This window comes from Gigantopelta aegis, chromosome 6 (assembly GCF_016097555.1).
Source record: "Gigantopelta aegis isolate Gae_Host chromosome 6, Gae_host_genome, whole genome shotgun sequence".
NCBI lineage: Eukaryota > Metazoa > Mollusca > Gastropoda > Neomphalida > Peltospiridae > Gigantopelta > Gigantopelta aegis.
Genome location: NC_054704.1, coordinates 12,179,326 through 12,399,204, shown reverse-complemented (window position 1 = coordinate 12,399,204; position 219,879 = coordinate 12,179,326). Strand labels below are relative to the sequence as shown.

Here is a 219,879-nt window from a genome sequence, read left to right as displayed (position 1 = left end):
CAAATAGAGGACTGACATTCCCAGACCAGGTAGAGGACTGACATTCCCAGACCAGATAGAGGACAGCCATTCCCAGACCAGCTAGAGGACTGTCATTCCCAGACCAGATAGACGACAGCCATTCCCAGACCAGATAGAGGACTGTCATTCCCAGACCAGATAGAGGACTGTCATTCCCAGACCAGTTTACTAAATTAAAACTAGCACCAGACAGGTCTCGGTAGAATAAATACAGCTGTGATGGCATGCACTCGTGAATCATAGTGAAAACAGTGATGATATCAGGTGTTCGCAAAAGATGAGTATACCCTGCCCCACCACAGCTGTCAAGTCCGTCACTTCATCTAAAACGATGTAAACATAAATGTGCAAGAGTTTCATCAAATAGATGAAAAGCTTTGCACAAGTTCAAAATATGGAATAGCATCGACCATAATTTTGGTAAGTGATACATCAAATTTAGTAGATATAGCCTCCAAATGTCAACCATAAAACCGTTTGAATGCCCTCGACATCATAACCCTGATGGAACAACTTCTGCCAGAATGATATGGCTTTGTGTGAAATATGCATACAATGAGCATGCGCTGAGGTATCTTAGAAGTTGTGATATGTAGACACCAAAAGCTGGAGCAGAAGGTATATATATTGTTTGACGTAAAGGAAAAAAATGACTATTGGAAAGTTGAAGTAATCACACTTATGTTGGGAGGGACCCACTATTGGGGGATCCGCACTATGTATGTATGTATATATGTATGTATGTATGTATGTATGTATGTATGTATGTATGTATGTATGTATGCATGTATGTATGATTTTATATTAGAAAAATAATACAGTAAAAAAATAAATAAAAAAGGTTTGATTGGGGAGGGGGGCACTGCCCCGTCACCACCTCATCCCACCATCGCTTCGTCACTGATTTTTCATACAGCTTGGTAAGTAATATGTAATCCTGCTATTATTGAATGATATAAGATCATCGATATAGCGGGAAGGAAAGTAAAAAGTTTTAGCCAAATTCCTTTGTTTTGATTTAAACAGATAATGAGATTAGTAAGAAATTCTGATTCCTATGTACAAAGAAACAAGTCGGCGAACAGTTGCGCAAGAGTAATATGTTTCTATAGAGTGATCTCCCTTGATAACCAACCGATAAATATATTTTAGCTTTGTTCGCTAGATGTACATTAGTGTTATCCCGCAGCTACATAGGACATATTTCCGGTTTACCATATAAATATTGTAGACCATACTTTTATAAACGTGGGTCATTGCTAATTTTGGTGTTGACAACAGCAGTAAATCTGACATATTATTTCTTTGGTATTATTTACAATCAGTTAAAAGTAGCATCTGATCAGACATTTTCTTTCTTTTTAGAATAAAGAACGTAATTAAGTTTCTAAAGCGCGTTTTATAAAATTTACCGTCGACGTCCCAAACTTGAAACTGCGTTCACCTAACCACAGGTATCCCCAAACAATTTTACAAACACCCATTGCTAACACTTGATGTCAATACTGATAGGCATTATGTTCATACTAGTGAATAGTTTGTAAAATATAAATGTTTTAATGAATTGATTCTTAATTAACACAATTTATACACTCAAAATTATTTACAACTGTTATAGAAAGGATTATGAATACTATTCACTATAGTAGAGACACAAAAATGTAACAACAGGAGTATTAAAAATCATAAAAATTTAATGATTTTTGCCTTGTTGATCTGGCACGTGTGAGGTCATATGACATGCACCGAATGTTAATAAATCTTCTTCCATTTTAAAGTCAGTTTCTATGAGTCACGTGGACCCGATATCAGTAATTTTAAGGCATATACAATAACAGCTTAGTAAAATTAATGGTATTAAGGGATTGTAAAGTTTTGTATTTAGATACTTACTTGTCTGAACTTTATTGTCACTGAAAATGTTCTAGAATGGTGAAGAAAAACCAAACAAATAAATGACAAGCAGACAACATCAAATTGGATGTTGTTTGAGCAAACCGTGCACAAGAAAACAAATTGAACGGAGTTTGAGGCATAACGCAATTAGGGACGTTGACAATACTTTTCTGTTGTTTGCAGAGTGCAGTAATTTAAGTTTGTTTTGTTTAACGACACTATTAGAGCACATTATTTATTAATCATCGACTACTGGATGTCTAACATAATTTGGTAATTTTCCATTAGTAGCAAGGGATCTTGGAAATAGTGTGACCCATACTCCTCTATATCAAAGGCTCTAAAGACTAACCCTATCCCTAAAACTAACCCTAACCATTGAAAGGGGTTATGGGTCGAACTTGTGCTGGGATCTTTTATATGCATCATCCCACAGACAGAATAGCACATACCATGTCCTTTGAGCTGGTTAGAACGAGAAATAGCCCAATAGGCCCACCAATGGAGATCGATCCTAGACCGACCCATAGAGTGCAGTGACGGCAGCTACTTTATTGTATTTTATCATTCAAATGGTTCAACATAACTGAGTTGATAAAAACCATAAGAGCACACATGTAACAACAACATGCCACGCCTTCACAGAACCTATGGCAATTAAAAATTACATGGAGATTTCCAAGTGACTACAAACTCTTACATGTTTCTTTATTTTCAAAACATAGATGGGCATTTAAGGCTGATCCTTCCTACTAATGTAAAAATGTAGCGAGTTTCCTCTCAAAGACTAGATGTTGGAATTACATCCAATAGCCGATAGTGGTGTCGTTAAACAAAACAAACTCTTTTTTTTTTATGACTGATATCCATAAATCTCAGTTGAAGTTTCACAAATAACTAGTGTTGTACCTAAATATTGAGTTATGCAGATGCAGAGAGCTTACCAAAATGACATCATTTCATCTTCTCCTTTTAGTTACGTTTGAAACTTGTTAACACATTATTCATTAAAACAAATAATAATATGGATAATAATTTTTTTATTGCACTTGCATGTGTCGTACTGATTTTACAAATGTCAGGAATCATGTATTACTATCGCTCTTGCTCTTGCAATACAAGAATCCTGATACCCAATTCATAAAATCAGTACGATTGTATAAAAATCTCTACTTAAATAACCAGTGTAATATTTTTCAATAATTGCACTGTGCGAAATGCTTCTGTTAAGCCATTAATTGGTTTGCATAAAAACAAAGATGTTTGATTGGTTACTCACTATGGCCAGAACTTAACTTTCATTGATTTAATGTTTTCATTCAAGAGTCAGATTACACAAGGAGTTACAGGACAATTTTGACTTATTTGTTTGTGAACATAAAATGGTATATCTTTAAAGCAGTGGCTTTTAACAGCATAAAAAAATAATTGTTTTCAAATTCAAATGTTATTTAGTATTGTAAACATTTGGCTAAAAATAGAATGCTGTTAGACCATGATGTCACTTTCATTAAGTCATGTGACATGATGGCTGATGGATTTGCTGTAGGCAAAGATTTTAATTTAAAAACTAGTTAAAAATTACAAATTATCTGTCCCTAGTGAACAAATAATGTAAAACCTTAGCCAAAAATATTCATTCCCTCGGGACAGATAATCCATAATTCCTCATAGCTTGTTATTTATTCTTTAAACATCAATTGTTTTGGGCAACAATTTTATACATGCTTTTTCATATGCATTAACAAGAGATGATTTTCAATATATTTCACAATTTGAAATCAAGAAGTTTTATTTTACACTATGGTGCTTTTGTTGTCTAGCTTGTTTTTAGCATTTCTGTGTGAATATAATTGATACCAGAATTTAAAAAAACTATTCCATTTCAGATGAGTCAAAATAAACAGATGTGCTGAAGCAACCTACCTTATTCCTTGAGTATTATATATGGAAGATAAAGAATTTAGACTTTGCCTTTTGAAATCAGCAGTTGAATATTTGGATTCCAGTGGAAATATACCACATGTCAAAGTACTTTGTAGACAATATAAACAGATTCAGGTACCTTTAAAACCTACCTAAGATACGTTACATGTTTTAGGGTCTAATATATAACACTTCATGGTCACAATAAGATATACAGTGAAACTTCTCAAAATCAGATGCTCTGTAAACTGGAATTCCCTCAAAAACTGACATTTTTCAGGGTCCTTTATTAAAAATCAGAAAGAACTTAACCTCTCTTAACCGGATACCTCTTTAACAAGACATTTTACTTGGTCGTGAGGGTGTCCAGTTTATAAGGGTTTCACTGTAGTATACTATTCAAAGTTTGCTAAGGATCACATATATTTTTGTTCATGGAAGAAATTCTATCTTACCCGGTAATCCATGTTTTGCGACATTACTGATCATTGTATCAGAAAGTGCAGAAGAGTTGGTGTACCATACAACGATGTCTATGTTGATCACTATGACTGCTATGGTTGTGAGTGGGTAAGGATCAGCTAGTTTGGGAAAACCAGTCTCCATGTCACTCTCAGAATTTTCGTTACAGGGATGACATATTGGATCCCTATGTTCCGCCATAAGCAGGTTCATCCTCATGGACGTCAGTGCATGTCCATACCATCGTCAACCATACCTACCTATATACAGGGTTCATACTCAGTTTGGAAATACTTGAACAGTATGGGATTTTCACTTTTCAGGTCTTGAAAAAGTATGAAAAACAAGCAAATTTCTGTAAGTTGCATGATGTCACCCTAATGCGATCTTTCAAACACAATCGTTAACATTTGGAAGCTAATCGCGAGTTTATGATTTTATATACTTGCTGTAAGTAAGTCTGGAAAATGGTTTACTGTGTTTTGGAAAAGGTATGGGAAAAGTGTGGAAATTAGTTTTGAAAAAGGTGTATGAACCCTGTATATAGTGATATTCCAATGTTCGACTAAAATAAATAAAAATTGATTGGTTTGTCTCTACTGATATAATGGTTGATTATAATACTCCATAATCCAGTCATGTGGGGAAATGTTAACTGTGATTTTTTCTCCAGTTAAGATGATGGAATTGATGTAAATATATTGGGGTGGAGGTTTGTATCACGTTTACATAAAAATAAATTTAAAATAATTATTAAAGGTAAAATTAACCATTTGTAAGTTGTAGATTCCAGTGAACCCAAGAGATGTATGAGCCTTACAATTCAAATCATTCTTAAGTTCATATAATGGTATCCGATTGCCTAATCAAAAGTTGATCAGTTGGTACAAAACAATTATAACCGATGATCTTTCCTTCATTATTCATATAAAATATATTAGATTAAGTATTTATTATTATTATTTTTATTATTATTATTATTTATTATTATTATTATTAGGCAAAATAAAAAATATGTGTGGGTGTGGTTACATGTGAAAACAAATTAGGGTAGGTAGGTAGGATATAACTTTTTTTTAAATTTAGGGTCTCCGAAAAAGGTGAAACTGGAACCACACATATTTTTGTATATGGCATTTATTAGTCCCCTACCAGTCCAACCAGAGGGGACTATAGATTTCATCTCTGTCCGTCCATCTGTCTGTCCATCTGTCCCACATGTTTTCCGGATGATTTTTGCAGAAGGCTTTGAGATATTGAGCTGAAATTTTGTGTATAGTTTCATCATGTACTGTTACAGATCAAGTTTGACTTTCAAGGCGATTTACCCATTTTGTGATGCAGTTATGGCCCTTGAACTTAGGAGATGTAAACATTTGTTTTCTTGATTTTTGCAATGCCTGGAGATATCAGATGAAATTTTGTATATAGCTTTATCATTTGTATATAGCTTTACAGATCAAGTTTTACCCACTTTTCAGAGTTATGGCCCTTGAATTTAGGAGATACGAAAAATTGTCGGGCCCGGTAAAGGACATGTATTGCTTTAGCAGTACTCGCAAGATGCTTGTAATTATTGTTAAATAATTATTATTACTTCAATCTACCTGCATTCAGTAATAAATTTCATTTATGTTTGCATTTTAATTAATATTTGTTTTAATAGATAAGATATATTATAATTATTACTATGAAATAAAATGTAATTACTAAAAGAATTTCTCTTCCACCAGATACAAATGTAGTATGTTTGTGTTTTGTTCCTGCAGGGTATTCTTGTGTACACGTTCAAGATCCACCTTGACCCCACTGTTGTCACTGAACAAAGCAGTACGTGCTCTTTTATTCCAAATTAATTCGGGACGGTATATACGTGTCATTTGTTGTTGTCTGGATTGATCCTATATAGTGGATTCGATGTGTGAGAGGGGGGGGGGGGGGGGGGGGGGGGGGGGGGGGGGGTCATCCCAACCAGTGCACCATCAAAGGCTGTGGTATGTACTATATATGACTATTTCTATAATTTCAGGCTCATTTTGGATATTTTGTATTTATTTAATAAATTGTTTTGAATTCTTGTGTATAGTATTTATTCAAGAAAATGATATATGGGCATAATGCAAATATATCCAGCAGACCTAAATTTGCATTAATTACCTTGATTAAGCAATGTTAATTAATGACCCCGTCATGTAGGTGACACAGTATCATGTAGTTGACAAATTACACATCATGTAGGTGATATCATGTCATGGAGTTTAAATGTATAAATGTGATGCAAGACTGGAACACATTTTGATGATGCCCAATAATTAAGTTTCCTATTATGTGTTATCACTGTGCATTCTCATTTTAAGTGATCTGATGAGCTAAAGATAACATTGTAGGTGTCGACACCATGGTTGAGCAGTACCAAGTTTTCATTTTAGAAGTATTGTGCAGTGTTCTTCGCCTCATCCTTAAATAAAGTATCACCTTTATGGTAGTTGTGTTAGTTATATAGATGTAAACTATTAAAATATATCAACACAATAAAAGATTGAAGTAGTATATTAACTAACTAAATACAATCACAGATGTCACGTCATGTTAGGCAAACAGATGGCCACACAACTGAGGTAAATGAAATGCATAAAACATTTAACTAAATGGCACATTGGCACAACTTTTTGACGCATACAATAATATAAATATAATTAACAAAGTTGCATCACTTATATTTATATATATGAAAGTCACACTGACAGGAATTATTGCACTACGACTTGTAGTGGATGCTACATTTTAAAATGTATTTAACAATTAATATACCGGGATACTACCCCAGTTACCTATAGAAAACGAAAAACATCTACTATGCAATGTAATAAATTTTTTTTTAAACTTACAAGAATCAGTCAACCACTGACATATTAACTATAACATAATAGCACCTGATGAATAGTACCATGCTGGCTACTTAGCACCATTTTAATACCTGGTTGGCAACATAATAGTGTCAAACACTGACATATTAATCTAACAAAAAATAACACCATGTCAACCTCGGGCGAGTGCTCAACCGACTGAGCTAGATCCCGCCCTTCTATATTCTATAGGTCTTCTATATTAGGCCAGCAGTAGTACGGTGCGCTCCCCTTTGTGGTCATGAAGCTAATGGAAATTTCATTGGAGAGATCATCTGCAATTTCTTTAATCTGAAACACACACACACATATTATATATGCTAACTGTTACTACAATTAGTATTCTTGGCAGTAAGTATATGATGTAGTTATGTATATATGAGATGCCAACTACATATTATAGTACCGTAATGTGACTTGTAGCCCTAGTCCTTTTACCTTGCAGTAGGTTCTTTGTTCCGGATATAAAATATGTAGAAGATACAGTGGGTGTGTTAATTATGAACAGCAGTATATTTGCTTTAATGGTGTCATAGACTTTATAGTTATCTGGGTGTCATTAACACAGTTTTGTACTCGGTTGCTTTTACCTGTTCGATGTAGTGTTTTCCTGCTGATCCCAGATTGACGACCACATAATCCCCAACATCTACTTTGGTACTGGGAGATGCTTCACCATTAACTGACTCTACACTGGGAGGTGGGTTAGGAGCTGCTTCATGCTGAAGTACTGTGCTTTCATCAGGACCACTTGTCTCTGTGATGGGAGGTGGATTAGGTGCTGTGGCTTCACTACCTGACTCATCACGGTTACGTGCCAATACTTCTGGCTGGACATCAGCTTGCATCAAAACGTCTGCCTCAGGGATGGGATGCATTGGTGAAGCTTGCTGAGCAGGAGGAGCTCTTAGCGATGGCATCTTCACACTGTGAGCACCTAAACAGTTACAGTGTACTGGTGTAGAGCAGAAGCAGGATAAGTCACGCAGAGATTATTCCTGGTTCGACTGTTTGGACTTGGTGTAGCTTCATGGTTCTAGCTATTGGTTTGATATCATGATACTGTTTTATATAGGCATCATTTGCATCTATGTCCTCCTCTTTGATGAGGAAGAGTTGGACTTTTGTTCGGCTGGCAATAACGTCATGAAATGACTCCGCGTCCTTGACAATAGTCGTGGTGCACTGGTTGGAACGGAAAAAAGCCCAATCAGAGAATTGGTTCCCCCGAGGCGATTCGATCCTTCGTCGACCAAAGGACCTCGAGCGAGCGCTCTACCGACTGAGCTAGATCCCGCCCCACTGAATGTTAGCGAGTGATTATAATCTATTTTATAGTAATGTTTAAATAACACCAAGAGTTGCGTGCACGTTATTATTTTATCTATAGACACCATAAACAAACTGATATAGATCTAATATATATAGTTAATAGCGGTTATTGGTTGTATCAATTTATTTTCTAGCAAGCACCAGATTTTGTCATTAACGTGATATTCAGTGACCTACGTGACAGCTGAATGTCAGGTAGTTGACCGTCATGTAGTTGACAAATTGTATTTACCACAGCTGTACTGGTGTGGTAAAGCAGGTACTGTCGCTCATTATATGGCGAAGTAAACCTTACATTATCACGCATCTATCGATGTATTAGCTTCACTTCAGTCACCCAAACTTTCTGAGTAATAGCTGTCACGTAGATGACAATTAATTAAAACACGTATTGAAATCTATATGGTTATTAATGATCTCTAGATTACCTTTATAATGGGCAGACTTCAAAAACCATCCATGCTGTAGTACACTCAAATGGCAAAAAACGCATGCGCCTGCAACTGAATATTGCATCTTGTTACGCTTTATATTGGGTACAATTCACTGTTTGTCATGTAGGTGACAAACCCTTAGGGACACACTACGTGACGTCATTATATGTGCTTTTACAATAAAATATTTAAACATTTATATTTTAAGTAATAATACTACTTAAATGTGTGCTAATTAATATAAAAGCAAGTACAGATTTGCTGGATTGGCGCAATTTATTTTACTTAGAAGTGCGTCATCCCAGTGTTGGGACATTGAAATCTGCGAAACACTACATCATATTCAGTACCGATGTGCATTAAATTTTCATAGTTATTATATATATTGGATATACATCGAAAGTAGAGATGGTACAATTGCACAAATTATAAAAACTGATTAAATTTAACCACGTAGTATACCAAAATAAAGACACTTTATCCTGGGACAGGATTTAGCCTAAAATTATGGAAATACTCGTATCCTGTCTGGAAAAATGCTTATAAAAGATATATTTTTGCTTTATTATGATGTATATTAAAGGCTGTGGTATGTACTGTGCTGTCTATGAGGATCAGTACAATTTAAGTGAAGCAACAATTTTCTTTTCTCACTATCAATACCAAATGACACAGAAACCACATGTTAGATTCCAAATACTATTTGAAATTTTTTAAATGTGCTGAGGTTTGTTTAAACAAGTATTACCTTCCTTTCAAACTTCATAAGCAAGTGATAGGGTAAATTTGAATCTTTTTTGTTGCTATTTAATTCTGGTTGTCAGGGGTGTATTCAGGGAAGTTTAGAGGTGAATGTGGAACTAATATGTGATGCAGTTGAGAGGCCAATGCCACAAATGTAAACATAGAACTCACAGATATTCACATATTCTTAATGGCTAAGCCACTAGTAATGTTAAAAATGTTTAATTAGGTTGTATGATATATTGTATGATTTACTTATGCATATTGTTCTGCTTTTACTTTCAGGTGCACTTGGAAATTTAGTGTTGGGCTTTCCAATAAAAGCAGCTGACATATTCCAGGAGGTTAGAATAGATTTTTAAAGTAAAAATCGTTATACTTAATATACTTCATTGGTCTTGGCCTAAGCATTATAATGTTTGCCAATTTTAAAAAAAGAAGACATTTGATGATAGGAGATTTTATTATATACCATAAATACATACACAGTCATTACATGTTAATTGGAAGTATATTCATAAATATAAATTGAATGTGTTAACAGTATATAATTATTCATATTTTAGTACTGTCATTTGGATTTTTTTTTTACATGTACCTGCCTGTAGTTTGGATCAATCCATATGATACACAAAGTGCTCAAAGTTACAGTAATTGCATTTAAAACTGATAAGAAAATATAGTGAGTTTATAGGCATATTAAATGTTTAGTAGTTATCTGAGGAAGTTAAAAATTGATGCTGCTCAATACTAATGGACTCCATCATATGTGGTCATTTGGATAGAAAAAGTACACCCAAGGTGGTGAAAATTTCAAACCAGGATGAGGCTTGCTGAGTCCCAGGGTTGAAATTTCCAACACTGAGGGTGTACTTTTTCCATTCCACATGACCGCATTTGATGGAGTCTTTTTCTCCCATCCATTCGATAAATAAACTATTATTTTACATGAACAAACAAAGATGGCTGAAAAAATAACTTCTTTATGTGATCATTTTATCATAAATAAACTACTCTATCATATTTGCCACGTCTGTTTCATGTTCACTACAAATCAACAAGATAGCTTTTATAATAAATGTTTTAATAACAAAATATCGATCTAAAACTATCCCATGAAAGAAAGCCATGTAAGAAATGTCTATCTTACATGGGATCTCACACACTTGCGTTTAACATGATATCGTTGGTAATATATGACGTCATATTAATCTGAGGTCATTAGACACAGTTTTAAATTAATATTTTGTTATTAAAACCTTCATTTTAAAAGCTATCTTGTTAATTTGTAGTGTTAAATTTTATTTAACACATGAAACAAACACAGGAAATAAGATAGTGTAGTTTATTTATAACAAAATGGTCAAATAAAAAAGTTACTTGTTCATCCATCTTTGTCTGTTTGTGTAAAATAATGGTTTATTTACCAAATGAATGAGAGAAAAAGACTCCATCATATGCGGTCATGTGAGATAGAAAAAGTACACCTTCGATAGTGAAAATTTCGACCATGGGACTCGGCAAACCTCGTCCCAGATTGAAATTTGCACCACCTTCTTATAGTCTTGCATAGCTAGGGATGTTAGAAAATTAGGTGAATACTGAGATGCTGTCTAATGATGGGTAACTGCTCATAATGAGCACATTTTTACAGATGCTTTTCGAGAATAGTATGATGATATCTTAAGACAGATGGATACACGTTACTGTAGTATGTAATAGCTGTCGCTGCTTGCTTGAGCAGCTTTGACAACATATAAATACATGTAATTCTTGTTTTCCTTTCAGGTTATTTTTCAGCTCATTCAGCAGTTCAGTTTGCTTCCTGTAGATACAACAGAGTCTCAGATTTCAGTTGTACTTCGACTTACCTGTTTGCCGGCACCACTGCAGGTGTCAGTATATTAGCATGGTTCTAATAACTTAAAAATCTAATGAATGTTCAATTATTTCTTTAATGCAATGGCTTTGAAATTATATTGTTTGTTCACAGCATGTGGAGCGTGAAAAGTGCAATAAAATGTTCCTGTCCAATATTTCATTTTCATTATTACCGGTACTTTATTTTTTACTTACTAGATATATTCCATTAAGTTTCAAGCATGGTGTCCTTTGCACACACCTCAGTCTGTCCAGGTCATGAGGTTTAATGGTTTGTGGTTAGTGACAGACTAGGTAGTGTAGTGACTTTACATCATTCTGCTGAACTCTTGAAACTCGTTTTAGATAGTGGCCAGTACTGGGATGTGAACCCAGTACCTACCAGCTTTCATAACCAATGGCTTAATTTATAGTCTGCATGATGGTGACACAATTGAGTATGTGAAATTATTACCTATTTTCAGTTGTGGCTGGAGTTGGAGGTGTTAAATATTGTTTTGAATTAATTATAATATTTCTTGTTTTAAATTCATGTCGGGGTTTCTTCTTTTCTTTGACCAGCTTACAGGTTTCAAAAGCCACAGATCTTTCTAGGAACACTGGACATGCAGGATTTATAAAGTTAACTGGAGTGGTCACGGGCTTCACTGGAATATCTAAATACACGTATGTATTTTTTTTAAGTATAGTAATACAGGATAACCTGTCAGCCTCTGTCTCAGTCTCGTAGTTGCTCACTTAGAATTCATCTCAGAGTCAAATGAGAGTGGTTATTTAGAACTATATGCAAGACAATGACAACAGTGTATAACTTAGATCACCTACATTCACTTTATAAAAAACCCAGATCATTCACGAAGTATAACACAAACATCTTAGGCAAAATTTACAAAGCCTGTTTTTGTCTTGCATGCATATTTTGACATACAGTTATAGTGCTTAAACATGTGCATATTTTGACATACAGTTATAGTGCTTAAACATGTGCATATTTTGACATACAGTTATAGTGCTTAACCATGTGCATATTTTGACATACAGTTATAGTGCTAAAACATGTGCATATTTTGACATACAGTTATAGTGCTTAAACATGTGCATATTTTGACATACAGTTATAGTGATTAAACATGTGCATATAAGAAAAAACAGGCTTTGTAAATTAAGCCCCTTTTTAAAATTTTCATCTCAAACCAGTGTTACAAAATGAGATTTACTTCAAAATTGTCAAACTGTCCATTTTATTTATTATTTATTCAGGCAAAGCACGAAGTATCTCTGTCCGTATGAAGACTGCGAGGGCCATTCAGGAAACCAGTACATCAGAATACACATCCCAGGGGCATCGGAAACGCAGACGATTAGGTAAATAAATATTAGTTTTTTATGGTGGGGTTAAGGCCGGGAATAGCACTTGTAGTTAAAGCAAGAATAAATACTTAAAATAGTAACTGTATCACTTTTTACAGAAAAAATATTAATCCAACAATGACTAACTGCTAATTAAAACTTTATTATGATACAATATTATCATATTAATTTGTCAAAAATAGAATTGAATTTGAGCTTTTATTATTATTTATTTTTATTAATGTTATTTTTTCAGAAATGACTTTAAATGCAGGTTTTGTGGTTTAACTCTTGTTGAAGTAAAGTCGGCACGCACTATATCAGGTGATTATTACATACTGTTACAAAGAAATTGATCAGTATTTGTTTTTCATTTATCAAAATTTTGATGTCAGTGGCACTACAACAAAAGTTACTGAAGTTGTGTTTGAAATGGTATAAATGTAACCATTATATTTAGTTACCAAAATTAATTTAATTTACATGTTCCAAAAAAATATTTCCATTACTAAAGGCACTGAGCTAGTGTTAGATATGTTTGGCTGTCATAGCTTATGACTGTTATATCATGTCATATTACCAATTCTTACTTAAATTATAATTTTTAGCAAATCCAATGTTTTTGGCCATCCTGATGTTTGTTAAGTTCAAAATGCATTTTTGTGCTAAACAGAAAAGGTACCTTAGAAATTACCACCGGTGACTTTAAGTTGATAGGTACCTTGCTATGTATCATCTCATACTGTACCTTGCTATGTGTCATCTCATACTGTACCTTGCTATGTGTCATCTCATACTGTACCTTGCTATGTGTCATCTCATACTGTACCTTGCTATGCGTCATGTCATACTGTACCTTGCTATGTGTCATCTCATACTGTACCTTACTATGTGTCATCTCATACTGTACCTTGCTATGTGTCATCTCATACTGTACCTTACTATGTGTCATCTCATACTGTACCTTGCTATGTGTCATCTCATACTGTACCTTGCTATGTGTCATCTCATACTGTACCTTGCTATGTGTCATCTCATACTGTACCTTGCTATGTATCATCTCATACTGTACCTTGCTATGTGTTATCTTACACTGACTTGTGTTTTCAGATTGTCTACTGGCAGAAATCATACCCGATCACTTGTTCACTGGATTTGGTAACGCTGAGAAAAGCTTTAGAGGACAGTCTGTTCTAGTTTACCTCAGAGGTGATCCCTTACCCAGTCATTTCATTCCAACTTGGTTTTTGTGCTTATATCCATTTAGGGTTGAAGCATGCTGTCCTGGGTACACACTTCAATTGTCTATCCAGGCCAGGAGGTAATGGATGGTAAGCTGTTATTTGTTAGTGGGAGAGAAGTTGGTGTAGAGGCCCTACTAAAACTCTGTATGGGTGCCAGTTCCATGATAAAAATGGTTCCCAATACATACCAGCTATTAGTCAGAGCAAGACAAATTCCAGTAGTAAGGAACTCGCCTGATGTGCAATGGATTTAGGATTGATGCCTGTTGGTGTGCCCATTGTGCTATTTCTCGTTCCAGCAAATGCTCAACAACTGATGTAACAAAGGCAATGATATGTACTATCCTGTCTTTGGGGGGTGCATGTAAAATATTCCATGCTGCTAATCCAAAAGAGTCACCCATGTCGGAAGCAGATTTTCTCTCTAATTATCTGTGTGGACCTTTACCATTTGTCTGGTGCCATAAATAAAAATCTACTGAGACTGTCGTTAAATAAATCAAATGAAGTCATTTATTTATATATGATCATATAAAAATGGCATGGTATACATTGGACAACATAATAAGAATATAAAATGGTTAAATCAGATACATGGTAATAGTAATGATGACCATGATTATATACATGTAATAGTTATACGATATGTATATGTGTTAATTCAAGTTGGTGTTGTAGTAGAGGGTCTGTTAAGTTCATTTTGCCTATGGTTGAACATTTCATAACAAAATTGACCAACAGTTGGAGTTGCTTGTTCTGGGCTGTCAGGAAGGAAAACACATTCTTCCAATAAAGCATTTTTCCATCCAGCCATAAGCTTGATGACTTGACCACTAAACCACCAAGGCTGGTTAATACATGTACCTAATTAGTAGTAATCAAGTGTTGTGCATTTCATCAACCCAAGGATGTATTCTTTAAATGTTTTTGTTTAAAGTTTTAACTTTTATAATTCATGACAACAGAGAGATGATTAACAGGTAAACAAATTGTGAGAAAAATTAGCTTCATTGTAGATGAATGGCTAGTCAGCTGATGTCAAAGTAATTAAATATTTGTATATATTTACTGGGAGTAATTAACTTGCAGGTAAATAAATAATTATAAAATATGTAAATAAGATTTAAAATGATGGTAAGTATGTTAAAATTGTTATATGTTTGTGCATATTTTCATGCATGTTATTGTTTGGATGATATTCTTCTCTCAGTTTTAATTTTTTTTTTAGCCATATTATATATTTGATTACTTAAACGGTTAATTGTTACTTTATTCAGATGATTTGTGTCTCAAAGTTCAACCAGGCCTCAAATATGAAGTCATTGGATTGGTGAGAAAGGATTTAATTGGAGAACAAGTGACTCTGGCAATTGAGGTACATGAAACTATTTTTATTTTCATATTAGAGAAGGAAACAAAAATAGGTTCCTGTTGGAATGTACATTGTATCTTATATGCTTTTAAACATGCATATTGTTCTAACTATATTAAGCGGGGTAAAAACTATTAAAAAAAAGTTACCAAAATGCATAATATATGCTTGAAAGGATTTTTGGATTTGATGATATTTGACACGCATTCTAATGGGAAATACTTTTTTAGGTCCAAATTTTTTATTTCAAAGATTAAATTAAAAAAACATGTAATGTTTTAGTGCATCCAACTTTTGGGGTATATATAGAATACTATACAAGTTTTCATTTCTGACCGAATGAAAGGGAGGTCAAATACCATGGCAAGTTCACAAGTTTTGTAAAATAGCAAAAACAAGTGGTATTTTATTTATCGCCCACCATCAAATGATGTAAAATCTGACAGTTACTTCCAACATTACTCACACAGCTAATTCAGGGAAGATGATGTTGGTTACTGAACTAACATCATTTAGCTACACCGGCCTCAGTGGCATCATTATTAAGCCATCGGAAATAAGGCTGATAGGTACTGGGTTCACAGCCAGGTACCGGCTCCCACTCAGAGCGAGTTTTAATGACGCAGTGGGTAGGTGTAAGACCAATACACCCTCTTCTCTCTCACTAACAACTAACCCACTGTCCTGGATAGACAGCACAGATAGATGAGGTATGTGCCCAGGACAGTGTGCTTGAACCTTAATTGGATATAAGCATGGAAATAAGTGAAATGAATTTAGCAACTAATATGCACCTGGTGATGCATACAGAATTTGTACGATGCACCCAGACATTCACCAGGTGGGTAATAATTAAATGCATGTATTTCATATATAGTATTAGATATTGTTCCTGATAATATTAATAATCTTTTTTTTTCCTATTTCAGGCTAATAACATCATAGAGGTAATTATTTCATATTTATTTGATTAACTTTTATAATTGTATTTGATTATTAACCAATGATTGGTTTAGTTGGAATGTTATAAAATTAAGCTTGTTCATTCCTTCCATACATGTACCTCCTCAATTTGATCATAATAATGGGGAAATCTACTGATTTGTTCCCCATAAAAAAAATTGTACCGTAAAATTATGAATATTATAAGCTGTGTAAGAATGACTAGGCATGCTTTGTCAATTTAAAAAATTTACTGATTTATTCCCAACATTTCTTTTCTTTTTCTTTTTTTTTAATTATGGAAATTATAAGCCGTTGTATGAACAACTAAGAGCTTTTTCTCTTCTTTTTTTTTCAGCTGAGTCGTGTTGCATTACCAAGTGTGATAGTGTCCACATTACCTAAAAGTATTACTAATCTGCTTGCAGACAGACAGAGTTCAGCCTGGAGCTTTTCACTCAGTCTCGCATACATGTTTGCAGGTAATTAGTACAACACATCAATCAGAGATATTTTGAGGTAAATTATAATGCTTGGAGCTCTTTATAACAAATACCCATCATTAATTTGGTGTTATTACAGGGGTAGAAAGCAAAAATTGGCCACAAAAGTGCACCCAGGACATATTTTAGGTAGGGTAAAAGGGCACATGGTCCAACTCCTAAAATGGGAACCAAAATAAAATTTGGCATTCATGAAATGAAAATTATAAACACTTTGGGCACTAGAAATGTTTTTATTTTACTAAATATCTTTAATATGTAAGTTTAGTCATTAAAAAGTATCTGTTTGTGATAAACATGTTACAATGGCAAATCTTCAGGACAGTCCTTTTAAAAGTACAGTGTGTATTTCAGAGGTGGGGAAAAGCCCTTTTTTCCCGGTCTGGGACCGATTCTTGATCTCTGAGAAAGATTTTTTTTTTTTTAAATGTGCATCTGCCGGTCCCACTTTTGTCATTCTTGTCGGTCCGAAGCACCTGTCCATTTCTATTATTGGAACAAATTCCTATCCGTCAAGTGGACCGGCCTGCCAGACATCGGTATCTCGTGCAAGATTTAAAATAATAAATAAATAGTGGTCAATATGGCTGATGTTTCAGACGTTTGTGATTTTAAAGTCTGCCTAAGTATATCACCAGTCACTGAAGTCGGACCTACAAGGCTAGACATTTGTCAAAGTCGCTGAGCCGGTCAAGAGATTAAACAGACGTTAACGATAGCACCAGTCTTAGTTTAGAGAGCCATCAGGGTATTACACTCCAATTAAAACAAAGGACCAAGAATTTGCAACTGGTTACAATCGACACCTGTCAACACCTGTATGTGTACGGAGCTCTGTCGGGTCGAGTGTCCTAGTCCAAAGCAAGAGGCTTTTGTACAATACAAACGGCTTGAAATAGCATAAAATATACTGAAATAATCGATAAATGTATTTATTGTTGACTGTTCAATGTAGTGTATCCAATAATTATAAAGGATTTTAAAATTAACAAAAGTTTTTCACCTTTTTTGTTAACAAGTGGGAGTAAACAGAACAGCTACATGTATTGTTATCTCTAGAGCCAGCAGAGGTCAAATTTCATCCAATCAGTGATGATGTTATTACTCTCTTTGTCTAAACATGTGCTAGCTCAGGCTGACAAAAGCTTCAACGGTACCATCTTTTATTAATTTTCAGGACCAGTACTGAATACTCATACTTTTTATACATATATGGGAATTAAAATTCATAACTGTTATTCATTTTTTATATTATTTATTCCATTATGTAAAATATATACAATTTGTGGGGGGTTTTCACTGATGTGATAAAAAAAAAAAAGTTTCATGTTTTCATGTTTATCGTTTTGCGTTCATGATTCAAGATAAAACTATACAAATGTCACTATGATTTTTAAAAAAAACTATTTTGCAAATTTCGTCTTTTAAATGTTCTTCTTTTTATTCCTTACTTTTTTCCTTCCGGTAGTGACAACATCAAGTGGGACCGATTGACAATTTTATTTTTCCCCACCTCTGGTATATTTATATGTTTTCTGCTACTGTAGTTTTTTTTACCATTAAATAACACCTTACAACTTCATGATTAAATTTTCAGTTTTGGCAAGTTAATTCTTTTTTCTGGTCAACCAGGTGTTTGTTGTAACTTTAAATACATTGCATTCGAAACCAAAAAGGTATGCTCTTTGGAAATAAGTCAGTGACTTTAAATAGCTTCTCTTGTTTCAACCATTGCATCACAACTGGTCAAAGTTCGTGGTATGTGCCTTCCTGTCTGTGGGAAAGTGCATATAAAAGATCCCTTTCTGCATTAGGAAAAATGTAGCATGTTTCCTCTGATGACTACATGTCAGAATTACCAAATGTTTGACATCCAATAGCCAATGATTAATTAATCAATGTGCTCTAGTGGTGTCATTAAACAAAACAAACAAACAAACAAACTTTAAATAGCTTCCTTCTGTTTTTTCTAATATAGGTGATATTGTACCTCCAGGATCATTTCTGAAATTGAAATTAAGTCTGTTGCTGAGTTTGGCTGTAGCAGCAAATGTAAGCTTTTTTGATATGTTCTTTACAAATTATTCTAGAATACTAGAATAATGCAATACAAGGAGCATTTTCGGAGATCTCTAGAATTATAGTAGTTTTAACTTTGAATATAGTGTAGTATGAGTATTGTGAAATTTAAATTAATTCTATTGCTGATTTTGGCTGTAGCAGCAAATGTTTGCTTTATTTACAATAGAGTTGATATATTCTTTACAAATTATTCTAGAATATCAAATTGTTTTAGTTCTGAATTCAAATTATTTATTATTATGATCAAGGCGCATTTTCTAAGCTATCTCGAATAGCATCTTCAACTTTGGACATAGCATGGTATTGAGTATTGTAGTTCAGAGCTTATTCGCTTGATTATTTCTAATGCTCTTCTTTTTAAGAATGATAAACAGCTGCATGTTCTTGCTATGGGGAAGGAGACTCAGTATCTACACCGACTGATGGAATATGGCAAGACGTTTTCTAACCAGCCTGTTACATACACAGCCGGGAACTATCTCACTGCTAATGTGACCAGTGACAGACATGGCATGGCTCAATACTTCATTGAAGGTTAGGTAGATTTTTAAAAATTTAAACAGTATTTATTCAATGAATGAAATGGATTGGCAAACAGGTGGGAGGCCTATAGAGATTTGTATTGCTTGGAGACCTAATAATTCCTAGATTTCTTTAAGTCTTAGGTTTTAATTATCATTTAAATCTATAGACATTCCCACAGGGATCACCTTTTTTCATACTGTAGAATTTACTACAAACCAATTGTTTTATAAATTGCACACAAAAATAGTATTTTTTTGTTATTTCAAAAACACTTTTACTTTTTTCTTACGTCAAACCAAACTGAAATTATTTACAAATTGTTTTTTGTAGGAGTATGGGACAGGATAGATAATTTAACTGTTAAAACTGACTGGTGGGGGTGGGGGGGGGGCAGATCTAGGTCACCTGAGGTGCTTGGGTCATAGGATTGAACCCTCTGATCAGGGTTTTTTCCATCCCAACCACTGCAAACTTAAACTTTCCTTCTGATGGGAGCCAGTTCTTGGATGTGAAGCCAGTACCTACCAGCCTTATGGCTGATGGCTTAACCAGTATGCAGCTGAGGCCGGTATCATATGGTGTATATCTTTGTGAAAAATGTAGTGTCATTGGTCATTTATTTCTGAGATTGTTCTCAGTGACATTGTACTATAAATAGTCGTTTGGTTTTTAGAAAAGTAGTCTTGTGCTGAGAGTTGGGGTTTTTTATTTTTGTATACAGGATTGTGTTTTACTTAATTGATTTAATGGGTATGTAATGGACTAGGATTGCAACTGTGACAAGGGGCGAGACGTAGCTCTGTAGTTAAGTGCTCGCTTGATGCACGGTCTGTCTAGGATTGATCCCTATGGTTGGGCTTATTGGACTATTTCTCATTCCAGCCAGTGCACCATGATTGGTATATCAAAGGGCGTGGTATGTGCCATTCTGTCTGTAGGATGGTGCATATAAAAAATCCCTTGCTACTGCTAGAAAAATGCAGCGGAGTTAATCTCTAAGACTATATGTCTGAATTATTAAATGTTTGACATCTAATAGCTAATGATTAATAAATCAATGTGCTCTAGTGGTGTTGTTAAACAAAACAAACTGACTTTAGCAACTGATATTAATAATAATTTTATAATAACAGGTTCTGTTTGGAGAAGCAAAACTCTATACGGCATGAGTTGTCAGAATGTGTTTTGGGTGGGTTTTTTGCTTAACATTGGGAAACTGAAGAATAAATAAATTAGGTAACATATGATGAATCTTTTGAGACATTTAAAAAGTTTGGGGTGTGTTGGGGGGGGGGGGGGGGGGGGGGGGATAAAATTCAAAAAAAAATTATATCCAGAATACCTAGCCTAATTTTAAAGTAGGTGTTTGTTTTTAGTTGGGGTTTTTTACTTTATTTATATCAGTGAATTCTCCTCGGATCCGCAGTTTTTCTCTCATGGAACATTGCGTTTCCTCACATTTTAATCATCCTTGCCCCAGGACCCCTCTAGATTTCCTCTTTCTTACAGTTCACCAATTCCCACCCATGTTATCTACATCCTTGTATACTTTTGGTAATAGGGAAATACTCCCTTGCTGCTGCCAGTAGAATGACTTTGTTCCAACACTACTACATGAAACATAATAGGCCAAATTTATAGTCTATTTTTGTCTTAAACATTTGTAACTGAATATATTTACAATACTTGAACACCCGAGAGTAAGAAAAACAGGCTTTATAATTTCGGCCCATATAAATTTGATGAATTTCGTTTCTTTCCAGTTGGGTGTTTGCTGCTGGCGGCTGGTGGTGTGTGTTGCATCAATGATTTGTCTCGGCTGAAGAAATCTGCACGAGAGCAGTTGCAGTCAGGTTCTTCACATTATTAGTTTTCCCTTATAATTTTCTGTTCATTTTTTGTTCTTGTTAAATAGATATTTTACACTTGATATATCATGCGGTCTTTTTGCATGCATGGTATTGATTAATGACACACTGATGTCTCACCTCCCCTTTCTGTGGGTGCAGTGGATTTTTCTTTTTCTAGCCAGGGTTGGTATCGCAAAGGTTTGGTATGTGCTATCCTGTGCTAATTGAAGAAAGCCTATTTAGCTAGCAGCAGTTAGCTTGTCCTTAGACCAAATATTGCACATATCATATGTCAGACACCTAAATAGGGTTGTTTGTTCTTCTTCAGTAAAACAGTGACCTGAAGTTGCAGTCCTTGTAATTTGCAATGGCAAATGGCAGAGCCGCCACAAAAATCTGTTCGAAATTGATCTGCAATTGAATTTTTATCATTATGGGGTATTTACTTTGTTAATATTGGTATTAAATTGCCCTCACAAGATGATTAGAATATTTAGGGCTGTTGTTGATTCACATGTTAGCTTGGTAAATAAATGTTGAAGCATCATAAACATTCAACCAAATTTAATTCTTTCTCCAGTATTAAAATACAATTTCTTTGCAAAGTTATGAAATATGAAATTGATGTTTAGTTCTTGCCAATAATAAAATCAGCTTGGAACTGGGATCAAAGCACACAGGAGGTCTTCCACAATATTTGACTTACCCGCTGCAGTGTCAAGTGTGGGCGTTTGCCGATTCTACCACCCACAGAAAGCCTCAAAACCAGTCAGAGGTTTTCATCCATGGAGAAACAGGAAACATCTCAAAACTCATGCTTGAGTAAGTGTAAAACATGTTTGTATGTATAACATTTATAAATTAACCTATTTTTATTAATTAGTATTCACATCTGAAATGTTTACCATTTACAAACAACATAAACTCATCAACCTTTGCCTTAACACAACAGGAGGACCTGGTTTTCTTTTAAGTTTATTCAACCATGGCAAATTTAGACGTCATAAAAGATATTTGCTAAACTTTCGTTGTGGAGTATATATATTTTTTTTGTTAAACAACAGTGGTTCATAATTATAATGTTATCTTGTTGATTTGATAAAATTGCATCCCTCCATTTTAGCAAGGAATACTGTGATAATTTACATCAGGTTACAACAAACATTAAGCTTGGCATAAGGGGAAAAAAAGTAAAATTTGTTTTATTTAACATTGATTTTTATCTTATCATCGGCTATTGGACATCAAACATCTGGTCATTCTGAAATATTTCTTTAGAGGAAACCCGCTGCCATCACATAGGCTACTCTTTCCGATAAGCAGCAAGGGGTCTTTTATATGCACTTCCCACAGACAGAACAGCACATACCACAGCCTTTGATGAACCAGTTGTGGACCACTGGTTGGAATGGAGCCTTGTTATTTAATCTGCCTGCAATGAACCTATGTATCAATTACTGTTTCTTTAATTACTAGTTACAGTATTTGAGTAATGTTTTAAATTAATATACTAATTAAGAATTTCCCAATGTCTATTACTTGAATTATTAATAAGAACTTGATATCTTATTTTCAGTGCATTTGGATTGGTTCTCTTCACAGATGCAACAGACAGTTCTTCCATCGATGATATTGATAACCAAATGACTTGTTTTACAATTTATTCTGCCATGAATCCCGGAGAAATAAAAAATCTGATACCTATCACAAGAGAAGATTTTTTGGAGGTGACTTTTCTCATATCAAATGTATTCTTTATGAACAGTAATTTATTTTTGTATTTGTTGGTTCATTTTTAATAAAATATTTACATCTGTTACAAATTAAATTTTGGACTAGCAGTAATATTTACAAGATATATGTACAACAGAAATCACGTCTTAATTCTAGGCATTAAATTGTATGCATTTTATATAACATCATTCTAATCTTAAAACATGAACCCAAAGCCAGATTCTTTATGGTGTTAAAGCATGGGACGTTTTTATTTAATTTGAAGTTTATTAAATTGTTTAACAGTACATTTTATATAATTGAAGTTTAGTCTCAAAGTATGAACCCAAGACTACACTCTAAATGGTTTTAAACATGGAACTTTGTTTTCCTCTTTGGGTAATTTGAAATGGTCTCTGTTGACACAAAGCCAATTAGTTTTTCAGATACATCCAACAAATCAGAACGAAGATGACATCTAGTGCTGAGAAACTGCTTCAGAATTATTACCTCACCAGCAGGAGAAACAGAAGTTCTAGAGCTGACAGTACTGAGGTTCCGGTGACAGCTCTTCAAACACTGTGAGTGGGGGTTTTAATTTATTATTCACAGCTGGAACATTACCATGCATTTCTTCAATGAATTCTGTTCATTATGTGCTAATTATTAATTTATCTTTGTTTAAAAAAAAAAATGTAGGTGTTTGTGAGCAGGCACAAAAATGTTAATATAGTTGTACAAATGAAGCATAATTTTTTTTAAAGAATCCTATGATTAAAATAATTATATCAAAAGGAGTGCTTGATTGGGCAGTCAGAATTCAGTGAAAACTATTCTTAAAATTTTCATAATAGAAACAAATTGGAATAAAAGCCCCATGGTGGTTGGTAAAAATATCTCCACCAGTTTTTAGAAAACTTCATAAACTGCATATAGAAGTGCATATGCAAATTTCTGCAACCATTGATTGATTCTGTTTGCACCACCTCTAGGTCAGGAATTGTTGGAATCCAGTTAGAATGAATTCTACATCACTCATTTGGGATTCTGATTTTAGAATTGCCATACAAGCATGCTCATAGCTATTATTATATAATATTTCTCCTTTAATACAGGTGTTTGTTAACACTGCATGTATGTTCTCAACTATGCAAGAATTGTGTGGGTCTTTACTATACTTCAATGTCAAAAGAAAATGGTGTCTTTCAGAATCTCTCTGTCCCATGGACATGCAAAGCTCAGTTTGAGGAGGACAGTGCTAGAAGAGGATGCGGTTATAGCCATTAGACTTTATGAGGAAACACTAACTGCAAGATTAGGTACGTCGAGATACTTACACAAGTAGCTTCTATATTTTATAACCGTGAAAATTTGTTTCAGCCAAAAAACACTTGTTTTCTGTTAGAACAAGAAGTTTAATATGGTTATTAAAAAAACTTCTTAAATTTAATTAATGTTCTTATTATTATGATTCGAGTTCAGAGATTTAATTATACTATTATCCATAATGGTTAAAATAATATGCATACTATGTTTTTTAATAATGGCAGTGTGCAGATTTCTCCCACAGCCATTGATTGGCTGGGTTATAAATGATGATCTTTGATTGGTTGTTTACTACGGCCAGAGCTTAGCTTTTATTTATTTAGTGTTTCGATTCCCGAGTCTGATTAATTAAACATACATTTCACAATAATACAAAGATATACAGGAAAAGGTTGATCAATTTGTTTTATATACATGAAATGTCATATATTCATAAGCAATGGCTATTGCAGAAGAGAAAATATGGGCCGAATTTACAGTCTGTGTCTTACAAGAGTGTATCTACATGCATTTACAATGCTTAAACACGTGTGTCTGTGTCTTACAGGCGTGTATCTACATGCATTTACAATGCTTAAACACGTGTGTCTGTGTCTTACAGGCGTGTATCTACATGCATTTACAATGCTTAAACACGTGTGTCTGTGTCTTACAAGTCAGCAGTTGTCTCAGAGTTAAAAGTGACAATGGAAGACATTATTAATTATTTGTGCCATATAAATTAAAGTTCTAAACTCTTGCCAAGGGTTCAGGTCAGCATCATTAATTCCAAGTCTCTGAAGAGGTCAGTTATGTATGCATTCTTCTGTTGCAGGATTTTCTGTTTTGAGTGTCCAGCCATGTCCACATGTTCCCAGTAACAATATTGGTGGTCACTTAGGACATCAGGTATGATATATAATTAAAACACTGAACAACGAAAGAAATGCAAATATTAATTTAGTTTTCTTTAATTTATTTAAAATCATTCAGATTGAATCCAAATTGTTTTTGTGTCCGTTAAAATTACCAGTCTTGTGGATATTTTAAGCCATTTTCGATAGTATTTACTGAATTAATTGTATCATATTAAAAAAAAGATTGATACTAATATATTTCTTTTGTTGTTAGTATACAGCGCCCTCAATAGTTTAAGAAGTAGCAGGCTACAACAGTGATGATAGCAGGGGGCAAAGCAGGGGGTCTGGGGGCCCTCCCCAAGAAACATTTGAAAAATCAAATTTCGATGTGAACTAATCGCGTTTCAAGACAAATAAACAACTATTTTGGCACCTTGTTTGGATCCCTTTTGTAAGAGACTTTATTAAAGAAGAGAAAGCACTTTTTTTTTACCATCAACGAAAAGTAGGCGGCGGCAAAAGCCGTTTCAGGCGGCGATTTGCCGCCGGAGACCGGGTACTTTTGAGGGCTCCGAGTATACAAATACCAAAACCAAAAGAGGGTCCTTTATTGTCTTAAATTCCTTCGATTTCACTTCTCTTCCCAGGGTATACAGCTGTTTAGTAGCAGTTTATTTTATATTCTATCACAAAGGTTTATCCAGAAATAATTTAGTATGTGCAATTATTTCAGAAATCAATACTTAATAGAATTACATGCAAGTTCTTTGAACATGCAGAGAAATTGGAGTTAATACTTAATGTACTTTTTTCAGAACGATGTCATGATGAAAGAGTTCCACGTACATCTGCTGAAATTGTGTGCCAGTGCATTCAGCCCATCTGGAGGGCCAGAGGAATAAATATCAGTATTTGTGCACAATAAACACTTCAAAGTATTGAAAATGATTTGTTCCCTCACAGTAGTGAATATATAATACAATTACCAGTAACCACTTGTTACTTGTGGACAAATTATCATAAATAAAGTGATTACATTATTATTTATGGATCGGATATTTAAAAAAAAATTAAGAGGTTTAATCTGTGATATTAAACATTTGTTAAGAGGTTTAATGTGATAAACATTTGTGTTAAGAGACGAGGTTTCAAAAGAATACATTGCTACTCAAGGTATAGGACCTGTGGTAATTAATCTATGCATGTTTTTCATGGGTAATTAATAAGAAAGTATTTCTCATTTTAAGGATGTTTCTTGTCTTAATGTTCAAAGTTTGTTAATAGTATGAAAAACAGTTACCGTAATCTGTAGAATAAAAGATGTTTAGTTTTCCATTGTGTTTTGTTCATTGTTCTCTCTTTTGCTTGTATTTTGTGTAGGATCTTTATCAGTTCTATAGTAGATTGTCTTGTCTAAAAATCTTCTTCTCTGGGGTGTGTGTTTTTTTAGGGGAGAGGAGGGGTGTTTTGTTTAGTTTTAGGACTGAATAAAAACAGTAACACACAGAAAAGAAATATAATTTTATTTCTGAAATTTTGTTTCTTGAATATATAGGTCTATAAAAATGTATAGCATACAGAAGTATAAACAAGACAGGGAACATTTTGTTGTGTAACACATTGTGATTCACTATGCAATGTTCAAAAATAGCTACACAATTCTAAAACTTTAAAAAGTAGTGGCTACTCAATTTTCAATTAAGCACCAACCTTTGCTAAATTTTAAAACAAAATGTTCCATGTAACATATAACACAGAAAGACATAATACAATATTTTAATGTACTTCTGAATTTCTAATACATGATTCTTATGATTCGATTACAAATGAGCACAATCAATTAGAAAAAAATTAATGATTAGGTCAGAGATTTTATTTTGATTATATTGAAAACATATTTTATTTGTTAGTTATTAAAAATTCATATTTTCAGGTAAAAAGACAAGCAAGGCCTTAATATGTTAGAGAAAATATACTATCAAAATGATCAGAGAAATGTTCACATATATCTATGTAAATTTGATTGCCTTTTTAGTCGAAACTAAAATACCAACCAAAACAAGTCTGTTTTATTTAACGACACTACTAGAGCACAATGATTTATTAATCATCGGCTATTGGATGTCAAACATTTGGTTTAAAAAAACCTTTAAAAAACCACAAATACATATACATGGAAATTTTAATACTCATTTCAGTCGATGAAAAAATAAATAACATTCATAAATTTGAATAATTATTTCATGGAATATCAAATGCCCACTCTAGCTATACACACAGTATTTGCACAGAAACCGGTACAAGAAGCAGGCGAACATTTTATATTGAAAAAATCAATACTAAACAAAGCAACAACAAACTACCGGTATTCAATTATGTTATCCAGTTAAACATTTATTACCATAGCAATAAAAAGTCCAATTCAATAAACTCATTACTGCTACATGTTTGACAGTATTGCATATTGGGTGACTTTTTAAGATCTGTGTTCTATGCATTTTAAAATGACTAAGAAACAAACATACATGCATAATCATTTGCATACAACAGATTTAACAAATCAAAATAAATGTTAACCAAAAATACCATAAATATCACAAAATAATTTAAATGCATTAATTGTGTCCTCCTAAGAGTGCATTCTAATTTATTAATATTATGCAAATAATTGTGATTCTAAAAGTAATGTATAAACAAAGTAACAATTATTACAACATTCAGCTAGAAAGGTCAATTGCAGGTAGGTTTAGTGCCACCAACAGGTAGTAAAAAGTACAATAATCATTTATATAATTTACCCATACTAAGTGAAACAGATTTACAAAAACTAAATGCTCAAAATGTTTTTCTGAAGTTTAGCATTTGTAAATTCAAAGGTAGTTTTTACTTTGCCTTCATTTTAGTGCGCTTTTAAAAAGTAACAAGCACCTGAGTTTCAATAAAAGAGATACACTTTGGTTAGCTTTATTGACTATACCCTGTATACATTGGTTAAACCAAAGGTTGACATGCATTTAATGACTAGCAGTTTTATCTTTCGAAACCAGTACGATCATTTTCATACACAAATGGAGTAGTATGTACGAGCGTATATTATATTGGTGAAGTAATAAAATCAAATAAACCTCTACCATAAGATGAAGAGGGATGGTTTACAAAGTTCCAGTAACAGAAGTAGCTCTGGTGAGCAAACCATTCATCAAACTGTCTATTAAAGGCATACTGTCACAGATTTAAGGACCTTATTGCTCTAAAAATGGATAATAAATAAAAATTATTAATTGTTGGAAACTAAATCTAGCTATCGCATCACCTTAACTGAACCATGATGGAGTGAAATCCATGTCATCCCTCTCGGCAATTTTAGTTTTTGAATTATGGACCATTGCCATAATTCAATTATTTTTACAAAATGTCATTAATAAATGGAGTATGGTGGTTATGAAGAGGGTTGAATAAAGTACATTTAGGGACAAATCGAATTATTTTTGTTCAGGTAATACTTTGTTAGACCATTAAATAGGTCAGTGATCTGTGACAATATGCCTTTAAACTTCAAACACTGCAGAAACCCAGTGTTATTCTCAACACAATATTAATCATTTCACAAAATTATTTTTCCAGATGAAAATAACATTTACCAATTGTTCAGTGGCAGAGACACCCCTGCAGTAAGTATTGACTTTGCAATAATGTTTACCTCCTGAGGAAACAGCAAACTGATTGCAGTACATCTACCAATGTGTAATTGGCAAACTCTCAATTCCAGAAATTATTAATAGAACATTATTTCCAATATATATAACAATTTGCGTCGTGTAAAGATGGCAGAAGATAGCAGAAGATGGCAATATACTTGGCAATATAACTGACAGGACCAAGAAAGGTAATACTTCTATTTTTCTGGTGGATCCTCCACCAGTTTGTTGTGCACATGCATCAGGCCATTGAAATATTTGACTGTTTTCACCCGGAGCTCCAGCGTTGCGTCTTCGTCACATATGAAGATAGTCTTCGGGTGTTGCTGGAAAGCCGACACGGTCCACATGTGGTTGATGCCTTCTTCTATAGCCTTGTGTAGCGCAAACGACTTGTGGGCACCAGTTATCAAAATCATAACCTAAAACATAAACCGTGTTTTAATAATGGTAGATAGAAATATGCTGGGGAAGCTGTTTCCATTGCACCACACAGCATTATCATTATATACCTATACCTTTTTAGTCGTTTTCAAATAATTTATTCCATACAAACATATGGATAAAATTATAAATTTAACAACACTGAACAGTGATAGCTAAAGGCATTTCATATATGCATATCCATATATTTACAATTATGAATAAAATTATCAGTATTATTACAAATATTAGTCATGTAGTAAACTATTTACAGGTACCATACTTTAAACATTTATCCTAACATTATTACTATCTGATCTCATGATACCATTATTATAGTGATTAAAATTTAAACAAATTAAAAAGTAACATTTTATGTTATTACATTTTTATAAAGTCCATATATCTCATGTGAAAATTAACAATAAACCTTGTGTAATCAAGATACAAGGAGAAATTATTGTGATCAAGTTAGTAATAAACACAAACCTCGCGTGCATCCATGACAGTTCCAACACCGACTGTAAGAGCCTCGGTCGGCACCTTGGAGATTTCTCCATCGAAGAACCTGGCGTTGGCTTGAATCGTGTCTTGATTTAAGGTCTTCACTCGGGTCCGCGAGACTAGACTTGATCCAGGCTCATTGAAAGCTATGTGGCCATCTGGACCAATGCCTAAAATTAAACAGTAACAAATACATAAAATTTTATTATTACAAGTTAATAAAAAAAATTCTGAACATTGATAAATTTCAATTAAAACATTTGTTTTATTAATATTGAACTCAAATCAATATTACATATAGTTATCTTTATGTAAAATGAACTTTAAAAAAAAGACAAAAACTGAATATGTGCTGAAGTGAATGACTTTCTCACTTTGCTGCGTTAGCGTAACTATGTATTTATTAATTATAAAGAACAGGCAAAATTAAATAGAATTTTATTAATTTAGTTTGCATGTACCTAATTTATTGAATAAATTTATCTGGAATCAGATTTTCTACCTGAGGCCAAGTCTTTTAATGTTTTAAAAATATATATATATAAATTGTGGGTTTAAATTACATTCTGTACATTACTGAATTTGAAATTTTTAAATCAATTTTGTGTAAAGTTGAAATTTAAAACCTCGCTGTATAATAATAATTTTCTTTGCAAAGAATTACTTTAAAAAAATATTTTCATGTAAAAAAACAGAAGCTGTAACAGAAATCTTTTTGTTTATATCTTCCTCTAGTTCTAATTCACTAAACTCTGGCAAATTTTTGATATCGGAGTGCAGTGCAAAAAGACTTGCAAAGAGGATGCTTTGTTGTGTAGCAGAGCCTAAGAGACCTTTGTGAATTAAGCTCCAGTCTTATAACATGTCTATACCTCCAATAAAAAGCTCGATTCCACCAGATTCTTTAATTTTGTTCTCAAACTCATCACATTCCTTTACAGTGTCAGGGGCATTTCCATCCAAGATGTGAGCGTTTTCAGGCTGGATGTCTATGTGTTTGAAGAAATTCTGCCACATGAATGTATGATAGCTTTCAGGGTGGTTCCTCTGTAAACCTGTAAAATAACAAGAGATTTACAGTCTCAGTGTTTTCTTCCATACTAGATCTAGCTCTGGCACTCACCAAAAATTTGCCAATTGTGAATTTCAAAAACAATTGGCATATTTTATTTTAATTTACCCTAAAAAATAATTTCATGAAATAATTGATATTTTGTTTTTGCCGTTTTCGAATTTTGATGGATAATTTTGGCAAAATGAATTGTTATTCTTTAAAAATAAAGGAATCAAGACTTATATAATATATATACTGTATATAATATTGTTTTAATTTTAGTACACTGAATTTTATCATTCTTACTTCTGCATGAAAAGACATGACAATTTATTTTCACTTACCAACATATTCATCCATATTAAATGTCTTCACATATTTGAAACAAAGTTTTCCAGCATTGTGAAATTCTATGAGCTTCTTGTACATCCCAAGTGGAGTGCTTCCTGTAACAAGATACATACTAATCATATATATATTGTCAAACACAACAATCACTGTGTAATAGGTCTAGGGCGAAATAAATACAAGGATATTAGTTCTAACATTTAATTCAACATCAATGGCAGTAATTTTAAAAAGTTTGGCAACACTGCACATAATATACTGAATAGCATTGAAAACGCACCACCAGTTGATGATAACAAATATGAATGGGGCCGATATCAGCATTAAAAATGTCAGTGAATAAGTACCATACTACATGTACCTTATAGACCATGCATGATGACAAATAACTTTAAAAAAACAATTGCTTGAACACAACACCAAAACACAACTTATTGCATGCATAGCATTTCTGGGTGATGCGCTTTCAATGATGTTTAGTATATTAGGAACCTTCATTTAAAATTAAAAGTGTAAAAATAAAACGAAAATAGAAAGCTTTAGAATTTTCTTCTAACTTCAAAATTGGGATAAAACTTTGTTACACTTAAATATGTTATCCTATTAGAGATGTTCTCAGTAACAGGATCAACTTTCACCCCATCACCATGGGTGTCACGGACCACTTGATTGACTCCAATCAGACAGGCAACAAAACCTAAATAACCTGTTGGTAATCCCAAGGTAAAATATCTGTCTGGTCCTGGATTAAAATCAAGGATTCTGCGACGGACATATTTGGCAGCCCATAGCGAAACGTCATCATAACTATCCAAAATCACCAGACGCATCTGCAAAATAAAACATGGAAGTAAATAAAATTGTATTTATAAACTAATAATTAAGAAAACTATTTTTCCAGATAAAAATGTAACATTCAATAAACCTCTAGTCATTAATGATAACATCTTTGTAATCAAAATTAACAAAAGTATTCTGGGTAATATGAATAATCAAAAGCTTGTGCAGCAATTTTTTCAATGGGGTAAAGGTAGATTGTGACTGGGATCAGTAATGTATATATCAAAACATGTCATTCTAGCAGCTTAAAATTGTCCAGTTTACATACATGTAGGTCTTCATTCAAATATTTATATAAAATATAGACTGATATGCCCTCAAATATTATCTTTAATGATTACAATTAGGTTAACCCATGAACTTCTGAGAATTAAAAATTTGTGTTACACAATATAATTTTTGAGTAAACTCTGTTCTTCACGTTAACAATATACGGTGAGTGATAAATGACTATCCTCATAAGATCTAGACAAGAGATTTGAATTCCATAGGAAAGATATTGAGTAAAGCTTACACATATTGACAAAAAGAAGTTCTGAATAGCACACACTGAATGATCACTGAATCAATATCATATTAGTTAAAGTTTGTTTTGTTTAACAACACCACTGGAGCACTTGGATTTATTAATCATCAGCTATTGGATGTCAAACATTTGGTAATTGTGACATATATTATTAGAGAGGAAACCCGCTACATTTTTCCAATAGTAACAAGGGATCTTTTTATATATACCATCAGACAGGCAGGATAGCACATATCACAGCCTTTGTTATACCAGTGGCTGGAATGAGAAAAAGCCCAATGGGCCCATCGACAGGGATCAATCCTAGACCAACCGCGCATGAAGTGAGTGCTTTACCACTGGTAGTGTTCAAACACTGTGGTCGGCCAGGGTTAAAGTAGCTTCATTTCAAACAACCAGTTTGTCAGCGAACAATAAAAAATGCTTCTCAGATAAAATTACGGTGCACTTTAGTATGCTAGTGTGATCACACACTTCAAATATGAAGGACTTTGATTTTGTGTAACCCGTTATGACCATGTAAATTACGATATGTCCTAAATTTAATGTATGAACAAAAAGGTTATGCTAAAACATTTGCATGACCGACACATGAACGAAACAATCATTTACATAATTTTTAAAGGCCTGTAGTGTGGTAGTAATTCTGTTATTCAGATTTTTAAATGTTCCTCATTATTTTCATTAGAAAATAATAACAATTGTCCATGTAGTATGTGGACATTTGCAAATGGATGCACAATGTCAGCAAAATAAACCTACACTTGAGAGTCCAGCTTTGACAGTTTACAAAATAATGTTATTAGTCCCCCACCAGTCTAACAGGAGGGAACTTAAGTTTCGTCTCAGTCCTTCTGTCGGTCGGTCTGTCCCACATAGTTTTAGTTCTGTTTTTTTCAATACTTCCAGATATTAAAATTTTGTGTATAACTTTATCATGCATTGTTACAGATCAAGTTCAACTTTATGGCAATTTACATATTTATGACATAGTTAAACTTAGGAAATATGATATATATATATATATATATATATATATATATATATATATATATATATGTTTATCACATAATATCTTACATTTTCAGTACAATCAAAGTATGTGATGTTTTTCAGATCACATACTTTAAGAATTTGATAACTTTGCAAATTACATGAGGTATCGGCACTAGGTTTATTGACATTTAAGCAAACGTACTTGTCTGACACTCCATGATTGACGTATGCATTCATAGTCATCAAATAAAAACATTTAAATGGCAATTTGACATTGAAAGCAGTCCAGCGTTCAGAAAACAAAAAACATTAGGCATAAATTTATTTTGATGTAACGACATCCAAAATGACGTCATTCGAGTTTGACGTCATTTCCATTCAAAAATACACCGCGCCACATATTCTTACGTCATTTGAATACCTAGTAATGGCGGACTGGAATTAAAGTTGCGTGTACAGTTTACAAAAACACGTTGTATTAAGCTTGAGCTTACACATGTATATGATAAAGAGATTATTACCCTCGTGTTTTTCGGTATCGTCAATATCATATATACTGAACAAAAAAAGAAACTTCCGATTTGTACAGTATTTGTTGTGTTAAAGAATTCATTGTGTAATAAAATTATATAGGTAGTATTAGTCTTGAGCTGTATTATCAGGATTCATGAATTTTATCGATTATTATTGCACTGTTAATCGTCGACAACGTGAAATTCAATTTGCACGTGCATGCATGGTTCGACATGTCCCGTGTAGTATTTGGTCAATTTGTTTTACTTGTCTTACTGACACTGTTGTCAAGTGAACGAAAACGCTTCAAAATTTGTAAAAAAATATTACGTTTTTTACATTGTAGCATTTTTAGCATGCCAAAAATACCCAATAATTTATGCGAACGGGCGATTGGCATGCTTGATGCTGGCATGTCGACAGAAGACGTTGCAAGGCATGTTGGGAGTTCTAGTCGAGCGATACGAAATCTTTGCGTAAGATTTCGAATGACAGGAAGCACCAACGACTTGCCACGTCGTGGAATTCCGCGTGTTACAACGCGTGGTCAAGACCGCTATATCATGAACACGCATTTGCGCAATCGATTCCAAACTGCCACTGCTGCTAATAACCGAATCAGTGGGCAAACTGTTCGTAATCGTCTGCGGGAGAACGGTTTACATGCACGACGTCCTTACGTCGGATGCGTTTTAACGCAACGTCATCGTCTAAATCGTCTTAATTGGGCAGGTGTACACACTCGTTGGATACGGCGACGCTGGAATACCGTTCTTTTTTCGGATGAATCCAGATTTTCTTTACAACGTGGTGATGGCAGGGTGCGTGTCTACTGTAGGAGAAATGAACGCTATGCTGACTGTTGTGTTCTTGAACGAGATCGTTTCGGGGGTGGGGTTTGTGTCATTGCCCATGGTTATCGGTCACCACTAGTCGTCATTGATGGCAATTTAAATGCTCAACGTTACCGCGATGACATTCTCGCTCATCACGTCATTCCTCTGTTCCATAACAACGTCAACATCTCGATTTTTCAGCATGATAATGCTACCTCTCATACAGCTAGAGACAGTGTAAATTTTCTTAGGACAAATAACATTGATTTCATTGATGACTGGCCCGCTAAAAGTCCTGATCTCAACCCCATCGAGCATGTCTGGGATAGTCAGGACAGACGATTGAGGCGTCGTCCCAACCCACCCGCTAACGTCAACGAACTTCGTCAAGCGCTCATTCAGGAATGGAACAATATTCCACAGGCAGAAATCAACACTTTAGTCAATTCTATGCGCCTGCGATGCACTGCAGTGGTCAATTCAAGGGGTGGTCATACCCGTTATTAAGTGGGTGGGGGTTTTTTTTTTAACTCCTACCACACTTGGTTAAAATTTCTCCCAGTTTCTGTTAACCTATGGCCATGATTTTTGCAACAAACGATGCATCATGGAACACTCTTTAAACGCATATATAAATTATTCCCCCGGTTTGTTTTCATCAAGTTATGTTCAAGCAAAGTTAGCGGAAGTTTCTTATTTTGTTCTGTATATTAGGAATAAAAATTGTATTATGCGAGCCTCTGGCGAGCATAATACATTATTTTTATTCCTAATATATGATATTGACGATACCGAAATACACGAGGGTAATAATCTCTTTATCATATAAGCTCAAGCTTAATACATGTTTTTGTAAACTGCAACTTTAATTCCAGTCCACCATTACTATATATTCAAATGACGTAAGAATATGTGGAGCGGTGTATTTTTGAATGGAAATGGATGTCGAACTCGAATGACGTCATTTTTGATGTCCTTACATCAAAATAAAGTTATGCCTAACGTTTTTTGTTTTCTGAACGCTGGACAGCTTTCAGTGTCAAACTGCCATTGAAATGTTTTTATTTGATGACTATGAATCCATACGTCAATCATGGAGTGTCACCCAAGTAACATAAATGTCAATAAACCTAGTGCCGAGACCTTGACTAATTTACATGTAATTTGCAGTTATCAAATTCTTAAAGAATGTGATATGAAACATATCACATACTTTGATTGCACTGAAAATGTAAGATATTATACAAATCTATATATATATATATATCATGCACTGTTACAGATCAAGTTGGACTTTTATGGCAATTTAACCATTTTCACTGAATTATGGCCCTTGAACTTAGGAGATACAAAAATTTGTTTTCCAAACTTTTATATCACAATGTCTCAAGATACTGAACTGAAGTTTTGTGTATAACTTTATCATGCATTGCTACAGATAAGTCTGACTTTTCATATCGATTTACCCTTTTGTCCTTGAACTTAAGAGATACAAAAAAAATGTGAGCCCGGTAGCAGACATGTATTCATAATTAACAGTACTCTCACAATGCTTGTTAATGTCAAGATACTGCATGCCTGCAAAACATTTCAACCAGCACTCCAAGCAAATGGGAAATGTTCAAAGAAAAGAAAAAAAGATATCTTTTATTTAACAACGCACTCAACACATTTTATTTACGGTTATATGGCATCAAACATATGGTTAAGGACCACACAAATATTGAGAGGAAACCTGCTGTCGCCACTTCATGGGCTACTCTTTTCGATTAGCAGCAAGGGATCTTTTATATGCACCATCCCAGACAGGGTAGTACATACCACAGCCTTTGATATACCAATCGTGGTGCACTGGCTGGAAAGAGAAATAGCCCAATGGGCCCACCGACAGGGATCGATCCCAGACTGACCACGCATCGAGCAAGCACTTTACCACTGGGCTACGTCCCGCTCAAAAACTTCCAAACACACACTGATAACCTAGTATTGTGCAGAGGCAAACAGTATGTTACAGGAAGGTAAAATAATATTTATAACATTAGGTAACCACTGTGGTGTACTAGTATGTAAATAAAGATAAGACACCTGCAGCAGATCACCGAAGGACAGAAACAATTTGCAAGATAACATGTACAGTGCAAACAGTTCATATATATACACAACGAAATAATTTCATGGACATATTGTTTAGTGTTTATTTCATAAGAAAAGCATGATAGATAATGCTTAATGGTTCAGAAAGTGGGGCTGGATGTGTTGCAGAGCACAGTGATAATTCTAGAGGGGGTAGTTGTCTAAGGGTCACAAATGTTACATGGATGTGTGTGTGTGTGTGTGTGTGTGTCTATAAAGTTAAAGTTTGTTTTGTTTAACGACACCACTAGAGCACACTCATTGGTTATTGGATGTGAAACATTTGGTAATTTTGACCTATAGATATTCTTAAGAGAGGAAACCTGCAATACATTTTTCAATCAGTAACAAGGAATCTGTTATATGCACCATCCTACAGATATACCAGTCTTTGAGAAATAGCCCAATGGGCCCACCAATGGGGATCTATCCATGACTGATCACAAACGCTTTACCACCAGATTGCATTCCGCCACCCAGGGGTGTATATAAATGCCAGATTTTGCTTTAAGTACTTGTTGACCAGCAGTTGGGTGGGATGGAATAAAAAAAATTAAAAAAAATGTTTTATTTAACGATGCACTCAACACATTTTATTTACTGTTATATGGCGTCAGACATATGGTTACGGACCACACAGATTTTGAGAGGAAACCCGCTGTCGCCACTACATGGGCTACTCTTTCCGATTAGCAGCAAGGGATCTTTTATTTGTGCTTCCCACAGGCAGGATAGCACAAACCATGGCCTTTGTTGAACCAGTTATGGATCACTGGTCGGTGCAAGTGGTTTACACCCACCCATTGAGCCAGTACCTACCAGCCTGTAGACCGATGGCCTAACCACGATGCCACCAAGGCCGGTAGGATGGAATGAAGACAAAATTAGTAATGCAGCCAGAACAGGAATGGTCAAACCATCTCCAGTAACACTGAATATGAGGATGGAAAGAAATATGTTTAAATAAATCACATCCCACCATATTTAGAAATACAGCTATGTGGTGAAATAATTGAGACACTTTGTCTACTTAACTAATCAGAAAAAAATAACGAGTACCAGTGAGGTACATGATACGCCCATCAAAAGTAGGTTGTGGTGACCCGATTATAGCTGTTCTTGCATGCAAGGTTTGATGATCATATTAACTGATATGACACAGACATGGCTTTCCTTTAAAGTTAAAGGTTGTTTTGTTTAACAAAACACCACCACTAGTGCACATTGATTTATTAATCATCATCTACTGGATGTCAACCATTTGGTAATTTTGCATATAGTTTTATAGAGGAAATCTGCTATATTTCTGTTATATGCACCATCCCACAGACAGAATAGCACATACCATGGCCTTTGATATACATGTACCAGTTGTGATGCACTGGATAAAACGAGAAATAGTCCAATAGGCCCACTAATGGGGATCGATCCTAGACCGACCATGCATCAAGCGAGCGCTTTACCACCGAGTTGTGTCCCATCCAGGTTTTTCTTTAATGAGCAGTAATAGGCCTATGCAAAAAGTAGATCATGGTGACCTAGTTATGGTACGTAATACATCACCATCCCAAGATGTATTTGTATGCAAGGTTTGATGATTCAATATTAATTCATAAGAATAATATGCTTTGGAAACAAAATGTTTATGGACGGATGGATATATGATGTACTGGCAACGCCATACACACTAGAGTACATTGATTTGTTAATTTTTAATGCTTAATAGACCGTAGGCCACAAGGGAGATTAGTGCACTAGTCACTATTTGTGTAACCTTCTTTAAATAAAGATTATTATTATTATTATTATTATTATGGTCTGGAAGTGCTCACTAACAGTGACAGAAGATATCATTCAAGTTCAACATACAGGCCTCTGAGAATTGAAAATGGAAACTATTTACTTGTTTACATGTATGGGTTAGGACTCATGTATAACAAATTCAGGTAACCCATTTTATTTTTTATAATGACCATTTAAATGGTGACACCACCCTAATCCACCAACCCCCCCCCCCCCCCCCCCCCAATCACATTGACGTTGCGGGGTGGGGGACATGCCACAAACGCCCAATCACATTAAATTTTTTCAACCACCTTTTATATTTCCATGTCGTCCCATAGGACAATTCATAGACAGTGTGGTCCCCCCCCCAACAACCCCCCAAACACCCCCCCCCCCCTTCCCATATAAAATTCTCTCAGAATCTCACCGAACTTCTTTTTATGAGTATCATTTAATGTGTCAGAACTTCTGACAGAAGCCTATCTACACACCAACCCCACCTCACCCACTTTTTAATACTTGTTTTATGCGGTTTATACCCTCTTTTCATTTCTTTCTTTCTTTACCTTTATAAATATAGTACGTTTCCACGAGACAGGTTCTACATGCACCTCAACAAAGCTCAAGTCAACACACTACTACCGAACTAATGTTAGAAGGCAAAGAGGTAATTTAGACAATCAATATTCCGTTAACATTGGTAATGCTAAGTTTTCAAGCATCGTTTCAGTGAAGTAAAATTGTCTGTCATTCATTAAATATGTAAAGAAATTATGAAAAGCGTTACCGAATATTTCTTGAATCAAGTTATTTCAATATAAGAATATACAGCTAAAGTATATAGTTTGGTCTGTCAAAAAATATATTATACTTCACTGCCCCCTTCTAAAGGACATTCGATATAACGACATAATAACATTTAAGTGTATTAGTATCCAAAATAGACAGTTTGAAGAGTTATAAATTCTCAATAATACGGGCTCTCGTTTATATATAAATGTTTATTAATAAATAAATATAAATTAGCTTACGACTATCTGAAAGAGACAAAATGGCCTCTGGTAGCAGACAGCTTGCCATTGTTTGTCGCAAATTATTAACAATTTCCAGCAATATTAAGCCTAATCAGCTCAGTCTTCACATTTTGAGGAAACACGATGCGCTAATACCAAGAACTTTACAGTTTTCAACATTTAGACCTGAAGGACTAAAGCTATTTAGCCAATTTGTTTTAAAAAACCGTTGGACATTAGTCAAATCCGGTTTTACTTTCTATGCAACTTGCGTCGTCTGCTGTGGTAGTGTTGCATTTTGCTTTGCTGGCAGTAATAACCGTATGTATTCAAAACACTATTTACCTTTAGATTGTTTTAGTATTAGGACTCACATAAGTAGTATATATGAACAACGTTTTGAAAATTAGGCTACAGATTCTGATGCAATCTATCTTGAAATACCATGATTCCATGCGGTATCCCCAAAACATGTTTGTTTACATATGACTTGTTTGTAAGGAATCTGCAAATGCTTCCCAAATGCAAACTGTACCAAAGAGGAAAAGACAAGTAGACATAAAAAATAATTTTAATACAGAGTGAAATGTAGACACAGTGGCCATTTTTTTTTACTGTTCTACTTTATTAAATGATGTTTAATGTTAAACAAACCAAACTAAGCAAAAGTTTTATAATGATGTCATTATTAAAGTCTTGTATGCTTCACAACTTCATTATATAATAGTTTTGGTGAAGTCATGTGACACATGAAAAACAATAGCCAGGTTTACAGGAGGATCTCAGGAATGCCCACATCAGACAGCAACAATAGAAACTGACAACATTGTAAATATTTGTTGGTTGATTTCGATAATAAATTGAATAATGCACATGCACAGAAACCATTTCCCATTACACAAGGATATAGGCTGGGCACATTGTTAATTTATCAGGTTATGTTAAAAGAAAAGTGTTTTATAAAATAAAAATACATACACCGGGGTTATATATATATTATATATATATAATTAATATTTGTAAAATTTATAAAACGTAACTCAATCAGTTTCCATGTTACAAGCCAAAGATTTAGTTTTAGGTCTAAGTGGTGGTTTACAGGGTGATTTAAAAAAAGAATTCCAGTTTGGTTTGAAGTGTTTTTACAGATGGCACATACATTTTTATTTTTTCAATAGAATATTTTGGGTAATTCCAAAACTGTTTCCTTTCTTTTTTGTCAAGCTAAATTCAAATTATTGACAAAAAATATTTAAAATATTGCCTGGTATATGGTGTAGGCACTTTATACGCTTTTTAGACTTTGGTAATCTGCACAGGACCTTGTACAAAATTTTCTATGGAACTTTAACAAGTTATCTATATGAATAGAAAAAGGGTCAATCAAAATCACTGTCACTATCATTTCTATCACATAATCCCATTACATTGCACTGAAAGCAGTGAACTACATTGGTTTCAGTTTAAAATAATTAATAACATGCTTCCTGTTAATATATATCTATACATAAAATTGGCTATGTTTTTGTAATTTAGAGCTAGATACAATTATCCATTTATTTTAGGAATGCATATTAGTCAACTATTTTGACCGATATTCAAAACCAGATTCACATAAAAACTGGCAGTTAAATGTTATTTTTGGTTTTAAAACAAGAAATAATTATCTGTTTAATATAATTATGCTAGTTACAAAACATTTATTGGAAATGCATATTGGATTGGATCTAAAAAGTATTGACTGACTACTTAACATTATTACAAAGACGGCAGATTTTTCTCTTTGTAATTTTGATAGATTTACAAAATTTTGGTCAGTCTGTCACAATTTATCATAACTGGGGGAGTTAAATTTATTGTATACATGTGTGCCTGAATATTGATTACAAATAATTGACCTCAGACTTTTGTTTTTGAAAAACCCAGGAGTGCTAAAAATCGCACTCCTCAAACTGCTTACAATGGGGGTGGAAATCACACTCCTTAAAATGCAGAGGGAAAAATCGCACTCCTCAAAATAATCAGAATTAGAAGCAAGAGACTGAGAGAAATTGCACCCATGAACATGATTAAGTTTGAGGAGTAATAGTTTCTAAATTAAATATCTTATGGGTTAATGTTTTGTGGTTTCAAAATAAATATCCTGATTTAAGTAATATGATGGTTGTTCTCAAAGATGGAAGGAATGGGTCATTGCAGTCTTACACAATAAAAAGAAACACAATGAACACAACATTTGTCGATTTCTTATGTATTATATGCATATCATGTTGCATTAAAATTCTGAATCATGATCATCTGTTGACTATTTATGATTAAGGAATTGAAACTGATTTGTTTGTGCTTATTCTGTTTTATTTAAACAAGTACAATAATTTTAGTTTTCATCGCAGAATGATATGATTTCTCCATGGACACAAACCTGTGAACTGAATGTAAAAGTGTAACAACCACATGGCACAGGGTTATCACATTTATCATGATATCATGATATACATGTTATGTACCTGCAAATTCTCTATTTAAAAAAAAAATAATAATGTCATAACAGAAAATGTCAACATCTATTGTTTTTTACTCAAATATATCTTACTACAATTTTTATAAATATATATTTTTACAAACAGGATTAACTTTGATTATTGGTGTACTGTAGTTAACACGTCATTTATTATACTACTAACTCAAATCATAGTAACCCATACATTTTTTTTTTTTTTAAAAACCCAACAAAACCAACCTAATGTAAATTTAATTTTAAAATATACATGCTTTACACTTGGTAAATTCAAATTACTGATTTGAAATTAAATCGGTGTAGGTTTGTTTCAGGTGCCCATCAACCGATTACATGTACTAGAAATCTGACTCTACCAAGGTCAATGTCCTTGGCTTTTAATCACGTGGCAGTATCGTGAAACAAAGTAGAAATATCTGGAGTACGTCGCTATGCTATTAACGAAAACAAAACCTGCTTTACTAAATTTGTTTTTATTGGTATACGCATTTAATGTGATATCAACATGTATAAACATTATACACATCATAGAATTATTGGACAACGCACCTACCGTATTATGTTTTCTGTACGTGATCAAAACGACAACAGTGTAAAACATATTTTGCGATGTTACCTGCATTGTATGAAATTAAACACAACAAAACCGACGAGATCTCAATAATAAGTGAACTCCTAGCTGATTGGCTCAGTGTAAAGATAACCAACCATTCGTGTTTCAATTTATAAAAAAGTATTCTAGGAAGTTAATTGTGAACAGAAAGGTTTGTGCCATTGTGGATTGGATTCAATAAACAATTAAAATGGCAGAGTTCCAAAAAAACAAATACAAGTGTGATTTGTTCAATTTAGGGGCACGTTATTTCGCATCCGTCAGATTGAGTTGACAGGGTTTCATGGGCATGATAGCACTCGCGCCCGTCAAAAACGAACGTCTGTGACCTCCATTAAAATACTTTTTTAATTTCTATCAATTAGGGTGAAAAATGGTTGTAAAGGACCATGTAAATTATAATAAATTATGTAAAGTTTTAATTTTTCTTTCAGCTGTATACATGTTCAGGTCATAGGCCTAGAGTTTGCTATTAATGAATTGTGATACATATAAAACATTTCTTTATTGTTCAGCTTTTTGGCAAATTAGATTTCAATGAGATTAATAATAAATAATAATAATACATGTTTATATGTTATTCATAAATGGTGAAATTTTGAATATTTAACCTTCAAAGAAAATTAAATATTTACCCTGGTTGTTGCTGAATGTTTGAATTTCTCATAAAGAAATTTCATTAGTACCCTTCATAAATCACAAATGATATCTTTAAAAATTATTTACAAAACTATCATACTTGCATAAATTTGTACATTTACATTTTAAATCTTTTTTTTAAGCACATGTCATACTTAAACATTTTCTCCTTTCAGATGAGCAGTTTCTTTCTGCAGTTCGATTAGGTAATTCCATGGAAGTTGAAAGGTAATATATATATATATATATATATATATGTACAAGCAAAGAAATGTAATTAAGTACATGTACAGTATTCATTTTGCTGTGTGAATATGTTTATAAAATATGGCGTGTGCGTTGATTTTGACCCTCGCACATCAACATTTAAAAAAATTATTTCCTGCGATATGACGTCAATTTTTGCCGGGCTTTTCTTGCTATGACATAAAACTGCATTTGGGGCCAAAATGCCATCGCGCATGCACTAGGACATGCATTCTGATATCAGTTTAAATATACCCCTTATTTCGGTATCAAATATACCCAGCGCATCAATTCTGGAACTTTGGTCTGACCAGAGACAGATTTAAAAAAAAAGTTTTTTTGCCGTATGCTAATTCAACACAGAAAAAAGTAACTTATGTTGTAACCTGGACTTTTGGCACAGTGAAATTAAAAGCAACAGTAATTAAGTTCCATAGATGTGGAGTACTGGTAGGTTTACATAATAGTTTTGTAGATAGTTTTAATATTGTGAAAATCACAAAACTTACATTTCTGTTTTGTATATTGTGTTATAATTGACTTTATTCCAATTATCAGGCTCATCAAGTTGGGTGTGGATGTCAACAAAAAACACGAACTGGGCTGGACAGCTTTGCATGTAGCAGTCATGAACCGGAATGCTGAGTATGTATAAACATATTCAGTCAAATATAAATTGTAATAATATAATGTACATGTGTAAAATGCTCCTAAAATCACAACATGGGCAACATAATAAATCTGTGATGATAATATATTTTGCAGTCTTTGCTAAACATAAGCAAGCTTATTACAAGCTCTCTTTACAACATCCTAAATTTGGTAGATGATGTTAAACATTTCCTTTGTTAAGCGCTAAGCTCTAGATCACCTTAATTCCTTAATGTAGTTATGCACATGGTAATCTTAGCACTAACATTGCTTTGTAAAATGGGGCCCAATTGAAAGATGTGTTCCTTCATTCCGTTACTGCATATTACTTCTTTAATTTTTAATTATTTTCTTGAAATGACTGTAGGATTAGTGTATGGTGAGGGGAAGGCTAGGATATTTCTGATGTCAATCAATTTTACATTAATGTTTTGTTTGGTTTTTTATAGTTTTTTTTAGCTGAGTGGTGTAACTGGTTCCAAACCGTATCAATATGTTTAACGTAACTTAAGTGTAAAAACCAGCATGGCTGATATAGCGTGCCAGTCCCTGTGTCTAAATTTAGATCATTGCGACAACGTTGAATGCGCAGTCTCTTTACGGATATCAGTAATAGTTAACCAGCCACAAGTTTTTAGTTCTGTCTATATATCTAGTTTTTTATTTAGTTTTTATTATGGTTCTTTATGGTCTCGTAATTTAGGAGTTGGTCATAATTATTGTGCAGATGAAGATATATTACAAAGTAGGTTAGCATGCAGCATTGGGTGATTAAAAGTCAAACGGTGCATAAAAAGAGAGAGAGAAAAGTAGTAAATTATTTATAAGAAGAAAAACAGTGTATATACATGTATGTGAATTATACAGATAGAATAGTGGATATAATATATGCAAGTAAAATAAACAAGACAGTTATTCAGTTAATTATGTGATTTAAGAAATATATCATAGATGACTCATTTTTTAATTCATGACTCCCAAAATAAACTCCCATTTTCCAGATGCTAGGTGGAACCCTGAATTGCATGTATGTTGGGTGTCACAGAATTACCCAGCTTGATAACAGAAGTTAATAACTTGAATATGTGATTTTGTACCTTCCTGCTTGCCTTGCGTAATGGTTTGATATTTGAGTTTTCTACTTTTTGTCCCTGTATGAAGTTCATTCAATAATTAAAACTAATTTAACATTTATGTTCCCAGAATTGTGAAAATCTTACTGAATGCTGGTGCTGACCCAAACGTTGGGGATGAATTCACTAATGTGAGCCAAACTGCCCGGGAAAAGCAGCTCAATTCACTACAAGGTTGGTACTGAAACATCTCTACACAGCATGTTGCTTGATGAAATGTTTTAGTTTACTATAAAACAAATACTGAAATACCTTGCTGCATAGTAGATGCTGAACCTTTCAAATCATCAATTTTCAATACTAGTGTAGCGTTCCTGGTTTTCTGTCGATCTATCATTTCATATTTCTTTGGTTATTATTTTTATTTGGTTCTTCTTATTATTATTCTTCTTATTAATTATATTAATCTCTAATATTAACCTTACTAATAAGGGAATGTCAGGAACGTTACGTTGTGCATGTTATAAAGTATGGTATGAGACCAGTCTAATTTATATTGAGGTGGAAAATTACTCGGGGGGTTCTCGGTAGGTTACGGGCTTCGTTATTATCTGACCAATCGGGTTTAAGGGTTATGAAAGTCCGTGCAGATCGGGCCGAGGCATTATCCTTTACTTGGTTTTTGGGTTTCAAACAAGTAAGTCGTGTTTTGTTTTGTAGGATAGTTTTTTTTATTGAATTTGTGCTTGCTTCCAAATCATTAGAACGTATTTAAATATTATTATGGGTGGGGAAGAGATTAATTAATTAAATGGTTGTATTTGGCTAAAGGAAATTCCTTTCCCAACGATGACGTTAGCACATTTTGAGTGGGTTGGGAGTTTATCCGTCTAGGGCAGCGTGTCAAGGAATCTGCTTTCCAAATTAGCAAAACGGAGCTGACGAAAAGGGCGCCGTTAGACTATAATAGGAAGTAGGATTCGGGATTTGACTTGTTGAAGAAACGCTTTCCGAATTAGCAAAACGGAGCTAACGAAAAGGGTGCCGTTAGACTATAATAGGGAGTTGTTTTTCCGTGTTTTGAGAAGAGCTAGCGGATATCTCAATCTCATTTAGTATTGGTGATGGGGAGGTGTTAATTAAAAGGGAACTTAGATTTATTTGTAAATAACTGTTAAAATTTAAATGTCAACTGTCTTTGTATTGCGAAATGTTGAGAACTGTTTTCTGTGTTGACCCCCCTGAATAAATATATAATCTGTTCTATTGTTATGTAGTCTGTCTGATAGTAGTATTTAGACGTGGTATGTCAAGGCCGCCTATTTAGTGTTTATTACATTGAAGTCTACAACTGAAAGGGGTAGCTGGACCCGGTAAAATTTCAAGTGGCATGATTTCGTTTCCTACTTGAGTGCGAAATTCATTACACTAGTTCAAATAATACTTCAAATCTAATATTTATACAGAATGGTCTTACCATGTATTAGAGTATGTACACTTCTCAGTTGATTACAAATTTGGTACTGAATTCTTTCCATGTCCAATAAAATTCTTTAAAAGAAGTAATGAAATAAATTGCTAATTGGTATGTTCTGAAATATAGTAATTCCCCTCAAAGTAAATGCTTGAATATATCTTCCTGCAACAGTTTGCAGCTGTAAATAATGATATATTTATTTTTGTGTTTCATGCATGTTGTCTGTTTTACAAATTTGGTGTCATGTTTTCTAGTAATGATTGTGCGAGAAGATGAGTTTTCTGACCGTCTCAATACCCGAGCCACATTCAAGGACTGTACAGCTCTCCACTATGCTGTGTTATCAGACAACCTACAGATTGTTACAATATTACTGCAAGCAGGTAGGCAGACCCTACTTAAACTATCTCACACTGATCTGTGTATAAATGTTTCAAGGTGATATTTTTCATACCTGTTTTATTTCACCTTTTTTCTTCTTTTTTTCTCTTTTTTTTTTTTGCTTTTTTATAGAATATTTTTATCGTTTCTGTGATTACATCTGTTCAGTTGATGAATATTCATTATCATTATACTTAGCCATAATGAAGCTGTTTTTATTTAACTTTCTTGTTTGTCTAGGTACTGATCCAACATAATGAAGCTTTTTTTATTTAACTTTTTCGTTTGTCCAGGTGCTGATCCAACATAATGAAGCTGTTTTTATTTAACTCTCATTTGTCCAGGTGCTGATCCAATATAATGAAGCTGTTTTTTTATTTAACTCTCTCGTTTGTCCAGGTGCTGATCCAACGTAACGAAGCTGTTTTTATTTAACTCTCTCGTTTGTCCAGTTGCTGATCCAACATAATGAAGCTGTTTCAGGCCTCCCAGACCTCCTATATTTCCTATATTTTTTATAGGATCCTATAAAACTCCTATATTGAGATTCATTTCCTATATTTCCTATATTTGACACAGTTGCTTTGCCAAAATGCTGATGAATAAAATATGTTACTGAGTTATATTAGCAGTGAAAGGTAGCCAGCCTGTGAGAAATTCAGAAGATGCTTTGAATGTGGGAGATCTGTGTCAAGTGCCAATCAAGATCCTGCTCATCTGATGAGGTGAGGAGGACGTATTACTGATACAAGATGCACCAACTTTCAAAGTATCCTGGGTATCAGCATGGATTGCTGGCAAGCCTTGGTATATATTTGTTGAGGTAGTAGATGGTATCTTATGTACATATACAAGGTAAGAACATACCATTAGCAGGGTTGGCCAAAAGTACTCGCCCCAGATGAGTCAAAAGTTGCTCAGACAAGCAAAATTTACAATTCAGTCGTCTGCTGGGCAACCAAAATTTCCAAACACAAAGTGCTTGTTTATCCCTTTTGTACACTTGCAATTTTTGTAATTCCGTAGTCTGCAGCAAGCGTGTATGTGTGTGTGAGGCCCCTGATTATTATATTGAGTACTGTATTTGACCGGAAGTAGGCCCACCTCTTTGAATAAGCGCCCCTCCATTTTGAAGGCATTTAAAAAAATTGGCATTTATTCGTAAATCGTGGTATTTTATGTCTGTGTCCGTGAAGTAAATTGCTGAAAATGTTGAAGAATCGAGAAAAAAGCTGTTTAGAACATTACAATCCAGCACGTTACTAAAGTGGATAAGTAGACTCTTTGTAAAGTTATTTTTCGCTTTATCTATATGAGCTCGTGCAACACATGTGTGACGTAAAACGAAGTCAGTGAATTCCCACCGCACGGTCGGTTTTTCACTAATGTAGTAGTATTTCGTATTAAAAAATTAGGTTGTCCATCTACAAGTTTTCGCATTTTTTTCCCAATTAAATTGATGTATTAAATATACATACAATTAACATTTAATTGACTCAATGTTAAAGAACAGTGAGTAGGTACGTGCATGTGCAGGAAAATTTGTAACGGGATTTAAGCAGTCTCCGATTGAGTCTGTGTGTCAGACTCGCTTCGAGAGCGCCAAACACCGGAATTTCTAAGGAAAACTGAGGGTACACTCCCCCTGAAAATTGTGAAAATTAAATGTCCAGAAATGCAATGTCTTGCATCTTCAAGTAAAATTCATCCTGAAAAATAGAGGGGTGTAATTTTTTAATATTTAAACTCATCCGTCATGAACCCTCCCCTCTAAAAAAAACCCCACAACAAAACAACCCAGAAACCCCCCCCCCCATACAAAAAAAAAAATAATAATAATAATAAATAAATAATTTAATAAAAATAAAATCATAATAATGTTATTCACTGTGAAATCATTAACCCAAATTAGCATATTTTCGATGATCATTCTAAAGTAAAGTGTTAAAGTTTTTAAAAAATCATAAACTCATTTCCAATTTTGCTTCATGCCGATAGCAATTTAAAAAAAAAAAGTTTACATTCACAAATTAAACGAAATAAACATATTTAGTAATACAGGGCTTACAAGTGCTTTGTATGATGTGAAATGGTTTGAAACATACAGTTTAATTTTGATTTAAACTGCTTATGTTTTGGGACGAGTTAATTTGTTTGTGGGCAAGTTGAGAGTTACTTGCCCAGCGGGCAGCTGAAAATTTTAGGATACGACCAGCCCTGATTAGTAATGTAAATGTCTTTAGAAATCTGTGTAAAATGCCTATAATCATGATAATTGGTCAAAATTTTCCTATAAAAAACTTCTATATTTGACCTCAAAATTCCTATAAAACTCCTATATTTTGGTATGCAAATTCCTATATTTCCTATATTTTAATATGTACAAGTGGTTGGGAGGCCTACGTTTTTTTTATTTAACTCTCTTGTTTGTCCAGATGCTAATCCAACATAATGAAGCTGTTTTTATTTAACTCTCTTCTTTGTCCAGGTGCTTATCCAACATAATGAAGCTGTTTTTATTTAACTCTTGTTTGTCCAGGTGCTGATCCAACTCTGGAGAACGCTCTTGGACACAAGCCTATAGATTATGTTCGAGATTCTCAAATAAAAGATGTGTTGGTTGAATATGAAAAAAAGGTAAATAATACAAATTGATGTCCTCTGAAGTAGTTATAGGGAGGCACCATGTCATATTAACTCCAAACAAAAAGTAAAAATATATTACTTGAAGATTTTTTTAAATATAAAACATTTGATGTATATCTCAATGATCTAATAATCTGAAGCCCCATTTGCAACTCAAGGTCAAGTCCAAATGTTTCTTATGGCCTACCCCCACCTCTCTCTGTGAATGGACCAGATTGTGGGTGGATCAAACTAATTGCCTTGTTGTTCAGATGAACAGTAATTAATGTTTATTTCTTTTCTGAATGTAGTGGGGGGGGGATGAGGGAAGTTGGGGTTTGGGTTTTTTTTTTAACCAAGTCTGACAAAGATATTAACTAAATAAATGAAACCAACTTTATTGTTCAAGTCTGTCATCATATTTTCCCTGTGATTTAATTTCAGTTTAAGAAAATCAAATCACAAAAAGAAGCAGAAGAGAGACGAAAGTTTCCGCTGGAGCTTCGACTGAAGGAACGCATCATAGGCCAGGAATCTGCCATCAACACCGTGGCTGCTGGTACTGTATAGTCACAGCTGGATTAGATTCCGGTGTAATTATAGTTCAACTACAGAATGAATGTAATTTAACACTCACCTTGCATGATTGGTTGTAATGGTCACATTGTCTGTAGTGTAATAAAAGATAGTTTTAAAAACAAATGTGTTGAATGCATGTTTGAAGCATTAGTGAACAGTGGCATGCAAATAAGAGTATAAATAAGTAATGTATACTCTACTGAATACTTTTCATAACTTAGCTAATTGCTGAGGAATTATGTGTCTCAAAACATGCCTTTAAAAACCCCACTAAGATTTATAAAACTTTTATTTCAGCCATTAGAAGAAAGGAGAATGGCTGGTATGATGAAGACCATCCCCTAGTGTTTCTCTTTCTTGGCTCATCTGGCATAGGTAAGACTTGTCTCACTGAAAACAGCAGTTATGGCATCAGATTGTTAATGAAATCATTTAATATAGTGTAAGTTGGTCTGAATTAATTACACAGCTATCTGTTACATAAAAATACTGTTTTGGCTCACTTATGTAGTTTATTGCATTTCCTTTTGACTATTTTGTGAGCTAGTTATGTTATGTCAAATGAAGTCTCTAGCTGTTATACAATTGTATATTATAAGGTAACTTTAAATGAAAGGAATGTTTGTTTGACAGCACCTCAGCACATTTTTTTTAAATGTCCATTTAGTGTAATACAGTCGGACCTCGTTACAACGACCACATTCGTCACTGGGTCACTTGAGCTGTTTTCGGTTTCCGTAATGTCAACCCGATCGCTTTGGACGTTTTCTTCCCCCCACTGATCCCCTTTAGGGACCCATCCCAGGGTATAATCTACCATACATTTTGGGGCCTAACGTAAATTCCCAATCCAATATCATAATGATTTGCGGTATATCAAACTTTTCCCCAATTAGACCCTTCGACCCAACAGTTTCCCAATCAAGATTTCCAAAGTTGCTCTTATCGTGGACACTTGAACTCATAAAAATGTTTACAAATTTAGCTAATTGTATATTTTAAAAAAACCTGACATCAAAATAGTTTCGTTTTGGTTTTCCGATCGATTACGAACACGTGACAAACAACTCTGACCTGGATATGCAAATTACCGTATTTTCCGGCCTATTATATGCACTGGTGTATAAACCGCACACCTTGTTTTTAGACAAAGTTCCGACCTTCATCCGTACATAAACCGCACCTTTAAATAAACAGCGGTTGAAATAAAGCCATAAACTTAATTACAGTTATTTATTGTTTGTATTTAATAATAATAAAGAGATCCATTCTCCCTTAAATTTAAACAATGTGTAAACAAAACACACTGTTGACAAACCCTGCTATTTTTATGAAAATATTAACAAGAACTTGGTAATGCATTGTTCGTAATCTTGCATTAGTTGGAAAGAAAAAAAAATACTTGATAACATTTTATTTGTTCCCGTATGATTACAAAGCGTGAACCCCAAAAAGTTCACAAGTAAAAATTACACGTTTCTCTGTAACCTAATTAGCATGCCATGTGCAAAAATTACATATTGAAATGAGGTCGGGTCAAGCTGGATATATAGACCATTGGCAGTGAACCGAAGCTAAGCACGATCCTGTCGATCGTTTACAGCTTCAACATTGTTTTATAACTTTTAAACGATGGCCTTTTTAAAATAATATTTGCCCAGAATTGTATATTTATAATATATATATATAATTACATGTAATATAATGAAATACAAAAAAGTTATGCTCTGTATAAATTAGCAGGCTAATTAGATTGGGAATGTCGACATGTAATACAAACATCTGATTATGTGATTTTAATTCACAAGCTTTGTACTGGACTTAAATATATTAATATATTAATTAAAAATTACAAACAGGTAACAAACAGAGGCATTAAAGATATCAAGATACTGTTTTGATGTCATTGTTAAGGTCCGGCTTTTGCATTTGGCCGTAAATGGCCATGACATTGTAATTGTGTCACGTGACATTGTTTAGGCTGCCAGTACTGGCTTTTTATCTGGAGTACTGAATATACAAGTTGGGTGTGTTTGCTACAAACTATAACAACATTACTATGAGGCGAGTGACTTCATTTTAAAACACCAGACACACACATCTGATGCACTACTAACAATAAATGTTACAGAAAACAAACTAAGAAACTTCGCGATCGAGTCTATTTTTGACACCGTAAGTATAACAATACACACGTGTTGTATTGTTTCTAGCCTGACTAGACTATTAATAAAGAGCCATTCGATCGTAATACTTAAGTCCCAGTCATTTGGTATGCTATATTATTATTATGAGAATGAAAAAAAAAAAGAGTCCTGTTTATACGCACGGGGGTTACCGTAAAATTTATAAATAAACCGCACCGTTTTATAAACCGCACCTTGCAATTCACAGTAAAAAAGTAGCGGCTTATATGCCGGAAAATACGGTAGGTGTATCCTGTTTTGATACAGTCTGTTGTATCGTAGTTTTTAGTAATAATGCCTACATTGTCTGATATAATAAATTTTTGGTAGAAGAATACAACTTTTTGTTTTAATCCATCCATTTGCATTAACACATATTTGGGATCTATCGCAACACGTCCAATCCGCTATTTACTTAGTCCGAACGGACGTAGAAAGTAAAAGTATTGATTTAATGTGCATCCTGCACTACCATTTGCTGTGCTATTTTAAGCAGACGATCTTATTTTGTAAAAAGGTGTGTACATATGTTTCGTACCTTTTTTTCAGATATTTTATTTACATGTATTATAATTTTTTTTAATGATGTTTGGTATGGTTTTTATAATTAAAAAAACCCCCAAAAAACCATTACTACAGTAGTTGTAAATTAAGTGAGAAAAAAACCTACTTTAAATGTGCTACTCACTCCCTTTGAAGTAATGGCTGTACCCGATGTCACACCATGTGACGAACAGCATGTGCGAGTTTGAACACGATTACAATGTAATAGTTCTGCTGGGAGATTATTAGATTGCGTATTATAGATATTGAAACTTAATAAAATTGATCCGGTGAAAAATTAACATTTACCGACCAGTGGTATGTTACTTCTTTATTATTTACGATTGAATAATGGGGTCATTCGAGAACTACGCAACGTGCACTAAGGAGAGTGGGAATTATGGGATGTGTGACAAAACGTAATTTGGGGTGGGGGGGGGGGGTTATTGTGCAACGTAATGTTAATTAATAAAGTAAAATGCAACCAGTCATTGCCGTTTTATTTTAACATATATGTATTACTAAAGACCCCAAAGTAAAATATGACACGGTTACAAAACGTTACACGAGCGAGAGGGATATTAAAACTGCAAGATTTTGCGTTACGTATTGTTAAATGGACACAAAGATCAACAGAGGACTATTCAACGTTTAGCCTAGACCACAGAAACAATAGAGTAAAAGTAAAAGGTACACAAACATATTTGTATGGATATGATAAAGTGACCATTGGTTAGTGCGTATCCAGATTTAGAATTATCACAGCCTCTGCATAATCATACAATTTTGATTTAAAAACACTGAATTTTGCAATTTTGCACTTCATTAAAAAATTTATATTTTACAAACTATCAACTAGTATATACGCATTGCCTGTCTGTATTGACATCAAGTGCTGTCAGCGATCATGGGGGAAAAAGGTAAACTGACTACTCTTGAGAAATTTAAATTTTCCTTATAAAAATATTAATCAAAATGTTCGTTCGCTGTGCATAGTTGAAAAAACTTATTTTATCATGTAGTATCATGTAGTGGCTTAAACAAATTTGAAAATAACGAACCGTGCAGGCATGACAAAGTTATTTTTCCAAACACACGTGCTAGAACAGTTAGAAACAAAAACGCTTTCCTATTTACTGGATGGTGTTATACTCATGTTTACTAGAATGAATTCGTTTTACATCCATGTTGATTTATTTTTTCTTTAACTGATTGGAATATGTTTTATTTCATGTACCCAATTGAAAAAAATATAATATTTGTTCTGCATGTATCGTATTAATGTTTTTGTCGTTGGCCGAATGCAGTTTGGGACGTCGATGGTAGTTGTTTACATAATGACGTCATCAAATCAATATTAAACAATTATGCAGAGCCACACACATTTCTAACTTTTGCAATATGTAGAGATGGTCTTTGTGATAGTGCTACAGCAAAAAAACCTTGTGTACCCATTTGTTTTAGGTCATAGTCAATTTTGCCACAGGGCTAGCCTACCACACTAGTTATCATAATGCAGTATCAGACATTGGCTTTTACCCCAATTTTTAACGACCATAATGAATTTGCAATAAGACTAGGGCGACCCGATGTAAATGTATTTGAATATTTGATTTGCTGTCCATTAGCTGGCGGTCATGCCTAAATAAATAATATCAAGTAATAATGCAAACTTTTAAAAAATGCCCATATAGCTTATGAAAGAACACCCCAGCAAATGTCAGCCTAATAGGACTATTTTTATTAATATAGGTTTAAATTAATCTTTTTGTCCAATAAAAAATAAATAATAACAACAGGGTTTGGGTTGGGAGAAATACATGTTTAAAGTGGACTACAATTGTCATATAAAACACTACCATTTTGAATGGTGATATAATCATGGCACTGACATCTGCCATCTAAACCCCCAACCAGGGCAATGCCCTGTACCTTGAAATTTCAGTCACAACATTTTACTTTTGTTAACAGCCATGTAAGTATATTATTATTAATCAAAGCGCAGTCGCCGTCAGTCTTATCAATTATTTTCAAAAGCAATACACGTCTACAGATAGTACATGTACAGTTTGCCAACATCGTTCACTCAGTCATCATGTGACACTATCGGCTTGCGACGAGATCAAGGGTGCCAAATGGCTGTGTATTGCCAGTGTGCTACGGCATCTATGATTATGTAATGTCATTGTAAAGAGGTATTTTTAGACGTTGGGTGCACGTTTGTTCCTAATTTGCTCTGTCGATGTCGGAAGGTGTGAATTCCGGTGTAATGAACACAATAACTTCGGTGTACTTTCGTTCCCGACAAACGAGGTCTGACTGTATATAATTATTGGAATACTTGGTCTAAAGAGTGAGAGAAGAAACATGCTGCGGTAGGCTACTTCCAACTGATAGCAGCAAGGGATCTTTTACAGGCTGAGAATTTAGCATGCTTCCACAAATCCAAAATTTTGGGTCAGAAGCAGAAGATTATAAGATGGAATCCCAAAATATATATATTAAATCAGGTTTATGATTCTGGCAGAATCCTAAAAAGAATTCCAAAATTCAATGCCTGTTTTATATGCACTTTTTCACAGACAAGATAGCACATACCATGGCACTGGTTGGGACAGGAAGACCCCTGATGGGTCCACCAATAGGGATCAATTCTATGACCTATTGCACCTCAGATGAATGTTGTATCACTGGGAAATCTGTAAGTCTTTTAAATTCAGTATGTTTACTGTTTGGATTTTATTATTTCATTTTTTATTTTCTCATAGTTGTTAGGTATAGAAGCTATTATTTTATTTTGTTTTTAATTTCAGGGAAAACAGAGCTAGCCAAACAGGTTGCAAATTATTTGCATAAAGATGTGAAGAAGGTAATCCAGCTTACTTTGCTACTGCTAAAGATCAATGCATTCTCCTTTACTACAGCAATATTCCACACTAAATAATCACAATGCTTTTGTCATAAATGTTCAGGCAGATATAACAGAGATAATGTGAATTTAGATATATACTAAAAGGCAAAAGTTATTGTGACACAAAAGACAAAGATAATTGATGATAAGTTTTTACAGCCGTGTATGAAACGTTATAAAATGAGCAATAGTCCATAAAAAGGGTGCACCTGCCATATGCAAATGAGCCACATCATTGGAGGGAGGGGAGGGGGGGTTCAGAGCGAAGTTCACACAGTCAGTAGCAAGTCTGTCCATAAATGTCGTCGGACTGTCCTTGCTGATGCACCTCTGTTGCCAGGGATGGTACGGGCTGTGAGGGTTGCTGTCTGAAACCTGTTTCGCAGATGTGTGGTTCGGATCCATGTGTCTTGGCGAGGGGTTGTCATGGGTGGTCGACCACTATGGGGACGGTCCTTGACCTGGTTGTTTTGTTGATATCTTTGCCATAAGTGCTATATGGTGTTTCTGTGGACGTTGAATTGACGTGCGACATCACTCTGTGAGGTCCCAGATTCAAGCATCCCTATGACTCTCTATCTGTCTTTTTTACTCAGGGGTGGCATGATAAAATTGCATCAAACAGTTCACTAATGGTGTTTTTCTGACTTCTGGATTTCTGAAGGTTGCACAGAGTGGCAATGATTTGCAACTGAATGTCTGACCTTTTATGGTGAACACTGGATAGGATTTCTCCTGAATATTCCGTGTTTCTTGTACAAAGCATGCAATTGTTTGGTTGCATTTCTTCAAGCTGTTTCATGCACATTTTCTCTGGTTTACATCCATAAATTCATTCATAAATTTATTACTCCAAACAATCCATGTCACAATAACTTTTGCCGTTTAGTATATTTCCTTGACAATATGTTTATGTTTATCTTCTTATAATCGTGCCATTGGTAAACCTATTTTAATAGCAAACAAAACAAAACTCACAAAACACCATTTTATTGATGTTTGAGATGTTGCATGTGTATTTAATTTTTGTTTTTCCTTTTGTTTTAGGGATTTGTAAGAATAGACATGTCAGAATACCAAGAAAAACATGAGGTATGTTTGTCAGTATCTCACAGACATTTTACCTTTAAAAAAACACCAAAAAAACACACCCTTCAGGGTCTTATGTTATCTTCTGTCCAGAATAAATGTTACTGCTATAAATATATGTGCCATTTGTTGTGAAATACAGTAATTAGTTGCAGTAAATAACTGGTTTGTATAAAAGTAAGCGTACCTGTTGATGAAAATTATGCATTTGTTAAAGTCTTTCGTGTACGGTAAATTTTAAATAAAATATAAATCACACTTTACTTTATTATTTACTAATTATTTTTTCCAAAGATAAATAAAAACAGAAAGGCTGTACATTAAATATTGTAGGTGTGTGGATTCATGTCTGCTCTGTAAAGGTGTTTTAGACTAGCTAGTTATTTTCAGGTTGCCAAGTTCATTGGATCTCCACCTGGCTATATCGGTCATGAAGAAGGCGGACAGCTGACCAAGAAGCTAACGGAGTGTCCACATGCTGTTGTCCTGTTCGACGAAGTAGACAAAGCACACACCGATGTTCTGACGATCATGCTGCAGTTGTTTGATGAGGTAGAGTGAAGCTGTTGTATTTTATCTCTTAGTGACAGGCACTTGACAGTTCATAGTTCCATACTTTATAACAGTTATTGTACTAGACCTATTATAGTCCCATAGAGTCAAGTTGGGTAAGTTAGTAGGGTAAGCCAACTCTGTACACTCAAAATAAAAATATTGTATACCCAGAATGCAATGTTATAGTAATAAATTAATTCCCTGTGACTTTCATACTCTTTTTATCTGCATTTATCATTAGTTATAAGCGCTGCACAGAGATTAGTTCATAGTTCTTCATATAACAATCTTGAACACTGTTTAAGTACACTGTGTCCAAGCCAGAGGTGTATATAATTACCTAAATTGACTCCACTATATACTGATGGCTGTTCTAGTCTAATGAATTACTAAGGAAAGTTATAATTAATGGCTCTCTTTGATAATCAAACGCACCAGGCTACAGATGTTTGAATTGCTATAATATCGTAAAATCATCATAGGCAATGACATCACTGCGACACACGCCTTAGCCTACGATGGTTTTACGATATTGTAGTGCTAAGAAAGTTTAGAAAATGTGGGCCCTGGTTATTGCTATTTAACTCGATATTAATTTGCTGTTGAATACTAGTGATACTGTAATAAATGTTTTATGGCTTTATTTCCCATTTGTTTTTTGAAACCTGGTTACATTAGTAGGTAAATTGGCTTAGGGTAATGAAAGTGGATTTTCAAGGTCCTATACTTAGTGAATGGTAATGTCGTAATTATCTTTTATTGTAGGGTCGGCTGACAGATGGGAAAGGAAAAACAATTGACTGCAAAGATGCCATTTTTATTATGACTTCAAATCTTGCTAGTGAAGAAATTGCCCAGCATGCACTTCAGCTGAGAGAGGAAGCAGAAGATATAGACAAACAGAGGCAGTCTGGGGAAATGGGTATTGATATCTTGTTAAATATGGACCCCATTTATATATCCAGTTATGAATATAACATTTGTTTTAGTTGGCAAAAAGGGAATTCTATGTGGTAATGTATAAAAACATACTTTAATTATTGTGATTGTGATCATTTTAAAAAGTTGGTTCCAGATGTTTATTGAACTTAGTGTACTAAGGAATGAGTTTTAATGAATATTTATAATGACTCCTGACCAATAAATAAGTTATGTTCAACTAGTTAGAAACAACTTAAATTTCAAAGGGCAATAACTCTTTAGAATAGTAAGAATTTACTGACATGAAATTTGGTATGGGTGTCCAGACTTTCCCCATAATTAACTTTTTTTCTTTTTTTTATTATTGTTGTAGATCTGGAATCATCAGAGAAAATTACAATTTCCAAGACATTTAAGGATAAAGTGGTCCGGCCAATCCTGAAGAGACATTTCCGACGAGATGAGTTTCTCGGCAGAATTAACGAGATTGTTTACTTCTTACCATTTTCACGCTCAGAAATGAGTAAACTCGTCACAAAGGAACTTGATTTCTGGGCTCAAAGGGTGAGTACATTTTAACATTAAGACATTTTCAAGTTAGTTTTACATTGCTTGATAAAGGGGTAATAGTTGCACTTCTCTGAAACTATTTCAAGGAAAATAATTTTTAGCTCCCCTTAGCATATCTGTATGGTAATATTTTAAATGGCTCCCCTCAGTTATTTTCACCATGAGGTCTGCAACAGAATTAAATAAATAATATAGTACATACTATATAGTAAATATTATTCATATTCCTTCAGAGAAAATGAGCTTGATAAATGTTACTTTTAATTTGTGAATCATGTTTTTAACCTGTCTACAATTTGTGTTACAGGCAAAGAAGAAGCACAACATTCAGTTGCGTTGGGACCACCATGTAGTTGATGTTTTGGCCGATGGCTACGATGTACACTACGGTGCCAGATCTATTAAACATGAGGCAAGTATATAGCTCAACTTGTACATAAATGTGATAACCGGGTTATCAATTTTATGAATGTGTTAGTGTGAGGTATTTACCGTAGAAACTAGGGTTATGGATTTAAACAACAACTTTGTATTATTCTTTATATTTTTCTGTAATAAATTTAATATAAATTGAATTTTCATCCAGTATATTATATTTATATTAGTATCACTCATTCGTTTCATTTTATTGTTGGAATGTATGACAGTGATACTGTTATAAATCAAACTTAAGAACAAGACTCAATAGTCGGCCAATATTTAGCCAGTGTCTTGTATCATTTGGTCTTCTTTTTTTCTAGAACATGTATTTGTTGTTATTTTGTTTTATCTTTGTTGTTATTTTTTTTTTTTTAATGTTTGTTGTTGTGGGTTTTTTTTTTTCGTCTGAACAACAAACTGACTATATCTCATAAATAATAAGGCATAAAAGTGATTTCTCCTACTGACAGGTTGAAAGGCGAGTCATCAGCCAGCTAGCGATGGCCCACGAGCGACAGCTGATTGACGAGGGGTCAGTGATCAAACTGACTGTGCCAAACAGCAAGGACGTGCTGCTGAAGTCTCAGGACGCCAACAGGTCGGTGATGGAAGGAACGTGCGGAAATATTATACGACTTCAGATACTCAAGCAGGGAACTAAAGATAAATACATCGATGTTGACTGGGACAAGCTGGATAATCCATTCGCAGCTGGTTTCAAGTGATTTCTGGACATCATTGTATTTGGAATTTAAAAAACAGGAATATTTCAGACCAAGAATAATTTATTTTGACCTTTAACTATTGTTGAAGCTTTCAGTCAATTTGTTAACCATTTCATGGCAGAATGGTTTAGGAAACTCTTAACTAGCCAAGTTTATATTGTTGGTTTATAATTATCCAGTGCATATTTGTTACTTTTATAAATTTACAAAGTTAGTTTGATAAAGTCTATGTTGATGAAGGTTGTGTTAGACTAAAGCAATTAACATTGCCAATAAATTTAACATTTTCTAATAAATGTAATATAATTAGTATATCAACACACCGAGGCAGTACCTGTATAAAAACAGGGATGCAGAAATAGAAAATATTTATTTAAACCGCTGGACCAGAATTAACTAAAATATACTAGTCCACCAGAATTTCTACTATTCTTCCAGCATATAGAACAATATTACTGTTCAACAATATTATAATATACACGGTCTCTACTTCAAATGATATATTATTAAGGACCCTTGGTAAGTGATTAATATCACATGGCAAATGAAATCAAGTCCCACACCTTAATTGACAATCAATAAATTTTGGACTATTCTGATATACATTTTTTCACATTTCTTTTTATAAAGATGTACCAAATTCAAGTGAAATCCCACAAGTATCTTAACAGAACAATCTATTCAGAATACACTGGCAACATACTGCCAACGTAAACAAACCGTTTCTAGGAAGTACTGACCTTTGACCGGCTCTGTTTTTGTCTTCTATTGTGTATTTTATCATCATTCTGAACCGTTTGTTTGAATGGTTTGGAATTTTGCCATAGCTGATGCGGTGTCGCAGATTTGATGGGAAAAAAAAGAATTAAAAAAGAGATCGCATGTCAGAAGAGTAGTTGCATTTTTTAACTCTTTCGTCAGAATTTTTACTTGCTTTTGGCGAGCAGGCGAATACGTTCTGCAATTCTGATAAAAAGTGTGATAAATTGTATTTATTCTACCTGCAACAAAATGGATGGGGTGGGTGGGGGGGGGGGGGGGGGGGGAGGTAGCTATGTACAGTTCTGCCAGTCAGAGCTGCAGCTTATGTTACCTTGAACTTTGATGCAAAAATCTGAATTGGTACAATGCTACACAAAAATATGCATGAATTTTACAAACATGTTGATCTTTCAGTGGCATTTTTGTAATCATGTATGGCACCATCGTCTTTCAAAATAAATATATGTACATACAAATTTGTTGGTCTTTATTTCAAAATATACTGACAGAAGAAACAAACACAAGTTCAGTTTTGGTAATATAACTTTTTTCATCCGTATACCAAATGTAGTAACATTTGACACATAGCTACCTCATTGTACTGTCTAAAGAATCTTTGGTTAAAATTGGATCAACTGTGAACATGTGCGAAGCTGCATGCTTTTTATCAATTTGCAAGAAATTGTACATCCGGGCCACTGCCAAGTGCTATGGACTTGAACACCATACCAAATCGAAGTTTTGAACAGTACACATCGAGTGCACATTTCATTTCAACACCATTTAAAAGTAAAATGTCATGAATATTACAAGTTGATAGGGGTAGGGCTATTGCTCTAATTATGCAGGGGCAATCGCAATGTCGCATCACCCAGTAATATGGGGTACATGAGTCAACGATAGCTTGTTTAGTTGGACGTCTCGGAGCCACAGGAAGATTAGCTGTCTCCCAGGAGCGGATGTCCACTCATTACATTACCACTTCAAGATGGAGACATACATCTCGCACATCTCCCTAACCAACTTTAGACGGCTATGAAGACACTGAGTCAGGTTGTAGGCACTCATGGTCGTCAAGTGTGTCCACGAACGGTTAGGAATCGGTTGCTGGAATTCAATGTAAGGCCACGACATCCCTATGTTGGTCAGCAACTTGCACCCAGGCGATGTCATAGTTGATTGTAAATGGCTGCAAATGCACCAAATCGGTTTCACTTGGCCCACTGGAGATATGTGTTATTCACCAACTAGTTTCAGTTTTCACTTTACAAGTCAGATGGACAACAACATGTCTATCGACGTTGATGTGAATGATATTCAGACGCCTGCATTAAGAAAAACAACAGATTTGGGGGAGGGCCTGTTATCATTTGGGGGGGAATTTCTCATGGCGTGAAAACACCTCATGGTCATCCAGGGCAATCTTACAGCCATAAGATATCAGGATCAGGTCATCGGGCCTCACGTCCTTCCACTGATCTAAACAATGTCCCAGTGCTTGATTGGCCACCCTACAGTCCAGACTGAACCCAATTGAGCATTTGTGGGACAAGCTGGACGGGGGGTCAGGAAGCGTGTCGACGTCCTAAATAACGTTGCTCAGCTCACACAGGCCCTTCTTCATCGGTGGAATAACATCCCACAAAGGACCATGAACAACTTGATTGGGTCAGTGGTAAGGACAGTTAAACTCATGGGGCGGGATTTAGCTGTTGGTTGAGTGCTCGCTCGAGGTGCTTGTGTCACAGGATCAAACCGCCTTGGATCCATTCAGCTGATTGGGTTTTTTCTCGTTCCAACCAGTGCACCACAACTGGACAAAGGCCGTGGTATGTATTTTCCTGTCTGTGGGAAAGTGCATATAAAAGGTCCCTTGCTGCATTAGAAAAAACGTATCGTAGGAGTCAGAATTACCAAATGTTTGACATCCAATAGCCGATGATTAATTAATCGATGTGCTCTAGTGGTGTTGTTAAGCAAAACAAACTTTAACTTCATTTTTTTTTGTTCTCGGGTAATGAGGTTTCCTTAATGGTTAGAAATCTACATGTCATATTATTTCTGTGCTGGTTTTAGGGAGTGCAAGGCAAAGATTGTGTCACAGAAAAATATTGCCCGTAAAATCACTACAAAAAATAGACCATTGGCATCTATGCTTATTTTCCTTTTTTAAAGATGTATTTATATAAACTATACTGACAGGGAAAAAACAAATGTACGGGTTTTTCGGTGGTAAATATTTCAAATGTTTTATTAATGATTATTTCATTGTTTGGATTTTTAGGTTATGTGTTCATTACTGAACTATTAAATTTTGACAAATTTTGTTATGTTATCAGACTGCATTTGCCTAGATAATGTTGACATGTGAGTACCCTATGCCATTTCCTGATCAATGGTGTGTGTGCCTAGCCCGGGCTGCAGTCGCTGCTCTAAGTTGCATTACCTGAGAACAAGTAGTCTTATGAATATGTGGAACCACCAAATAATTTTTAAAATGGCTGGCACCATTAGACCCCTCCCTGCGGTCACTTCATTTTATCTGGTCTGCTTTGTGTCACCGGTTAAACCTGATTTGCAATATTAAAATCAGCATAATGTCAGCAAATGGTCAAATACAACATAATTATCCCCAAATTGGACCAAAACAAAAAATCCCCAAAACTTTGCGGGGAAAACATAAGACATTAATATGAGATTTTATAAAACAAGGACAATAATGGTTTCCTCAACATCTGCTTATAAGACTTTAGTCTAGACTCAAATTTCTGACATCACATTTGTGAAATTTGTATGGTGTTGGGAAAATGTGGATGATTTTTCTCTCTAAAATGCTGTGCTGTGGTTTTATTGCACATTCCTTTCCTTTCCATCTAAAGAACAATACTACTGTAAACATGTATTAAAATTTAGGATTTTTTAATAGGCCATAACATTAAAATTCTGTTTGCATTGATCAACAAAGACTCCTTAGCTTGTACAAAACGAAATTAATTATTTTACCAAAAATGAAGTTTGGAGAGCAGACCCATTTTTTTTTAGAATTGTTAATGTTCATTTTTGGTTGATGCCATGTGGCTGTCGACTGTTGGTTTGAACTGTTTTGGTTAAAATGACAGACCCTAGTTTTAAAACACTACAGCATATTTTCCATTATTATAGCCGTTTTTTATAAATAAAATCATGCATTATTTAAATTTTATTGTTTAGAATATCCATTTCCATACATTCGAAATGATTCTGGTCATCCTGGTGTTTGTAATAACACAAAATGCATTTTTCATATTTTAAAAAGCATGTACCTCTGAGAAGTAACAGTTATGGAGATGAGCTCTAGTCTTGCTTCTCCTGTTTGTAACTTTATCCCAATGTATTACAGGTCTGTATATTTAACTAAACTTAGTCTCCATTTTCACCAGTTGTAACTAGGGGCTGCAACTTTTAACCACAAGGAACGTCACATTCAGAAATGCTAGATTCCAGTATATTGTTTCTGTGGTTTTTCATTCACATTTCAATTTATAAACCACCATTGACTCCCTCAAATATACACTGGATAAGAACCAGATACATAATTCTCTGAATACTAATAACACAGTTTGATATTGGACAAATGACTAATGGTAAATCGTAACAATCATTTTATTATCTGATTAACATACATCTTCAAATATACATTTGGATATATTTTTGTATGTATGGGCACAAATTGAACATAGATTTTGTATATATATATGGACAGAAATAACAAATTCTGCATATTCGTACAGAAATAGATTAATTTATAATTTATGTACACAAATAGAACATGGATTTTCAAGGGTGATACGCTGTAATATTATGCCACATAAATATTTGAAATAATATCTGTTTATTAACACCATTGGATTTAATTATAAATCACAATAAATGTACAAGAAATTTATATAATAAAGACCAAAGTCCAAATTAGCTACAAGTTTCAGTAACTGAAATATGAAAACTAAATTAAATGTTTTCCAAACATGTACATGCATATTTACATGCAAACTGAGTATGTATTGATTCTGACACTGAAGGAGTAATACAAGCAAGGCTATTTATTCACTACAAACTTCCTATTACTTTTAACTTTACCAATTCTTGTATTTCAGTGTGCAATTTTGAGGAGAGTCCGGGAGCCCAAAGCTCGCAAAAAGTTAGCATATGAGCCAGCATGGCTTGTAAAAAAATATTTGTACAAATTACACGGATTCTTCGAAATGACACAGTGAACATATATCTCAAAATCCTGGGAAACTATAGTCTTGAACAGCGATCTTTTCCATGGTTTCATACACAATATTTAGCGTATCTTCTGTTCTACTGGAGACGCATAGCAAGGTTCGCTGTGTTGGTGGCGGTCTCTAAAGATTTGCAAACAGGGAGTCCTTATGACACTTAAATATTTTAAACCAAAATCGCACACTGAAATAACCTGTTGAATATTCTCAATAAAAAAGAAATATTAGTTCTCACAGATCTTGAAGAAGACTTCTCGATTTGAATTCTAGGGCGGTGCTTGGAAATTTTGTAAATATATTATCAAACACTGTCTCCAGTTTTCAATGTACAACGCTTTTTTCAGCTCAATCTCATTGTTGCCATTTTGTAATGTCCCAGTTTAAGCGGTCACTTAGAGTATAATAGTTTGAGATGAGCGTAAACGATTTTTATCCCATATCAACCAGTGCACAATGACTGGTATATCAAAGCTGTTTACATATTTTCCTTTAAACTGGAAAAGTACATAATATAAAAGATTTCCTGCTGGAGTAGCAGCACACAAGTGTTGAAATAACTATATAATTATGACGACATGCTAAAATGAACAAATATTCCTTCCCTCTGTCCCAGTTTTATCACACCCATTGTCAACAATTATATTAACTTACTTAAACTGATTACTAACTACTGTTTAACAATAACATGTTAGAATTCTCTAGCGATTTCTGAAACTTGCATAGCAAATCGCAACACAATCCTGAACAAAATGTTCCAAGTCTTAAAGTTAGGTGTACGTGTACTCTTTTACTTAATGTATTTTATATTACAGATGTATCTGCCATTAGATTAATCAAGGTAATAAATCCTTAAAACTAGTTTGACTACCAATAAATAACATTATTCATCCGCACCAAGCCTGATAATAATGTTTAAGAGTTTTGAAAACAACCCCAATAAATACATGTAAAAAAAGAGAGCCTGATAATCATATTGAAACGGGTTTGTAACACTAGGAAAGCAAATAAAACAAACAATATCAAATTTACATAGACATCACAAGCTGCCACAAAATGAGACAATCTTGTTTTTAGATACAATATGTACACAATTTACCCCTGAATTTAACATTTATTTAAGTTAAAACTTCCAGTGTTCAATCACATTAGTTCATGCACGGCTATCTTCCTTCAGTAAATTATTACTGACCTTTTATTGAGACAATCCAATATTTTATATACCGTATGTATACACAAAAACATTTACTCATAGGATCCTAGTTTTAAAAGTATCGGACTTGATACAGGACTCTGTACGTATATCTAAAAAACATGTTCTGGAACGATCCAAATTTAATACATGTATACAAGAAATTCGCACCAAGAAGATTCAAGACTTTTTACAAGTATACAAAAAAAGCTTGCACTGAGTGGATCCATGACTTGTACATGTATATAAAATAGGATTGTCAGGATTCAAGAATTAATTCATGTATATATATATATATATCTAAAAAAAAAAAAACATGAATGTTGTACTCTGTACTCTGTACTCTGAAACCACTCTGAAATCTCTTAACCGTCTTGACCTCAAGTGGAAAGTATGTCAAATATGTTCAAACAGCAGACAGTCCCAACTTTTCAACCATGCACAAAAAGCATTGTTTTTCACTTCACTACAAGGTGAAGGGACTATAAAGCCTACGAACATTACTGAAAGTGTAACAGTGAGAATTCACACTAGAAAATGTTTCCATCCAATGTTAAAACACGAATCTCGACCCTGACGTATCCAGGTTGCTGAGACCACCTCCCCCACCACAACTCCCTCCCATGGGCCCTTGGTGATCGTCGTCGTCGTCGTCACCGTGCCAGTTACTCGTGTACTGCGATATCGTCGAGCTGATGGAACTCGTCCGTTTGCGTCTTTCAGCTTTTGCCTTCGCAGCCTGCTCTTCTTCCTGCAATAAACAAGCTTCATTTTTAAAAGCTTTGTTAGGCATCTCTCCCCAACTTAAAACACAGCACTATAAATTTAAATAGCTACAGAATCATTGTACCAAGTTTTAGAACTATCTGATCAAACCTCTAGGAGCAGATAGACCTTTAAATTGTCACGGTTAAATTTCTATTTAAAACTTTTAAATTTAATAAAAAATCAAAATATCTCTCTATTAGTTTGTGAAGACTGCCCCAGAGAAGCATTAGAGCTGGGCGTTATACCATATATACCGTTCGGTATCGGTATCATATCAATACCGTACCAAGCAAATCTCAAAATACAGAAATTTCGGTATTGAAAAATGTTTCCCACCATTTAGTAAAGCACCAACAATATATCTGATCAAGGCAAAATGGCTGAAAAGAGGAGAGATTTGAGGGCCTTGAGTATGGAATTTTATTTTATTTTAGATGAAATTAGCAGGTGAGTCTTAACTCGAGCATGCATTTAAAGCTGAGTATACTGAAAATACCGCTTGATATTTGTATCGGTATCAGTATCATGGACTTAAGACTGGTAGGTACTGTGTTCACATTCCAGTACCCGCAGTCACCTAGACCGGGATGAACAACCCAATGAGTAGGTAGGTGTAAGTTCACTACACCGACGTCTCTCTCATTAACCACTAATCTTATGTCCTGCAAGGACAGCATAACTAACTGAGGTGTGTGCCCAGGACGGCATGTGTGAACCTTAATTTTGATATAAGCATGGAAATGAGTAGATTACCGGGTAAGAGTATTAAGAATAGTTCTCACTGAATTCTGACCACCCAATTTAGCACTCCTAATGAGTCTTTATTTGTAGGATTTTGATATGAAATAAATAACATCAAAAAGCATTGTTTTATAATCATGCTTGCTTCTATACACAATCGTTATATTTTGATTTATGGTACTCCCAAACAAAGAAATATCTGTTTGCTAGTTTCCATGAGTTATCTCCCTTTTTGCAATCAGTGTATTAGAAATATTATATTCACTTTGTTACAAGATATGCTGCGTGTATGGAGCTGTATTTATACCACAAATTCTATCTCTGGTGGAAGATGAATATGTTTATTACAGGGTTCGAACTTAACAACAGCAATTGCAATAATGTAGTTGCAATAAGAATTGCTATAGGCTGGGCTTTACCATAGGTAATTTTTTCTATGGTAAAAACATTTCAAAATCGATGTTGGTTACAAATTCTTATGTTCAAGCCCTGTTATTATTATTAAGGTGATTAATTTTAGCAAATTTCAAAATGATCGTTTTCCAAAAGTTAAAAAAGTATAAGTTTATGAAGCCAAAACAATGGAACTGCCATGCAGGCCGTTCATCAAATCACCAAACATAAATTAATGATTAATTTAGTGAATATATTTCATTATAAATTTGCCAAAAAGTTTATTAAAAAACTGCATGCTGTTTGTAGATTTACTGACATTTTGTAATGAACAAGCAAACAGTAAGCAATACCTGCAAATACAGAGCATTATCCTTGGAAATGGCTACTCGGAGTTCGTGCCTGATGGGGTGGTCGACCGACGTACTGCTGACGCACTGACTGAAGGCGATGCCCGCCACCTGCGTGGAATCGAGGTCGATCTTGTGGTAGATGAGCACATAGGGTGTGTCCTTGCGGAAACGCTTGGTGACAGTGCTGAACGAGGTGTAGTCGGCGAAGGACACACGGCTGTCATTGAACAGATACCACCGGTCCTTCAGGAAGTCCACCTCCTGGGACTCGCTACGGTCCACCTCCTCACACACCGTCTGGATCGACTTGAGCAGCGTGTGGCGGGCGTAGCAGTAGTAGTGGCCACACTCCGACGACGTGCCCGAGTGCACGACCACGGCACACAGGCTGTAGATGTCCTTGTCGCCCGAACTGTTCTCCTCCGAGATGTACAGCTTCTGCAGGAGTTTCGGCGGCAGAATCCTCTGCTTCTTGCTCTGCGGTAGTTTTGGATCGGCATTCGTCGAATTCTCGGAAGGTAGAATTAAAGTCTTGGGATATTTCACCTCCCGGAATATTTTCGATCTCGTCTGTGACTTTGTGTCAAACGAGAAGCGCAGGAGCGTCAGTATGAGATACTCGGGAGACCGCGTGATTTTCATCATCCTCTCCCCCTCCTGCAGACCCCTGCACTTATCACAGTGGTATTTATTATCATCCGTTAGTTTCTCCGGCTGCAGGAAGTGCGAAATCAAAGAATCCAGTCGTAAACTTGTTTCAGGAATTGCTGAGACAGACACTTCGTCATCCACGCTGCTCTCCTGGATTGTAACGTTTCTTTCAAAATGGTGGTCTTTTGCATTACCTCCTGCAAGAGACTTGTGAGACGTCTGCTCGTACTCGGGGAAAGCCAACGGAATATCATAGAAGCATTCAGTGCGGGACGACTCCGTCTTACAGTTCAGGCACTTCAGAGTGGAGCAGATTTGCCCTCCATACGTTTTCTGGACAAGAGTCGAGGACTCGTCTGACTGATCTTTCAAGCCTTTCTCATCTTTGGATTTTTTACCAAGTTTTGTTTTTGACGAGGACTTCAGCGCCTTCTTCCGCGACTGTTTCTCTTGTTCGTGGAGCTGGTCGAGGAGGTACTTGAGGAACTCGGAGCAGTCCTGCTGAAAGCCCGCCGTGAACCAAGGAGGCCTCGACGCTTGCAGAAAGCTGACGGCAGAAAACGATGGCCTCTGGAAAACAAAACGCAACATTAGTCTAAATACCACTGGTGTTGTTAACTCTTATCCATCCAGCTTTACAACCAGAAAACGTCATCACTGACCCAAGTGTCCAACGTGAAACATGTAAACCTCAAAATGTAAGAAAACAACTAATGTAACACTCACTTGATGTGTGTAATATTTTAGAGGACATCTTAGTGAGTCTAAGTATCCAAATAAAATTTACAGAAGAACTTAAGTAATATTTTTAAAATAATTTTTAAAAACCCTACGATTGTGATTGTTGACGTTGTTTATGATGCTTTCACAAAGTTTATTTTCTCTTTCAATCACAGTGAATAATCCCATCCTTTACATACTTCAGTCTGTATCATCAGTTATTTTTGGCGAATATATCTTTTACTACAAATGTTCAACTTTCATTAAATAATAATGTCCAACATGTTTTAAAAGAAATATTTAACAAATAGCAAGACATCGAACCAGTGTGCATGTTATTTCATCAGTAATATTTACACAAATTTAGACAGTTTTTTTTTTTCTTTTCAATATTGTGATAACTTAAATATGAATACCAGTCAACAAAATATACTTGGTGTGTTCTGGTATGTTCTGTGTTCTAGCACAGAATCAAGATAGACAACTCCTGTGAATGTTGACAGCTGTGTTTGTGAAGACCAGTCACATGTCAGCTGCAGTTGAAAATGGGTATTTACATCAGTTTTGCACGTCTCGAGAATGGGAAGGAAAGAGTTAAAGAAAACAAAACACTTTAAATAGCCAGGAAATAGGCCAATAGGTTCTCCAAGATGAATTGAGGCTATAACCCATCTAACTTCTAACCTGATCAGGGTTAACGGGAGAAAACAACTGGTAGTATACCATCACAACCAAACTAATATAGGTCAGCAATTGTAAGTAAAGATTTTCAAGAACCTACTTGTGAGAGTTTGAGAAACGCGAAGGTTTCCTGCAGACGGTTCATCAGTTCCTGGTTCAGTAGTGAAGTCTGTGTGAGAACTCTTTCTTGAAATCTATCAAAGACAAACACAATCATAAGCATGTGTCCAGTCTTCAGTATCATCTACATTAACATATTAACACTAATTGTTATTGTCCACACTAATAAATATAACACAACCACAATTACTTTATCGTCATTAACCCCAACATTTCTCATCTTTGGATTTTTTACCAAGTTTTGTTTTTGATGAGGACTTCAGCGTCTTCTTCTGCGACTGTTTCTCTTGTTTGTGGACAGATGAACAAATATTGCTTATGAGGAAGCTTGTTTTGAGAACAGATGAAAATTTGTGATTGATAACAAGTTTTCACAATCCAGGCAGTGATGGATTAATAACTGCTTAAAATGTGCATTGTTATGGAGAACTTAAAAGTTGTTTGTAACTTTTGCTAAATATGCTGAAGGTGTAATTTTGTTTTCTTATATTCAAATAATAAAGATAAGAGAGATTTTTAAAATTCTAACTTTTGTTAGATAAAATACTTTAAATGATTTTTTAAAATGTTTTAATAGTGTTAAATTTCCTATGTAAATATTAATGAAGTACCATGGGTCATTTCTGTATTGAATAAATATATCGTTGCCAGGTTTTAAATAAAGAGTAATTTGAATGCAACAGTACCAAGGTTCATGCACAATTTGGAAAGCAATATTTATGTACATTTCAATTTTCAAACACTTTTCACAGTAAAATAAAAAATTTCGAAGGCTTTTACAGATTCTAATTTGTAACACTTTGTTTCATATTCATAACAGCATATCGAACAATTTTCGACATTTGTGAAAATATGACACTGACTAGAAAGAACTGTTAATAATACCAGCTGAAAAACTTTAGAATTATAGTAAAATAAACTTGAGGGAGGTCAATTTTAATATTTATCAAACACTTTTCAAGATGATTTTCACAAATTCAAGCACTTTTCATGTGTTTTGACAAATTCTGGGGCTTTTCATTAGGACACTCTAATTCAAGCACTTTTTAAATCTGTATGGAACTTTTCAAATCTGTATAAACCGTTAGTAGAATAGTAGTGTTCTAGTTCAATAAACTGGTAGAAAGGTGCCAGAAAGCCATGCTAAAAAAAAAAATCTAGCATACTTTCCTAGACTGTAATGTGCCCTTTTCTAATTAGCTTCTTCGCTTAGGAGGTAGATAATAATTACATTAAAAGATAAGACTGAATGAAACAGAAAATATTTCTGGCACTCGTCCTTTTGCAGATGGTTTTTCTGACATTCGTCTTAAGCAAATCAATCCTTCAAGCTTGCTTCAAGGATTGATTTTTTTAAAACTTGTGTCACAAAACCATCTACAAAAGGACTTGTGCCAGAAACTATCAGAAAAACCATCTACAAAAGGACTTGTGTTAGAAACTATTAATCTGATGATGATGAGATGATGACGACGATGATGATGTCGTGACCAACAATGACTGAACCACTTGCCTGTTGCACATGAAGAGAGCCTGCAGGACGCTGTTCATGTAGCACGTGTTGCCGAGGTTGAACAGCCCCGTCTTGCCCGTCTCCGACTTCTCCGACACGCTGATGTGAGACGAGAAATCTCGGCTGCTGTTTGTGTGCCAGCTCGACTCCGCCAATTTCTCTTTTATTGTGCTTCCAGAGGGAACAGGAAACTCCTGAAGGAAAAACATTAAATACCAAATTACTAACACAAACAAATTAGCATTTTATATATGTATCATACTGCAGGTAAAATATCCAATTACATGTATGTGGATATCAATTCGTTTTATAAACTTTTACAGAAAGTAAAAAATAAAATATGTGTATGCTATTTGAACCTTATAGTTTTTTTAGAAATGATAGGAAGGATCTTTGACTAACCCATGTTATGCATAAAGATTGTCATGCTAAGTTTCAGGGCACTCGGCACATGTTTCAAGTACAATAATACCTGGTATACACCGATACTAAATTAAATCACAATGTATCAATTTAATGTTCAGTATCTTTTGACAAGAAGTCCTGTCACATCTTACTCAGGCATGCCAGTATTAAAGTTTCGGCACTTCATGTTTTGATGCTATTTGCAATAATACAGTACTACTATAAATCTTAACAACAAGACCATGAGCATAATCAAATTTGTATCTTTGTGCAAGGCAGAGTCCAAAGGAAGATTTGAAAAGGTGATGACCACTCCCAGGAATCACTGTTAGGGGCTTTATCCCACAGGGCTGCCAGTCGACAATATAACATCCCCAGTCCTACTCAGACTATTTACTCACCTTTATAGCTTCAAACACTGGATCATACAGGTCAGGAAACCCTGTGTGAAGCTGCATCAAGCAGTGAAGGAGTTCGACAAACTTCTCCAGGTGATGTTTGCTATCCTCAGTGTCCTCTTTAAGCAGTTTAATGAGATCTGGAACATCTCGTAAAATCTTAAAAAAAGAGAGCAAGAAAGATGGCTGAAAAAGTAACTTCTTTAGTTGACCGTTTTATCATAAATAAACTACACTATTATATTTGCTGCGTCTGTTTCATGTGTTAAATTAAATTTAACACTACAAATTAACAAGATATAATGAAAGTTTTAATAACAAAATATTGATTTAAAACTAACCAACTCGCATTGATATGACATCATATATTACCAACAACTCCGTAATACTCCCCATATTAAATTCAATGACATCATAGCCTATGCAAAACAGATTTATTGCGCATGGGCTGACATCATGGAATGGGTCTGTCTTGCATGGCTAGGGATGGGAGAAATATGTTTATTATTTCAGGACCACAGATAATTTGACAGAAAATCTGCTGCTGCCACTCGATGGGCTACTTTTTTCAATTAGCAGCAAGGGGTCATTTCTATGCATCATCCCACAGACATATTAATAGTACATACCACAGCCTTTGTTACATCAGTTGTGGAGCACTGGCTGAATGTTAAATGGCCTAATGTACCCACCAACTTTACCACCGAGCTACATTCTTACCCATAATCTGAAATGAGTACAGTCACTCAGAATTTCAGCCTGATGTAAGTGCCAGCTTTTCTTATTATGCATAAATGCAATATTAATAAAAGCAATTTAAAGATTATTTGCAAATACAGTTAGATCTGTGTTAACTTACAGTTAATTATTAAAAGAAATACAGGCCATTTTTAGTCTATTAGGTTATTTGGAAGAATACTAAAACATTGTAATACACATTCTTAAAGATAGAAAGGAGTTGCTGATTACACAGCCGGCTGCTTTAACAAGTTTTACTATATAAGTATCTGCAGAAACTGTAATCAACAGGTATTTTGGGTATGGCTCTATGAAATTGAATGCAACCACAGCCAACAGGGGATATGGGGGGGGGGGGGGGGCCTCCCCCAAAAATAAAATGGGTTATGTTTAGCGTTAGGGTTAAGAAAATCATACAGTAATGATAAAGAGTCATTAATTTTGTCAAAAGGTTAACTTTAAACAATAAAATCTGCAAAATGTTTGGGTATGGCACCATACCCGTTTTACCCTGGGGCAGAAAGCCTGCCCATACAGGACAGCACCTATAATGTTTGATGCAGCAGCCATGGGCCACTGGATGGGAGAAGAAATGGGTGAAAGTGGCAGTGGGTAATAGGAGAATAACCAACTCACTACAATGAATTCATAACTATTTGTCCTTGGTATACTAGGCTGTAAACCCGAGCCTTTCGTGAGGAGTTACAACATTAATTCATGAAGGACAAATAGTTCATAATTCAATGTTGCAATTCACTTAGGACAGATAATCTATAATTTCTTGTAGCTCATGGTTATTATCCAAGTATTTCAAATACATTCAGTCTTTGTACAAACTGAAAACTACATTAATTAGTATCTTTTTCAGTGCAAGCCTCAATGACTCTATACTCAATGACTGCCACCAGGGTGCAATAGACTACAAGTAATTGCTAGATGCATGGAGACAATATGGAGATTTGCCAGTCGAACCAATTACATGCTTCACAACTTTTCTATCAAGTGTTATATTTCACGTACTCTGGGCTATCAGTGTTGGTTATGTCCACATGTGTAATTGGATAACATGCAGATGGTAGTTTACTGTCACAAATACTGTTTTTACTATCACTGCTAGTAGTACATATGTACCACTGTATTTGAGAAATACTGTTTTTACTATCACTGCTAGTAGTACATATGTACCACTGTATTTGAGAAATACTGTTTTTACTATCACTGCTAGTAGTACATATGTACCACTGTATTTGAGAAATACTGTTTTTACTATCACTGCTAGTAGTACATATGTACCACTGTATTTGAGAAATACTGTTTTTACTATCACTGCTAGTAGTACATATGTACCACTGTATTTGAGAAATACATGTACACCTACATTTTGTGATAATGACTTTGCAAACCATAGTAATTATATATTTTATAACCAATGATCATTGCAAATTAATATATTTTTAGAATTATTTTACTTAAGGGTATTTTTTGTGGTTGAGTTTTCGTGTTGGTTTATTTTATTTTATTTTATTTTTTTAATTTAATTTATTTTATTTTTATTTTAAAACCTTTTTGTGTACTGGTAATGATGTGGTTCTGTTGTGTGGTTTTTTTATCTTTGTTTTTCATAATTTTTTGGCACCCAGAATGACCTCAATGGTTTCAAACATTCACACTCAAACAAAAAATGTCTGTGGTCAGCGAATTCTTCATCCTTTGGCAAATGTTGGCCCACATTAAATTATCACCCCATTCAAGCGAGGCGCAAATGAGTTCAAGTGTGGATTAGACGCATAAATGAAGGGCACCGCACACAGATATACACTCAGATCTACCGTATCAACATTGCACAATGTCTGTGTCTAAGCAAACAGGCTGCGGACCGATCAAACAGACCTTGTTCTTTGCAGGTGAGGCCATTCTTTAGAAATTCACCTGAGGCCAAATATTGATGGAAGACACTGTATTTGGTGGCAGCTCATCAAGTAACCCGAGTGCTCAGATATATATTACATACAGGTGACATTTCAGCCAATGTGTTACTACTGAGTACTGACACAGTGTGTCAGTAGTAACACACATTCCAGTACAGGTGTAGGTTTTTAGCTTTATGTGGGTATGTGGCACATGCTTTGAAACAATGTATTCTAAAATTCACGTACCTGTATAATGGTACGTATACATGTATATTAAAGTCACTAACCCTAGGAGCCAGGGACAGAAACTAATATTTACACCACTCGTCCCTCATGAGTAGAACGTGTTGGGGAGGAATACAGGTTAAATGACACTATAGTTCCCAAGGCCAGTTAGACAGGGGTCGAAATTGGCCGACATTTCAAACAGATATTCTGTCCAGTAAGCTACAAATTCTGTTGGCCCAAATCAAAACCTGCCGTGACGACAGGTAAAACAATCTCCCGGCCCGTGGTGATGTTGACTGGCAATCAGTACTGCAGTATTTCTACCCCTGTTAGACACATGTATGTTCATTGTTATTATTTACCAGTTATACCAAGGTTTTTGGGGGTTCAGAATAGATTACATATGCTGCAGATATGCCAATCACCTGGATACACCCAATAATTGGGGGGAATAGTGAACCTTTCTATGCTACTAGTCATGCTGGCCAAAGTAAATTTTCTTAACTTCTTGTATAAAATACATTTCTAGCAAGCACAAACAAAAGATGACCAGAAAAGTTTGTAAAATTTGCCAAATATAAGCAGATCTCGCCATGACAAATATTTAAGGGAGTGAGCAATTGCTCCTCTAACTTAGATTATTGGTTATGATTATCAATTGCAGAAAGTAAGAATTCTTTAATATTTATAGGCCATTTTTTATGGGGTTGAAATTAGGAAATCGACTTACAGGCAGGGTCAACTTATAACTGATATATACAGTGTATGGTAGCCATTTAAGATATTACCATATTGAGCATTGATATTTAATCTGTTTGTAGTACTTTTTGTTTCAATTCACATGCTAAGTGGAGCTTAAAATTAGGCTCCTTGAAGTTTCTCTTGAAGAATATTTCATTAAAAAAAGCAAAATGGCAGGCAGCAAAAGTTTTGCATGTTTTTTGTCTTAGGAAATCTCAGCGAAGTCAATATAGGTGACATGATTACATTCTAGTGTGTGGAATCTGTGTACTCATAATGATAAAAACTTGTCAAAATGTGCAGAAAATCTAATTACATGGTAATTAAAAGAAAGAGAGTGATTTTTATTGGTGGTTAGCTCCAGGGTTCAGACTTTAGTCTCAGAGGAATGAGGAGGAGTTAGAGTAACACACATGCACGCAAGCCAGCACGCACACACACCACACACATGCACACAAGCCAGCACGCACACACACCACACACACCACACACATGCCAGCACGCACACACACCACACACATGCACACAAGCCAGCACGCACACACACACACCACACACATGCACGCAAGCCAGCACGCACACACACCACACACAAGCCAGCACGCACACCACACATGCACGCAAGCCAGCACGCACACACACACACCACACAGATGCACGCAAGCTTGCACGCACACACACCACACACATGCACACAAGCCGGCACGCACGCACACACACCACACACATGCACGCAAGCCAGCATGCACACACCACGCACACACCAAACACATGCACGCAAGCCAGCACGCATACCACACACATGCCAGCACACACACACCACACACATGCACACAAGTCAGCACGCACACACACCACACATGCCAGCACACACACACACCACACACATGTCAGCACGCACACACACCACACACATGCACGCAAGCCAGCACGCACACACCACACACATGCACGCAAGCCAGCACGCACACACACCACACACAAGCCAGCACGCATACCACACACATGCACGCAAGCCAGCACGCACACACACACATGCACGCAAGCTTGCACGCACACACACCACACACAAGCCGGCACGCACGCACACACACCACACACATGCACGCAAGCCAGCACGCACACACCACGCACACACCAAACACATGCACGCAAGCCAGCACGCATACCACACACATGCCAGCACACACACACCACACACATGCACACAAGTCAGCACGCACACACACCACACATGCCAGCACGCACACACACCACACACATGCCAGCACGCACACACACCACACACATGCACGCAAGCCAGCACGCACACACACCACACACATGCACGCAAGCCAGCACGCACACACACCACACACAAGCCAGCACGCATACCACACACATGCACGCAAGCCAGCACGCACACACACACCACACACATGCACGCAAGCCGGCACGCACGCACACACACCACACACATGCACGCAAGCCAGCACGCACACACCACGCACACACCAAACACATGCACACAAGCCAGCACGCACACCACACACATGCCAGCACACACACACCACACACATGCACACAAGCCAGCACGCACACACACCACACATGCCAGCACGCACACACACCACACATATGCCAGCACACACACACACATGCACACAAGCCAGCATGCACACACACCACACACATGCACGCAAGCCGGCACACACACACACATGCACGCAAGCCGGCACGCACACACCACACACACACACCAAACACATGCACACAAGCCAGCACGCACACACCACACACACACCAAACACATGCACACAAGCCAGCACGCGCACACACCACACACATGCCAGCACACACACACACCACACACATGCCAACACGCACACACACCACACACATGCCAGCACACACACACCACACACATGCCAGCACGCACACACACCAAACACATGCACGTAAGCCGGCACGCACACACCACACACATGCACACAAGCCGGCACGTACACACCACACACATGCATGCAAGCCAGCACACACACACACCACACACATGCACGCAAGCCAGCACGCACACCACACACACACCAAACACATGCACACAAGCCAGCACGCACCACACAAGCCAGCACGCACACACACCACACACATGCCAGCACACACACACCACACACATGCACGCACACACACCACACACATGCACGTAAGCCGGCACGCACACACACCACACACATGCACACAAGCAAGCACGCACACACACCATACACATGCACACAAGCCGGCACGCACACACGAGCCGGCATGCACACACACCATGCACATGCACGAAGCTGACACGCACACACACCACACACATGCACGCAAACCGGCACGCACACACATGCACGCGCACACACACCACACACATGCACGCAAGCCAGCACGTACACACCACACACATGCACGCAAGCCGACACACACACACACCACACACATGCATGCAAGCCAGCACGTACACACACCACACACATGCTCGCAAGCCGGCCGCACGCACGCATTCACACAAAAGGTGGTTACCACCAATCGTCTCAAACTCAAACAGGAGAATTCAATATGTTGAATGTCATACATTTGCAAGCTGGCTAATCCTGGACCTGCCAGTGGCCCGTCTAGTGAGCCTTTACGCTTTACTGTGTTGTATTGTGTTTGGATTAGGGAATGAAAAGTATACGAAGATGAGCTGAACTTCTATCTGTTAATCTGAACTTTGAAGATGCTGATAAAATCACATTTCTCCAAATATATTTATAATGAATGGTGAACTTCAGTTGACACCAATAGGGAAGCCATTACAAGGTCTATCAGTCATCTCTTTACTACATGTATGAGTACCATATCTTATTAAACTTTTATCCAAAAAGTACTGTAATCACAGTATATGTGTGCTTGTACAAAGATATCTGTGTGTGTGTGTGTATACACACACAAATACATACATGTACATACAGACCTGTGTGTGTGTGTGTCTATGTATGTGAAAAGTGTGTGCATGTGATTTTTAATGCTGATATGAAGGTGTAAAATGTTCTCTTCCAAAATTGATCGTAAGAGAGAGGTAGGAGGCATGATGAACATCCATAGGTGCAACTATAAACCAAGTTTCACTGACCTAGGACTTGTAGTTTGTGTGAAACTGATTTTAAATACAGAATTTGCCTACTAACCTTTGCAGGATAAAAGCGGTATCTTAAGACAGTAACTAGTTATTTTATTTATCCTGTAACATAGTACTTAACCAGTTGTTTTAAGAACTCTATCTGTGGCTAGTTATTTTATTTATCCTGTAACATAGTACTTAACCAGTTGTTTTAAGAACTCTATCTGTGGCTAGTTATTTTATTTATCCTGTAACATAGTACTTAACCAGTTGTTTTAAGAACTCTATCTGTGGCTAGCATGTCTCTCATAACCTTGCTTTTCTCATTTTTAATTGTGGAAATCAGAGGCTGTGAAATTACCTTTAGTCTTTTTGAGGTTGTGAAATGACCTTTAGTCAATTGGAGGCTATGAAACATTGGTTTCTATTTAACTCATATATCTATATCTATATCTAGATCTAGATCTACATCTAGATATAGTATCTATATCTATATATATTTATTACCCCAGCAGGCACTCATAACGGGGAAAATAAAAATACTAATTTCTCACTGAGAAATTATCATGCATTGGTTTAACATATTGGGACGATTTGACACCAACAAACCAATCACCTTGTCGGTACTAAATATGACGCCATCACGATTTGGCAAAGCACATACAATGACATCACGTAGTTTAATGCAATTTATTATAGTTTTTTTTTTTTTTTTACAGAATATATAGAACTTTGGGTTTTGAAAATTATCTGTGAACTGTGAATAAAATACAAAGTTAAAGCAATACCCAGAACTATATATCGTTTCTATATACATGGACGTGTAGCCGATGTAGGCTGTATCGAAAAAAAAGGCTTTAAAAAAACAAACATATATAGCTGGGGTAATAAATAGAATAACAAACTCGGTACCAGTTATTATCAAATTTATGTCCCTCGTCAAATAATTTTCACTTGTCACTCACTAAAGCTCGTGACAAGTGAAAATTATTTCACTCGGGACATAAATTTGATAATAACTGATAACTCGTTTATTATCCTCTATATATACTATGTTGACTATGACAAACTAAAAGCACAGCGAGAAAGTGACCAGGATGGAAAGCTAACCTTGTGGAAAGGGTCTGGAGAATGCTGGAAGCTGAGCAGCATGTAGGACATGATGTTGAAACTCGCCTCTCGAGCCACGGGGTAGCGGAACTTCTCTACAACCTGGCAACACAACGGGAAAACACCAATACAATGTGCTCTACAAACATAAACATCACTTATTCAGACATGTCTTTGTAGGCCAAAATTACTACAATTTGTTTTCACCAATCATATTACCCATTACTGCCATAATTATCAAAATCACAGACTGAACCCGTTCTATATAGAGATTATTAAACAAGCTTGTGTGTGGTACTGATTTTATGAAACGAGTGTCAGGATTTTTGTATTGTCCCAGCGAGAGTCAGGGTAATACATTAATCCTGACACGAGTTTCTTTATTATCCATATTATTATTGCTGTTTTCTTTATGAATAACAAGACCCAACTCAAAATGTTTCAGCCACAAATAGAAGAAAACGATGAAATGACATCATATTTTAAATTGCATACTGAGCTAGACCTGGAGAAGGAACATCATGTTATGTCGCTTCCCAACATTACATCATCACCCTTATTATTACAGATGTGCTTCATATGATTATTATTAACTCGGTTATGTTGAATCGTGTAGATAATAAAAACATAAACATCATTTATACAGAAATGTTTTTGTACATAAAAATTACTACAATTTGTTTTCACCGATCATATTACCCATTGCTGCCATAATTATCAAAATCACAGACTGAACATTTTTAATATTGCTTTTTAACATCAATGTTTAAGTTACATACCAAGTCAATTTTCTCCTCAGTAACAGTGGTCAACACTGAGTACTTCTTAGCAAGTGCCAATTCCTTGAGAAAGGCGATCACCCATTTGTCGATATTTTTCACGGTTGGCCAGGCCAGCCAATCGATCATCTTCTGAAGTGCCAAGGTGATGCTGGTGTCCTCCACCACGGGGTCTGTGACGGCGTTCTCCACCACCTCGTTGGCAATCTCCATCGGGATGTAGCGCACGAGGACGCCCAGACAGAACGACGACTCCACTTCATCCTCCAAGGAAATCAGAGTGAAAATAGCACGGAGAGAGTCTAGAATTACGGAGCGGTCCATGTTGCTCCAGATCTTGTGGAGAAATTCCGCCACCGCGTTGGCGTCCTGCACAAACTGGAGAATACAGTTCTCATCCTCTGGCACGGAACAGTGAGCAAGAGCATTGATGATGGCAATGCAGAAGCGCGAGGTGAAGTCTCCACTGGGGATGCAGTCCCTGAACTCTTCGAGGAACATGGTGAAGTTGCGGAGACACTTCATCTCGACGTGGTCCTCCATGTACTTGATGGCCTTCGCTTGGATCACCTGCACGTGGCTCTGGAACGTCGCCGTCTTCTGCAGCAGACGCAGAGACTCCTGTAACAAGATTGGCACGTTAGCCATGTTCCGGTACTTTTTCTCGAGCAGGTTCAACAGGAATTCCCGGTCGAAAAACGTCTCCAGCGTGGAGACATCATGTTGGGACCACTGTAGGTAGACCTGCAGGCCCGAGGCAACGGTCAGTTCGCAGGTTCCGTCAAGAAACCAATCGGCACAGATTTCAAGAACAGAGCGCACCACATTAGGAGGATGCTTTTCCTGGCCTTTCTGGGCAATCTTTTCAATGAGCTGCCTCTTCATGGGGTCAGGGTGATTGGAGATGATGATCCCCTGCAGTATGCGATCCATGTTGTCAATGTCGTGCTGTAAGAAGAAATAAAAAAAAAAAAAAAAAATGTACAAGAAACTATTTTCTTTATGACACCTCAGCACATTTTAAACAACTCTTTGGTGTCTAACAAATGCTTATTTCCACATTTGATTGACAGAGAGAAAGAGAGAAAACCCGATGATACCATATCTGCAATTCTTACTGATAAAAGTGGCAAGTGATTTTTATATGCACTTTCCCATAGAGAGGACAGAACATAGTACAGTCTTTGATGTACTAATCATGGGACACTGGCTGGGATGGAAAAAAAACTCTAATTCAATAAGGGTGATCAATCCTGCAACAGGAAACATTTTGTTAAGTGTGAGAGATCACTACACAATTTTAAAACATTAAACAGTATTTGCTAGTAAATTTTCAGTTGACTAGAAATACCATAATCAAAATTTTGAAAGCAAAATGTTTCCTAGAGTGCAACTCATCACATTTCTGGCAAGCTGTCCCACTGAGCTACATCCTGCCCCAAAATATTCACAATCATGGAGCATGATAACTGATATACGTGTACAATCATGGAGCACGATAACTGATATACGTGTACAATCATGGAGCACGATAACTGATATACGTGTACAATCATGGAGCACGATAACTGATATACGTGTACAATCATGGAGCACGATAACTGATATACGTGTACAATCATGGAGCACGATAACTGATATACCTGTACAATCATGGAGCACGATAACTGATATACCTGTACAATCATGGAGCACGATAACTGATATACGTGTACAATCATGGAGCACGATAACTGATGTACCTGTACAATCATGGAACACGATAACTGATGTACCTGTACAATCATGGAGCACGATAACTGATGTACGTGTACAATCATGGAGCACGATAACTGATGTACGTGTACAATCATGGAGCACGATAACTGATGTACGTGTACAATCATGGAGCACGATAACTGATATACCTGTACAATCATGGAGCACGATAACTGATATACGTGTACAATCATGGAGCACGATAACTGATATACGTGTACAATCATGGAGCACGATAACTGATATACGTGTACAATCATGGAGCACTATAACTGATATACGTGTACAATCATGGAGCACGATAACTGATATATGTGTACAATCATGGAGCACGATAACTGATATACGTGTACAATCATGGAGCACGATTACTGATATACGTGTACAATCATGGAGCACGATAACTGATATACGTGTACAATCATGGAGCACGATAACTGATGTACCTGTACAATCATGGAACACGATAACTGATGTACCTGTACAATCATGGAGCACGATAACTGATGTACGTGTACAATCATGGAGCACGATAACTGATGTACGTGTACAATCATGGAGCACGATAACTGATGTACGTGTACAATCATGGAGCATGATAACTGATATACCTGTACAATCATGGAGCACGATAACTGATAGACGTGCACAATCATGGAGGACGATAACTGATAGACGTGCACAATCATGGAGCACGATAACTGATATACGTGCACAATCATGGAGCACGATAACTGATATACCTGTACAATCATGGAGCACGATAACTGATATACCTGTACAATCATGGAGCACGATAACTGATATACCTGTAAAATCATGGAGCACGATAACTGATAGACGTGTACAATCATGGAGCACGATAACTGATAGACGTGTACAATCATGGAGCACGATAACTGATAGACGTGTACAATCATGGAGCACGATAACTGATATACGTGTACAATCATGGAGCACGATAATTGATATACGTGTACAATCATGGAGCACGATAACTGATATATGTGTACAATCATGGAGCATGATAACAGACCTTTGTTTTTGAAAAAGACAGGAGTGCTAAAAATCGCACTCCTCAAAATGCTTACGGGGTGGGGTGGGGGGGGGGGGGGGGTTGTGTGTGTGTGTGTGTGTGGAAATAACACTCCTCAAAATGCAGAGGAGGGGGAAAAAATCGCACCCCTCAAAACAGTCACAATTAGAGGCAAGAGACCGAGAGGAATTGCAACTATGAACATGATTTTAAATGTCTAATAAAACTCTCACAAAAATAATGCCAGTAGGCCTATTTGTGAATATTTTAAACTAAAAAGAAATTAACAGTGTAACAACCACATGGCACAGGGTTACCGTTATCACATTTATCATATCATAATATACATGTTATGTACCTGCAAATTCTCTGTTTAAAAAAAATAATAATGTCATAACAGAGAAAATTTAAACATCTATTGTTTTCTACGCAAATATATCTTCTACAATTTTTATAAATATATATTTTTTGCAAACAGGGTTAACTTTCATTATCGGTGTACTGTAGTTAACACGTCATTTATTATACTACAAACTCGAATCATAGCAACCCAGAAAAAAAGAACAAAACAAAACAAAACAAAAACTAACAAACAAAAACAAAAACAAAAACAAAAAACAAACAACCAACAAAACCACCCTAATGTAAAATTAATTTAAAAATATAAAATTCGAATTACCGAGTTGAAATTAAATCGGTGTATGTTTGTTTCAGGTGCCCGTCAAGCGATCACATATAGGCCTACTAGAAATCTGACTCTACTAAGGTCAATGACTTTGGCTTTAAATCACGTGTCAGTATCGTGAAACAGAAAGTAGAAATGTCTGTGAGTACGGCACTATTAAACGAAATCAAAACCTGCTTTACTAACTTAGTGTTTTTGTTGGTGTACGCGTTTACTGTGATACATGTATCAACATGTATAAACATTATACACATAGAATTATTGGAACATGATCTACAACAGACAATATCTACTAAATACAAACTTACAAAGTATATTTTTATAGGTTTTAAAAAGGAATGTTATTTGATTGTTTTAATATCTGTCATTGTCCTCAATATATCCTGAATTCCAACCATTTTAGTCAGGAACTTTTGGCTCTGAATGGAATAGTATTAATACTATTATATCACAGCATCAAAAGAACATTTACTATTGGACTATCACAAATGTTAATACCATGGTGTAGGAATTACATTGTGTGTATGTCAACACATGATAAGAAATTCTACTGGTTAGTGACTTGAGTGTATACATGTTTCTGTACAATAAAATAAAAAAAATTAGTTTACGTAAGCTCACATTTCTTCTTCATTTACATATAATTCAGATTCTATATTTTATTTTTTAACCAATGTGTTATTTCATGTTTCCACAATGTATGCAATGACATGTATTAGCACACACAGCCTACAGTACCAGTCATAAGCAATCACTGTATTAATTCACTGAACAATATGGGGGAAGACTTGGTAGACAGATGTAGCAAACTGGGAAATCTGAATGACAATTAGCATTTTCAAAATCATATCTCTGCACAAGATAGAGTAATAACAAGTGTTCCTCTGAGTCACTGTCAGGTGTTTCATCATTAGGATGGCTACTACTTTCCAAGATGATACATGCTTCCTATTTCTGGAAAACAGACACAAAAGAATACACGGAGCACATATATACATTGCTATTGGGAAATGATGAATGTGGCATGAAATCTGAATGACATACACACAGACTGACAGACTACTACATGCCAGGATGACACATGCTTCCTATTTATGGATAACAGACAAGAAAAGATACATGTACATGCAGCACATATATACATTGACTCACAATGTATTGGGAAATTATGAATGTGGCAGGGAATATAGATAAGAAACGCTCCTCTTGGGAATGAAGCAACGTGGACTTTGATATGGATTTGGATGGTGTGATATTGACCCCCCAAAAAGCTGCTAATAGAATAAAAACATAACTAAATAAAGGTAAATAACAATAAAAAATATATATACAGCAGAGGGAAAAAGAGATGGAAAGATGTATGAATGCAAATTTATGTGAAGATTAAGAGTCATGCTATGTGTAAATCTGCCCGATTCTATGTATATGTATAAGATATGTTACGACCTCGTATCAAATGACACATCTTACATGTGGCATAACTGTATATCCAGGGCATACAATTTGAGTAGACTTGGCACTCAACCAACCACATGCAGAACAATGAGTAAGAGACTTAATCCCACATTGATAATGACCTTCTCACAAACTGTCATTCAATATTTTACCTTTAAAGTTAATTACATTTAAAATATTTGGTATCACAGATAAGAATGTTATTACAGTGACGAGGCTCATGGAAGTATATAAAAGATTGGTCCAACCATGTGCAGATCACATGCGAGATCAGACATGGTGAAACAATCTCCGTAAATAAGAAACAGAATAGATTTAATCATCCAAAAGATATACCGATGTCCTTAAGTTTGGACACTATTTCAACATGTTCCTCCATATTTAGGTCACGGATTTATCCAGGATTTTTTGCTAGGGTCTCATGTCTGATGGGATTGGGAAAATGAGCACAAGTAAATCATACTTGGAATATTTATTCAGGCCAATGAATGATGCAGTTATATTAATTATTAATTTCTTAGAACAGACATAATTAAATATATATAATTCTACTGGGAATTTTTAACATAAAAATTGGGAACTTTCAGTGCCACTCTCTTTTAGGAAGGGGCCTATGTTAGGACCCACAGAACACCTGGATAAATCACTGTAGGTACAGACCAGGCAGCCCACAACATGCTTCCAATGATTTCAAATCTGTGTAAAAACCATTTATGGGTAAGCAAAAAGAAACTCAGGTAATCCATCTCTTTTTTTTTCCAAACCTGTCATGACAGGGTTGAAATATTTTTACATTTTGGGCTACCAGGTACCTAAAATGTGGTAGCCCAGTCGTGATGACCATGTAAATGATGTCCCAAATTTAAATGCACAAACAAAAATTGAATTACACAAAGTTTGCCCTGCGCAAGCAACGTGCGTGCGAATGAAATGATCGTTCTCGTAATTTTCAGAAGCCTGCACCAGGTTATACAAATAACATGTAAAATATTATAAAACACATGTCTCTTATTAACATCTAACCATTTACCTCTGTCCTAGACTGACAGCACAGACAGCTGAGCTATGTGCCCAGGGCAGCTGACATATTATTATGTACCCAGGACAGCATGCTTGGACACATACCCGCAAGCACAATAAACAAATTAAAATGCAGGCAAGTAAGTTCAGTCCTTTAAAAGAATATTTTATGAGGATAACCCAAATAAGCAGTGTATGTTAGATATACTAGATGTTACACAAGTATATGATTACGTTCTTACACCAGCATTTACATACATGTGTACATGAATGTTTACAGAGGGTTAAAACCTTCAAAGAAAACGGTGGAATTCAAATGATAGGAATATACATTAACGTGGCACAACACCAGCGAGCGGTCAGCCCGAGGCAAGGATTCGTCTATACTCCGCTGCCTGCCGTCTGTCACATTACCGTACAGTACAGTACACGTACAAGAAGTGAAAAAAAACCTAAACTGTGTTTGTGAACCAGGCTAAGGGTTCAGTGACATTCCAACAACGTTTGATTACGTACACATACATATGTATGTACTGTAAGCTTGTAAACATAGTTTAACATAAGAGCTACATGAATATTTATATACATGAACATGCCACTTGCAGATGATGATAATGTTTCCTGTAGATTTGGAGATTTTAAAGAATAGAATTTAAAATATGACGCTATAGTGTATAGAATCCATTCAGCAAATATAAAACCATGATCAAACATATCCAATCATGGGGTATGGAATTCTTGGTTCACACAGTGGCCCCTTTTGATATTTACTTACTGCCCCGACCTACCCCCCATCTCCACTAATCTTTACCACTATACCTTCACTAGTTTCTTTCATTACCCACTCTTGGTCACTTGTTTGAATGCAGGACAGAACCTTGGCCCACAAGAAGTGTGTTTGAAAAAAGCTTTCTCACTCTCACCAATATTCTCTGTCCTAACTGAAATACTTCGCAACTCAAACTGACACCCAGTACATGTAATTATAAGCATGTTTGTCATATTGGTGAGTGAGTTTATTGTTGTAAAATACATACATGTACCAACACATTAACCCTGAACTATTGTGGCAGGCAGTTGTGTTCTACCATTGACAAGCCAAACAGGCACAACACTTAGATGTGAATTGATGCACATCCAATACAGTTATTTTCAGTTCTGGTTCACAAATTACTGCTACAAAGTAACTGAATTTATTTGGAATTCAGTCCACATACATATGTGAAAGTTGGAATTCACTTCCATGTCTGTTCAGTTGAATTTTTAGTATTTTTAATAAGTCACATGATGTCATATGAAAAATATCGGACAACCCCAGTTGCAGATGCTGAAAGCACTTTTTGTGGAGTCTATCAATGGTCACCTCATGGAATCCACTTCTGGTTCAAAGAGCATCAATGTGTATTGGGGAACCAAACTGGATGTGTTAAGATCATGTACTATAGGGTGTATACTACCAAATCAAATCCCATAGACAACAACAGTAACATATGTGGCTAAAACTCCTACCTGCAGGATACAATCGACATAAACACCACAGATATAAATACTACCGCCCCTCACCCTTAAAGTGAATCAGAAAAAAATGGGGGTCAAGCTGCTCATTTCTGAGATAACAGGTAGCGTCTATGACTACCCTAGTTCCGCACAAAATTCGAGTACTTTTTTTTACAGGTACCCCATACATGTTTCAAGCACAATGTTACTTGACTCAGTGGTACTAGATGAAATAAAATTGCATATTTTTTTACCCAGATGAAACTCTTCTCTTTTTTTTACAACCAACACACTCACATTTATCACCAATCACAGGACTTGTGGCGTTCACTTCTCTATCAAAAGTTGGGTGTAACTCGAACTTTGACCCAGCCAGAAGTTATTTGGTTTAGAACTACCTATAACTGTAAGTTATAAAATGTTTAATTATACATGACTTTGGTTTTATTTTTGTTTGGGTTTTTTTAAAGCATTAGGAAAATTAGGAAATCTTGTATGATTATGGCAACTACTAAAATTAACAAACTCACACGTAACAAGACATCTTGTTCGCTTATTCAAATAGCTGCAAACAAATGTTGTTTTAGTAAAACAGAAACAACAATGGAAAATGAATGTACAATTCCCATGAAAAAGATGATCTGCATACATACGCATGTATGTACCATGCACAGAAGGTTTATAATAAAGTTCTAAAGTTGCCTTTTTGCAAGTTCTTCTTTTTATTACCTGTGTTTACAAAACTTTTAGAGTCTAAGACTCAAGTCTCTAACAAGATCTTGTGACTTTAAAATCATGTCAGCACATATAAATTGCATGTATGTGTTGTCAGTAATGATTTCAATATAGACTCCAGAAGTTTTAGAAGCATAGGCCCATATCTACTCTAGAAAATAAATCCTAAATCCAATAACTCCAAATGTTGATGTCTACATCCCATACAATTTCCTTTTGTGTGTTTGTGTTTGTGTGGTGCGTGTCGGCGGGGAGGAGGGCAATACAATACTGTGGTCATTAAGAATAAATATTTTGAATTTAGTTTTACCCTCACACTCACTGACAGCATCCTCACACTCACTGACAGCATTGTACAGAGTTGTAAATCATGAACATAAAAAGACTGATGTTCTTGAGAGAGCTATTCAGTGTATTAAATGTTTGAATATGACTTAGATATGTCATGATAAAGATGTCCCCACAAGAACGTGTACTGATAAGGTCACTAGCTGCACAGGCATGCATGTATTAACTGAGAAACTTACGGAGTACATGTAGGTAGGTGTGTTATGAAGTTATCAGAGCAGTTAGATAACTCTGTATCACATTGTAATTATAAACCATTACTCAGACTGCATTGAAACTGCTGATGTCCTATTAAAATTCCGAAATAGATATTGTTGCAACTTCCAGTTCATGGATGGGAAAGAATTATTATCTTTTTAAAGTGACACCTAGCTGCATAACATATAGTTAATATGACACTTTAAAATATGAAAACTGATGCCATCACATAAGCTAGGTCTTTTGAATAGCAGCAAAGAATGTTTTTGTTCAGGGTTTTTTTTACTTCCCAAACAGGACAGCACATATGACAGCCTTTGATATCAGATGTGAGGCACCGATTGGGATGCATAAGAAACAACTGTTGGGTCCAACAAAGGGGTTAGATCCTACAAGCTATCATATCTCAGGAAAGTGTTCTAACACTGATGGACACCCTGCCTTTCCAGTGCTTGGATACATGTATTAAATCCTATCCTACATTTTCAGTATCATGCGATTGTGACATAATTAGCACCACTTAAATGAACTAAAAACAAAAATTAAATTAAGTCCAGTTTTAATTCAAGACACAGAGGCAAATCTGCAACACAGCTTAAAGTTGGGGAAGGAGGTTATTGCCCTGGGACTTCCATCAAATCTGTGAAACCAACTCTGATTTACAACCACTGCATGAAGCCCAATGTTGTACATGGACAATATGTGATGACACAAGCTATTTGATGATTTTGCATGTTCGCTGCTGCATTTAAGCGGGGCGGCCCGCCCAGCTATTGTATTTTGTCACCGTTCTTTCACGTTTGGCTGCCCTCCTTTATTTTTCTGCACCCCTCTTTATTTTCCAGCACCCTACTATATTTTATAGCACCCATCTCCTTTATTTCCAAATGCACACTTTTTTCCACAACAAACAAAATTTGATCAGTCTGTACACTGGACATCAAAGGAAACAAGCCGATGTGTATGGAAAAGCAGCCGACGAAAAACTTCAGTAGCTTACGACAGTTATTGTAACATAATTTAACTATTTTTTAACAGCCTCTATTTTGTCCCATACCTGTATCCATTTGTATGTTTGACATACACACAATAAAAGTTCTAGTTTATTTGAGCAATGAAAACATTTAATTTTTTATCAATTCAGCAATCTCCAACTGAAAACACTTCTTTGGCGCCAAATTTATCACATGATTAGAACGGTCATTCTGTCTTTTATGTTCGCTAACTATCATCTAATATTGTGTCCTCAATTACAAATTTAATTGGTTGTAACTGATGATTTTTTTGGATTTTGTTTTCATTTGTTTATGTAGCAATTCTTTATAAAATATAAGAAACTTTTCATTTTAGGGGGAATATCACCACTTATAAAAACCAACAGAAGTGGTAGTGTTCATCATTAAAATCATTTATCTTGGGTGCCAAATAATATATACATCGCCTTTACAAAAACAAAACTGGCAATATCAAAGCAATCGATTCATTCGATGAACAGAATATTTTTAATCCCACCTTAGGGGATCACTTTACAAAAATCTTTATTGTTTTTCATATATCTTGAAATATTTATCAAAATAATATTAAAACTTTGATCGCTTCAGCAAAACGAATGCCCGTGAATGTCAGACTGACAACATCTCCGGTTCAACTAATGGTACATAAAAGATGAGTCAGCTTGTATTCCATACCAACTTTTTTGTACTAAATACTGACAGGCAAAATAAGGAGTATGTCTTTCCACAAAGTCGACCAACATACAATGATATATAGTAACCAAGGTTAACTTTGGGGGATGGGGGTCATTTTTGGGGGGGTTGAAGGATGGGGTGTCGAGTGGCTGCCCTCCTTTAATTTTCACCAGCTAGGGTTTGGTTATGGTTCATCGCTTACACATTGTGTTTCTTACATTTAATTTATTCAACCAAATTTCAATATCCTCGCTGCTCATGTACTGAAACAGAGTTCTATATACGTACATGTAAGTATAACAGTACAAAGTATACACTACACGGCACATGTATTTGTCCTGTTAAACCCACTACATGTATGTCAAACAGAAATACGTAAATCATTAATCATAACATTGGTGCAGCAAGGTCCTGCTATCTTACTAATGCTTGATGGAAAAGTTGCTGGAGTGTGTGGGCGTGGGTGGGAAATATTTTGGGTGTGTGTAAGTGTGGGTGGGCCCAAGTCTAAGTGTGTATGACACCCTGTATGAAACATACAGGGTGTTTTTATATTGCTTCTGTACCCACCACTTAAAGATCAGGATATATAGCTTTCACAGAATAATGCCTATCTCATGAGAGATGGGTCATATAATAAGGTCCCTCAGTGAACCAACCCACTATTTTAATTGGATTTTCACCCTATATCCAATTACGGTTGAAACATGCTGTCCTGGACACACAATCCAGCTATCTGGGCTGTCTGTCCAGGACAGTAGTTAGAGGTTAGTTGTTAGTGGTTAGTGACAGAGAATTCAGTGTAGGACCCAGTACCCACAAGCCTTAAGTCTGACAGCCTAAATATTATAACACCAAACCTGATTAGCACATTAAATAATTTTTCCATACTATCATGGGGATTATCATGTAAAATATTCTTGACCCACTAGTACAACAGTGGGACACAAAAATCAACATGTATTAGGATCGCCTAACACAGAACAGCATGTGAGAGTTGAATCAACATGGGAGTTAACCAGCATGGACATGACAAGAACCACTTGAACATCACAAGTATACAGAGTGACATATAAACCACTGTTCACGGTTCTAATTCACAAAATACCATTTCAATTCAGGGATGCATACCTGAAAAATTATATTGTTTTACTGCCATGCATCTACAATTTTAGTTGTGGATTGGATCAGTAAAGATTTTGCTTGACTCTTCTTTTTTTTCTGTCTTTTTCTTTTAATTAAACATATGGATGAACAAATATGGGTGTTGGTTAGGTTAGGGACTTTTTCCATCGTAAAATCAACATTTTAGATGCATAAACTGTTAGGAGATGGATATGGGTATCAAAGAGAGAGAAAGAAAAAAGTGTACTCTTTGGTTGTAAAAATATAAACAGTCCCTAAGTTGACCAACTTGAAAACAGCTGTTTGACGTAATTTTCCAGTAAACAAACTATGAATATGTAAATCAATTGAGTACAACACCTTTTCAAAGTCAGTTTAGACCTAGCAATTAAAAACATATTGTGATTGTGGAGAATATGCATATAAAAATCCCCATGCTGCTAACCTATGTATAGTGCACAACACATATCTTGTTAATCTCTAGACCAAGTATCGTGATTTCTGTATGTCAGACACCTGATAATACGTAAGTGAAACCCACTACATTTTTTCATTGGCAGCAAACAATCTTTTATAAGCAATTTCCCATAGGCAGAACAGCACATACCACAATATCTGATACAGTCATGGGGCACTGGTTGGGATGGGGGAAATTTTTTATCACAGAATGGATCCACCAAGGCAATTCGCAGGATTGATCTCTACTGGTAGATTCATTATGTTCACAATCAAATCAATCTTTCATCACTGGTATATTCAGGCCTCAATTTGGCAAATAAGAGGGCAAGACCATTTGGCAAATAAGAGGGCAACACCATTTGGCAAATAAGACGGCAAGACCATTTGGCGGCCCTAGACTGATGGAGATTTATGGGGATCATTACGGTCAAAAGGTAGGGCAACAAGGCAAACTTCAATCTTCAACAAGTGTTTCAATATAACACGACAGCACCCATTCAAAATAAAGAAGTGTGAAAAATGTCATATTTTTGTAATAAAAGAACTTTCAGGAATCTCGTTCGAGTATGATGACCAATTACTAACAGTTATATGCAAATTAAGGCATGGCCAGTTTGGCCATGAGACTTTGTTTAATTTCCAAGACATGGGAGTAAATGACTAGGGCATTACATCAATTTGCAACATGACCACCATTAAATTCGAGCCCTGTATATTAAAGGTTGAGGTATGTGCTGATCTGCTACCATTTAAAAGTCACCTATATTTCATCAGCAGATAGGGGTTTTTAACGCATAATACCAATTTTTCAAATGTAGTTGTTAATGACACACACACTGAGACGTCACTCTCTACACATGTCACTCTGTGCTATTAAACATGTCACAGACGTCACACAATCTGATTCATGATATGTCTTGCCACTCCAGTGTCAGCCGTGAGAAATAGAGTGTCACCGGCGAAATTCTGTTAACGTCATGTGTCACAGTCCTGCTTAACCGGCTCCACGTGTTTCAGGAGCAACCTGCCTAATGAGGCCACTTTGCACTACTCCTATAGGTGACTAACCATCCACAGTAACATAACACTGACATGCGGTGAGAAGCTGTCTGTCTTACAGAAGTCATGTTATATAGTAATTTGGTTGATCACGTTTAATACTGGTATACAATATAACATGGCTGTCAACATGAAAACAGTTTATGTTTGTTTTCTTTAACCAAATTAACGACACCACTAGAGCACATTGATTAATTATTGGCTACCTTTGCTATTTTTTACAAGCAGTCTTATAGAAAGCTTAACACAATGCTTAATTATTGGCTACCTTTGCTAATTTTTGACAAGCAGTCTTACAGAGAGCTCACTAAATGTTTTCATTAGCAGCAAGGGATCTCGTTTTAAGTTTGACATGCACTTTCCCACAGACAGGAAAGCCTTTGATACACCGATTGTGGGACACTGGTTGGGATGGCAAAAAAAAAACAATCAAAGAATGGGTCCACCAGGGTCATTCGATCCTTCGACCTACACACTACTACGAGCATGTTTCAATACAAGTACATGTATGTGTATTACTGAGAAAATACATTTACAAAATATAGAACATATATCACAGGTACCCCCAAACAGAAACCCCTAATACAAATACTATAGTTATATATATATTATACAACGTTACTATAACATATGATGTTATTGTTTGGGGATACCTGTGCCAAATATGTATATATTTTAAAATATTTAAACATTTAAAATCTTAAATTTTTCTCTCCAATGCTTCACTATTCTAATTCTAATTCTATGCACTGTTGTGATTACATTAAAACAGGTGTTTTCCATGTTGGCTTGTTAACACTGAATAGTGTGACCTATGTTATTAGCTGCACTTTGTATTGAGAAAAAATTCATGTAAGATAAGGTCTACTGATACCATAATGTGATAGCACACAAGTTTGTTAAAGCTGTAGCAGTGACTAGCTGTGCATGTCAACATCAACATTTAAGAATTTCAATGAAGGAAGGAAATGTTTTATGTAAAGACGCACTGAACACATTTTATTTATGGTTATATGGCATCAGACATATGGCTACGGACAACACAGATATTGAGAGAGGAAACCTGCTGTTGCCACTTCATGGGCTACTCTTTTCAATTAGCAGCAAGGGATCTTTTATATGCACTATCCCACAGACAGGATAGTACATACCACAGCCTTTGTTACACCAGTTGTGGAGCATTGACTGGAACGAGAAATAGCCCAACGGGAATCAATCCTAGAAATTTCAATGATGGGCAGGTGGGAAAAGGAGTTTAATTTGCTCTTGCATGAAAAGTAAAAAGGTTTATCTTTCCATATATTTGAACTGAAACACATTAAAGTGATCCAGTGTGTTGCTGAGTGCACAACTGAATAATAATAAGGGGCTATTTCTCGCTCCAACCCGTGCACGATGACTGGTATATCAAAGACTGTGGTATGTGCTATCCCATCTGTGGGGTGGTGCATATAAAAGGTCCCTTGCTACTAATGGAAAAATGTAGCAGGTGTCCTCTCTAAGACTATATGTCAAAATTACCAAATGTCTGACATCCAATAGCTGATGATTAATAAATCAATGTGCTCTAGTGGTATTGTTAAATAAAACAAACTTTAACTTTCTCCTTAATAATACAGAAAACAAGACCAGGGCCCTGATATGCTAAACTGTTGCAACTTTGCAATCTCGCAGTGCATTTGCAATGCAAAGAAAAGCCAGGATGATGCTTAAGGGAGCTTAAGAGTGCTTTGTAAATTGGGCCTCAGAATTCTTGCACCAACATATAACCTGTACACCGTATCGGTACCAGCACAGGGATCTAATTCACTGAACTCTAGCAACTTTGTCATATTGAAGTGCAATGCAAAAAGACTTGCAAAAAGGATGCTTTGTTGTCTAGCACAGCCTAAGAGAACTTTGTGAATTAGGCCCCAGACTTACATACATCTCGCTCTGTGTATCTACATCTCTACCTATCAACCCAGACAATCGTCACATTTTACCCCGACTTTGCTGAGCGAGTCTGACATTTTATTAGTCCAACTGGATGGGACCAACTGTCCGTCTGTCCTCACATATAGTTTTTTCACAATGCGATAATGTTCTGTTAAAGATCAAGTTTGACTTTCATGGTGAATTACCCATTTTCTACAGAGTTATTGCTTTTGAACTAAGAAGATATTAAAATTTGTTTTCCCTGACATTTTTTGCAGTGCCTTAAGATATTGAGATGACATTTTTTGTACATAGTTTTATTATGTACTATTACAGATCAAGTTAGGTAGGGAACATGTATTGCTTTAGCAGTACTCTCAGAATGCTTGTTTTATTTACTTCCATTAATTATGTAGTACTGTAGGTATGAATAGCTAACTGGCCACTGGTCATAAATATCAATTCTGTGGCTACCTAGACGTAGGATATAATGGGAAAACATAAAAAGTCATATCTACATATAAATAAGCACATGCATGTGCATACAGTATACTTTTAACATCTCCACACACCACTTCTTCCAAGTTTACTTTACTTGTGGGAAAATACATGTACATGTTTATGTATAATTTAAACACTGTTTACAACACCTGAAGGTTGTATCAAGTAAACACATTTTTGTATAAATCTGAATAAAGCAATTTTCCTGTACACCAATCCTATATATTATGTTATATATTGTATCCCAAAGGCTCGAGGAAAAGAGTAATTTTAAAGGAACATATTTTGAACGAATTCACCCACCCGCGACCACTACAGTTCAGCGATCAGCCTACTTGTTGTGTTGGCGAATGCCGGCACTTGCTGCATTGCTGTGTGTATGTGTAGTGATGTGTAAATGGCTAAGACGCTCATCAAATAGATATGAAGGTTTTTAAACGTGGAATGTCGGTGGGTGTTTTGGCAATTCATTCACACACATAAACGCAGTGCCAGGTAAACAGGTAGAATGCGTCCAGCCCACAACACAATAACCGCTATCACCTCAATTCTCCACCAACAAACCCCGCAGTGAATCAGATGTTACTCACACACCATACTACACTACACTGACTGAAACAGAACAGCTCAACGAATGTGGGTGGGCACACTTATTTTTTTAACTGACTGTATTAATGTTTCATTAGAAGTGCATTTTCTGAGAAAACATGGCCAACAAATGGCCATAAAAAAGTCAATAATTATTATTAATAATTAAAAATTGAAATTATAAATTAAGCATTACACTTTGGCATCATCAGGCTGCTAATTTGGTTGGATTCCGTGCTCCCTTGCACAAATCACAGATCACAGATGTTGGGGTTATGAGATGGAATTACAAAATTCCAGCAGAATCCTAAAACAAAATCCTGAAGTTAATGCCCAATAGTGGGTGATACCATGCCATGCACAAAACATGTAATTGTAGGAAAGGAATATTTAATTAACAGCTCCTTAACACATTTTAAACCTTGTCTATGTTGTATTTAACATAAGGTTTTCTCCACACATGGTCTAGATAATGAAACATTCTGCTGCCAGTGATGTAGGCTACCACTACTAAATACCAGCCTGAGGTGGACAGCGACAGAAGTTGAAAAACAGGAGGAGCTGCCAGGTCAGGAAGAAATGAGATGGAAGTCAAAGAAGAAAAAGGAAAGAGGGCAGTGGAATAAAAAAAATATATACATTTGTTGTGAAAATGTAAAAGAAGCCATGGGTAGTGGAATACAAAAAAATAAAATAAAAAAATTTAAGAGCAGCCAAGGATATTATTATATATATACTAGTACACTGTATGTACATTCTCATAGAGACGGCAACATATACTACTGCCTTTGACGTACGTAACACGACACCATGGCTGGTCGATCCTGCGGCCCATCACACCTCAGGTGAGCACTCTACCACCGAGCTACATCCCCCTCTTATAACTGTACCAACGATACAACTTTCTTTTGTTTAATGACACAACTGGAACCTCTGCCCGACACCCAATAGCCGATATGTTTTTTTTGTACTGGGGTATCATTAAACATCCATTCATTCATTCCACTGGAGCACATTGTTAAAGTTAAAGTTTGTTTTGTTTAATGAGACAACTAGAACTCATTGATTTATCAAACATTTGATATATAGTCTTAGACAGGACTTCTAGATTATGGTAGCCCCACTCCCATGGCTAGTGATATTCAATGTTGGGCTAGTAAATAACTATTATCACTATGCCCAACGGCTAGTGAAAAGCTAAAAAGTTGTCAAATGCTGCATTTAAGTCTATTTTGTAAATATGACTCTCCTACCCCCTCCACCCAAATCTAAGGGTGTTTAAGCTCTATCTCCTTCTTTAGATGACATATCTGATTATTCTTATTAGTAGAATTGTATTTACTTAAAGTAGGGCAAGTTAATTTTTAATTGTGGCTAGTACATTTTTTATATCACTGATACTATGGCTAGTGGATTTTTTTTTAATTCTAGAAGTCCTGCTTAGAGGAAACCCGCTACAGTTTTTCATTAGCAAAGGATCTTTTTAATATGCACTTTCCCACTGTTATGATAGCTTTTGATATACCAGTCATGAAGACTGGTTGGGGAAAACCCAATTAAAGAATAGGTCCACTGAGGGAGTTTGATCCTCTGACCACACCACCTCAGGTGAGCACTCTACTGACTGAGCTAGATGTCACAACCCCTGGAGAAAGAAACCACACAGATTATACTCTTCAATTGGTATGCAGACATACACCATAGTCTTCATCAGTAAAATTTGGTGATCATTTGCGCTTCCCTCCATACAGTACTCGCCTGGAATGTTTTACAGAGCTGCAAACTAATCGCCTTGCAATAAAATATTTAATAATTTTTAATAGAAATTTCATGTGATTGCTCGCCTAGCACCATTTTTGGATAGTGATCATCAGCTTGCCCTGATTTTGCTCATGACAAAGACTACCACTGAACAGGGAGCAACTGATGGAACAAAAAAACCCACACACATTAAACTGTGTGTGAATATTGCACTAAAATCAACATTCACATAAATAGTAATATATTCAAGCATTGTGTAACCTACCTATGGTTCTTTACACAGAGAACACATTTCTTCATACTATGGAATTTACTACAAGTTATTTATCTCTCAGCCGATTATTTTCTAAATTGCACACAAAAATAGGGTGGGGTTTTTGGTTATTTTCAAAAAACATTATTACTTTTCTTCCGACGTCAAACCAAACTAAAATTATTTACAAAAAAACATTTTTGTAGGATGGGATGGACTATAGCAATCTAATTAAAATTAGCTCCACTATTACAAGTGGATCTAACAGCAGCCTGCTGGAGCTCATGTCCAGTTGATCGTTCATTCGACCAATCAAAACCTTACTTGCAAAATCATGCCAGTGATTTGAAAGAATTTGAAAACATTCGGGATTATGCCGAAGGTATACAAAATGATTCGGGTGAATTACGAAGTATGCCGGAAACTTATTGTAATATAAAATTTTACATAAAATTCATTTCAAGACGGAAAAATCCCATGATGGTATAGCGATAAAATCTGTTTATACTAGTATACAATCCAGAGTTTATTACTGCACTTTTCCCCGTGTTTTTCAATGTTAAAATAGACTAACAATTTCGCCTATTGCATAAATAGTCTCGTCCGATATTTTTAGAATTTGTATGCTCCCGAATAACGCTATATAAAAGGCTAAGTGTAATTGGTCAATATTTAAATTGTTATTTATAGATGAAATGTCACCTGGACATGGGAGTACACGCAATGCTGTTAGATCTACTGGTAGACCCAGTAGAGCTAATTTTAATCAAATTGGGACTATAGAGATGTGAGTGTTAAGGCCAAGAGAAATAAAAGAAAACTGAATTGAAAATAAGAATAATTTACGCATGTTGGATTCAATTGTGTTGTTTCCATGATGACAGCTCACTGATTTAAGTCTAATTATAGAAAATAATTCTACATCAGTGATGTAATTATCTCAAGTAGATAATTATGACAGTATATGCAGGATGTCCTGAGAAGGTCAGCTGTTGGTGTGACTGTTGCATTCAACGAACTGGAATTTACATGTTGACACTGGGAGCATGTATGGATGTTAATGTTTATAAATGTAGTTAATCTGCAATTAATTGGATAAATGTGGCTGTGTGATTACTTCAGTTTGACACAAAAAACACTTTGTAAATTAACTAGATAAATGTGGTCAAGTTTCTCACAAAAACATACTGGGTATGTAGTGTGCAGGGTAACAGGTTAAAAAAAAAAAAAAAAAAAAAAAAAACTATGTCTTAAGAGACATACTAATATATGTCACATTCCGCAAAATATACATTTTATATAAATAATATATATATTTTTTAATAAAATGGTTGTGATTTTTTCAAGCATAAAAAAAAATATATAATAAGGAAGAAATATGTGTACATGGTTTAACCTAGCAATAGTTGAAAACAAATGTGTATACACGGTAAATAACACGCTCATTTGTTTAGTCTACGTTACGACAGCTGCCATCTTTCACTGCCTGTGATTGTGGCAAACCATGACAAACCACACAATTACCCAGATCAAACACCAAGACAATAAATCACAATACAGTTCTTCTTTTCCCCCCATGTCTCATTTGTGAATATATAATAGGCTATTGATAAATCAGTGTTAAATACAAAAGTCTCACATAAGTTGTAAGGTGTGCTAGGTTTGCCGATTGCACAAGATTATGCAGATAGGCTAAAACTTAAGGAAGGTAAATGAAAGGGTTGAACTGTATTCTGCACCCAGATTCAGGCAATTGCACAAGTCATTTAACAAGTGGGTTTGACCACATTCCCCGTCAACTCTTATCCAGCTGATCCATAATTGATTGCCAACTGAAATATCCTACAAAAGACTTTGATACATAAACCAGTCCGATGAATTACTCAATCGAACCAAAATGAAAGTACCTTTAATTACACAAACAAAACACAAATGAAAGTTTTATTACCTAAATGTAACGAAAATGAAAGTTAAAAATAAAAAAATATTTTATGATACTCAAGTAAAGAGAAAAGATATTGTCCTAACTTTACCAAGTTATTAACCATGTTTTGTCCATGCATTATACTTATTATTCCATATAATAATAATAAAAGATAAAAATATAATTTGATTTAATTTAATTTTGGGTATAATAATTTCCTATTTAATATAATACATGTTTAATTAACTTTCATTTGGGTTTAAGAACGAAAAAGGAATATTAAATAATACATGTATTTAAAAAAACACAAAAAAAACCCAACCAATTGTCAAAATTACACAGGTGTGGTACATATTATGTCACCATTTTGAGCAGTTTAAGACAGTCCAAAATTATAAGTTGGAGTTAATAGGTTAGAAAAAGACACTTCCTTATAGGACAGTTGGGTTATATTTTTTAATTCATTCATCAGAATATTTCACTCACACTTGACAAGGCAACTATAGTACTTTTTACACCCCTGTACCATTTAGGGATGTTAATGCTCATTTTACAATTATCTGTCTGGCTGTCTCTACTTGACCTGGATAGTAAAACAAGAATTAATTAATATAGCAAATGGTTAAACCCTAATTGCAATAAAGACACCTCCACCTAACTGCAATAAAACTACTGCTCTGCAACAGACCATGAGTGTTAGTGTGAGTAGTCTCATAAATAGTACTGTAACATTGGATTCACAAATAACTACACATATATACTCCACATCTTCCAAGTAATTGATCCATTAAGCTTCCTCATATAATTATGTACATGTATATAGACATTATAATTATAATAAGTTATATAAAACAAAATAGACACATATATAACTACTTGTACCTAATAATATACTAGACACAAATATGTACTTACATTGAGAATATATGACTTGCTTTTGCGGCCAAGACTTCGGTACCAACTCCCCATGGTTGATTTTAGTAACGTACAACTTGACACACTAGGCAAAACGCTGGTCCACAAAGATTAACGGAACATATCCAATAATAAGAGATCACAATATTCAATGTATGCTACTTTGAATGGAGTTTGAGCTATCTATTCATAGTCAACACAAGGACGTATTGCAGAAAGATAAAAAAGTGAAAGGTGCGACATATGCAACTATTTCCCAACACAACGTGACTTTCAGTGTCAAGCATTTAGGAAAGAATGTGATAATTGCTTGTCGGTGGAACAAATATAAATTCCTTGTTATATGTTAAATGTCATTCAGTCACTTACATGACATTAAAATATTTGTTACAATGGAATGAAGCTCTTTTTTCCCCTTCACTGTAACAGTCACTTCTGTTATTGCCTTTTAATTCAGAAAATACAAAATATTAGATATAACATTGAATATGAAAAAAAGGTGTATTTAAAAACAAATGACTTTGTATTTTGTTCTCAAGAATTTGTAACCAGCAGCATGTACTTGCGATGAGTGTCTAGAATAACATCGACGTAAGGACGTTCCACCTACAGCAGCACAGTGGTGCAAAGATCAAACACAACCATCCATTATCGGTGATGGCGACAATTTCTTTATCAACACGAAATTAAGAAAGTGTGTTTTCTGAGTATTTGTTGTTGGTTGGGTCTAATGCAGTCTAATGTAAATCTGAGCCAAAGACAAACTTCTCTGTGTGTACAGAGCTCGGGATAAATCGTCCGTTGTCTGATCCGGCCCAGTGTGAAACACTCCCACCATTCAGTGGCTATCAAGAGTTAGTCCACACACTCGGACAAATGAACACAAACAGACACACACACGTAAGCGCAATTACAGCACAAATTAAACAAGACACTGTCACAGAATCGGAAGAACAAAACGCAACTTTTCGGTATCCACAGTAATTCTCCCAGGCCACTGTTAAGCCGATTTCTACAACCTGTCAGTTCCTCAGTGTATAAGCATGGGCTGCACTCTGTCCTTACGTTACAGCAATTGTCAATTACAGGTATGTGACCATAAATTTTCCACAGCCTTCACTTGTAAAACACAGGAGATGTCATATGATGTATCTCTAGTTCAGGAAAGTCATTTGTATTCAGATCTTATGGAAGATATATATATATATATATATTATAATAAACAGTTTAAAGAATATTGCACACACATACAAGTTAGCACACCTGTAATTATATCAGAATAGATTTTTTTCTGTTCTGAAAAGACACATGACTTGTATTACAAGTTGTAACTGTACTCCTCTGCAATACTTAACTCAGTAACACCTTGGTATCAACTGTCAAATATTTATCAGAATTCATCCCACAGCGAACACTGATACTGCAGAAAATATCTGACAGAAATACACAACACCCTGTCACAAATATTATACACACATCCAGTTTTAAACAGGTGAAATGTTAATTACGAGCAGATTATGACATTAACGACGTCCTACAGGTGAATTGTTGGTTACGGCATAGCATGACATCGAACGTCCTATTTTTATGCAGGTCATGACACAGCACTGATAAAAGCAAAATATCCTTGATATCTGGAGAGCTGAGATATGCCTTGACCAACCCAACGACAGAAGACTGGTAAAGAAGTCCACTGATATACACATATATACACACACGAAATAACAGCTACCGGTGCAGCACCCTGGCTCAGACAGAGTTACCACTATACAGCGGACCAGCTATGCAAGAGGTATTCAACAGGTAGTCCTATCTTGCCGTCGTACACCAATCAGAGAAGATGGACAGAGGTAAGGAAACTGAGTGTGACAAAGAGGTGCGGAAACACATACATCCACGATCGCTCACCCATGTCACACAAGCCAGCATTTCAACTGGAGACAGTAGGAAAAGTCGCAGAGGCAGTCATGCGAAGTGTGATTAGGAACGGGAGATTAGCCGACATTGGGTGTTGCTGACTTATAAATACCAGAAAGACTTGCTCACTTATTAACACACATATATGCATGTACTCGTGATTAAAAACAATGAATATAACCAGTGTTGTCTGACACAACAATTATCTGATTTATTGCAGCTTTGTCTTTTGTAATAACCTTGCAAAAGTTACACTTCTTTAAACCCAAGTAAACAATACTTAACCCATGTGACATATATGTTACATAATTTATTGTAGGTCTATGGCATGTACATGTGTAAGCTCTGCTTGAGCAATGCATGCCTCTGTCCATATAAGAACTAGCTATGTTATTATTAGAATTTAGTTTCTAATTACATGCCTGAATCTCAATTGGATATAGGCATGTTAATATGGTATCCCAAATTTGACTATTCAAAGCCATACCTAGCTGGAAGAAGGGAAAAGAGGGGCAGGAAGGGGAAGAGGGGCAGGAAGGGGAAGAGGGGCAGGAAGGGGAAGAGGGGCAGGAGGTGGACAAAACAAAACATATTTTTTTAGAAGTCACTTTTTAATTCACAAGTGCCATTTCTGTCTCTGCGGTGAAGACTCCGATTGTTTCTGTTATGACAGTTGTTAAGCAGGGCTGCAGAAAGTACTCGACCTGTCGCCAAATGAAAGTAAACATTCTAACAGACGAGTTAAAAAATGCAACTACTAGTCCGACGGGCGATCTGTCTTTTTCTGACTGACTAATTTAATTTGTTCTATACATATTTAGTTTTAGCATTGTGTTCTGAATAGATTGTTCCGTTAAACACTTTCGGTGCCTGTCACTTGAATTTTGTAAATCTGTATAAAAGAAATGTGAAAAAGTTGGTATTTACCAGAATATTAAAAAAGTTATTGATTTGTCAGTCAAGGTTTGGGTCTTGTTTTCGTTTGCTACATGATGTTGATCATTTACCAAGTGTCCTTAATTGTTTGGTCATTAAAAAAAAAAAAATTAAAAAAAAAAAATATATATATGATCATTTGAAGTGAAGACAGAGTATATTATAATACTGTTAAACAATAATATATTCTATAGGCCGACGGACTAGTAGAAAGTCAGGCGGGCCAGTAAATTTTAGTTGGTTCTAGTCCGACAGGCTAGTGACATATTTTCCATTTCTGCACCCCTCCCCATCCCCACGTTCCAAGCCTCAGCAAATAAGCTAGTGAGGTCACAGCATATGATCTCATTAACACATTAGGGGCCAGCTTTACAAAGCCTCTTTTTCTTAAACACACATGTTTAACTAATGTAAATGCATGTGCTTAAACATGCATGTAAAGTTTGTTTTGTTTAATGACACCACTAGAGCACATTGATTAATTAATCATCGGCTAGTGGATGTCAAACATTTGGTAATTATGACTCATAGTCATCAGAGGAAACCCGCTACATCTAAATGCAGCAAGGAATCTTTTTATATGCACTTTCCCAGACAGGAGAGCATATATACCACGGCCTTTGTCCAGTTGTGGTGCACAGGTTGCATATAAGACAAAAATAGGCTTTGTGAAGTGGCTCCTGTATGTCAATCCTACCCGTACTAGAATGAAGTAATACTCATGCACAGCACTAATACATGTAAGAGGTTAAAACTAAACTTCTGTTTACTGTACAGTTTATTTTTCAGTCAACAATGCCCGACTCTTGTTTAATGTTAGCACAGAATGTCACAAGAGAATCAGTGAATTGGGCTTAAGTCAATGTTTTTATTTGAATTTTAGCATTATTCATGCCAGTTCATGACATCAGTTCCCTTTGACCCAAATGGATTATACAATATGAACGAGAAATGTGCAAATATAAAAATAGTCAAATGATGCAACTAGTAAACAACAAGACTTTAATGCATGGCACAAATATGTTGTTCTGTTTGTGTTATCACGTGAACTGCCAATAGGCTTTACAAACATTGTTTTATATATCTTGACTGATTTTGGATACTTGAAAAATACCATACATCATTTGCAAATCAGTATGGTTTAAATATATTTGGAATATCAACTTATTACACATACTTTATGATTAGGTAACTCATCTGTTACACAAACTAATATAATTTAGATACACTAAGTTACTGATTAAGACTTAAAAATATTGTTGCCTGCAACGTATACCGTATCATACTTCACAGTAGTTTGAAGTATTAGTCATTACAACTTGTAAAACAAAACTGACTGGGAACTGTGTCTACTTTGGTAAACACCGGCCTAATTCACTCAACTCTCTCCACTTTACGATCTCGCAGTGCAGTGCAAAACGACTTGCAAAGACAATGTGATGTTGTTTGAGAGAACTGGGTCCCTGATATGCATGGCACAGTTGAGGCAATAAAAGGGTGTGCCCAAAGTAAGTATGCCCAAAATAAGCTAGCCCAATTTAAGTACATTCTAACTCAAATGTATTTCTGAATATGTACAACTCTTTACCAGCTTTTAATAACATTATTGTTGTAAAAGGACCTTGTTGTGCTTTAGCCTTAGAACAGACAAAAAACCCAGCATGCCCAAATTAGTGAAATCAAAAAGCCCTGCCATATGACAGTACATTTTCCATAAGCAGGGTTTTAAGCTGCCGTGCTTCAAGCTGTTATAGACAAATTCACCAACATATATTTGCCAATTTAAACTTTAAAATTAAGTTGGTGAATTAAGTACTGAAAGGAAACCACTGGTATTTGCCAAAGACATAGCTCAACAATTAAGATTATTATTAACTTTTTTAACAAGTTGCTAGTTTGTTGTAATGTCTCGCTAACAAAATTCAAATCCAGCCACTCATTTAAAACAAGGTTTTTCAAAGTACAAAATGTACCAACAATCTTCTCTTGCTTGCAATATAATCACTGAACATCAGTATGTTATGGGTCGATGCTTTCACATCGTGGAAGTTAGTAAGAAAAATCATCGAAGCATATCTAGTGAACACTAAAATATGGTATACATGACACACAGCATTCCACAACAGATTTTTTTTCAATGTCGGTTCATAAAAAATACTGATGTGGCTATTAGGTTTACAAAATGTGCAGCAAAGTTGAATTAGAATGTGTCATACATCAGTGACGGTAAATAGCCGCCCATGCCTAAACAAAGTTTACCGGGCACAACTGATTTATCATTTGTGTAGAATATACTGTATGATCATTCCCAGCAATGCATCTTTTATTCTGGTTTTACAATTTTATAAAACTGGTTATGCAAATCAAACTCAGTAAATTTTAAAAGGCAAGCTGACCAAACACTGTAGCTTTTTTTGATTAGCCAATTTGGCTAAAAGTTCAATTTTGTTTTAGCCAAATTTGAAATGTTTTAGCCAGAATGATCACAACAATTACTGAATACTATTATTTAAAGTGGATTTATAAAATGTAATGAAAGTTACAAATGTCTTTTTCCAGGCTTGAAAAAACAAGGAATTATTTTGGGGTATCACAGAAAGTCAGTGCAAAGAAAATTGGTTGTACATTGTTTTTGGCCCTCCTGTTTTTCCCCACAACACTTTTTTGTTTGTTTAATTAGCAGCTTACCATTTAATAACACTTAGACTGTTACATAAGACTAATATCACGATTCTCTGTAAGATGCTTATCTAATGTACTTAACAACTCAATTACTCAAGACAATTAATAACTAAAGGCTGTATACTGTATCATGCAATGCATTCACTATTGTATTTATCCTGTTGTAAATCAACTTGTCCTATATTTACTTTATTATACATTGTATATGTTCCTGTATGCTGTTGTAGAATGGTCTGAGTGTAAAGAAAGTTATGTTCTGTGAAGTCAACACTAAACCAATTTCGCATATGTCTGTATTTGGTTATGTTCAATTTGGTTTTCAAGACCTAGAAATAATTGTTGGTGGTGCCTGTCAAATGATCAACAGCTTATATCTATTAATTTGTTTGTGTTCTTTTTTATTAATCATGTACGATGACATATACATGTAGTTACACATGCATACAGTGAAGCCCACCTATTCATGGGCCATTGAGTCCAAAGTCAAAACCTAAATGTGGTTTCCATGGGTATTCAGTTTACAAGGCTGTGGATTGAGCTAAGAGCATTTGTTGTATGCAGCTGTTCTATATTAAATAAAAAATTAATTCGTATTGGACCAGACGCTATTTACAGGTGTTTGCAGAGCTATGAATATAGGCCATACGAGAGGGTCATCTGTACACACCTAGTCATTCAGTTCAAATCTTTTGTTATACATACAATGCAATGAAACACTGGTCATCATGTTAGTGAAAACATGATTATAATTGGTTGCATCCATTTTATTTCATGACAACGTAGACCTAACATATTATCGGTATGTATTTTGATGGATATTGTTAACAACCTATAGTCCTTCCCAGCCTCCATGAACATTGTTTTTTGTAAATAGTTTCAGTTTGATTTGACATTAGTAAAATAAAATAAAAGTGTTTTGGAAATAAATAAAAAAAATTAAAAGAAGAAAGAAAGAAAAAATGTGGATGCAATTTTGAAAACAATCGGCTTAGAAATGAATAACATGTAGTAAATACAATAGTAAGAAAACAACATTCCCTGATGGAAAGGACTATAGATCAACATACTGATACCATATCAGTGTAATATATAGCTGCTCTGCATCCATAAACAATCAAATTCAATTTTAATTTGTTCAACAAAAACATACCCTTTTATCGTATTTGCAATCTTTGACTACAGCCATTCCAAAATTGAGTAACCTGAAGATCAAAAACGGTGTTTACTATTTTTGTGACCACTATCTTTTGTTGTTTATGTTGCTTTCAGTCGCACTTACCTAGCCATTAGTTGTGATCTTTTATTAATATTACTTCTTCAATAATTTTTTCATAAGAAACAAATAAAAATAAATAATTTTGTTTGGGATTTGACCGATTATATAAAAGGTGTAAGTGGTCAGGTCCTTCATAACGATTACATCTTGGGTGATTAATTAAATGTACATCGACTTTATGAAAATGAAACTTGATTATCATGACACACATGTTCTCGAGAAAATGTTTCTGACAATTGTGTAAAAGCCCTGTTACTGGTACAAATTTGGAACTTTTAAGGGTGAGTTGACCAAATCCAGGACTTCAGACATCTCTAATTTGAGGAAAACAAGATTTTTGTCTGTTCTAAGCAACGCAAGGCTTTTACAGAGCAATAATGGCATTAAAAGCTGTAGAAGGGTTGTAAATATTCAGAAATGCACTTCAGGTTATTTTAATCTAATTAAAGCTCAACATTTCACTGGTTTTGAGGTGAAACCTTCTGAGGTCAGCATGTTTGTACTTAATCTGTGCATGGTTATTTGGAGCTTTTGTATTTTGGACACAGCGTTTATCGTCTTAAATTTTATACAATCTAACGCCCTGAAATACTGGGGCAAGTTGGTAACTTTTAACATGTAAGCTGACAATACACTGGGACAAGTTGGTAACTTTTAAGGGGCGAGTTGACCAAATACTGGGGCAAGTTGGTAACTTTTAAGGGGCGAGTTGACTAAATACTAGGGCAAGTTGGTAACTAGTTCTGCAAACCAATACCAACGTCATTACACCATATGAAGATCAAAACGATGGAAATGCAATTAGATTAAACCTTAGATTAATAAGGTAATAATATCAAACAAATCTTTTAATGAAAACAAAAATAAAGTTTAATTAGCTGTTCTATCAAACAGTTTTATTTTGCATTTTTTAAATAAAAAGCCACAAAAAAGGTAATTACAGCTTTTAAAATTTTGCTTTTACTTATTTATGTATTACAACCACTAGTTTTGTGAAACACAGGACCAGAAGGACCAGAAAATCATCAGTCTTTGAGGTAAAATGCAAATGTCAAAAAAGTTCAATGATAACCACTTACCAATAACAAACACTTTTAGACAAAAATTTCTTTTCTTAAAGAGACTCAGGCTTTGTAGATTTTTGGACATGGAACTGCAAATAATAAAAAAATACATACATACATTATGATTTATGCAATTTGCCGAGTTCTTACTGACAATTACAACCAGGTGTCAGTTAGGCCTTATTAGCCCGATTTCTAAAACAAGACTACTTGTTTTCTGTGTATTTGATAATCTCTTTTACCCATCCAGCCCGTGCAACACTACTGGTTTATCAACTTGCACTATCCTGTCTGTGGGACAGTACACAATATAAAAGATCCCTTGCAATTAATGGAAAAATATAGTGGCTTTCTCCTGTAAAACTATATGTCAAAATTACCAAATGTTTGACATCCAATAGCTGATGATTAATAAATTAATGTGCTCTAGTGGTGTCATTAAAACAAAATAAAAAATCTTCTTTTTTCACTTTTACCCACTGTATGATTCTGGTTCAATATCCAGTCATCACCATGAGCCATATCTATAGTCTGTCCCACAGGAAACGCCTTTTTTATGCTATGGAATTTACTACAAGTTTAAAATAAAATATATACTCTGTCAAAAAAGAAACGCATAGGTGATAGGGAAAGAAAAAAAGTGTTTGATTTTACAAAATATAGTTTTTTTAGTACAATGTTGCTGAATGACCATGTTTGTTAATGTTCCTGGAATGGGACAGCATGCCCAAATGCACCCTAAAACAAATTTAATGCACGTTGTGCGACAATTGCAGGAAATCGTTAGATTTTGGCGAATGCACATGAAACTCGCGGAAAAGATTGGGGTAGTGATGGGTATTTAAAACTGCAATGCTCGCAACGATTTCGACGTAGATGAGTTACAAGATGCCAAGACTAAGCCTGCCGAATCGAAACATTGCAATAGGCCGCCTCCAGTTAGGTGAATTGCAGTCAGCAGTCGCATGCCACATGAATGTCTATCAGAGCACCATTTCATGTCTCTTGGACAGGTACCAGCAGTTTCAATCAGCTAGAGACCAGCCCAGAAGTGGAAGACCTCGCATAACAACTGCAGCACAAGATCGCTACATCCGGGTTCTGCATTTGCATCACCGAACTGCCACAGCAATGAACACTGCTGGATGCATACCTGGTTTGAGAAGGGTGTCTGCACAAACCATTCGGAACCGACTTCGAGAAGCTGGTTTACGGGCTAGGAGACGAGTCACGTTTCCTTCTACAGCGACATGATGGACGACAATGTGTTTACAGACGCCACAATGAACATTTTGCCAACAACTGCATCGCCCAAGTTTACAGATTCGGTGGAGGGAATGTCATGATGTGGGGAGCCATCTCATACACCAGCAGAAGTGAACTTGTATTCGTACAAGGCAACCTGATAGCTGTACGCTACTGGGATGAAATTCTTCGCCATCACATGCTTCCCATTTTGGATCGACAGAGAGAACTCTTTCAGCAGACAATACCAGGCTGCATACGGCACGTGTAACAATGGATTTCCTACAGAATGAGAACATTAATGTGCTGCAATGGCCATCAAGATCGCCTGATCTCAACCCCATTGAACATCTATGGTACGAACTGGACAGACATGTACGCTAGCGTGACCCGGAGCCTCAGCACTTCCGCAACTGTCACATGCACTGCAGGAAGAATGGGCTAGGATTCCACGCGCCTGGATTCATATACTCATTCAGTCTATGCAAAGGAGATGTCGCGCAGTGATTGCTGCTGCTGGTGGCCACACAAGGTACTGATTTCAGCGCCCTCGTGCGACGCGTTTGGTTACGAAAACAACTCCACTGCCGTCATTCCATAGCAAGAACATTGTCACAGACTCATGTCAAATTTGACTGTGATACAATCCCGATAAATAACGAATTATGTCACTTTGTATTAAAGAGATAATTCCATGAATATTTCGCCTATGCGTTTCTTTTATGACAAAGTATATTAAATGTTTTTATTGCAAGGCAATCAAGTTATCACTAAACTTTCCAGGCGAGTGTGGAGGGGAGCGCGAGTGATCACTCCCCTTTCTTGGTCAAGACTTTTATCTGTAATTCACAGCAGATCTGATAACCAACTTTTATTACATAAAACAGGATAAACAGTGATACAAACACAAAAGATGGTGTATTTTTGATATATCAAATTTAAGCATAGGATTATTTATAAAAAGATAACTATTTGTAGGCAGTCTTTTGCTTCCAGAAGAAATGGATGGAAGGAAGAAATGTTTTACATAATGATGCACTCCATAAACAGGGGACATTTCGAAATCTGAGGTAACCGGAAGTCGGTTCACATGTTTCTTACCTAGGTAACCAATTGTTTGGTTACGTAAATTATATTTGCATAACCTTTGAGTTACTTGATCAGTTACCTCAAAGTTACATTGAAATTATATTTGGAATACATAATTTTTAGCTCAAACACAGAGTTAAACCAAAATACAAAAGAAAACATTTTAACAGTTTCTTTAATGCTTACAAATCGAAAGACGTGACTTGTAGATTTTATTTTGTTTTCATACAATCGTAGCGTTATAGATTTATTATTATTATTATTATTATTCACCACTTGCCATCGGGATCGCAAAAAGTTATTTTTAGTTGCCCGAATCTAAAAACCACTGTCCTCCGACAGCATCATATTCTAGAACCTCTTTCAGCTTGCTAAAGTTAACACTACTGTAAAGGACTAAATGTCAGACCCGGTACTGAAACAAAATATATTTGGAGAGAAAATACTCATTCTCTGGTTCCTCTGAAGAATAGCATACAACACTCACTAGTGCATGATTAGACCAATAAAAAAAAATATATATATATATATTAATAACACCACATATAAAAAGGCCTGCAGATGGATGAAATTGATATTTATAAAAATAATAAACATATTTATCGGTTAATCGGGTTGTGGTCTTTACGAAACTAGTTGAACACCCCCATCTTAACGTAGTACAGATTGATTTTAAAGTCACACTTCAGATGTTAAAAAAGTGCTTAATAAAACGGTTATGTTGTATAAATTATACTGATATTAGTAACAATATAAGACTATGAAAATGAGTCATGGTTGGTTTGGGTTTTTTGTATTTTTTTATATATGAAGATACTCACTCTGAAATTATTAAGTTATAGTGAATATTAATAATTAGCATAACAGTGTGTTTAAAAGTGTGGGAAATACAGATAACAACCGAAAGGCGTATGAGTCCGGTGTTTAGAACGTCGCTATGCGTGTCTGCTGAAATTGCTTGCCAGCGTAATTAGCTGCTAGAAATTGGCTGCTACAATCCACTCGGTCAGAAAAAAAAAACCACAGTTGGACTTTTTTCCTTTAATTCGTGATAGTATCATCAACGTCCTAACTGCGGTATGCTTCAAATTCCATTCACTTTGTTTTCTCGTGCACGGTTCGCGCTATCAACATCCGATTTGTTGTCATCGGCATGTCGTTCATTTATGAGGTTTTTCTTCACAGTTCAGGAACATTTTTATAAACAATAAAGTTGAGAAAAGTAAGTATCTAAATACAAAACTTTACAAACCCCTAAAACTATTCATTTTACTAAGTTGTTTTTGTTTATTCCTTAAAATTACCGATATCGGGTCCACATGACTCGTAGAAATTGACTTTAAAATGGAGAAAGACGAATTAACATTCGGTGCGTGTCACATGACCTCACACGTGCCAGATCAACAAGGCCAAAGAATTTAATTTTTACGATTTTTAAGACTCCTGTTGTTAGAATTTGTTTTCAATTATTATATTCGATCTGCAAAAGGTATGCTACATTTTTGTGCCTCTGTTGTAGTGAATAGTATTCATAATCCATTCATAACAGTTGTAAATAATTTTGAGTATATAAATTGTGTTAATTTAGAATCAATTCATTAAAAAAATTATATTTTACAAACTATTCACAGGTATGAACATAATGCCTATCAGTAATGGCATCAAGTGTGAGCGATGTGTGTTGATAAAATGCGGACCGGACCAGAACTCTTGATAAATTGAATTTTTCCTTAAATTTTGGAAAAACGATTGACGTGTGACCTCACATTTTTACTGACGTCACTCACTAATGCGTAAAAATAAACATGCACATGCAGACGACACTTCCAATATATATTTTGGGCATGATCACCATAAATTATGAAAATGACAAATGTTATAAATGTCATACAGGTTATGTGTTTTTGACCGAATGCCAGACAACTCGGCCCACGTCGAGACAGCTCGGCCCAGAGTTCTGAGACAACCCGGCCCACCGCGAGGCAACTCGGCCCGGAGTCCAGAGACAACTCGGCACATGGACAATCTTGTCTATTGTTGAACAATATTGTTGAACAAGTGTTGTTTTTTAAATTAAAGTATTCTCACAGAAATAAAAGAATTAGTTTTTTGTTAAATTGATAAATTGCTGATCCAATTATCTTTGAAGATAGTTTCCGCTGTTCGAATAATTTGTTTTTGTTCTACAGTCGGTGACCTAAACATTGGAGATGATCCCATAAAAAACATGCAAAAGTTATTTATCGTTGTAACAACACTGACTTTTATCTTTTGTTGGACGTTTTATTTCTATGTTCTTTTGGTGATTGGTGTTTTATTTCTTTATTATAACTATTTATGTATATGTGTTCTGTTGGGGTTTTTTGCGTACATATGTGTGTATGTATTTAATGTAATAAATGTGGAAATTTGGCAAATGCTGTCTTTTGCGTTATTTCTATAGTACAATACTTCTAGAAACCCATCCGACACTACAATATGCACCTACGACATACACAATTGTCATTCTTAATGGTGACCATATAGTTAGCGGTATCTATCAGTATAATGCATTATTATTACTATAGTACAATACTTCGACACTACGACATGGCCAACTATCATACTTAACACGTTGTCCCCCGGTCCGAGTTGTCTGGTCCCCTTTTTGACCTATTTTGGTTCCTGTGTAGAATTTTTTTTTTTTTAAGGTAAAAAGTAACAAATAATTGGATAGGCCTATACTTAAAATTTCTTAGCTATTTGACTGTCTACAAATCTTACTGTGAGACTTGGAACGTAAACAAATGGTAGGTGGTGTATTACTTTAAAAAGGGTTAAAATTCCAAGGGCCAGGCAAATGCGTTGAAATGGCACGACTTAATACACTAAACTAATAATATTAATAGAGACACTCAACAGGGTCACAGGCTGAGGGTGAGAGTGTACATGTATTAGCATACATGCTGGAATATTCGGAAGTCTTTCCAATACATGATAATTGATACCTATTTAAAAAATGTAACTTCATTTTTTTTCCCCCTCAAAAATGGTTTCTCATTTTCAAGTGAAGGTTGCCACTTTCAACTCTCGATAAACGACATGACTTGCACAAATTATCGATATTACATTAAAATCATATTCAACACAAACGATCTGTATATATAAGATTAAAAGGTAAGGACAATATTTATCGAAGTGTTTATTATTAAAACTCACCAGTTATTACGAGCCTGTACACATCGTTAATAAAAACCACTTGTTAAACGGTTGAATAAAATACAAGTCAGTTGTTGAAAATATTTTTTTACAACAGAGTGACTTCCCTTGCATTTTTTTTTTTTTATCTGAACAAATTAAACAGTATAATGATAAGTAGTCTAAATTTTAATAATAAATAACAGTTACCAAATATTAGAAAATATGAGACAGATCTAGTAAAAAATATTAATTAAACAAGCCGTACCAATGTTTGTGATAAGATTGTATTTGTATGCTATATTTTCAGCTTTTATTTCATGAGCAGAGTGGCGCAGTGGAAGCGTGCTGGGCCCATAACCCAGAGGTCCGTGGATCGAAACCACGCTCTGCTAATATTTTTTTTCTGTTTTCTTTTTTAATATATAACATTATTCTGTTTATATACTTAGTTAACTTTTAATTAAACCTTTCATTTGCTAATACTTTTTTTCTTCTTCATCTTTTTTTTAAATATATAAGATTATTTCTGTCATTATTATTATTATTATTATATATATATATATATATATATATATATATATATATATATATATATATATATATATATATATATATATATATATAAAGTTAACTTTTAATTAAACCTTCCATTTTTTAAAATATGTTTATTATTTTATTTTTATTATAATTATTTCTTCTTCTTGTTTTTGTAAATTTAATTTAAAAAAAATTTCCTTTGCTTTTTAGTTACTTTTTCCTTTTCATTCTTCTCTTACTTTTCCTTTTCATTCTTCTCTTGTCTTTTTCTCTACTCCCCCCCCCTCCCCCCTCCCCCCTCCCCCCCTCCCCCCCCCCCCATCACACCATTTTTGTTAAATTATTTTATTTTCTTTACTTTTTTGTTATTGTCATTTTTGTGCAAACATTTTTGTGCAAACATTTTAAATATTTAAACAGACCAAACTGTGGCACAATTGGTCGAAGGTGAAAATTACAACCATAGTCACATACTGGTACAGAAACCTGGTTCTGATTCAGTCACATGATCCAAGGGCCCAAGCTTATAAAACGTTTAGAGTCCAGACTCAATCTCAAATGATGTCACATGCATACAATTTGTATGACGTTGGCATGACATTAGTGCCTCAGACTCCATTAAAGTCTTGAGTCTAGACTCTAGAAGTTTTATAAGCACCAGGCCAGGAGTCCCTACATCAGATCCCTATATAACTGATAAATCAACCTCCACTGTGGGGATTCGAACCCCAGACCCTTAGTGTGAGAGTCCAGCACTTTGCCAAATGAGATAAGGAAATTTCCAGCAGCTACTGGCAGTAGGAGTACTTCACCCCAACAGTGCTAAAATAAATAGTTAAACCTGTTTTCAGCTAGCATACTTTCATCCTTCTTTACTTAATTTAATTTATCCTACTTTGTTTTGTGAATTTCCATCACCAGTGTTATCTGTTCATATGTCTGTCTATCTCACATATAGTTTTCCGGATTCCCCCTCCCCCCTTATTTTTGGAGTGCAAATGTTCCCTCCCCCTCACCACCATCACCAGGTTAGATTGATTCAGAATCTACCATACTATCCACGTTGCCTTGGCAGGCTTCATAAGTTTGAACAATGCCAGTGTTACACAGGCCCATAGGAATGTTATCTGAAATGAAGGGGTAAGCCAGAATTTTATCTCTATTGAGTAAGAAAAAACCCATAGATTTTTGTCAAGTGGGTGAGAACCTGACCCAGTTATCGAGTGTCCTGATAACCATTCCCAAAACCATTAAAAAGAAAACTTTAAAAAATCTTAAAGGGACATTCCTGAGTTTGCAGCAATTTTTAAGATGTTATCAACTAACAAAGACTTTTTAATGTTTGTAATTACATATCAAATATATTTTTCTGCATAAAATATTAGTGGCTGTATATTGAACGTGTTTCTGATCATTCTAATATTTGTATTAGGTTAAATTTTATTTTATTTTCTAAAATATAATTTTTCGTACGTACGAAATTATTTAAGACAAAATCCAGTGTGAGCTTTTTACAAATATTAAGATGACCAGAAACACATTGAATATACAGACACTGATATTATAAACAAGAAAATATATTTAATATGTAAGTTTAATCGTAGAAATATTTTATTAGTCGGAAATATCTTACAATGCAGCAAACTCAGGAATGTCCCTTTTAAAGGTCCATTACCTTAGTCACTTGTCTTATTTTCCTATTTTATTTTTATATTCATTTGTGATAAATACAATAACTGGAAATTAATTGATTCCACACATACTTTTTGCATATTAAAATTGTAATGTGTTGCAATGTGCAGTCATGGGTGGAAACAGCTATCTTCCCAAAACTTCTTCCAAGGCTGAGAGAGAAAGTTCACAGAAAAATCTACATCTCAATTTGTGACTGAATCTATGGTGATTTTTAGTCTCTGTCTCCTAGGTATTTTAGCCTCCAGCTTTTTCTTTTCTAACTTATTAAAAGGAATTATAGTTAGACATTGTGGGGAAAACAAAGTACATTGATACCCCTCTAAACTGGACACATACAGGTACAAGTAAAAAGTCCAGTTTAGAGAGGTTATTTTCTGTACTGATATTTAAAAAAGGACTGTAGAAAAACATTCAGTTTTGAGGGAATTCTGCTTTACAGAGAGTTCGGTTTAGAAGAATTTCACTGTACATAGAAAACTGTGAATCACGTGGCATGTTTACCCTGTCAGTCATGTTCAATACATTTTACAATAATTATTTTCTAGTAAATGAAATCATCTGGTATTAATTTTGTATGGGTGTTTAAAACAAGAATTAATAAATATTTTTGCCAGGAAATCACCAGTATGAAATTTTGATAGACAAAGAAGGAAAATGTGTTTAATGACACCATAGCACATTTAAACTAAGGCTATTATGTGTTTAAAATATGTGTTTTAAAAATACTTGATTAAAAAAGAAAGAAAGGAAACATATTGCCATCATATGATATAGGCTACTCCTAAAAAACACACAAAAAACAATTACATATTTTTAATATACACTTTCACAAAGGCAGGACAGTACATACCACAGCCTTTGATAAACAAGTTATGGGTTACTATAGTTGGAATCCAACAAGGATAGTCAACCCTGAAACCTGTCGCACCTCAGATGAGCACTCTAGAACTGAACTACATCCCATCCTTATTATTTTGATAATGTCCCTTTAAGTGTCAACATATAAAATAATATAAAAATAAGACTCTTACTATTGCAAACAACAACAAACAACAAACAAATAGTTAAATATAATGAACCAAAACATAGATCTTGACAATATATTTTGTTGATAGGCCAGTGGTTTAACAACTCTGCCACTGATGCTGGTCCTCTGTGAAAGGTACCGTACATTTTGTTTTGTAGGACATGTTTCATAAACACTTAATCCTAAATAACTCATCCTGACCTACATATTTGTAATTCATTTGTCCAGTCACTGACCAACATTTGAATCTGATAAAATACATGTTCACTTCATTTACCAAACAGTTGATAAATTTGGCAAGAATATTTCTTAAAATAAAATATAAACTGATTAAAGTATGAATATATACATGTATAAGATAGTTTCATAAGAGTTCATTTGCTGTAATACTAGTACAAACAAATAAATGTCGAAACATGGATTAAAGTTTTATCTTACACACTCATTGGTGAAAAAAATTGTTTGTTATTTTTGAAAACACACACAATGAGCACACATGTGTGATATTGATTTAAAGATTGTTCATTGGCTGGTCCTAGGTGATGACCGGGTTTCCACATCCATACCATTCAATGAAAATAAAACATTATCAAAAACTGACTCATCTGTGATACATATGCAAACTGCAAGCTAATAGGTTTTAAAATACTTTTAATTTTATTTTAAAACTTGTTTTTGAAGTATTACACCATTTAACTGTAGATTTGTTTGTTTTTTTCATTATTTATAGATGAGTGTCTGCCAGGTTTTTTATGTTTTGTCCTGACTCCAAAGCTGGAAAATTGCTTTCATCTTCAATTTCTTTCATATTCATGGCAGGATTGTCCACCCCCTCCTTTTCCAAACTGTGTTGGTTTCCTATCAGAAAAACAGCATCATATGCCTTTTCTCCTTTAGCTTGGTTCTTGTCGTACATTAGAAGAAGACAGCACAGAATGACGAAGGCAATGCCTGCAGCAACAGCTCCCATTTTCGCTTTCGGAGTGTACTTGGCCACCAAATCCCCAAAATAAGGTCCCATAATGTTTATTCCTTTTTTCACTACCCAGTCTTCTCCATTTAGCTTAGCAATGCAGTAGTAAACCCCAAAGTCAGCATCATCAACATCACTGATTTCTAACTGTGTTCCATTTCCCAGAAGTTTTACATTTTCACGGCCTGTTGTCAGGGAGTTACCTCGGACTAGTTGTCCAGATGGTAGTATCCAGGTGATGTCCTCCAACTGGTCCGATTCCTTGACGACCTTATCTTCACTGCTGCAGTTGAAGGTTATTGAAGAGTGGTATTCCACTAGGGAAGACCACTGCTTTGATGCTTGAATGGTGCAAATTGGCAGTAGGACCAGAAGAATAGTTCTACCATTCATCATTATTGCTTGTGTTTCTTGAACTACAAATATAAAAATTGCATACGTTTTATTATATGTTGAATGAGTATGAAAAATAGTAATTATCCATCATTTTGACAAAAATATGTTTGATATTTTGTTCTAAAAATGATCATGAGTGAGGGGCGGGATGTAGCCCAGTGGTAAAGCATTCACTTGATGCGTGGTTAGTCTGGTATTGATCCCTATCGGTGGACTCTTTGGGCTATTTCTTGTTCCAGCCAGTGCTCCACAACTGGTATAGCAAAGGCTGTGGTATGTACTATCCTGTCTGTGGGATGGTGCATATAAAAGATCCCTTGCTGCTAATCAAAAAGAGTAGCCCATGAAGTGGCGACAGCAGGTTTCCTCTCTATATATCTGTGTGGTCCTTAACCATATGTCTGATGCCACATAACCGTAAATAAAATGTGTTGAGTGTGCGTCATTAAATAAAATATTTCCTTCTTCTTATAAGTGAGACATGAAGAGAGGCTAACACTCACAGAATAAATAAAATTTAGTCATTTGTAATCATGTGAAAAATATACATAATTGTAAAATATATCCTTGCAGGCATGTATGCACATACACACATATACACATTCACAGTTCACATACATTATGGTCATATTTGATTTAAAATTTTGTATATGCACTCACTTTGAATAAAATGAAAATATTACTTCTTGGATATCTTTAGGATTTTTATGTTCAGTGAATACAAAGTGAAAAAGAGACATTTAAAGTCACAGACCCTAGTTTTAAGCCTTGAAAATGGACACTACATTTGGTTAATCTACAAACCTGTAACAAGTCCGGATAAAGCAACAATAGAGTGAAATAAGAGTCTATGACGTTGAAATGTGGAAACGTAGACTAGAGCTCGTCTCCATAACCGTTAGGTCGGTTTAGGATCGATCTTCATCGATGGCCTCACTGGGCTATTTCTCGTTCCAGCCAATGCTCCACAGCTGGTGTAACAAAAGCCGTGGTATGTACTATCCTGTATGTGGGATGGTGCATATAAAAGATCCCTTGCTCCTAATCGAAAAGAGTAGCCCATGAAGTGGTCACACCAGGTTTCCTCTCTATATATCTGTGTGGTTCTTAACAATATGTCTGACGCCATATAACCATAAATAAAATATGTTGAGTGCATTGTTAAATAAAATATTTCCTTCCATAACCGTTACCTCTCAGTAGTATGTGTCTTTTTTAAATTTGAAAATGCAATTCATGGAATTAGAAACACTAGAATGATCAGATACATTTCAGATGTACAAAAATGAAAAATCTAAACAATAAAATTTAAGTAATTTTTTATTTTAAATATCAAATAGTGAAAAATATGTCATAGTGTTTAAAAATTAGTGTCTGCCACTTTAGCAATAATAATTTTAATGTGTGATATATGGTACAGATAAACGTAGAAGGCCTATTAAATTTTATTAATTCTGTTAATATTAAAAATATTGCCATTAAGATACATGGTCACCTCTCCTTTTTGTTTTAGAAAAAAAAAATCAACTTACCGATCCTTATGCAATTGGTGAGTACTGAGAAGTGTCTGTTTCAAAGGCTTATAATCATCTGGATTGTTTTATGTTCCTAGACTTTCTTCGTTTCTGTATGTCCATAACAAAGATATTTGAATTGGGGGCAAGGACCTAATTTGTAAAAAGAACAAGAACATGGCTTGCAGAAATGCTTGCCAAATTTCTACTTTGTATGGGCCAGTGGTAAAGCACTCACTTGATGTGCGGTCAGTCTGGGATCGATCCCCCTCGTTTGGCCCATTGGGCTATTTCTCATTCTAGCCGGTGCACCCTTCCTGCTAATCAGAAAGAGTAGCCCATTGAGTGGCAGCAGCAGGTTCCTCTCTCAATATCTGTGCGGTCCGTCTGACGCCATATAACCGTAAATAAAATGTGTTGAGTGGGTCGTTAAATAAAACATTTCCTTCCTTCTACTTTGTATAGTGTGCAGCATTATTTTATTGCATCTAGAATACAACATTAGCTGTTTTAATTGCATAATAAGGTATGAGATATTTGTTGACATATGTTAATGACATGGGATTTATAACACAGTGCTGAAGTTGTAAATGGTAACTAATATTAATGTCACTTATTTCATGGCAATGGTGATGGTGATGGTGATGGTGATGGTGATAGTGATAGTGATGATGGTTGTGGTGGTGATGATGATGATGGTGTAGTGGTGATGATGATGATGATAATAATGGTGATGATGATGATAGTGATGGTTATGATGGTGGTGGAAGTGGTGCTGGTGATGATGATTATGATGATGATGGTGGTGGTGGTGATGATGATGATGATGGTGGTGGTGATGATGATGATTGTGGTGATGATGATGGTCAAGGTGGTGATGATAATGATGATGATTGCGGTGGGGTGATGATGATTGTTGTGATGATGATGATGATGGTGATGATGATGATGGTGATGATGATGAAGGTGGTGATGATGATGATGATTATGGTGGGGTGATGATGATGATGATGGTGATGATGGTGGTGATGATGATTGTGATGATGACACTGACAGTATAACTTGTCTTCATATATGAAGCCTATGCTCAGGGCTTTAATAAATTCTTTTCCATACAAATAGCTTGGCAATTCTTTAATTGTAAAAGTATGGACCCTGTTTCCTTACCCCAAATTTTGGGGCAGGATCTAGCTCAGTTGGTAGAGTACTTGATTGAGATGTTTTGGTCATTGTGGTATGTGCTGTCTTGTCTGTGAGAAAGTGTATATAATTGATCCCTTGCTGCTAATGCAAATGTGTAGCAGTTTCCTCTGAAGACTACGCATCATGAGTAAACATTTGTTCGACATCCAGTATCCATGTGCTCATATGGAACAAAACAAAAGAAAATTTAACTTTTCCTCATATTTCAAATCATATTGTTATGCAGTTATAATGTTTAATGGCCTACAGCTGTGGTTGTATGCCATTAAAAAAAGCCCAACAAAAGCCCACAAAACCCCCAGAAAAAAACAATAAACAAAAACCAAAAACAAAATAAATTTCAACCTTTTGATGAAAATTGTTACTGTAGCACAGCTTTATTTATTGAACAAGCTCCCTTATGAAATATCTCCTCTCTGTGTATGGAATAATTAGTTTATTTAATATTCAAATAATTAGTTTATTTAATATTCAAATAATTAGTTTATTTAATATTCAAATAATTAGTTTATTTAATATTCAAAGTATTCAGATTCATATTAAACAATGTGCAGCATTAGTTCACACATTTGTTTTGTTTTGTTGAACATTTGAATTTTTTTGTTCTACTTATTGGTTGTCACATATCCGATCCTTTTAACCAGGTCAGAGGTTGGCTTGAACCAATTATCATTGTGCTTACATTGTCATGCTCGCTATTGTGCATGGTACATTAATATGCTAATTTCACAAACTGAAACATAAAAATGAAAGGTAGACTTTCTCTAATCTTTTTAAAAGAGCACAATATCTTTTTTATAGATATTAATTACTTTCAGCTGTAAATTATTACAGTACTTGCATGGGGGACCATGATGGAACACCATGAAACCCCTAAACACTGAACCCTGTGTAAATCAACATTCCTTCAAAACTGAACATTTTTTATTGTCCCTTTTTAACACAGACATAACATAACTTCTCTAAACCAGATATCCCTTAAATCATACTATTTACTTGGTCCTGTGGGTGTCTGGTTTACAGGGGTTTTACTCAACAATGCATACATTACCAGGACTACACAGCTGGTATATCAAAGGCCATTGTATGTGCATATAACAGACACATTGCTGCTATTTGTTAACAAGAGCAGACTCTAGAGGTTGCAGGTTTCTTCTTTTAGGGTGTAGCTCAGTGGTAGAGTACATACATCAGATGAGAGGGGTATAGGATAAACTGCTAACAGTGGGCCTGTACAATTAGTATTCCACAATTGTTATATCAAAAACTGTGGTATGAGATGTCCTGTCTATGGGAAAATCATATAATTTATAAATGATCCCTTGTTACTATTTGGTATAACTGATGTGGTGGCACTGAGTTTTGTGTCAACCTAGATGAAGTGTAAACATAACTGTATTAGACTCCAAATAGCTATAATGTGCTGAGATTTGGTATACAAATATTCCTTTCCTTTCTTTTTATAAATTAACATTAAAAATTTCCATCTTCAACAATAGGCAAAGTAATATAAGCTTTGTTGTTACAATGATGCTACGTCTCACCCCAAATCAAAATGTTTATAAAGACTGAGTCTATAAAAAAAAACCCCAAAATATGAAAACATTTCCATTTTATTTTCTCAAACTGGTTTACAACATTATAAAACAATTTAGCAATTTGTCTGAACCATTACTTTAAAGTTATTTTTATTCCAGTCTTTCCTTAGACTGAGTACACTACCGGTATATGTTATGATTTGTTCTGTTTAATCATGTGGTTTCCAGTGACAGATGCAGAATTGTCAGACAAATAGGGAATGTGGAAAGGTGCGGGGGTCTGACTCAAATGATGAACCTGCAATAGTATTATGTTTATGCTATGTACTGTTTCAATTTCTGTCATATTAGGGGAGTGATATTATGCATTTTTGGAACATCTTTAGTGAACATGGTATCAAATATTACAAAAAACAACAACAAAAATCACCAATAAATTACAGACTAAAACTTTCAAATTGGGTTTGGGTTCCATGAATATCCAACCTGCATCTGTCACTGAGTTTTTAACAATATAATGATTAAATAGATATGATATTTAGGATTAGGTGTCTTGAAAGTAGTATTTTTGAAATTTAAAGTTTGGTATCAATTGCATGTTGTATTTCAACTTTGACCTCCTGCACTTCCAAAGCAGGACTGGAATCAGGCAATGTATTTTTGACCTGACAGTCAACATCATATGTGACATTATCGTGGCCGCAATGAGCTGTTGGACTGAATGTGGAGAGGACACAATCCCTGTTGTCACTGTCATAAGAGTTGCGGTGGTAGCACCAGCAGAATGCCAGCATAAACAACAACACCACAGATGCTGCAACGCTGCCAATTATCAAATTAACCCGATACTTTTCTGTGAGATCGCCCCAGTATGGTCCATTAATGTTGACTGTTTTCTGGATTATAGTATACTGCTTGGTCATTGGAGTGTAGATCAGGCAGGTGTATGTTCCAAAATCTTCGTCGTTGAGTTTGCGAATCTTCAGTTGTCTCCCTTGGTGAAAGACATGCACTCGTTTATGGTGTTGAGTTGACTGGCCATGCTTGATAAAATCTCCGTTAGGAAGAATCCACATCATGTGGCGGGTGTTTGAAAGAAGGGAACCGTCAAATTTATTTACATAGTTCTGGCAGGACAAATTGAATGGCACATCATATGGAACAATGAAGTTGGTTTCCATGGACATTTCTTCATCTTTTGTTTTACTGTAACAACCCACTGGAACTAATATGACAGCCAGTATGATTGTTAACAGATGGAAAAGCATCTTTATTTCATTCCTGAAAAACAAAATGAAGTAGATAGTGTTTTACTTGGTTGGGATAGTGATGACAGTATTAAATACATTGGAAGTGGAGGACAGCCTGCATCCCTCTGCCCACCAACTCTGAAGCTGATATTGCAAGAATATGTGTCACCCCCTCACTCACACCCACCACCACCCCTCAGTTGAAATGTAAATAAACAAGCATTATGAGAGTACTGCTAAAGCAATACATGTCCCCTATCGAACTCAAATGTTTTTCGTATCTCCTAAATTCAAGTGCAATACTTCTGTGAAAAGTGGGAAATCACCATAAAAGTTAAACTTGATCAGTAACAGTACATGATAAAGGTATGTAAAAAATTTCATATCAATATCTTCAGGCATGGCAAAACAAAAGTCTGGAATTTGTTTTTATATCTCCTACGTTCAAGGGCCATAAAATGGGTAAATGGCCATGAAAGTCAAACTTGATCTGTAACAGTACATGATAAAGCTATACACAACATTTCAGTTCAGTATGTCAAGGCCTTCTGAAAAAAATGTCCAGAAAGCAAATTTTTACATCTCCTAAGTTCAAGGGCCATAACTTCATCAAAAATGGGTAAATGGCCATGAAAGTCAAACTTGATCTGTAACAGTACATGATAAAGCTACACACAAAAGTTTATCTCAAGGCTTTCTTAAAAAAGAACATCCGGTAAACTATATGTGGGACAGACAGACGGACGGATGGACAGACAGACAGATGGACGGAGATGAAACCTATAGTCCCGTCCGGTTGGACTGGAAGGGGACTAATAACTGCCTCCCTAACTCTGAATCTTGTGGTTAGGATATTAGTTGCCCCACCACCACACAACACTGAAAGGTGAATTAATAACAACATCCCCACACCCAGTTTCTGGCAACATCTCATGCCTGTGAGTATTTATTGCAGGGTAACCTGTCTTAAAGGATACTTTGTAAAACAACCACTGTCTGTAAATGAAATTTCAAAATTTCCCCTATTATATACAAAATACATATAATCAATAAAACTACATTGTGATTATATAATATAAATAATATGCCCATCTGCTTGTAAGTTATGCATACACTCAAGTTACAAATGATTGACCGTAACCAAAAAACTTTACAGAAATTTAACTTGTTGATGTTAAAGTCCAAAATCAAAATAGTGATCACAGTATAGATCTTCAAAATTGATCCATTGTATGTTTGGGAAATGCCTTATCAGTCTAGTCTGTAGAGTAGGTAGAGTCGTGTAGTTTAATTTTATTATGAAATAGATGGGTAAATCTAATACTTGTGTAGAAGTGGTTTCATGAAGTGTTACACTACAGACACTACCATGGGATATTAAGCTCAGGAAGGGATGATCGGAGCTCTGCACAAGAACATTAACCTGTTGACCTTTATTTGGCTGTGACAGTAGTAAAGTGAGCATTTGGCTTAAAGGGACATACCCTAGTTTTTAAACACTAAGGCATATTTTGTTTTACTATTAAAGCTGTTTTTGTTAACTGAAATCATACTTTACTTAGATTTTATTGTTTAGATTATTCATTTCTGTACATTCAAAGTGTTTTTGGCCATCCTGGTGTTTTTAATATCACAAAATGCATTTCTCATATTTTTAAATTTGTGTTACAGGTTTGTCGACTAACTAAACATAGTGTTAATTTTCACAGGCTAAAACTAGAGTATGTCCCTTTAAAGGTAGGGTCAACTCCAACAAGAGATTTATGTGTTGGAAAGATGCATACCCGGACCACCAACACATACTGACACTTTAAAGGTAGGGTCAACTCCAACAAGAGATTTATGTGTTGGAAAGATGCATACCCAGACCACCAACACATACTGACACTTTAAAGGTAGGGTCAACTCCAACAAGAGATTTATGTGTTGGAAAGATGCATACCCGGACCACCAACACATACTGACACTTTAAAGGTAGGGTCAACTCAAACAAGAGATTTATGTGTTGGAAAGATGCATACCCAGACCACCAACACATACTGACACTTTAAAGGTAGGGTCAACTCAAACAAGAGATTTATGTGTTGGAAAGATGCATACCCGGACCACCAACACATACTGACACTTTAAAGGTAGGGTCAACTCAAACAAGAGATTTATGTGTTGGAAAGATGCATACCCGGACCACCAACACATACTGACACTTTAAAGGTAGGGTCATCTCAAACAAGAGATTTATGTGTTGCAAAGATGCATACCCGGACCACCAACACATACTGACACTTTAAAGGTAGGGTCAACTCCAACAAGAGATTTATGTGTTGGAAAGATGCATACCCGGACCACCAACACATACTGACACTTTAAAGGTAGGGTCAACTCAAACAAGAGATTTATGTGTTGGAAAGATGCATACCCAGACCACCAACACATACTGACACTTTAAAGGTAGGGTCAACTCAAACGAGATTTATGTGTTGGAAAGATGCATACCCAGACCACCAACACATACTGACACTTTAAAGGTAGGGTCAACTCCAACAAGAGATTTATGTGTTGGAAAGATGCATACCCAGACCACCAACACATACTGACACTTTAAAGGTAGGGTCAACTCAAACAAGAGATTTATGTGTTGGAAAGATGCATACCCGGACCACCAACACATACTGACACTTTAAAGGTAGGGTCAACTCAAACAAGAGATTTATGTGTTGGAAAGATGCATACCCGGACCACCAACACATACTGACACTTTAAAGGTAGGGTCAACTCAAACAAGAGATTTATGTGTTGGAAAGATGCATACCCGGACCACCAACACATACTGACACTTTAAAGGTAGGGTCAACTCAAACAAGAGATTTATGTGTTGGAAAGATGCATACCCGGACCACCAACACATACTGACACTTTAAAGGTAGGGTCAACTCAAACAAGAGATTTATGTGTTGGAAAGATGCATACCCGGACCACCAACACATACTGACACTTTAAAGGTAGGGTCAACTCAAACAAGAGATTTATGTGTTGGAAAGATGCATACCCGGACCACCAACACATACTGACACTTTAAAGGTAGGGTCAACTCAAACAAGAGATTTATGTGTTGGAAAGATGCATACCCGGACCACCAACACATACTGACACTTTAACAAATGAAAAACACGTAATTTTAGAGTTAATAAAAAAAATGATTATTCCTGCTAACTGGGAGCAGCCATTTTGTTTCGTTTTTGTGACGTCCGGTGGTATAGCTTGGGGCGAAGTGATGTCAGCTCTGTCCATCTCCTCTATGTATAGTGTAAACAAATGCTCTAATTTACGACAAGGTGCTTCGCTTTCATCAACCTGACTTGTAAAACAACATAAATGACTTGATAGTATAATAAACTATTTAACTAAATATATTTGCATCAGTAGAATGAAATGGAGCTTTAGTATTTTTCTATTAAAAAAAAATACAAAGAAAAAATGCATATTATTAGGCCTATTGGTAGGGTACATTCGAGCAAAAACGACCACTCACGATACCCAAGTGATACTTTTCTTTTCTTTGGGACGATGTAATTGGTCAGTTTTGTGATTTTAGATGGGAAAGTCTACTTAATCAAGGGTTTTACAGAATTACTTACAGTAATAAAGTGATAATGACCATTCCGATTTGAGGGGTGTCCGCGCGGCTATCAGACAATACCTTGTGATCTTAATAAAAGAGGCACGTCTTTTTAGTGTGTCTAGACACAGTGTCTGGGCGACCGTCTAAATATACACCTGCCAATCAGGAACCACAGGTACAGGCCATGGAAAGAAAAAGAAAGAAAGAAGTGTTTTATTTAACGACGCACTCAACACATTTTATTTACGGTTATATGGCGTCAGACATATGGTTAAGGACCACACAGATTTTGAGAGGAAACCTGCTGTCGCCACTACATGGGCTACTCTTCCGATTGGCAGCAAGGGATCTTTTATTTGCGCTTCCCACAGGCAGGATAGCACAAACCATGGCCTTTGTTGAACCAGTTATGGATCACTGGTCGGTGCAAGTGGTTTACACCTACCCATTGAGCCTTGCGGAGCACTCACTCAGGGTTTGGAGTCGGTATCTGGATTAAAAATCCCATGCCTCGACTAGGATCCGAACCCAGTACCTACCAGCCTGTAAACCGATGGCCTGCCACGACGCCACCGAGGCCGGTATGGAAAGAAAAGACCAATTAACCAAGAAAACACTCCAATTATTATTTCAGTACATGGGTTAATTTATGTACAAGACATAATACAGTTATATCAACACTGACAATGGTGGTTTATTTTGTATTGAAAAATAATGTATAATTGTTGTTGGATTACTGGGATGACTATTATTACAGAACATTGCGATGCATCTGCAAAAATCAGGTATGTTTTGTTTCTTCAGTTCGAAGACTAATTCCTGACGTGACACATTAGGTATTACGTAACCACCAGCTCACCAGAGGGCGTATTCACTGGGATGGTACAAAATGGCTGCACCCGTTATATATAATAGCCGTCACATTTAACCGTTTTATTAATTAACTATACGATTATACTTGTTGATATTAAGCAATAATGTGCATTATATATCGTTGAATATGTATACCAGGCCAAATGCCTTAATTGTCCACTCCTTTAAGTAGGTTTAGAGGACCATTACAGAATTACATGTACTTGCCACTCAGAGCAGTTGAAAAATATTTAAAAGTGTCTTTTTTATGTATGTCTAGCTGGAGAAAATATTATTATATAAGAATAGTTTGTCTTTTTTTGTGAATCTATTGATGTATAATTCACAAAATAATAAATGTGTGACTGTTATGCATCGATACATTCACAAAAAATGGCAAACAATTCTTATAATTACAAACGTCACAACTTAGTTTGTTAAAAATACACAAAAACAAGTTTCTAAAGTCCTTTCCAGGATCAGTTTTATGTAGTAACATCACATATGAACTAATGATGTCATTTTCTGAGGTTTATCGTCCAATCAGAACAGTCAGTGGTATAACGGCAGGAAGTTTATAATTATAATGATATATGATGATTACATTACTGTTACCTGATTCTGTTTTCTTTCTCTTTAAACTTTCTTTTACTGCACCCTGAGTTATTTTCAGCTAAGAATGGCCCTGCCACTGACAAAATACAAATTGATTGAGGAAAAGATCAATGAATTATAAAATTATAATGATCTGAGTTGTGCATCAAAACCAAAGCAATTAACAACATAATATTCTTTATAACTCTTGAAACAACTGTTCTTATTTTATTTTTTATTAAACCTACATTGAAGGGGAATAACAAACAATAAATTCAATAAATGAGATTAAATGTATTGAACATTATGCCCTATGTTCTATACTTTAACTACACACTGCAAACATAATAAAGTATTATATAATATACATATTTAGTATGGACTAACGCAAAGTAAAGAACTGACGGTGGTGTTGTACAATGCCACCTACCTTAGTGTTAAGTTATTCGCCTTGACTACACTTAAATTAAACTTTTTTAAAGAAATAAAAATATTACCACTAAATACTTACCTGGTACTACAGAAAGTGATGAACAATATTAAAATCTGTGAATGAAGAACATTGATGTATACCATGTATGATCACTTGCAATATTTACCTCAGCACTATATCATAAAAACCCCAAAACGTGTTGGAATCTTGCCGAAATGTAGGACACAAGTTGAAATGTCTGTTTACACGTGCATACACACAAATTTAGTTTTTAAAAGGGACAGCTCAGTTTAGGCTTTCAGACTTTGTGTGTTTTCCCAAAATTATTGGCCGATCTATCTAGGTCACATTTAAAATAGCATGGTCATATATATTGCTTAAAGTATAGTACGAGTTGGCACGACTGTTTACTCAGTGTGTGGTGGTAGGGAATAAGGATTATAGTGTTTTATTTGTTCTGGATAAAACATATTTACATATACAAATGTATCAGGTTAATGTAAACTATCTCCTTTATACTAGGTCCTTGTGTAACTGGGTATATATAGTCTGTCAGTTTGCTCTGAGAGTAAATAATGGTGAAATTCACAAGTCTTTGTTCAAGGTCATGCTACAGTTAGCTTGCAGGGCTTAAACAAGGTCATATCTCGTGGGGTGGGAGGTAGAACATATGAATAAGTCCCATTTAAGTTTTGAAGTATCCGTAACAGCAGAACAAAAAAAGAAAGAAATGTTTTATTTAACGACACATTTTAAATTATTTTTATATAATAGGGGTGGGGGAAATCCTTTTTTAACCAGTATGGGACTGATTCTCGATCTCTGAGACCAATTTTGTTTTTAAATGTGTGTTTGCCTGTCCCACTTTTGTCATTCTTGTCGGTCAAAAGCACCTGTCACTTTCTATTATTGTAACAAATTCCTATCTGTTTATTGGTCCTGTTTGTGCACAAGTAACAGAAAGGTTAGTACATACCAAGATCTTTTTTACATCAGTTGTGGAGCACTGGCTGGAATGAGAAAAGGCCCAATGGGCACATCAAAAGGATTGATTCTAGACCGAGCACTTTACCACTGGGCTAAATCCAGCCTCTGTAACTGGAGAAGATCCTCTATTAATATTACAAAGCCCAAATTCTTTGTTTACTGGCCTCTTCTTACTTATTTTAGATTAGGTGTGACCCTGTTAAACTGTGATTGACCCCAAAACTGACAACACCATTTGTTTTTGGGTAGGTGTAATACCACTACACTGACTTCTCTGTCACTAACCACTAACCATATGAATGAATGAATGAATGAATGAATGAATGACAGAATGAAAGAAAGAATGAATGAATAAACAGACAGTGCAAGTTCCATATACCTTGGGCTCGAGTGATACCAAGACAGCTAAACTGACAGCAAGTGTGGAGCACAACCCTATCAAGTTAAAGTTAAAGTCTGTTTCATTTTAACCACACCACTTGAGCACATTGATTTATAAATCATCGGCTATTGGATGTAAAACATTTGGTAATTCTGACACAGTCTTAGACAGGAAAACTGCAACATTTTTCATTTGTAGCAAGATATCTTTTATATGCACCATCCCACAGACAGACTAGCACATACCATGACCTTTGATATACCAGTCGTGGTGAACTGGCTGGAATGAGAAATAGCCCAATGGACTTGAATGGAGCCACCGACAAGGATCAATCCTAGACTAACCGTGCATCAGGCAAGAGCTTTACCGCTCAGCTATGTCCCTCTCTCTATCCTATCAAGTAGTCCTTCCATACCAAAAAGATAAAAACTGTGGCTTTATCATTCATATCATCATCATCATCATCATAATCTACATGTATATATATGTCTTTGTTTTTTATCTTATGTTTCAATTTTTTAAAAAGAAAGACAAAGAAACAATTAACTTTAGCTGAATTTAGTTAATACATTTTGTAAGGAATGTTTCAATGAGTTATAAATCAACAAATTATTGGCTAACAGTACCAAAGGCTTTGTGAGTTTCACACTTTTACAATTATGTAGTCCTGAGTGAATTACCATAATGAGTGCATGTCTGTGTTTAAGTACATCATGATAATCAGTAACCCGGGGCTGATGTTGTCATGAATCAACATGCACCAGAACACCAGTGATTACCGATAACCCAACTAGGAAATGTCACATTCATCACATACAACTGGCTGTTTCTTCATAACAACAGTGGACAAAACTGAAACAAAGGCAGTAAATTTGTCCTATATTTAAAGATGTAGTTTATATTAAGTGATTCGTGGATAGCTCACATATTTGTAATATACTGCTTAAAATAAGGGATATCTGAATTAAAATATGAATACCATATGCAGAAGCAAAACATGAAGACAAAATTAAACATGGTCAGCCCTGAGCTCAAACCTCCTGCCCCAACCTCCCCCAATTAGTAACGTGTCAGACATCATCATATGATGTCTCCATCATCAATGATATCCCAGACATTTGGCAGGAGGAATGGGATAGGATACTCAAAAATGTTGTTGGACACATAATCTAGAACATGCCATGACAAATATATTAATTTTTTTGAAAACTGGTTGTTTTGTTTTCATATTTTAATGCATTCATTTGATTTTCACAAGTTTTACTTCGTGGCCCATCTGTGTCTGGTTTATGCATACTTCTGTATCTACTATTACTTTAAATAATACACTGTTTTACTGTGCTACATTTGAATATCCCCTACTTATTTTGAACAGCATACTATACAAACTGACACATAGTATCAGAAACATGGCATAAATCAGCATATGTTGTCATGGGCATGTTATGATTATTTCATGAGTTATTCTCCTTTTATTATATAACATTTATTTCACTCTTAAATGTGTTATCGTCACTGTAGAGAGTGTTATCTTCACTGTAAGAAAGCCAGAACTATTTTGCTCCTGGCATTTTAAAAATAAAGGTAAATTGCTAAAAATTATATAATAAATAGAAATTTTTATGTTTTTTGTCAAATATGATTTATATCTCATCTCGTGAAGTTTGCAATCATATCATACTTGTCGCACAAGCACAACTCATGATATATGATTGCAAACTTCACACGATGAGATATAAATCATATTTGACAAAAAACATGAAATATCCTCTACATCTTACATTATGTTAATGACATGCAACACATACTATAACAATACCATATCCAGAACAGGCGAATCATTCTGAAAAAAAAAAAAAGATACACCCTCTGCCACCCCAATCAAATAACAATTAATTTGGATGAATTAATACTTCAATTACATGAGATTAATACTTTGATTGTATGATATTAATTCTTAAAATGAAAAATTCATGAATACTAGTTTTATGGTTGGTTAGATTTAGTTTTCAAGCTCTTGTGATACTAGATGACTCTACATGATAAATCTGATTCAAATAGATTTCTAGACTCAAACAAATTTAGAAGAATAGAATATTTTATCTTTTATAATTTAAATAAATATTTCATGTTTTATATCACAACTTGACCAAGGCATTGACACTTGCTTGATTAGACCCATGTAGCCTAAACATCCTTCTTCAATTCCAAACATCTCAAGGATGCGGAGCAGTCTTGAATGGCATGTTCATTGGTTCGTGATCATACATCTGGTTTATCAAAGACTATGGCATGTACTGTCCTGTCTGTTGGACTTCCCACTGGTAATATTGACAGTGGCTGATATCTACATGCATACGGTAGTAGTCTTTATTTTCCACCTGACAACAGGACATAGCTTTGTATACAATTGTAGTAAGTGTATTGTTTAACTGGCCTTGTGCTTTAGTGGTTGTGCCACTAAATCTTTAAGGCTGATTGGTACTGGGTTCATATCCCTGTATCAGCTCCCAATCAGATTGAGTTTAATGGCTCAGTGGTAAGGCCACTACAACAACAACTCCTCTTCTCTCACCCAAACCACTAGCAGGGGACCGGGCCCCCCTAAATTTGGCAACAGTTATAATTTTATTATATATTAATTTTCATTTTTTCAAACCTCCCCAAAGTTCCATTGGCATTCTGCCTCATGTCATTGGGGCACAGACAGCCCAGATAGCTGATGTGTGTTTGGCCAGCATGCTTGAACCTGAATTATATACAAACATGGAAATAAATTGAAATAAACAAGTTTCTTTTCTCACACTCTTGTTAATAAGAATATCTTATACCACTTATTCCAACATATATGTGATGGTAATATATGGTGGTTTGAATTGTGATTTTCTTGGAAAAAGTCAGGTTCAACCAAATACCATGATTCTAGGAGGATTTTTAGACCTGGGCATCTTTTCTCATAGACTTGTATTGCTATTAGCAAGTTCCAGGATTTATGCCTTACATTCTCTGATTAAACAAAATGCTTATGTGTCCCTTAACAAATATTTCTCTCTGTTTTTGTGTATGTCATGAATATGTATATTTAATTTTAATGAATTGTATTAATACATGTGATGCCAGATGTATATGCACTAGGCTTTCTTGAATATCCACACATTAACTAGAACTAAAGTGTCACACACATAAGTATTTATCATTACACTAGCAGAGTTATAGTTTCTCAGTGTGAATGTTTACTGACTCCACCACCACTGGTTCCCTATTTGGAGTCTCATCATTTTGGTTTCCTTTCTCATCATTGGCCACTTCTTTGTCATCAACAGCCACCTCATAAACTGCATTTTCATATACCTGTATGTGTGATTTGTGCTTCTTTTCTATTGAGCTGTTCCGATCGTCACGCTTTGACGCATACTTGTAGTGCCAGACAAGACACCCTACTCCAAATACTGCCGCCATCACTGCTGCTGCAATGCCACCAATAATTGCACTCTTACGATATCGTTCATGCAAGTCAGAAAAATCTGCTCCATCTATGTTCAGTCCAAACTGAATTGATTTGATTTCTGATGGTTTGCCATTCACTGGTTTCATCAGAACAATGCAGTAGTAGTAGCCGAAAATATCATCGTTGATGTCAGAGACCGTGAGGTTGTATCCATCACTAGACACTGTGACCTTCTTCCGCATCTGACCTTGTTTCAGGATGGTGTTGTCAGGCAGAAGCCATGAGACATAGCTAATCTGACTCGTAATATTTGATGTCTTCACAGCTTGGCTTTCACAGTAGAAAAATGTTGATGTGAAGTACGGAACTTTCTTGTTCAAATTGGTGCTTTCTTGAGTAGTTAGTGAAACGAGACTTGCCAAAGCTGTGAAACACATGTAAAGAAAGAACCTCATGGTTGACATCTGTGCTGATTCACGGTGGAGGTTAGATCTCTAAATAAAAAGGAGGAAATTACAACTCATAAGATACATGTACTATACACATAAAAAATTCCCAATCTGGGATAAGTTAAACATGCTTAATATTTCCATGACAATTAAAACATTGGACATTAATTATATCAGAAATATTGAACATGTTATAATATACTGAAGTTTAAAAATCAAACATTTTCATTGACTGCACATTTCTCAAATCAGTCTCAGTGTAAGCCAGGATTTACCACTTAAAATATTATAGTGCAGCACACACTTTAAAAGAAACATTTATCTAATATTTTACAATGGCTGCCACAAATGTATGTATACTTTTAACATGGGTGAAAGTTAATCAGTGTTACAGGATGACGGTGTGAGATTGTAGCTCTTGTCAGTCAACTGTTGTCACAGATTTGCCTGATGTGAATGTATGCTGTTCAAATTATATGACCATTAAGAAGAATAAGGATTTTTCTTTTGTCCCACCCTCACCACCACCCCACCTCATACATTATTCTAAGTAAGATATAAAGAATAAGTAAAGTTTGTTTTGTTTAACAACACCACTTGAGCTAAAAAAATTATTGGATGTCAAACATTTGGTAATTTTCAAAAGGAATCCTTATTCATACTTTAAAGCTAGTGACCCATTGCACACAACACATACACTTTAAATATGCTTTTTAAAAAATAAAATAAAATAAACAATCATATATTTTACTGCACTTTGAAATATATGATACAGATATTTGGAAAACTGAAACCTATCTTGATCTGTAGTAGGCCTTAAACAAGAGATATGTAATACTCTAGTGCTGACCTCCTGCTTTTCCATCAGCAGCAATGGATTTTCCCCATAGACAGGACAGCACATATAGACCTTTGACAGACCAACCATGGGGCGAGACACTGACTGGGATGTGGGTAAGACACCGACTGGGATGTGGGTGAGACACCGACAGGGATGTGGGTCAGACACCGACAGGGATGTGTGTGAGACACCGACTGGGATGTGGGTAACACACCGACAGGGATGTGGGTGAGACACTGACAGGGATGTGGGTGAGACACTGACAGGGATGTGGGTGAGACACTGACTGGGATGTGGGTCAGACACTGACTGGGATGTGGGTCAGACACTGACATGGATGTGGATGAGACACTGACTGGGATGTGGGTGAGACACTGACTGGGATGTGGGTGAGACATTGACTGGGATGTGGGTAAGACACTGACAGGGATGTGGGTGAGACACTGACAGGGATGTGGGTGAGACACTGACTGGGATGTGGGTGAGACACTGACTGGGATGTGGGTCAGACACTGACTGGGATGTGGGTGAGACACTGACTGGGATGTGGGTCAGACACTGACATGGATGTGGATGAGACACTGACTGGGATGTGGGTGAGACACTGACTGGGATGTGGGTGAGACATTGACTGGGATGTGGGTAAGACACTGACAGGGATGTGGGTAAGACACTGACAGGGATGTGGGTGAGACACTGACTGGGATGTGGGTAAGCCCAACTGGTCCACCTAGTGGCATTCAGTCCGAAGACCCAAGCTTTACAGGCGAGCTAAATCCCGTCTCAGGTCCAGAATAAGTGTTGAGTCCTGCATGACACACTTCTACATGACGTGTGTTAAGCAAACACATCACTACAATATTTTAGATAATGAGTAAAGCACACCACTGTCAAACTGTCTTTCTCTTGGTGTGCAGATAGGGGACGTTCCTTGGACTCCTGACAACTCAGCTATGGGCTTTTGTCCACTGTTAATTACTCTGTAACACCAGAGAGTGGACACCTCAGCTCATGTTACAACTTCACTGTCAAATACCGGTCAGCAGTCTTATTCAGCGGCCTCAGTGGTGTCGTGGTTAAGCCATTTGACATAAGGCTGGTAGGTACTGGGTTCGCAGCCCGGTACTGGGTCCCGACTCCCTATCAGAGTGAGTTTTAACAACTCCAATAGGTAGATGTAAGACCAATACACCTTCTTTTCTCTCACTAACCACTAACAACTATAACAACTAACCCACTGTCCTGGACAGACAGTTAAGGTGTATGCCCGGGACAGCGATCTTGAACCTAAATTGGATAAAAGCACAAAAATAAGTTGAAATAAAATTATCCTGGCATTGTTCTCTTGTCTATATAATTATATATTTATTTGTTATATGTATACAATCCTCTAATGCTACCATTTGGTGGCCTTGAGCGAAATAAAGATCTGTTCTGTTCTATTCTGTTGTGTTGTGTTGTGTTCTGTTCTGTTGTATTCTGTTGGGTGGAATCTAGATCAGTTGGTAGATCACTCACCTAGAGGTGTTTTGATCATAATAAGTGGACCCATTCTCTGATGTTTTTAACCCCATCCTTATCAGTGTCACATGACTGCTATATCAAAGGCAATGGTATGTGATGTCCTGTCTGTGAGAAAGTACATATAAAAGATCCCTTGCTGCTAATGGAGGAAAAATGTAGGTTTCGTCTATAAGACTTAAAATGACCATATATTGACATCCATCAGCCAATTATTAATAAATCAAGGTGCTCTAGTGGTGTCAAACAAAACAAACGTTTGTACTGTGTATGTAATTTGATGCTCATGTTTTAACATATTGTGACATGTTATGTTCAATGTTCATCTTATATAACTTTTTGTTGTTGTTAATACTACCATCATCTACCTGATGACCGTGTGTGAATTTGTTTCTGTAGTGGGTTGTAGTATTGTGCAATAACAGAATATTGAAACATATAATTAAAGAGTACTCTGGTAGAGTGTGGTGTGGTGTGGTGTGGTGTGGTGTGGTGTGGTGTGTCTGTTTGTGGGGTGGAGTGTAGTGACACTTACTGAAACAAGCAATATTTCAAACTTCACAGATTTGACATACGTGTGTTTCCGTGGGTTTTTTTTAAAATTATACATTATTATTTTGAAGTATCACATACTTTAAATCTTGCAAAAGAACAACTTAAAAAATATACAGATATCAAGAAAAGATGAAAAACAACAGAAACCTAAAGACAATGACAAGTATTTTAACGAGAAAATAACATTTCACTCACCTGTGTTCCTGACTGTCGACCACCAGGTAGAAACAACAATGTTCTCTTGAAGTATGACCTGTCTGCCAAGTAGGCTATCTCCCTCACAACTAATGTAGATCAGTCCATTGACTTAAACGGGGGAGTTTTTCTATTATACTTCTTCTATTTCTAAATTAATGACATATATAACATGTATAACATACAGAAAAATATATTTCACATTTAATAGTATGTATGACATTGAAGGAAGGTTTTCAAGTTTTGTATGACATTCATTGTTCCTGTTTGATATCTAAACCTCCCCTCTGTAATACCTAATATTTTTGTTTAAACAAATGTACATCTTATCAGGTGTAAAAACATTTTTTATCTTAAGGCCTAAATGTCACATATTTTGTCAATATATGGAAGCAATGAAATGTTTTATTTAACAACACACTCAACACATTTTATTTATGGTTATATGGTGTCGGACATATGGTTAAGGACCACACAGATATTGAGAGGAAACCCGCTGTTGCCACTTCATGGGCTACTCTTTTCGATTAGCAGCAAAGGATCTTTTATTTGCACCCCTACCACAGACAAGATAGCACATACCATGGCCTTTGATATACCAGTCGTGGTACACTGGCTGGAATGAGAAACAACCCAATGGGCCGACCGATGGGGATCGATCCCAGACGAACCACGCAGCAAGAGTATTGTACAACTGAGCTATGTCCTGCCCACCCACCAGTATATGGGACAATAATTGACTCACTGGCAGGAAAGGAAAGAACATTTGTTTAACAACACCACATCACATTTTAAACTACAGCTATTTTGAAACAATAAAAGAATTTTTTTATTTAATGATGTACTCAACAATAATGAGCATAATGATTCTTCTCCTGTCCCAACTCAAGTAGGTATAGGCTACTGTTTTTAAACACTTTGGTGTGTGCTGTCCTGTTTGTAAGAAAGTGCATATAAAAGAAACTTTGCTACTTTTCCCCTATCTCACTCTAAAATAAGTTTCAAAATAATCATATGCAGAGTGTAAAAATAAACCCCCATTCTCTTCACTATGATGGGGCAGGATTTAGCTCAGTCAGTCGAGTGCTCGCTTGAGGTGCTTGTGTTGCAAGATCGAACCATTCAACTGTGTGTGTGTGTGTGTGCTTAGTAGACAGAGCGTCTCAGTTCACTTTGGGGTCTAGCTTAGTAGGCAGAGCGTCTCGGTTCACTTTGGGGGTCTAGCATAGTAGGCAGAGCGTCTCGGTTCACTTTGGGGGTCTAGCTTAGTAGGCAGAGCATCTTGGTTCACTTTGGGGGTCCAACATAGTAGGCAGAGTATCTCGGTTCACTTTGGGGGTCTAGCTTAGTAGGCAGAGAGTCTCGGTTCACGTTGGGGTCTAGCTTAGTAGGCAGAGAGTCTCAGTTCACTTTGGGGGTCTAGCTTAGTAGGCAGAGCATCTTGGTTCACTTTGGGGGTCTAACATAGTAGGCAGAGTATCTCGGTTCACTTTGGGGGTCTAGCTTAGTAGGCAGAGAGTCTCGGTTCACGTTGGGGTCTAGCTTAGTAGGCAGAGAGTCTCAGTTCACTTTGGGGGTCTAGCTTAGTAGGCAGAGTGTCTCGGTTCACTTTGGGGGTCTAGCTTAGTAGGCAGAGAGTCTCGGTTCACTTTGGAGGGTCTAGCTTAGTAGGCAGAGTGTCTCAGTTGACTTTGGGGGGTCTAGCTTAGTAGGCAGAGCATCTCGGTTCACTTTGGGGGGTCTAGCATAGTAGGCAGAGTGTCTCGGTTCACTTTGGGTGTCTAGCTTAGTAGGCAGAGTGTCTCGGTTCACTTTGGGGGTCTAGCTTAGTAGGCAGAGTGTCTCGGTTCACTTTGGGGTCTAGCTTAGTAGGCAGAGTGTCTCGGTTCACTTTGGGGGGTCTAGCTTAGTAGGCAGAACATCTCGGTTCACTTTGGGATCTAGCTTAGTAGGCAGAGTGTCTCGGTTCACTTTGGGGGGTCTAGCTTAGTAGGCAGAGCATCTCGGTTCACTTTTGGGGGTCTAGCTTAGTAGGCAGAGTGTTTCGGTTCACTTTGGGGGGGGTCTAGCTTAGTAGGCAGAGCGTCTCGGTTCACTTTTGGGGTCTAGCTTAGTAGGCAGAGTGTCTCGGTTCATTTTGGGGTCTAGCTTAGTAGGCAGAGTGTCTCAGTTCACTTTGGGGTCTAGCTTAGTAGGCAGAGTGTCTCGGTTCACTTTGTGGGGTCCAGCTTAGTAGGCAGAGCATCTCGGTTCACTTTTGGGGTCTAGCTTAGTAGGTAGAGAGTCTCGGTTCACTTTGGGGTCTAGCTTAGTAGGCAGAGCATCTCGGTTCACTTTGGGGGTCTAGCTTAGTAGGTAGAGAGTCTCGGTTCACTTTGGGGTCTAGCTTAGTAGGCAGAGAGTCTCGGTTCACTTTGGAGGGTCTAGCTTAGTAGGCAGAGAGTCTCGGTTCACTTTGGGGGTCTAGCTTAGTAGGCAGAGTGTCTCGGTTCACTTTGGGGGTCTAGCTTAGTAGGCAGAGAGTCTCGGTTCACTTTGGAGGGTCTAGCTTAGTAGGCAGAGAGTCTCGGTTCACTTTGGGGGTCTAGCTTAGTAGGCAGAGAGTCTCGGTTCACTTTGGTGGTCTAGCTTAGTAGGCAGAGAGTCTCGGTTCACTTTGGGGGTCTAGCTTAGTAGGCAGAGAGTCTCGGTTCACTTTGGGGGTCTAGCTTAGTAGGCAGAGTGTCTCGGTTCACTTTGGGGGTCTAGCTTAGTAGGCAGAGTGTCTCGGTTCACTTTGGGGGTCTAGCTTAGTAGGCAGAGTGTCTCGGTTCACTTTGGGGTCTAGCTTAGTAGGCAGAGTGTCTCGGTTCACTTTGGGAGTCTAGCTTAGTAGGCAGAGAGTCTCGGTTCACTTTGAGGGTCTAGCTTAGTAGGCAGAGAGTCTCGGTTCACTTTGGGGGTCTAGCTTAGTAGGCAGAGTGTCTCGGTTCACTTTGGGTCTAGCTTAGTAGGCAGAGTGTCTCGGTTCACTTTGGGAGTCTAGCTTAGTAGGCAGAGTGTCTCGGTTCACTTTGGGAGTCTAGCTTAGTAGGCAGAGAGTCTTGGTTCACTTTGGGGGTCTAGCTTAGTAGGCAGAGAGTCTCGGTTCACTTTGGGGGTCTAGCTTAGTAGGCAGAGTGTCTCGGTTCACTTTGGGGTCTAGCTTAGTAGGCAGAGTGTCTCGGTTCACTTTGGGAGTCTAGCTTAGTAGGCAGAGTGTCTCGGTTCACTTTGGGAGTCTAGCTTAGTAGGCAGAGAGTCTCGGTTCACTTTGGGGGTCTAGCTTAGTAGGCAGAGAGTCTCGGTTCACTTTGGGGGTCTAGCTTAGTAGGCAGAGTGTCTCGGTTCACTTTGGGGGTCTAGCTTAGTAGGCAGAGAGTCTCGGTTCACTTTGGGTGCTTTGGTTGTAGGATCTTACCTCAAACCAACCACTACCCTGTGACTGGCATATCAATGGTCGTGGTGTGTGCTGTCCTGTCTGTGGGAAAGTGCATATAAAAGATTTCTTTCTGCATTAGGAAAAATGTAACGGGTTTTCTCTGATGACTACAAGTCAAAATTACCAAATGTTTGACATCCAACAGCCGAGGATTAATTACTCAATGTGCTCTCGTGGTATCATTAAACAAAAAAACTACTTTTCCACTATGATATACCAGTACAAAATACAAACTCAACTACAATCAAATGGAAATATGCAGAAACACTGTACATGCACACTAATAAGACATTGTTTATGTCAGCTTTAGAAAACAAATCTGGGATTGTTTCAGATAGGGGAAAGAAAGAAAGAAATGTATTATTTAACAATGCAATCAACTTATTATAATTAAGCTTTTAAAGTATCAGACATATTGTTAAGAACCACACAGATAATAATAAGAAACCCAGTACTGACATGCCATGAGCTGACCAAATGGGGGATTGTGGTATGTGCAAACTCTAGTACTAATAATAAGTCTTTGAAATCATATTTCCTGTATTGCTATTACTGGTATTTTATATATATTTTTTGTAAAATTTAGGCATTTTACAGAAATAAAACGTATATGCTAGCATATCATTGTTGTTTCAGTTGGGTAAAATTGGTAGGTCGTATAGACCCCCTCTGATTTCATAAATGTGTTACTTGTCTATTAAAACCAAATTTACAGTTGTCAGTACTTTTGAGGATCATTATGTACAAATGGTCTTTATAATGGTTGTTATAGAGGGTTTGTAGATGGTAGATTAAACTACACATTTTCTTGGTTTTCCATTGGTCTCAAGTGGTATCTGTGGTATGTGTGTTTTTACCTCAACACTTGAAGGTGATAACCATAAATGATGTATGCAAAGTCATTCTGGAAGAAGATCGTATGTCACGGCGTAACAGGCCTGGCTGTGGACAAGCGTCTAGTGTAAATTTACATTTCTGCTGATGAGGGGTAGAATATCAGTAAACTGTGCAAGAGGAGATTCCTGCTTTGATTCTGTGTTTACTTCATGTTTTCATGTATTCGGGCTTTACAAACACAGAACGTGTCGAGGACACCATGACTTCATCTACTTTAACCTACATAAGATGAACAAATATTACTGCACACACAAGAAGATTTGTATGTGCAGTACCGTAAGTTATTCATCTCCTGTACCCGAAAACAAAGTTTGTTTTGTTTAATAACACCATTAGTGCACATTGATTTATTTATCATCGGCTATTGGATATCATACAATTGGAATTTTTACATAAAGTCTTAAGAGAGGAAACCTGCTATATTTTTTCATTATTTGCATTGGATCTTTCATATGCACCATCCCACAGCCATTGATATACCAGTTGTGGTGCACAGGCTAGAACAAGAAATATCCCAATTGGCCCACCGACAGGGATTGATCCAATTGGCCCACCGACAGGGATTGATCCAATTGGCCCACCGACAGGGATTGATCCAATTGGCCCACCGACAGGGATTGATCCAATTGGCCCACCGACAGGGATTGATCCTAAAACGACTGCACATCAAGCAAGCACTTTACCACAAGGCTGTGTTTCCCCCACCCCTTGCTTAATTAACCACCAATTACTGGAGAGGAAAGGAATATCTGTGTTTCCCCCACCCCTTGCTTAATTAACCACCAATTACTGGAGAGGAAAGGAATATCTGTGTTTCCCCCACCCCTTGCTTAATTAACCACCAATTACTGGAGAGGAAAGGAATATCTGTGTTTCCCCCACCCCTTGCTTAATTAACCACCAATTACTGGAGAGGAAAGGAATATCTATGTTTCCCCCACCCCTTGCTTAATTAACCACCAATTACTGGAGAGGAAAGGAATATCTATGTTTCCCCCACCCCTTGCTTAATTAACCACCAATTACTGGAAAGGAAAGGAATATCTATGTTTCCCCCATCCCTTGCTTAATTAACCACCAATTACTGGAGAGGAAAGGAATATCTATGTTTCCCCCATCCCTTGCTTAATTAACCACCAATTACTGGAGAGGAAAGGAATATCTATGTTTCCCCCACCCCTTGCTTAATTAACCACCAATTACTGGAGAGGAAAGGAATATCTATGTTTCCCCCACCCCTTGCTTAATTAACCACCAATTACTGGAGAGGAAAGGAATATCTATGTTTTATTTCATTTCAACTTATTTTCATGCTTATATCCAATTACGGTTCAAGCACGCTTTCCTGGGCACACACCTCAGCTATCTGGGCTGTCTGTCCAGGACAGTGGGTTAGTTGTTAATTGTTAGTAAGAGAGAAAAGGGTGTAGTGGCCTTATACCTACCCATTGAGTTGTTAAAACTCGTTCTGGGTGGGAGCTGGTACCGTGCTATGAACCCTGTACCTACCAGCCTTATGTCTGATGGCTTAACCACAACACCACCAAGGCCGGTATCTATTAAACAATTCCTCAGCACATTTTAAACTATTGCTATTTGGTTACTTTGACACTTGGTTGAGAGAGAACAAGACAGATAGCAAACTTGCTGCTGCCACTCAGGCTACTCTTGAAAAGCTTATGAATTTACTTCCTATTCCAAATAAAAAAAAAAAAAAAATGTTTTGGGGTTGGGTTTTTTGCATTTTTTGTTTTGTTGTTATTTGGGTTTTTTAATTGAATTTATTAACCCTAAAACAAATGGTAGTGTCAGTTTTGAGGTCAATCACAGTTTAACAGGAAGGAAGGAAATGTTTTATTTAATGACGCACTCAACACATTTTATTTATGGTGTCAGACATATGGTTAAGGATCACACAGATATTGAAAGAGGAAACCTGCTGTCGCCACTTCATGGGCTACTCTTTTCGATTAGCAGCAAGGAATATTTTATATGCAACATCCCACAGACATGGTAGTACATACCACAGCCTTTGATGTACCAGTCGTGGTGCACTGGCTGGAATGAGAAATAGCCCAAAGGGCCCACCGACGGGGATCGATCCCACACCGACTGGGCTACATCCCGCCCCTATTCCAATAATTAGCCTTCAAACATGGATCTGTGCAAAACCAAAAAGCAAATTCTTTTTGTGTCTGGGTCTACAAGGGAGCTAACTGTATACTGCTACCTTAAGGTTGCCATGGTAATCCCCATGTTTTCTGAAGTGCTGTTTTTAATAAACTTTATTTCTCTAGGAATAAAACGGTACCAATCATTTCCCCATGAAATAATAATTGTCCAGTGGATTCAGCAAATGACACCAGTGAAGCTAAAAATAGCAAGTGATACTGTACCTTTAAGATGTTCCTTCCATTAACCATATACATGGGAAGTAGTACACTGTGTCCTGTTTTATTGTTAACAGTAGGTGTTATTGGATCCTTTAGTTGCATATAGATGTATCAGTCATAGGGCACTAGATGGAACAGAAAACACCCAAAGTCCATTTAGGGCAGTTGAGCTTGCAACCCATCACACCTTATGTGAGCACTCTACCACTAATCTACACCCCCCCATTGACATACAAATGGCTGAAGACATGGGTTACAAGTTAAAGCTGCTTGATGTGTGAGACTCATCCCATTCAGTGGGACTCTTCCAATATTTTCCATCTATCCAGAGAAGAGCTGGGATTTAGTTCAGTTGGTAGAGCACTCGCATGAGATGCCAGGGTGGTTGGATTGAACATCTTTGTTTTTCTCTAGGCTGCATCTAATGCACATTACAGGTTGGACAATGTGTGTGTGTGTGTGTGTGTGTGTGTGTGTGTGTGTGAGTGCATGTTGAACATCCTTGTTTTTCTCTAGGCTGCATCTAATGCACATTACAGGTTGGACAATGTGTGTGTGTGTGTGCGTGTGTGCGTGTGTGTGTGCATGCATGTTAAACATCCTTGTTTTTCTCTAGGCTACATCTAATGCACATTACAGGTTGGACAATGTGTGTGTGTGTGTGCATGTTGAACATCCTTGTTTTTCTCTAGGCTGCATCTAATGCACATTACACCGGCCTCGGTGGCGTTGTGGTTAGCCATTGGTGTGTGCGTGTGTGTGTGCGTGCATGTTAAACATCCTTGTTTTTCTCTAGGCTGCATCTAATGCACATTACAGGTTGGACAATGTGTGTGTGTGTGTGCATGTTGAACATCCTTGTTTTTCTCTAGGCTGCATCTAATGCACATTACACAGGCCTCGGTGGCGTCGTGGTTAGCCATCGGTCTACAGGCTGGTAGGTACTGGGTTCGGATCCCAGTCGAGGCATGGGGTTTTTAATCCAGATACCGACTCCAAAACCTGAGTGAGTGCTCCGCAAGGCTCAATGGGTAGGTGTAAACCACTTGCACTGACCAGTGATCCATAACTGGTTCAACAAAGGCCATAGTTTGTGCTATCCTGCCTGTGGGAAGCGCAAATAAAAGATCCCTTGCTGCCTGTCATAAAATAGTAGCCTATGTGGTGACAGCGGGTTTCCTTTCCAAATCTGTGTGGTCCTTAACCATATGTCTGACGCCATATAACCATAAATAAAATGTGTTGAGTGCATTTTTCTTTCTTTCTAATGCATATTACAGGTTGGACAATGTGTGTGTGTGTGTGCATGTTGAACATCCTTGTTTTTCTCTAGGCTGCATCTAATGCACATTACAGGTTGGACAATGTGTGTGTGTGTGTGCATGTTGAACATCCTTGTTTTTCTCTAGGCTGCATCTAATGCACATTACACAGGCCTCGGTGGCGTCGTGGTTAGCCATCGGTCTACAGGCTGGTAGGTACTGGGTTCGGATCTCAGTCGAGGCATGGGGTTTTTAATCCAGATACAGACTCCAAAACCTGAGTGAGTGCTCCGCAAGGCTCAATGGGTAGGTGTAAACCACTTGCACTGACCAGTGATCCATAACTGGTTCAACAAAGGCCATAGTTTGTGCTATCCTGCCTGTGGGAAGCGCAAATAAAAGATCCCTTGCTGCCTGTCATAAAATAGTAGCCTATGTGGTGACAGCGGGTTTCCTTTCCAAATCTGTGTGGTCCTTAACCATATGTCTGACGCCATATAACGCTAATGCACATTACAGGTTGGACAATGTGTGTGTGTGTGTGTGTGTGTGTGCATATGTGCGTGCGTGTGTGCATGCATGTTGAACATTCAACACTAAAATTTGGAATAAAACCGGTGAATTTTAAAAAGAAAATTGGGTTTTTCATATCCCAACCAGCACCTTAGAGACCTTGCAAATGTGCATACCATTATTAACTGGGTTAATATCCAGGGCTGCTACACTTTAGCAAGGGACTTGCAGCAAGCTACAGGGACAACAATACACCCACAAACAGTGCATACCCGTCTGCACGCTGCTGGGTTTCGTGTCCACCGACCAGTGATAGCTGTTCCCTTAGATGTCACGATAATATGATGCTGATAACAACATGGAGCGAGACAGATATGGCAGTGGTAGTGTCATGGGTTGGGCGGGAATTTATAGAAATGGGAAAAACTGATCTTGTAATCGTCAATACGCAACAATATTGTGATCAAATTATCAGACCTGTCGTTTTGCCATTCATACAACGTCATCCTGATTTCCTGTTCTAACAAGACAACGCCCATCCACACACAGTTCAAATCACTACCAATCTCTTGCAGAGAAGCAATTTCCAGATGTTAGACTGGCCGACGAGATCACCTGACCTTTCTCCGATAGAACATGTTTGGGACAACTTGGGTAGAAAGGTTCAACAGTATTACCCAAACATTAACAATGTTCATGACCTTGAACTTGCCCTTTTACAGGCGTGGAACAACATTATGGTACATGAGATAAACCAACTTACCAGCAGTATGCAGCGGCGCTGTACCGCCATTATTCGTACAAATGGACGTCACACAAGATACTGACAATCTCAAATTCTTGATATTTGATTCTCCACACGAAGACTGAATATATTTTAATTAAACAGTACATGTAACATCTTTTGATGAGTTTATGTTGTTTTTAAATGGTAAACATTTCAGATGTGAATACTAATTAATAAAAATAGGTTAATTTATAAATGTTATGCCATTTCTTTTAACATTAGCTAAACTTTCATTGTTGAGCCAATTCATACAGAATGAGAGAGATGCGGCATTACCCTACATATCTGAGGCCTCATTCACAAAGGTCTCTTAGGCTCTGCTAGACAACAAAGCATCCTCTTTGCAAGTCTTTTAGCATTGCACTGCGAGATCGCAAAGTTGCGAGAGTTTAGTGAATTAGGCTCCAGAAGCTTAAGGCAGCCCGAATATATGTATTGACCTTCCCTTTCAGTTGAAAGCAACTGTTCCTGTTGCTGCTGGTATCTGTTCATACCTATGCTATTCTTACCATTTTGCTACTTGCTACTTGATTTTGCTAGTTAGGACTTTATACAACAGTAAGTACTACAATGTTATGAACACTATAATTTTCACCATTTTCACAAGTGTACAAAGAGTACACTTTTGATCACCCCCCTCCCCCCTAAAAGTGTACATCCCCAAATGAAAAATGTTGATTGTACGCTGGCACCGTAACACCCCCCCCCCCCCTCGCGTACGGTTTGTACGCTCGTGAAAATGGTGAAAATTATGGACGGCCCCTTAGTATGATTAATAAACAATGTTCTTTAAAACTAAAATAGCATTTATTACAAAATAAAAAAAATACAAGGCTACAAGGCATGCCATAAGTAATATAACAAGAAGTAATACATGGGTGGATCCAAGGGGGGGGGGGGACCAGGGGGACGCGTCCCCCCCAAAAATTGTTCAAGTGCCCTCAAAATGTCCAAGTGCCCTTTTTGTTTGTAGAATTTTTTTTTTTTTAAGTAAACAATAATTATATTGTAGATAAATGAAATCAAGATTTTCGTGTACATGCGCAAGCTTGCAGATATGTGTCTGTGTTATTGAGTCTCAATGGGGCCCCATTGAGGTTCTAACGCGAGTGACGCCAATTTACTTCATTATTGCTAGTATATTATGACGTAGAACTGTAGGAATTCATATTAATTGTAAATATCAAAACTTGTAGTAAGGTGCCCTTTTGACGAGTCAATGTGCCCTTCTTTTTTGGTCCCCCCCTAAAAATATTTCCTGCATCCGCCCATGTAATATATAATAAAAAGCTAAAACTACATTAAGTTACATTAATGTGTATGTGTATTAGTTACTGCATATAAAATCAAATTGTACAAATATTTTTTTTCGAACAGGTTACCGCAGGTCTATAAATGCAAAATTAACATAAAGACTGAGTCTACTTCGTACCGTAATGCTGTAAATTTCTATAGGTAAAAACGTAGAAAATAAAATGAATTTAAAAAACAAATATATATACATGTATATATACCAATTTTATTTGATGTTTGCCGTTTCTTCAACATTTAAGAAGTAGAGTACGTTAATTTTCAAACACATAAAAAATATCACTCTGTCTAAAAACACAATAAAAACGTATGTGTGCAAAAGTATACGAGTAGAATCATGGTATGAGCATCATATTCAATATTCCATTGTGGCCCGTTATCAATCTGATTAAAATTAGTTCTGCTGGGTCTACCATGTAATAGTGGTGCTAATTTTAATTAGATTGGCCCGTTATGCAAAGAAATAAAGAAAAACAGGTGTATTTTGTTCTACTCTAGGCTGTTTCTACTTCACATTAATTACTATAATGGTTAAACGACCATATATATATATATATATATATATATATTTCAAGAGATTAAACTTTGGAGTTGAACAACCCGTGAATTCGAAAAGGAAAACATATATATCACCCTACCCCAACCCGAGTATTTGATAATATTTGTACATGGGAAACGGGGGAGGACCAATGCAAAAGGGGCACACGGACCAACTCGTGAAAACCCATTGATTGATTTAAAAAAAAAAAAAAAAAAAGCCAGACACCCCCCCCCCCCCCTCCTCCTCCTCCTAGGATTCGCCTCTGCTGTAAGAAGTTTTTTTAAAGTCGTGTGGTATCTGTCTGAAATGCTTCATTCTGGAAGCCATCATTTTCAGGAGCTGTCTTTCTTTGGAGAATTCCGCCATCGCCGTTGTCCATCTGTTGCTGGTACTCGTGCTGGATCTGCTGTGCACGTTCACGGTGGTGGCGTTTGCGGTCTTTTTCCTCTTCGCTCTTGTACCTGAACTTGTTGATGAGACACGCGCCCACCAGTGGGACGAACAACACGGCGGCCGCGATCCCGCCCACCATTATGTTGTTGCGATATTTGTCTATCATGCTACTGTAGGCGGGCTCGTACAGATTCAGAGCCCGTATGACTCTAACGTAATCGGCGCTGTTACGTTTAACCATGCAGATGTATACGCCGTGATCCTCTGACGTTATCTTTTTGATTTTAAGTACCATCCCGCGTACAGAATTTTTATCGATGACTTCATACTTTTCATCGTTCCTTCCTGATGTACCTTGAATCATCATCTTGTTGGGCGCCACCCATGTTACGGTGTCACCCATCTCTAGCATGGCGTTGGTGTCGTTGCATTCCAGCTGGCCGTCGCTGCCTAGTATGAACTGATATCCCCATTTCGGCTCAGACCGCCAGTCTATCTCCCCGTGCACCAGAGGAACCAGGACAAGCAGCAAAACTGCAGCTGCAGGACACATCATGATCTGCAAAGAACCCAACATGTCAACGATATAGATGTATAAATTGAAATGAATAACCAATTGTAGATTTAACTAGCATGTTTTAAAAAGTGCCTCTTTTTGTTTTGTCTATCTAAAGAAACCGCTACATTACTGTGCACTGATTTTTTACCCTCAAATATTACATTTGTAAAAACTATTCAATTTTGTTTTTAATTGAAAAACTAAAACCTGGAGTATAATCTATAGGAATTGATCTTCCACATGACTCATGGGGATAATTGGAAACGTTTTAACCCTCATTGTGTGATTGGCCACATTTTGGACGAAGTTTTATGCTTGTAATTGTCCATCCAACAGGTTTCCATAAAGGAACACCGCCCCATTAATTTTGCGAGTTCAAGCGTGGGCATTGTTTTGAAGTTTTCATTAAGTACACAATTGTATTAAGGTATGTTTGGGTGGTAATATCTGCTCATATTACTGACCCAAATTTAATTGGTCTCTAATTCTGCCAAATTCACCAAAATGGCCAAACATATATACATGTATATACATATATTTTTTTAAAGTACTTAGATGCATTCAGCCTTCGGGGCATATACATTATAGGTTAGATACATATAAAGCTAAAATGAACCATACTGAAATGGTCCATGCAGCCAACAAGATAATTAAGAATTTTTGTCAGTGTAAAACAAAAGTCGCATACTAAATATAATTCCTTGTTTACAATATCAGTGTCTGTATATTCAATGTATTCTGGTAGTCCTGGTGTTTTTAAATAACCTAAACGGGATTTGGTCTCCCAATAATCTATTATGACCCTACCTGCAAGACATTTTTTGATACAATATAATAATAAAAGTATAGGTAGCCTATTTGAAATTTAAAAAATGACTTTAAATTACGATTTCTGTCATGGTTGTATTATATTGTTTGTTCGTGTATTAATAATACGTGGCACAACTAATTTATAATGTTCATTACATGTATTTATGAATAAACTGATTTGATTTGATTTAAATGTAACGTCAGTAATCGTGGAATTGCCCAGTTATTAACGGGCACATTCAAATAAAACATAATGCAGAAGTGTATATGTTTTTAAAAAATCATCTGTATACCATTGCCTTGTGCAAACAGTTACTATCATTCTATTAAGTATATCTTCATTATGACGATTCTTAATTTATACCTTTGAATAGAAAATAGGCTATTGTTTCCACGTAAAAATTGAAGAAAGCTTCAACGAGTTGCATCATGTGAAACATTAAAGGGACATTCCTGAGTTTGCTGCAATTTTTAAGATGTTATCGACTAACCGAGACTTTTTAACGATTGTAATTACATATCAAATATATTTTTCTGCATATCATATTAGTGGCTGTATATTAAACGTGTTTCTGACCGTTCTAATATTTGTACTAGGTTAAATTTCATTTTATTTCCTAAAAACTATTTTTTCGTAAGTACAAAATTATTTGAAGACAAAATCCAGTTTGGGCTTCCTACAAATATTGATATGACCAGAAACACATTGACTATACAAACACTGATATTCTAAACAAGAAAATATATTTAATATGTAAGTTTAATCGTAGAAATATTTTATTAGTCGGAAACATCTTACAATGCAGCAAACTCAGGAAAAGTCCCTTTAATCGAAACGTAATGGCACGACATTTAATGCAGATTTGCTGAATAGTGACAGAACAGAGAAAAATAAGAAAAATAAAAAATCATGAATAAGTTGGGAAATTCCAAGTCATATATTTTTGTCTGTGATAAACTCAATTTATTCATAATGCGTGTTACACGTACAAAAAATATGACATAATGACGTTATTATGTGTACATAGTATGTGATACAAAGATATTAAAGTTTGAAAGTGCACTTATGAACACCTTGGTTTAAACAATATTTATTTGACAAAACATATTGGGATTGGTCAGCAGGCTTAGGCTATATTAAGATCTCTCCCTACATTTTACATGCGGATTCATGTTTAAATACCACATACACCTTGGAGCGTAACTATTTACAAATCTCTGAGCTCCTGTCGTGAATGTCGCTAAAAATAGACCAGACAGAAGCCATTGACTCATAATGCATGTTACATTCTTTCTGAACAAGCCAGTGCATACACGCCAAATACCTCGTTTTAATTTACTTTTTGAAATAGGAATAATGAAATAGGAATAAACTAACATCACCATCAAATACTACCACCTTTGCAAAAAACCAATTCCCGTAAATATAAAACTATTTTAAGAAGAAAAACTGGCTTGACGTCGCACACAGAAGGTAAAATATTTGTGAATAATGAACCTACAAACAGACAATGGGAGGACACACATGACTGACTCTCTGGACAACTTTTTTAAGGCACATCTTCATATAACATGCGCAAAAGTTATTATTTCCATGCTAAATATTGCAATATATTATTGTATTAGTAGACGTTTTCTTACCGTATGCTGCAAGGAATGAAGTTCAGCTGGTTGGCGTGCTGTATGTGGCATAGACTGATGAGTACACACCTTGTGTGTGTCACACTAGACTGACTGGGTCAAACCTTTGTTATTCTAAAGACATCATAAACATTCATATGTTTTGTATCTTTCAGTTTTATAGCCCTTCTTTTATACTTTGACCTTATTGCGCATACATTGTGAATTGTCATCACATCGGGTATTGGAAACCCAATACGCTGTTTAATAAGCCGAAAAGCCTTAATCCACCCATTTTACACCTGTAGACAACCAGGTGACCCCTTATGAATAACAAAGCTCATCGCTAACAAGGTAGAGCATTGTTCTAGAAGACAGCAGTACGCCCTCTGATTGTTTACCTCGTCTATATTGATAATAGTTTAATTTCTAGTGTGTGACTAGTTGCTTGTGTTTGGAAGATGATGTGGTGCATGTGTAGTTCTAAGTTCTAAGTTGGTTGAAATTCACCTTAAGTCTTTTCATAAATGTTTGCAACTTACTGACGCATCACTTGAATATAGCGTTTAACCGAGATCTACGAAGTGTTCCGAATGTGTGCGCTACTAGACGAGATGATTTTTCACGGAATAAAAAACAAATGTTTTGTTTAACGACACCACTAGAGCACATTAATTTATTAATCATCGGCTATTGGATGTGAAACATTTGATAATTCTGACATAATATAGTCTTACAAAGGAAGCCCCCTACAGTGTTCCCGTAGTAGCAAAAGAGCTTTTATATGCACCATCCCACAGACAGGATAGCACATATCATGGCCTTTGATATACCAGCTGTGGTGCACTGACTGGAAAGAGAAATAGCCCAATGGGCGCACTAATGGGGATCAACCCCAGTCCGACTGCGCATCAAGCTAGCGCTTTACCATGAAGCTACATCCTGCCCCTGCCCGGCATAACTAATATATATGTCACGACGTCCTATTTCCAAACAAATATAGTATGGCGAGGTGGTACTGTGCAGTAAATCATTATAGTGTCCTCAGGGTCGTAAGACTGAGCACCTCGGGTGAACCTATTCTTTTCTTTCCCGTCTCGGTGCATCAAATACTGTGGTATGTGCTGTCCTGTATGTGAGAAAATGCATATAAAAGATCCGTTGCTACTATTCAACAGGAGTGGCTGTGGCGAAACCATCCACAAGTTCAGCCAACTGACGTTTCACTAACATTCGCGCTCTATTTGATTGGTTCCCAACATGGCTATTTGGTTTACCACGAAGCGCATAAACCAGTCTCACGGATGTTTTTCAGCTCGGTCTGGCTGAACGTAGCCCAGGGTTAACCGCGTAAAAATAACCATGTTATGTTAGTAGTTAGAAGTTATAGTTTAACATGTGTAGGTGTAGCTAAATAAATATTTCTTCTCAACATAATTTTGCTAATTACGTTATTAACGATATTACAGCACATTGTTATGATCGAAGTTTGTGAATTCGGTATTAATCATAAGTATAATATATCGGATGATTAAAAAAATCCCAACCCTGCAACCCCCCTCCAACCCCCCCCCCCCACCCCCCCCCCACCAAAAAAAAACCCCCCAAACAAACAAAAAAACAACAACAAAAAACCAAAACAAACCCAAACAAAAAAACCGTCCCACTTTTTGAAGGTAAAACGGAAGGAAAGTATACAATGCAGAACAGTGAACAATTACAAAAACCCCCCAAAACAAAAACAAAAACAGCAAAAAAAACCAACAGTTTATCATATGGTTTTTTAGTTCCTACACAGGTAATTCTAGTGGTGTGTCAATTATGTTCAACAGTAACTTTGAACATAAAATAAATAAAATTAAGATGGATATTTACGGTAATTTTATTCTTGCTGATATAACTTTTTAAATATATATGGACCCAACGTTGATGATCCAAACCTTTTCTTAAATATATTGGACTGTATGTAGATTTTCAAAATGATAAATAGATAGTATGTGGTGATTTTAATTTAGATTTAAACCAAAATTTAGATACTAGACATTACCTGCATGCAAATCACCCAACAGCACAAGAAAATATTATAAAAAATCTAGAAGCATTTGACGTAAAAGACCCATTTAAAGAACTGCCCCCGACTCTTAGAAGATATACTTGGAAAAAACAAAACACAATAAAACTAGCTTGACTTGATTATTTTTTAATATCAAATAACATTAAGTCTTTTGTCGAGAAAGTTATAATTGAAAATAGCTATCGATCAGATCATGCTGCAGTTGTTTTATAAAGTTAAACAGGAAGAGGATTATGGAAATTTAACAATTCATTATTAATTGATAGGGAATATGTAAAACTAGTAACCGAAAGTATCAAAAACATAAAATATCAAAACATGCTTCTTGTATACGATTTAGAACATATATTGTCAAATGATGGAATTCAATTTATTTATGATTAACTTTTTTGGAAACGTTACTAATGGAAATAAGAGGAAAAGCAAATTTCTTAATCGGCTTACACATGAATGGAAAAGAAACGAATTAGAAAGAAAATTAAGCTTGATCTTTGATACATTATAATGGACTAGTAGACCAAGTGATGATACATTATAAATATTGCACTTTCCAAGGAGTAAGTAATAAATGTTTCGGCAGGAAAAGTAATTAGGCCTACTCGATTATTCATGTCTGATGTTGGAGGTAAATCGCGACAACGTGCTGCATTGCCTCCATATTTTAAATCACTCACATCATTTCATGGCCAATGCTTATTAGTCCCCATCGTTCCAACCGGAGAGACTGTAGGTTTTTGTCTTCGTCCTTCTATCTGTCTGTCCCACATATGGTTTCCCCGAATGATCTTTTTTTTTTACAATGCCTTGAGATACTGAGCTGAAATTTTGCCTATGGCTTTAGCATGTACTGTTACAGACCATGTTTGTCTTTCGTGTCTATTTACCCAGTTTTGACAGAGTTATGGCCCTTGAACTTAGTAGATACGAAAATGAGTTTTTCGGACACTTTTTGTTTTTCATAATGCCTCAAGATACTGATCAAAACTAATGTATATAGCTTTATCATGTACTGTTATAAATCAAGTTTGACTTTCATGGCAACTGACCTTTTTTTTGGCTGAGATATGGCCCTGAACGAACATTTCTTGAGCGCGGTACGGGACATGTATTGCTTTAAAGGGACATTCCTGAGTTTGCTGCATTGTAAGGTGTTTTCGACTAATAAAATAGTTCTACGATTAAACTTACATATTAAATATATTTTCTTGTTTAGAATATCAGTGTCTGTATATTCAATGTGTTTCTGGTCGTCTTAATATTTGTAAGAAGCCCAAACTGGATTTTGTCTTCAAATAATTTCGTACGTACGAAAATACAATATTTTAGGAAATAAAATGAAACGATCAGAAACACGTTTAATATACAGCTACTAATATTTTATGCAGAAACATATAGTTGATATGTAATTACAATCGTTAAAAAGTCTCTGTAAGTCGATAACATCTTAAAAATTGCATTAAAGTCAGGAATGTCCCTTTAACAGTACTCTCAGAATGCTTGTTAAATTACACTCCATTTATCCTAAATTCTAAAAAACAAAACGAAATACAGGTAGGAACTGCAAATATGTAGCCTATATTTTACACCATCAAATTTAAGATTCGCAAAAATTAACTGAATTTCATAATTGAAAAAAAAGAAAAAAAAGAGGTTTTTTTTACGATGGTTCGATAGGTTGTATAACAACAATGGGTGCATTTTTGGAGCGACTGCAACTCCTTTTTGACTGTCAGGTCAGAACACGCTGTTGTAGCACACGCCTGTCATGGGTGCAGGTGTCGACTTTCGCCGGCTCTTCCGTCCATGACAGAAAAAGGTTTGGGTTGGGTGGAAATATAAAAGGGGATCCGCCCGCGATGGCAAGTGGAAGGGAGTCAAACAGCCCGACCAGGGTCGGTAGTGGGCGAGGGTTGGTTTTGGTGCTATTGAATTTGCTAATTTATGTCCCGTCGGATTAAAGCCAAATAAAAAATGTTGCGTAATTTCTTGAAGGTAATTTCTTGAAGGTAATTTTGACGCATAATTTAGAATGGTTCATCAAAATTGAAAATGGTTGAGTTGAGTTAGTTGATCGAATAGTAGCTTGCTGGAACCTTTGGGATTGGGTAGAATGAGCCGGTATTCTTTTGTTCCTTTTTTTTTTTTTTTTTTTACGCTTTTTGACACTTTATCCGTAGTGTCCTTCGAGTCCGACTGGAAGGGCAAAAGCCGTGGGATGTAGGCTACTGCATCTTCATAAATCAAGGCTAATATTCGTTCCTCGTATTAGCCTTGACTTATGAAGATGCAGTAGCCTACATCCCACGAGGAACGAATATTAGCCTTGATTTATGAAGATGAGGCTACTGTGGCAAAGGAGTAAACTATGCAAACAAATTAAATAACGTTTTATAAAATATTATTTTAAATAAAATTTTACGGAAATAAAACAGTCACTATTTTCTTTTGCAATCATCTAGTATCAGAGATTAGATTGTTTTGATTAAAGTTTGAGAACGACCCAGTAGATTTTAAATTGTCGTTCCTGATCTTAACTCTTTACTGTGGGAGGTCCGAAATGGCGCGTAGATCAAAAGTTCTCACTGACCAGTCCGTAGTAACTTTTTGGACAGTGATACAGTAATTTACTTTTGCAATGTCACTGTGAGTTTGTTTTCATCCGTAATAAATTAAATACTAATTATACATGTTTTGTGCTGTTACAGCTGTAGCTTAACTGCTATCCATTTGAGTGGATATCGGCTATCTTATTTAATAAATATTATTTGCAGTACACTTTACAGTCGGTCAGTCCTTTTGTGCAGTCGAAACCCTTCCCTGCTCAAGCATTTTTTTTTTTCAATATATTTTCCGTTTCAGCCGTTTCCCAACCGAAATAGTGCAACAAATGGACACACAAACCAAAAATGTATAACCTACTGTACTCACTAAATCCCGATTGTTGTTGGAGATTTATTTTATTAATGATGCAAGTTGAGTCGTCAGTGTCGTGCCATTTGGGAGTTTACCCCTTTAAAACTTTTTAAGTAATGCCGACTTACCGTTTGTTTACGTTCCAAGTCTCACAGTAACGTGTAGACAGTCAAATAGCTAAGAAATTTACTAGGGAAATAAAAACCCAGTGGACGAATCGTCCGGAACTGATATTTTGTAGTGGACGAATTGTCTTGAGTTCCTCAGTGGACGAATCGTCCGTGGACGAATTGTCCAGTGGACGAATCGACTGCATCCCCACTAAAATTTAAAAATGTAAACTAAGATGTAGATCAATACAGTTTTACATTAAAGTTACATTATCTGGTTACCATGTTATAACATCATGTACAAATGTGAAATACAAGCTCAAATGCACTTTTAAAAAACTATGAACGGATATCGTCAAACGTATACGCTTGATTCGTCGCCTGTGCCGCCATAGCTCGGCAAAGCACAAACGACAGCCTGTTGTCAGTTTCAGTTAACCCGTGCGTTTGCCGATTTCAAATTGTAGGGTTCGTCTCAAAAAATTAAAAGAGAAATCTTGTGCTGTAGTTAAAACCGGTTTGATCTTGACAACGTATTATCGACAGTCGTACCTTCCTATTTCAGAATTGATATTTTATAAAGTGTTAGTAGAACTTTCAAAGTTTAGTTTGTATACTAGTAACACATTAATCATGTATATATTTTTAAAATAAAATATACTAAAGTAGACAATGAACGTGTTAAAATCGACAAATTCAAATAAATATTATTTCGTTTGGAAAGGGTAAAGTTGGGGGTGGGGGGGGGGTGTTTAACGACATCAAAGATAAAGCATATTGAATTAATAATCATCCGACCCCATACAACCGTAAATAAAATGTGTTGAGTGCGTCGTTAAATAAAACATATCCAATCCTTCCTTCCATCTGCTGTTGGATGTCTAACATTTGGTAATTTTGACATATAATCTTAGAGAGGAATCGGGTGCATGTGCAGGGGGAGGGTATTGGAGGTCGAAACCCTTACTTACCAAGCTTTAAAAAAAAAATTAATGTATTTTTTGGGGGAGCATGGCCCCATATAAACTTTGCTTAACACAGTCTATAACCCCAACCCCGCAGAAATCCCTGCACACGCGCCTTGGAAACCCGCTACATTTTTTTTTAGCAAGGGATTGTTTATATGTACCATCCCACAGACAGGATATCACATACCATGGTCTTTTTGTATACCCGCTGATGGGGATTGATCCTAGACTGACCGCGCATTTCCAAAAAACACATTTTTAGGTCTAAGTAATGAATAAAAATAACATATAGTCTTGAAAAATGTTACGTAAATCGAACACAGTACCCTCTTCCTCTACCCCTAGAGCGTTACGTAATTAGTAACACCCCCTTACATGTAACACATATGCCAACAGCTGGCCACTGTCAAAATTTCAAGGCAAATCCCCCACTCACTGACCTCTGGAAAGGCGTTGTACCATACCTCTATGGATATAAATATGTTTTGGAGATATGAGACGACCCCTCAATCAAGACAGTTAAATTTGTTCAAAAATTGCGAAATCTCACGTGATCTCTTGTTGGGGAATTCTATACTTGTGATAAGCCAATGAAAACCGAGATCGATACGAGCCCGTCAAAAGTGTTCCACTTTCAAAATCATGGCTTTGTTTTTGACCTGGATAAGCCAGCGTAGTGAAACCAATGCGGAGTGCAGCGTCATATATGCACCAAACATAATTGGATTTTCTGTTCTATATGCTTAAATAATAAAAATATTCCAGGGAATGTAGTTTTAAAAATATGGCTATTACTACATAACTCCATGCAGCAACCGACTGACTGCTAAATCAATAATTTTTTTCATGAAAAAAACACTTCCTTTTTTATTGATTTCTTTCAGACATAAATTCAACCAAGTGAATTGCAGCTATATACATTGTTCTTATAATGTTTTGCACTTCTATACTTGAACATAGTAAATAACACGACTTAGAGTTATGTTTTTTTCGTTTAGTGAGCAGGGGTAGATCGACTGTAAGCATGTGTGTTCTTTTGATTGCATCAAATATGTAGATTTTTTTGCATTGTGGGTTCAAGTAATGATTAAACTTTTTCTTTAACTAATAATTATAATAAAATTACAAAGCAGTTTTAAAATATACTAATACAATTATTAAGTACCTCGACTCACCAGAGTCCCATGCTACTTCAATCAGGATTTTGTGAGTATGGTAAGTTATATATTTTTGGTTTGTGTGTCCATTTGTTGCACTATTTCGGTTGAGAAACGGTTGAAACATTGTGCCACAAGTTTTGAATACCAGCTATATTAAGAGTATTTAAGGAGATCAGGATGTAGTAAAAAACACACTTACTAGTCCCTCCGGACTAAGTGTCGATCATTGTTGGTGGGCTCATTGGGCTATTTCTTGTTCCATTCAGTGCACCATGATTGGTATATTATAGACTCTGGTATGTGCTGTCCTGTGTGAGATTGTGCATCTAAAAGGCCTCTTGTTATACTAATGGACAAACGTGGGTTCACTCTTTAAGACTGTTAAAATGGATCTAATATGCACATAATACCCTTTATGAAACTGCGATTTCACACAAAATGATGGGAGGTAACTCTTGTTTTATATTTTGTTCAGCAATTGTCGCTTCGAAAATAAACTGGCAAAGTTACTTTGTAGATGTCCGATACCAATGAATATTTCCAAGATGTTCTGATTAGTCGATAACCAATGTATTATTTATTTAACTAATTAGCACTTTTAACAAAGAGGATTTTAATAACTAAAGGGTCACTTACAACTACCGTAATTCTGCATTTTGGAATGGCTGTAAATTTTATGTATGCCAGCCGTGAAACTCATCTAACATTTAAGTAACTACAATTAACCTTAGCTATGATTCTTTCCTGAGCCCAGGGCCCCGTTCCACGAAGCGATCTTAGTCGTAAGATCGTCGTAACTGCACACCTAACATATATACTTAAGGTAATCACAGCGCTAAGATCGCTTTGTGGAACGAGGCCCAGGGCCATACTAAGTAAAGAGCAGAGGGATGATGCTCCTAAAACAAAGAAAGAAAGAAATGTTTTATTTAACGATGCACTTAACACATTTTATTTACGGTTATATGGCATCAGACATATGGTCAAGGACCACACAGTTTTGAGAGGAAACCCGCTGTCGCCACTACATGGGCTACTCTTTCTGATTAGCAGCAAGGGATCTTTTATTTGCGCTTCCCACAGGCAGGATAGCACAAATCATGGCCTTTGTTGAACCAGTTATGGATCACTGGTCAGTGCAAGTGGTTTACACCTACCCACTGAGCCTTGCAGAGCACTCACTCAGGGTTTGGAGTCGGTATCTGGATTAAAAATCCCATGCCTCGACTGGGATCCGAACCCAGTACCTACCAGCCTGTAGACCGATGACCTAACCAGGACACCACTAAGGCCGGTACTCCTAAAACAAAACCAGAAAAGAAAACAACTCTTCGTATTTTTAAAGTGCCCTTTTGGTTTAGCTGGTGAAGACCCGGATATTACTGGGGCTTGATTCCTCTTCACTCATTTGTTTCAGGCTAGGTACTGCTCTGTGGTCATTCGTAAGCATAACTGAATCTCATGATGCATTCATCTGACAACTTAATTCAGATTATTTGTCAGTAGGCTTTCATATGTTAATCTTTCATCAGTACTATTGTGTGTCGATAATTCCTAACATTGCTATTTATTAATCACCCTGTGTGTTTATGATGCAACCTTCAGGCCTCAGAAAATTGCGAGAACAATAGTTGAAATTCGCAGTAGTTCAGTTTTGCTTAATCCATTTTTTTTTTTGTGCATTAAATTTAGGACAACATTTATATGGTCATGATGGGTTACGCAAAAACAAAGCACTTGATTTACCTGAACTTGTTTTTGCATATCCCATAAATTGTTCACGCCAATTTTCAATTATGAGGCCTGACCTTATTGAAAATTAATACTTAATAGAAGTAACAGTTTTCTTTTTGTCAGCTGGTAATGAACTGGCTGCACATTTATTCCCTCTTTTGATATGAAATGTAAGATTTGATATATATATATATATATATATATATATTTTTTTTTTAATGGCAACAGATCATTGATAAGTATGTGAGCTATGTCTGTTGCCAAAGTGCTGAAGAATGTCTTCACCTTTACTCAAGTTCTGGGCCAAGCATCAAGTGAGGAAGCTGCTCTCTGGGATACACAGGCTCTTGAAAATGCTCTCAAGTGGGCACAGTACTGTGAACAGGTAACCCATGTGTTGTATTAAAGAGCTTAGTATTGGAATTAATCCAGGTATTCTATTAGTCCAAACATAGGCCCCTTCCTAAAGGGAGAGTGGCACTAAAAATTCCCACTTTCTGTATTAAAAATTCCCCATCCACATATATTTAATTATGTTTCTTTAATAAATGAACATAATTAGAACAGGTTTGAATTACAACAAGGTACATATAGATTTGAAAAGTGCATGAATGTGAGTGGATATAATGAAAAGCTCTTGTAAACCCATAAAAACGGTTTGAATTTGAGAAAATCACCCTGAAAAGTGCTTGAATTGCATATGTCTGCTAATGGGTATTGAAATTTACCTCCCTCGTGTTTATTTTCTCTCAATTCCAAAATTTGTCAACTGGTATTAATTATTGACATTTTTGACTAGTGCAGTGTCATTTTATCACAAATATCGTAAATTATTGCATTGACTGTTATGGATACAAAACCCAAGTTATTTTCTTTAAAAATGTAATTTATCACATGAAATTATTTTGCCAAATTAGAATTATCATTCACTACTTGTTTTCAAAATTAGCAATTGGTGAATGTGGCGAGTGCCAGAGCTAGCCCTTCTGGTGTTTTTACTTGCTCAAAATACATTTTGTATGAAACAAAAAGAGTACCCTACATGTCCCTGTACCTTGAGTTTAAATATTAAAGGGACATTCCTGAGTTTGCAGCATTGTAAGATGTTTCTGACTAATAAAATATTTTTATGATTAAACTTACATATTATATATATTTTCTTGTTTAGAATATCGGTGTCTGTATATTCAATGTGTTTCTGGTCATCTTAATATTTCTAAGAAGCCCAATCTGGATTTTGTCTTCAAATAATTTCGTAAGTATGAAAAAATATATTTTAGGAAATAAAATGAAATTTAACCTAGTACAAATTTTCAAACGATCAGAAACACATTTAATATACAGCCACTAATATTTCATGCAGAAAAATATATTTGATATGTAATTACCATCATTAAAACGTCTCTGTTGGTCAATAACAACTTTAAAATTGCAGCAAACTCAGGAGTGTCCCTTTAAGAACAGAGTTTGATAGTGTAGACCTATCGTTACAGGTTCACCAGCATGTGCAGGGGAAGCCATTTGAATCAGACTTTGAGGATCAGCTCCAGGAGATGACTTTGTTGTTAGACCCACCTCTGTGTCTCTCCGTTGATTTGGCTTTGCTGGGAAATGCTACACAAGTCATACAAAACGTAATTCTCATTCAACACTGTTGTAACTTTGATTCTGGTTTAATGCTTGATGCGACAGTAGATCCATCGACATACAAATATACACGTACCTGTATATTGGTCAATTGGAGAAAACTGTAGCATTGTTATTACCTGATTGATCACATACTGGTAAGCAAACCAAGCCTGTTAAAGAGATTCAGTTTACTAAATTGACTCCTAGTGAGATCAGGTCATAGGATTTAACGTGCATGTTCAGAGCAAACTGTTGCCTGTCTTGAGTGCAGGTGTCGACGTATGCCTGCTCCTTTGACCAGGACAGGAGAGGGGTTGGGGTGGGTGGGAGATTGGACCGGCTGCACTTGGCAAGTGCAAGAGAGCATTAGTGGGGGTATCGTTGGTGCTATTGTATTTTTCAAAACGTCCCATAGGATGGAGTTCCCCCCCCCCCCTCCCCCCCAAAAAAAAATTGGTTGCGCAATTTTGTGAGGTAATTTTGCTTTTTTATGGCCCATAATTATTTTGTGCTTTATTGCAGTAAATTATTATTTTATAATTTGTAGGTTTTGCTTCAGAACCCACACTTAAACATACAGTTGGTGAATGGTCTGGTTTGCAGTATCCGTGACAATGATTCCAGCGGAGGTGTGTTAATTCAGGTGAAAATTTGAGACAATACATCTTTTAGCGAATTGTATAGATACTTTATTCCAGAATGTTTTGTTTGGATGTTGATTGAAACTATATTTTGTCTCATTGTGAAGTACAAGATTAAATTTTTAAGTGATCGCAATATCTGATAAATTAATTAAATTTAATGGTATTTTTTAAAGTCTTTAGTAACTGGATAAACAGATTTTCTTTATTCGTTATGAATTTGTAAGACATTTTGCATTGGGGTGCTCTTTTATTTTCATTCAATCCTTTTATTTTTCTCTTGTATTTTATAAACATACGGTATTACTTGAGAATAATAGCGTTTTACCTAGATTGTTTTAGCATGATGCAGCACCATGCCTCAAAACTCTAGTGCCATCTAGCCATAATCAGCGCCATACTATCCTGTTGTTACATAAGCCTTTTTTAATAATTAATTCTAAAATTACCTTTATATAACACTCAGAAAATGTATTATTATTTAATAAAATATTCCTGTTATATATTTTGCTATTCATTTATTAAAGCAAGCACTGATTACATTTATTTTAATTTTATTTTTTATCTTTAATGAGGATTTCTAAGGAAAACACTAAATAATGTAACTTTTTATACTTCAGAGAATCTTAGAGCTTGGTTCTTTGCACGGAGCTGTGAAGATATCTGAAGAACTCATGCAGGACGTTTCTCTGCGTGTTGGCGACATCTTCCAGCATGATGTTTGTTTGACCGCAGACTCATTGTCATCGTACAGTCAGGCTGTTGTACTGATGCAACACCTCATCATACAGCTCAGGAGTACTTCCAAGCTGGACAGGTATTACGTTAATGTCCAGTTAGTGGATTGTAGACCTCAGGTTAACCATGTACCAAGCTCTGTCCTGGACAGATAACAGGATGTAGCCCAGTGGTGAAGCACTCGCCTGATGTATAGTTCATGTGGGATCAATACCTGTCGGTGGGCCCATTGGGCTATTTTTTGTTCCAGCCACTACACCACGATTGGTATATCAAAGGCTGTGGTATGTGCTTTCTTGGCTATGGGATAGTGCATATAAAAGATCCCTTGCTACTAATGGAAAAATATAGACTATTAGTGGGTTTCTCTCAAAGTATACATTAAAAATGACCAAATGTTTGAAACCCAATAGCCAATTATTAATAATAAATCAATGTGCTCTAGTGGTGTTGTTAAACAAAACAAACTTTAACTCTTATAACTTTGTATACCTTTTTTGTCCATTGTATTTCTTGTAATCCGTGTTTGATGAGTAACTAAATCTGTCTAGTCTATACAGTCCTTGCCTTTTGAAAAACAAAGGTGAGTGAAACATCGCACACCTCAAAACGCATAGGCGAGTGAAAAATTGCACTGGTCAAAATACTAAGGCATTTATTAATTTAGTAATTGGTACATGTAAATGTAGAGACATATGTTGCAAAAATGAACCAATAAACCAATAATGTTTTCTTCTAATTTTATGTTTGGTTCATTAGTGTAGTCTGACTTCTTTTCCCTTTCAGGAATGGAGTTATAGTTATTAAAACGTTTCAGGAGTAGTACTATAGAAATATAATTGTGACATGTATACACTGATGCAGACCATTCGATTTTTTAATTACAATATGTACTATTAAGATAATTTGATGCACACAATGATATATATACCTTTTCAGTGTCAGATGGTTTGATGAACGTGCAGCTAAACATATATAGGAATCAACTTGTCTTGAATTTCACTATTATGTACTACGAACATGATTAGGATAGTTGGGATGGGAAAAAACACTGGTTCCGAGGTGGTAGTTCATGAACTACGACCCAAGCATATCAGGTGTGCACTACTGACTCATATTATTAAAACATTTTTTAAAAATAATAACTCGTGAAACGTGGGCCTACAATTACTTCAATTGATAGTGTTGGTTGGGACATTGACATTGGTGTGGCATTTTTTATTCAACAATTACTCAACATATCTGCCTCCCTACACAAACTCTGAAAAAAATCTGTCATTGCAAAGGATTTTATTCCAAACGTGGGATGCCATAATAAAGATAATAAAAAAACCCCATAATTTTATACACCATCATCAATGCGTAATAAGTTGTCAAGTAGACCAGCATGTGCGTGCAGAACAAAATAATCTGACCCCGATAGCTCTGATTGGTCAATATGCCACAGACTACTGTGCATCAAATCATGTTCCAATCACATGGTCTGTGACTTTCTAACAAACGAAACAAAAATTAAATAGTCGGAAATGATCATTGATTACTGTTACTATAGTGTGTACATATATACATATCTAAATAACATAATATGCACATTCATTAACCTCTGGCTGAAATACAAATATTTAAATAAAGTTTTATTTGATTTTTGTTCAAGATAATAAAGAAAAATAATAGACGTAAAAAAATACCTAGGCTTATTCCTACATACCTATTATCATTTCTTTTCATTCTTTTTATTATTCCGTCAATTTTTTTTTTTTTTTTTAAATAAAGTATAAAATTACACGATTGCCATTTTCGGGACCTTATGTAAGAATTGTAGGCTAACAGTTATGAACTAATCGAGACAATTGTACCGACTTCGCTGATTTCCGTAACGAGTTCATTTGCGTAGGCTACAGAACTTCAGAAGCCACTATTTAATTCAATCCCATTTCTAAATGAGTTATCCTTATCAGACGTTGTGATCTATTACCTTACAGAAGTGGACTGTTTCTAATTAATAATAAATTAAATAGGCAAATAATTTTGATCGGATTGGTACATCTTCGAAGGTCTATTAAACCTGTGTTTTCCGATTTGTATAGCAAAGATAAGTACCAGTCATATATTAAAATCTTGCATGGACACTACCGTTGTCATAACATTTTTTTCTGGTATTATTAAACGGATCTTTCTATCAGCTACATACGGTAAATAGTGGCAGTCAATATGCAAAATTATTTTACGTGCGCTGTTTGTTAAGTGTAACATGCATTATTTTTCACACTCGCCAGATTGAAATGATATGCGCTGTACGAGCGCGATAGCACCTGCACACCTTAAAAAGCAAGGTCTGCTATATGGTGATACATTTATATGCAGTCTATTCTTTTCATTGATTTAAAGATGTATTGTTGACGATTGGGGTTATCTGATAACTGTAGTATGTATGTTATTTTGTAGATTTACACAGCATGTTGAAAGACTGGCAGAAGCATTAGTTGTTCGGAAAGATGGTTTGGTATGCAAATATTTTACTACAATCTATATTAAAAAAGTACATATAAAAATATATGTTTCCACTACAATCTATGAAATAGTGTTTGTAAAGAAATAAAAATAAACTATCTTCTGCAAGTTTTATAAGTTCTTTATGTTGTCAAATTTGCAGTGATTTACACTATTTACAATGTGCTCATTTGATTTGAATGTACATATACAAAATCCTATTGTGTATGTTATGTTCAGATTATTAAAGTTCTCTTTTTGTTTTGTCTCACTTTCACAAAGTAAAAGGCTAGATATAGGTAATACTTTTCTGACAGTGATGGCATCAATTTATGTGTTGATGTTTAACGCTATAGTTAGGTGTTTATATCAATTTCTTACAAACATTAAGTCCTAGGTCAATGAAACTTGGTTTATAGTTGCACCTATGAATATTCATTACAGTACAACGAAAAAAGGTTATGGCAGATGAGCCATTTAATTCTTGTCTTCAGTATTTATTTACACAACAGCTTATCGTGTCTGTGGGATGGTGCACATAAAGGATCCCTGCTGATGGAAACATGTAGCGGGTTTCTTCTCTGGGGCTACATGTCAAAGTTGCCAAATGTTTCACATGCAATAGCTGATGATTTATTAATTGATGTGTTCTAGTGTTAAACAAAACAAAATTTAACTTTAACTTTTTCAGTATTAAGTTAACAATGTTAAAAATAATGTGGTAGATTTCCAGTGTTTAAAACAATCCAACTATACACTTTCCATGTTTTCCACATTATATAAATCATTACCTTGTTTGAAAGTAGGAAGTCTTGTTGTGCTGTCTGTGTGTTGAGTCGAGTGATCCATTGGAGAGATGTCAGCTGGATTATCGGAAGACGAGGGATGTGATTTACCAGTGGATGGAGAAAGCTTCTAAAACGTCCAGTCATCGTAGGTAAATGTCTGGAGATGTAGCATAAGCATAACTAGGTGGCAACTACCCCCCCCCCCCCCCCCCCCCTCCAGGGCTGGAGCAAATCCTTGAATTCAGGCAAAACAGATAGAGATATTCATGCAAACTAAACTTGCCTGAAACCTTTTCACCATGTATTTCCATTATCCTACTCACAATATTAGTTGTAAATCATGTACAAATGTGTAGTGATTAGTTTGCAGCCTATATAGCTTTTGGCAGTAATGGTAATATGAATAAACACTGTTATCCAGATTTGGGTATTTTCGTTTTATTTCGGCAAAAATCTGCTTTCCCTTCTACAAAAATGGTAGCTGTTATACCAAATTGATATATATTGTCTAACCAACTGCATCAGAGGGTGGGGAGAAACAAATATTCCGTTTTGTTCAGATCTACTAATATTAATTTGATGTTTTGACACAATTTGATAGCAAATTTGACGTAGCCACATAGGCTACTCCTACCAGATAATATAAGGGATCTTACATATATATATGTGTGTGTGTGTGTGCGTGCATGTGCATGTGCGTTTACAGTTTCACTAAGATGAATTGGTCTTATAATCAAGTACACCTTGGATGAACACAGCAATATTCGGCCCCATCCAATAATAGAGATTTTAGAATGTGAGGGGAAGGTGAGATTTGATTTCAGTCAGGGGGATTAAAAGTTGTGGTAAGTGTTGTCCTGTTTGTGTAAAAAGTGACTATTTGGCAATAATTGATTGTATTTCTCCTTTTCTAGATTAATCACAAGAACCATGTGAGCCAGCTAACAGTTTTTGATTAAATAATGTCATGGGGTGTCATGAAAACATGTTTCTGGCTGGTATTTAGCTCAGTTGGCAGACTGCTTACCAGAGGTGCTTGGGTTTGTAGGATCAAATCTCCTTGGTGGACCCACTGAGTTTGTTCCTATCACAACCATATATCATAGGCCATGGTATGTGCTGTCCTAACTGTAGGAAAGTACATATAAAAGATACCTTGCTACTATAGGAAAATGTGGCAAGTCTCCTCTGAAGACTACATATCACAATTACCAAATGTTTGACATCCACTAACGGATGATTGATTAATTAATGATCTCTAATGATGTCGTTAAACAAAACAAAATAAACTTTGTTTAAAACATATTTCATTCTTTTTTGAAATCTTGGTTAAGATCTGTTCACAAAGGTGAAATTAAGTGGCTGTTATTGTTAATAGAACATACGAATGCTTGTATGTGTTAGCAAAGAATACTTGTAGGTATATAGATCTATTTTATACTTGTATGTAGGCCTATTTAGATACAAAGGCTTCTATATGTTAGCAAAGAATACTTAAAACCATATAAAAGATCTGTTTTAAACTTACATATATATTTAGATATATTCTGTTTTTCAGAAAATTCTGTGAGGTCAGTTCTTTGTTGCTTGCTAATGTAGCAGTGGAGAATGATGAGTTTTTTCAACTGTACCAGAACATATTGCTGGAGTGGGGTGAGAGACTGGTTCCCGACTACACCAGACAGACTGACTCCACCAAACTGTACGGCTGGAGGTGAGATGTGTTATTATACAACATCAACACTTCTTCAGTGTGGGACATAGCCAAGTGGTACAGCGTTTGCTTGATGTGGTGTCGGTTTTAGGATCTATTCCCATTGGTGGGCTCATTGGGCTATTTCTTGTTCCAACCAGTACACCATGACTTGTATATCAAACGCTGTGGTGTGTGCTATCCTGTCTTTAGGTTTCCTCTCTAAGACTGTCAAAATTACCAAATGTTTGACATCTAATAACCAATGATTAAAATTTTAATGTGCTCTAGTGGTGTCGTTAAAACAATATTTAACAATACTTCTTCATTTGTGTAGCTCAGTGGTAGAGTGCTCACCTGAGGTGTAATGGATCCTAGGACCTATTGAGTTTTCCCCAATTTAACCAGTACCATGTAAATGTTATATCACCGTCTGTCTTTTGTTCTGTCCTGTCATTGAGTTTTCCCCAATTCAGCCAGTACCATATAAATGTTATATCACAGTCTGTGGGAGTTTTTCCCAATTCAGCCAGTACCATATAAATGTTATATCGCAGTCTGTGGGAGTTTTTCCCCAATTCAGCCAGTACCATATAAATGTTATATCACAGTCTGTGGTTTGTTCTGTCCTGTCATTGAGTTTTTCCCAATTCAGCCAGTACCATATAAATGTTATATCGCAGTCTGTGGGAGTTTTTCCCAGTTCAACCAGTACCATGTAAATGTTATATCACAGTCTGTGGTTTGTTCTGTCCTGTCATTGAGTTTTTCCCAATTCAGCCAGTACCATATAAATGTTATATCACAGTCTGTGGTTTGTTCTGTCCTGTCATTGAGTTTTTCCCAATTCAGCCAGTACCATATAAATGTTATATCACAGTCTGTAGTTTGTTCTGTCCTGTCATTGAGTTTTTCCCAATTCAGCCAGTACCATATAAATGTTATATCACAGTCTGTGGGAGTTTTTCCCAATTCAGCCAGTACCATATAAATGTTATATCGCAGTCTGTGGGAGTTTTTCCCAGTTCAACCAGTACCATGTAAATGTTATATCACAGTCTGTGGTTTGTTCTGTCCTGTCATTGAGTTTTTCCCAATTCAGCCAGTACCATATAAATGTTATATCACAGTCTGTAGGAGTTTTTCCCAATTCAGCCAGTACCATATAAATGTTATATCGCAGTCTGTGGGAGTTTTTCCCAATTCAGCCAGTACCATATAAATGTTATATCACAGTCTGTGGGAGTTTTTCCAAATTTAGCCAGCACCATATAAATGTTATATCACAGTCTGTGGGAGTTTTCCCCACTTCAGCCAGTACCATATAAATGTTATATCGCAGTCTGTGGGAGTTTTTCCCAATTCAGCCAGTACCATATAAATGTTATATCGCAGTCTGTGGGAGTTTTTCCCAATTCAGCCAGTACCATATAAATGTTATATCGCAGTCTGTGGGAGTTTTCCCCAATTCAGCCAGTACCATATAAATGTTATATCGCAGTCTGTGGGAGTTTTCCCCACTTCAGCCAGTACCATATAAATGTTATATCGCAGTCTGTGGGAGTTTTTCCAAATTTAGCCAGCACCATATAAATGTTATATCGCAGTCTGTGGGAGTTTTCCCCACTTCAGCCAGTACCTTATAAATGTTAATCTCAGTCTGTGGGAGTTTTCCCCATTTCAGCCAGTACCATATAAATGTTATATCGCAGTCTGTGGGAGTTTTTCCAAATTTAGCCAGCACCATATAAATGTTATATCGGAGTCTGTAGGAGTTTTCCCCACTTCAGCCAGTACCATATAAATGTTATATCGCAGTCTGTGGGAGTTTTTCCCAGTTCAACCAGTACCATGTAAATGTTATATCACAGTCTGTGGTTTGTTCTGTCCTGTCATTGAGTTTTTCCCAATTCAGCCAGTACCATATAAATGTTATATCACAGTCTGTAGGAGTTTTTCCCAATTCAGCCAGTACCATATAAATGTTATATCGCAGTCTGTGGGAGTTTTTCCCAATTCAGCCAGTACCATATAAATGTTATATCACAGTCTGTGGGAGTTTTTCCAAATTTAGCCAGCACCATATAAATGTTATATCACAGTCTGTGGGAGTTTTCCCCACTTCAGCCAGTACCATATAAATGTTATATCGCAGTCTGTAGGAGTTTTTCCCAATTCAGCCAGTACCATATAAATGTTATATCGCAGTCTGTGGGAGTTTTTCCCAATTCAGCCAGTACCATATAAATGTTATATCGCAGTCTGTGGGAGTTTTCCCCAATTCAGCCAGTACCATATAAATGTTATATCGCAGTCTGTGGGAGTTTTCCCCACTTCAGCCAGTACCATATAAATGTTATATCGCAGTCTGTGGCAGTTTTTCCAAATTTAGCCAGCACCATATAAATGTTATATCGCAGTCTGTGGGAGTTTTCCCCCACTTCAGCCAGTACCTTATAAATGTTAATCTCAGTCTGTGGGAGTTTTCCCCATTTCAGCCAGTACCATATAAATGTTATATCGCAGTCTGTGGGAGTTTTTCCAAATTTAGCCAGCACCATATAAATGTTATATCGGAGTCTGTAGGAGTTTTCCCCACTTCAGCCAGTACCATATAAATGTTATATCGCAGTCTGTGGGAGTTTTTCCCAATTCAGCCAGTACCATATAAATGTTATATCACAGTCTGTGGGTTCTGTCCTGTTTTTTCCAAATCAGCCAGCACCATATAAATGTTATATCGCAGTCTGTGGGAGTTTTTCCAAATTTAGCCAGCACTATATAAATGTTATATTGCAGTCTGTAGGAGTTTTCCCCACTTCAGCCAGTACCATATAAATGTTATATCGCAGTCTGTGGGAGTTTTTCCCAGTTCAACCAGTACCATGTAAATGTTATATCACAGTCTGTGGTTTGTTCTGTCCTGTCATTGAGTTTTTCCCAATTCAGCCAGTACCATATAAATGTTATATCACAGTCTGTAGGAGTTTTTCCCAATTCAGCCAGTACCATATAAATGTTATATCGCAGTCTGTGGGAGTTTTTCCCAATTCAGCCAGTACCATATAAATGTTATATCACAGTCTGTGGGAGTTTTTTCCAAATTTAGCCAGCACCATATAAATGTTATATCACAGTCTGTGGGAGTTTTCCCCACTTCAGCCAGTACCATATAAATGTTATATCGCAGTCTGTAGGAGTTTTTCCCAATTCAGCCAGTACCATATAAATGTTATATCGCAGTCTGTGGGAGTTTTTCCCAATTCAGCCAGTACCATATAAATGTTATATCACAGTCTGTGGGAGTTTTTCCAAATTTAGCCAGCACCATATAAATGTTATATCACAGTCTGTGGGAGTTTTCCCCACTTCAGCCAGTACCATATAAATGTTATATCGCAGTCTGTAGGAGTTTTTCCCAATTCAGCCAGTACCATATAAATGTTATATCGCAGTCTGTGGGAGTTTTTCCCAATTCAGCCAGTACCATATAAATGTTATATCGCAGTCTGTGGGAGTTTTCCCCAATTCAGCCAGTACCATATAAATGTTATATCGCAGTCTGTGGGAGTTTTCCCCACTTCAGCCAGTACCATATAAATGTTATATCGCAGTCTGTGGGAGTTTTTCCAAATTTAGCCAGCACCATATAAATGTTATATCGCAGTCTGTGGGAGTTTTCCCCACTTCAGCCAGTACCTTATAAATGTTAATCTCAGTCTGTGGGAGTTTTCCCCACTTTCAGCCAGTACCATATAAATGTTATATTGCAGTCTGTGGGAGTTTTCCCCAATTTAGCCAGCACCATATAAATGTTATATCGCAGTCTGTAGGAGTTTTCCCCACTTCAGCCAGTACCATATAAATGTTATATCGCAGTCTGTGGGAGTTTTTCCCAATTCAGCCAGTACCATATAAATGTTATATCACAGTCTGTGGGAGTTTTTCCAAATCTAGCCAGCACCATATAAATGTTATATCGCAGTCTGTGGGAGTTTTTCCAAATTTAGCCAGCACTATATAAATGTTATATTGCAGTCTGTAGGAGTTTTCCCCACTTCAGCCAGTACCATATAAATGTTATATCGCAGTCTGTGGGAGTTTTCCCCATTTCAGCCAGTACCATATAAATGTTATATCGCAGTCTGTGGGAGTTTTTCCAAATTTAGCCAGCACCATATAAATGTTATATCGGAGTCTGTAGGAGTTTTCCCCACTTCAGCCAGTACCATATAAATGTTATATCGCAGTCTGTGGGAGTTTTTCCCAATTCAGCCAGTACCATATAAATGTTATATCACAGTCTGTGGGAGTTTTTCCAAATCTAGCCAGCACCATATAAATGTTATATCGCAGTCTGTGGGAGTTTTTCCAAATTTAGCCAGCACTATATAAATGTTATATTGCAGTCTGTAGGAGTTTTCCCCACTTCAGCCAGTACCATATAAATGTTATATTGCACAGTCTGTACCATATAAATGTTATATTGCAGTTTTCCCCACTTCAGCCAGTACCATATAAATGTTATATCGCAGTCTGTAGGAGTTTTCCCCACTTCAGCCAGTACCATATAAATGTTATATTGCAGTCTGTAGGAGTTTTCCCCACTTCAGCCAGTACCATATAAATGTTATATCGCAGTCTGTAGGAGTTTTCCCCACTTCAGCCAGTACCATATAAATGTTATATCGCAGTCTGTAGGAGTTTTCCCCACTTCAGCCAGTACCATATAAATGTTATATCAGTCTCAGGGCTCACACTGGAAAGAATTTTGGTTTTGCCAATTTTCAGATATAGTATAGTATCTACTTGAAAATTGTTCAAATGTGGTTGATTTAAGGAATATTTTATTAGCCGAAGACTAAATGCTGTAGAATAAAAATTAGCAGTTGGCTAATTTGGCCAGGGTGAGCCCTGAGTCTGTAGGAGTTTTTCCCAATTCAGCCAGTACCATATAAATGTTATATCACAGTCTGTGGTATGCTTTGTTGTGTAAGTGACTTTTTCTCAATTAACCAGTACCATATAAATATTATTATATCAAAGTCTGTGGTATGTTTTCCGTTAATTGAGTTTATCCCATTTCAGCCAGTAACACACAAATGTTATATCACAGTCTATTGTATGTTATGTCCTGTAATTGAGATTTTCATATTTCAACCAGTACTATGGGAATGTTTTATCAAAGTTTGTGGTATGTTACATCTTGTCATTGAGATTGTGTAATATGTTCTGTCATCAGGTTTTAAAATTGATCAAAATGTATTGAATTTGAATTAAAATTTTGTACAGCTCAGCATTCTTAAATCGTCATTTGTATTCAACCACAAGATAAATATATTTTTAAACAATTTTTGTTGTTATTAAAAAGTTGTTTAAATTCACTATAAGTATATGATTAATAGGATTGTGCAGTTTATGTGTGTGTACTTTTTAATTAAAATTAAGTGTCAAATATCATAGATCTCATTTATTTTGTGATTATCAATATACTTTTCATATTTCCTTTTCTTCATTACAGACCCCGCAAAGAATCGAGTGTTGGAACGTTCTCCAGTCTAACAAACCATTTTGTGACACTGTTAGGTTGCAATCAACCTCAGACACTAAGACAATCCACTGCAGAGTTTCTCACTGACCTGGCTATGAAAAGCTATTTTAATATTTGGAGAGATGTCATTAAGACTGTACAAAAAACACCAGGACAAAAACATTGTAACATGCTGGAGAAGGTTTGATATCATAGTGTGATGTGAAACCAAGATGTTACTCAGTAACCAGTATCTGTGTGTGTGAGATTACAGGCTCGATTCCTCTTGATGCATTTTACAATTTATAGATTCTTACCTAGTTCGAGAAACAAGATGTATAGATTCATTGGTAGTGTAGTGGTCAAACCAGTCGACTTGAGACTAGTAGGTACTGGCTTGTCATCCTGATACCAGCTCCTACCCATAGTGAGTGAATTTTAATGGATCACTGGGGAAGAGTATGGCCATTACACCAATTTCTCTCTCACTAACCACTAACCATTAACCCACTGTCCTGAATAGACGGCCCAATAACCTGAGTCCAAAGAGCTGAGGTGTGCGCTAGGCAGACAGTCCAAAGAGCTGAGGTGTGCGCTAGGCAAACAGTCCAAAGAGCTGAGGTGTGCACTAGGCAGACAGTCCAAAGAGCTGAGGTGTGCGCTAGGCAGACAGTCCAAAGAGCTGAGGTGTGTGCTAGGCAGACTGTCCAAAGAGCTGAGGTGTGCGCTAGGCAGACAGTCCAAAGAGCTGAGGTGTGTTCTGAACAGACAGCCCTGTCTGGGCTGTTTTCACTTGTACTGGGAGATGACATAATGTCTGTATTGTAAGACTTAAGAAATGTAATCTAATAGCTTAGATTTAACGGGAGAACAAAAAAAACCCCAAGCCAGTGAAGGAGAAAGAAGGAAGTGTTATGTGACCGGAACAGAAAGTAGAGGACTCATTGGAAGATTTTTAGCCGTCCCATTTGCTTTTGGGATGTTCGGACCAGACTAATATCCCATGGGGAATATGCCCGTGTTTGAGGTCAGGTTAACTATTCTTAATTAAGAGAAAACACACTCCAGTTTTCACCAGTGTGTGGACCTGTCTTACATCTTTGGATTAGGAAACAAAATTTAATGTTACTTTATTTCATATATTTATTATGTTGCTTATCATGGTATGTGAGAGTTTGTCGAATAAATTGGTGGACCTACCTCTAGGTTATTTCCAGCCTCACCAATATGTCATGTGTCAAGGTTTAAGCTGTTCATTAAATCGTTCATACAAAATGAAGTTTCATTTTGACAAAACATTTGTATATAATAAATTCATCAAAAAGCTAATTATCATGTTTTTATGAGCATTTATTGTGTTTGATATTACTTGGTATTAAAGACAAAATCAATTTGGCTACACAGTTTGGAATACAGTTACTTTACCGAAATTATAGTCTGTCTGTATGATAAATTTACAGTGCATCTAATAATAAATTCTATGTTACAGTGTCAACATTCGTTAATTGTTATTGCTTGTTTGTTATTTGTTTCTTTTGAGACGGAATAGAAATTTATATTATCAATACATATTCTTGCCATAAAAATAATACAAAATAAATTAACCCATCGATTGAAATGCCTGCAATATTTATTATGTTATTAGCTTATAGCAAGAGGTGTTAGAAAACCCACCAGTTCTTCAGGTAATGCTATTATATTATAATGTTAGGCTATATGTAAATGTTATATGAATAATTGATGGTGTTTGTTTAATAAATTTGACTTTAAGACTGTCCTGTGTTTGTTGCCATGGTAAGATGTTTCTTACCAATAAAATATTTTTAAAATTAAAATTACATACTAAACATAGTTTCTTGTTTAGAATAGATAATGATGTATAACAAATATGAAATGAGAATATTTTTTTTAAATAATGGGTTCGTTTTGGTAATTATTAATGAACTAGTACATTTTATGATGAATTTATTTTTTCAAAACAAAGAACTGCGCACTCCTCTAAAGAGACAGACATAGGGGTACGGGCTGGCAGGCAGATTTTTTTGCCCGAATTGAACGAAAATCCCCGAATCTGGATAACTGCGTTTATTCCTATTTCCATTACTACCAAACATCTATATATGGCGATACAGAGATCATAGGCGTACGGCTCCCATTTTTGTACTAATTAAAACAAAAATGCCCAAATCTAAATAACAATATTTATTCGTATTAGCAATACTACCAAACAGCTATATAGGCCTAGGGTTGCAAACGAACCACTACGCAGTTTTACATGCCTTAAAACTAATTTTGAAGGTAGAATGATGGAAATAGTATGGTAAAAGGTCTCAGGTTAGCACATTTTGCCTGAATATCGGTATCTTTTTTGCCCTAATTTGAGGTTTTGCTCCAGCACTGGGGGTGGGGTGGAGTGTGTGTGTGTGGGGGGGGGGGGGGGGGGGAAATAAACCCTCTATCTCGTACGCTTATGACAGACTGCTGAAAGGATGTTTGTGAACCAGCACACAATAAACCCTATTGATGCGACAAAAAATAATGTACTGGCCTATGTTGGATAAAAAAAAACTCCTGGCCGCTGAAAGTGTTTATCAAATGATTGTTATAATAATAGAGATCAGATAGAGAAAAACGTGGCATTTATCGTGCAGGTGGCTGCTTTATACGGACGTTAAACTGGTTAATACGACCAATTCATACACGCACGAACGCACGCACGCACGCGTACACATACACACGCGCGTATTCGTTTTGTACACTTAAATTATCCCATATGCCTGATACCTAGTAACTAATATTTAGCTTGCACCAGCATTACATCAACCAGAAAATCCCAGTAACAAGTATGTACATGTGAAGCTTCGATTAGCTACTTCTAAAAATAGTCAATGACATACGATAATCCATTATTTTGATTGGCTAACGTGGGAATTCCATTGTCATGTAGGTCGTTCTTGTCAAAGTTGCACCACTCTGCTGAAAGGATAAAACATGTAATCGACTATTAAAGGTACTTGTTACTGAGGCAGGGAGGTAAACTACATATGATATGATACATTGCAGTAACAATACTACTAATAGTCGTGTTTATGTTAATGGATAAACTACGTGGAAGTGCTAACGCAAACCAGGAAATGAATCGATGAACATTTAAGTTATCCAGACAATTTCTATTATTATTATTTTGTAAACTTTATATTTTTGATTGTTGAAATCAGGTTGACAAACATGACAGTGGTGAAAGTCTCGAAAGAGGTGCACCGGCTCTTAAAGACCATAGGACGAGTGTCGAACGGGCAGGCCAAAGTGGAGTCGTGGGATCCGGATGACGTGCACAAAATAACACTGGAGATCTCGCCCAACGACGGCTTATACAAGGGAGGCAGGTTTCTGTTTGAGGTTTGTGTTCGTGTAGGTCAATAACATTTTTACGTGCTCAAAATCAACATTTTCAAATAGGTGATAAGCTAAAATGTATGGAAAAATATCCGCCCCAACCCTTACCCCTCCTCTAACTATAAAGGGGAGGGGGGGGGGGGGCGGATATTATGCCAATAAGTGTTGTATTACAATTAATATTATGTTATATATATATAGTTTGGTTGCTAGTCTCTGTCTTTCTGTCTCTGCCCCGTCCCCCCCCTCTCTCTCTCTCTCTCTCTCTCTCTCTCTCTCTCTCTCTCTCTCTCTCTCTCTCTCTCTCTCTCTCTCTCTCTCTCTCTCTCTCTCTCTCTCTCTCTCTCTCTGGCGTTCTTTTCTGAGCAGTAGATTAGCCCGTGGCGTATTAACAACTGGAATGCACATATTATCCACCGATTAGTCTTATATAAGTTAATTTCATTGTTGTACAAATCATAACATAGGCTACCAACTGCCCGATTTAGGATTACAACTTAATAAAGCTCTACACAATTTGTATTGGTTATGTCAATGACTACTGTATCTAATTTTAGTTATTGAGAGAGAGAGAGAGAGAGAGAGAGAGAGAGAGAGAGAGAGAGAGAGAGAGAGAGAAAAGAGATCGAAAGAAAGATGGGAGAGAGGGGGGGGGGGGGGGGCGAGAGAGGAAAGAGAATACAGTATACTGTTTAACATTGCTTTAGTAGCTTAGTCACTTACATACCTCACGTCTTACTTAGGTGCATCATCATGTTTATATATATATATATTTTTTTTTTTAAACAATTAATTTTTAATGACAACTCAGCACGAAAAATATACCGGCTGTTGGGTGAATACACACATATTAAGCTGACTATATGACTGTTACGTTGCCACAACGGGCAACAATGTTTGGTTACATTTCCACTACCGATAGAATGGGCGTCACCATGAGACCAGTGGTACTAGTTTACCAGATTGTACCTTGTTACCGGTATAGGCTATTTTAAGAGGTTTCGGGCTTTAGATGAACTGAATAGGTATGTAAATTTTTCTGTTCATTAAAAATACAGAAAAAGTTGATTTTTAAATATAATTCATGTAATGTTTATCCAATGTTTATTAGTTATCGGTAAAATTTCGACTTTGGAATAGTTTTTTTTTTTGTTGTGTGTGAGTTTTACTTGTTTTCATTTTAGTGTAATCTTTAGTTATCACTTTACAAAATACCATCATACTTGTCGCTGTTGCAGTATTTAATTTGATTTTATAAAAGTTTTAAAATATGTCGGGGTTCACGGTTTTGTCTTGACAGTCTTACATGTGGTGTACGGTTTTGTCAAAGTGCGGTGTCCAGTTTTGTCAATACGCGGAATAGGCTATATCAAGGAATCAAGTTAAAACACGAAAAATACATTTACCTGCTACACACACACACACACACACACACACACACACAGGGACATACACACACACACACACACACACACACACACAGAGAGACACTTTAAATAGAAGCTAATAAACGAATGATCACCTAATCTGATAATAATCTGACCGTTTTACCATCAACGAAAGACAAAGTTAATAGTTTATTTTATCTAATGACACGACGAGAGCTCAATGATTTACTAATCCCGCTACATATTTGGATAGCAGTAACAGGCCCGTAGGAACGCGAGGACGGAAATATACGGGTTGATTTTTACGTACTACATGTATATATAAAATTACAAATATGGCTTGTACCCCTCCCTCACCCTACTAGAGGTTGTGTCCGCCACTCTAGATATCGTTCGTACGGTCCTGAGTAAAATAAATCTTTTATACGAACTTTCTGACAGGCAGGACAGCACATACTACGACCATACGCGTACGAGATGGGGAGGGGCCACCCCCAGTGCTGGAGCAAATCTACTTATTCGGGCAAACCAGCCTCGGTGGCGTCGTGGTTAGGCCATCGGTCTACAGGCTGGAAGGTACTGGTTTCGGATCCCAGTCGAGGCATGGGATTTTTAATCCAGATACCGACTCCAAACCCTGAGTGAGTGCTCCGCAAGGCTCAATGGGTAGGTGTAAACCACTTGCACCGACCAGTGATCCATAACTGGTTCAACAAAGGCCATAGTTTGTGCTATCCTGCCTGTGGGAAGCGCAAATAAAAGATCCCTTGCTGCCAGTCGTAGCAGAGTAGCCTATGTGGCGACAGCGGGTTTCCTCTAAAAAACAGTGTCAGAATGACCATATGTTTGACGTCCAATAGCCGATGAAAAATCAATGCTCTCTATTGGCGTCGTTAAATAAAACAAACTTTACTTTACTTTATTCGGGCAAAAAAGATGGCGACATTCAGGCAAAATGAGCTGACCAAAATACTTTTCACCATGTATTTCCATCATTCTGTCGTGGTGAATTTTATTTGTAGAATGCCAGAAATTGCATTTCTAGTTTTCAAAATGTTCTGGGGAAGGGCTCCCCGAATCTTTTTAGAGCTGACGTAAACTCGCTACCAAAAGACTCATTGAACCATTTCAGCTAAACAAAATTTAAATAGGCCTACAAAGTCCCACATAGTAAATTGAAAATAGTACATAGCAAAAATCCAGTCAATTTATCAGATTTTGTGGATTCACCGATTTCCTAAGATTTTGTTTATGATTTGTTAAGACAAGAATTTAGTTGTGCTTAGTACGACTCTATTACACGGTATAAGCACATTACAATTTTGATATTCCTCAGTTATATATGCAAAGATTGTGTTTGAAATCAAGCCGAGCCAATATATTTCAACATGCTCATATGCCACTAACGTTTCCAGCATGTCTGTCCCGGGTCTCCATGGGCGGATCCGGGGGGGGGGGGGGACCAGGGGGACGCGTCCCCCCAAAAAATTGTTCAAGTGCCCTCAAAATGTCCAAGTGCCCTTTTTGTTTGTAGAATTTTTTTTTTTTAAGTAAACAATAATTATATTGTAGATAAATGAAATCAAGATTTTCGTGTACATGCGCAAGCTTGCAGATATGTGTCTGTGTTATTGAGTCTCAATGGGGCCCCATTGAGGTTCTAACGCGAGTGACGCCAATTTACTTCATTATTGCTAATATATTATGACGTAGAACTGTAGGAATTCATATTAATTGTAAATATCAAAACTTGTAGTAAGGTGCCCTTTTGACGAGTCAATGTGCCCTTCTTTTTTGGTCCCCCCCTAAAAATATTTCCTGGATCCGCCCATGGTCCCGTTTCTGGATAGCCAGAGGCCCTATCCGGGATCGATTCATTTGCAGTTAAATTTAAAAATAACGAAATATGTCATTTTTTGCAGTGACATATAACCTTTAATATCAAGGAATACAAATTAATCATATATTGCACTGGTTATTTTATTATATAAGTAGGTTGTTTACATTTTTGTAATTTATTCCTTTTTGTTGTTACTTTTTCGGAATTATTTTAAAATTATCTGTCCTATATCTATGTTTTCCAGTGCTAATGTTTAAGTCACTACTGATTTTTAAAACAATTTGTACATGGTTTATAATATGGTAGAATGCAGTGTCAGTAGTCAAATTTGCATTCACAAATAAACACAGGAGAAAGCTTTCAGCTAAAAACATCAGCTGTTAAAAAGAAGAAAAAAACCTATTCATTATTGTGTTTAAAATGAATACACAGAAAAACTAAACCGTACATTATTTTAACTATATCTTATGACAAAACCAGACAGAGGGTTGATTTTTGACATGTTGTTTATAAACAACCACTGCATTTTACAGAATACACCAAACATTGCTATCATAATTGAATTGTAAAGATTAAAGATTGAATTTTCTTAAACAAAGCTAATAATAATTATAGTGGTTTATTAAACGGTATAAACTGATGTTAAATGTAAAAATACGGGAATTGAAAAGGCAAACCTCACGTTACTTCATTTATATTTAACATTTCGTCAATATATGTACTGTAAATCGTATGGAACATAATGTCTAACATCTTGACATATGAAACACAAACAATTACCTTAATTCCGAACAGGTTCAGATCTCCATAACCTATATTCGTCTTCGGTGTCTAGAGCTGTTTACATAACGATAATGATCGGAAGTGTGACCAAACATGTTGGGCCGTTGTGGAATCGTTACAGTGTATATGTGTCTGTGTTGTCAATAATTGTATGTTTTGGTAAATACAACTGATCGGCAGTCGAAATAAACATATTCGTATTCTTGTTGTAGGTGATCATGGAAGAAGACTTTCCAGTGACCCCCCCAGCCGTCCGGTGTCTGACACCCATTTACCACCCCAATATAGATCCTACTGATAATGCAGAGGGCTCCACAAACGTCTGCTTGGACATGTTCGACGGCGAGACCTGGGACGAGGTGTACGGCTTGGATGGAGCCTTGCAAGGGATCCTGTTCCTCTTCTACCATCCAAATATTGAGGACCCACTCTCGCCATACTTCGACCCCTCGCTGAGTGAAGACGAGTTTGCGGATAATGTGAAGAGATCACTGAGAGGGGAGGATGTAGAAGGAGTCGAGTACACGTGCAATATGTACGGCGAGACCGAGGACAACGCAAAGACTGACGAAGGGAAGGTAGAGCTGATCATGGATTCGTTGTCGTCAAAAGATGAGAAGACTGCAGACATTACAAAAGATGTAGCAAACGACACAAACGAAAATGTAGAAAATAATCCAGTGGGTGAAAGAAACGAAGACATTGTAGTTACAACTGGTGCGGTCAACGAAAGTGTGATACCGGAGATCAAGTTCGGGGTGATAGACTTTAGTAACATTGTAGAAGCAGAGGTCAAGGATGGTGAGACAGAGGTTAATAGCAGTGTAACATCTGAGGTCAAGGACATGGCGATATGGGAGGTCAAGGAGACGGTGACATCGGAGGTCAGTCCAAGTGCAATAATTGAAGTCTGTGAAAATGTGATATCAGATATAGCTAATACAAACGGAGATCGATCTACAGTTCCTCAAGCAGTGTTCAACCAACAGGACACGAACTCTGTCATAGATCAGTCGGAAAACCCCGCAATACCTGACAACACGATAAAAAGGAATTCAGTGTGGTGTCCCGTGAGACTCCACCGTGGACAGCGTAACTATCGTGTCCAGCTACAGACATTTGATAGACTCTCCCCAGAGACTGACATTTTGCTTTTTGTTTTGTGGCACATATTTTCTAAATCACTTGCTGCTGGTAGTTCAAACTCCTGTTGATAATTATGAGGTACCTAGCGGCGCGAGGGGAATGGATGCGGGTACGGTAACCGTTTTTCTGAAAACTACAAAATTGTACCCGTTTAGTTTAAACGTGTCCTGGTCAGCGAATTATACCAGCTTCGTAATTAGCGTGAGTATGCAGCTAATTCCAGAAACCCCCCCACAAAAGTACGTTTTTAAGTTTAAAAGAATTTCTTCTCGATAGCTGGAGAAGTCCTACAATTTCATGCTACCATTCCTTTTTAATTGCCCCCCCAACCCCCCCCCTCCCCAACCTCCCCCCGCCCGTTATTTCAGCACACATACATTACATACGCGTTCTCCAACGGAACAGGATTTTCGTGTGGTTCTTTTTTTTCTTCTCTTTTTCAAGTACATTTTTTTTAGTATGAAACAATAATAATAGACGTGCGATTCCTGCTGGTTGCTCTAGCTCACCGAGAATTTTTAATGATCACACGAGTTACTCCCCTTATTAGGAACAATCTGTTGTTTGTATACTATATAGACCGGCCTCGTATCGGTTGTGTCGTGGTTAAGCCATCGGACATAAGGCTGGTAGGTACATGGTTCGCAGCACGGTACCGGCTCCCACCCAGAGCGAGTCCCACACTCGACAACTGGGCATGCCAGAGATTGGGTGTGGGAGAGACGTGCCTGAACCTTAATTGGATAGAGGCACGTTAGTAGAGTTTACGCTACTCCAGAGCGAGGTTTAACGACTCGGTGGGTAGGTGTAAGACCACTATACCCTCTTCTCTCTCTCACTAACCACTAACAACTAACTCAGTCCTGGACAGACAGCCCAGATAGCTGAGGTATAAGCCCAGGACAGCGTGTTTGAACCTTAATTGGATATAAGCAAGATAAAAAGTTGAAATGAAATGTATATATAATAAATATTATATATACCAATAGGGGTACGAGACAGGTGCCACCATCACCACCACCACCACCACCACCACCACCACCACCATCATCATCACCACCACCACCACCGTCATCATCATCACCACCACCATCATCATCACCACTATCGCAACCACCATCATCATCACCATCGCAACCACCACCATCATCATCACCACCACCACCATCACACCATTATCATCATCATCATCACCACCATCATCATCATCATTAATATTTTTATTATATTTCTTGAGATTATTTATTATCATTGTATTAGAAAGTTTAAAAAACTAATGTCTTTCATTCACCACTAACAGGTTGTGATTGTATTTAATGTATTATATTTATTGTCATAAAAATAAAATGCGTCCGTAACTTTTTTTACTGGGTGTGTGGTCTTTTCACAAATGATCACTTGTTGAGCATTTGAAATATATTTATGTCTATTAAATAAAACAATATTCAAATCCAAACTATTTAATTTTATTCCAAGACTGGTGTGCATGGAGTTGGGTGTGTGTGTGTGTGTGTGTGTGTGTGTGTTTACATTCCTACCACACTTCCCATCATTCCATCGTGCGAAAACTTGTGAAATATACGTTGCTGAAAAAAAGTTTGTTTTGTTTAACGACACCACTGGAACACATTAATTAATCATCGGCTATTGAATGTCAAACATTTGGTAATTCTGACACGTAGTCATCAGAGGAAACCCACTACATATTTTCCAAATGCAACAAGGGATCTTTTATATGCACTTTCCCACAGACAGGAAAGCACATACGAAGTCCTTTGACCAGTTATGAGAAAAAACAACAATGAATTGAATGGATCCACCGAGGTGGTTCGATCCTGCGACGCAAATCACCTCAAGCGAGCAGTCAACCGACTGAGCTAAATGCTGAAAGAATAATGCATTTTACTGACCACTGTGGTCTAGAGATTAAACACACTGGTACCGGTCAACCCCTAGGGTGAGTTGTAACGATTCGACGAGGAGGTGTAGGACCACTACTCCTTAAACACACCGGTACCGGTCAACCCCTAGGGTGAGTTGTAACGATTCGACGAGGAGGTGTAAGACCACTACTCCCTAAACACACCGGTACCGGTCAACTCCTAGGGTGAGTTGTAACGATTCGACGAGGAGGTGTAAGACCACTACTCCCTAAACACACCGGTACCGGTCAACTCCTAGGGTGAGTTGTAACGATTCGACGAGGAGGTGTAAGACCACTACTCCCTAAACACACCGGTACCGGTCAACTCCTAGGGTGAGTTGTAACGATTCGACGAGGAGGTGTAAGACCACTACTCCCTAAACACACCGGTACCGGTCAACCCCTAGGGTGAGTTGTAACGATTCGACGAGGAGGTGTAAGACCACTACTCCCTAAACACACCGGTACCGGTCAACTCCTAGGGAGAGTTGTCACGATTCGACGAGGAGGTGTAAGACCACTACTCCCTAAACACACCGGTACCGGTCAACTCCTAGGGAGAGTTGTAACGATTCAACGAGGAGGTGTAAGACCACTGCTCCCTAAACACACCGTTACCGGTTAAAGCAGCGGTTTATCTCTTTTGAGCTAACATATTTAATAAAACGGCGCCAACACATTTAATGTCAAATAAAAGCTCCCAAACTAAACAGTGCAAGAAAATGTCGATAATTATGATACATCATGATATGGAACCTTATGACATCTTTGTTCTTTCTTTCTTAAGCATTATGGCAACAGTACCAACAGAAAATAAAATGATCACTTACTAATCGTTAATATACTTTCGGGAGAGAAACCAACTTTATAAAATACTATAACTATAAAATTATCAATAGCTTGATTCCTAAATAGCAAATATACTTCCTTGTAACTTAATGTAATACGATGCTTACCTTAAGATGGCTCGAGTAACTCGGTGTTGATTGCTTGGTGACCAGAGTGGAATGCCTTGTGTGAGATCCACACCAAGAACAAAGAACTTTGGCCACTTTCCACATATGGTCATGTCACATGACCACGAAAGCTGTCCCCTCTGGCACCAGCCTTCCAAACATAATAATGTAAGCCCTTAGAGAGTGGTTGGTTGTGTTCTTTTTGTAGAAAGGGAGGAAATATACATGCAGTAAATGAAACAATGATAGTGCATTTCCACCACCATATGAAGCAGGCAAATCCCGACCTTCAAGATATAAGAAATAATACACCATATATATTTCACTATCCTACACATATATTAACACGATACAATAATTATAGTATTTCATTTGTAACTTTATAGCTCACAAAAACTAAGGGCACGAACATGACCGATTTTTCATCAATGTCACTGTTAGAATCAGTTTGAATTGAATTTTCATAGTGATGATTAGTTCTACATCATATAATATATCAGTCCCACATGTGTTTCTAATTCTGCATGAAAAAACAACAAAAAACCCAACTTCAGTTACTTTGTTAAACATTCAACAGTCGCTGCTTCTGAACACGATAAGAGTGTGTTCCAAAAGGTCATCAAAGTTACACTATAGAGCATTGATTTATTAATATATATATATATTTGAATAAAAAAATATTGCAGTCAATTCTTAAATGACGTCATTTTGGATATCCTTACATCAAAATAAACAAGTGCTTAACGTTTTTTGTTTTCTGACCGCTGGACAGCGTTCAGTGTAAAACTGCTATTGAATACTCAATATACTGTCATTGGTTCAGTTTTAGGGCGTAGCCGACACAATCAACAATCACACTACTGAATGGTTCAGTTTTTGGGAGTGGCCCTACACAATCACTGACGTAGTAAGCGGGGTGGGGGCAAGCGGGACATGGCCCCACACTTTGTAGCAGCAGCGATGGTTTTTACACACACACACACACACACACACACACACACATATACATATACATATACATACATACATACATACATACATACATACATACATATATACATACAGTTTAGATTGTTTTATAAGTCAACACAAGGGCCAGTAAAACAATATACTAGTATATATATGTGTGTATACATATATAAAAACCATCGCCGCTGCTACAGAATGTGGGGTAGATGCCCTCCTTGCCTCCCCCCCGCTTCCTACACCAGTGATTGTGTGTGACCCCCCCCTCCCCCACCCATACATCTCTTTGCCACCTTTCTACGCCCGTGACAATCAATAATCAATGACGCCGAAAATTATTTTTATTTTATTCTCTGTGCCCGTGCATTTAAATATCTTTGTATGTACCAGTCAAACCGGACATACATGCACTTATAACATATAGATATTGATACATCTTTATACACACATACACGCACACACACACACACGCACGCACGCACGCACGCACACACATACATACATGCCTATATGTTTATCATTTCTGCTCCCATCATTTTACTGGCCCTTGTGTTGACTTATCAAATAATCTAAAGTGTAAAGATAATGATAATTTTATCAACACGAGAAATATAGACCATAATACATAGAAACACAAGGCCTGGTCCCTCGAAGCATTTTGTTTCATAACTAATGGGGAGACGGCGATATACTTGTGGTATTTCATATACAAATAGATCATATAACTGACCCGATTCAGGCCTTGCTAAAAAGTACACAGACAGGCGTTCGTTGAAGCTACCCTAAAAGCCTTGGGAAGGACCTCTCTCTCTCACTCTCTCTACTAGTCCTACTGTGTATGCTGAACATCAAGAAACACAGATATTTATTTTTATGTATTCACATATGCGGCTCATAGTAAAATCAATCATTTCGAACTTCTGGCAGATCGTGGCATAAAAATTGTATTTAAGTGTGTTCCAGTTGCGTTGACGAAGACTCTGTAGAACATGGTGGAAACATTAGAGGCTGGTGATTATGTTATGATTGCCATTTACTTCATCCTAGTGCTGGCTGTAGGACTATGGGTAAGTTGAGGGTTTTTTGTTTGTTTGTTTGTTGTTGTTGTTGTTGCAAGTGTTTTGTGGGTGGGTTTTTTTCGATGTCATGGAATCGACTTACTGACAAATGTACTCTCATCTGACATCACGACACCAAAGAAAACGAGAGAATAATATAGATTTAGATATTTAAAAAGTTAACAAATCTCATTCAGTTATCATGGGTAAACCAGTTTTGGTGAGCATAAGCATTCGATTCTAAAGCATATCAATATTTATAAACATACAGTTGTTATTCAAATACCTACCTTTTTATTACGCTTCACATGAGCACTAAACTGGTAGCTGTTTTCAAATACACAATTTAATTAGCTGTTTTGAATTGTCGCTGGACAGTAGTTGCGTTAATTTAAATGTTGATGGTTTATTGTAATAAAAAGGTTTAATATATTTATCTCTTATGTTACTGAAGAAAGGACACACTAGAACAAAGTGATATTCGTCTTCTATTACATTCATATTGCATAGACGACACATTCTATTATTCCTGTCAATATTGTGGTATCTGCCCGTTTCTATAAAGAGATTATGGGAAGATAATCTATATATATATTTACTCAAAATATATTTGTATTTCAAGGCAATAGGTTTCTGAAGATAAGGTTGTAAGCAATAATTATTAACAACGAATTTGTATAACAGACATTTTGGAGAATTGTTGAATACAGCATACATAGATTGGTTAAATTGATCAGTCAATCTCTGTTTGAATAGTGATATAAATGTATTGCGATTTTCTACATTTTGATTATACCATATGTGACCAAAACCATTAGTGAGAAGCAGGTCTCTAAGTAGCTAAGTTTACCGCACGTGCGTCAAAAACTGTAGCATGCATCAGCAGTACATATTGTTAACGACGTAACCTGTTTCGGTGAGTGATACGTTTAGTGGCAATGTCACTGTATAGCTTACAGCAAAAACTTTCCAACACAAATTTTTTCTTATAATAATTTATGAAAAAACAAAGTTTAAAATATTTTAAGGCAAATTACAAAATGGAGTCCTCGAGAACCAATGTTAATAGACAATATTTTAGGAAAACGAATATAACAATTATGATGTCTTGCAATCGTGTTATAAGTTGAGCAAATGAATGGTTATAATGGTAAAATTGTTTGGTTAAAAATATACTCTGCATTCTGAGTTTTAATAAATATATAAACAGATATCCAGAAAGATATTTATGTTAAAACATATAAGGACCATATAATTTTGGCAAGTAGCTGTAAAGAGAGTTTTACCACCAGACTCCGTGACAATCATGTGACTTCAATAACCAAATACCAGTACAGCTGAGAACAGACAGAAATAGTTTTTAAAATTAAGTTTTCTTTCAAATTACAGTCTTTGGAAATCTTTGATGTTTCAGTTTTCAATATGTAATTTTAACAGAGGTCTCTCAGATGTGTGACGTAAGGCTCATATATAGACACATAGACTGATGCGTCTACTGCTTGCGTTTTGGGCATATACAGCATATACATAGAGAATAATACATGAGTGACTGTTAAATACCATTTATCACACCTTTAAAAAAAAAAATGTATCTAACGAGTGAAAACGAGTTTAATACGTTTTTAAACGAGTTGTGAGATCAATGTTATCTAGCGAACACGAATGTATTATTTTGTTTCTTACATATCCTCAAAAACCAGGTTTTAAGCAAATTTTAACATCTTTTTCGACTAAAAGTTATTTACAGCCGTTGCACTTGTAGCTGACTTACGCGTCACAGACACCTGAATGTCAGGTTTACTATACGTCACAGTCTAATCGACATCCATCGTGTAGTTTTTCATTGGATGTATGACATTGGTGACCTGATCATCAGCAGTATGAGGGCCTTCCTGGGGTCATGACCTACTTTTCCGTGACCTTGAGCTTGGTGTACTTGGCAGGTGTGAGTCATAGTGGTGTGGTCTACTAGGGTGAACGCTCGCCCGTGTCCCTGCCCGACTTAGGTTGGTACTGATGTCCTTGGACTGGCCCTGACCGACTTAAGTTGGTACTGATGTCCTTGGACTGGTCCTGACCGATTTGTTTAGCATTGATCGACTTAGAAGGCAGTGACTGGTATACCTGGGCAGGTGTGCGACCTTGGTGTAAGTCATAGCCTTGACGTACTTGGTGTGTGACTCATCGCCTAGCCTTGTCAGGGATGGTGTAAGATCATTAATTGCTACTAATGGGAAAGTGCAGCGGGTTTCCTCTCTAAAACTGTCAGAAGTATGTTTCACATCCAATAGCCGATGATTAATAAATCGAGATGCTCTAGTGGTGCCGTTAACCTACCACGTCTAAGGACTGCCCGACGCGAGGTAGTGTATTTAATTTTAGCGCGCTGAATGATGAATGGTTATCACTGTTTACATCCGGCAAGTGATGGTATCTTGTGTTGTCAGTCTCTAAATAAAATACTCTACGGAACTTCTAGAAGTTAAGTTCTCAAAGTCTGGCAGAAAGACGAAATGATTGAAATAGGTGAAAAAAGGAATTCTCGTTCTACACTATCTGATAGCGCATTCACAAGATTATTATGAACTGACCTATTTCGTCGCTTCATCCCGCGAGCACACACACACCCACACATATATATGGTTTAAATGACAGATTTTCTAATGTCCCGGTAGCTCAGTCGTTAGCGTAGTCGACTTGAGCGTGAAAGGTACGTCGTTCGTATCTCATGTGGCAGAAGTTTTTTTTTCTATTATTATTTTTTAAATTAGTTTATTTATTTATTTATTTATTTGTTTTTATTTTATTTATTTATTTATTTGTTTATTTATTTATTATGTTCAAGCAGAACCCAATACAAGCATCCTCTAATAACCCTGTGTGGACGGGACGTAGCTCAGTGTTCCCTTGATGTGCGGTAGGTCTGGGATCGATCCCCGTCGGTGGGCCCATTGGGCTATATCCAGCCAGTGCTCCACAACTGGACAACGACCGTGGTATGTGCTATCCTGCCTGTGGGAAGCGCAACTAAAAGATCCCTTGCTGCTAATCGGAAGAGTAGCCCATGTAGTGGCGACAGCGGGTTTTCTCTCAAAATCTGTGTGGTCCTTAACCATATGTCCGTATAACCGTAAATAAAATGTGTTGAGTGCGTCGTTAAATAAAACATTTCTTTCTTTCCTCGATCAATATCTGTGTGGTCCTTAACCATATGTCCGTATAACCGTAAATAAAATGTGTTGAGTAAATAAAACATTTCCTTCCTCGTAAAATAAAGATTAATTGAATACAAATATTTATTTTTAGTATTTTGTTTTAGTCATAGGGAAAGAAAGACATATTTGTCTCGAAGAAAGGAATGTTTGTTAAGAAGAAAGGCATATGCGTTAAGGAGAAGAAAGGAATATTTGTTAAGGAGAAGAAAGGGATGACCAGTCCAAGGACATCAGTACCAACTTAAGTCGGTCAGGGCCAGTCCAAGGACATCAGTACCAACCTAAGTCGGTCAGGGACACGGGCGAGCGTTCACCCTAGTAGACCACACCACTATGACTCATACCTGCCAAGTACACCAAGGTCAAGGTCACGGAAAAGTAGGTCATGACCCCAGGAAGGCCCTCATACTACTATCATCACCTGGGAGCAGCCAGTCGTATGTCTTGAAATTGTTAACACACGTACATGTGTAAACAACCATGTGTAACCAAAAATAACGTATGGTGTTCTCACCAACGGGTGTGTAAGAAGATTATTTCATTGCGGCTGGCACGTATGTTTTGCAGACGCATCCAGTCGAGACGCTCTCATTGAAACTAATCATATTTCGATTGTTTAGCCGTACCGAACGCACGCGCCGCGTCCAATCTATATAAGCCTTTAGGGGTAGGGGTAGAACATCTAGCAGTAACTATTTAAATATGTCTGATACATATAGGCATTTAGTTGCGGCACAAATGAAAACCACGATCGTAAAAAACGCATAAATTGATACCCGAGTGTTGCCATATGCATTTTATTAAGACGCACAGTTTAGTTCATTTAGTTTCTTACACAGAGACATATTATCTATTAAACTGTGATACGTCCAACTAAATCTATAAGGGGTATTGTGTACACTTGCACATAGTTTTTTGTTTTCAGACACACACACAACACACAAAAACAAACATACAACACACACACACACACACACACACACATACACACAGGAAACACACCACACACACACACACACACACACAACACATACACCAAACACACACACACACAACACATACACAACACACACGCACACACACACACATATACACACACACAGACACAAACACACAGAGACACAGAACACACACACACACACACAGACACAAACACATACAGACACACACACACAGAGACACAGACACACACCACAGACACAAACACATACAGACACACACACGCCACACATACACACCACACACACACCACATACACACACACACACACATAGCACACAACACATACACACACATACACAACACACACACAATACACACACACACACACACACACAGACAACATACATATAGACAGACACACACACACACAGAGACACACTGACAACAGACACACACATACGCACACACACGCACGCACACACACACACACACATACGCACACATACGCACACATCGTCACAGTAGCATGGACTTTTGTTGTATCACAATTGTTATTAATTTAATTTCTGTATATATTAAACATACTTGGCATTTGTATTATGATTATTAATTCAACATTCTTTCTAAATTCTTACATGGACCAATAGCGTAAAACAATTCCGACAATAGGAAATTGTTTTTTCTTTTTCTTCTTTTTCTGCGTTCAGTCTTGTCATCGACCAGTCCCTAGTGTTTGGTGTTGAAAGGGTGTGTCTTCCATCTAATCTTTCTGGGGAATTTATTCTAATTTTTTCAAAAAGGGTCAAATATATTAAACGAATTTCGGACGGCTGTAAAATCCATTCTGTTTATCCCCAATTTCCATCAAGCGTTTTGTTTTTTGCTGCGGGTTGTAGCTTTGTGGTAGATAGCTGTAAATCTCTCTCTCTCTCTCTCTCTCTCTCTCTCTCTCTCTCTCTCTCTCTCTCTCTCTCTCTCTCTCTGTGTCTCTCTTTCTCTATCTCTCTTTCTCACTCTATCTCTCCCCCCCCCCCCCGTGTGTCTCTCTCCCCGTCTCTGTGTGTGTGTCTCTTTGTCCCTGTCTGTCTGTCTGTCTCTCTCTCTCGTTCGCTCTCCAACAATCGTAGTTTAAAATATGTTGGGGTGTAAAGAATTATTTCTAGCTGGTCTACGCCTGTGTGATATATACTCACTCAAGGTTATGTAACTGATGCCCAGTTCTAAAACTCTGACTAGAAACTGATCCTGTTTGTATTATTTTCGTTGAATGTCGCGTGTTTACAATACGTATGTACCCGGTAGATATATGTACCCAGTATATATATGCACACGGTAGGTATACATGTATGTACCAGGTAGATCTATGTACCCACCTATAATGGGTACCCGCGTCTTCGGTCTGAGCTAACAAAACTGCTTTTAAAAAGGGAATAGGTCAAGGGAAGATCTAAGATTTTATTATAGGCATGTTGGGATTTGTTTCTCGTATAATTTCCAAAACATTAGTGAAAGCAGGTTTATCGGATACTATACTTCCTAAATACGCGTTAGTGGCTCTTGGATTTTCCATGTCATGTCCACGCACTCTGTTATATTGGCGTAGATAAAGGGACTGAATGTATAGTATGGAGTCATCTCCATAGTCACATCTCCCACCTCAACCGTATATATTGGCCTGTCGTACAGAAGTAAGCAGATGTCAAGACCTACTACGTTATTTTTCTACGAATTGGGTCAGCAAGTGATCTACGTCACGCTCACACGCTCACGTCACGCCAATATTACACTAGTTAGATATCGAATGATTGTTATAACATGAGCAATATCTTAAACTGGTGTGTAATAAATAGAGATTATTAACCGAGCTTGTGTGTCGTACTGATTTTACAAAACGAGTAGGTCAGGATTCTTGTATTGTCCGAGCGAGAGCGAGGGTAATACATAAATCTTGACACTAGTTTCGTAAAATCAGTACGACACACACGCGAGTGTAATAATTTCTTTATTATCCATATTATTATTGTTTTTTTGTTTTTTTTAATGAATAACAAGGCCCAAGGGCCTCTCAAAATGTTTCAAACACAACTTGAAGACAACGAAATGACGCCATATTTCTCATGCAGTCTGGGCTAGGACTGGGGAAGCAACATCATGTCATGACGTCGCTTCCCAAAATTACATCATTACACTTGTTATTACACATACGAAGCACACGTGTAATAAGTGTAATGACATACTTTTGGGAAGCGACGTCATGACATGACACTAAAATACTAAAACAATGGTATGACAGGCAAGCTCGTTTAGTATTATATACTAGTATATATATAACGACAGAAATATATTTATGTAATTTAAATATAAACAAAAATGAATATTATTGAAAGAGCGATACAAAGAATAAAGGGTGGGAAGCAATACGTTCTCTATGTGTTCTATACTCAGACAGGTTAGGGTTTTATTAGAGCACTTTCAGCCGTTAGGAAGGATTACTGACCAGAAAACATCTCAAAGAGAAATAGTATTTATACCAATATGTCTTTTTTCTCCTTTTTTTCAGTCGACATTCCGTCCAAACCGAAACAGTGCAACAGGCTACTTCTTGGCGGGCAAGAATATGCATTGGATTCCGGTTAGCATTATAGTATTTCGTTTGTTTTAGTGTGGTGTGGTGTGGCATGGTAGTTGCTATGTGGTGCAGTGGCGGATCCAGAAAATCCATTGGGGGGGGGGGGGGGGCGATGCCAATGGAACTTTTGGGGAGGTTTGGAGGGGGATCGTAAAAAAACAAGAAAATTAATATGTAATATAATTATAACTATCGCAAAATTTAGGGGGGACGGGCCCATGACCCCCTAGATCCGTCTCCGTGTGGTGTATGTGTGTATGTGGGGTGTGCGTGCGCGCGTGTTTGTGTATGCTATGTGCTAAAACGTTCTATTGGTGTTCTTGCAATCCTGAATATATTATATCGTTCTATCCAAATGAATTCCCATTGCCGATAATGTTAACACATTCTACTTTTTTTTTTATCTAAGCCACGTATCAACACACCCAAGCAGTAGTGTTCTCTATACTGGTTTTACTTAGAGCTAACAGTGCATAGCAACACTAGTTCTAATAACTATCTTAATTTATTGTGAATCAAGGTATTTGCATAAATAAATAGTCATAATATCATCCAAACGATTTTTCTCCGTAGATATTTGATGGTGGACTTTAAAATATTATAATTTAATATATACACGTATATGTATGTGTATATTTATAACCCATATGGACTACATAAACAGTCACATAAATGTATTTTATAGATGTTATAGCACACTTCTGACGTCACTGTAGTTGCTATGGTAGCTGCAGGCTTGCAACGGTCTCGATTATGAAACTGACATCATTCCGCGTCACTGTAACGGACATCACTGTATTTTTATTAACCTTGATTTCGAAGCGATTACCATCATATTTAACGTTTGTTATAAAGCACACTTTGTGGATAATAAATAAATTATAACTTTCGCGGGAGTACCACACGAAATTTACGAAACTCGTTTGGAAATTGTTTTATACCCCTCGCTCTCGTTCAGGGAATAAAAAATCCCCAAAATTTATTTAAGAATTGACCGCAATTAGTTTTTGGTTCATGCAACTATGAACCGAAAAACGATGTGCACACTGTATGATCCCGCGTATGGCGTGTCTAACATTTATGCTGTCGGTGGAACCGTTTAATTTTCGCCAACAGCTGTTGAACATCGCTTACAAGTAAGTTACAGGCGTGAAGTTTCCTACATGATTCCTTTGGCCAACAATCGAGTCTCATTTCATGATTAGCGAAGAGGGTTTTTTTTTCTCTTTTTTTTCTTTTTTTAATCAATGCGTATAGATCTATACGTCTGCTCTGCTATAGCATTTTCCATTAATTTATTGTATACCGTACATTTTGTGTAGCTTTCACGTGTGTTTTCTTCAAAATATCTAAATATGATTGCCAGAATAATTGTATATATATATGTATATATATATGTAATGTATATGACACGATGTGCCTTATTTAGGACAAGACAACGAATTATGGCATGTCACGCCTGTGTTTCACGGCATTCAGTACTGTGGTACAAGATCCACGTTAAATATTTATTTACCAAACAAAGGAACTCAGGTTGAGATATGACCTGCTATCATGAAATCCCAACAGAGTGGAGCCTACATGGGACGCCTTTCAACACACGTGGCAGATAATGACCTTTTGACATTTCATATCTATTCAGCTTCAACCCAAGGCTATATATCCAGTGACATGCACCGAAAGGAGAGTGGGTGAGCTGGAGGGGATGCAGACCAGGGTGTACTTACATTTAAATAACCAATGGGTGTGGGTGTAAATAAGAATGTGGCATGTAATATTTTTTTCTCTAACTAAATAAAATAGAGACTTTTAAACTAAACTGGTCACTTTTTGAGTGTCGTAGTAACCGGGTGTGGGGTAGTGGGTGGTGGTGTCCCCAACTTGAAGTAAACAACTGTTACATTTTTGTTTCACTACATACATACACACATCACGTGATTCCATCATGCTATCACGTGATCTAAAAAACCCAACGTTCATTCTTCCATGAACGTCAAAACTGCACTTTTTCGGGACACAAATAAAAACATGTTATTACCGGAACTACATTTTATCAATTATGTCAACAACGGAATCCCCGAGAATAACATCGTTTCTATTTTTATACCAATATCGTCTGCACTGTGAGTGACAGTGACAATTCAGGCTTTAAAAGACTCCGGCTTTGAACTGAGACACATAATGTATATGACAGACCACAAAAACGAAGCTTCTATTAGAAGTTATAGCAGAGAATGCTTAACAAATCAACAGAGAGACATGAGCGCAGCTCTGTCACATTTGACCAAATCGACAACTTACACGCGCGAAAACACATACGCCTTCGTGCACAATTACGCGATCTGTCCTTTCCGAGAATATCACACAATCACAAACTTCCTCTGAAATCCACACACACACAGTAACACTGAAACCACTTTATCCCTTTCAAGTCAGTCTTCACATTCACGTTTCACAAATTCAACTTTTGACACCAGCAATTTTAATATAGTAATTGATAAATCTTCTAAATAATTTGACGCTCTCCCTTATGTTAGTTCAAAATTCTTACTGTAACCGCTTTACTGAAGTATATAGATCGTTCAATTCTTAATTAATTATCGTTTGATATTTTAAAAAAACAACTGTTTGCGTTATCAGTTGATGTTCAGTTATTTTAAATTTTATAACTTTTTATCCACATTTGAATTAGGAAATTAAAATATATAAACCCTTATGTAAATCATTATACGGCAATCTGATTGGTCCAGAGGTGCTTACTTTTTTTCGTTCATACCTCGATGAACCGAAACATTTTAAGCCACGCCTACTGCCCCCCCCCCCCCCCCCCCCTGCCTCCACACACTAACTCGCACTACTTTTGTGCAACAAGCCGGATTATTCTGGCAATCATATTTAGATATTTTGAAGAAAACACACGTGAAAGCTACAAAAAATTTATACGATAAATTAATGGAAAATGCTATAGCAGAGTAGACATGTAGATATATATTATATAGGCCTACGCATTGATTTAAAATTACCCCCCCCCCCCCCCCCCCCCAAAACCCCAACCTCTTCGCTAACCATGACATGAGACTCGGTCGGTGGCCAAAGAAATCATGTAGGAAACTTCAATTCTGTAACTTACTTGTAAGCGATGTTCTACAGCTGTTGGCGAAAATTAAACGGTTCCACCAATAGCATAAATGTTAGACACGTTCTCTTCGTTCACTTTCATAAAATATAAACTAAACACGAATAGGACAATTCCTTCCAATATAACTAAACGATCCGTAAAAATGCACAGCAGCTAGAGGAAATGACGTCATTTACAAAAAAAAAATCACCTGATTCAAATGATAGTGAATGAATGTTCGCATTCTTACGCTACATAATTATCAATGAAGTTTACACAAACAATACTACATGCGTATTTAGAGCTAAAGAAAATAAATTCAGTTATGTATTGTTAAAGTATGCATATAAATTTAATTATAAGATTTGACCGCAATTATTTTTTGGTTCATGCAAGTATGAACCGAAGAAACGATGTGCACACTTTTGTATGAGGGTCATACAAAAGTGTGCACATCGTTTTTTCGATTCATACTTGCATGAACCAAAAAATAATTGCGGTCAATTCTTAAATGTAAATCGGAGATTTGACGGAAAAAACCCGAATGTAACTTTCTACAGGAATTCCCTTATTTGTGTATTGATTGTGGAATAGAGTTCGAATGGGTTTTTTAAATATAGTTTTGTAGGATGGCAATATTAATGCATTTGGAATTATAAGAATTGAACGTTATATTTTTGACGTTTATGCGAACACACTTATGTATGAACGGTTTCAAGCTAACGCGCTACGCCATTCATACGGTGTGTAAAACGGTTTTGGTGTTTATTATATAACATTTATAAATATCTTAAAATATCAGTGAAGACAATATATATATATATATGTGTATATATATATATATATATATATATATATATATATATATATATATATTATTGCCTCTTCTACCACAGTCGTGGTTAGGCCATCGGTCTACAGGCTGGTAGGTACTGGGTTCGGATCCCAGTCGAGGCATGGAATTTTTAATCCAGATACCGACTCCAAACCCTGAGTGAGTGCTCCGCAAGGCTCAATGGGTAGGTGTAAACCACTAGCACCGACCAGTGATCCATAACTGGTTTAACAAAGGCCATGGTTTGTGCTATCCTGCCTGTGGGAAGCGCAAATAAAAGATCCCTTGCTGTTAATCGGAAAGAGTAGCCCATGTAGTGGCGACAGCGGGTTTCCTCTCAAAATCTGTGTGGTCCTTAACCATGTGTCTGACGCCATATAACCGTAAATAAAATGTGTTGAGTGCGTCGTTAAATAAAACATTTCTTTCTTCTACCACAGCGTGTGGCTCCCAGTTCACATATCGTTCCTACAGGCATGCTTTTTCTTGTTCTTGTTTTAAAGGGTGGGAGATAACTCCCACCCAGTAGTTCGCTAGATACGACCCCGCAGTCTCAGTGAAATGATTAGTAATCCAAACATTCTTGTCCGTGCTAGCTACGGTCGGTGACATGATAGTAACCCAAACATTATTGGAGTGGGAATATCTTCTCCATTACGGTCGGTTAAAACACTCGATTCGTTTCAAACGTAGGCGGTTTTTAAAAAATAATTATGATCCATACTTTATGTTGATCCATACTTATATTTTATGAATGCAAATCTTACTATATACATGTATTTGTCTCAAAATCGAATTTCTCCCAATAAATCGTAAATACTCTAAAAGAAATCTAAATACATGTAGTGTACATACATGCTGCACATCATTACCATGCACATTTACTACTTTTATTATTAGACTGTATACGTACACACACACACACACACACACACACACACACATACACACACTCTCTCTCTTCCTCTCTCTCACTCTGCCTCTCACTTCCTCTCTCTCTCTCTCTCTCTCTCTCTCTCTCTCTCTCTCTCTCTCTCTCTCTCTCTCTCTCTCTCTCTCTCAACCATCAAATTATAATTTTCACTACAATTTAGACTTGTTTGATCCCTTCTTCTAGGTTGGAGCCTCAATATTCGCCAGCAATGTCGGGGCGCCCATGTTTATTGGGCTTGCTGGTCAGGCGGCTGCATCCGGGTTCGCTGCAGCGGTGTACGAATGGCACGTACGTTGTAACGCACCGCTTTGCTTTATCGTCGATTTGTTACGTCAGTACAACAGTGAACTAGATTATAAAACGTAAACAAATTTTTTTTAAAGACAAGGAATGGACCAGCTTAACGTTGCAGTGACATGTATTATGATTATGGTTTGAACCATTTAAAATAAATGACCCGGCACTTTACGTTATTTTAGTGGCAAGATATCATCTCATCAGCTATTGAATGTCAAACATTTAGATTATATCGAAAATCCTCAGAAATTCATATACCAAGTATGACCAAGACTGATCAAATATATTTTGTTATCCACAGAAATACATTTTATACATTATACACATGATACGAATTTTGAAACTTTTTTTTATTGACATTATATACATTAATATTAATTTTAAAATATTGTTTTAGACACATAGGGCTGAATTTATAAAGCCTATTTATACATTTACAATGCTTAAATACCTGCGTCTAAACCCCCCCCCCCCCAACAACAAAAAACAACCCCAAAACAAACCCAGGCTTCGTAAATTGAGCCCAAAGTGTACATAAATATAGATTTTAAATCATTACTTTTAGACATTATGTTCATGAATATGACTTTTAAATCATTACATTTAGACATTATGTACATGAATATGACTTTTAAATCATTACATTTTTGACATTATGTACATGAATAGGACTTTTAAATCATTACATTTTTGACATTATGTACATGAATATGACTTTTAAATCATTACATTTTTGACATTATATACATGAATGAGTTTTAAAACGTTTTTTTCAGGCCGTTTACCTGTTAATAGCTCTAGGCTGGATATTCGTTCCTGTATACGTCGCCTCAGGGGTATGTATTAAATACTGCATGTCACCAAGTAGCCTATTCGTATTTCCTGTAAACGTTTATAAATGAGTAAACAGTAAATTTCTCCATAATTAGCCATAATTAGCCATAATTATGTATCTAGATGGATGAAGTAAAATTAACACATATCATTATTTTAGTTTTCATTATATAATGTGAACGGTTTTAAACCTAATCTATGAATACAGACATAGCTACATTTTGTGATTTTATTCTTTAGATAGATGATATTTAAACAAACAAACAAACAAACAAGTAAACAAACAACAACAAAACATAACAAAAATGGAAAAAGAAGAAGAAGAAAAAGCACAAAAAACCCCAAACAAAAGCAGCAAAACAATATAAAACAGACCCCCCCCCCCCCAAAAAAAAAAAAAAAAAAAAAAAAAAAGAAAAGAAAAAAAAAAGCACAAAAAAGCCAGCAAACAAATCATGTCCCATCGTAGCTTTTATAAATCTGTAACGAAACTATATAGGTCGGGGAAAACCCTTACGCCTCCTGTAAAACTTCTTCATAGGAATCAGGCTTTAAATGCTTCTTTTTGTTAAAAAAAAGGTAAAAGACCTGACTACAGCACTAGTAATTTATGCACATACAAAGTTGCATGTTTTTATTTCAGACGATGACAATGCCAGAATACCTGAAGAAAAGATTCGGTGGAAAACGACTCAGAATATACCTATCTATCTTAGCTCTACTCAAATACATGTTGACAAATATATCGGTAAGCATCGGACATGCCACAGGTTTAGGGGCGTAGGCTGGGGTGGGATGGGGGTTCGGGGGGTTCGGATGAACCCCCGCTGAAGCAAATGGTCCGCTTTCAGAACTAAAACATACATGTTTATACGTATGGAGTTTCTGGTGGTGCAAAAACAAAATAGAAAACGGTCCATTTGGTTCATATTCGAACCCCCCCTCCCCAGGTCCAGATCACGCTACGCCCTGAGGTTTTGGAGGCAAAATCTTACCCTTTTTTTCTTTCTTTCTTTTAATTTTGTTTTTTAATTTATAAATTTTGTTTTAGCACAGATCCTTATGGCACCATTTTTATGGTCAACCTATTTTGATTATCAAGGGAGAGTACTGCCTATACTCCCTAAAAAAAGCAGTCATGTTGCCATCTCGATATTGATGTATTTTTCACACAAGATATTCCAATAGTACTGAAATGGACGCAGACGTGACTGGTGGTGTGCATCCGTTTAACACGTTGTAATCATCAGGCGATTTTTATTGGCAAATATGAAAACCGACAAATAATAACCCCGGAAGGTTTAATGATGTGGTTATATACTAGTATAATAAAGACTCGCTTTTATCACATATATAAGTCACTGCATTACACCCCGTGTTATTGTTTAGGAGTATATGTGGCTTAATGTGGGTTAATTGCTAGGTAGCTAACAATTTACTAGTAATTCATGAGCGACACTGTCAAGAGTGACATTACAAAACAATCGTGCTTATAAGAATAATCATGGCACATTCCCCATTTTGAGCTGCGCGCCCTGAGTCCTGGAAAAAATCCTCAAATTCGGGCAAACACTCGTGAAAAATTAGCTGGACTGAACATTTTTCACCATGTATTTCCATCATTTTTCTCATGATATTAGTTGTAATCCATGTACAATTTATGTGTAGTGATTCGTTTGTAACCCTATATAGCTGTTTGGCAGTAATGCTAATATGAATAAATGTGGTTATCCAGATTCAGGCACTTTCGTTTAATTCGGGCAAAAATGCTTCCCTAGAAATTTAGGAGCCCGTACGCCTATGGACATAATAATACTTATTTTAAAAAGTACAGTTTTGTTTTGATGTCAACGTTTATATATTAGTTTTAGCTTTGGTTTTCGGGATTAGCTCCGCGCGTCACACAACATAAATCCCAAACAATTAAAATATCAGCTGCGGATTTTCATCTTAATGCATTTGTAAGTTTAGAATAATAATAATAATAATAATAATTCGACTAACTAGAATACATAATTTTCGCGGAATTCTTGTTGTACATATAATCTCAACTCGACTGTTGACAACTCAGTTAATATAACACAAATGTGTGATTTGTTTAGAACCACGCGTTCACGGTGACCAAGGGATCGTCATTATCAGTAATTATTTATGTATGTGCCTCATTAGCTTCGCCACACCTGCTTCACAGTATATCCCACATAGGTCTTATAATTATTCATGTTAACCAATCTGTATTATAAATATACGGGGCGGGACGTAGCCCAGTGGTAAAGCGCTCGCTTGATCTGCGGTCGGTTTAGGATCGATCCCCGTCGGTGGCCCCATTGGGCTATTTCTCGTTCCAGCAAATGCTCCACGACCGATATAACAAAGGCCGTGGTATGTACTATCCTAACAAAAAAGGGAGAACCGTCAGATGCCATCCTAAAGTCTCTCACACTGGAAATGCTTTAAGACAAGTAATACACCTCACAGTGGACCCATGTCTACACAGATGGCTCAGCTGAAGAGAAAGTAAAGAATACTGGTAGTGGTGTCCACGTAAGATTTCCTTATGGACGAGTAACTTCCAGATCATACCCAGGAGGAAAACAGTCAACAAACTTCAGAGCAGAAACAAATGCCCCTGTTCAAGCCACCAGAATCATCAATTTGAAGAATCCACGTCCATCACATGTGTTCCTAACAGATTGCAAATCCCTCACTCAGAGCATACAGTCACCTGAGGAAAATCTATCTGGAAAGACACCAAGAGACAACCATTTTCAAGCTAAGAACTGGTCACTACCATCTCAGATCCCATATGTACCACCTGAAACAGGCAGACATTGATGAATGTCCATGTCAAACAGGACCACAGTCCCCAGAGCATATCCTGCAATTCTGCCCCCTCTACGATGAAGCCAGGATAAAGCACTGGCCGAACGGAGCAACACTGGCTGTCAAGCTTTGGGATTCCAAAGAAGACTTGACAGAGACAGCGTTTTTTATCACCACAGCCAGACTCCAAATCTAAAGCATGATCAACTATAGCTTGAACGCAGAAGAAGAAGTACTATCCTGTCTGTGGGATGGTGCATATAAAAGATCCCTTGCTGCTAATCGAAAAGAATACCCCATGAAGTGGCGACAGCGGGTTTCCTCTCTCTATATCTGTGTGGTTCTTAACCATATGTCCGACACCATATAACCGTAAGTAAAATGTGTTGAAAGAGTAGCCTACGACGTTGCGATAGCGGGTTTCCTCTCTCTTTATCTGTGTTGTTCTTAACCATATGTCTGACGCCATATAACCGTAAATAAAATGTGTTGAAAGAGTAGCCAACGAAGTTGCGATAGCAGGTTTCCTCTCTCTTTATTTGTGTTGTCTGACGCCATATAACCGTAAATAAAATGTGTTGAGTACGTCGTTAAATAAAATATTTCTTTCCTTCCTTCCTTATAAATATGCTTTAGTATTACAAGTTCGCTGACACAATGTTGAAATAGGGGTGTCTGTAACATCAACAGGGTGCTTTCTGCAGAAACAAATCTAATTAATATTCTTTGAGGCGTTGTTTTACAAAGTACCAGCGAAACTTAGCTTACTGATAGTGTTTCCGATCAGATTGTTTTTCTTCTTCTCTTTCACAAGCTACACCATGTAGTCCAGTCTGTAGGATGAAATAATCTGTATTTTCCAGTTCTCTTCTGTCACCATTGAGGTTAGGGAAGGGAACATTTTTTACGTGCCCATATCCCGAAAGTACAGGCACGCCCACCCCCGATTTAGTCTCTGGCACCGCCATTGTCCAATTCCGGGGCACTGAGTTTAGTATGTATGGGCAGTGTCAACAGACCACTCAGATTGCCTCAGTCCTTGATAGAATGTGTAACTCTGTAGGATGTCCTCCGATGTTTGGTATTTTAGACGACAGCTGCAAGCTGGTGAAGGTTCTAGCTTGAAGTGCTGAACATGTGAGCTTTCAGTCAGTTATGACCTGTTCGGAATCTCATCAGAGTTTACTTGTTGTAAACGGCTGAGGAGGTGATAATCACCCATCGCTACCCTAAGACGGGTGGCGGCCCCGATCAAAGGGTGTTTTTTTTTCAGAGAAGCTAACGTTGTTGTGGGGTTGCATGTGTTTTGCTCCTAGCTTGGCTAGCCTGTTTGCATTTTCATTTCCTGGGATTTTACAATCGGTTGGAATCTACTGAAGGGCTACTCGTCTTCCCTTTGCAACCTCCTGGATTCCTTCCATCAGATGAGGAAGTTTATCCCTTCTAAGGCTAATTAATATCTTATAATCACTGGCGTAGCCGGGGAGAGGGGGTAGCATAGTGCAGTCACACCTCTTTTTTACCCACCACCTTGTTATATTACCCTGTCGCCTCATAACACGATTCATAGAATGCGTGGCTAACCCACCTGATATCGTTATGTCAAAAGTCATGGGTTTTTTTTGAACACTTTTTAATATCAGAACAATTCAGAAAAAAAAAAAAAAAAAAAAAAAATCTCGTTTTTGCAACGAGTCAGCCATCGAACACATGGCTTTTTTTCTTTGAAAACATACAGTACTATTTGACGTTATACAATGTATTTTAACACATGACTATTTTATTGCTTATAGATATTATATGAAATCAAGTTGCACGATTTTGCGTGTTTCAGGGCGAGATCTTCTCAGGCGCTATCTTTCTGCAGCAGCTGCTGGGCTGGAACCTGTATCTGTGCGTGGTCATCATTCTCGGCATCACCGCCATTTACACCGTGGCAGGTCAGAAAAGAAACCACACTACAACCACTGGGCAAAGTTTTACATAAATAGTACACTATTATACAGTCTAGAAAAGCAAGGGACCTAATAGGCCCTCAAAATGTCTGAAATATATACTTGTCCCGAAAAGGATTCTATTCTAATGAGTTATTCAGTTATCATATCCCACATTATTTGGTATATTTAATTAAAGTGAGAACGGTTTACGGCTTTCGATCCAGCGAACATTAGTTGAAGAGAAACATATTCACGATGTACATTTCATGTCACTTAATCCGTGTAACTCTGCCTTTAGTAGGTCAGCTGTCGTAAATAGAATACAACAGGTGTGTGTGTGTGTGTGTGTGTGTGTGTGTGTGTGTGTGTGTGTGTGTGTGTGTGTGTGTGTGTAGGAATTTATGTAGACAGGTGTTGTGTTAGCCCGAGTACTCTGACTGTAAGAGAGCTAGACGGACATTTGGACATAAACACGCTCTCATTACAGTCAGAGACCAACCTATGTCTTTTTTTGGCAATTCCTGACTACCAAACGGTAGGCAACGAGTCCCGCTCTAATACCACAACAATCCTATGTTTGACGTCAAATACCTTTACATCAATCATTTTCGAGTTAAGTGATACAAAAAAATCCACATATTAATCACTAATACACATACTACAGAAAGAAACCCAACAGCACCCACATTCAGCTACGCTTCGTGACACTCCGTCGCAACAATTGCAAAGCTCGGCGATCTATTTCGAGACGTAGACCACGTGATCGCGCACTGGGCGATTCCGCCTTGTGCAGCAGTTACAGGGGCCGTCTCATATCAAGCGAAGTTACAACATGGAAGAGTTGGCTAATGCCGTTTTGGATGAATTTGGATTTCATTACGTCATTAAACCAAAACAATTACACATTATTGATTCCATTTTGAATTTGAAGGATACATTTGGGGTGTTATCGACAGGATACGGCAAAAGTATGTGCTACGTACTGCCTCCTCTTATGAGACGACCCCTGTAACTGCTGCACAAGGCGGAATCGCCCAGTCTCGAAATAGATCGCCGAGCTTTGTAATTGTTGCAACGGAGTGTCACGAAGCGTAGCTGAATGTGGGTGCTGTCGGGTTTCTTTCTGTAGTATGTGTATTAGTGATTAATATGTGGATTTTTTTGTATCACTTAACTCGAAAATGATTGATGTAAAGGTATTTGACGTCAAACATAGGATTGTTGTGGTATTAGAGCGGGACTCGTTGCCTACCGTTTGGTAGTCAGGAATTGCCAAAAAAAGACATAGGTTGGTCTCTGACTGTAATGAGAGCGTGTTTATGTCCAAATGTCCGTCTAGCTCTCTTACAGTCAGAGTACTCGGGCTAGTGTTGTGTGTGTGGTGTCGAGTTACACTCCCTCGGAAAATAAAAATTTATATTGAAAAAAAAAGAAGAAAATCTGCTCAACTGGTGTGTGTGTGTGTGTGTGTGTGTGTGTGTGTAGTGTAGTGTTCGATCCCCCAAAACTCCCCACCTGAACACGCGCCTATATAAGCATGGTATTGTTGGACGAAAATCACCATGCTGTTTTGTGTTTTAGGTGGTTTGGCGGCGGTCATCTACACCGACACTCTACAGACTGTGATTCTACTTGTTGGATCCTTCATTCTGATGATCATAAGTAAGTTGATGATAGTATCTGCGCTGTCAATCATCCATATCACACATTTGAGTTAATTACTGATATCATTGAAACATGATTGGAAATCCAAGAAATTGTGTTTGGCGCCACTGAAACGTTCACCACAAGTATGCCATCGACAGAAATGGGTAGTTTTGATGCATACTCATAAATATGATTCTTCTCATGATTACAGGTCTGCAGTGCAACAGTTGAGTTCTAGATTGTCCTGCCTCTTTTTGAGTCTAGACCTAAGACTCTAATGGGTGTATACCACCAAATCAAATCCTATAGACGACAATAGTAAGACATGTGGCTAAAATTCTAACATGAAGCATATCAATCGACATATACACCACGGATATAAATACTACCATCCCTCATTTAAGGATTAAGCTACTCATTTCAGAGATAACGGGTAGCGTCTACGGCTACCCTAGTTCCGCACAAAAATTGTCATACTATTTCAGTAGGACCTCGTACATGTTTCAGATGGCCAGATGAAACAACATTTTATCAAAACAAACACCCTCACATTTATCACCAATGGAAGGACCTGTAGTATTAACTGCACTATCAAAAGTTAGGCCCACCTCGAACTTTGACCCAGCCGGTTGTTATTTGGTTTAGCACTACCTTGAGTCTGAGACTTTAATGTCATGGCAACGCCATACAGTTTGCATGCGTGTGACGTCACTGGATTTTGAGTCTAGACTAAAAATTTATAGCAAGGGCCCATGTACATGTTTTTTTAATTATCTTGAATTTAATTGCTACAAGCCACAGGCAATACAACATATATGAATCATTTCGAATCTGTAACAGCGAATGTTTAGAAGGTTTCGGGATATTATATTACATGTGATATCGAATGGTCTTGTAAAGTTTAGACGATGCCAAACGTGTCTTCTGTGATTCTGCAATTCGTTTGAGGAGGACGTTGCATATATTCAGAGACATAATCAATGCTTCAGTAGCCTAGGCCCTCGTACTAGTTAACTTATGTGTATTTTACGTATGCTAACTTGGCTATGGGACCCATGACTGGCATAGGGTTGCAAGCAAATCATTACTCATTTTCGCATGGATCACAACTAATATTGTGGGCAAAATGATGGAAGTACGTCGTGAAAAGGGCCAGCTCATTTTGCCCGAATTTGAAGATTTGCTCTAGCATTAGGAGGGCAGTTGCACCCCCTGCCGCCCTCCCCTGTCTCGTAAGCTGATGACGACTGACCAAATACTCAGCCCACCCCTGATGTTACACCAACACTATTATCACATTCCATTGAATAATTTAGCTTTGTTTACATAAAGAAAACAATGTATAAAGGCATTAACCAATTTTAATTTCAGAGCCTTTCATCCCTAAACCACACCCTTCTGCATCTCTTCCTCCATGTAACAATTCCACACCCTTCTGCATCTCTTCGTCTATGTAAAAATCACTCATACATTTCTCAGGTTTTGTCGACGTTGGCGGCTGGGAACAAATGATGAGGAAATACGCGGTGTCGGCGGCGAACTACACCCTGGCCGACCCCCAGAACTACTCGTGTGGTCTGCCCAGGGAGGACTACATGCACATCTTCAGGGATCCGATCAAAGGCGACATCCCGTGGCCGGGTGCCGTGTTCGGGGCGACAACTCTGGGCATCCTGGTGTGGTGTGCCGATCAGGTATATAATACACACGGACACACACACAGACACACACACACACACACACACACACACACACACACGTATGTATATACTCATTAGTTTTAAACATATAGTAGTAAATACTTTTGGCGAAAAACTGCTTTTATGCAACTGATAGAGCCCATTTAGCAGAAACGCCTATCCAACACCTTATATAATATAAAGCGGAATGATCAGATTTCAGACCACTTTTTTCAAACTTATAAACTAAACTTGCGAGTTGTATAAAATATTATATTTTATAAAAACAAATTTGTGTTTTACTAATAAATTCAAATCATTTTAATTTTCTCAGATTATGGTTCAGCGGTGCCTGGCCGCTAAGAACATGAGTCACGCTAAGGGCGGGGCCGCTCTAGCCGCCTTTCTCAAGATCCTGCCCTTCTTTCTGTTCATGATTCCAGGCATGATCAGCCGAGTTCTCTTCCCTAGTAAGTGATGCTGATAACACTAGTAATGCAGAGGATCGCAGGGTAGGTGATACCGTGGCCCAGTTATTTCTGGTCTATACTGCGTCCGAAGTTGCCCTTTTTCAACATTTCTTTCTTCTTTTTTTTCAAAATCCTAATATAAAATGTTAATTATTTATTTTATTTTATGGATCATGTATTTGAGGAGATACATTACTCTATAGCTACCGGGTGACCATAGATGTACGGGCTCCCATTTTTGTAAGGGATGGGGGTAGGGCGAGACTGATTTTTGCCCGAATTAACCGAAAAGGCCCGAATCTGGTACCACCTTGGAGAAGATACAATTTTATTGCAAATTAGGCCCAGGGCTTAAATTAAGAAGTTGACAAAAATTATAAAATAATAAAGACGAAAGTTGCAACTTAGGAAAGTACCAGAGTACATAATAAGTATCGTTCCATGACAACCTTAATTACAAGCAAAATATGTTTCAATATGAGAGGAGGTGGCAGTTATTAATTCGACTTTTAATTGAGGAGGGGCAATACACACATGCATTTTAGTTACCTCGATTTCATAGTTAAAGAAAGAGATGAGGTGAATGCTTCCGATGTCTATTAATATAACTGTTCGTGTAGGGTTATTTTAATGAGACTGTTGCCATTTAATTTAATTTAATTGTTAAGACGTTGTCGACTAACAGAGATATTTTAATACTATAATTACATATTAAATGCATCTTTCTCTATAACAAATATCAGTGGCTCTATATTAAGTATGTTTCTGATCGTTCTAGTGTTTGTACTAGCCACTGGCGTAGGAAACCGGATGGGGGGGGGGGGCGGGACAAGGGGGGCATGTGCCCTCCACATTTCAGATATTTTGCTTTATATTTGCTTTATAATAGTGTAAAAGTGTGTAAATATAAAAGTGCCCCCCCCCCCCCCTCACATTTTGGCACCTTCCTACGCCACTTCTAGCTCAAACTTCATTGCATTTCCTAATATACATTTTTTAGTATGTACGAAATTATTTAGAGTATAGATCCAGTTTGGGCTACTTACAAACAGTAGCCAGTAGGACGTTCAGAAACAAATTGAATGTATAGGCATTGATATTCTAAACAAAAATTTGTTTTCAGTGTGTAAATTTAGTCGATAAAAAATGTTATAATCAGAAACATCATACAATGGAAGCAAATTCAGGCCAGTCCCTTTGTGGATTCATAACTTTTGCTTCATGTGTAATTTTTACTTAAATTAGCTAAGGATTCTTGACGAAGCGAGTACCAACACAAATTACAATTTGCATATTATTGAGTTATTTAATTCCGTAAACATTATATTTGATGTCGATGAATTTGAATGTTTTTTTTAATTACATTATTTTTTAATCATAATTTTTATTATATGATAAGAAAATATGAAATTTACAACTATGATAATGCATCTTTAATTTTAGTACGTTTAAAACTTGTCGTTAGGCGTACAAAGTGTTTTTTATTTTCAATAGTAAATACGACATAATTTTTTGTGCTTAAATACGGTAAACACTCCGTTTTTAAGCCCATGGGCTTCATTTAGAATGAGCTTAAATACGGGAAATTCGGTAACAACATTTATTTATATTACTATTAGCATTACTGACAAACGGTTACATAGGGTTGCAAAGGAATTACTACGCATTTTGACCTGAATTACAACTAATGTGAGTAAAAGGAAGGAAATGTTTTATTTAACACCGCATTCAACACATTTTGTTTACGGTTATATGGCGCGGACATATGGTTAAGAACCACACAGATAGTGAGGGAGGAAACCCGCTGTTGCCACTTCATGAGCTACTCTTTTTCGATTAACAGCAAGGAATCTTTCATATGTACCATCCCATAGACAGGATAACACATACCACGGTATTTAATGTACCAGTCGTGGTGCACTGGCTGGAGCGAGAAATAACCCAATGGGCCCACCCACGGGGATCGATCCCAAACCGACCGCGCATCAAGTGAGCGCTTTACCACTGGGCTACGTCTCGCCCCCTGTGCGTAGAATGATGGAAATGCATGATAAATCAGTTTTAGGCTAGCTCGTTTGGCCCGAATATCTATATTTTTTGCCCGAATTTGAGAATTTGTCCCATAGTCTCGGTCGTTTAAATGCGCGTGACCATTGCTAGAATATTCTGTTGTAACAAAATTAATGTCAACCTCGTTCTGTCGTCAGGTAAAATAAAAACATCTGATATTTTATTAACTCAATGTAAACACATCACGCACATTAATCATGCATGCATGCACTATCGATTTTGTCCCTTTTGATTTGTTATTGTATAGAATTCCGACCTAAAGCTGAATTACCAAACCAATTATATTCAGCTAATATCACTATTTTGAACAGAAAACCAAGACAACAGATAATTGCTGTGATTTTGAAATAAATATTCCTGTTGGTTTCAGATGACATCGCGTGCGCCGACCCCGACAAATGCGAAGCAGCATGCGGGAACCGAGCTGGCTGCACCAACATAGCCTACCCACTGCTGGTTCTGAGGAAGATGCCTGCAGGTTGCATTCATTAACAACACGTTAAAGTGACAGACCCTAGTTTTTAAATACTACGGCGTATTTGTTTTGTTTTTCATCATTGGAATCCGACATTACTTAAATTTTATTGTTTAGATTATCCATTTTCGTACATTCGAAGTGCTTTGATCATCTTCGTGTTTAAAATACCACGAAATTAATTTCTTATATTTAAAACAAATGCTTTTAAATTACAGTATGAAATACATATCCACAAAACCCCAGATGCGTCCCTCTTTAGTTAGCAAAATTCACCATGCTTTTAATATTTACAAAAACTCTGCTGTTTGAATACAACACATCTGATGTAAGAGCTCTGATATTTCATGAAAGCGTACAAGAAACGAGAATACTTTCAGAATTGCATTGTTTTTCAATGAGTCCCATGTTTCCTGTCCCGGGTTAAGTTATTTCTCACTGTCACCTAAGTTTTCCCCGTCTGTCTCCTTCGTACCTATCACGAATCCAATACATCAACACACAAGAAGTACCATCATACTACGACTAACTTGAATTTGCAGGCTTAAAAGGCTTGATGCTGGCGGCCCTACTGGCAGCCTTGATGAGCAGCCTGACGTCCATCTTTAACAGCGCCAGCAGCATGTTCACCATGGATCTATGGCGGCGCTTCCGGCGGCACGCCAAGCAGTCTGAGCTGATGCTGGTTGGTCGGGTGTGTGTCCTGGTCCTCGTGGCCGTCAGCATCCTGTGGATCCCCATCCTGCAGCAGGCGCAGAGCGGGCAGCTGTGGAGCTACGTGCAGGCCGTGGCCTCCTACACCTCACCGCCATGGTGCTGGGTCTTCCTGCTGGCGCTCTTCTGGAAGAGGACTACAGAAGCTGTAAGTGCTAGCGCGGGTGCAGGGAGGGGTTCGAAAGATCACCACCCAGTCCGCGTTAAAGCGAAACTGGGGTGAAGGCTTTTTGGCTGCTATGCATATGGAACGATAATTAATGCACGTTACTGCTTAATATGAATAAGTCTGTTGTTATATTTAATAAACGGTAAACGATAAACGATAAACTGTATAGTCAGTTTTCTAAATTTCACAGAATCCGTCCTCTGTTGACGATTGTATAGCCAACCAAAAAAGTCTTAGATTTGTTTAAAAATCAAGGAGCGGACTTGGAGAAAGGCCGATATAACAGACGTGTTTCAGGAATTTGATTCACACGGAAATGTTTACAAGATAGCAAACATTATTATCTAAATTCTTTGGATTTATCATCGTGAATGTAATGGAACAATAAAATAAATTTTGAATTCAGTGTCTCGATATATGCAGAAACTGTGGATGTTATCGTACAAAACGAATCACTGGCTTCTGCTGATTTAATTAAATAAAAACGATCTCTGTAGTTTGAGCTACGGAGAAACATCCAGTAACCTGTTACTAAGAAATAAGCTATATATCTATACACTGTGATCCCACATAATGTCTATTCAAATTGCACAGTATTTGTTTTTAGGGAGCGTTTTGGGGCTTGATGATCAGTCTTGTCGTCGGGTTCGCCTGGATGGCTATGGACATGACATTCCCAGCGCCACCTTGCGGCAGTACGGAACCGGACACCCGACCAGCCATTTTGGCAAAAATTCACTTTCTACACTTCGCTTTGATTCTGTCTGGTGTGACAATCATATCCACCGTCGTCATATCTCTCATCACAACACCACGACCTCCTGAAAAGGTAAGACGAGGTGGCCATTTCTAAGACATATTCGAACCGAACCTAGTCCAAAATAACTAAGGGAAGAGTACTAAAATATGAACCAGAGCAAGGTAGTATAGTCTAAAGGTAATATCAAGGTACAGTCCGTCCCACCATTCTATAAACATTTTATATATATATAATTTCAGTTTGGTTTGACGTAAGAAGAAAAGAAAACGTTTTATGGAAATAACAAAAATACACCATTTGTGTGTGCATTTTACAAATCAATCGGCTAAGACATAAATAACTTGTAGTAAATTCCATAGTATGAAAAAGGCGTTCCCTGTAGGACGGACTATAGACTTCCAGTTAGTGATTCGCAACTAGTGTAACAAAGGCCGTGGTATGGCATCATCTTGTCTGTAGGATGATTTATATAAAATGTCCATTATTGCTTATCGGAAAGAGTAGCCCAATGAGTGGTGGCAGCGGGTTTCCTCTCTAATTATCTCTATGGTCTTCAACATTATATCTTACATAAAATACTATAAGGCTCTTGAAAGTCGATTTTGATTTCGTAAATGGTTTTGTTGATTAATGGACCTAGTTATGAAACTGAGCAGGGGACGTGAATACAACTGTGGGTGAAAAACTTGATACACAACGTGTGTTCACGTGTACACCTATTTTCACGTACATTTAATTTTCATATTTTTATCCCATTAAGTTACAGACACGCTCATCTGAACACCCACCTGAACTATATGGGCCACCAGTTCAGGACATGGGTTAATTATTTAATGAGTTTATACGCATTTCTTTCAAGTAGCTTTGAGGAGTGGGACGTAGTTCAGTGGTAAAGCGCTCGGCTGATGCGCGGTCGGTCTAAGATCGATTCCCACCTGTGGCCCAATGGGCCATTTCTCGTTCCAGCCAGAGCACCACGGCTGGTATATCAAACGCAGTTGTATTATATGTGCTATTTTGTCTGTGGGATGGTGCAAACGCAGTTGTATTATATGTGCTATCCTGTCTGTGGGATGGTGCATATAAAAAGATCACTTGCTGCTTATGGAAAATGTAGCGCATTTCCTCTCTAAGACTATATGTCAAAAGTTAGCAAATGTTGACATCCAATAGCCGGTGATTAATAAATCAACGTGGTCTAGTGGTGTTGTTAAACAAGACAAACTTTAACTTTTCAAGTAGCATTGAGAGACATAAATAGTTTTGATTGACACATTCTAAGTTTGACAAACATATTACTGCAGTGTATGCCTATGATTTCACTCTTCGGTTACAATGTCGAACTTTTACGGGTACATGTACCTTGCTTAAACTTCGTAAACAATTAAGACTATCATCAATTACCTAAGACAAGAACTGGAAACAATTTGAAAACACTGTCTTTCAGCTGAACAGAGTGACTTGGTGGACACGACACAGTGAAAAAGATCTCGAAGAATCAGATTCTGAAGATGATTTTGCCCAAGGAGATGATGATGATAATGATAATGATGAGCCTATCAAATCTGTAAAACGTAAGAAATACATTAGAAAAATGTTACATATTTTGCAGGAAACTAATAGATAACTTTTTTTTTTTAGCCTACATTGTTATAATTAAATGTAGTGGGTTAATTATGTGTATTGTTATAATATATTATTCACAAGCTCGTGAAGAGAACTTACTAGTACATGGAACTATAGGGTGTATACTAGCAAATTAAATCCCATAGACGACAATAGTAACATATGTGGCTAAAACTCCGACCTGCAGTGTATCAATCGACATAAACACCACGGATATAAATATTACCACCCATCACCCTTAAAGCGAATCAGAAAAAAAAAGGATGGTGAAGCTGCTCATTTCAGAAATAACGGGTAGCGTCTATGACTACCTTAGTTCCGCACAAAATTTGAGTACTTTTTTTTTACAGGTACCCCATACATGTTTCAAGCACAAGGCTACTTGACACGGTGGTACTAGATGAAATAAAATTGCATACATTTTTTTTCCAGATGAAACGTTTTTTAACCAACAGTCTCACATTTATAACCAATCACAGGACTGGTGGTGTTAACTTCTCTATCAAAAGGTGCACCTTGAACTTTGACCGAGCCGGAAGTTATTTGGTTTTGTACTGCCTATATTACTTTAATAGAAATGTTGTTTTGTAGGTAAAAAGCTGAGCCCAGGACGCAAGGTGTATAACTGGCTGTGTGGTGTAGATAACAAACCAAAACCAAAAATAACTCCAGAGGAAAAAGAACTCATCAGAAAAAAGATGACGTCACTGGCAGAAACTCCAAAAGCGCGGCGCTATGCAAATATATGTGCCGTCATAGCGGTAACGGTGACCACATTTTTGTTGGGATTTTTCCATTAAATATTGGCGTTATCAAAATGATAAGCTGACCCACCTTTTGTGTATCCTGTATGGAGTCGTCTCTGCATAATTCGTACTTTGAAGATACCAGCATAAAACGTATTTAGACAAATACAATATTATACACTTAGAAGCCTTATAAAAAAGATAAAAACGTTATTGCATATAAACATTCCACATACGGAACTGAATGCAAAACATATGCATAAACAAGAAACAAACAAAATGGCTAAATAAGGACTAATTATGGGCAATACATGTATAATCGTGAACAAATTTGCATACCGCACCAGCACAGGCTGGATTTTGGTTTTGCATAATATATATACATTTTTCTTGCATACTCATACTTTTAAATAGGTAATTATGGAAAGTTAGATATGCATATAATTTGACACGTTGACTATTATATTTCTTACATATTGTGATATGATGGTATTCATCTTCAATTACATTGCAGTGGTCACATAAACGTTCTTCCACTGGAGTGAAGGGTTTTGTATGGCGCCCAGTCTCTATTTTTAATTTGTGGTCACTGAGACGTCATTTAGTAAAAGCTTTACGGTGTTCTGGATGTATACAGTGTAATAAATATGGCTCTAGTTGAATATTGTGTTTATATAATTTGTACGTTCGCATCTTATTACTGGATCCATCTCTTTTGGCTGGAGCTATAAGGTTTTCTTTTACAATATATGATACACATTTATGAGTGCATGTCTGCACAGGTAAAGTTATTTCACTGTGCCCTGTCCAGTGCTAGTTATGATTTAGTAAACTAGTCTGAGTGGCAGTCTT

At 36.5% G+C, this 219,879-nt stretch overlaps 11 protein-coding genes and 1 non-coding gene across 17 annotated transcripts; 6 read left to right on the top strand and 6 right to left on the bottom strand.

Moving 5' to 3' along the window:
* The first annotated feature begins 1,223 nt into the window (after positions 1-1,223).
* LOC121374968 (minichromosome maintenance domain-containing protein 2-like) lies at positions 1,224-26,681 on the top strand. Of its 4 annotated transcripts, none has more exons than XM_041502133.1 (21): positions 1,224-1,269; positions 3,807-3,978; positions 6,075-6,135; positions 10,007-10,065; positions 11,510-11,616; positions 12,164-12,268; positions 12,863-12,967; positions 13,209-13,276; positions 14,063-14,161; positions 15,474-15,571; positions 16,498-16,515; positions 16,869-16,992; positions 18,992-19,065; positions 19,458-19,629; positions 21,384-21,473; positions 22,103-22,292; positions 23,047-23,197; positions 23,622-23,764; positions 24,393-24,502; positions 25,324-25,397; positions 26,164-26,681. In XM_041502133.1, exons 2-21 carry the CDS (start codon positions 3,865-3,867, stop codon positions 26,248-26,250), a joined length of 2,049 nt encoding a protein of 682 aa, XP_041358067.1. In that variant the 5' UTR covers positions 1,224-1,269; positions 3,807-3,864; the 3' UTR covers positions 26,251-26,681. The 4 variants fall into 4 exon arrangements, 3 of the variants coding, with proteins under 3 accessions (XP_041358067.1, XP_041358066.1, XP_041358065.1); XM_041502132.1 differs by having other exon boundaries at positions 1,230-1,329; XM_041502131.1 differs by having other exon boundaries at positions 1,259-1,475.
* A 2,095-nt stretch (positions 26,682-28,776) lies between these two features.
* On the bottom strand, positions 28,777-39,651 carry LOC121374969 (glucosamine-6-phosphate isomerase 2-like). Of its 2 annotated transcripts, none has more exons than XM_041502135.1 (6): positions 39,571-39,651; positions 32,082-32,205; positions 31,372-31,473; positions 30,846-31,028; positions 29,959-30,143; positions 28,777-29,468 (listed from the first exon to the last, which is right to left on the bottom strand). In XM_041502135.1, the coding sequence occupies exons 2-6, from the start codon at positions 32,203-32,205 to the stop codon at positions 29,244-29,246; spliced, it is 819 nt and encodes a 272-aa protein (XP_041358069.1). In that variant the 5' UTR covers positions 39,571-39,651; the 3' UTR covers positions 28,777-29,243. The 2 variants fall into 2 exon arrangements, with proteins under 2 accessions (XP_041358069.1, XP_041358068.1); XM_041502134.1 differs by lacking the exon at positions 39,571-39,651 and adding an exon at positions 33,940-34,068.
* A 408-nt stretch (positions 39,652-40,059) lies between these two features.
* On the top strand, positions 40,060-61,973 carry LOC121375230 (caseinolytic peptidase B protein homolog). The gene is made up of 15 exons (XM_041502552.1): positions 40,060-40,338; positions 43,964-44,015; positions 44,592-44,678; positions 45,888-45,991; positions 47,489-47,617; positions 50,155-50,252; positions 50,685-50,799; positions 51,117-51,194; positions 56,362-56,417; positions 57,507-57,551; positions 57,939-58,100; positions 58,869-59,025; positions 59,398-59,588; positions 59,902-60,006; positions 60,485-61,973. The coding sequence occupies exons 2-15, from the start codon at positions 44,002-44,004 to the stop codon at positions 60,737-60,739; spliced, it is 1,596 nt and encodes a 531-aa protein (XP_041358486.1). The 5' UTR covers positions 40,060-40,338; positions 43,964-44,001; the 3' UTR covers positions 60,740-61,973.
* Positions 61,974-65,129: 3,156 nt separating this feature from the next.
* Positions 65,130-116,730, bottom strand: LOC121374065 (ubiquitin carboxyl-terminal hydrolase 35-like). 2 transcript variants are annotated; one of them, XM_041500962.1, is made up of 9 exons: positions 116,646-116,730; positions 111,129-111,202; positions 82,317-83,264; positions 81,538-81,639; positions 73,699-73,854; positions 72,893-73,086; positions 71,360-71,453; positions 69,208-70,428; positions 65,130-67,703 (listed from the first exon to the last, which is right to left on the bottom strand). In XM_041500962.1, exons 3-9 carry the CDS (start codon positions 83,247-83,249, stop codon positions 67,506-67,508), a joined length of 2,898 nt encoding a protein of 965 aa, XP_041356896.1. In that variant the 5' UTR covers positions 83,250-83,264; positions 111,129-111,202; positions 116,646-116,730; the 3' UTR covers positions 65,130-67,505. The 2 variants fall into 2 exon arrangements, with proteins under 2 accessions (XP_041356896.1, XP_041356895.1); XM_041500961.1 differs by lacking the exons at positions 111,129-111,202; positions 116,646-116,730 and adding an exon at positions 103,239-105,480.
* Positions 116,731-116,947: 217 nt separating this feature from the next.
* Trnam-cau lies at positions 116,948-117,019 on the top strand. Its single transcript has one exon. It is a non-coding gene; the product is annotated as a tRNA-Met (tRNA).
* A 2,898-nt stretch (positions 117,020-119,917) lies between these two features.
* LOC121376210 lies at positions 119,918-121,270 on the bottom strand. Its single transcript, XM_041504026.1, has one exon. The coding sequence runs from the start codon at positions 121,253-121,255 to the stop codon at positions 120,611-120,613; it is 645 nt and encodes a 214-aa protein (XP_041359960.1). The 5' UTR covers positions 121,256-121,270; the 3' UTR covers positions 119,918-120,610.
* Positions 121,271-125,573: 4,303 nt separating this feature from the next.
* On the bottom strand, positions 125,574-133,789 carry LOC121376537. The gene is made up of 3 exons (XM_041504446.1): positions 133,235-133,789; positions 131,847-131,922; positions 125,574-126,791 (listed from the first exon to the last, which is right to left on the bottom strand). Exon 3 carries the CDS (start codon positions 126,776-126,778, stop codon positions 126,086-126,088), a length of 693 nt encoding a protein of 230 aa, XP_041360380.1. The 5' UTR covers positions 126,779-126,791; positions 131,847-131,922; positions 133,235-133,789; the 3' UTR covers positions 125,574-126,085.
* A 380-nt stretch (positions 133,790-134,169) lies between these two features.
* Positions 134,170-140,906, bottom strand: LOC121375460. The gene is made up of 2 exons (XM_041502928.1): positions 140,637-140,906; positions 134,170-137,569 (listed from the first exon to the last, which is right to left on the bottom strand). The coding sequence occupies exon 2, from the start codon at positions 137,537-137,539 to the stop codon at positions 136,838-136,840; it is 702 nt and encodes a 233-aa protein (XP_041358862.1). The 5' UTR covers positions 137,540-137,569; positions 140,637-140,906; the 3' UTR covers positions 134,170-136,837.
* Positions 140,907-151,447: 10,541 nt separating this feature from the next.
* LOC121374356 lies at positions 151,448-155,442 on the bottom strand. The gene is made up of 2 exons (XM_041501456.1): positions 155,204-155,442; positions 151,448-152,752 (listed from the first exon to the last, which is right to left on the bottom strand). Exons 1-2 carry the CDS (start codon positions 155,252-155,254, stop codon positions 152,081-152,083), a joined length of 723 nt encoding a protein of 240 aa, XP_041357390.1. The 5' UTR covers positions 155,255-155,442; the 3' UTR covers positions 151,448-152,080.
* A 4,354-nt stretch (positions 155,443-159,796) lies between these two features.
* Positions 159,797-179,422, top strand: LOC121375901. The gene is made up of 9 exons (XM_041503596.1): positions 159,797-159,899; positions 164,370-164,526; positions 165,635-165,775; positions 166,318-166,413; positions 167,032-167,228; positions 169,595-169,652; positions 170,446-170,576; positions 171,986-172,141; positions 177,642-179,422. The coding sequence occupies exons 2-9, from the start codon at positions 164,392-164,394 to the stop codon at positions 177,856-177,858; spliced, it is 1,131 nt and encodes a 376-aa protein (XP_041359530.1). The 5' UTR covers positions 159,797-159,899; positions 164,370-164,391; the 3' UTR covers positions 177,859-179,422.
* Positions 179,423-180,138: 716 nt separating this feature from the next.
* Positions 180,139-187,335, top strand: LOC121375315. The gene is made up of 3 exons (XM_041502709.1): positions 180,139-180,660; positions 180,869-181,049; positions 185,270-187,335. Exons 2-3 carry the CDS (start codon positions 180,879-180,881, stop codon positions 186,269-186,271), a joined length of 1,173 nt encoding a protein of 390 aa, XP_041358643.1. The 5' UTR covers positions 180,139-180,660; positions 180,869-180,878; the 3' UTR covers positions 186,272-187,335.
* Positions 187,336-191,038: 3,703 nt separating this feature from the next.
* LOC121374372 (sodium/glucose cotransporter 4-like) lies at positions 191,039-219,240 on the top strand. Its single transcript, XM_041501474.1, has 14 exons — positions 191,039-191,116; positions 197,825-197,896; positions 202,964-203,068; positions 203,854-203,913; positions 204,555-204,659; positions 208,569-208,674; positions 210,253-210,333; positions 211,798-212,012; positions 212,332-212,467; positions 214,908-215,015; positions 215,555-215,874; positions 216,503-216,724; positions 218,103-218,229; positions 218,873-219,240. Exons 1-14 carry the CDS (start codon positions 191,039-191,041, stop codon positions 219,079-219,081), a joined length of 1,944 nt encoding a protein of 647 aa, XP_041357408.1. The 3' UTR covers positions 219,082-219,240.
* The last annotated feature ends 639 nt before the right edge of the window (positions 219,241-219,879 follow it).

What these genes read in the sequence shown, in the direction of transcription:
- LOC121375230 (XM_041502552.1), top strand. An exon ending in GTCATGAACCGGAATGCTGA is followed by an intron (nt 44,679 to 45,887) that starts GTATGTATAAAC and finishes TTATGTTCCCAG; the next exon opens with AATTGTGAAAATCTTACTGA. An exon ending in GCAGCTCAATTCACTACAAG is followed by an intron (nt 45,992 to 47,488) that starts GTTGGTACTGAA and finishes CATGTTTTCTAG; the next exon opens with TAATGATTGTGCGAGAAGAT.
- LOC121375460 (XM_041502928.1), bottom strand. Translation starts at nt 137,539, where the DNA reads ATGTCAACCATGAGGTTCTTTCTTTACATGTGTTTCACAGCTTTGGCA.
- LOC121374372 (XM_041501474.1), top strand. Translation starts at nt 191,039, where the DNA reads ATGGTGGAAACATTAGAGGCTGGTGATTATGTTATGATTGCCATTTAC. An exon ending in ACATGTTGACAAATATATCG is followed by an intron (nt 204,660 to 208,568) that starts GTAAGCATCGGA and finishes TGCGTGTTTCAG; the next exon opens with GGCGAGATCTTCTCAGGCGC. An exon ending in GGAAGAGGACTACAGAAGCT is followed by an intron (nt 215,875 to 216,502) that starts GTAAGTGCTAGC and finishes ATTTGTTTTTAG; the next exon opens with GGAGCGTTTTGGGGCTTGAT.
- LOC121374968 (XM_041502133.1), top strand. Translation starts at nt 3,865, where the DNA reads ATGGAAGATAAAGAATTTAGACTTTGCCTTTTGAAATCAGCAGTTGAA. An exon ending in TGTTGTCACTGAACAAAGCA is followed by an intron (nt 6,136 to 10,006) that starts GTACGTGCTCTT and finishes TTTTACTTTCAG; the next exon opens with GTGCACTTGGAAATTTAGTG. An exon ending in TTGCCGGCACCACTGCAGGT is followed by an intron (nt 11,617 to 12,163) that starts GTCAGTATATTA and finishes TTCTTTGACCAG; the next exon opens with CTTACAGGTTTCAAAAGCCA.
- LOC121376537 (XM_041504446.1), bottom strand. Translation starts at nt 126,778, where the DNA reads ATGCTTTTCCATCTGTTAACAATCATACTGGCTGTCATATTAGTTCCA.
- LOC121375315 (XM_041502709.1), top strand. Translation starts at nt 180,879, where the DNA reads ATGACAGTGGTGAAAGTCTCGAAAGAGGTGCACCGGCTCTTAAAGACC. An exon ending in GAGGCAGGTTTCTGTTTGAG is followed by an intron (nt 181,050 to 185,269) that starts GTTTGTGTTCGT and finishes TTCTTGTTGTAG; the next exon opens with GTGATCATGGAAGAAGACTT.
- LOC121374356 (XM_041501456.1), bottom strand. Translation starts at nt 155,254, where the DNA reads ATGCCACATACAGCACGCCAACCAGCTGAACTTCATTCCTTGCAGCAT. An exon ending in TTCATTCCTTGCAGCATACG is followed by an intron (nt 152,753 to 155,203) that starts GTAAGAAAACGT and finishes GGTTCTTTGCAG; the next exon opens with ATCATGATGTGTCCTGCAGC.
- LOC121374969 (XM_041502134.1), bottom strand. Translation starts at nt 33,993, where the DNA reads ATGTTTTTATTTGATGACTATGAATGCATACGTCAATCATGGAGTGTC. An exon ending in TACCTTGGGATTACCAACAG is followed by an intron (nt 31,474 to 32,081) that starts GTTATTTAGGTT and finishes ATCTTGTTACAG; the next exon opens with GAAGCACTCCACTTGGGATG. An exon ending in CTGTCATGGATGCACGCGAG is followed by an intron (nt 29,469 to 29,958) that starts GTTTGTGTTTAT and finishes TTTATGTTTTAG; the next exon opens with GTTATGATTTTGATAACTGG.
- LOC121375901 (XM_041503596.1), top strand. Translation starts at nt 164,392, where the DNA reads ATGTCTGTTGCCAAAGTGCTGAAGAATGTCTTCACCTTTACTCAAGTT. An exon ending in CTACACAAGTCATACAAAAC is followed by an intron (nt 165,776 to 166,317) that starts GTAATTCTCATT and finishes TATAATTTGTAG; the next exon opens with GTTTTGCTTCAGAACCCACA. An exon ending in ACCAAACTGTACGGCTGGAG is followed by an intron (nt 172,142 to 177,641) that starts GTGAGATGTGTT and finishes TCTTCATTACAG; the next exon opens with ACCCCGCAAAGAATCGAGTG.
- LOC121376210 (XM_041504026.1), bottom strand. Translation starts at nt 121,255, where the DNA reads ATGATGAATGGTAGAACTATTCTTCTGGTCCTACTGCCAATTTGCACC.
- LOC121374065 (XM_041500961.1), bottom strand. Translation starts at nt 103,292, where the DNA reads ATGGGGAGTTGGTACCGAAGTCTTGGCCGCAAAAGCAAGTCATATATT. An exon ending in CTGAGGAGAAAATTGACTTG is followed by an intron (nt 81,640 to 82,316) that starts GTATGTAACTTA and finishes TTGTGTTGCCAG; the next exon opens with GTTGTAGAGAAGTTCCGCTA. An exon ending in CGTTTCTCAAACTCTCACAA is followed by an intron (nt 70,429 to 71,359) that starts GTAGGTTCTTGA and finishes TTTGTTTTCCAG; the next exon opens with AGGCCATCGTTTTCTGCCGT.